Here is a 203,089-nt window from a genome sequence, read left to right as displayed (position 1 = left end):
CCAAATTGAGTGGTGACATGTTTTATCTTTGCTATCTTCACACTGTCTTTCTTAACTACTTTAATCATACTTAATCTTTAGACTATGCTTTGCCCACCTCCAGAATGCCTTCATGGGCAAGATTTTGCAAATAAAAAAAAAAGAAGGGAGCAAGGGAAGGAAGAAAGGAGGAAAGAAGGAAGGAAGAAAGAAAGGGGAAATTAGAATAAAATAAAATTAGTGGAATGAGTTTGCCATAATTAAATTCTAAAATCTTGACAGGATAATCATATTTGAATCAAAAATGCCATCAACCCAAGGCATTAGGCCCTGAAGAAGCTATAGGAAAGCCCTTCATCAGTGACACTCTCCTTTACTTGACTATGTTCATTTCTTCTTCTGTTAGGGAGGTATTGCACCATGTGTCTAAAAGAAGTGCGTGCACACACACACACAAGCATACACACGTGGGAACGTACACACACATCAGATTTTGCTGTACAATTTCCATGGATTAAGCTGCTTTGAGGGCGGGGAGTTAGTGCGCTCCCCAGGCTCATCATCTTCATCTACGTTTTCACAGAAGCTGCAAAACTTCAAGTCCCACAATTCTTCATGTATGCACACCTACATCTTTAACTCAAGTCAGTGTACTCCAAAGAATACCAATTTTCAAGTTCAACAAAGTGAGCTGAATTTTCATCAAAACTATCTTTATACCATTTCTTCCAAATTTCAAATTTGCATAAAAATAGTAAGAGTATTTGATCTTCACTACAATGACGTGACATGTGCAGAGAGAGAGATCATTGTGAGCCAGTAGCTTGGGCATTGACCTTGATAATTTCCTTATTCTCCTACTGCACTTTAAGGTACTGCGCTTACACTTAGTTGTGTACCCACCCTGCAAATGTACATGGAATCCCCAGGTCACTTTGGTCTCTCTTGGTGGAAGAACTGAGGACTTCCATAATTTCACAGGAGCTTATGTAAGAAGCCCCTAAGCCCCCACCATGGATACTTAGAGCAGTAGGATTCTATCTCCATTAGCATTCTGTCCACACATCCCTTCTTTTGGGTTTTTCACTTTTTACCTTACATCACAGATACTTAGGCACTCAATAAACACTCCCTAGATAAATACATGAATAAACACATAAACAACCTTCTGCCTGTAGAACACCATTCCTGCATTAATGGCAGATTGGAACTCTATGTTAAATAAATGTACATCAAATTTTATAAGATTTTATGCTTTAACTGATACTTAAGAAGTTTTACAACATTGCATAAACTCGGGAATACTTTTCCAAACCAGTTAAATTGCAACTGATCTTTGCTTAATGTTGCTCTATATTGGTGGCCTTTGGCCATTGGAAATTATCACAGATTTCAAAAGAAATTAAATAATGAGTAAAAGTTATTACTACTAAGAAAATTTCTTGAGCAAATAGGTCAGTGTTTCAGATTTTATGATGTTCTTCCTTCTTGTTCACCTTGGACTCAGATAAAAAATATTACCATCCATATTTCATGATCCCTTAATGGGAATAAGCAACTGTCTTTTAATGAGATTTTTCAGTTCCTACCCTAGTGCAAATAAACATTAAAAGCCACTCAAAATCAACAGAAATGTCAGTAGCCTTGAAAACATGTTGAATCTACTAAATGATGTGAAAATGATGTGAGCTGTCTTAGTGATAAATCCAGCAACAAAATAATAAAATTTATCAACGGATTATCAGACATCATTTTCATGTTTACTGCTACCATTTAATGTAGTGAAAATAACACAGGACTGATTGTCAAATAATGCAATATAGCTGGGAATTATTTACTAGCATACTGTTTTCCATAAATATAAAAGGATGCTTTAATATCTAAGACAAATAATCTATTGAATGGCAAAGTCTTGAGTTTTTTATCAATTCCATTAAAACTATGCCCTTTAATGTGTTTCTAGCCCCCACATATACCTTGATATTTGATACAATTGCCCTTAACTCAGTCTTTTTCTTCACATTCATTTTTAAGCATAACAAAGTTTGTTTGAAATTATAGATTTGTAATCTGAAAGTGAAATAAAAATAATTTGAGAACAAAAACAAAAACCTTATTCCATGTTCTTAGGTAATTCTTTTTCTCTCTTTGAGTCCGAGTTTTCTCTTCTACCTAAATGAGATCTAGCTGTTTAAGGAAGGCACTTCTAATTCTGAAGGCTTTGAATCTATATTTTCTAACAATTCTTTACTGAATACCCTGCTCCCAATCTCTCTTCAGTCCAAACTAGGCTTCTCATAATATTGCTGTCAAGCTCAAAATCCTTTAGTGGCTTCCCAGTGCCTAAGAATTTGATAATCATAGCTTTCTACAATCCAACCTACATGACCAACCTTACAACTTACATCTTCCATCACTACTCAGTATATTATCTTCTAAATATACAACAAACATATTTCCTTTTGTTCATTGTAAATATGCCTACCTGAAAGGCCCTTTCTCTTTTCTCTTTTTTTCCCTAAATGCTGCTCAACCTTCTAGACTCAACTCAAATCCCACCTCCACGGACTGAGCATCCCAGTCCAAAGTGCCCTCTTCTCTCAACTTCCTCCTCTAAATTCTCACATGGTCAGGACCATTTTAGTATTTATCACATAATACCTAAGGTTGTTAGTTAAATGTTGTAGAGAGATATAAAATCCAGAAACCCAACTAGATTGTGTGTTCCCTGCCATCCAGGACCATGAATTACACAGACCTGTATAAACACCATGATGTTAAGCCTGTCTCATGTACGGTAGACATCAAAAAATATTTCTGGATTAGTATATTTCTGATGAGTTGGGAAGGAAGACGATGAAAAGCAACAGAACTACTCCTATTTGAACGATTATTCTATTGATCTAAAACCACTCATGTTAATATTTTTAATGCCTCTCAGCATTTCTTCTTAATCTGAGAAGGATCCATGTTTACTTTCAGATGGATCATGGCTGTAACATAGACATATAAACTAACTTAAACCTTTTATTTTAGCTTTAAAACTAGGCATTTGCCTTCAAAGAGCTTAGAATCCTCTGAAGAGTTAAAGAGACACAAATGCATAAGAAGTTAAATCATGACCAAAGATTTTAATAACAGTCAACAACAAAGGAGATGTCATAATTCCTAACACACATAGCCAGGCAAATGCACTGACATTAATTGCTGTACAAAGTTAAAGAGGGAAAGGTGATTTCAAGCTAAAGTGACTAGATGGAAAGAGGACAATTTATGTGGAGGAAGTGAAAATAAGACCATGAAGAAAGTGTCTGGAGAGAAGGTGGGAAAGGTAAGTTGGAGCTCAACTGGCGATAGTTTCAATGTCTGGATGTGGTACCTGGGGCATCAAGGAGCCATTTGCCAGGACAGTAAAAGGATCAAAAGAGTTCTGTTGACTAAATCTTAAGATTATGTGTTTCACTGTCAGTTTATTTACAAAATACAATGAAGCAATCAGCACAGTTTTCTTGTGAGAAATTAATTTAATATTCAAATAAATAAGATAGAGCATTTGTGGTATATTTGTTGATGAGTGAAAACAGTGGGTTTTCACCCAAGTGTCAGAGTGGCCAGGGATGTAGACTCTGGAACCAGACTGATTAGATTTTCATCCCACTTCTGCTACTTAACAGCCATGAGAAGTTGCATAACTTCTCTCTGCCTCAGTTTTCTGATCTGTGAAATACAGATAGTATTATAGTATCTTCCTTATGGGGATGCTGTGAAAATTAAAGTGAGTTAATATATGTAAAGCATTTATTACAGTCCTAGGCACATAATAAAATTTATATAGATTTTAGCTATTTTATCAATAATGTTATTTAAGTATTAGATACTGGATCCTTATATTAAGTTCCTATACAAATGAGTTGATAGCAATAAAAATAAAGTACTGTCCTTCAGATATGAAGTCATACAGTATGAGCATGCAATATCAATGATAGCAACAAATTTGCTCTCATAATAAGGTTCTTTTGTCCGATTATGACCCTGGGGTTAGATTTTCAGGTCAAAGTATAGTCTGTGACTTGAAACTGCTGAGCAAGTCTGAAAGCTGTTTAGGCAGGGATCAAACCCAGACTTTGACCTCTTTGGTAATGCCGTCCAACCAAAAACTGGGTGGATGGTGGTGCCATGCGTTACCTCATGAGAGCTATTAACTCTTCCAGGTCCCTTTGAGAGCCCTGCACAAGGCTGCGCCTCCCTGAACACCGAGGAGAAGTCAGCTTGCTACACATTATAAATAAACACATCAAAGGCCTAACACAGCGCTGTGCCCCAAGCACACTCTCCATAGTTGTTTGTCAAATTGATGAAGAGAGACTTAAACCATTAGAGTGACAATTAGGCTTCAGTTTTTTGCTAGGCCACCTCCTTCCCCTTCTAAATATCACATTTCATCTTGAGAAAGCAGATCTCCAAATAAAAAAAAAAAGCATAAAATATAGTTTTTGAAAAACCCTTTGAAAACACTTTCCTGGCATTTTGGGAAGTAGAAAATATTTTCTAATTTTTTTTCCCTAGAATGTCTGACAATAGTTCTTTGTTTGGAACTGAAAATATATCCTGCATTTTGTATAGAGTCAGATGTGATTCCTATTTTTACATAAGCCAGATAGCTCTGGGCAGGTTTTACTTACCACACACTAATTTGGGGGAAATTATTTTAGGGATAAAACTTGCCACTGAAGTTGAGGAAATGATTTCCTAACCGAAGATAATCTATAGGTTATAATGTTGACTTGATTTTCTGAAACTGTATCTGTCATTGGCCAAAAATATTTATTTCATGTATTAGAATAGAAATTGGTTTCAGTAGACTTCTTTCTTCTCTCTCTGAACCCTTTTTAAATTGAATATTAAATAGGAAAATAAAGTCTATAGAATTTATTATGTGGCGGGTATTTTTCTAAGGATTTTACATTAATTAATTCATTTTTTCCCTCACAACAACCCATTATATTAGTAACTCCTTTGCATAAATGGACTTTTTTTATCCTCACAACATCTGTCACATTATTATCCAACCATTTTACAGATAAGAAACTGAGCCACAAAGAAGGCTAGCAAGTTGCCTCTATTAAGGGACAGAGCTGGGATTTGATTCCAGGTGTTGTATACTCCAGAGCCTTTGCTCTGAGGAAACAGTCCCTCGTCGAGGAATACACCCAGCACAGCAGCAAATCAGGGTGACTTCTGAGGTCATGCAAATGAATAACCCATAACTCATCTACAGGGGAGAGCGACACTGCCCCTGGTCTCATCAGCACTGAGCCTAACTGATCAGCTGCAGGCTCCTGGATTTCTTCAGACAATGTTACCAGAAGACCCATCTACTTGCAGAGCCATCAAAAGCTTTGAATTGTTAGGCCAGCCCTCACTTTCTACTAAATGACACTTAACCATTCCTCAGGCATGAGGCAATTCACTTATTTATTCAACAAGCAATCAACAAAGATTTCTTAAGCACCACATGCTGCCAGGCACTAGGAATACCATGATGAATCACAAGGATTCCTATGCTCGAGGACATTATAGTTTATTTGTGAACATAGAAATTAAATTTGTAAATATTGATAGGTTTTAGTATCTATAGTTGCAAATATTATCCTGAGAGTTAGATACAAGACTTCTGGGGTAGGGATGAACTATTTGTACTTGTAGTAAGAACTGCATCAGCTCCCCTGGCCCCAATCTTCCTCCCTTTTCAGATGATAGAATTAGAGCCAGATGTCACCTTACACATACCCGGATCTGTACTATAGGTGAAGAGCCCCAAAAGAATCTGAGAGTTTATGTAGAAGAGGGATGGCTGTTCCCCTCTTTCCCCTCATGAGATAGTAAGAGAAAACTTTGCTCCCTAATATACACAAATTCACCTTTGAGAGAGAATAGGAAGGATCCTGAGTTACTCTTTGGAATGTAAATACATGCTTCCAGGGGAGACATAAGACAAGTTTCTCTGAAATGAACTTCACACAAGGTCTCATTCCAAAACAACTCCGTGGTTCCCGATCTTATCATCTCTCCTCTCAAGGTAAGCATGTCTCTTACTATCTATTCAGTTATCTTTAAGTTTCAAGATATGCCCTTTAACCCAAGTCGCAGCAAAATTTGCCCCAAGAGCCCTAACTATGCAGAGACATAAAATATTCACTCTTTGACAATTATGAGGATAATGACCAGCACAAATGAGACACTCAAAGTGATCTAGAAGGGCAAAAAAAGACCTAATCTACTCTGTGGTGGGAGAGAGGTGAGTCATGGAAGACATCCCAGAAGAATGACATTTAGCCTGAGGCGTGGAGAAGAAATTAGAGGCAGTCTGGCAAAAAGCAGAGCTAGTGGTGGTGGGGTGAGGGGAGTGCAGCACCAAGGGTGCAGCCAGTGGGGTGATTAAGGCAGATAACTAATTGGTGGTTTCAGTGAAATGAAAGAAGGACTGTGCTGAAATCTGGAATAGAAGTGAAATTGGCAGGTGACGACATTGGAGACATTAGTAGAGACCAAACCGTGAAAGGCCTAGTAAGCCTCAAACATTTCTTTTATAGTCTGTCAACAACAGGTCGTGAAAAGCATTTAGGTGGGGATAGTGGCATGATTTCTGGTTACTGTAAAAAGTCACTTGGAGCTACATTGTGTAGAGTGGATTTGAGAGAAAACAGAGAGAAAAATCTGTAGAGGTAGGGGGCAGTTAGCAGCAGTACACTTGTGGAATAAAGTGAGAATAAAGAAATGCAGCCAGATTTGAGAAATGTATGAGAACTAGACTAAACAGAGTTTGGTAATTGACTAGATAAGAAAGAAAAGTTGGGAAAGAGTATTGCAATAATCTGAGCACATGGGTGGATAGTTGTCCCATTCACTGAGAGGCCGATACCCTGAGGAGAGGCAGGTTTCAGGGCGGAGGTTTAAAATCAGTTACTTTCATGTTGGTTTTGAAGTGCTTAAGAAACATCTAGGTGGGCGTGTCAAAGAGGCAATCACATAGGTGAAAGCTAAAACTCAGAAGAGAGACCTTGCTCAGGATCTAAACTTGGGAGTGTCAGAGTAAAGATGGCCACAGAAGCCCCAGGGGTGTGGGTCTGAGAAAAAGTTCGGAATGAAAAGAGGAGGGATAGAAACCAAAAAGGACTTGTAGTTAGTGGTTGAGTAGGAGGCTTTGAGTGAGACTGACAAGCAGTAGTCACAAAGTTAAGAGGAAAAATCAGAAGAATCCAAGAAGAGAGAGTATTTCAAGAAGGATAGTGGAGTCAATGATGTAAATCAGATCACATTTCTTGCTAGCAAAAACCCGACAATTCTTTCCCACTTTTCTTGGAATAAAATCAAAACTCTTTGCTGTTTTCAAGATCTAACCCACGTCTCCCTCTTCAGACTCATCCCCAGCACTCTCCCCTGACTCTTTCCACTCCAGCCACACTGGCTTTCTTGCTGCTTCTTGAGTTGGCCACATTTGTTCCCACCTTTGCAGGTCTCTTCTGCCTTGGAATGTCCTTCTCCAGAACTTCATGTGGTGCTTCTTCACTTCCTTCTGGTATTTGCTCTTCAGAGAGGCCCTTCAAGAGGAAAAGATAGCGCCATCTTCCCCAGGAAAGAGACCAGGCCCAGCTTTGGTCAGACACCTTTTTTGAAATCAATCATTGTAAAGATGAGGGTGGAATATTTGAATTGCCTAAGCTGGCTCATGTGCCTCCCCATGGGGCTAGAAGAATGGGAGTGTGGTGACAGTTGGCCCAATTTGAACCAGATAGATGGAGCAGGATAACATGGATAACATCCCAAAGAAAAGGATGGTAGCAAACCAAGTCATATTGATGCAGGCTTAGTGAGCCAAGGAGTCGAAAGAAAGATTTCTTGGACTCTCAAGGTCTGGCAGTAGTGCTCTTTTATTTAGGGAATAGTATGGAACAGCAGAGGGACAGGACCCATGGGCAGTAAGAGCTGCTGCCAACATGGATTGAGGGTAGGGCTAAATTTAAGGCATAGGTATGTGAGTTATCTCTTTACAAGACAAAGGAAAGAATATGTAGAAAAAAGTCATTAAAATGGTATCACTGCAGATGGGGTCTGGTTATTGGGTGGTCCTATAACTTTAGATAAGAATCAGATCAGATTAAGTAAATGGCTGAAGCCACCTCCTTAAATATCATCTTCAGCTAAAGACAAAGAAGGATATTGGGGGGAGGAGGGGTCAGTTACATGAGGTTACCAGACAAGCACAGTCGTCTCCATTAAGAGTTTCTAGAGATAAGTTCATACCCCCTTCTTCCTGGTGCAGAGAGGGAGGCACTCCCACAGATGGAGACTTCCTTCACAAATGGAAATGTCTCTCATCAAAGGGCAAGCAAATTCCACCTTTCAGAGTCTCTTTCCTGTCTGCAGCTTTCAAAAGTAACCAGCCCCAAATAATCCTCATCAATATGTCCACTCCAGCAGGAAAGGATGAGGTCAGAGCACAGGTGGAGGGACGTTTACTAGCTAGGGAGAGAAACATGTTCTCCATTATAACAAGAGGAAATGCTTTGAGTTGTAGATAGATCATATTTTTGGCTATAAAACTTATCTGTAGAGAAGGGGAAAGATGAGAGGATCAGAGGTTTGAGGACAGAGAATAGCTTGGAAATAATGTCAGAGAGTAGGAGGATAAGCTGGTAAGAGAACATATAGTTGGTTCAGTGGGGAGAAGAGAGTGGTTGTTGATTAATCTGCTCAATTGTGTGATTTTCCCCATTATGTACTCAATAGTCTGAATTAGAGGTCAGCAAATTTTTATTATTTTTGTAAAAGGCCAGATAGCAAATATTTTAGGCTTTGTGCACCATATGTGGTCTTTTTCACATATTTTTCTTGGCTTTTTAACAACTCTTTAAAAATGTAAAAACTTTTCTTAGCTCCTTGACTGGACTGTAGTTTTCTGACCCCTCGTCTACAAGCAGGCAGGGAAAGCATGAAAAGTAACACTTATCTAAGGTGTGGATTCATCCAGTAGGTAAGATAAAAGTAAAAAGAGACAATAAAGTTTAGAGTATTGTGAAGAACTGATTGCAACAGAGTCTACTAGACACTGAAGTCATCAATCATTCATTCTTTATAAATAAATTCAATTAACACTGGTTAGGTGTCCATCATGTGCCAAATACAAAGCTAGGCTCTGGGAATACAATGGTAATCAAAAGCAAAACTGGTCTCTATTCTCATGGGGCTTAGCATATAGTGGGCAAATACAGAGATTGGTTTTAAAATAACACAAATAAAAATATAATTATATATTGATCAGTGTATAGTGTGTACAAATTTTGCATCATAAGAAATTCAAGAAATATAACATTATTCCACTCTTCCAAATCAAATTTAACTTGCTCTAAGTCCCAATACTATGTCAAATTTTATCCCAAATCATTATGAGTTCCTATTTCTTTAGGGTTGTACAATGATCCAGGAGTCTTTCACATTCCAAAACAGTCAACTACAGCCCTTAGGCCTTTGGATTACACAAGTAACTGCTGTTCTATCTGCTTTCCAAACCTTTTACAGACTGATGACTGTAAAAGAGAGAGAATTTTGGATGGAAGAGATCTGTGCCTGCTATGCAAAGCTTGAACTTGGACATCTTTGCTAGTGATCTCATAGCAATTTCCTAGGTACAAATGTTTAGTCACTCAAGAATTGTCTACCTCTACTGAATCTGGCCAAGAAGTCAGCTGTTTCTATCTCAGAAACTTCAGTTCTTGTTTCCACCATACCCAACTCTGGTACAGTGCCACATAAGTCAAATCAATAGTCAAATATTTCTTAAATGGAAAACAACAGGAGGAAACAACACTATGCCATCAAATTTGATAACTAAGAGGAAATTGACCAATTCTTTGAAAGACAAAAATTACCAAAATTCATACTAGTTGAAATAGATAATCTGATAGCTCTACATCCAGTAAAGAAATTGGATAATTAACAACCTACTTAATAACTTTTCAAAAAAGAATGCACCAAGTGCACATGATTTTACTAGTGCATTCCACCAAACACCTAAGAAAAAAACAGCATCAATTGTCAAACAACCTCTTTCATAAGTTAGAAGCAGAGGGAACTCTTTCTAATTCATTCTGTGAGAGCAGTATTAACCTATAACCAAAACGAGACAAAAGCATTATAAGAAAAGAAAACAGTCTAATATCTGTCATGAATATAAATGCAAAGATCATCAATAAAATATTACCAAGTTGTATTCAATCACGTATAAAAAGAACTATAACCACAGCCAAGTGAGATACTCTCTAGGCATGCAAAGCTGGTACAACACTCAAAAATCAATCAATGTCATCTACCATACCAACACACTAAAGAAGAAAAACTCATGTAATCATATCAACTGATTGAAGAAGAACAAAGTTGAAGGACTTATACTACTTGATTTCAAGACTGTAAGACTCTAAAGCTACAGTAAGCAAGACAGTGTGATATTGGTAAAAGCACAGACACACACATCAATTGGTAATAGAGAGCCCTCAAAACAGACCCAAATAAATATATTAACTGATTTTTGACAAATGTGTAAAAGCAATTCCATGGAGAAAAGATAGTCTTTTCAACAATTAATGCTGGAATAATTAAACATCTATATGCAAAAAAAACCCCCAAGATTAACTAAGACACAGATCTTATGCCTTTCACAAAAAATAATTCAAAGTGGATCATAGACCTAAATGTAAAACACAAAATTGTAAATATTTTTAAAAGAAAATCTTGGTGGCCTTGGGTTTGGTGGTGAGTTTTTAAATATAACACAAAAAATATGACCTCTGAAGGAATAAAACTGAAAAGCCAGACTTTATTAAAATTAAAACTTTGGTTCTGTGCAAGACAATGTTAAGAGAAAGAAAAGACGTCATAGACTGGAAGAGTGTGCTTGCAAAACACATATTTGATAAAGGACTTAAATTCAAAATATACAAGGAACCCTTAAAATTCAATAATAAGAAAACAAATACATTTAAAAATAGGTAACATACATGAACAGACACTTCATCAAAGAAGATACACAAATGACAAATAAGCATATGAAAAGATACTCAACATTATTTGTCATGAGGGAAATGCAAATTAAAATAAGATACCACTGTATGCTTATTAGAATGGCTAAAGTCCAAAACACTGACAATACTATGTGCTGACAACAATGTAGAGCAACAGCACCTCTCATGGTACAGTCACTTTGAAAGACAGAGAGCAATTTCTTACAAAGCTAAACATAATCTAACCATATGATCCAGCAATCATGCTCCTAGGTATTAAACCAACTGATTTGAAAACTATGGCTGCACAAAAACCTGTTTGTGAATGTTTATAACAGCTTTATTGATGACTGCCAAAAATTGAAAGTTGCCAAAATGTCTTTCAATAGGTGAATGAATAAACAAACTGTGGTACATTTATAAGATGGAATACTACTAAGCAGTGAAAAGGAGTGAGTTCTCAAGACGTGGATGACTCAAATGCATATCGCAAAGTGAAAGAAGTCAGTTTGAAAAGTCAGCATACTATATGGTTCTATTTAGATGACATCTGTAAAAGGCAAAACTTTAGAGACAGTAAACAGATCAGTGATTGCCAGGGATTTGGGGGTGAGGGCAGGGAGAGTTGAATAAGTGAAGCACAGGACTTTTTAGGGTAATGAAACTACTTTGTATGATAGTGTAATGATGGACACATGACAATGCATTTGGCAAAGACCATAGAACTTTATAACACAAAGAGTGGATCTTTATTGTAGGCAAATTTAAAAAATCATTTAGAAGGTCAGAGGAATCCCAGGATGGAATGCAGAATATGACAGAAGAATCTAACTGCATTACTAATGTCTGGAACAACCTCACTGAAGAGGGTGGAGGAAAAGGTGCTGACCTACATGACTTTGGATATGAGGAGAGTCTGTAAGACCAAAGGCAAAAAGAATGGAATATAAGCACTGCACTCTAGGTGATAAAGTTATTTCAATTCTGAAACCACTCTACGTGTCCAGTGAAATTAAACAATTGAGTAAATGGATGACAGATGGTGGGAGACATTTCTCACTGTTGCTGTAGGAAGTTACAGATAAGCAAGGGAAGAAAATTAGGATTAGAGTTGAAGACAGAAATATGAACTCATAATTAGTGTAATATAGATACAGATGGATACATATAGAAATATTCATATATGTGTCAATAGATACATGTGAGTATACACACATATTTCCTTGCTCAGTCAGCTATGAGGGCCTAGAATTAATGCCACTCCAATAGCAATGAGCACTCCTAGCACCCAAATCTTACTTACTTTCTTTCTTCTTCTTCTTCTTCTTTTTTTTGGTGAGGAAGATTGGCCCTGAGTTAACATCTGTGCCAATCTTCCTCTATCTTCCATGTGGGACACCATCACAGGATGGCTTAATCAGCAGTGTATAGGTCCACACCTGGAATACGAACCCGTGAACCCCAGGCCACCAAAGCGGAGCACACGAACTTGACCACCGTGCCACCAGGCTGGCCTCAAAATCTTCGTTTGTAATCGGATTTTAGTTAGTAATAATGTACCAATATATTAACATCGGTTCAGTGGTGAGGAATGTACCGTAATAATGTAAAATGTTCATAACTGGGGAGAAACTGAGTGTGAGGTATGGGAACTAGGTGTGCACCTCAAAACCTTTCTGTAAATCTAAAACACTGCAACATAAAAAGGTTACTTAAAAAATAAAATACCGGAACTCTCTGTACCTTCCTCTCAATTTTGCTGTGAACATAAAATTGCCCTAAACAAAAGAGTCTACTTAACACAAAATAAAATAAAACTAGAGGAAGCTTAAGTTCTCCAGCCTGGTAACTCCCCTCTTAATTCAGCAATATAAAAGTCCCAGATGTTTGACCATGTTCTGGATTGAGACAGGGTGAGAAATCCCTATAGACATAAGAGTAACACAAACATTGTTAATATATTTTTCTGCCTTTAGCTACAAAGCAAAAAGTGCACTTTTCTCTGATCTTGCCTGAAGGGGCTCCTAACCTAGTCATTGGTGGCCAGGGAAGGCTTCCCTAAGAACGTATGAACAGAAGTTAACCAGGAAAAGCAGGGCTTGGGGAAAGTGTTCCTGGTATAAGGGGAGAGCACACATCTGAGGTAGAATTAGGAAGAATCGCGGTAACTCAGAGGTACTTAACTGTGGACAGTGTGGCTAAAATGCAAAGTAGGGCAGGATGGGAGCCTGAGACATTTTAAGCAGAGACCCAATCCTATGTGGCTGAGTTGACCAAATTCAGCAATGGTCTTTACCAGAAAAGCAATAGGAATCCATTTATGGGTTTTAAGGAGGGAGAATGACATGATCCATTTTGAGTTTGGAAGATAGCACCCTGGCTGCACCACAGAGAAGGAATTGGAGCTGGGCCAGGCGAAGCATTAGGAGGTTAGTTTAAAGTGCTCCTGATGACAGAATATGGTGACTTGAAATAGGATAGCAGTGATAACTATGGAGGAAAATGAAGGATTCAATGGCTATTTAGGAGTTAAAATTGAAAGGACTTAAGATCAGGAGGAAGGCTAGGAGGTGTACTTTTACCACTTCTATTTAATATGGTGCTGTGTGCTCCTACCAGTGCAATGCATCACAAAAAACATTAAAAGGGCATACAATTGGAAAGGAAGAAATAAAACTGTCTTTCTTCACAGATGACATGATTATGTATATAGGAAACCCAATGGAATCTACAAAATAAATCTTTTGGAACTAATAAGTGAGTTTAACAATGTTGCAGAAAACAAAATCAACATATAAAGATCAATTGTATTTCTATGGTCAATGAACAATCAGAAATTAAAATTTTTAAAAATACAGTTTAAATAGCATCAAGAAATACAAACTACTTCAGGATAACTTTGATGAAAAAATGTACAAGATCTGTACATTGAAAACTATAAAACATTGCTGAGATAAAATAAACATGACCCAAATAAACAGAGAGATATGTTTATAGCTCAAAAACCTATATATTTTTAAGGAGTCAATTCTCTCCAAATTGATCTATAGATTCAGTGCAACCCTAATCAAAATTCTAGTAAGCTTTTTAGTGAAAATTGACAAGTACAATTCACATGGAAATACAAGGGATCTAAAATAGCCAAAACAAACTTGAAAAAGGAGAACACATTTAAAGGACTAACAGTATTTGACTTTGACTTATTACAAAGCTATAATAGTAAAGACCATGTGGTTTTGGCATCAAGACAGACAAATAAATCAATTGATGAGAATAGGGAGTTTTTCAGAGTGGGTGGCCAGGTTCTTCTTTCTAGACTCTTAGTCTGGAATCTCTGCTGAAAACTGTCCACCATGGGTGATCCTGCTGGTATCTGAAATACTGGTGGCATAGCTTTCAGCAGCACAGCAACACATCGTCACCACAGTCTGACAACCATAGGCAGGTGATGTGGTGCCCTGTTTGTTTCCCACTCAGGGAATCTGGCTTATACATCCAACTGAATGATGGAACCATTTCTGAAATAAGAATGAATGGAATAGAATCTTTGGAAGTTCTAAGAATGAGAATGAAGATTATAAGTTATGTTTGGGATAACATGATGCTAGATTTATGGTGGAGAGGAATATAATGAGCATGTCCTTATAATGACAGAGAGGGGTTTCCCAGAGATTGACAGAAGAGAGAAAAAAAAAGAGAATGGCATATAAGCAGCAAAGATATAGGGCTTTTTCATGAAAGGGTGGAGCTGTGCCATTGGGAAATAAGAAGGAGATGAACCATGCACCCAGCATTCTAACCCTGAGGTATCTGTGTTATGAGACCTTTAGGAAAAGTAATTTGGAAATACTCAAGTTTATATGAATGTAAAGAAGTAAAGGAATGTTCAGTTAGTCAGTGTGTTGGGCTGAGTTTCAGACAACACAATGAAAGAGCTTGGAAAAGAAGGGAAAGGAATGATAGTGTCAAAAGAGCTGAGTAGTATTAAGGTCAGAACACAGAACATGATAAATTGAAGGTTTTGCATTAAAGGATGACAGAGGAGAATAAGGATATGAATAATTATTATTTTATAAAGCTAATGCATTATTAAAGATACAAAGGTGGGGGAGATTATTTCTTCTCTTCTTGATCCCTGGGGGTGGTGATGGCTATGGTGGCTGCCAGTGGGCCTGACTGCCTACCTAGCAGAAGGGAATTGGTAGGCATTTTGGCAACTAGGGTTCCTCATATATGAATGCTTTGCTTCAAGTCATTGCTGCAGCATGCTACAGAGAGGTGGAAAGGGGCTGTTGAAATGGAATGTTTGTTTATTAGGCTCCAGCAAGTGCCTAGGACTGTGAGAGATGCAAAGGAAGCTTAAAAATTATAACACAGCTGAAGGTGTTCATGGGGGACTGCAGGAAGAGCCTGAACTTAGCTTCTCCCATGGCCACAACAACTATACAGCTACTTATGGATTAATTCCCTCTGAAAAGAAACTGAGAGCTATCTGAACATCTACTCCACAATAAAGGATTAAAAGGACCACATCAAAATGGGTAGGAGAGGCAGATAAATGCTGCCAATACCACCCCTCCAGGTGTGGTGGCACACAACAGGGGGGATCTCATCATATGGGTGCTTCTCCTGGAGGAGCTAGGGTTTGCACCCCACATCAGGTGCCCCAGCCCCTGGGATCTTTACTAGAGAAGAGCCCCCAAAACATCTGGATTAAAAACGAACTGAGCTGATGGCCAACGGTCCCAAAGTGCTATAGGAAACTGAGATTCCTTTCTTAAAGGACCTGCATGTAGTCTCATTGCCCAGACATCCAGGGAAATAATGCAGCTTGAAAAGTGCCAAGACTATATGTGAAGGAAAATTATTTGTTATTCTAAAAGCTTTGGCTGGAGGGGCAGGGGATGGTGAAAACACTCCCCAGGACGGAGTCCGTGGTGGACGCTGTTGTTGTTCTACCCACTTAACCTGCCAGTACCAGCCAGTGAGCTCAGATGCTGGGGCCAGCAACTCTGGCACTATCCCACTGCCCACTTTGCTGAACCCAGAGAAACCCTGTAGTTGCAGCACACCCCTGCAGTCTGGCTGGAGCAGGCTGGCATGAACCTATGCAGCATTCTGTTGTTTCCTAGCTAAAATCTGAGAGCACAGGTGGCTGCAACACTCCTCCCTCTGGCTGGGGCTGGAGAGTGAGCAGTAGTGGCATGACCCGACTCCTAGCCTAAAACCCTTGCCACCTGGTTGAGCATGAGCAGTCATGACATTTTCCCTCTCTCAGCCTAAAACTGACACAAGCTCAGAGACAAGGCACTCTCTTGCTGCACTGCTGAAGCCCACTGGTGCATGCATTCAAGTCACCCCCCACCCACACACACACACACTCTCGAACTGCCTAGCTAAAGCCAGCTGCACATGCAATGCACACAGGGGACACCCCTTGATTGCTGGCCCCTGTGGCCAAAGGGGCTGGTGTTCCTGAGCTCAGCAGGACTGTAACAATCAGAAAGACAGTTCATCTCAGGCCACCAGCCCAGCACACTGTACAGACAACAAGACCAAAAAACAACCCTGTGAAAAAGACCTCTTCATTTAGCTTGGAGCTTCACCCTGAGGGACATGCTTCAGGTTCCCACATATCTAGAGGCTAAGGAGGTGTTCCTAGGGAATATGAGCAGGGAGACACCAACATTGCACTCCTTGGCCTCGCTATAGCTCAATGAAACTCTCCAGAAAAAAGCTTATACAGTCATCAGGAGCCTAGATATTTGCAATTATCACTCAGGGGACACCTCTAGATCTCCTGGTCTGGAAGCCAGCAGGGATTATGATTGAGGCCCCACAGGACTATATATATTTGCATACTTTAAAATCTGCTGCCTGAGGGGCTGGCTTCCAATCAGTCTGAAACTAGGTACTAAATGAGATTCCTCCCTTTGGAGCACTGACAGCTCTTGATGCACCTTCAACAACAGGGGCAATAAAAAATAAATCAGAAGGTGTAGATAGCCACAAAGGTTTGAGAGACAACCAAGAGCTAAGAAAGGGTTGAATGAGAAGGATCATCACCTACACAAGGCCACTCCTTCAAGACTGAGAGAGGTAGCAGTTTCCCCTAATACATAGAAATAAACAGAGAGCCAAGCAAAATGAAAAAACAAAGAAATATACTCCAAATGAAGGAATAAAACAAAACCTCAGAAAAAGATCTCATGATATGGAGATAAGTAATCTACCTGATTAGGAGTTCAAAGTAATGGTCATAAGGATGCTCACTGAATGTGGGAGAAGAATGGATAAATACAGTGATAAATTCAACAAAATTTAGAAAATATAAGAAAGAACCAATCAGAGATGAAGAATACACAACTGAAATGAAAAAATATACAAGGAGGAGCCCACAACAGATGATACAAAAGTACAGATCAGCAAGCTGGAGACAAAATAGTAGAAATCCCCAAATCAGAACAGCAAAAAGAAAAAAAAGAAATGTTAAAAAGTGAGTATAATTTAAGGGACCTCTGGGACAAAATCAAGTGTGCTAACATTCTCATTATAGGGGTCCCAGAAGGAGAAAAAAGAGAGAAAGGAGTAGAAAACCTATTTGAAGAAATAATGGCAGAAAACTTCCCTAACCTGGGGAAGGAAACAGATATCCAGGTCTGGGATGAACACAGAGTCCCAAATAAGATGAACTAAAGAAGATCCACACCAAGATAGTTTATAATTAAAATGTCAAAAGTTAAAGATAAAGAGAGCATCTTAAAAGCAGCAAGAGTAAAACAACTAGTCATGTACAAGGAAACCCCCATAAGGCTACGAGCTGATGTTTCAGCAGAAACTTCACAGGTCAGAAGGAAATGGCTTATATTCAAAGCACTAAAAAGAAAAAACTTACAACTGAGATACTCTTCCTGACAAGGTTATCCTTCAGAATTGAAGGAGAAATAAAGAGTTTCCTAGAGAAGAAAAAACTAAAGAAGTTCATCACCCATAAACTGGCCTTACAAGAAATGTTAAAGGGACTTCTTTAAGCAGAAAAAAAAGGCCAAAATTAGAAATAAGAAAAGATATGAAAGAGGAAATCTCACTGGTAAAAACAATGATATAGTAAAGGTAGTAGATCAATCACTTTTAAAACTAATATAAAGGTTAAAAGGCAAAAGTAGTAAAATCAACTACAATAAGTAGATAAGGGATACACAAAATAAAAAGGTGTAAAATATGATGTCAAAAAGATAAAATGTGGGAGGGAAAAGTCCAAATATAGAACCTTTATAATTCATTCAAACTAAGCAACTTTCAACTTAAAATAGGCTGCTATATATATAGATTGTTATATATGAACCTGATGGCAACTGCAAACCAAAAACATACAATAGATCATCAGGCAAAATAGATTTTGAAACAAAGACTGTAACAAAAGACAAAGAAGGGCATTACATAATGATAAAGTAGTCAATCTTAGAAGATATAACATTCATAAATATTTATGCACCCAAAATGGGGCACTTAAATATATAAAGCAAATATTAACAGACATAAAGGGAGAAATTGACAGTAATAGAATACAATAATAGTAGTAGACTTTAACAGCCCACTTACATCAGAGGATAGATCATCCAGACAGAAAGTCAATAAGGAAACATTGGCCCTAAGTGACATACTAGACCAGTTGGACTTAATAGATGTATGCAGAATATTCTTTCCCAAAACTGTAGAATATAGTTTCTTTTGTGCACATGAAACATTCTAGAGGATAGATCACATGTTAGGCCACAAAACAAGTCTTAATAGATTTAAGAAGATTGAAATCACATCAAGCAGCTTTCCCAACCACAATAGCATGAAACTAGAAGTCAATTGCAAGAAGAAAACTGGAAAAAACACAAACACATGTAGGCTAAACAACATGCTACTAAACAACAAATGGGTCAATGAAGAAATCAAAGAAGAAATAAAAAAATACCTTGAGACAAGTGAAAATGGAAACACAACTTTCCAAAATCTGTGGGATGCAGCAAAAGCAGTTCTAAGAGGAAAACTCACAGTGATCCAGGCCTACATCAAGAAACAAGAAAAATCTCAAATAAACAATCTAACTTTACACCTAAAGGAACTAGAAAAAAAGAATGACAAAGACGAAAGTTAGTAGAAGGAAGGAAATAATAAAGATCAGAGTGGGACTAAATGAAATAGAGACTAAAAAACAATAGAAAAGATCAATGAAACTAAAGAACTGGTTCTTTGAAAAGATAAACAAGATTGATAAACCTTTAGCCAGATTCATCAAGAGAAAAAGAGGGCCCAAATAAATAAAATCGGAAATGAGGGGGCAGACCCCATGGCCAAGTGGTTAAGTTCATGTGCTCCCCTTTGGCAGCCCAGGTTTCACCTGTTCAGATCCTGGGCACAGACATGGCACCGCTCATCAGATCAAGTTGAGGCAGCATCCCATATAGTACAGCCAGAGGCACTCACAACTAGAATATACAACTATGTACTGGGGGACTTTAGGGAGAAGAAGAAGAAAACAAGATTGGCAACAGATGTTAGCACAAGTGCCAATCTTTAAAAAGAAAAATCAGAAATGAAAGAGAAGTTACAACTGATACCATAGAAATATGAAGAATCACAAGGACTACCATAAACAATTATGCATCAACAAATTTGGACAACTTAGAAGAAATCTTCCAGACTGAATTATGAAGAAATAGAAAATATGACTAGATCGATTACTGGTAATGAAATTGAATCAGTAATTTCAAAACTAAAAAACAAAAGTCCAGGACCAGAGAGCTTCACAGGTGAACTCTCTCAAACATTTAAAGAAAAGTTAATATCCCTCAAATTATTCAAAAAAATTAAAGAGGAAGGAATGCTTCCAAACTCATTTTATGAGGCCAGCATTACCCTCAGCATTACCAAAGCCAGACAAGGACACTACATGAAAAGAAAATCACAGACCAATATATCTGATGAACATAGATCCAAAAATCCTCAATAAAATATTAGCAAACCAAATCCAACAATGCATCAAATGACCATATACCATAATCAAGTGGGATTTATCTCAGAGATAAAGGATGGTTCAACACCAATCAATGTGATACACCACATTAACAACACAAAGGATAAAAATCGTGATCATCTCAACAGGAGCAGAAAAAGCATTTGACAAAATTCAACACCCATTTATGATAAAAACTCAACAAAATGGGTATAGAGGGAACTTATCTTGACATAATAAAGGTCATATATGACAAGACCACAGCTAATATCATAATCAACGATGAAAAGATGAAAGCTTTTCCTCTAAGATCAGGAACAAGACAAGGATGCCCACTATCACCACTTTTATTCAATATAGTATTGGAAGTCCTAGCCACAGCAACTAGGCAACAAAAAGAAATAAAAGGCATCCAAATTGGAAAGGATGAAGTAAAACTGTTGCTATTTGCAGATGATTTGATACTAAATATAGAAAACCCTAAAGACTCCACCAAAAAATATTTGAAGTAATAAATGAATTCAGTAAAGTTGCAGGATACAAAATTAATATACAGAAATTAGTTGCATTTCTATACACTAATAACAAGCTATTAGAAAGAGAAATTAAGAAAGTAATCCCATTTATAACTGCATCAAAAAGAATAAAATACTTAGAAATAACTTTAACCAAAAAGATGAAAGACCTATACTCTGAAAACTATAAGACATTCATGAAAAAAATGGAAGATGATACAAATAAATGAAAAGACATACTATCCTCATGGATTGGAAGAATTAATATTGTTAAAACGTCCATAATACCAAAGCAATCTACAAATTCAGTGCAATCTCTATCAAAATACCAATGGCATTTTCCACAGAACTAGAGAAAACAATCCTAAAATTTGTATGAAACCACAAAAGACCCCAAATAGCAAAAGCAATCTTGAGAAAGAAGAACAAAGCTGGAGGTATCATGCTCCCTGATTTCAAACTATACTACAAAGCTATAGTAATCAAAACAGTATGATACTGACATGAAAACAGACACATAGATCAATGTCATAATAGAAAGCCCAGAAATGAACTCATGAATGAAACAGGACCACTATCTTAGACCATATACAAATTTAAATTAAAAACGCATTAAAGGTTTGAATGTAAGACCTGAAACCATAAAACTCTTAGAAGAAAACATAGGCAGCATGCTCTTTGACATTGGTCTTAGTAATATTTTTTGGGATATGTCTCCCCAGGCAAGGAAAACAAAAGTAAAAATAAACAAATGGGACTACATCAAACTTGCATAGCAAAGGAAACCATCAACCAAACAAAAAGGCAACCTACCAAATGGGAGAAGATATTTGAAAATCAGATATCTGATAAGAAATTAATATCCAAAATATATAAGGACTTTCTACAACTCAATATCAGAACAAGAACTTGATTAAAAAAATGAGCATAGGAACTAAGTAGACATTTTTCCAAAGATGATATACAGATGGCCAACAAGCACATGAAAAGATTCTCAACATCACTAATCATCAGGGAATTGCAAATCAAAACCACAATGAGATATCACCTCACATCAATAAGAATGGCTATTACCAAAAAGATAAAAAATAACAAGTTTTGATGAGGTTGTGGAGAAAAGAGAACCGTTGTATACTGTTAGTAGGAATGTAAATTGATACAACCACTATGGAAAACAATATGGAGGTTCCTCAAAAAATTAAAAATAGAACTACCATATGATCTAGCAATACCACCTCTAAGTATTCAAAAATACTAATTTGAAAAAATATCTGCACCCCATGTTTATTACAGCATTAGTTACAATAAACAAGATATGAAAGTAATGTAAGCGTCCATTGTTAGATTAATGGATAAAGAAGATGTGGTATATATATTTTATATACAATGGAATATTATTAAGCCATAAAAAAATGAAATTCTCCCATTTGCAACAACATGGATGGATCAAGAAGGTATTATGCTAAGTGAAATAAGCCAGACAGAGAAAGAAGAATACGATATGATTTCACTTATAGGTGGTATCTGAAAAAAAGAAAAAAACAAACTAAAACAAAACAGAAATAGACTCATAGATGCAGAGAACAAACTGGTGGTTGCCAGAAAGGAAAGGAGAGGAGGCAAGGTCAAAACAAGTGAAGGGAATTAAAAGGTACAATCTTCCAGTTATAAAATAAATGCCATAGGGATGTAATGTACAGCATAGGGAACATAGTCAATGATCTTGTAATAACTTTACATGATGACAGATGGTAGCTAGTCTTATCAGGGTAATCATCTTATAATATAATTAAATGTCAAATCACTAAGTTGCACACCTAAAACTAATACAATTTTATATATCAACTATACTTCGATAAATAAAATAATACCCCAAAAACCACAAGCAAACTGAAAAAAGAGATCTCGTCAAGATGGCACCATAGGCAGACTCTGAACTCACTCCTTCCCACAAACACAACCAGGTTACAACTATTCTTGGAAAAATTACCCTGAAGAGAGAATTGAAAACTGGATAAAAAGAACTCCCACAACAAGGGACAGTCTTGACTGAGGTAGAAGAGGAAGAAATTCCTTCTGGAGAGAAAAAAAAATCCACCATAGTGAGCAGCAGAGCTTCACAGCTGGCCAGGAGGGAGATACCCTAAGGTACACAGCCTTCCCTGGAGAAGTGGCGACCTTAGTGGGGGCACATTACCACTATAAGCATGCTTCAGACTCAGCACAACTGAGATGAGTGTTCTAGTATGTGCCTTCACTGGCTACTAACTGCAATGGGGGAATATTCTTGGAAAAGCTATGGGATAAAAGCCAAAAAACCCTGGCTCTTAAAGGACCCATGCACAAATTCACCTGTCTCAGAGAGCAACATAAAATCACCAAAAAGAAAGCTGCACAGTCCTTTGGTGAAAAGAGACTCACTTGGTAGGCTCTGGGTGCATCTCAGTGAGAGGTGAGACCTCTCCAGAGACTGAGACATTGGTGGCCACCATTGCTGTGACCTAGCACAGGTGTGGTGACATAGACGCTGGCAGACATCATTGAAGTTCTTACCCTGGCCTGATAGCCCAGGGGTCTGCCACACCCGCTAGAGTGCAGATTTAACCCAGCTGAACCAGGGCAGGAGCCAGCCCCACCCAACAGCAAGCTCTCAGGCTACTTGTCTGCCTGCATAGACTGGGTGCCTTGATCCTCTACAGGCAGGCAATTGAGTCCACCTCTGTGGGCAGGGCCCGTGTGAGGACAAGGTGAACTGTGGGGGGTGTTGGTGGAGAGGTGAGGGCCTCTGCAGTGGGGTGCCTGGGTATGCTCCAGGGGGTCAGGAAGTTTGGGCAGACCAGGGCTGTGTTGACGGTGTGTGTGAACTGGTGGGGGGGTGGAGCTTATCAGTGGCAGAAGACCTGTGTTTCACAAACAGCCACAAAGAGGATTGGCCCCACCTTCCAAAGCCTGAAACAATTGAGTGCTCCTGTGCTTAGGGCTAGCCCCACTCAGGTGCAATCCTAAGAGAGCTGACTTAAGCCTTGCAGGCCTGAGGCCTACAGCAATGGTAAGCCCCTGAGCCTAGCAACCAGCTACACTGGCTACATACTCAATTAACAAAAAAACTAAAACAGGAGTGTGCTATTAGGCCTTGTAGCCAATGGTGCTGGGACTCCCCAAATGTGATTTACAAACAGCCAGCCAGGGAGGAAAAGACTAGACTGCCTGGGTATCTGCAGTAAGAGCAACCCTCCCACAGCAGAAGGACATGAGTAGCCCACACAGGTGTCACTCCTGGATCATTTCGGCTGATAACGAGCACACTGCTGGGCCTCAAAAGGCATCTCTTACATAAGGCCAGTTCTCCAAGATCAAGAGACATAGCTGACCCACCTAATACACAGATATAAGCACAGAGAAAAAGGAATAATGAGGAGGCAAAGTAATATATTCCAAGCAAGGGAACAGGACAAAACTCCAGAAAAAGAACTCAATGAAACAGAAATAAGCAATCTACCTGACAAAGAGCTCAAACAAAAACTCATAAGGATGCTCACTGATATTCAGGGAAGACGGGATGAACACAGCGAGAACATCAACAAACAATTGGAAAATATAAAAAAAGAACCAATCAGAAATGAAGAATACAGTACTGGAAATGAAAAATTCACTACAGCGACTCAATAGCAGAGTAGATGACAGAGTAGAATGGATCAGTGAGCTGGAAGAAAGACTACAGGAAATCACCCAAGCTGAACAGATAAACGAAAAAAGAATTAGACAGCATGAGAACAGTCTAAGGGAACTCTGGGACAATATCAAGTGCACTAACATTCATATTATAGGTGTCCCAGAAGGAGAAGAGAGAGACAAAGGGGCAGAGAATCTATTTAAAGAAATAATAGCTGAAAACTTTCCTAACCTAAGGAAGGAAAGAGACATCCAAGTACGGGAAGCACAGACAGCACCAATCAAGATGAACACCAACAGACCCAGACCAAGACACATTATAATTAAAATGTCCAAAATTAAAGATAAACAGAGAATCCTAAGAGCAGCGAGAAAAGGGCAACAAGTGACATACAAAGGAAAGCCCACAAACTATTGGCAGACTTCTCAGCCAAAGCCCTACAGGTTTGAAGAGAGTGGCATGATGTATTTAAAGTGCTTAAAGGAAAAAATCTACGGCCAAGAATACTCTATCCAGCAAAGTTATCATTCAGAATGGAAGGAGAGATAAAGACTTTCCAAAACAAGCAAAAATTAAAAGAGTTTATCACTAAGAAACCAGTTTTACAAGAAATGCTGAAGGGACTTAGTTAAGTGGAAAAGAGAAAACCACAAATAGGGATAAGAAAATTATCTTAAAAAACCCCACAACACACCAGGCAATAAAATCACTGGTAAAGGCAAAAATACAATAAAGGTAGCAGATCAACCACCTACGAAGATAACATGTAGGTTAAAAGACAAAAGTATTAATATTACCTATTTCAAAGATAAGAGGGTAATGGATAGACACACACAAAATGAGAGATTAGATATGATTTCAAAAACATAAAATGTGAGAGGAGGGGAGAAAAGGGGGAGTGCTTTTATAAAGAGGTCAAGCTAAAGAGACTATCAACTCAATACAGATTGCTATATATGTAGAATCTTATATAGGAGCGTCATGGTAATCACAAACCAGAAATCTGTAATAAGTAAACAAACAAGTAAGAGGAAAGAAATCAAACATATTGCTAAAGAAAGCCATCAAAACACAAAGTAAGAGAACAAGAGAAGAAGAAAGGAACAGAGAAGAACTACCAAAACACCCAGAAAAAAAGTAAGAAAATGGCAATAAATACATATTTATGAATAGTTACTTTAAATGTCAATGGACTAAATGCTCCAATCAAAAGACATAGGGTGGCCAATTGGATAGAAAAATGAGATCCATATATATGCTGCATACGACAGACACATTTCAGACCTAAAGACACTTACAAACTGAAAGTGAAAAGATAGATAAAGATACTCCACGCAAATAGCATAGGAAAGAAAGTAGGGGTATCAATACTTATATCAAACAAAATAGAATTTAAAACAAAAACTGTAACAAGAGACAAAAAGGGCACTACCTAATGGTAAAGGGAACAAACCAACAAGAAGATGTAACACTTGTAAATATCTATACACCCAACATAGGAGTACCTAAATATATAAAGCAATTATTAACAGACATAAAAGGAGAAATAGACAGTTGCACAATATAGTAGGGGACTTTAACACTCTACTTACACCAACGAATAGATCACCCAAAGAAAGATCAATAAGGAAACATGGCCTTAAATGACACATTAGACCAGATGGACTTAGTAGATACATACAGAACATTCCACCCAAAAACCACAGAATACACATCCTTTTCAAATGCACATGGAACATTCTCCAGGATTGATCACGTATTAGGCCGCAAAACAAGTTTCAATAAATTTAAGAGGATTGAAATAATACCAAGCATCTTTTCTGACCACAAAGGTATAAAACTAGAAATCAACTACAGGAAGAAAATCAGAAAAGCCACAAAAATGTGGAGATCAAACAAAATGCTACTGAACAACGATTGGGTCAATGAAGAAATCAAAGGAGAAGTCAAAAACTACCTCAAGACAAGTGAAAATGAAAATATGACATGCCAAAATCTATGAGATACAGCAAAAGCAGTTCTAAGAGGGAAGTTTATAGCAATTCAGGCCTACCTCAACAAACAATAAAAATCCCACATAAACAATCTAACAGTGCACCTAAAGGAACTGGAAAAAGAAGAACAAACAGAGCCCCAAATCAGCAGAAGGAAGGAAATAATAAAAATCAGAGCAGAAATAAAACAAAATAGAGACTAAAAAACAAGAAAAAATTAGTGGAACCAAGAGCTGGTTCTTTGAAAAGATAAATGAAATTGACAAACCCTTAGCTAGACTCACCAGGAAAAAAAGAAAGAAGGCTCAAATAAATAAAATTAGAAATGAAAGAGGAGAAATTACAACAGACACCTCAGAAATACAAAAGATTATAGAGAATACGGTGAAAAGTTATATGCCAAGAAATTGGATAATCTAGAAGAAACAGATAAATTCTTAGAATCATACAACCTTCCAAAACTGGATCAAGAAGAAGTAGAGAATTTGAATAGACCAATCGCCAGTAAGGAGATAGAAACAATAATCAAAAACCTCTCAAAAAATAAGGGGCTGGTCTGGTAGCAGAGCAGTTAAGTTTGCACATTCTGCTTTGGCGCCCAGTGTTTGCTAGTTTGGATCCCAGGTGAGGACCTATGCACCACTTGGCAAGCCATGCTGCGGCAGGCATTCCACATATAAAGTAGAGGAAGATGGGCACAGATGTTAGCTCAGGGCCAGTCTTCCTCAGCACAAAGAGGAGGATTGGTGACAGATGTTAGCTCAGGGTTAATCTTCTCCCCCTCCAAAAAAGAAAAACCTCCCCAAAAATAAAAGTCCAGGACCAGATGGCTTCTCTGGTGAATTCTGCCAAACATTCAAAGAAGATAATACTTATCCTTCTCAAACTGTTCCAAAAAATTGAAGAGGAAAGGAGGCTTCCTAGCTCATTCCACAAAGCCAACATTATCTTGATACCAAAACCAGACAAGGACAACACAAAAAAAGAAAATTACAGACCAATATCACTGATGAACATAGATGTAAAAGTCCTCAACAAAATACTAGCAAATTGAATACAACAATACATTAAAAAGATCATACATCATGATCAAGTGGGTTTTATTCCAGGGATACAGGGCTGGTTCAACATCCACAAATCAATCAACGTGATACACCACATTAACAAAATGAAGAATAAAAATCACATGATCATCTCAATAGATGCAGAGAAAGCATTTGACAAGATATAGCATCCAATCTCCAATGCTATGTGTGTTTTTTATTGTCGTTTTTATCTTCTACTTATGAGTGAGATCATATGGTAATTGACTTTCTCCCTCTGACTTATTTCACTCAGCATAATACCCTCAAGGTCCATCCATGTTGTCACAAATGGCCGGATTTCATCATTTCTTATGGCTGAGTAGTAGTCCAACGTGTATAAATACCACATCTTCTTTATCCATTTATCCCTTGATGGGCACCTAGGTTGCTTCCACATCTTGGCTATTGTGTATAATGCCACAATGAACAAAATATACAAAGAGCTCAAACATCTCAACAACAATAAAACCAACAACTCAATTAAAAGATGGGCAAAAGATCCGAACAGAGATTTCTCCAAAGATGATATACGGACGGCCAGAAGGCACATGAAACATGTTCAACATCATTAACTATCAGGGAAATGCAAATCAAAACTACAATGAGGTATCACCTCACTCCACTCAGAACGGCTATAATTAACAAGACAGGAGACAACAAATGTTGAAGAGGATGTGGAGAGAAGGGAACCCTCGTACACTGCTGGTGGGAGTGCCAACTGGTGCAGCCACTACGGAAAACAGCACAGAGTCTCCTCAGAAAATTAAGGATAGATCTACCATATGATCCAGCTATCCCACTGCTTGGTATTTACCCAAAGAACTTGAAAACACAAAAGCATAAAGATACATGCACCCCTATGTTCATTGCAGCATTATTCACAATAGCCAAGACTTGGAAGCAACCTAAGTGCCCATGAAGGGACAAATGGATAAAGAAGATGTGGTATTTATACACGATGGAATACTACTCAGCCATAAGAAATGATGAAATCCAGCCATTTGTGACAACATGGATGGACCTGGAGGGTATTATGCTAAGTGAAATGTCAGGGGGAGAAAGGCAAATACTATATGATCTCGCCCATAAATGGAAGATAAACACAACCACAAACAAACACATAGCAACAGAGATTGGATTGGTGATCACCAGAAGGAAAGGCGGGAGGGAGGAGGGCGAAAGGGGTCATTAGGCTCACATGTGCCTAATTATAATTAGTCTTTGGGTGGTGAACATGATGTAATCTACACAGAATTCGAAATATATTATGATGTACACCTGAAAGCTATATAATATTATAATCCAATGTTACTGCAATTAAAAAAAAACAGTTAAGCAAGGTAGATGTTATTTCCATTTATAGATTAAAAAGTTGAAGCGTAAAAAAAAATGGAGGGGCCAGCCCAGTGGCACAGCAGTTAAGTTCGCCCGTTCCACTTTGGCGGCCTGGGGTTCACTGGTTCAGATTCCGGGTGCAGACCTATGCACCGCTTGTCAAGCCATGCTGTGGTAGGCGTCCCACATATAAAGTAGAGGAAGATGGGCACGGATGTTAGCTCAGGCACAGTCTTCCTCAGCAAAAAGGGGAGTATTGTTAGTGGATGTTATCTCAGGGCTAATCTTCCTCAAAAAATACAAAAAAGGAAAAGAATTATAACACAACCTATGTGCTCATAGCAAAAATTAGAAAGCACTATAAAATGGTATTTAACCAAGAGCCAGATAGTGTCATACTGAATAAGTATCAGGGATACGACAATGGATAGATAATGTAGGTGAAGTCATCAGGGGAGCTTCATAGAAGGAGATGATACTTCCTAGAAGGAAATGGAGATTTTAAAGAAGTTTAGAATCTAGCTAGGAGAAAAAGATATCAACAGATAGCAGAAAAGAGAAAAAATGTAAGTAAAAATCTCAGGATCAAAATATGTATAGTGCATGTGTGTGTGTGTGTGTGTGTGTGTTTTGAGTGAGTATTGTGTGTGTAACCCCATATGTGTTGGAGTTGACTAGAGAAAAAAAGGCAACAAAATAAAAGCAATAATTTTATGATAGGAAGATATGAAACAAAATTTGGGATAGACCAGGTGGATACAGATTATCAAGGATCTTGAAAAGTGTAGACATGACCTGACACAGAGTGGGAAGCCATAATCCACTTGACCAAGGAGCTGAATGATCAAAGTAGCATTCTATAAAAATTAGAACTGTATTTGCATCCAGGATAGTCTGGAGAGGAGACAGGCAGTTGTACAGCTCTGTAAAAGTACCTTTGAAAGTCAAAACATTTTTATGTCTTTGTAGAGCTAAATTGAAGAACTCTCAGCAATGTATCATTTTCTTTCTTTCCTTTCAAAGGAATGTTGATATGGCAAGCAAAATAGTTTCACCATGTCTTTGTCCTTTCTTTTTAAAAGGAATATTAAAGAATTGCTATGCTCTCTTAATCTGAGGAACTCAGTGTACGGGGACTGCAACTTCTATTTAGAAATTTTATTGTGCGAAGTTTTCCTTTCAACGTGCACACTAGTCATTTTTACTTGATACATTAAAAATTCATTTCCAGTTTGGTGATTTATATCTTAACATGGAGAAACCGATGAGGGATCCCTCCTTAAAAATCCAAATGGCTAAAAGTTAAAAGCTAAAATCTCTAAGATTAGAATTACTAGCATTATTTAGTGAAGACTAGTGAATAACTTAAAACTTTTTCCCTCAATAGGCAAAGTTTTATCTTATCACGTAGTTTTTATCTCTACTAAAGATAATGCAAGAACAAATACATTTGTTTTGAACTATGGTTTCAAGGGGAACCCAAACAGAATTTTCTTATGGTAAATGATACACTGGAGCAGATTATTAAGGTAAGTTATAGATCTTTCTAGAAGAGTTTTGCTAAGGTTGTGGAGGTCCAATTTGAGTTTAGGTGAGCTTCAAACATGTTATATGTAGGGGCAGCAGAAGCCTAGGGAAATTAGGGTTAAAGAAATATTAAAGCATGTATCTATAAATATTAAAATAGATATTTTAATATTTAAAGTAAAATAACTTTTGAGCTTTACATTTAAGAAAGACTCAAAGTTATCAGGGAGTGACTGGCAGGCTGATGAGGTGGACATCAGAAAAACATATTCTTCAGGATGAATCCAGGTGTAACACGTCAGTTCAGGAGTAAGGAATTGCAGTAAAGGGAAGACATGTTTGAAATTTTGAGTATGTTTGCTGTCACTCAGATTTGCTTTCTAGCTCAGTTCCTACAAATATATTTTTTAAAGATTAATATTAAAAAATACTATGACTGCTTTGACTTCAGCTTTTAAGCACTGGGTTCCATGCCGCACTGCTCTGGAACTCTCTCTCAGAATATAACCATGAAAGTTCTCCCCCACTGTAGGAGTTTCCGGGTCTGCTGTAAGAAGGTACCACAATTTGGTGGCTTCAGCAACAAAAACTGATTGTCTCACAGTTCTGAAAGCTAGAAGTCCAAAATCATGGTGTCAGAAATGTTGATTCTTTCTGAGGGATGTGAGGGAGATTCTGTCCCTTGCCTCCTTGGGGTTTTCCGGGCTTATAGATGGCATTATCTCTGTGTCTTCACATTGTCTTCCCTCTGTTTCTATGTTCACACTTCCTGTTTTTATAAGGACGCAGTCTTATTGGATTAGGACTCACTCTAACGACTTCTTAATGTAATCATCTGCAAAGACCTTCTTTCCAAATAAGGTGACATTCATAGGTACTTGGAGTTAGGCCTTCAACATCTTTTGGGGGGACACAACTCAGCCCTTAACACCCACCGTCACTGACCTCACCACTCTCTGTAGTTCAACTTTAGCGCCAAAAGAGTTCAGTGCTTCTGATGTGGAGCAAATCCAAGTGTGGGAGCAGTGTAAGGTGGAATAGGAACGGAGGAATTGCTGGCAACAAATTCCGATTTTTGAAAACATTGAGTGGAATAAAATCATTTGCTGGATATCTATGGACTATCAAAGCCCACCAGCTTGAAAAGTCTGCGCCAAATTTTGCCTCAAATCTACCAGACCTAAAATACTATGAATGTTAATTCAATATTTCTCTTGTAACATTCCTATTTTCCTCACAGGACCTACATGTGACTTTTCTTTAATCCTTTATTTAAAATACAGTATAAGGAAATTGATCTTAATTCAGCATAAGATTTTGTTTACCTTGAAAAAGAAGGTCATTGCTTCAAAAGAAAATCTTGTTAAAGCCTTAATCTTTTTAATCCTCAAAAGCGAAAGAAAAATCACTGTATTCATCAAAAATATGCTATTGGGAAGAGACCATAATTAAACCTAATTTATAGGAAACAGCAGCTAGGAAAACATCTGACTTCCTAGAAAGTTTTAGGAAATCTCTATACTTACATAAAGGAAAATCTCTAGAACTTAGCTCATTTTCCTCTTTTTTGCCAGAAAAGTAGACACTTACCTTGTACATAGAGGAGCCAAAGTTGCTGTACAGCAAGGTTTGCGATTTTGCACAGCTAAGAGGAATAGAGGTCAATATGGAATCCAGGTCTCTACCATTGTATGTGGCCTCACTACTTCGTGCTAAAACCACTCGAACTTACAGAGTAATTCTTGGACTCTAATAAGCCCTTCTTACATACCAGCTAGGAATACTTTCAATAGCAAATACCAATAAAGTAGATTAACAATATCTGTAAATAGATAGGTTTGCAAAGGCGAGGAGTAGTTTTTGCTTTCTTTTCTTTTTTGTTTTGCTTTGTTTTTCCATACCCTGAACTCTGGAAATAGCCTGGTGATTCCATCTTGTCATTAGGAACTGAGCTCTTTCTACTCTTCTTCTCTACCATTCTCAGCAAGTTGACTTTTTCGGTTCCTTATTTTTATCACTTCACGGTTTCAAGATGGCTCTCACAGCACCAGGTCTCCTGTCTGTTTGAGCTGAAAGAAGGAATCACAGGGGCCAGTGAGCTGCCTTTTCATGTCTGTTGTTTTTACAGGGTAGCAAAGACTTTCTCATAAGCCTCCAGCTTATCCCTTTTGGTCAGATTTCAATCACATTGCCACCCTTGGTTATAAATGAGGATAGGAAATTGAGTATATGGTAAAGGGAAATAGATCATCATGATTTGCTTAGACTAGGGTTAAAAAGATTGACACTGAACCAAATCATGGTTCTGTAAGCAAGGAAGAATGGAGAAATGAGCATTGGGTCTGCCGGAACAACCTAGCAGGGTATGTCAGAAAGCTTTTGAGAATCCCTAAATGATAACCCATCAATGGAGACTGAAAAACAACAAAAAAGATGAATAAAACAATTAGCTGCAAGAACAAATAAGGAAAAATAGGGACTATTTATCACTTTAGGAAGCACAAGAAATACCACTGGATAAAATCAGGGTCCTTATGCTAACAAGAAACATTGACTAAATTAATAAGCCACGTAACACATAACCCACGTAACAGTAGCATCGATAGAGACACACACACATAAGAATTTGCTGATCCTTAATGGACATTTGCCATAACACATTTACATGCTGAGTGGAATCATTTCAACAAGTAGCTCAATGAACAATTTTGTAATATCAAGAATGGGATTTTGAGGAGCCAGCCTTGTGGCCCAGAGGTTAAGTTCGTAGGTTCCGCTTCAGTGGCCTGGGGTTTGCCGGTTCCGATCCCAGGTGGGGATCTATGCACTGGAACATTGTTAAAATGTAGATTTCTGTTTCAGTAGCTGGGGGTGGGGCCAGGAACTGAATTTCTAACAATTTCTCAGGTAGTGCTAGTGGCTCTGATCCAGGAGCCGTGCTTTGAATAAAAAGGATCTAGAAAATAATTCATATCTTTTTAATTATTTCAGTATGGGTCTGTATGAAGTTTACTATTGGTTGAGATTTTTGCAAATAATCATCCTTGCTTTTGATGAGAAAAATAAAGATTTGCCCCCGGAATGTTAATAAAGATGATTTTAAATGGTTAGTTGTCATAAGCATTACTTTTGCTTCTTTCACGTAGCTTCAGACTCAAGTACCAGGGACGGTGCACATTTTATTAAGGTTCTCTTAATGTCAGATGTTGATTGAGGAGTCAAATGCATTTAGATACCTTCAAGGTCCTGTGTTTCTTCATGGGTAGTATCTATATGAGCAGGTGCTGAAAGCGACAGATTTAATCACTATGGACACTGAATTGCACAGTACCTAAGAGCCAGAATTAATCTCTTTTTCTGTCTGTGTGTCAAGGACTGAATATTTGTGTGACCCCCAGATTCATATGTTGAATCTCTACCTGTCAGTGTGATATCTCCCCGGCCCCCATCTCTCTCTCTCTCTCTCTCTCGCTTTCTTTCTCTCTTCCTCTCTCTTTCTCTCCTAACGACTTAAAAAATATTATAAGTATGTCAATAGTCATTTCCTCACAACAGGATTCACTCCAGCTGGTTTAAGCAAAAGAACGTAGTTTTTTTCTTAAATAGAGCATTACAAGGCTTACAAATTAATTGAGAGAGAAAAGCAGCCTCTAGGTTGAGCATCCAGGAGAAATCTCCAGAGCCACACCAAACAATCGGGCCACCTGGGTGCTGTAGGCTCTGCCGTGATAGGAAGTGTCCTCATGGCTACACACTACACACCCAGCGGCTGCTACAATTGCATCTTAAGCCTCTTTCCCCACTTGCTTCAGTTCTGAATTCAGGTTTCTCATGAGTGCATCTCTTTGGCAGAACCTGAAACATTTCCAGAATTCCAGTGCACTGGAGTCTGAAAAGTGTTACTTTCAGCTCCAGCCTCTGAAGTTTAGGAAGGAGGTTCAAAAGATTATTGAAAAGGCAAAACCATAATATTAGCCATAAGAAGCACAACAAATTGGGCACAAATTTCAAATTCACTCAAATCGACCTATGAAATCCTAGATTTTGGCCCTTCATGGACTGTCACCCAAGTGATACACTAAGTCACACATTTGTCTAGGCTCCATTTCCTCTAGACATGTTTAGTTTTTCCCTATCCATTTTCATCCCTGTATAGACCTACCTCATAAGCCTCCTCAGGGCCACTAGGATTCACCTGACCACCATCCAAGAGTGCTGCTTGCCCTGATTCCTCATAAGAGCAGGCCAGCAATGATTGACAGACTCATGCTGTTCCAATGGTCATAACACCCTGAAGACATTGTTTAACACTCTGGTTATCTCAGTCTCCCCCGCAAATTTTAGGGAAAAAAGGTTAGGTTTTGACCTGGCTTCCATCACTGTGGTAATGGCAGAAAGCACAGCAGCTCCAGTGACTAAGTCCAATCCCAGCAGCTGTCTGGAGGGAAGATGGGACAGTTAACACCTGGGCTAACCGGAGATAAGAAACTGGAGACAGAAAGAAGTCAGTAGATAGATTATTCACTCTTCTTTCCACCAAAGGACTGTGAATTTATGAAGTCCCTCTGGAGATATTCTGTCTTACTGAGCAAGCTTTCTAATTTCTTGTAAGTAAAGCTCAGTAACACGATCTTTCATTTGTTTCTATCCCTCCTTCTTCCTCACTCTTGCTTCTCTAGGATTGCACTCCACAAGACAGCATGCGCTCATAAAATTAAAATCAGACTCTCTTCTCAGGAACCCAGGCTAAGACAATACCTTTGCACATAGCATTCTCTCAGTGTGGAAAGACATTGACTCTTTATCAACCCACATCCAACTTCTCCTCAAAATCCGGCTCAAAATATCTCTCTCCATAGGAATCCATACTTCACTAATCATTTCATTTCTTCTTTTCTCACCTCATTCACTCTATTTTTTTCCTGAGTATTTTCTGTGACTATATTAACTTGTGCTTTTCTTCACTTATTTTGCACATCCTATGTATGATCTTCCCCCTTCCTCAAGTTGTTAAGAACATGGGCTGTCTCTTTTTTAAGATATATCTTCTTGGTCGAACTTAATTCAAGGGCTGTTCAAGAAGAGAATATCCAGGGGCCAGCCCAGTGGTGCAGCAGTTAAGTTCCCATGTTCTGCTTCGGCCCCTGGGGTTCACTGGTTCGGATCCTGGGTGCAGACCTATGCACCGCTCAGGAGGCCAGGCTATGGCAGGCGTCCCACATATAAAGTGGAGGAAGATGGGCATGGATGTTAGCTCAGGGCCAATCTTCCTCAGCAAAAAGAGGGGGATTGGCACTGGATGTTAGCTCGGGGCTAATCTTCCTCAAAAAACAAAAAAAAAGAAGAAGAGAGTATCCAGTGCAGATGTGGTGGTGGAGATGAGGTGTCTGTCTATCCTCTGGCCCCTGCCCCACCTCCATCAGCATTTCTTCCAAGCCCACGTTACCTTCCTGAGTCAACCCCAGGCTTTCCAGGAACAATCTACTGTACTCCCTTGCTGGATCCTCCCCTACAGCTGTAGTTATCCTCCTTGCATGTAGTTCTCTTTCTCCTCCTCAGCCTCAAAAAACAATAGGCATCTTCTGGTTCCTATTCTTGACTACGTGGCTGATAAACAATTTATGCCAAGTTATTAACGACTAAAGGGAGAATACCTTGGATGTATTCATATATTTAAGGATATCCTATAACAGTTGTCTTAAATCAACATGGACTTCTAAAAATGGAACCTAGACACTAAAGTAGCTTAATGGAGGAAAACTTTCTAGGGAAGATGATTTTTTTTTGGAGGAAGATTAGCCCTGGGCTAAGTACTGCCAGTCCTCCTCTTTTTTGCTGAGGAAGCCTGGTCCTGAGCTAACATCCGTGCCCATCTTCCTCTACTTTATACGTGGGATACCTACCACAGCATGGCTTGACAAGTGGTGCCATGTCCACACCTGGGATCTGAACCGGCAAACCCCGGGCCACCAAGAAGCAGAACATGCGAACTTAACTGCTTACCACTGGGCCAGCCCCTGGGCAAGATGATTTTAATTAGTGATTACAGTGTCAGCCTTCGACATTCTTGACCTCATGCTTCACTGTTAAGTACCAAAGCACCAGGATTTTTGTTGGTGTGCTATCGTTATTTCAGTAGTTTAAAAATCTGAAATCTGAATTATTTATGCTTTGAGAAGTACCCAGAGAGTTAAATTCAGCATTAAAAGAGAGGCCTTATGGGGTTGGCCCCGTGGCCGAGTGGTTAAGTTTGCACACACCGTTGCAGGCGGCCCAGTGTTTTGTTGGTTCGAATCCTGGGCGCGAACATGGCACTGCTCATCAAACCAAGCTGAGGCAGCGTCCCACGTGCCACAACTAGAAGGATTCACAACGAAGAATATACAACTATGTACTGGGGGGCTTTGGGGAGAAAAAGGAAAAAAATTAAATCTTTAAAAAAAAAAAAAGAGAGGCCTTATGATCTCTCAAAGTTTCGGGGCTAGTAAATAAAAAAGCACTGAAACACTCACTCCAGTTCCACTTCTTGAAAGTATTTTTTTTTCCTTTTAGCTTTCCTTAAATAGGTAAAGAATGAGAGCCTCCCTAAAAGAAAAGTATGAGGAACAAAGACTCAATCTTCAACTCAAGATCTCAGCACTTCGAATGGGATCAGATTGATAGGGAAAACAATCCATGTTTAATGGTGGAAACCCCTTATCTAGCTGATTGACTCATTTTGTTTGTTTGAACAAAGGTTGTTTCATAGCAGAAACTAAGAACCAGGCACCTTGCAAACTGACTGCTGAGCATTAGTAACAAAAACTAGCCCACTGTCAATATTGAAGTCTTCAATAAAAATAAAATTTGTAAAAGGTTATCTTTATATTATCACACGGAGATGAGATTATTTGTAAATAAAAGATCCAGAGAAAGATATTTGGATTTAGTTTATATTTATCTCTTCACTATTCCTCTGACTAGTATAAAATATGAAAAAACTTTTCTAGTGGCTGGAAAAATTTGCCCCCAAACTAGGTTCACCATAAAAGATAACACCATTGATATACATTTTTCTTAAGATCATACTGGCAAAAAAATCAAATAATTTAATTCATTTTCAATATTCAGGATTAATTTTCTTCACTTGATGTTACGTTTAGTTTGTATACTTATTTTTATTGTTTTTTCCCCTGCTGTTAATTCAAATTAGAAAGATAATATATGTTTAATATTTATGTTTTTGAAAGTTGTTTCATTCAATGTTACGTAATATGTTTATATATTTTACATGTGAAATATACCAAATATGTAGTTTCAATGATTTTTTAAAATTTTCAGAATTCTGAACACTGTTTTTAAATAAAGCATGGATATTAATACCATGATATCAATACATTATGAAATAAATACAAAAACACCCATATGTGATTCTGCTCCAATATGTCATGATTTTCTGTGTCTCTTCTTAACAATGCCACATAAATGACCACCAGCTCTAGTCAGTTGGGTGTGCCAATGAATGTTCAGTGCATTTTTCTGATGCTCCCCACCCCAGTGGCTCTCTTCTGACCTACGCCTTACCTCTTCTTCCTGGGGGCATCTTCTGTCCCTGCAACCTTGGAAAAGGGAAAAGAGCTGTTTCTTGAGCATCATCTGTGCTAACACTGCGCACATGCTTTACATAATCATCTCGCTTCATCTTCACAATTGCTCAGTGTGGTGCTTGTCAAATGCCCCATTTTACAGCTGAGGAAATGGATGCTAAACGGGGTTAAATAACACATGAAATATCACATTGCTGGGAGTCATCTGGCTCCTCTGCGCCAAGTCCAACGTCCTCTCCTTTCTGCTTCACCACAGTGGGACTCTTGGTCTACTCCTTGCGTAATGAGCCTGCGGAAATTGATTTGCTAACACATCTACACAAGATACATTGTTTTTAAGAACTGAAAGTATTTTATCAATAATTAAATAGTATTTTATCTTCAAGTAAATTGGAGGTGAAAATAAATGACCTTTATGATCTCCTCAATCCCTGGGGATAGGGATCTACAAAATGACAAAGAAGGCAAATGCCTAGAACAGCAAAGAAATGTAGTGAAACAGCTCAGAAAAAATTCTGAGAAGCTCCTCATGAGGAAAATGGAAACCTGAAGACACAATGAACCCATTATGCTTTCTCCTAAACCAAAAACACAAATTGAAACATCTTACTTGCACTTTGATATTGCAACATACATAGACATTTTCTGAATGTTTATTCCCTTTAGGTGACTAGGAATAATAACATCTTCCATTTGTGTAGCTCCTACTGTTTGCTAAGCACTTTGCGCTTGTCAGCAGTTTATTGAACACTGTGAACTCAGCAGGGTTCAAACTCCATAAGGTTTTATTTTTCTCCAATCATTGCTTTAAAACATGCTTCATCAAATCTCCCCTACCCAAGATTTTATGGCAACTCCAGCAGATGCCAGTTTTCTGACCATTTCAGGTTGTAAAAGATATAATCCAGTGCTGTCCACTTCAGTTTTTCACCCAATTTAAATATCCATCTCCTCCCCTAGACCCAGGAACAGGCGTGAGGCATGGATGGAGGCAAGGAGAGAAAGTTTCTCTCCATGATCCCTGACTCATATCTTCTAGGTCCCTCTTCCTGTTGAGGACAGGGAGACAGAATTCGCAAAGGGAGCAGAAAGGGTTTTACTTACCAGGTGCTGTTGTGATCTCTGCCCTCACCCATGGCAGCCACCCACCCCAATGCTGCACCTCTTGAGAGACACCTGATGATTCTTTGGAAGGCCTCTTCACTGCGTGGCCACCTCTCATAGGAAAGCAGCTCCAATCTCCCTCAGCTCCCAGCCCCACATAATCCACCCTACAGACTTTCGCTCCTGGGGTCTCTTCTCTTAGCGAGTCACAGTTAAGGGTGGGGGTTCCATCTCAATAGTTCAAGCCTTCCATGGTGTCCACAAGACTCAAGCAACTTTCTTCTACCAGACAATGGGAGTGTGCCCTGTTCCCCTACCACTCATTTTCTCTACCCTGAGTTCTCTCCCTAAATCTCTTTCCCATTGCTCAAATAGGCACAAAGGGCAGTTCAGCAAATCCATGGCACAGGTAGGTATCCAACTGAAAAATGAGATTCCGGGCTCAACTTCTTGCTGGAACCCCTCCCCCGAATCTCTACAAGTCATTCTCTTAGAACACCCCATTGGCTTATTTTAGAAGGGGCACTTCCCAAGAGTGGAAGGAAAAAACATGGAACTCTTTCTGAGGCTGAAGATTGACAATTCAATAGTTCCCTCAAGATTAGATTAGTGAGTAGAGACTGAAAACTGGGGCAGCAGAAGGAATTTGCCACTTAATAAATCCCAATCATCTGTTTATCCTCTAATTATCATCTGTTTGTTCCCAACTTTGAAGCCAAGTTGCCAGTTCTGAGACAATAAGAAAAGTTCCACTCTGTATCTTATCACACATATAGTGTATATGAATTCCACACAACTCCGCAAGATACATAGTCTTATGCCTTAGGAAAGTGAAGCTCAAAGAATAATTAACGCAATGCTACCAGGGCAGGGAAATTTCTGTCACCTCATGTAATGCTTGGCACGTAATAGGGCTCAGTAAATATTTACTGAATAAATAAATGACATGAATGAATAGCCCAAGGTCATACTTTGGAAATGGTGAAATGGGATTCCAACTCAGTTTTTTTTGACCATTAATACCTCCCTAAATAAAGTGTCCTCTTCACACAAATGCTGATTACAGCCACAGCCCAGTGTCATAACAGCTCCTTCAGTCTGATTCAGACGTTTATTTCAGTGAAATATGTCATTTCTCTCCCCATATTGGAATCTAGCCCCCCGAGGGTTCCATCCACATGCTTATGAAACCAATTAGCAGGTCCCCAGCCCAGAATGAGCTTATCTTGCCTGGGCTTGGCTTTCTATATTTTGCAGTTGCATATGGTTGGTAAAATCTCTCCATAGCAGAATCCTGAGCATTCACACAGATCATTCTCCCCTGAGCTTTTCTATTTTTAGTTGCTTAATAAGCAATATGGATCAATGTGACATTTATCATCTCTTAATTACTGCGTGTTCTCAACTTCAGTGCTATATAGGCTGGTTAGGTACTTGTAGGGACTTTAAACTCAAAAAGTATTGGATGGGGAGATGGATGGATGGATGAATTGGGTGAATGCCTACATTTCAAGTAGTTGACTCTGTGAGAATGCATCTTGGTTAACGTCAATTTCATAAGCCAAAAAAGGAGTTGAATCTTAGAGACTTAGAGAACTATGAAAAACCATTTTGAAACAAAAGTTATGCCCTATACAAATATGGGGAATATACCAAAAGTTCCCCTAACAATGTTTACTTAAAAATTGACACGATTCTTGCAGGTATTACAGAGAAGAAGAAACCTTTTTAAATATTTGGTTTTAGAGCTGGGTCAAGATGGAGACACAGGATTTAGGAAGAGTCTGTGGAAGAGGGTAAAGAGGCCTCTAGTACCTCTGAGGAAGATTAAGATTTGCTCTCCACTTTGCCAGGACTGGTTGAATTTCAAGTAACCTTTGCGTTTCTTGCTGAAGCTGGAGCAGATGGCTAACTTGGGAGGACAGCCACTCAAACTCTGCCTGTATCTGTTTGAAGTGGGAAAGGTTGGTAACCTATTCTCCATGAGTGCTGCCTCCAAGGTCCATGGCCTGAGGCTCTGAGATGCAAAACAAATGACAGCAGAAAGAACAATTTGTATTTGCCTTTGGATAGCCTGATTATAGCTGCCCAAGGATGTTCTTTAGTAATCATTTAAAAACAAACCAAGGGGTGAAAAGTCCAGGGAAACAGTTGTAGGCTTGGTTTGGAAGGCTAGAGGAGCACCGAGGGACCGAAGCACCCTAGCACCACATAGCGTCCCCTTCTGAGGCAGGAGAGAGGCCTTGCTGTCTATTCTTGGCTTTGATCTGACTCTCTTATAAGTTTCTGGCAACCTCCCAGAGAGAACAGCGTGTTCCCTGCTGAGTGTATAAAGGGCTTCAAAACATGTTTGTGTGTGCAGCCCAGTAGGCAGGGCCTGCCTAGTCACTCCGTGTCACCTACTGCCTCTGTGGAGAGTCCGGGGAAGTCTTTGGCTCGGACCTGCTGTGCACGCCCTCACAATCTGGACTGACCCCTGGGTCCAGGCTGGGCACATGGCTGGTGTTTCTATGATGCCCACATAATCAGTGCAGAGATCAATTTTTATGGAACCTGAACATTCCTGCAGTCTGTGGTCCAAAAAATGTTCAGTTGCAAGGAGTAAATATAGATTGAGTTTCAGCTAACTTCCTGTTGTGGCCACAAAGGCCTCCTTTGGAAACTTGCACCTGTTTTCCAGGGTTAGATCTTCTGATTCAACATGATTACTCACCCTGGGGGAGCTGAGATAATGCAGATTAACACCAGCTCTGGGCACTGCCAGTTTGAAGGGATTAGTCACTCCCTGCTCCTCATACTCCCTTTCAGGAAAGTGAAATCTGAGCAGAAGGAAGGATTAGTCAGCCTGGCCTAAAGGACCCTTGAGGGGGCTGCTGGGCTTTCCAGTAAACAGAAAAAGGGTTGTCAGAATGACCATGAGCCCCCAGCTCCATCAGTAGGCAGCCTAGGTCCACTTGTCTTGGACTCTATTAGCAAACAGCAGCCAAAATATTATGAAGTATCTTAGGGACAAACTGTTGGCTGTCATAAGATTTCATCATTACAGGCCTATTCTTGTGGATAAAGTAGGTCCATAAAAAATGGGGTCCACCATAGAACTTTCCAAAATCAAACTATTGGAATTTCTCCATCTTCAAATATATTCAGCACTTTCTTTAACCACTCCTAACACACCTTTCCTAGTATGTTCCTAAAAGTCAAAACATGAAACACAGAATTTGGGAAGCACAGAGTCGAGTGACAATTTTAACAGTTAGTAAGTAGGTGACCTTGGTGAAGTCGTTTCTGATCCTCATTTCCTCATTCCTATTTTATTCCTATAAAATAGGGATGGTACTAATAGCTACCACTTGTTGGCTGCTGACTATGTATCAGGCATTATGCTGAGCACTTTATAAGTGTTGCAAACAACTAGACAAAGATTTAATAATCACATCAGAATAATCACTGATGACAGATGATATAACACTCATTCATTCATTGAATAGTTATGTACTGAGTAACCACTAAATGCTAGGAATTGAGATTCAAAAGGGAAGAAATTGCAAAATATTTGAACAGGTGGTCTACCAAAGAAAATATATAAATAGCTAATAAGCACATGAAAAGTGTTTAACATCATTAGCCCTCAGAGAAACGCAAATTAGAACTACAGAGACAGATCACTACACATCCGTCAAAATAACTGAAGCTAATAAGACTGGCACACTCAATAGCGACAAGAATGTGCAGCAACCAGAACTCTCATATATTGCTGATGGAAGTGAGAAAAATGTACACCATTCTGGAAAACTGTTTGGCACTTTCTTATAAAGTTAAATATACGCCTACTGACTGACCTTTCGATTTCACTTCTAAATATTTACCCAAGGGAATTGGAAACATTCCTACAAAAATATTTGAGCAAGAATGTTTATAGCAAGTTTGTCCATTGTATTAGTCAAGGTTCTCCAGAGACAGAGAACCAATAGGCTGTGTATGTATAGAGAGGGAAAAATTTATTTTAAGGAATTGGCTCGTGAGATTGTAGGAGCTGGAAAGTTTGAAATCTGCAGGGCAGCTGACAAGCTGGATACCTAGTGAAAAGCCAATGCTTCAGTCATGAATCTGGAGGCTGTCTGGAGGCAGAATCCCTTCTTCCTCTGAGAACCTCAGTCTTTTTCTCATAAGGCCTCCAACTGATTGAATGAGGCCCACCCATATTATAGAGGGTAATCTGCCTCCATTATATGGAGTATTATGAATTGGAGTAAACTCAAAGTCTACTGATTTAAATGTTAATCACTTCTGAAAACTACCTTCACAGCATCATCTAGATTGGTGTTTGACCAAATATCTGAGTACCACAGCCTAACTAAGTTAACACATAAAATCAACCATCACACTATCATTTTCCTAAACTGGAAATAACACAAATGTCTATCAACGGGACAATGGATAAACATATTGTGGTACATTCATACAATTGAATACCACTAAGCAATAAAGAGGTACAAACTATTGATACATGCAAAAACATGGATGAATCGCCAATATATTATGTTAAGAGAAAGAAGCTGGACACAAAAGAGTATATGGTATATAATTTCATTTCTGTGAAGTTCAAGAACAGGCAAGTTTAATTTCTGGTGATAGAAATAGTATTGCCTATGAGAGGTGAGGTTTACTGGAAAGAGGCAGAAAGGAACATTCTGGGGTAATAAATGTATTGTTTATTTTGATTAGAGTGTTGATTACACAGGTATATACATTTGCAAACATTCACCCAACTATGTATTTAAAGGTTGTGCATTTTGCTGTATGTAAATTTTACCTTAATTTTTTAAAAAAGTAAAGAGAGTACACTTCTTTCCTTTAAGGAGGTTACAGCCTAGCTGGGGAGACAGACAGGCAGACAGACATTTACAATGTGATATGATGAGTGAGGCGCTTAACATCTTTAGCTTATTAAGGCTTTTACATGAGTAGGTGGGGAGTGGGCACTAGTATTTCTTAAGGCGCCCCAGATGTCCTAATGCGTAGTCCAGAGTGAGAATCACAGCCTTATCAGTGCCCAGGAGGTCTGGGACTTTGTCTGCCCTTATTCACCTTTGTTCAGCTCAACAATCTTTGTTGAGTAAATTCTATGCTTCCTGCCACCAAAAAAAAAGAAAAAGACCCTGTGCCAGAAATCATCACCTACCTTCTAATTATTCCAGCTTTTTATTTATGTTATGCCTGACCATGAGTCTGTGAGAACCTTGAGAAAAGAACCCAGAAATGACAAATAGATTTCATCTTGCCCATCAGCTACAAGCACTTGGCAGTGGCAGTCTAGAAACTGCGCTGAGGATTCTGAGATTGAGTCTAGGTTCAACAGGAGAGAATATCTCGATTGGTTTGTCTTGCCTGCTATAGATGTGAAAAGTGACATGCCACACTTTTGCCATCTCGAGAAAGCTCAAATTTAAGTGTCATGTAATAAGAAAGGTAAGCTATACAGATAGAGGGAGCACATGTTAAATGGGTCAGTCAGCCCTGTCACAAGGGAGAAAAAATATTTAAAGACTATTGAAAACCAACCCAAATATGAGCACATTGCGAGAGGGCCTATCTTGATTTGTTTCACCATGTCCAATGTCCACAAGTGGGCACATTCCTCCTGTAGGCTGCAGCACATGCAGAGGGCATGTCATTGAATTGAGATGTCCACACATTCTAGTCACTTCTGTTTGCTACAAGTGTGTTTAAACTTTTTTGGCATGTATGAGGTCTATAAGTCACTTATAGAAATCTTGAATTCAGCTGGAAGAATCCCTCAGGGTAGGACTATAACAATAATCACCATTTATTAGAAGTTAAACATGTGTCTGGCAAAGCTCAAGATATTTTACTTATTCTCCCATCAACTCTGTGATGCAGCAATTATTTCTCCTTAGTTGCAAAGGGGGAAACTGTCTCACAGAGACTAAGAGGCAGAGAGGAATTTGCACTCGGACTTTGCTGACTCCATTTGTTAGTCTGAGTGACCATCTATTATGCTAGGTAATCTTGGGAAGTAATTATTTTGGGCTTTTCCAAAAAGCAGCATCTCTGAGAGCTTACTGGTAGAGTTGTCTGACTGTGCAGCAATATGTGGGACACTAGGACCCTGGATCGGATGACTAGCCCCTTCCCTTCTTGCTTCTTGTTTGGCCCTGATCCCTCACCGCTAATCTATTGCTAAAAGAAAATGAACTCTTCCATGATTGTAGCTTTCAAACTGGGAACAAAGAATCGAAGAATTAGAGAGGGAGAAAGAAGCATCAAATTTCCAGTTTCTGGATGACTTAAGTGTCGTTGTCATGCATCCAAAGCAAAGTTTTGCAGAAGACACTGTCCCATCACTTGTTGACACTCCCCAGGAGCACTCTAACATGGCTCCTGCGTTGCCCCCACTGAGATCCTGGGCAAGCAAATGGAGGCAAAGAAAATATGCCAAGAATGAGGACAAGAGACAACAGGGAAGGAAGAAGAGAGGAAGGAGAGAGAGAGAGAAAGGGAAGTAGGACAGAAAGAAGGGAAATTAAATGAATACAATTCTAATGAAGTTGTTTATTTCAGTGCTACACAGAAAGGAACTAACTGCATTTTTTTTTCTTCCAGATTCTGCAAACACAGGATAGAAACCCGTGGTTCTAAAATCTCTTCCTGATTCCCAGATCTCTTTCCAATGAAGGGCAGAGCAGATTTCTTTGAAACTGTAACCAGGAGATGAATGAAAGTTGTCTCAGAATATCTTTTGCCTTCCTTGAGCTTTCTGATTTAATCTTCTTCAGGGCTGCATTTTAGAATTGAGAGCCACCACGAGTTCCACAGCTCTGATTCATGGCAGGGAGAAAGTTCTCCTCTGCTACCTTCTTCAAGCCAGACTGCCAAGATAAGAGAAGCGTTAAGGAAGAAGGCTTGGAACTGTTGGCCTCAGAGAGTTTGCACCACAGGGAAATCATTGTAGTCAAAATGCAATACAAAACACAAATCACTTCTCTGGCCTGCACACATGAGTAGCTTAGAAACTCTCTAAGTCTTCTGGCATGTTCTGCATAATCCCCCCCACATAGCAGATGCATGCACCATCTGAGCATTTATTGGGGTTCAGCTACATATAAGACACTGCTTTAGATGCTTTACAGGCATCAATTCATTAAGTTCCCCCAAAAGCCCTGTAAATCAGGTACTTTACTACTACCATCCAAATAAAGAAAGTGACACTCGGATTGAGAAACTGGCTCAAGTTCACATGAATATTAAGTGGCACTATCAAGATTAAAGTCTAAACTATTGAATTCAAAAATCCATATTTTTTCCCTTCTGCCACACTACATTGCTAATACATGGGAGCGAATGCTTAGTAGTTTCTTTGGATGTATTTTTATCATAGAACTAGCCAAAAGTTACTTAGAAACAATTTCCTGCTGCCTAAGTGTTCCCAGATGGATCATCCGAGGAAGAGGCCTTTCATTGTCCCTCTGACTTCAGCAGTATTGGGAGTTCTGGGACCCCTGAAGAACTGTGATTATGTCAGTGCTTCTGTAAACAATTTATCACTTGAACGCTGCTGTGGGGAGAATTATAAGCAGTCCTAGAACTCCAAATTTTGCCTTTGTTCCTTCATCCTCTTATGCCCTGGAAGAAATATTTCCTTTTTTTCCATGCAATTAAAAAAATTCTGTAGCTTTTGATAATAAAAAGAAATGCAAGGCTATACTTCCTTTTTGCTTGCGTAAATCATTCCATATGATTGGAAGGTTTTACATGAGAAGAAAATGATTAATTAATATCGTGTTTAGATATTTTTTCCCATCTAAATCTTCAGAATTGGGGGATAGTTTTTGGCATGGAAGAAGAGTTGAGGGTAATGGTAAATGCAATTATCTGCATTAAGCATCATGAAGATGCTCTGAAAATTATAAAATACCATATAAACGTTATGTAGTTGCATCATAGTTATTACTACAAAAGTTATAGGATTGGAAAAAGAGTAATTATGATAGCAATGTATTCCATTGCTTTCCCATACTGTTTTCCCATGTTTTAAAACATTTCCTAATTTGATTCCACTCAGCCCTACCAGCTTCATCCTCTACTCTCTACAACAAATCTTCATCTTCTACCTCCATCAAGTTTGTCTAATTGGTAAAGGTGAATGTTCATTGTACATTCCGGCTCTAACCCTTCACTAAGGCTACTCACTGACCATAAATGACATCCCTTCCACTGCCCTTCTCTTGCTCGAATTATTACCCAGACCCCACCCTTCTTCAGGTCACAGTCCAAGTCACCTCCCTGACCACTGGTCCACGGTGACCTCTATCTTCCCTCAACACCGATATCATTTACCATCCAGACCACCACCCAGGCTCTCACTGACTTGTCACAGTCCTATGTGTGTTTGCGCATCTGTGAAGATCCCTAGAGGAGATGAATTACCTACTCAATAAGGGTGATTGAAGAGAATTTCATTAAGGAAATTCATTTTTATAGAAATGTAGATAGCAAGAAATGATGAAGCACCTGGGACAAAGGCAACAGGAGGAAGCCTCGACTACCCCTAGGTCTGAAGGAACAAGTGGAGGAAGAGGTTATTATAAACCAGTAAGAACAGTAGCTTAGAAGAAGAGCTCCTAGCAGGAACTGTGGCTTGGGAAAGGGATTCAGCCGCTATCAAGAGGACGCCCAACAGGGAAGAGTCAGGAAGTGTCCAAAGCTCCGTCTCCTCCTGCCCTTTAGTCTCCCGCTGGTCTTCCCATTCCCTGAACCCACAGCTCATGCAGCCTATGGAAGTCATCCTGCCAGGACCCAGAGCAGGGCAGAGTTTGTGTTTGAAAGGGCAGCTCAATTTGTATGTCTTGCTTCCTGAATTGAATTGATTGTAATCTCCATTGGTTCCCTCCTCTTGTCAATCAAACACTGACTTTCGAGTTCCCCCAAATCTAGAAAGAGGCAGTGTGTAAAAGTCTTCCCTTTTCACTCAGGGCAGTGTCTGGACTCCTGGACTTTGAGAAGGCCGCCAGTCCCTATTTTCTGCTTCCAAGATCACCTTAAATGCCCCATGATGTTAGTTCTATTTTGCCAACTCTTCCATGCCTAACAAGCACTAAGAACTAATGCACCAGTGGCTTTAATTTAGGAGTATAAGATGGCATCGTTACTTTATTTCCTTGGCTGGATTAGCATATATTTGCATAGTTGTTATCCAATATCATTGAGGCATACCTCTAGCTGAGAAAACCAACTACCAATCCACTTAGTGTCAATAAAAAAAATTAAAAGAAAACGAAAAGAAAGCAAACAACTATTTCTTGGAGGATGGTTTTGCATATTTCATGCATTGCTTCTCATTGGTGACAAGTGTGACCAAACATATGAAGAAGGCAATTTATCACTGACATATGTGTTTTGAAAATCATTTCTAATCAACCATTTTATGGCAAGCTGACAGAAAAATAGCCCAGTTACTTGGTATCTAATTTTTTTTAAAAACCCAATGTATATTTTTTATTCTTACTTCTCGGTGAAAACAAACAAAAACTGAGCCACTGAAAGTGAATCTTGCCATGACTTGGTATCAGCACTCCCCTCTTCCTGCCACATTTTGCACAGAGCCACACACGTACTAGTACCGAATAAACTCTTGAAGGTGAAAGAATAATTGAATGAAATCCTCCATGCCTCCACATTCATTCATTCTGATGTGCAACACCCTCACTGCCGGGAATCTCATTACTCACCTGCAGTCCTCCTGCGACAAAGTCAACCTCCTCCCACTCTTCCCCTCTTTGGAGATGGAAACAGCTGATAAACCCTCTCGGTCCACACAATAAATTTTAAAGTGACTACACAGCCTTCATGAAATAGTAAAAAGAGTCATGGCATCCTTGCTAAACCTACTTACAAAGGGCAAAGTTTCCAAAATGAATCAATTTGCTTGTTTGCTAATCCTCCAAATCAATGTTATTTCCCCCTCCATCACCCACCTCAAAAAAGCCCAAGAAGGTCAGGGACCTGATTTGTCTTATTCCCCCATTGATTCCAGCCATCAGCAAAGTGCCTGGCACATAGTAGGAGCTTAATAAATATTTCCAAAAATGAACAGAAATCTACCATGTATCACCTTCAGCTACAGCTTCACTCTAAGTATGGATTACCCCACTGATAGAAACCTTTCCCTAAATAATAATGATTACGGTAATAACAAGGACAATAATAACAATAAAATGCTTACTAAATCTTATGCTCTGTTTTATGCGTTTTCATGTATTAACAATTTAACCCTCTGATAGAGTTCAGGACATGCTACCCCAAAATATGGTGCCTTGGTATATTGACTATTTTCAGCTGAAGGAGTTCGAGGAAATGGCAGATCCAGGAGGGTCACTCTGATCCACCCTCCACCTTCTCCCCTGAAACAGGTCATAAAACCCTCCTGTGGGAGGTGCCCTCCCTATACTTGGAGGAAAGGAGCATCCTTCTCTCTGAAGACACAGGGACACCAGAGAAGAATCCTAACAGGCCTCGCTAAGTTTCCCCAGTTTACTACCCTTACCTCTTTCCCCTTAAAGACCTATCAAATTTCTTCTTTACTACTCACTCTTCATCAAACCTACCATAGAAATACTCAAGTCTAACTGTTTCTTCAGGTCTTCATTTCCTTACGAAGGCCTCTGTGTCATGGGTTTATATTAAATAAATCATGTCATTTATATTAAATAAATTTGCATGTTTTTCTCCTGTAATCTGTCTTTGTCAGTTTAATTTTCAGAGGCAGCCAGGGACTCTAAGAGGTTGCCTAGAGGGCCAAGGAAAACTTGCTCCTCCCCTACACTTCTAAGCAACCATATAACAGTCCTATGAGGTAGGTCCTATGATTACTCCCATTTCACAACTAAGGAAACTGAGGCATGGAACAAGTGTGCCATTTTCCCTGGCTACTGGGTCAAGTAAGGTTGGGAATCAAGATATAAACCCAGATATACAGGCACTAGAGCCAAAACTTTTAATGTCTAACTGCAGTGCATCTGTTTATACTCCTAAAGAAAGCGAGAATGAATTCCTTCCAGCTACCAGCTATGGTGTCTATGTTTCAAAGAAAAACAGTGAATAATTGGATTCTTTTTAAAAAGTTTTGAAAGTGTGCCAGTTTAAAACTTCATGAATTCTTCACAATCAGATGAGTCACAAAAATATAAGGCTCAGCTGTTTTTTCCAACATTAATAACCCACTGCAAATGTTTTGTAATTTTTCCTATGCCTACAATCAGCTTTGACTGCTGTGTTTTTTATTAGATGCCACTGGGTTCAGGATGGAAGGACTAACACTAGGTGATTAAAAAACAGAACACAAGTGTCTAGATCCTGAGAAGGAGAGAAAACTTTAAGGTGGTCTTTCCTTCAAATCAAAGATCCTTCCTCACATGTAACTTACAAAAGAGGAGATTTATTTTTCTAGGCCATTAAATGTCTATTTACAGAAAGTAACAAAGGTATCACGAGGATGTAATTTCCTCTGTTGCTCTTGCCCAGGGTTGTGTGAATGGTAAAAATGAAAGGAAATGAAAAACCCAAGAGGACAGAGATGGCGGTAGGCGGAAGAGAAGGATTCAGTACAATTTCTTTATTATTATGAAAACACTCTTGTTCCTATAGCAATACCCTGCATTTTATTTGTGTTTTCCCTTTACTTTCTTTTGAAAACATTATTTACAGGCACATTTCCTTATTCTCTCTTTCTTTAAATGTTGAAGACAGGAAGGAAATGTGTAGAGTTCTTCAGTCTAACTGCTGAAAAGTCAATTAGGAAAAAGTCTTACGGGTAAATAAACAACTCACAAAGATGAAATAAAATAGAAGAGCTTTATTTAAGTTCTCTAAATAAAAATTCAGAGATGGGGTTAGATAACTTTAAATCCACGAATAAACAATTCAACACAAGTAGTTGCGTCCTAGGTTAACACAAAATGTTTAAGCATAAACAGACTGAGAAACAATATTTCCCCATGCAAGAAATATCCTCTCACTTTGTCTCCAGTATCAGTTTTATTGCCTAAGTCAGTGCAACACAAACTTTTCTGCCACAATATTCCTGAAGGTGGAGGGCAACATACACCTCTACCCAGTATTCTAGGATGTGCTTTAGCAACTTCTTACAAGCAAACTATTTTTTGAAGGATCATGTTTTATATGAATAGTTCATACAAACACCAATATTCTATTCCATAATATAGATCTTGTTTTAGTGCAAAATATTTCTCCCAAAATATTTGAGTAAAACTGATACTTCAGAAAGATTATGGTATCCACCTATGATTTTTCCTACACAGCATTGGGACTATGAGAATCCCAGTTTAGCGTAGTCTAGGTGGCAGGCTTGTGGAATATTTGACATCATCTCTACTCAAAACTCAAGCATCTAAAGTTAAGTAAGATGGAGAACTACACAGATAAAAGAAACCTGCTCACAACTGGCAAATAGATTTGTTTGTGCTTAATTACTGCTGCTCTAACTGCTAGAAGCAATGCTAAGAGGCAATGAGCTTATCTAACAGCGATTAGCAAGAACAAAAAGTGAAGCAAAGTGGGCCTCATAAACCAGGAGGTCCAGAGGTTAAGCATCTACATTTCTCTTTCTGCAAACTACTAACAAGCCTGATTAACACACTTATCTTTCCAAGTTTCTCAAACTTTCACCATTTTCAAAAAGTCTTTCTTTTTCTGGAGCCAGCCATTGCTAGCAAAGTGCTCCTTGTCTTCTGGCTAAAATGCTCTGAAATGTCTGTCTGTTACACAAAAAGACCAAAGTCATCAACTTAAGTCTTTCCCTTTGCACACTTCTTTGCACGCATTTTTTTAAACGTTCTTGTCACATATATAGGAGCCACTGAGTGTGCAATACTCTTCCCAAGGAGTCTGGGAAAGCACTAAACAGGAAATCATACTAAAATAAAACAACACTTAGATGTGCGGAGAGATTTCAAGTGAACACATTTACGCTTGCAGCAGCAGGAGATCCCTCTACGTCACACAATCCCTTCACTCTTCATCTTCAGGCTTAAAAGAAAACCAGACCTCGTGTCAGAAACGTGACTTTGAAAGGCAAGCACTAAGAACGAGTCTGCACCTGTACTCTTGCCCCTGACATCTGACACGGCAGGTCCCTGCTTGTGTGTCCGGATCCTCTGCAAAATGGTGAGCCCCTGGAGGGCAGGAGTTGCTTCAGACTCATGGTTGCATCTCCAGTCTCTGGCTCAAGGAGAGAGTGTTGAAATGTCCGTTGTCGATTGTTAAGTGGACTGGTCTTTGTTTGCATTTCTAATTTGACTCAAAGATCTCCTTGTTTTGATTATGTGCATGTGCTTTCTTCAATAAATCTAAGTTGAAGAGCTTGGTGTGGGGATAGGAGTTTGCGAAACTAGCAACAGTAATTTCTGCAAAGTGGGAACTGGGGAAGACACCAAGATTAAGAGGCCGATCACAAAGGCTGCTATTTTGCCAACTGAACGGTAATGTAAACTTGTTACTGATAAGAGAGCGAATGAGACTGGTTGTAAGAAAATCTGGGTCCCTTTTCAAATGAGATAATATATGAAAATTTTTACAAAAATATATCAGGCACTTAGCAAGAGCACTATACATATCAGTTATTATTGTTATTTCAGTACTTTCTGGACACACTCTTGTCTCTAAGAATATCTTAACTTTACTTCTTGTTTGTTTCTCCTCACCATGATACTCTAGGATTAATGACATTGTGTTTGTAAAGAGTTTTAAAATCCCTGAAGTGTTATAATCAACCCAAGTACCATTTTATTTACGCAAACTGTGTCTACCCAGTGAGTCCACTTAAATATCTAGGATTGGAAACTTCTGTCTCATAAAACTTAATAAATGATTCCCTCCGGCTCTAAAAGCAAGTACTTTTTCAATGACAATGGGAGGGAAAGCAAAGGAATTACTCTGTGACATCTGCTGTGTAATGTTTTTCGAATGGCACATCTCGATAAATGCATGAGAGTCCTTGGAGAGTTACTGCACACAGTGAAGAGAGAATGGTAAAAATCCCAGTGTCTCTGCAAAGGAAGGCAAGACAGGTTAAAGTCAGAAAAGCCCCACGGTTTACATCAATAGAAATCAACAATGATGCATGTAAGCTCGACTTGATGCACAAGGCAGCTTTCCAGGGTCTCGGATAGGAAGACAAAATTAAATTTAAAATTGAGATACGGAGCTAGGGGAGTGATATGTGAGGAGGGAAGAGAGAGGAGGGGATAAAATACTCTACACTACAATTCGGAACCCACGAAATGAGATAAACTACACTTATATGAACTGCCTGGACCTGTGTAAACCAAAATAGCAATTTCAAATTAGTCTAAATATTATCGTATACCCTTTATGTGCCTAGTGTGACTCATACATTCAGATAGTTAATCAATCAGTAAGCTAAGGCAGGTTAATTAACTTTCAAAAGTTAAGATAGCTAATAAGTAGCAGAATAAGATTGCATCCAAGCCATCGGCCCCTAAGCCCAATGTACCTGATACCTGTCCACGCATTGGAGACAGCCTGTGACTGCCAAACCTAAGAACAGGAGGCTCCATGGCAGGACTGGTTTACAAAGGCAGCAGAGTCCACGTATGGAGCGAGGACTCAGCTTTGCCAATGGCTCTCTGTTGGCCCATTAGATGGTATTCAGGACTTTGTTTCCTGCTACTAATGGTCTGAAGATATTTAAAAGTAAATGAAATAATCTACATGGAACACTTTAATCTTCTGGTAAAAATGCTGTATGAGCAATCCCAAATATTATTATTATTATTAATTCATCTAAATTGATGAGAAGAAAGTAAAACTGCCCCTTTTATATACTTGTTCAACTTGCCCTTAAATGGAGAAATTCCCAAGACACTCGCAATGCTACATACTTGATGATCTATTTACTCCACACCTGCATTTTATAACCTTTTGTCTCATTGCATTTGAGTAGGTCTTACAAGCATTCTCAAAACCAATTTTTTGAATTATAATTTTCTGCACTTCCATTGCAGTCTGGAAGTACTTTATAGTGAAAACCACGGGAAGTGAATTGACTCTTTACCTCCAAGTCATCATCAGGGATAGCTCTTTTCCACTTTACGTTCCACCTGATGTGTTCATAGGCATTGACTACAACTTCGATTGCTCTGGGATAAGAATGGCAAGCCTGTATCACCTGCAGAGGGAGGAGAAAGTTCCATTTGTTCAAGGCACATATATGATTCATTCCTTCCATTCACAGAGACATCAAGAATTCTTGGAGGGGCCGCCTCCGTGGCCGAGTGGTTAAGTTCGCGCTCTCCGCTGCAGCAGCCCAGGGTTCGGATCCTGGGTGCCGACATGACACTGCTCGTCAGGCCACGTTGAGGCGGCATCCCACATCCCAGAACTAGAAGGACCTGCAACTAAGGTATACAACCATGTACGAGGGGTTTGGGAAGATAAAGCAGAAAAAAAAAAAAAAAAAGATTGGCAACAGTTGTTAGCTCAGGTGCCAATCTAAAAAAAAAAAAAAAAAAAAACGAATTCATGGAGGGCCGGCCCAGTTGCGCAGTGGTTAAGCTGACACGTTCTGCTTCTCGGCAGCCCAGGGTTCGCCAGTTCGGATCCCAGGTGCGGACATGGCACCGCTTGGCAAAATTCATGCTGTGGTAGGTATCCCACGTATAAAGTAGAGGAAGATAGGCATGGATGTTATCTCAGGGCCAGTCTTCCTCAGCAAAAAGAGGAGGATTGGCAGTAGTTAGCTCAGGGCTAATCTTCCTCAAAAAAAAAAAAAAGAATTCATGGATATGTAAGGCTTCTTGGAGCCCTGAAACGCTTTTGAGAAGTCTCATGCCTTTGAGTATTCAAACACACTGCCAGCCCCTATGGTGGATGGGAGGATTAATAAAATCAGACTAATTTCCTTCTCTGTCTAGAAGCAAGCAAAAAAGAGTTGCTAACAAAAAGGTGGGAGCCTCCGGAAATGCATGCCCTGCCCTTAATTGAAGCAATTTTGAGATAGGTTGGTCTCAGAATACACTCCCAGCTGCCTGCGAAACTCTTTTGGCTCGATGGAAAAATTTCTTATCAAAAAGCTGAATATTACTAATTCAAGAATTTCAGTCTACTGGTGACTATGAGGTAAGTAAACAATTGAGTAACGTGATTGTTAACCAAAGATGTCCACCCAGTATAACGCCTGAAGACAACTGATGTCACATACCACACACTCGTTGGAATTTTAACACTCATCAACAAATAAAAGAAATGTAGTTATTTTGTTAGCACACTCTGTTCGACAGTTCTTTGGCCAACCAAAAAAACTGGAAAGCGGAGTCAAGGTGGTCAGCCTTTCTCTCAGGAGACAGAAAGATTTAACTTTCGATTTTAGACCAAATTGGATGTTTAACCAACCTTTGACGTAACCATGAAATTTGGACCTACCTGATCAATGAATCATGCAGTGTTTGTTAAGTGACAACGGAGGGATATATGAGACATACCCAAAAAGTAAAACACACTCGTTTCTGGTGAGAGGTTTACATAAGAATGAGAGGCAAAGACACATACATGAAGACCAACGGAGACACATGGTTGGTCCATATATTTAAGTGTTAGATTATATGGTTTAAAAAAATAGGAATTATAGAAATTCCAAGAGGAAGAGCTGTGGGAGTCGGGGTTAACCAGGAAAGATTTCTTGGAGGAGATGAGTTCAACGTTAGATGCTAGATAGTAAAAATGTGTGTGTGTGTGTGTGCGCGCGTACCCATGCCTAGATGCATGCACTTACGTCCCTATCTACAAGTGCAGGATCAGCAAATGTAACAGTTATGTTGAAAGGGAGGTACTTGAAGGGGCACAACAAGAAAAAATCAGGTTTATTATTTTCCTTTCTCCTTCCTATACAAACCCGCTCCCTGGAATCCTTTTCCATTATTGGTGTGAATACTCAGGTAGGACCCTCACCAGTTTCTCATGTTTAATAATAAAAAGTCCTCCAATCATTCTAAACACAAGAACAATGTCATCTTGGTAATAAACATGTTCATTTTAGTTGAATAATTGAAATTCCAAATTTTATTTAAATTAAAAGTTTCTCCTCTCTCGTAGCCCAAGACTGCTTCAAGCTCTAGTGGAAAAGGAGGTATTATGGGTATGACATAATAGGAAGTACATATTTGGTCTTTGTCCCTGGTTCCCGGCACAGAGCCCCTTAAACCCTTGGAGTTTCTTGAGTGATAGGAGCATATTTTGTTATTCATAATACTGTCCTATTAACTATTTCAATTATGCTAAAGAGGTGACTCTCCGTGGGGACTCTAGATAGCTTCAAGATGTGGGCTGGTTCCTGGAAAGACCTGGCCTTGTTTAGAGGGTTGGAACTTTTACACCCTTCTCCCACCTCCAGGGAAGGGGACAGAGGCTGCAGATTAAGTTCAATCACCAATGGCCAACGATTCCATTAATCACACCTGGGTAATGAAACCTCCAAAAAAACCCTTAGTAGATGAGGTTTGGGGACCTTCCAGGCTGGTGAATACATCAAAGTCCTGGGAGGGTGACACACCTGGAGAGGAGAGGGAAGCTCTGTGCACTATCCCCAGACCTTGCCCTATGCATCTCTTCCAATTGTCTGTTCCTCGGTTGCATCTTTTATAACAAACAAGTACTAGTAAGTAAAGCACTTTCCTGAGTTCTGTGAGTTGTTTAGCAAGTTATCAAACCCAAGGAGGGAGTTGTGGGAATCCCCAAATTTTTAGTCAGCCTGGTATAAATGTGACTAGCTTGGGTACCCCATTCATGGCTGGCATCTCAAGTGGGGTCTTGTGGGACTGAGACCTTAACTTGTGAAGTCTGACTCTAACACCAGGTAGTTAGCGTCAGAATTTAAATGAATTGTTGGACACCGAGCTGGTGTCAGAGAATGGGAGAATTGGTTGGTGTGAGAAAAAACATCTCAGTGGGCTTTTCTATTTCCCCACCTTGTCTTTTCCTCCTCTCCTCCTCCCACTTGCCCCTGGACTGCTCAGGGTTTGGATGAGGGAGAAGGAGAGGAAAGGGGAAGCAAAGGTCTTGGCGGACTGGCACCAGCATGACCTCACATTGGTGCCTCTGTGCTGATCTCTTCCCCATGTGGGGAGTTTTGTGGGTTCTACAGCAAGCTGCCCAATTTGGAATAACAACTCTTTAGACAAGGGCAATGTCTCTCTTCAGATTGGCCCCTTACAGCCCTTGTCCCTCCCCAACAGAGGCATCCACCAGAACACCTCCAGCTTCTTTCTGCCGAGATGGCCCTATCTCTGGAAGTCCTTTGGGTGTGGCCTATGTTTATGTCAAACTGATCCAGCTGGCTCTCCAATGTGACCCACAACTGTCCACGGGGAACCTGCACCTATGTCCCATTGTCAGCAAAAGTACTCTTGACCCCCAGTTTAGTCGCCTTTCTTTCCTTTGCCACCAGACAAGCACCTCCAGCTACAAACTTTCTCCTTTAAATTTTCTTGTGATGAGTCATGCATCAGTTCCAGTTTTCCCTTGAAACTTCAGAGAACATATATCAAGCTCTCTGTGAAGTCCTCTTAAAGCCCCTCTCACTGGACATGAGATGAGGAAAAGCCCCCATCCCCACCACTAGAAGGGAGGCACGCCTCTGGACTTAAATTTCTCCTAAGAAATTTTCTTCCTAATTTCCTGGTCCTTTTCAACCTCAACTTATTGTTAACAGTTGAGCAAAAGGTCATGAAACTGGTTTTCCCCACCCCTTTACAAGACCTTCATAGGTGGTCTAGCTTTGCATTTTTCAATGTAGGGTGGCAAGTACCTAGTCTTGGGGCCTCAGGCAAAACTGAGACAGAAAGATTATCATTTTAATACCAAGTTAAGTAAACGTGTGTGTGTGTACACACCAAGGTCACACGAACGAAGGGCCCATGTCAGAAAAGGTCTAAAGTTAAGAGCAGGTAAGATGGAACCAGCTGACAGCACACCTGGAATGCCAGTCCAAAGAGCTTGGGATGGACTTAGGCAATAGGAGCCTATTACCCATTCTTAACAAGAAAGGGTTATATTCAATCAATGCATTCCATTAAGAAGCTTTCATCGAGCACTGTGTTTAGCACTGTGACAGTGATTCTGAGAAGTTTATGATCCAGTTTTTTGTCTTCAAGGAGTTTACAACCCAGGTGAAGAGAAAAGACATAGACATTTCAAAGAGTTAGAGAGCAATATAAGTCAGTAAATAATGAGACTAACTTAAAGATCACCAAGTGTCCCTTAAGGAACATGAAGCAAAGCACAAAGGAGAAAACAAGGATATTAAGGGCAGTGAGCAGTGAGGAGGCTGAACGGGAGTGCACCAAATGGCTTCACTGTCAGTCACGAGAATGCTGAGAAGGAAGAAGTGGGGCTTAACGACTAACAGATGTGGGAAGTAAAGAATGCAACTTTAAAGCCAAATGGAGTACCACTGATGGAAATGAGGAAATTGGAGGGGCATACCAATTCGGGGACAGTTAGATACTGAGCAAGAGAATATTTCATATGCAATGTCCTAATGTCAGTCAAAAACGTGCATGATAGATGCTCTAAGGAGAAGGCCAAGACAGAGACAAAGATTTGTGCACCATCAAAGAATGTGCCGGCTAAAGTTATGATACTCAATGTACTCCAAGAGGGTCTAAGTGGAAAAGGTAGAGGACCGAGGTCTGGAGCTTCAGGAATTCTAATAGGCAGGACAGAGGAAGAAGGGAAAAAATAGTACTTGTCATTTTTTAAGGACAACTTATGTGCTAGACACTATGTTAAATCTTTGCATATTTAGCTCGCTCAATCTTCAAACAATTCTATGAGGTTAGTCCTACGATTATCCCCATTTTATAGATTTAAAATCGAAGGCTGAGAAAATTTAAACTCAAGGTTATTTAACTAGTAAATGAGAGAGCTAGGATTCAAACTCAGGTCTGTGTGACTCCAACCAGACCAATCGGAATGAAAGACACCAAACGAGGAGAGCATTCAAAGCTGGGTGATCAACAGGGCCGTGAAGATCAGAGAGATGAAGACAGATTAAATACCACCAAATTTGATTATAAGGTCAAGGTACCAGAAGTTGGGTGGACTGAAACAGGTAAGGGCCAAATTGTGGGAAATAGATAGGTGATGGATGCCCACTGTAAGTAAGACTGACCTGTACTCATCTTTAAGACCAGTGGTGTCATAGCACAAAGGGTTTTAGGGGCCCCATAAATAACTTTCCCTCTTAAGTTTAGAAACCATTAAAAAATAAAATGAACATGACAATCAATTGGAGAAAACTGATTAAATATAATATGTTTAGTTATAGGGCCACATAGAGCTTCCTAACACTCTACCCCCAAAATTAAATTTGCACCCCAAAACTGCAGGCCTCTCTCCAGTAGATAGAGCTTGTTCCTGGAAGCTTACCACACAGAGGAACCAAGACTTCAGGCATCCTCTAGGCCCAAAGTTAAGCAAGCAAACTCAGTTCTTCCCCCCAACTCATCAATCTTTCAAGTGGATTAAGGAAAGGTTGGGGAAAGAGGTTGCTGGAGGTTTTATTTTAGCAGAATTTTCCTTACAAAAACATGAGACAAAGGAACTGGCAACTCTCTTCTAAAACACATCAAAACCCAGCTCCAATGGCCCAGAGCCAATGGGAATCAGAAATAACAAAATACGGTGAGATGCAGCAAGGTCATCAGAATAGGGACTGTGGGGAAAAAAATGGTTTTTAAGAATTCTCTGATGTGGAGAGAAGGGAACCCTGGTTCACTGCTGGTGGGAGTGCAAACTGGTGCAGTCACTATGGAAAGCAGTATGGTATATTCTCAGAAAATTAAGAATAGATCTACCATATGATCCAGCTATCCCACTGCTGGCTATTTATCCAAAGAACTTGAAAATGCAAAGGCATAAAGATACTTGCACCCCTATGTTCATTGCAGCATTATTCACAATAGCCAAGACTTGGAAGCAACCTAGTTGCCCATCAGGGGACGAATGGATAAAGAAGATGTGGTATATATACACAACGGAATACTACCCAGCCATAAGAAATGATGAAATCCGGCCATTTGTGACAACATGGATGGATCTTGAGGGTATTATGCTGAGTGAAATTAGTCAGAGGGAGAAAGTCAAATACCATATGATCTCACTCATAAGTAGAAGATAAAAACAACCACAAACAAACACATAGCAACAGAGAATGGATTGATGGTTACCATAGGGGAAGGGGGCGGAGGGCAAAAGGGGTGATTAGGCTCACGTGTGAGGGGTGGTGAACATGATGTAATCTACACAGAATTTGAAATATATTACGATGTACATCTGAAAGCTATATAATGTTATAACCCAATGTTGCTGCAATAAAAAAAATTTAAAAAAAAAGAATTCGCTGGAGCACAATATCAAATCAGGAGGCGTGGCCTCAGCTGAGGACTGTGTCAGCCCAGCGAACGGGCCACCCAGAGGCAGCTCTGCTGACCAGAGGTTGGAGTCAATAGTGTGCTGGAAACTGTTCAAAAACAGCCATTCTGGAAAAAACTGTATGTATACTCATACATATATAAGTTTAGCATAAATTTTGTAGCCCACAATGTACAAATAATAAAACAACCAGTACTCTTTATTTCCTATTTTATATAGCCAGTTGGTTCTCACAGAATGCTTGCATTGCTTTTCGTATCAATTTTGTATGGATGTTGAGTTGTATTCCTAGCCAACCTGTGTCTGCGATTGAAGAGTACATGTGGTTCCTATGTAAAGGTTGGTTGATAATTGTATTACATTAAAGAGTAATTGTTTCATAAATGTGAAACAATGAAGATGTATGTTGGAACTTCACTCATTCATCAATGAATCAGTGATTTTTTTGTTGAAACATATAATAGGTTTTGAATATTGGAAGCACGTTTCCTCAATTTTTTGCGTTATTCGCAATGTAAGAGCTATAGACACCACACACTACATACTTTTAAGTTTAATCTGCATTAGTAACACTCTCTCTGTTAATTCCTTAAGTCTAGACATCAACAAAGCAATAAATCAAGGTCTGATTGGTAGCACTTGCTAATTTCTGTGGTGTAAATACTCCTATCATGGCCTGCTTGAAGCTACCAATGTGAGGTCACTGAATGTGTGGCTGGGAAGAGACATGCAACAACATCATTATACAGTGTTTCCACCATACGGATATAATAGATGCAAATACTTTCAAGAGCATAGCTATGTAGAGTAAAATAATTAGGGGAGGTACTGTGTTTTGAATATTTATTATCTTTGTTTTTAGTATGCTTTATTTGTTGTTGGTTTATATGATTTAATTTTTAACAGTGGTTGTGTTTAACAATCAGCTCATAAAATTCCCGATAATTTAACAATCAGCTCTTGTGAGCTCCTGGGAGCCAATTCCAGTATACAAATGCTTTCAATTATCCCCCTATTTAATTAGCACAGTCATAAGCCACGGCAGACTAAATGTATACATTGACGCTCCAAACCAGTGAAGGCATCAGAAACATCCTGCCGCGTGGTAGGGTCCAAATGAGCACAACGTAAATATGCGTTTAATGACAGGGTCCATTCACATACATATTCTGGGCACAGTGCACAAAGTCGAGCTGCTGACCATGACCTTTTCAGTCAGGTGTAAACAAATAAAGAGTAATTCTATACCATCAATCCATAAGGGGGTAAGCAGGTGGGCTGCAGCCAGAAATCCATTGCTATGGGACCTCTGAAGAATTAGCATTTCTGAGTCTACAGAAAGTGCAACTAGAAGGACTTCTATCTGGTACATGGCTGACAGGGTGGGCAGGTAATTTTCAGGACAATTGGAAAACTGAGGCAGATGGGGCTGCCCTTCCCTCTGTAACTGGGATGAAGATGGCAGATACGTAGCTCTATGTAAAAGAGACAGACAAAACCTGAGGCTGACTGGTTGCGTTGAACACGAGTTATAGTGTTATAACACTAGTTACAACCGAGAAGGTTAGAGTTGCAATGTCTCCTAGAAGCTATCCAATTCCCCTAATCTGAAGGTGAGGAAATTGAAACCCAGAGACACACAGTAAGAGGAAAGATGGCCCTGAATCTTCTTTATCTGAGTTTAGTGCTCTTGTAAATATATTCTAATGATCTTATTTTAATCCTTCAGTAATGACTAGTGAAATGAATGGTTTAAGGACACAAATTCCATTGCACAGATTTTAATATAAGAGACGCTCTTTATCATAATTATTTTAGGCTGGATTTTGTTGAAATTACAAAAGAATTACTTTTGAGTGCAAAGGTGCTGCTAACTACGAAAATAGCCCTCATTCAGACCTCCATACACATGGTACTCCACACTTTCCTTCTCTAAAAACCTACAGATACATCCTTTCTGGAGAGATGAGCCCTGGTGAGAAGTATATTTGTAATCAGTTGAGTAATGCAAAATAAAGACTTAAATTTAAGGGCTACCAGTACAGAGATAATGGCTGAAATTCATCCAAGGCCTGAATCAAGAATATACTTATACTGGAATTAATTATGAAAACAAAAAAGCATTAAGAAGTCAGAAAGCTTATAATGAGGCTTTGCACATGGTTTAGGTGCCCACTCAGAAAACTGACCTCTGTGCTCTGCATTATTTCCCAGGCCACACTTGCTCTTCACGGAAGCCACACCGGTATATTTAAAGACACAACGCCCACATACCCAACACAGGTAATTTGTCCCTGGGTATCCCTTACCTCCCCCTTCTTGCCAACACCAAGAACACTGAAGAGATGGGGCTAAAAGTTACTCTCCTCTTAACAACACATTACCCACTTCTCAACTAGGGTCTCCAGATTTGCAAATAATAATAATAATAATACAGGCTGCCAGGCAAATTTGAATTTCAGAGAGACAAAAAATAATTGTTAGTATAAGTATGTCTGTAATATTGCATGAGACACACTCATACTAAAAATTACTTATAGTTTATCTGAGATCCAGTTTTAACTCAGCATCCTGTATTTTATCTGGCAAGCTTATTCTCAGCCCCTATTCAGAAACAGTTCAAACTAAGCCACAGATACAGAAATGTAATTCATTCATAGTTTAGGAGCCTAACTTCACACATTTGGTGCTTCAATTTGCACCTGGCATACTCCCATATATTATAGGGAGATCACTTCTTACCTTTCACTAGGGTGAAAAAACCCAAGTAGCTCTTAACCTGTGGTCTTTAGATGCACAAAGTCCAAAGCTCCCACTGCTGTAATTAGGTATCACTGACACTGACTACCAAGTTTTCTGCTGACAGAAGACGGTTCTGGCAGCACGAAAGCCTCCTTTTATCCTGACAGCTTTCCAGCTCTCTTCACTGGCACGTCGGGCTTCTCCCAGAACTAACACAGCTGGACACACCTTCTTCAGGCCTCAGTAATTATTTCACAAGGCAATAATAATAATAAAAAAAGGACCCTTAAGAGATAGCAAACTCTAAGTCACCACTATATGCCGACTACCAGGAACCTTGAGCATCAGAGGAGAAAGGAGTGGTACGGCCAGAAGGGAGAAGCTCTGCTTCCTCTTTGCCAGCCTGGGAAACAAGACGCCCAACGAACTTCACCTTCTGTGAGTCTCTGGTGTCTCTTATCTCCTGTAATGGAAGAACAATTCGACAAAAAAGCTCCTTCTACAGCGTTGGCAGCTGGAGACACCTTTAGACACTCCCCTCATCCTCCAACCTCTAAAGGCATAGATCAAAAATCAGACTGAAGATGAATCTCCCTGCCACCTGTCCAATACAAATGCTACCTGTAAGCCACTTGAGCAAAGAAATTTGAAAGGTAGCTCTGCACTTTCATATTGATATATTTGTGTGCAGAAAGGTATTTAATGATCAAAGAGACTGCTTGTATGCTGGCTTCATATACAGCATTGCTCAACGGCAGAAATCATCCTTACCTTACCCAAACCCTCACATATCTTTCTCTTCCCTAGAAAAATGTCTTTCCTGCCCTACAAGAAAACCCAATCTTGACTCCCTGGGGTGTCACTTCCCTCTGAATTATGCTGAGAAAAAAAAAATCAAATGTCCTTTTGTACCCTGGAAAGCAATTGCAGACCCTATCATTCTTTTTTTTCCCTTATGTAATTTATACATCGGCTTTCAGTGAAATACACCCTCTGCAAATTTGCTTTGTATTTGGAGGACAGCATCTTCAGCTCTGACCTTGTTCCTTGTAAATAAGGAAACTGAATTCCCCATCCACAGGAGAATAAATCACTTTATCTTCTGGATAAATGAGTCAGTCATTTACTTGTCTTAAAGATGACTTTCTCTTTGGAAAGTCCAGCTGTAGATCCGCTGTTCTAAATCACTTTGAAGCATGTGCATAGTAAATTGAATAGTTTTTTCAGTTTTCCTTTGGAAGGGGGCCAGGTCTCTTACATAGTCTATTGGGTAGCAACAAAAATGTTTATAATACCAGCCATCTACCAATAGCCAACTCTATCCTAAATCTCTTTAGCATACGGCCAAACTAGAGGAACTCAGAGGAGCAAAGCAAAAACGCATAAGAACATGCTAACTGTGGATAAAGTGTCCCTTGGAACACAGCACTGTATGCCTGTTTTACAGGCTAGTGGAGCCACCAAAGTAAGGTGAGTAAGAGAGACTCCTACAACAGACCAACACTACACTTTGGGATGAGGAAGACAAAAGGAAACAATTTTGTCGAGCACCACTACTGGGCTCAATGATTTACATGCCTTACTCACTTACTCCTCAGACAATTCTGAAAAGTTGGCATTTTTACCTTCACCTTATAGATGAGGAAATTGGGATCTAAGAGATTAAGGGACTTGTTAAAAAATCATACAGCAAGTAAATGGCCAAGGCAGAACTCAGACCCATGGTTACCAAGCCTCTGCTCCCAACCCTCCTTGTTATTACCTCTCGGAGAACTGCCTTTGTGAAAAGCACCTGGGGACCGTTCTCACATTCACAAGACCTCTTCCTGGGGAAGAAGAACTCCGTTTAAAGTCCCATTTCCCCTAGTGTGGCTCTTACAAGGGTATAAAGAGAAGGGCTTTTGGTTATCTTGGTAGAGACCTGCTTTATCCACAGTCAATCAGCAGTGAGTTTCACAGTAAAACTCAACATTTAGTCTCGAGGCAATCTCCCATATTATCTCTCCTGGTTGAGAAGGTTCCCATGGCTAAGCCAAGCCAAGGAACACTGATTCTACTGCTCAACAGATACGTAATAATAATAATAAGAGCTATATTAATTATTTGTTTAATGGTTACCATGCTAAACACTTCTCATATATTATCTTGCTTAATTCTCAAAACAACTTTATGAGAAGGCTATTATTACTCATGGATAAAGTGGTGAGGTATGTTTCTCTGGCACCTCCAAGCCCTTTGTCCCTCTCCGTTCTTTTCTCTGGAAGGACAGTAGCCTTAGAGCATAAATATACACAAAGTTATGCCTTGTGAACTGAGCTGTATTAGAAAGAGATTGAGGGGCTGGCCTCATGGCCTAGTGGTTAAGTTCGTGCACTCTGCTTCGGTGGCCTGGGGTTCACTGGTTGGGATCCTGGGTGTAAATCTACACACTGCTCACCAAGCCATGCTGTGGCCACGTCCCACATAAAAGAACCAGAATGACTTACAACTAGGATATACAACCAGGTACTGGGGCTTTAGGGGAAAAAAGAGAGGAGGATTGGCAACAGATGTTAGCTCAGGGCCAATCTTAAAAAAAAAAAAAAAAAAAAGAGATAGATTGTCTTCTAGAGGTTCCACTAGCAAGAATGGCCAGACCCTAGTGAGATGTGGGTGGAGAAAAAAGATGTAGGTGGACCAAAGGAGAGATATTTATAGACTAAGGCAGGGGCTTGGAGTGAGGAGCTGAGGGGGAGACTCTGCAAGGACTGAAAGTGACTCAAGAGAAAGAGTAACAAAATGTTTGGCACCATCCTTTGGGCTCTGGGTAAATGTGTGATCCGCTATGAGTAAGATTTATTTCCTTCTAGTGAAAGACTCCCTCTGCATATTATTGCCAAGGCATAAGGGCAGGGTAAATCCATTTCACAGGGGAGGAAACTGAGTCTCCAAAAGTAAGTAATTTATTCAAAACCACACTTTTAGGCAAGGAGCAGGACCCAAATTTGTCTGGCCCCAAAGTCCATGCTTCTCTATTCCTGACATGAGTAGCATGGCTAAGTCTAGAACGAATGAGTTATGGGTGACAAAACAGAGAAAAATTAAAAACAGTAACAGTTTCATATGTAATTTAAAATACTGGATTGTATCCTCACTCTAGAGGTTGTTAATATTTGTTGTTTTAGCCAAATCCAGATACCACTGTATGATCTAGAAAATGGATGCCACCTAGGCAGTAGATACTCATAGCTACAAGCTGTGGATCACTGTACTTTTAACAAAAGTTGCTGAATTTTTTATAGGCTTTAACCATTTGTCTTTATTTCTGAGGCTGCAGTATATATAGCAGTTTGGGTATGAAAATATTCCTTGAGTCCAACCTTAACATGAAAAGGTATTTAAAAATTCAAAAGTGTATTGACCAGTGAGGAACTCGCAAGGAAAGCGAGAATTCATAACCGAGATCAAACGGGAAGCTTCAACAGTATATTTCACAGAATATTTTTTCAGGCCATTTATGCAGCAGTCTTTCCTTAAAATTTATAGAGAAAATATAAGGTTAATCACTGTCATACTTCTGGACATTTTCAGACAGACCTGACCAAGATCCAGAGGCAAAAACAATTAATACCTAAAAATTTGAGAGAAATACAAAATTTGGCTTGGCAGAAAAGAGAAGCCCTGGGTACAAACTGATACAAAGACGTAAAGATTTATTAGGATGCAGACAAGCTCTTCCAGGTCAGGAACAAGAAGTAGAGAATTAGCTTAGATAACTTACCAAAAAGAAAAAAAATGTGGGAGTGAGGGAGTGTTCCAACATCTAAGGGATACCCAAGCATGAGGATGCTGTAGAATCTGCCTTCATGGAGATTTGCAAATAGGACAAGAGCACTATTTCTGCCTAGAGCCTCGAGAATTAAATAAAATGACCTCTTCAGGTCTTTTCTTGTCTTGCGTTCCTTTAGGTTTAATTACATTTCCTGGGTAATATTAGAAAATAATGGAAACCACTAAACCTAAGAGTTTAGGCTCTGAAGTCAAACAGACCTCACTCTGAATCAAGCATATGACTACTAACCTTTAATGGGCTTGGGCCACCCAGCAATCTTATTACATTTTCTAAGTCCACTCATTCCCCAAGACAAACATCTCACACCTTCTCTTTTGCCCCCAAGCCTTCAAACCTCCTCTCTGTCCACTTCTCCTTCTTCACTGAGAAAATAGAAGCAATCATAAGAGAACTTCTACCAACTCCTATCAACATATCTCCCAACATCCCTGCGTCTTTAAACACAGGGGCTGCCTTCCCTCCTGTTATGGTGGATGAACTGTCTATGCTCCCAAGACCAACACCTCCATTTGTCCACTAGATTCCCTCCTCTATCTTCAAACCAAAATGTCGATCCAGTAATCACCTACATCAAATTTTCTCCTTTTCCTGGAACATTTCCATCAGCAAAAAACACGCTGTAACATCAGCCATCATTCTCTTCCTGCCACTCCTCCATTTCAAGAAAATGCCTCTAAATCCTTCACTGTCTTCACTTCTTTTTCTCTCCTTTCCTTTGAACCCACTTCAGTCAACCTTTTCTCACCACCATTCCACCAAAATAACTCTTGTTGAGACCCCCAATAAAATTCACATTGTCTAGTCCAATGGTAACTTCTTAGCCCTCATCTTCTTTAAATTGTCACCTATGTTTGACCCAATTGATTCCACCTCTTCTTTTCTCATGTTCTCTCTTGGGTTCCAGGAAGACATTCTATCTTGATTTCCCTCTTATCTCAAGGTCTCTCTACAGTTTCTTCTACTGATTCCTTTATATCTCCCCAACCTCTAGGTGGAGTCCCCATGGCCCAGTCCCCTGGCCACTTCTCTTCTCTCTCTACACTCATGCTCTGGTTGATCTCATCTGGCCTCATGGCTTTTATATACCATATTCATGATGAAGACTTCCAAAGTTGTATCTCTGGCCATGATCTTTCCCTGAACACCAGATTCATACATGAAACTGCCGACTTGACATCTCCACCTGGATGACTAGTAGGCATCTCGAGCATGGTGGAACCTCTGATCTTCCCTTCTAAGTCAGCTCCTGCTGCATCAGTCTTGTCTCAGAAAATGGCCCCTTGATTTTTTCCTTTCCTTGGGCAAAAATGCTTGAAGTTATCCTTGACTCTTCTCTTTTTCTTACAGTCCACAAACAGTCTATTAGCAAAACTCAACGACTCCCTCTTCAGAACATGCCCCAAACCTGACCACTTATCACCATCACCATATGCACTGTGGGTCTAAGCCACCTTTATCTCTTATCTAGATTATTGCAATACTTTTGCCCCTCCTTGCGTTATTCTCCAAAAGGCAGCCAAAAGATCCTCTTAGAATATAAATTAGATGTATATTTTCCAACTCAAAATCCTTCTGTGACTTCCTCTCTCATTCAAAGTGAAAAACCAAGGACATACAACAGGCTATGAGGCCGTATTTATGGTCTCCAAACCACCTCATATATACCTCTCTGACTTCTCCTCCCGCTTGCTCACTCCACTTAAGCCACTCTGGCTTCCTTGCTCCTCCTCAAACATACTTAACTCTCTCCTACCTCAGGATACTTGCACCTTCTTTTCTTTATGCCTGGAATGCTCTCTCCCCATCCCAGGTAGTCACATGGCTTGCTCCTTCACATCCTTATTTTCTTGAATCAACCTTTATAAAGTAGTGCATACACACACATACACACAAAACAAAGGCACTCTCTTATTTTCTTTTCCTTGCTTTACTTTTCTCCATAGAACCTACCATATCAGAGTATATTTACTTGCTTTTTGGTTTTATCCTGTCTCCCACTAGAAAGTATCTTCCATGAAGGCATTTTTTTTGGTTCACAGCTCTATCTCCAGCTCCTAGAAGTATGCCCAGCACATACCAGGTGCTCAGTAAACATTTGTCAAGTAAACAAACGAATGAACTTGACCACTAACTCTGTGTGACTTTAGGAAAATATCTTAATGCTATTACCTCTTGAATGAGGATAATGCCAGTGCCTCCGTCAGAGGTTATTATAAAAATAAAATGAAATAATCTGTATAAAGCCTATTTAAAACTCAACAAAGGACACTATTATAGTATTTTATTTATTATCTTATTTTTCCTCATCATAATCATTTGGAATTCTCTACAAAAGTTTTATAAAGTTCCAGGACATTATGAGTATTCCATATAATTTTAAGGGGAAAGAAATGACTTAATCTTCTATTAAAACACTGACAACCAAGAGAAAATCCCTTGCTGAGATCACAGGAATCACTGAACTGGTCATATCTTCATCAGAACATTCTCTAGGTTGTCCATCTGGAATTTGCCCTCACTGTGTGCCCTCCTCTTAAATTCTTCAGCAGATTTTTCTTCCAACTAACCCTCACACTGCAGGACTTCTGACAAGCCCCTGACAATTTCCCGAAGTAGGGGGTAGAGCTTGGCTGCGAATTCAGTAAAACTGCTGTACACTAGCTTTTCCAGGCCTTACATTAGTTATCTAGTTTATACCTGAAACTCTTCTGCTTCTTGTTAATTAATTTTTTAGAATGAATGGGATCCTAGGTACGGTGTCATTTGATTTTTTTATTTTAAGGTGAAATGCATTTAGGTTTCCAAATTAATTATCATCATCAATCTAATGCAAAAGGCTCTTCCATGTGCCCACAGGTCCCTTTGTTCCTCTACCTTGTCATTTACCATGGCATATTAAAATGATCTCTTTATGCATTTGTCTCTCGCACTAGATTCTAAGCTACCTCAGGGTGGGCACCATGTCTTAGTCATATCAGTACTGTCAGCATCTGGCCCTTGCCAGCCCACTAGAGATTATCAAATAAATACTGTTAAAAATAAAGGCTGTACAGTGTGATATTACAAGAATGGACCCTAGCACCAAATGCTCTATGGTTGAAGCCCAGCATGGCCACTGTGTGAGATCAGGCAAGTTACTAACTACTCTGTGCCTCAGTTTCCTTCTCTGTAGAATAGGGATAATAATATTTACCTCTTCGGATTGTTATAAGAATTAAGTTAATTAAATTAAGAAATGTAAAATGCCTATAACAGTGTGCTTAATAAATATAATTCATTACATATAATATATATATTCATTACATATAATAAATTACATTACATATAATAAATATAATTATTAGTACTTAATAAACTTAGCTTTCATCATACTGGAAAATTGAGTAGCCCTTTCGTCTACAAACTAATTCCAAAGTAGTCTCAGTCATCATTATATAAGACATTCTGCCTAAGAAGTGGCAAGTGCCTGCCTGTCTGACACCATTCACCTCTCCTGCAGACTTATAGTGGCCTTCTGATCCTTTTCAACTCAGTCCCTCAGGAAGCCACTACTAGTTCATTGGTGTTTACACAACACATGGAAAACTATCTGCCATTATTGTTCTCCTTTCTCCCTCTCAGCCCCAGATTTCAAACAAACTTGGATTAGGATGGGATAGCTAGGGGTATATGTGTAAACGGAAGGTCAGATAGAGGATCACAGGCAGTTAGCCCAAAGACTCAAGCCTCCAGCAAGCTTGAATTACTTGGAGATTTCAGACCAAGCCACTCTTTGAGTCTCCATTACCCTGCCGACTACTCAGGTCTCCGCTTGGCAACCCTGGACAAGCCTCACCTTATGGAACTGGGGAGGGTATATTCGGGCAGCCCCATGGTTCAATAGCAGTTGGTAGCAGATCTCAGGCTGGGCGGCAGGTCGCACAGAGGTGACCTTCAGCACATACTGGATGGCAGCACAGCCATTGATATCCATGAGATTGGCTTCGGCACCAGCTTCCAGCATCATGTGCATGAGCACGTGGTCACAGTTCCAGGCTGCCTTGTGGAGCGGAGATTTAAAGTCGTCATCCCGGGCGTTGACCTCGGCGTTGTAGTCGAGCAGCATGCGGCAGACGAGGTGGTGATCCCTGCTGTACTCCTGCTCTTTAAAGCGGAGGGCCCAGTAGGTTGCAATAGCCAATGGGGTCTCCATGTGGGCGTTCACACTGTCCACTATGGCCCCGTGCTCCACGTAGAAGGCCACCAGCTCCGCGAGGCCGAAGTGGGCAGCCGTGTGCAAAGGCGTCTCCTCATCCTGGTTGTTGGTCTTCATGTTCACGTTTGCCCCTAAAAGGGAGATTGAGGACGACAATTATTTAAACATATTTTGCCATTATTCTCGGGGTTCGTTAAACAAGACTTTGCTTTTGCTTGCCTTTTAACCTATAACTGCCATACATTATCCGTTTTTTCCAAGTTCCATTTCTGGTTCCCATGGAAGCCACTCCTTTGAAACAACAGTGCCATCTCCTGGACAACCAGCAAACGTACGGGTCGGAGGCGCGGGGAGGCGGTGCTGGGAATCCGGGAAAGAACAAAGGATTTCCGACGAAGGCTGAAGCGTTGTTTGTTGAGTTTTAGTTCTTACTCTAGGTGGATTTGGAAACACAAAGTGATCTCTACAGATAAATAGCTTTTATCCATAAAATAGTAAATGTTATTGAAAATAAAGGTTATATCGAAACCTTTGGAGCTCATACGAGTGGATTTAAAAATTATCACTTTCTTTGAATGTTTCACAACATTATGTTTTTCGTCTCTTTCAAAGCAGGAAAATCTGAAAGTTTAGTCCAAGCAAACTTTAGTGGTATGGAAATTGCCCAGCCTCTGACTGAAAAATGACCCTACCAGAGCCGCCCAAGTCAATGTGGATTCCTTGGAAGACAACTGGGGAAAAACAAAAAACCCAAACACTTTGACCACCAAACTAACCTAAAGGCCGTATTTTGCGTTGAAAGGGGTAGAAGCTAGTCACTGAAAGAAAGACGATGATTTAGAGACTAACGTATTTGATTTAAGTTTGACAACTGCCTTTAGGAACCCAAATTCTTTGTGCTAGAAAGCTCCTTAGAAGTCCTTTAATCCGACCCACTTATCTAACAGACCAGAAAACTGAAGTGAATTTTATTTTTCTAGTAGGGAATGTTAAGTACTAGAATGACCAGCTTGAGAAGCTGAAATTTTCCTTCTCTGCCTAATTTAATGGGGTGAACTAAATGACTCCTAGGGAGCTTACTCTACAATCAATTCTACTGGAAATTTTTTATCTACTTCAAGTATAAATCTGGAAAGACTTTTATTATGATTATTATTATGCCAGCAATTTATATTTATTAAGCACTTAGCATGTGCAACATTCTGAGCCAAATGCTTTTCTTATGTTGCCTCATGGAGTATTCTAGCAGTAGCTAGGATGCTTCCAAGTGGGAGCATCCTGGCAGTACCTGGTAGGAGCATCGACTCACCTTTGCAGTAAGTGCAATTTTTATCCTAATTTTACAGATGAAGAAATTTGTACTTAGAGAGGCTAATTAACTACACCAAGCTAAGAAGCAACAGAATAGAGATTTGAAAGCAGACAGCCTGGCTTCAAAATTTGTTACCACTGTGCTATTCTACCTCATTACTTTTCTAGAAGAAAATTTTTCTGTACTTCGCTCTCTTTTGGTATTTGAAAACTTGAAAGTAGTAGCGAAATCACGTTGCGTTTTATTAATTTAAAAAATCTGTTCTCCATGTATTGCCTCTTTATGCCCTTTTTTATGGTGTCCTCTGATCATATGGAACATATTTGAGAAAGGCAATATCTTTACACGCATTCTCACAATTCTATACAAAATCAACCCCCTAGTGAGGTTTCTGAGAGCACATTGCTCTGGAAACTCTGGGGCTGTACACCTAACTTGTGGAAAGGAGAATTATAACCAGAGATCATCTTTCACGGAGCCATCCATGTTCATCAGTATTCTGCCCGAAGAAGTTCTCAGTCAGGTCTCCTTTCAGGTCAGCCCTTCTTTGCTCTCGTGCGAAATGGAATGAATAAGAATGTCTTCCCAGAAGCCACATGCAGGGTCACTTCATACACTGGAGAATTTCCAGTAAGGAAGGGAATCAAAGGGTCAGGGTGAAAATTTTATAGGCCAACTTGGAACAAACCACATCCTTTATTTTTTAATGTACTTGAACATTTACAATTGATCCTCAACCTCTTGGTACAACTAGATATGCCAAGCAGTTTCCTTTTCTGAATAAAGACCCTTATTTTTATATTTGAATTGTGACTCTGAGTGTAACTTTTCCAGGGAGTACATAAAGTAGGATGATTTAACTACTTTTTTATTTTAGTTTTTATAATTTATTCAAGAAATTAGAGAGTATAAACATAAGTTCTTGGGAACTTTTTAAAAATATTTTTGATGGGAAAATACAATGTATTGGTTTCCTAGAGCTGCCGTAAAAAAGAACCACAAACTAGGTGGCTTCAAACACCAGAAATTTATTCACAGTGCTGCAGACAGGAAGTTCAAAATTGAGATGTCAGCAGGGTTGGCTCCTTCTGAGGGCTTTAAGCGACAGACTGTCTCATGCCTCTCGCCAAGCTTCTGGTGATGGCTGGCAATCCTTGGTGTTCCTGGGCTTGTCAATGTATCTCTCCGAGGTCTGCCTCTATCTTTACATGGCGTTCTCTCTGTGTCTCTGTGTCTTCACATGACTGTTTTCTTATAAGGACACCAGTCATACTGCAATAGGGGTCCATCCTTCTCCTATTCAACTAGTTACATCTGCAAGAACTCTTTCCAAACAAGGTCACATGCTGCAGTACTGGGGATTAGGACTTCAACGTATCTTCTTTTGGGGGTGGGGGATACAATTCAACCCGTGGCATATAACATGCCTTATGTAATATGTAAAAATACATATGTGTAGTTTAAAAAATTCGTAAAGCCTTCACCCATGTAATCATATTCCAGGTCAAGAAGCCAAACTTCCCCAGACCCAGAGAAGCCCTCCATGTTCCCGTGTATCCTTCCCCACCACAACGCCTCCATCCCGCCAGAGGTAACTATTATCCTGACTATTATGATAATCACATCATTGCATTTCTTTATAGTTTTACCACCTTTGTATATATCTCTAAACAAGATAGTTTCATTTATTTTTGAACTTTTTATAAATGGAATAATAAACACATTCTCTTATGACTTGCTTCTTTCAATCAACATTATGTTGATGAAAATAATCTGTGTTGTGATGTTTAGCTCTCATTTATTCATTTTATTGTGTTCTGTCTCACAGCACATGTAATCCACAATTCAATGATCCTACTAGTGATGGACATTTCCAGTTTCAGGCTATTCCAAACACTGCCATTAGCCTTTTTGCCCATTGTTGTCCCCTGGTGCCCACGTGCTGGGGTTTCTCTGGGTTCTATACATATGAGTAGAATTGCTGGGTCATTGGGTATGTATATCTTCAGCTTCATTAGATGGTGTCAAACAGCTGTTGAGCCAGTTTACACTCTCATCAGCCATGCATGAGAGTTCTTGTTGTGCCACATTTTCAGCAACATTTGGTATTTTTGGTCTACTTAATTTTACCCAATCTAGTGGATGCATAGTGGTATCTCACTGTTTGAATACTTGTTTCCTTAATAATTAGGTTAGACATATTTTAATATTTTTATTGACCAACATTACCTTTTGTTTACTATTATAAGCATTTCCATGTTTTTATATAATCATTTTAAATATCATTTAAAAATAACTACAAGGGCCGGCCCAGTGGCTCAGCGGTTAAGTTCACACATTCCACTTTGGCGGCCTGGGGTTCACCAGTTGGGATCCCAGGTGCCGACTTATGAACCACTTGTCAAGCCATCCTGTGGTAGGCATCCCACATATAAAGTAGAGGAAGATGGGCACAGGTGTTAGCTCAGGGCCAGCCTTCCTCAGCAAAAAGGAGAGGATTGGTGGCAGATGTTAGCTCAGGGCTAATCTTTCTCAAAATAAATAAATAAATAACTACATAATATTCCACAGAGTGAGTTTATCCTTACTGTTGGTTGTGAAGATTTTTTTTCCAAAGTTTTGATCTTATGGCTAATGCTACAGTTAAGAAATTTGTGTGTAAATTTTAGGAGTATTTCCTTGGCATAAATTCCCCCAAAATAGAGTCATTAAGCTGAAACATCTGAACTATTTTAAGGTCCTTTATGAATAATTGCCAAAATATTTATATTTCTCTCTTTGACACGTAAGAGTACTATTTCATTCACCGGTATGTTGTCATATATTTTTTAAAAGAATTTTTGCTAGTGTGAAGTAAAAAATAGTCTCTCTCTTTTTTCTTTAATCTGAATTCATTTTATTATTCGAGTTTGAGCACTATCTGTGTAATTATTAACTAGTGGTATTTCTTCTTTAGTTAATTGTCCAAATGTTTGTCCTTTTTTTTTGAGGAATATTAGCTCTGAGCTAACTGCTGTCAATCTTCCTCTTTTCGCTGAGGAAGACTGGCCCTGAGCTAATGTCTGTGCCCATCATCCTCTACTTTATACATGGAATGCCTCCCACAGCATGGCGTGCCAAGCAGTGCCATGTCTGCGCCCGGGATCCGAACTGGTGAACCCCTGGCCGCCAAATCGGAACGTGCGAACCTTAACCACTGCGGCCCCAGGCTGGCCCCCAAATGTTTGTCCTTTTATACATTGAAGACATTCTGCATTGTTTACATTTATATGAGCCCTTCATTAAGTTAAAATGTAAGCCTGTGCTATCATAATTGCTAAAATTTTTTAACCAGTTTATTTTGATTTTTTCTTAAATACAGTGACGTTGACTTCAGGTAATCTAAATCTTCCTTTTTTTTTTGGTATTAGAATGTCCAACTCTTCTCAGAAGTTGCATAACTATCCAGATGCATTATAATTTAGTTTCTTATAGATTTTTAAAATGTTTAACATTTGATTCATCTCAAACTTATTTTGGTGTAGCCATCAATTTAGGAAGAATGGACATTCTTACAATATAAAGTCTTTCCATGCAGAAACATGGTCTGTTTCTGTGAAAGTTTTTCTTTCATTTCTGTAAACTATACCCCCCAAAATTTGCAGCAATTTTCATTCCAGGGGAGCAAGGTAAATTGTTTCTGGGATAAAGTAACTTTTAATGAGAGAAGCCCCTTCAAGAATCCTTTAATTTATGCAAGTAATTTATGCAAGATGGTCTTCAGAAGCAGGCTGGAATGGTAGCAAATGAGATAGATAAAAATTTTAATTTGCACTGCTTGATAAAGAACAAGGACTTTTCAGATTTCATCTGAAAACGGAGACAGAGATTTGTGTGCACTGAGAATGGGATAAAGAAGGGAGAGGCGATAAGAATGTGAACAGAAAGATTGGGAGTTGGCCACAAGAAATGGTGGCTGGCCATCAGGCCAGGCCCAGGGGAAAAGATAATCCTGATCCAGGATTACCGAGGGACATGGTGCCAGTCAATATTAATTTTTTTCTGTTCTCCCATACTGTGTGATAGTCTCCTTTCATTATCCCCCAACAGATAAAATCAGTTTCATGAATCATAGTTATGAGACTTCATATTTCCTTATTTTTTTTCAAGTAAAATTGAACAGCCTCCAAGTGCCCGTTTGTTAGGTTGGCCGATCATCCTCGATCAGTCATTATTGTGGCGCCATCTTCTGGGCTTTGCTGCTCCCTACAGGCTATGCGTTGGCCCTCAGAGGCGTCCTCTCCAAAGCATCCACATTCCCAAGTCCTGTCACTTCAAGAGCTCCATGAGAATGAAAGCAGGGAGCACGTCTCTGTCACTGCAGAAACTGTCACCTCTCCGTCTCCCCAGACTCAGGGAATCCACATCCCCCACTTCATGTACCTAAACCAGCAGCTGACTTCCTCGCTGTTCTGATGGACTTGATTTCTTGAAAAGACTGTGAGTAAGCGGAGAGATCAGTAGGAAGATGGAGGAGGAGGGAAGACCAGCGCTTCTCAACCCTTTCAGATACACCTTTCCCATTCTGCGATGAAGTCCATAGACAGTGTCACCTACCTTCAGAAATAATCTGTTAAAATAAGTACAATGCCTAGCCAACATGTACAGGCAAAAACAAAGTAATTTCTAATAATTATAACTACATAGTTATTATTGTTACAAATAATATAAATAAATTACAGTGATGTAGTGTCAAATTCAATATGTTAATGACTATTTTAGATGTCATAATGAAATAGTGATTTGCTTGACCCCATAAGTAGAATCCTGACAGCTACATATTTGAACTGACAGAGGTATTTTGTATTGTAATTCAAATACCACAAATGTCATTGCCATGGTGAGTGGTATTCCAAAATGAGCAAGAATCTTGGTAAAATTCTGAATAAATTCAAGTCCAATCTTGTCTTGATTTATACCAGAGTTGCATTCCTGGAAATGTCCATATTTATTTACAACTCAAAAGTATTTTGTGTTTATGTATAAAATGGAGTTAGGTTAGAAATCCACAGTGTAGTAACATCTAAATAGCTATTATTACATCTGCACTAAATCCAAGATTTTTTACAAATTATGAAATAATTCAAATCTATAGAAAATTCTGGAAAAATATTATAACGGACATCTATATATCATTACTCATATTTGACAGATATTATTTTTGCCATATTTGCTTTAGTTTTCTTTTTTCCAAGATAAAATTTTACAGAAAGAAAACCAGCTCATTTCTCCTTTCTTCCTTCCCTTTCTTTCTCCTCAGAGATAACTACGACTCTAAAGTTGATTTTTGTCATTCCCCTGTAAATTTTTCTTCTTTTATTATTCATGTATGTATCCATAAGCAACACATATGCTATTATTTTGTGTTCTTAAAAACTATATGGGTAGTACCAATCAGCGGAAAAATAGTGGACTATTTAATAACAGTATTGGGACCAAAGACTAACAGTGTTGCAAAAGCACAAATTAGATTGTGTGTGTGTGTGTGTGTTAAATTTCAGATAAATAAAAGGCAAATGAAAAGCTAAATAATAAACTCCCAAAAATAAAAATTTAGGAGTTGGGATTGGAAGGGAATGGGCAGTCCTCCAGATTCAGTGACTCTGTTTCCAGAATACCCTCTCAGCTTATTAACTTCTGATGGAGGCAGTTTTATCCAAGACTTCTATCAGATCTATGAGATCCAAGCTTTCTTTAGATCTAAAACAACAGGGTGCTATCTTCTTGAATCTTCCACTTCTTTGACTTTCCCTCCAGCCGTGTACGTTGTTTGTTCACTCTCCAGTAAATCTGAGCTTGTAGACAGTGTTGAATGTTTTCACCCCTTGGTTCAGTCTTGCAGCGGCTGGAAGAGGTAGGACCAGCTGAACAGCTGCTAGTGTTGTTTGTTGTTTCTGCTCTCTCTGTACGCAGCATCCTGCATTGCAGAGCCTACCACCTCTGCCGGGGGACACTCTCAAGATTTAAGTTATTCCTTGACTCAGGGATGCACCTTATTATTTGATAGACTACCCCAGCATAAATTTCACTGGGGATTGCTTTGTCACAGCCCTGCATTTAAATCGTTTCTCTTTTCCTCGTCTTCAGTCCAGCCCCTTTCACCTTCCTCTAGATTAGAAGAGCAAAAATGAGGAATCCTGTCATGTTTTCTGGATTCTCTAGGGGTTTTGACTTTCCCTTAAGCCACACACACCTTTGGTCCTAACCAGCCCAACATTGAACATTTCCTCCATTTTTTTAAATGAACTCTTCCATAAAAGGGATCGAATGTTCATCTCAAGACTCATTCATTCATTCTGCAAATATTTATTCTGTTTCTATTCTGTGTCAGGTACAGAGAGAGACCAGTGTATAAAATGATCAAGATTCTGCTATCAAGTAATTTCCGTACAAGTTGAGAGAGAAAATAAACGCACACGTAAATACGTGACAAGATAATTTCAGATAGTGACAAATACAATGTAGAAAATATAACAAGTTGTAATGATAGTGACCATGGGGGCTGGGAACTGAGGAAATGACCTCTGACCTGAGAGCAGCTGTGAACAATCTGGGAGGAAAGCACTCTAGGCTGAAGGAACAGCAAAAACAAAGGCCCAAGTCGGGGAGGAAAGCTTGGCACGTTCAAGGAACAGAAAAAAGTGAGGGGAAGAAAGACAGAAAGTAAAGTTGAAGCTACAAAGGTGATGTTGGACATTTTAGGCCATATAAGAAGTCTGGGTTTTATAATCTTTCATCTAAACCATTGTATTTTAATATGACACTTCTTAAAGTTTGTGGTAAAAAGTTAAAATGTTCTTTTGGTTTTAGTATTGATGGCATATTTGATACCCTTTTTAAATGTTTTAATCCAATATCATTGTAAAAGAAAAACATTCACAGATAAACAAAAAAGCAGAGACTCTTTTTGTTGTTCTAATTTCATTTTTGTTTCGGGGGAAGGACGATGCCATCATCTTTCCTTGAAGACTTGCCTAATTTTCTATTCTGCTTACACATCCTGATGTATCTTCTCCTTCTGCTTTTGTTTCTAAGCTGTATCATTTTAGATTAGACATACTTTTAATAAGGTATTTTTTATCTAGTGATAGAGTATGCCTTTTAATAATTAATTTACATAGACTTTTGTTGTCGAGCAGCTGTACGGCTTCCAATAAGCTCTGCCCTCATGAGCACGAGGCACTGGGAACCAAAATAAGGGAATATGTATCTATTTTCATAGACTCATCTTCTTGAATAACCAAATTTATATCATATCTTTCTGTTGGAATAACTTACTCTGGTTCTTCAAAATTATTTTTATTAAATAACAAAGAACATGTTTTAAAAAATCAAAAGTATAGAAGAATTTGATCCATAATTTTCTAGAATACATGCATTTACAAAGACATCTCTTTTAACTATGTTTGTTTTTACATCTTTTGGTAGTTATCTCCACAACCCCAGCTAATTTACTTATTTATAGATTTATTATCAAATTTTAGATAGTATTTTTTGCTTTCTGATATAAAAGGTAAGTTTTTACTTATTTATACTAATCCCTCCTTCTTTCAATAGTTAAATTTTCATCATGTTTTAATTCTTCTGTAGAAATACTAAAGTTTTATTACACTTAAATCCTATCCATAAATTTATTACACTATTTCTTGCTGCCTGTCTTATGAAATGAGGATATCTCCAAGCTATTTTTCTCCTATACTTACACATCTCATTTCTGACAGCTACAATTTACATTGTCAAAGTTGTTAAGGTGTTATATTCAGTTTTGCAACCTCAATCTAGCCTTGCATGTTTTATCGTTGGTTAATTATGAAAGTTTTTTCAACTAATAAACAGTATTTAAATTATTACAACTTGCAAGCTGAGGTCATTTTGGCCTTTAACTAGAAATGCAGAGATATGAGCTATACTGCAATGCAGCCAGCAATCCCCGACTACAGCTGGCTCAAAACAGGGCCCCGCACTTGGAATGACCCCACGCTTGGTTTAATGCTTTACTGTCATCATCTTGAAATTCCTACTAATATTTTTTAACAGGAGGCCCCACATTTTCATCCTGTGCTGGACCCCACAAATTATGTGGCCTGTCCTTCCTCCAACCCACCCTGGAAAAACTAAATTGAGTCCTTGCAGCCAGTGCATGGTATATTATGAATCTTCTGTACAACTAGAAAAGTTTCAATTGGCTACCTACTATCTAAGAAAGGAAAAGGGTGGACTAGTAGCTAAACTTAAAATTTCACCTGCTGCCTGAAAGGTTCCACCTCAGTTAGAATATGCTGGGGTCCTGCAGTGGTGAGCTGACCCACATGCTCAAGGTAGGCAGCATGTCTGAACAGGCAGCCAGTGTGTGTCCCTGTAGGACAGCAATTAACGGAAAATAAGGAACTCATCCCATTGTTTCTCCCACCTACCATTTGCTCTTCTTTGTCCAAATTTATTAATTTAATCTGGGGCCGTTAATTTGTGTTCATTTCCAAAAATAATACGGAATCCTTCTTAAGCAATTTTAACTAATGCATTCGATTTTGTAATCACTAAACTACAGTTATTCTAATTATTCCTATGTATGTATCTGCTTGTAGTGCTTTAAACATCTGCCACATCCAGAAGGTGGCCAAGCTGGATCCCTAGAAGAAAGAACTTCTCTGCTCTTCCGTCTCTCCTCTCTTTCCCTTGCACCAGCTCTGCAAGGGTTGGAACTCACCATTAGTCAGATGGATAAGAAGGACCAGAACTGCTCGGTGGGAAAAGAGACTATGTACCCCTTCCCCAACTGTATGCTTCCGGTCTGCAGCGTACTTGAGAAGGGGAAAAGAGAATTTAAATAAAGTCTGAATTATTAGTCCTGCATGTCCAACTTTTGAATTGAGGCTGACTTTTGAGATGTGAAGTGACAATTATGAATTTTTCTTACCTAAGGGTTACCAGAGAAGACATGGAGCCCCCCCAAGTTTTCCTCCCACAGTAGGGAGAAACTAGACTCTTTGAATAATTTAGAGAGACACTGGAAAACAAAAATAAAATTTTTTATGAATACATCCTATGTATTTTGCATGATTCAGTTAATAGTCATATGTGTCTAGTAAATTTTTCAGGCAGATACCCTTTGGCATATTTTCTAAGAACTCAAATACCTAAGACTAATTTTCTATTGTCATCATACATCAGAAATAACATTTAAAGAGTGTAAAATTCGGGGCTGGCCCCGTGGCCGAGTGGTTAAGTTCGCGCGCTCCGCTGCAGGCGGCCCAGTGTTTCGTTGGTTCGAATCCTGGGCACAGACATGGCACTGCTCATCAAACCACGCTGAGGCAGCGTCCCACATGCCACAACTAGAAGGACCCACAACGAAGAATATACAACTATGTACCAGGGGGCTTTGGGGAGAAAAAGGAAAAAAAAATAAAATCTTTAAAAAAAAAAAAATAGAGTGTAAAATTCTAGGGTAATTTGCTTAAGAAAATTCCGTAAGTTCATTCTACTCTTCTAATACCGAACATTGCGGAAAAATGGAAGCCTGCCCAGTTTTTTGTTCCTTTACAAGCAATCTACTTTTTGTTTGTTCATTTGCTTGTATACTTTTACCACTTTTATTATTAAAATTTGTTATTTTATTAAAGATATATCTAGGCTTGGATTTTTTTTTTTTTTTTTTTTTTTTTAAAGATTTTATTTTTTCCTTTTTCTCCCCAAAGCCCCCCGGTACATAGTTGTGTGTTCTCCGTCGTGGGTTCTTCTAGTTGTGGCATGTGGGACGCTGCCTCAGCGTGGTCTGATGAGCAGTGCCATGTCCGCGCCCAGGATTCGAACTGACGAAACACTGGGCCGCCTGCAGCAGAGCGCGCGAACTTAACCACTCGGCCACGGGGCCAGCCCCTAGGCTTGGATTTTTAAAATTTATTTTGCCAGGAACCAAACCTATCTATTTCATCTCCAAACAAATGTGTTTTTAAACAAGGAGTTTGTTCTTCTACTCTGTTTTAAATATTGGTCATATTCAAAAAGGAAACATTCCTTTATGAACTGAAAACTATACAATCTTTTTTGTTTTAAAATGTTCCTTACCACTAATTATCAAGTTACAGACATTGACAAGAAATCCCCTCTCCCATTTTTTTTTTCCTTTGGACTAACATCCACGCCCATCTCCCTCTACTTTCTATGTGGGACGCCTGCCACAGCATGGCTTGATAAGCAGGTGCAGGTCCATGCATGGATCTGAACCGTTGAATCCTGGGCCGAGGAAGCAAAGCACCCAAACTTAACTGCTATGCCCCCGAGCTGGCCCCATCACAATTTTTTAAACCCCAATCCTCCAGTGCATGAGTGACAAATGGTAAATTACTCATGGCTTTCTTTTTAACATCACCTTAAAAAGTTACACTTTTCTTAGAAAAACTACTAAGACAGTGAAAGTATTTAGTGTCATTGTTTATAGGGCCTGCAAGATGTGTGAGAACAGAAGGAAACAAGGGGAAAGTATTATCACAGGTCATAGGAGCAAGGGTTGGAGAAGGAATTTGGTTCAATTTATTAACTTCAGGTAGAAATTTAGAATCCTTTTTAGCTACTTGTTTTGTCTGAGATGTCTTCATCCGCATCAGCTTGAACTTCACCTGCCTCAGCTCAAAACCATCCTAGGTTTGTATAGGCTTTTGTGCAAGCAAAAGACAGCCCATTTGTTCAGTGTTCCTTTATGAAAATATTAATAATGTCTGCTATTTTGTGAGCACTCATAGGAGTTTTACAAATATTGTCTTGCTTATTGTTAACAGTAAGCATTCTTTAGAAATATCTACTATTCAAAGATTAGATTTCTTTTTTCATATTCGGGGCTTTTCATTTTCTGCGTGTTCTGGGATTGTTTCTCAAGTGTGCTTCTTTGTCAAGGAGGCAATTTTGTGCCGTGTCAAGTTTGTTATTAACTATCACCAAAGCATATTTTCAGTAGGCTGCCTGGTTCTAGTTTCAATTCTGCCCTTTCAATTTACAATCTATGGCAAATATGTTTTCCTGTATCTTTCACAGTCTTGTCTTAAATGAAATCTTAAATGAAATCCCATTTTCCCTAAGTCCCCACTTCTCTAATACATTCTCCAGGGTCTGGACTTGAGAACCACCTTCTTCTAGATCAACAGTGGTGCTTCTGAGCCATTACTCCCTTGTGTACACTCCTCGTCTGTTAGGGTTTATGTCACCCAATGAGGTTCCTCTTTATCCCTTCTTGTCTATGATCTCACAAACTCCCAGTCACTCTCCCTTTTTCACTGAAGACATAGGCTTCTTTTATCTCTATCCTGACACCATCCTGCAATGTCTTTGCAGATGACCCATCCAACACATCCACACACACAATTCCTAAACCTTCTGCGGCAGACTGTCTTACCATTACCAAATATTTTATTGCCCTTCTTGCAGTGGCTTCCCTGTTGAAGGTTTACACATCTCTACCATGTTGAATTCAATTCAAATTACTGGTTCTAGTAGCCCAGTTGCATTTCTATCCTTTCCTTAGCTAACTTACTCAACTCTTCCTTGATTGCCAATATATTCTAAATTTTCCTTAGGCTAGAATTTAATCAGGATATGCTAACTTATGCTGTTGTAACAACACTCAAATCTCAGTGACTTAATGCAATAAGTTTATTTCTCACTCTCACACAGTCCACTGTAGTTCCAGAACCGATTCCTCTATTTGACCTCTCAGGAATCCAGACTATCTCTGTCTTGTGGCTTCACCATCTCTACCTGAAGTTTCTTCCACTATCACAACATCAGGGGGAGAAATAGACTTTAAAAATCCTACATGAGCTTTTCACTGCCTAAGCCTGAAAGTGATTCATTTCTTTTGTTCACATGTCATTAGGAAGAAGAGTCCTATGACCCTGCTGAACTGCAAGGGGACTAGACTAGAAAATGTAGACTTCCATGAGCCTGGAAGGGAAGAGAACTAGATATTGATGAGCAGTAAGTATTTCTGCCATGGCTGAATTGTGTTTCTATGGGTTGCAGTAAGATAAACAAAAATGCTGACTAATTCACTACATACCTTTACCTTCTCCCTTTCATTTTAGAGAAGAGGAGTCTCTCCTCCAATTCAAGACCAATACCTCCATCTTTGCAATTGATCATATGCCCAGCAGTTGAATATTGCTCACAAATATCTCTGTACTATATATCCAACATCTCCCTTTCCATCAGCTTTTTGCCCTCATCTTATTAGCATACTTAAGCTTCTCTCAATTCTTCTCTCCCCTTTAACTACACTCCAATTGCTTTCAACCTCTTTTTAGCCAATCTTTTTGAAAGTGTGGTCTCTGCTTTCTGCACCCACTTCTTCACGATCCATGATCCCCTCAGCCCGTCCTAACCTGTCTTCTGTCTCTACCACTCCACCGAAACTGCTTGACAAAGGTCAACAGTGGCTTCTAATTGATCAGTCCTGTCTACAATTTTAAATCCTCATCTTACAATACTTCTCTGCTATATCCAATGGTGTTGATGACTCACTTCTTAAAACCGTAGTTTTCGAACTTCCCTGAGATTTTCCTTCTCCCTCTCTAGCTATTCCTTCATGATTTTTCTATGATTCCCCTTCTTCTTCTCAGTCCCTAAATTGTTTCACACTGGCTATCATCATTTCATCCCTGCACTTCTTACTGTACATAACTTTCTTGAGCAGACATAACTACTCTTTTCATTTTATCTATGAACAGATGACTCTCAAAATTATATGAACAATCTGATAATGGACTTGTACCTAGAATATATAACTATTACAACTCAATAATACAAAAAGAAATAACCCATTTTTTAAAAAAGGCAAAGTATATAAATAGACATCTCTACAAAGAAGACACATAAATGGTCAGTAGCCACATGAAAAGATGTTCAATGTCATTAACCATCAGGGAAATGTAAATCAAAACCACAGTTTGATATCAGCTTACATCCACTAGGGTGGCTATGATTAAAAAGATAACAAGTGTTAATGAGAATGTGGAGAAATAGGAATCCTCATACACTGATGGTGGTGTGGGGGATTGGAATTGGCTACCCCAAGATATGTCTCTTTGGCATGAGGATTATTTTGGGCTGGTTACTTTTAAAAACTGCAGACATGACGGGAACTCTGAAAAGCAGAAGTTACCCTTTGTAAGAGACATTTACATTTGTAAGAGAAATCTTCATCTGTAAAGGTGTCTCCCTCTCTGTACCAGGAAGAATGGGGGATGACCTTATCTCTAGAAATTCTCATCAATGCAGAAGGCAAGGACTTAAATCTGCATAATAACCTCACTCTTGTTTACTGTACTTTTCTGGTAATCTCCCATAACTGGCTCCCCGACTCCCAACATCCTCCTTTGTAGCTGAAGATGGTATTTAAGATGAGAACCTCTGCCATTTTGGCTCAGTTTTCCTGAATCTCTCCCACGTATACATGTTATGAAGCTTTGTTTAATTTTCTACTGTTATTCTGTCTCCTGTGAATTTAATTCATAGCCCAGCCAGAAGGACCTAGACTGGGTAGAGGAAATGTCTTCCTCCCCTACAGTGGGAATGTAAAATGGTGGAGTCACTTTGGAAAACAGTATGGCGGCTTCTCAAAAAGTTAAACACAGAGTTTGGGGCTGGCCTGGTGGTGTAGTGGTTAAATTCACGCACTCTGCTTTGGCAGCCCTGGGTTGTAGTTTGGATCCCAGGCACGGACCTGCACACTTCTCATCAAGCCATGCTGTGGCAGTGTTCCACATGTAAAATAGAGAAAAATTGTCACAGATGTTAGCTCAGCAACAATCTTCCTCAAGCAAAAAGGGGAAGATTGGCAACAGATGTTAGTTCAGGACAAATATTCCTCAGCAAAAAAAAAAAAGTTAAACACAGAGTTACCATATGACCAAGCAATTCTACTCCTGGGTATATACCCAATAGAAATGAAAACAAATGTCCACACAAACATTTGTATGTGAACATTCATAGCAGCATTTTTCATAATAGCCAAAACATGGAAACAATCCAAACATACATCAACTGATAAATGGATGAGCAAAAATGTGGTATATCAACATAATGGAATATTATTCAACAATAAAAAGGAATGAACTACTAATACATTGTTTCATTTCACTTCAAAACACATTGAAAACATGCAAAGTGAAAGAAGCCAGAAGCCAGATAGAAAAGGCTACGTATTATATGATTCCATTTATATGAAAAGGCTAGAATAGGCAAGTACACAGAGACAGAAAGTAGATTAGTGGTTGCCTAGGGCTAAGGGGCTGGGAATGAGAAGTTGGAGGGCGATTGCTAAAAAGTACGAGTTTTTTGTTAGCTGATGAAATGTTCTAAAATTGGTGTGATAGTGGTTGTATAACTCAGTGAAAATACTAAAAGCCATTGAATCACACACTTTAAATGGGTGAATTATATGAAAGTGAATTATATTGTAGTAAAGCTGCTAAGAAATATATAAACAGTCTTGAGCTGACCCCTGAGTTTCAGATCTTTATGTGCAACAGCATTTGGAACAAATCCATTCGGAGGCCCATTGTGCACTAAAACTTAACCAAGTTTTAGTCCCAAACCAAAGTCTTTTCCTTCTTAATCCTTTCACTCACATATACTGTATTGCAATAAATAGCACTGCTGTGACTCTAGCACATCAAACTGAAGCTCAGAAATTCACCTACCATTCCTCTTCTTCCTCATTGCCCTGCCCCTTCTCATCAACCACCAACTCTTGGCACTATTACTTCCATCCTATCACCACTGCCTAGTTTGTACATTTGCATTTCCCTCATAGGCTCTCATGTGCTCAAATTCACCCTTCATAATTCTGAAAGTAATGTATTTAAAAAGCATGTCTGACCAAATCGTTCTCTCTCTTAAAATCCTATAATAGCTTTCCATTTTCTATATGATACAGTCTAAACTTTTTATCATAAGAGACAAGGCCACCCAAAATCCGCCTCCTACCTCTCCACGCTTCCATCCTGCTGTTGTTTGTCTCACACTTTGCTTTAATTACTGAGCGTCTGCAGTTCGCTGCAAACACCTACGTATCTTTGCTTATGTTGTTTCCTTGATCTGCAGTGACCTTCATTTCTTCTTTGACTGGTTAACGCCACTCATCCTTCAAGGGCCAGTGCTATGTTTTCCAGAAAACCCTCCCTTACCCCGCAGCCTGTGCTACTTGTCCCTCCACTGTAACAATTTTATTACCTCACTCTAATGAATAGCAGACTTAGGTATCTCTCTCCTCACTTTGAGATCCTTGAGAACAGATGCTGTTTCCAATTGTCTTTGAATCCCTGGTGCTCAGTACATTCATTTGTTCAACAAATATTTGTTGAGCCCCTGCTATGTAGCAGCTACTGTTCTAGGCTCTGGGGATACCATAGTAAATAAGACAGACAATATCCTTAACTTCATGGAATTTACATATATATATATATACACATGAGACAAAGTTACAGGTAGTGAAGAAAAATAAAGCCGGGTAAGTGATGGAGAATGAGATGAGGGAAGAAGCAACTTTTCATGTAAAGGCTCTCTGAGGATGTGACATTCGTGCAGCAAGGAAGTAAACCATCTGAAGAGCATGGGGAAAGGCTTTCCTTACACAGGAAGCAGCAAGGGTAAAGGCTCTGAGGTAAGTAGGAGCAAGCTGGATGTGTTCAGAAAATGCAAAGAAGGTAAGCATCCAAAGACGTGAGTAAGATGAGGAGTAGTAGGTAGCAGCACTGGCCAGGCAGGCAGGGATCAGATGAGGTCAGGCTCAGAAGGTCATGGGAAAGACTTCAGACATATTCTAAACATGAGGGGAAGCATGGGAGACAGAAATGGTCTGATTTACCTTTCGTAAAGATCACTTGGGCTGGCTGTGTTGAGGGTAGACTGTAAAAAGGGGAAGCATGAAAGCAGGGAAATTACTGAAAGTTTACTATTGTAGTCTAAGAAGAAATAACATAGCTTGGCTTAGGGGGTCGCAGTGTTTGAAGTAGTCAGACTGGAAATCTATTTTGATGGCACCAACAGGTTTTGAGGCTTGTGAGGTGTGAGGGAGAGTGAGGAAACACAGATGTCTTCTAGGCTTTTAGCTTGAGCAACTGGAAGAAGGAATTGTTATTTATTAAGATGGAGAGCATGGAGGCAGGGTCAGGAAACAGTTTCTGTCTGGACATGATAAGATTGAGAGGCTCATGCAACATCTAGTGGAGATGGGACATATGGAGCTGGATAGACGAGCTGGAGTTCAGAGGACAGGATCAGGCTGGGAGATACAAATCTGGGAGCAAACACCATCTGATGATATTTGAAGCCATGAGACTAGATAAGGTGAGTTTAGATGGGGAAAGTGTGCCTTTGACTGAGCTTTGGGGCCCACCATCGTTTAAACGTGGAAAAGAGAAACAAATCCAGGAAACAAGACTGAAGAAAGGCCAGTGAGGGAATAGAAAAACAGCTTGACTCTATAAATGCTTATTAAACTAAACCGTTTTGCATGTGGTCTGTTCCCATAACAACTTTCTTCTTCGTCTTCAACAGCTACCTGTATTTTTTTTAAACATATTGAAAACAGGAAACAAATAACAAACTATTTCCTTCTTTCTCCTGAAGCGAATCTTTTTCATATCAAAGCTTATCTGCCAACTCCTCAGATTATTGCTTCTCCTCCCTTGGGAAGCAGACTTTTTCTCATAGAGCCCATGTTTATTTATTCTTATGTTTATTTTTAATTTACTCAACCTTAAGGAAAAGGTATCTTTCTAGATGTGAACAATCAGATGCAGGCACTGAACTCAGTCACTTTATGCTTGTTTTATTTTTTATCTTTTTAATTCCAAAAAGACATTGATTAGAATTTAGCAAAGTAACCATAGATAGGACTGAATAACTCAGACTTTGGAAAATGTAGTATTATCATACTATTTTGTGCTAATCTTGTTGGGCTCATGAAAGCAGACCATATCTTATGATTGGGATGATGTTTTTGCTGAAGAAAATGAATGCTGCCATTGTTATTCAACTGAAAAAGAGGTTAATCCTGGGGAAGTTTGCTGGGGTTTTTGTTTGTTTTTTTTTTAAAAGGCCACAAATTTGGAGAAAGTGAATAATGACTTCTTTCTCTACCCAAGGACAAAACTTCCTTTGTTCTGGACTCAGAACTAGGGGAGCCCTGGATCAGCCTCAGGGGTGGAGGTGATGGCCCTGGCCACATGGAGGCAGGACTGGAATGAGACAGGGAGATGATGAGGTATGAATGGGAGTGGTACTCCCACTCCTGAGGCAGAATGAGAGGAGGAGGAGGAGCAGCAAGTGGGGCATTAGGTTAGCAGAAACCAACTGCATGAGAAGGAATTAATCAAGCAATAATGGGCCTTCCCCTTTCAGTGGCAGCAGCGCAGCAAAGCAATGGTGATGAAGCCCATCTCTGGAGCAACCAGCATTCTGGACCATGAGCGAGGAGTCCTTTAGCCCAGAGGGAACACCTGGGTTCTTTCTACAACCATTGGTTTACAGAAAGAACAGTTCATTGCTTGAACAGAGGTCACTGCTGGGGATTCAAATCAGGAAAGGAGATTTCGGGGAAAGACTTCTTGTAAGACAGTCTGTAGAGGATCAGAGTTGGTTTACCCTGGGGTACATATGTGTGATGTTGCCTATGTCCAAGCTGGTGAAACTGGAGGTGTGCCTACATAAAGGTTTAGGAGAGCCGCTGAGGTTGACAGAAGAGGGAAATTATTTCCGCAGCTCCCTTTGCATTGCTGCCTTTATCTCAGCCGGTTATCTGCTTAGCTTTCACAGAAGTCATGTCTCCTTCAAATGTTGGATGGAATTAAGCAGAGGGCTCCAAAATTTTTGTCTATTTCTTGCAGAAAGGCAGTTTCAGAATTATCCTCTCCCGAGTTGTCAGAGTAACGTTTCTTCCCTGTGGGCCAGTGTATTTTTCATAGACTCCCAGTTGGACTTCTTACCGTCTTCATACTTGAGAGCTCTGTAAGACAGGTAATGACTAATCGTCTGAGAATACAAGATCTTCTCCAATGCCTGACATGCTGCATGCCGTGAGGTATTCTCAATGGATGTAGACTGATAAAGAAGTTAAGGGGAGGGAGAATTTGCGCACCCTGAAGCCAGACACTGAATGTTAGTGTCAATCTCTCTCCCTAACTCTTGGGGGGCCACCTGTGCTGTTTTGTTTAAGAGGGTAGAGCATGCGGCATCTCATCAAAAATGTACATCCCAATCCATTCCCTTTGATGATGTAATTAATAGAAATGTCATTCATTCTTTGGTGTATAGTTTGTTCATATATTGAGTTTACATAGCTGTTGTTAAAGGATTTTGGGGGTTTTACTGTATTTTTATAGACACAACAGTAAATAGGGACAGGTGTATCAGTCCAGAAGAACCCTGCCGTGGCAAAGTCGTAATGTTGGTGGGATAGCAGTGCAAGTCAACCAGGAAACCCAGACTGAGGGGGGAACGAAATGAAGCTATGAAGGATTGGCAGACCTGGCTAAAAAGAGGTGCAAGGAACTGGAGTCACCATGACATTGAAGAACTAGTAAGGTGTAACTGAGAGAATGATGGCTGAAAAGATAGGAAATAAAAATATTGGCGCAATATAAAGGGGCAGGATGTGATCATGTGAGTGGATGGCTGACCTAGAATGAGAGGAGCGTTGTTAGAGTTGTAGAGGTCCAGGAGATGGGAGGGTGAGTTCGTATTGGTAATCTACACCAGAATTAAAATCATTCCTGATGACGGAACAAGGGAAATGTACCAAAACCAAGAGACAGATGAGCAAGTCCTCAGTAGGAAATGGCTAGCATTACAGTAGACAATGTTTGGAGTGGGTAGAGCATGAGTGTAGTTTCTTATTGTTGCTGTAACAAATTACCACAAATTTAGTGGCCTAAAACACACAAATTTATTATCAGAAGTCCAATGCAGGTCTCAGCGGGTATGATGGTTAATTTTATGTGACAATTTGGTTGGGCCACAGTGCCCAGATATTTGGTCAAACATTATTCTGCCTGTTTCTGTGAAGGTGTTTCCTAGATGAGGTTAACTTTTAAATCAGTAGACTTTGAGTAAAGCAGATTATCCTCCATAATGTGAGTGGGCCTCATCCAATCAGTTGAAGGTCTTAATAGACCAAAGACTGGCCTCCCCTGAGCAAGAAGGAATTCTGCCAGGAGACGCCTTTGGATTCACACTGTAAGTCTTCCCGGAGTCTCCAGCCTGCTGGCCTACCCTGCAGATTTTGGACTTGTTTCTCCACAGAGATTTATTCCTTAAAATAAATCTCTCTCGGTCTCTCTCAATCTCTCTCTTTCTCTTAATCTCTGTCTCTCTCTGTTTGTTCTGTTTCTTTGGAAAACTCTGACTAATACAGTGGACTAAGATCAAGAGTCAGTGAGACCGTGGTCCTTCTGGATTCTTTTTAGGAGAATCTGTTTCCTTGCCTTTTCCAACTTCTAAAGTCCACCCACATTCCTTGGCTCATTGCCTCCTTCCTCCATCTTCAAGGCCAGCAATGGTGGGTAGAGTCTTTTTCGCATCAAATCTTTCTGACTTTCCTTTCATAATCACATTTCCTCCGACAACAGCCCAAAAAGTTTCTCCAGTTTTAAGGCGATCAGCTGACTGGAATAATCTAAAATAATCTCCCCATCTCAAAGCCACTAATTTAATCACATCTGCAAAATCCCTTTTGCCATATGAGGTAACAGGCACAGGTTCCAGGGATAGGATATGGACGTCTTTGGAGAATCATTGTTCTGCCTGCTACAGTGAGATAGCATTTGCACCCAGACAGGGAGCTGGAGGGAAGACTGATATACACAGGGCTAAGATCTTGCTGCACCCAACGTGAGTTCCTCTTCCAGCTGTAAACCCCAATTTCATTCTTCTAAGCCAGTATTTCTCAGTCTATTCTGTGGCATATTAGTATTGTAAAATGCATTAAAAATAAAGGCTCTGTGGTTAAATAAAGTTGTAGATTCTGTGTACCTTTGTATATTTACAATTCACATTAGCATATGAAAGATTCTGAGAAGCCCTATGGTGAGGAAATCTGTCTAATTTAACGTGCATTTTCCCAAACTTATTTGACCAAGGAATTCTCTTTTTGAACGTCTGTTGACAGTCCCAGAGTCAGTGTTTAATATAACGGACTTAGGGACATGCGTTTCTAGACAATACAAAGGTAAGGGGTGGGGAAAGAGCCACACGTGAAGATCCATGAACCCTTGTTTGAGTTCCCTGGTATCCACTTGGATTGTTATCAATATCCCCATTACAAATGAGGGCTGAGATTTGAAGAGGTTAAATCTTGCCCTCACTCATGTAGGTAGGGAATGGAGGAAAGAGGTCAAGATTTCAACTCAGGAAATCTTACTCCAGACCCTACATGCTTAAGCACTATACTTGAGTTCCTCCCTTCATATTATGCCATATTTGAGGCCCTCGGGTTGAATAACTGGTCTAGTTGGCTGTGGCAGGGAAGATCTGGTATTAGAGAACATAACCTAAGCTTTCCCTTCATCAGGAGCTGTGAACCAGGCAGTTCTAGAAGAAGGTGAGCAAGTGGTAGCCTTACTGACAACAGGTCCAGTCTACAATGGGGACAAAATTCACAGAACAAGGCAACAGGGCAGTCCCAAGACTAGTTACATTCCTGGCGGGATTCTGAGTAGCACAGGAGAGGCAGCACCACCTAGTGGAAAAGCAAGTTCTCTGTGTTGAAGTCAATCTGCGTTCAAAACCTGGTGTTATCATTCAGCAACTTGGTGTTCTAATCTGCAAATGGGGAAGATAGCATTAACCTCAGGATAGTTGTGAGGATTAAATGAGAGTATGGATAAAGTGCCAGGCATGCAATAGAAATGCCATGTCCAGTTGTTACTATTATTAAGTCCAAGCAGACCTTTTCTCAGGACTCTTACTCAATCTTTTCCTCTGCCCTCCACCGGCTTAATTCAGCTTTGCTTGCAAGAAGTAATTAGCTTCCTGCCTTTCCACTCGGTTCTCTGGTTGGCGCCCCTCTTAATTGGAGAGCGTTTCTGAGGGCTGCCGGGACTTCTAAGGCCCCAGTAAACAAAGGCAAGGATGCTCTCAGGGCCTCCCCAGAAGTCTGAAGCCCTCGGTGGCTCTCAGTGGGGGGTGGCTAATACCTCTTCTGACTGCCAGGGGATGTTTTATCTCAGAAAAAAGAGGGGTCCACTTTTATTCTGTTCCCATTAGCTTTCTAATTAGTAGCAACTTCTTCAGGAAGCTGGCATATGTACTTGGTTCTTAGCCTCCACTTCTGATGTTTTTGCCATTTCCCCTATTTGTGTGTTTTCTTGGTTAGCTTAATAGAAAACTGAGACAGCAGCCTAAGGCTTTTGTTTGATTTAACCATTTTACCTCCAAATCTGGGCCCTTGAGTCTCCTTCTGAAATTAAGTTATCTTCCATAAATTATTACTTATGGAAATTACAAAGAAAACAGTTGCATTTCTGCTTATTAATCTGATATCTTTTGCTAAATGGTGTTTAAAATGTTCAGTGGATAATAAGATCCAGGCTCCTCTAAGTAATAAACAAATTAGAGAAGTGCTGATAGAAAAAAAAAAATAAAGTAGTACAAGCCCAAGGAAACTTCATCCTTCAATTTCTGGTTTCAGACTCTGCTAGTTGTAAAACAAAGATAACACAGCCAGACTGAACACTCACAACGCAAGTCACATATGGCCTCGGACAGAATTCAAAGTAGAGAGCCAGTTGGAGAAGGAAACTTGTAATACTAACAGGGGAAGAGAAGGCTGTAATTAACACTTTCCCTCTGAAGCAACACGTGGGAATCATCTGGGGCAGCAGTAAGCAACCCAAATTTAAGAGAATAGACCTGGGACACTCATATAGGTGAGACCAAAACAATTCGTATTTGGATTAAAAAATTGCTCACAGCTGAGTTTAGTGACGGGGATCTTTAACTTGCACCTAGTTGTTTCTATATATTTTAAACCTTACTATATCACATTGTTAGAGGCAGAAATTAGACATTGATCAAAGTGTTGCTTTGAATTAAAGAGTTTAATTTTATGGAAAACGAATTAGTGTTTTTTTTTTTGAGGAAGATTAGCCCTGAGCTAACTACTGCCAATCCTCCTCTTTTTGCTGAGGAAGGCTGGCCCTGAGCTAACATCCATGCCCATCTTCCTCTACTTTATATGTGGGACGCCTACCACAGCATGGCTTTTGCCAAGCGGTGCCATGTCCCCACCTGGGATCCAAATAGGCCAACCCCGGGCCGCTGAAGGGGAACGTGCGAACTTACCCACTGCACCACCAGGCCGGCCCCAATGGGTTTTTGATATATCTTTTTTGGTCATTTATCTACACCTTTGTGGGAGCAAATCCAGTAAATCCAAATAAAGGCTTTATACTTAGAAGAAAAAAATCAGCTTCTGTGTTGAGGGTCAGCTTTGCAACGTCAAACTTTCTATGCACTAGGAAATGGCAAAGTGGGGATAAATGATTGCTTTGGGGAGATTCATTTCGGAAGAAGCATTGACAGTTTTGCCATCTTTTAATTAAACATGCTTCTAATATACCCAGTTGTCTTCTCCTCTTTTTTTTTTTCAAGAAAAGCATTTAAAAACATCCATGGTAGTGAATTTTTTTTTAAGCCAATGGAATTCTAATACAGCATTTAAACTTCTCTTTTATGTAGGCAGTGTCACCTTAGCAGAAACTTTTCTCCTAATTTTTTAATTAGCCAAATGTTCCAAAAGGAAAAGCAGTATACAATTTCCAACCAGCCATAGTAGGGCCATCATTGACCCAAACCAGGCAGAACTGCACCTGCTTGAATCCTACCAATTGTGTGAATTGGGGCCTTACTTCTCTGCGTTTCTGATTCCTCATCTACAAAATGAAGAGAATAATATGCACCTCACACGGTTGTTGCAAGGACTAAATGAGACATTTTATTTCAAAGTACCTGACATTCCACATCGTAGATGCTTAATATATGTCATTTTCCTCTCCATTTTCTCCTTCATATGCATATATACCGGCAACATCAATTTCCTTTACATGTAAAGCCGATGCTGTTAACTTTATTAGGCTAGATTTTCCATTAAGCATTTATCCTTATTCATTAGCTAGGAGGACTGACGCACAAAGATATTGAATTATTTACTCAAGTTTAATGAATGAAATTGAAAACCTTTTTTCCCCTGCTTAACACGAACGTGCCCTTTTCAGTATGCAGAGCTTTGTTGCATTTATTCAGAAGCTATCGCTAAGTGCTTAGTTTGGAACACAGGATTAATGAGCCTGGAGACATGGCGTTGGTCACCATGGCAACCAAACTAGCTTTGCCCTATTCCAATCTCAAAGAACAGATGCGGGATGCTTAACTCTGGCCTGCAGTATACAGCTGGGTGTTCTTTTTCATATAGCTGACTCCCTATTGCTGCTTCCAATTACTCCCTAATTCTGTTGAAAAAATAAATAAAAATAAAAAGAACATCCCTGCTTCTTTGGGGCTCTGCTTTTTCATCTCTACCACGTACCCTCCTTCCTGAATACATATATCTCCACATCAGTTCCTGAAGATTTTGGCACCTGACTTACATTATTCCTCTCCACACAAATCCTGGGTGACATCGGTGCCCACAGGGACGACCACCCAATGCCCAGGTTCCTCAATGTATGGATCTCATTCTCTCCCATGACTTTCTCCTCCTTTCTGACCTGGTGACTCCCACCCACAGTCACACCTGACTGAGTCATTACCCTCAATTGATTAGTCTCCAGAAATCACGAATTCCTACATTCAATTCTCTGGCCATAACTGCCTGTTCTTGTATCTTAGTTTCATTAGAATCCCTCTCTCTGTTCTCTTTGTCCATTAGATGTTCCTTCCTTTTCTCCCCTCTTTATCCAGCTTAATTCCATGTTCCACCATTTCAATAACTCTTTTGCCAAAACCTTAAACTATCTCCAACTCCTCATAGCACCCACCTGATGCCATGAATGAACTCAATTAACTACTGTCTCAGCACCTGTACCCAACAGCTGAGAGCAATATGGCAAAAACCACACTACAGGTGAGGTGCCATCTGTACAAGACCGGTGCCACTGTAAAGTCAAAAACTAGGTCCTCAAGACTGCTCAGTAATCCAATGTTTCTCTTCTTACCTTATTCCCCCACTCTCCGTCATAATTATTTCAAGCCCGTTTCACTTCCTCAATCCTTTAACTCTTTTCCCTCTTGCTTTACGCTTGGATTTCCTCATGTCTTATTTTACACAGAAAATACCTTTCATACGGAAACTTCTTTATTGCCTTACTATCACAGATATCATCTCCCATCCTCTCCCTTTTTGCCTCCAGCTACAATGGAACAGGTGTTCTCCTCCCTAGAACCAATACTTTACCTGGTTCTCGACATCATTTCCCACACTTCTCAGAATCCTCCCACCACAGATTACCCCTCCTCTCTCCTTTGTCTTTAATGTCTGCCTATTAGTGGATTTTGCCATCAGTTTTTTTAAATGCTCATGTTTCTGTCATCTAAAAGAAAAGAATTCTCAACCTCATTTCCCTCTTCATCTGCCCTCTTGTCTCTTCTTCACAAATACTCTTTAAAAGCTTGTTCACATTCACAGACAAGCTTCTTTTCGGTTGTTAGTCTGCTCCATTCTGATTTTTGTGTCCATCACTCAACTGATTGCTATGATCTGTAAGTCCCTCCATGTAACTAAATCCAAATGAAACTTTTTAACTCTCAACTTATTGGATTTCTCGGCAGTATTTGACACTTCTGACAGCTCCCTCCTCCCTGACATACTCTCTTCATATAAGAAAAGAAGCAGAGTGCAATAGACTATGAACCGAGAGTCATTGTGCCAGTAATGGTGATCGAATTACTCTGGTTCAACCACACTCTCCTCCCTAGTTCTAGGACTTGTTCTTAAATGAACGTTCAACAAATATTCAACAATCAACAACTGATATGTACTATGTACTGGGCTATGCTAAGCAAAACTCTGCTCTCATGAAATTTATGATTTAGTGAGGGAGGCAATACTAATCAAAGAATTAAACAAATAAAATATAAATGTCACAAAGGAAATCTACAACGTGCTATGAGAATACAGAATAACATAGGGACCTAACTTCATTTAAGGGAATTCAGGAAGACTGATCTTTGGAACTGATGTCTGAACTAAGGCCTTAAGTAGGAGTAGAAGTTAGCTCAGCCAAGAGGAGAGGGCAGAGCATTCTAGACCACATGTATAATGGATTTGCATTCCCAGCCCTTTTCCCTAACTCAGCACCTAGAAAACCAGCAACCAGGCCATGACCCTCCAGGAAGAAACCAAGTAGAGTTTTCTTTGGAGAATCTGAGCAGCCTAAGAAAAAGATCTAAAGGAACTACGTCAAAGATTCCTCAAATAAAAAGTCCAGCCAGATCTCCTATAGGGAAGCTAACAGTCAGTGAACTCCACTGATACACTTAGAGTCCAAATCAGCTTTCAGTCGGTCAATCTTAAACATCAGCAGACAGCAAAGGATTGTAAAATATTTAAGGAAAGCCTTTGATATGGTAGATAGAACCCATAAAAAAACAGAGAAAAAAATCTGGAGTAAATCTCCCAGAAAATAAAGCATGAAGATAAAGAAATGTAAAACAGGAGACAATATAAGACAATTAGAGGAACAATTCAGGAGGTACAATGTCTAAATAATAGCAATTCAAGAAAGAGAGCATACAGAAAATAGAAGAAAAGAATTCATGCAGGAAATCATTCAGGAACATTTCTCAGAACTGATAGATATGCACTTTTGGGGGGTTGAAAGGACCCAGTACAACGGATGAAAATAAACCGCTAAAGGAGATCATCACAGAATGTCAGAACACCAAAGACAAAAAGAAAATTCTAACCCCACTGCTCCTGAGAGGAAGATAATAGGTCACATATAAATGAAGAGGAAATAAAATGGCTTCCAATTTTTCAGCAGCAGTACTGGAAACTACAAATCAATGGAGCAATGCCTTTACCATTCTAAAGGAAAATGATTATCCATCTAGAATTCTATGCCAAGCCAGGGTAGAATAAGTGCCTTCTGGGGCACATATAGCCCTTGCACTCTTTCTCAGAAAGAAGATATACTCAACCCAAACAGGCAATAAACCAAAACATAGGAAGACCTGGGATCCAGGAAATAGGAAATCCAACACAAGGAAGAGACAAAGGGAATCTCCAGGATGATGGAGAATGGAGATCGCAGGACGACAGTAGTTGGAGCAGGTCTGAAGGTTCCAGAAGGGACTTTTTCAAGAAAATGAAACTGATAAAATGCCCATTGAATTCTGAATATTTTCAGAAAAATTTAAAACTATTGGCTAGTGGTTTGAGGTTAAAATACTCTCTCTTTTGGGGAGACGTAGAAAACTAAGCAAAAGAATAAAACAAGACAACTAACTCCAGGGAAAACAAAATGTTATACAAGGAAAGAAAAGGTACTCCGGTTTGCCTCAAGCCTCATGGTTGTAATATATTTATAGCGTGAGGACAGATGCTAGGAGAGGTGCGTGGTAGGGCTTGGGGGGTGTGATCCAGATGCTCATCCTCCCTTAGACAAATCAATAGATTATCAGAAAACTGCTTATGTTTCTCCTTATTCCTTCCAATTTTATGCATAAATAAATGGGATTTATTTAGCAATATGGAGATAAATATCAAACTAATCAGCTAAAAGAGGTGAAAGTGGTTGCCTTTGAGGAGGGAGTAATCAAGAACTACATTTTTCATAATAAACCTTGAATATAGTATCCTCTTAATGTCTTTTAATCAATTTTTATGTTTCTTCTACCCTTTTGTTGAATATATGTTTTAGGTCCCTTAAATTTCTTGTGATATTATAAATCTATCTTTTCTTGCATAATAATTTCTTGCCACTTGTTTCTGGTATATAGAAATGCAAAGATTTATTTTTGTATATTGATCTCAAATGCAGTACCTCTGCTGAATTCAATTACAAATTCTAACTGTTTGACCTTAGATTTTCTTGGGTTTTTTATGTAGATAAACACACTGTGTGAAATAATGGAAGTTTTGCTTCCTGCTTTCCAATCTTCATGCATCTTATTTCTTATTCTTTTCTCTTTGTGCCAGTGAGGACCTCCACGCCAGAGCTGAGGAGATGTGGTGTGAGCATCCAGCTTGTTTCACTGCTGATTCTAAAGGGGGTGCTTCTAAAATTCACCACTAAGTAGACCATCAACTTTACAAAGCACTGCTTAAGGCAGAGTCTCCCCAAGTGTGCTATGATTTTATGTGGGACATTCTCTACCGGGCTGGACTACCTGCCACCTCGCTGGGTGTGAGAGACGACCTGCAAATACATTTCGGTTTCACTCATTTAGAGCAGAATGATTGGAGATGACGCTTCCAGAAAAAGCAGCGACTTTTTAGAGTGATTCTCTGCCATCTGAGAGAGGGTCTCGGGACAGACAGAGGTCAAGAATTTCATTGTCCATTATTTACTGTGACTATGACTTTCTACGTATGGCAAGGGATTTTGCCGTATTATTTTTATAGTGATGAATCCATTTTTATAGTGGTATAAAGTTTACTTTAAAATTAAATTTAATAAGTAACGTTAATTTGAAGAAAATATTAAATTCATTGTACAGGTGGTACTAACAGTACAGCAGATGGGGCAAAAATGCCCCAGGTGGTTTTCAAATAACTAGGATGGCCAGATTTGTGCTATTACAACATGTAACGTAAGAGCCGGAAAGGGGAAGGTATGGATTGGTGAGAGAGATGGCTGTAAACAGGCATATCTATTTCTTGACTAAAATGAAGTCCAATGACATCTTGCCTTACTATGAATGCCTCATTGCATAGGGACTTTCCTACCGTTCAAGTAACTTGTGTCATTGTCACACCAAGTAGCAGGAGACAGTCTTTTAAAAGGCCCGGGCTCCTTTGCATTGTCCTCATACCACATTCTGCTAGGAAACATTTGAATTTTTATGGCTTTCCTGCAGTAACAAATTTCCCTCCAACTGTCAGGATTTGCTTCATGCAGAGTAAAGCAAGCAGCTTTCATTTTCCTCCGACGAAAGGGAATAAATAGAAATAATATGCTGCTTTTCAGCCAGCTAAACCTGACCTGACTCTCTTTATTCGTAGGGAAATGCAGGATTCAGGGAGAGGACATTTTCACTGAGGTAAATAAGCCCTCTCGACTGATGAACACTATTATACTAATACCAGAGGAAACAAAGGCCAGAAGATGGGGGGCATTAAGTAGAAAGGCAAACAGAAAAATAGCAGACAAATCCAGCATGGGGACAAAAGCAGGCTCTACAACATTGGAAAAATAGGGGAAAATCCTTTAAGAGAAAATTGCATGCAATTTTTTGGCCTCAATTAGCCTTTTCCACAAAGAGCACTTTTCCACAAAGAACCCATTAAATAGCAAATGAAATTACATCGGTTTTCAGTTGCCATGGCATTGGTTTTTCCTCTAATGGACTTCTCTGGTCCCAAGTTTTATGTTAGCCTGACTTATTTTCCTTGTCTGTATGCTGTCTCAATTCCCTCTGTCCAGCCACGAAGTGACGTATGTGACTTCTCCTCAAAGTGCCTACCACATAGTCCAAGAGAGAAAATTCATCCCTCAGCTATGTCCCCAGAGACTCAGAGGGTAAAACTGACCATCAGCAGCATTTCGTTAACCAAGAACATAACCGTTTCCATTTATTAGATGGCGGCAGTTCCCATCCATGCACTCAGGGCCCCTGGAGTCATTCCCAGATCAGTCAGAGACCACTTACTGAGTACTCCTATATGCCAAGCACTGCTCAAGACGCTGAAGACATAAAAATGCAAAAAGAAAGGGATGCAAGATGCTCACAGTCTTCTAGAGTTTCCAGACTAGGAGACCTCCCTCCCAGCACTTAACCTTCTCCTTTTCTCTATTTCTCCATCCATAAAATGGGTGAAATTTTCCCCAACCATCCGATGCACCGTTTGTGTTTTGTTTTGATATATTTGCCAGGTACCATACTTAAAAACAAAAAAACATTTGTTATGCAAGGAGCTAAGCATTAGCTATGATAGCAAGTTTGACTCTGATGATTTGGATATTATTTTCTGATACACATAATCGTATATAATTTTTAGAAAAATAAGTCTACTCTGTACATACTCTCCTATAAACTTCTTTTTAAAACTCTTTCCATGTCAATGAACATTCTTTGCCAACATCATTTTTAATGTCTGTATGGTATGGAGGTAACACAGCTTAAAATTTTTTGGTTAGATATGCAAATATTTTTCAGTTTTTCAGTAATATAAATTGCTGCGGGTAAAAGAAGAAATCAGGCAATTTTTTGAGACTCTAAATATATTAAAAAATAAAAAAATGCCGATATGTATATTTTTAAATTGTGACATATTTTAAATGTTTTCCTTAAACAGTCAAACCTTCTAATGCAAAAATAGCAGATAAAACACACTTATAACTGCCCTATTTTGAAGACTCATGGAATTAGGAGAAAGTCTCTTAATTTCTAGTGTTCTACAGGTTGTGTGACCAAGCACAATTCTGTTACCATGATAAGTGTCTTCCTTCTTTCTTATCAATTATCTCTTTGACTCAGTGTATAACCTTCTTTGGAGATAATATCTAAAATCTGAATTTGAGGCCCTACCTAATGAGAGCCCTGAGCCAAAGGGTCAAATCAGTCTTAACCCAGGAGGTGGACTTTCTGAGTTCAAAAAGGTTTTCAGCTTTTTATACATCCCTCCCGACGGCACCCATTTACACTCCACTGAGAGTGTATGAGAGTACTTTCCCGTGTGTTTGTCCACATACGTATTATCATCTTTTGTGTTCTTGTTAATGGAATGAACAACAATAAAAGCATCCAATTGTTATTTTAATTGATATTTACTTATTACCAATGAAGGTGATCATTATATTATCTTTATTCATTATTTATATGCTTGTTTTTTTCTGAAATATCTATTCCTGTTCCCATTTTTTGTCCTTTTGTTCTCTTCTTTTCCTTAGTTGTTAACTTCCTTACTTTACTTCTTAAGATTTAAGAATTAAGATGTGAGCCTTTTGTCATATAGTCTCAAATATTTTTTCCAGTTTTATGACTCCCTTTTAATTTTATGATCTGTTTGCCGCTCAGAAGTTGAACACTTTCACTTTCTCTAATTTATCTTTCTTTTCTTTATGGCTTTGGCCTTTGAGACCATGATGCCAAAGAGCAAATACGTCTTTAATGGACTTCCATTCTTCCTCTCTGATCATCATCAGCCTAATTCATTAGTGTCAACCTCCAGGGAGCCTTGCTCCGCCTCCCCCTTGCTCTTCACTCCTTCTGATCACTAGGTAGTGCCCCTCTGTCAACCGAGACGTGGGAGGCAAGGAACAACAGCACCCTTTGGGAAAACTGTGTGGCAACGCTTCTAAGGAGTGAAGGGGTTGGCAGCTCTCTGTCAGTATGTAGTTGATGAAGTCGCAAGAAAAGGTAGTGATATAAAAGGTCAATAATTAAACAAATACATAATTTCTTAACTCTCTAAAAATTTAAAACATAAAAAGCTTAAAAGTTTAAATTAATTAATTAAAATATAAATAAAAACTAAATTTAAAAATAAATGTATAAGTAAATGTGAAAGCGGGTGATGAACACCAGTGGTAAGATGAGTCAGCTGGTGCCTATCCCTCATCATGCGTCTCTGCGTTAGGCCCTTCCTCCTAGGGCAGGAGAGAAGGAGAATAAGCCAGGCTAATTTTTTTCTCCTTAATTCTCCCAGGTTGAGAAGACCATGGCATCTTTAAGCTTGTTCTCCCATACTTCCCCATGACCTTTACATACCTTCTCCTCTCTCATCAAAATTTCCTCCCTTTGTTCTCTCATTTTTGGCTCATACGTTATCGAAGGGGGAAAGCTATCAGATATGAACTCCCTCATCACTACCAAATCTATAAATGCTCTGGCATTTAAAGCCATCTTTTGCTTTGGCCAATGTGTTAAAAATGAGGATTTGTCTCCTGGTCTCTTGATTTCATCCTGTCTCAATTTCTCTAAGATCTGGAGCTTTCAGTTATCCTATCTCATGCACCGTCCACGGTTTTCCTTCTATCAGTCATTTCCTTCAGCACACAAACATTTCCTTTATCTCCAGCTGTAAATAATACTCTTCTATGACACCCCCTCCCCCTTTAGCAATCATGCTATTCTTATGCTCATTTTTGCAGCCAAGCTTCTTTTAACAGTTGTCAACATTTGCCATCTCTAGTTTCTAACCTCCCATTCACACCTTCTAATCTGGCTTCTACACCCACCATTTCACCAAAGCTATTTTTGTTGACGATAATTCTTTCAATTAATCTAATGAACATCTAATTAAACCTCTCAGTAGCTGTCAACATAGGTGACCACTCCCTCCTTCTTGAACCTGCCTCTTTCTTAGTCCCTGTGATGCCAAAAATGCTCTTGAGTTTTCTCCAACTTGACTTAGCAATCCATTTCAGTCTCCTTTTTTGGCTCCTGTCCATCCTGCTAACAGCTAAATGTAAGAATTTATTGGGGCTTGGTCCTAGATTCTCTTTTCTCTGCTACCTTCTTTATCCAGGTGATTTCATTGGTTTCAAATACAGTCTACAAGCCAATAGTTTTTAACTTATAGCATTAATCCAGAACTTTCTTCAGAAAGCTATACTTTTATATCAAGTGCAACCTTGACGTATTCACCTTGATGTCTCAAAGAGATCTGAAACTTCTCAGGTTTAAAATTGATCTATGAGGACTCACTCTGATTTTGAGACAACGTAAAGCTATTGCAAGCAAGTCAGTGGAGTATTAGCAAAAGATAGACATGTAGATCCCTGGATCCATCCATATTTGGCCAATTGATTTTTTCTCTCTTTCCTTCTTTTTTTGTGAGGAAGATTGGCCCTGAACTAACATCTGTTGCCAATCTTCCTCTCTTTGCTTGAGGAAGATTGTCACTGAGCTAATAGCTGAGCCAATCTTTTTCCACTTTGTATGTGGGACACCGCCATAGCAGGGCTTGATTAGCAGTGTGTAGGTCCGTGCCTGCCGTCTGAACCCGTAAACCCCAGGCAACTGAAGTGGAGCACATGAACTTAACCACTATGCCACAGGGCTGGCCCTGGCCAATTGATTTTTGACAAAGATATCAAGGCAATTCAAGAGTAAAGGAATAGTCTTTTCAACAAACGATGTTGAAACAATTGGACATCTGTATATAAAAAAGATGAACCTCAATCTGTACCTTATGCCATATATAAAAATTAACTCAAAATGAATCAAAAGCCCAAAAGTAAAACCTGAAATCATAAAACTTCTAGACAAAAACATAGGAGAAAATCTTTGTTACTTGAGCTAGTCTTAGATACAGCACAAAAAAGCACAAACCAAAACAGGTAAAAATCGATAAATCGAACTTATCAAAATTAAATACTTCTGCTCTTTTAAAGACACTGTTAGGAAAATAAAAAGTCAAAGAATGAATAAAAATATTTGCGAATCACATATCTGATAAAGGGCTAGTATCCAGAATATATAAAGAACTCTCACAAATCAATAATAAGAAAACAAGCAACCCATTTAAAAAGAAAGAAGAAAAGATACGAAAAGATATTTCACTAAAGTGAATATACAGCTGACAAATAAATACATGAAAAAATACTTAATATCCTTGGTCAACAGGGAAATTCAAATTAAGATCATAATGAGATACTATAATATACCTTTTTGAATGGCTAAAATAATTTTTTTTTTAATCTGACATTACCAGGTTCTGTAAAGGATGGAGAGCAACTGAACTCATACACTGCTGGTGGGAATGCAGAATGGTACAACCACTTTGAAAAACAGTTCAGCAGTTTCTTATAAATTTACTATACAGCCCATCATCCTACTCCTACATATTTACCCAAGAGAAATGGAAACATGTCCATACAAGAACCCGCATGCAGGGCTGGCCCGATGGCGCAGCAGTTAAGTGTGCGTGTCCTGCTTCTCAGCAGCCCAGGGTTCACCGGTTCGGATCCCGGGTGTGGACATGGCACCGCTTGGCAAGCCATGCTGTAGCAGGTGTCCCACGTATAAAGTAGAGGAAGATGGGCACGGATGTTAGCTCAGGGCCAGTCTTCCTCAGCAAAAAGGGGAGGATTGCAGGCAGTTAGCTCAGGGCTAATCTTCCTCGAAACAAAAAAAAAGAACCTGCATATAAATGTTTATATCAGCTTTTTTTCAAAATTGCCAAAAACTAGAAACAAGCCAAATGCCCCTATACTGAGGAGTAGATAAATTGTGTTACACCTGTACAAGGAATACTGCTCAGCAATAAAAGTTCTGGTTTCCTGGTGAGTGCAACCACACAGATGCATCTCAAATGGATTATGTTAAGTAGGAAAAACCAGACTCAAATGCTGCATATTATATAATTTAATTTGCATAGCATTCCAAAAAAGACAAAACTCTAGGGACAGAAAACAAATCGGTGGTTCTTGGAGGTGAGACAGAGTGAGGGCATCAACTACAAAGGGCATCAGGGAACTTTTTGAGATGATTGTGGTGATGGTTTCATGACTATGTGTTTCTCAAAAATAGTAAATTTTACTGTGTGTAAATTTTACCTCTATAAATCTGACTTTAAAAAAAGACTAATTTAGCTATCTTCTCCACATACATGCTTCATCCTCAACTCTCCCCATCTTAAGAAAAGACATCGCTATTTACTGATTTTCTAATGCCAGAAAACTGCAATGATACCTGAAACTTCCTTTCCCTTCATTCCCATCCATATCTAATCCATCTCCAAATGCTAGCAATTCTGCTTCCAAAATATATTACAAACTCATCTTCTCATCTTCCTATCCAGGTTTGCTCCTTAGTGCAAATCACCGTCCCTTCTCACCTACAAGATTGCAATAGCTTCCCTTAGGGTCTCCCTGCTCCCACTCTGGGCCTCCTCCAATCCAATGCCTGCATCAATCCAGAATGATGCTTTCAAGTGAAAACGAAACCATGTTTTTGCCCTTCTCAAAACTTTCCAGTGGCTCCATTTCTAAACCCCATCCTATGGCCCCCAGCAAGCCGTATATGATCTAACACGTGCAATGTCATCTTGTGGCAGTCCCCTCTCCCCTCCTCTCTCCCACCCCACCCACAGCCGTGACACTCTGGCCCCACTGGCCTTCTTCCATCTGTTGAATAGTCCAAGATTTTTGCTCTCCTGGGAACTTTGCACATGCTGTTCCCTGTACCTAGATTCTTCTTCCTCTTGGCTCCTTCTTTTAATGGTTAGCTCCTTCTCATTCTTAAAATTTGGCTTACATATCATATGTTTAGAGAAATCTTTATACATTTTATAATAGTTCACTCCTGACATTCTCTTTCATAACACCTTGTTTTTCTCCTTTCCAAATTTACAATTATATATTTATGAATCTGTTTTGCTAATAGTTATCTCCTCTATTAGAATATAAGCTTCTTCAGGGCAGATACTATTTTCTCTTTTCACTTACTTAGCATATTACCTGACATATCATATGCGCTAAATAAATATTTGTCAAATAAATGTGTAAATTAATGAGCCTCCTACAATTAAAAAATTATCAGACTCTAATGTGATCATCACTAAATGACCTGGGCCAGCACACACATATATATACATGTATGTGTGTGTATGTATATATGTACATATATGGGTATTTTTGGGTCCCTTGAATGAGGCTTAATGCATCGGGATACCTACTATATTGCCTGAGTTCAGTAAATATCACCAAGTTTCAAAACCATGAGTGTGCAAGTGATAACAGTGTCAGCCACCCAGAAAGGCTTACCTCTCCAGACCAATTGCTTGGCACAGAGAACGGAGCTTGGAGTTGTACAGAAGTGTAAAGCTGTGTGTCCACTTAAGGAATAGCAATTGAGCTTTGCTCCACGGTCACAGAGGATCTTAACACAATCCAAGTTGGCCATTTCACAAGCCACATGAAGAGGGGTTTTCCCATTAGGCCTACAGTTGATTGTAGCATTGTGGTCCAGTAGCACCAGAAGACACTCCACGTGACCAAACAAGACAGAGAGATGCAGGCCTGTTGCCCAGGAAGACTTTAATTTATAACTAGGCAACCAGTACCCTGAAAAAGAAAAGAAAAGAAAATTGAACTTCTTGGCCTAGAATTTCTCCCTACTTTGCGAGGATTTTTACAAAGTATTTTACTTTGGTCACGTTTATAAAATTGGGGAGGAATGATTCAGAAGCCATAAACTAGTAGCTGGTGGGTCTGCAAATGTTTAGTTTAGTAGCATATCTGGATGTTTTTAAGAGGGACAGCCACTCTTGACTTCTCACTGTCTCTTCTGCTCTCTATCTCGTTCCTTTATTTACTTTACCTTCCTGGCATTCCAAGGCATTTGAGCTTGAGATCTTCGTTTACGTGATTGCATTTTATTTTAACTGGTGAGTTACAGGAAACTCTTATTAAAGAATTTTTTAACTCCCAACTATTGTCTTGAATGATTCCAAAGCTGTTAGTTACAAGCTTATAATTTTTATTCCATCACAGTTCTTTTTCCCTATAGTTGTGGCTGTTATTGTCAATCTAAGGTGTGAATGTATTTGATGTCTTTAAAAAATTTGTCACACCAAGATTTTATTTGCCAGCCTGTCAGTTTATACAATATCTCTTTCGAAAGAAGACTTGACAGCAACTCACAAGATTTACACAATACAGGATTTTCTAATGATCTAGAAAATAAGGGCAAAGAAAAAGTAAGGTAGGAAAATAAAAAGAGGTCAAAGATAAGTACACAAAATGTAAACTGTGTCGTGTACACTAGAACAACATTGCAAAATTAGCCTTTGAACTTCCTAGCACCCAAAATAAACAGGAAAGCATGATGTGTTGCACAGTTAACTATGTCCACAAGCTATATACAAATTAATTGTTGAGAAGAATCATAGTTGTTCCTAGAACTGAGATCTTTCAAAAATTTTTCCCATTAGTTGTTGGAAATGTCCTCTTCTCTCTCCTGTCTTGCCTTTTTCCCCGTGACCTTTGACTTCTAAACAATGAGCTAGCCCCTTTTATCCAAGCCTCTAACAATTGCCATATTTGACAAGGTATAAAAGAGATAACTTTATAAACCTTCTTTCAGTGTCAATGCTAGAGCCATGGCATTAAGCTCACCGTAAGTGGAGAATGGAAGATAGATACAGAAAGATGAACTATTGATGGCAAGATGAGATGGAGAGAGAGCTCAACAGCTTAGAAGAGACTCTAGGGCTGAAACAACAAAATAAATTTTAACACGGATAAATCGTAAGTTTGCTTTTAAGTTATAAAAATCCCACTATACAAGTACAAGGGAAGCAGAATATGGTTTAATGGTAATTTATTTGAGAAAAGACCTAGGGATTTGACTTGACAGTAATCTCAAAATGAGCTGACAGTGGGATGGAGCTGCCAAAAAGCTAATACAATCTTAAGCCACATTAACAAAAGTGCAGTGCCCAGAACAAGAGAAGTAAAAGTTGTATTATTCACTGATTAGATGGGGTCAGAATAAATCTAGAATATTTTGAATACTTCTGGGCACCAATGATGAGCATCTGGAGGGCACTCAGAGGATGATGACCACATTAAAAGTGGGCCTGGGGATCAGATCTTAAAATTTCCTCATTTAGGTGAAAAACACTACACACATGCCACTCCTGGGTATTAATCCTACAAGTATAATCGCTCATGTGTGAAATGCCCTATAAGTGCCATTGTATTGCAGAACTCCCAGGAACACCTCTTGCATTGAACTCTTTGTGAAGAGTATAAAGTTCCCAGGAGTTGTGAATCCTGGCAACTCAGCCTATGGACAAGAACACGCACTACACCACAGCATTGTTCTCAAAGGTTAACGATTGGAAACATCAGTCCTATCTTCATCAATAGGAGACTGTTTAAATAAATTACGGTGTATCTATACAATCGGATACTATCAGCCATTATAAAGAAGGGGGCATTTCTATGTATACTGATAGGGAAAAATCTCAAGATATGTTATTATCGGGTAAGAGAAGCAGGAAGCTGGACAGTGTGCATAACATGCCATCATATGCAAACATATTTATAAACACCTAGAACAAGAAACTGGTTGCAGTAGTGACTCCAGGAACTGGGGGACTGGGAAACAAGAACACGGATTTACTTGTCCTTGAATGCCCCATTTGAGCTTTTATATTTAGTACCTTGTGCATGTATTACTATTTATAAAAATAAGCAAAATTAAAATAAGCTATTGTCTCCCTGTCCAGAGGGGGAAAAAATAATTTAGTTTAAAGAGGCCATATAATATAGGGTGATACACAATGCTGATTAATCCTGAAGGAATGAATGAATCCAACCCAAAGTTTATTTTTCTGCAGCCCACTTTCCAACGTAGACACACACACACAACACACACACACACACACGCACGCATACACTTTAATCCCTTTTTCCTCCCTTTCAGAATTGTAGGGCCATTTTGCTTTCTCTTCCTCCCAACTCTCCCGCTATCCAAATCTGCTCTTTGTAAAGAAATCCAAGGTTAATTCACACCAAGGTCTAGAAAACAGAGGATAGTTCAAAGGGTGACCCTCTTGGGATTATCTGAATTTATCTAGGAATGCATATTCAATTAATAGAATTAAGTTCTAAGATACTAATTCGAAATTCCAGACACTGAGAAGGCGACATATTTGGTGATACGGACTTTCCTTAGCAGAGATAAATAGAATCACAGACAACTTGAGCTGGAGTATTAACCGCGTGCCTGTAATTTGTGTATATGTGTAGTGTGTGTGTGTGTGTGTGTGTGTGTGTGTAAATAGATATGCACACACGATATATGTGTATATATCCATTTATACATTTCTACTTAGCTATGTACACTGAATATGCCTTCCAAGCAAAGTTTTTAAACTCTATGGTATGCAATCTGCTTTTGATAATGAATGAATCACATTATCACTGATTCTTAGTCATTTTAATACTCAAAATCCTTCAACAAGCAATTTGCAAAGACATACTCTTCTAATTGTCTTGGAAAGAAGCTGGTTCCAGATCTGAAAACAGAAGTGCGTTTTGCCCACCGATTAGCAGCAAAGATTAGGCAGCTCTATGCAGCCACTGATCGGAAACTCAGGCCTGCTTCTGCAATGGGAAGAAAAATGACCTCAAAAAGGAAGCGGCAGAGAGCTGATTAAGAAAACAGCATTTTGATGCAAAATCAGAAACATAGAATGTTAGCACTAAGGGGAAGATTATCCACTCCAAGCCTTTTATTTTCCAGATGAAAAAACTGCTACTTTTTCAGCCTGGTAGAGCCATGACTTGCCTGCCTCAGCCCAAGCGAATGGACTGAGGACATGTGCAGTGCAGGATTTCCATCTGTCTTTGTCTTTGTGGACGCAGAATAGGTTTAGTGCCAAGCCTGCCTCACAAATCACGAGGAAGGAAAGAAGATCCCAAATTCATCTATAATATATGTCACATCTCTGATACGGAAATGCATTTGCTTGTTGATTTTTTCTTCCTCCTAAATTCCCAGTAGCACCTAGAGAATCTATCCTGCGCATTTATGACATGAATCAGTCATCCTTGACCTCTCAGTCAGTTTCATCTTCTTTTCCTATAATCATAATCATTAGCCAGTATTTACTGAGCTCGGAGATCGCCAAGGTCTGGAATTCAGCCAATGCCCCAAATGGAATCGTGCCTACAACTCACCTCTCCTAGATAGGAATGTGTGTAGGTGGGTGGCAACAAGACACCTTAGCTGAGTAGACAGCTCCCTGGCTCAGGAAATATGGTAAGGAGGGAAGTGTTCGGCCATCTTTTGGAAGGGAGCTGAGTGGAGAAATAGGAAGAGGACAGGCTGTTGCATATGGATCAGGGTCTGCTGAAGTGCATCTTGACACTGTGTTGCAGGATTTGGTGGTGGTGTTTGAAGAAGAGTTTCTGGGTAATTCAACCCTGAGCATAGCAGGAAGACCATCTGCAGAGAAAGGAGCAGCTCACAGCAAGGAGGCTACCCACAGATAATCACCACCTGAAAGTGAGGCTGCGGCCACAGGTCACTGTGTACCATGTGTGGAAATGAGCAAGTGTCTTTCCACCACACCTCCCCTCACTGAGGACCAAACCTGAGGAAAATCCATCTTCAAAAACCACAGCGACACAGCACCTATTAACACACTTGTGTCAATACTGACATGTCCAGAGATCAGAATTTGTCCTCCAAAATACAACCGCCAATAATCACAGAATGATAGAAATAGAGTTAAGTAATCAGGCAGATTCATTTTTTCATATTCTCCCTTTTTTCCTCAGCAGAGTTGTCCCAGGGCTTCAGAACCTAGAATGTGATTTATTCTTAGCATTTATCTTTCAAAGGGCCTCCCTCCGCTCACTTCTGCAGATGCCAGGCTGCCCTTTGACCTCGTGCTCAAACTGCACAAAGCACAAGGGTGGAGCAGAACCTGGGAACAAAGCCCTCGAGGGGGTGGTGAAGAACCCTCTGCCTCCCCTAAAGTAAACCATGCACACTCTCGCCCCAGGTCTGCAGTCCGTGAGTAGTGACGGCTCCTTGCACAAGAGTTCTGCTTGAGCAAGGAGCTTAACTAGGAAGAAGAGAAGAAAATACAGATTCTTGGGGCCCGGCCCCGTGGCTGAGTGGTTAAGTTGGTGCGTTCTGCTGTGGTGGCCCAGGGTTTCACCAGTTTGGATCCTGGGTGTGGACGTGGCACTACTCCTCAGGCCATGTTAAGGCAGCGTCCCACATGCCACCACTAGAAGGACCTGCAACTAAGATATACAGCTATGTACCAGGGGAGATTTGTGGAGATAAAGCAGGAAAAAAAAAGATTGACAACAGTTGTTAGCTCAGGTGCCAATCTTTAAAAAAAAAAAGAAAATACAGACTCTTTCTCCTATGCAAAAATCCCACAAAGAACTCTCAAATACAGGCCATGCTCATGTGGATTTATAGTATCTACAGTTTCTTTGTACCTTCTCCAGACCATAATCTGTTTACATAATTTTCCCTTCATAACATCGTAGATTATCAGCATGCAGGGGATTTAGAGCGGGTCTTGACAAAGCCTCCACTTTACAAATGAGGATAAAGATCTTGTAGAGATTAAGTAGCGTAAATGCCCATGTTTGTGTAACTAGTACTGACAGAGGTCAACTCAATCTCTGGTCTCCCCCAGATCTTCAAATAGCCATCAGTGATCTGCAGGCTACACATAGTTCACTTCCAAACCAGCATTACTTGTAGGCAAATGTTCTAAAGTGATTTTAGAAGTTTTACCCCAAACAAAAATATGCAGGGTAATCCTGTGTGTGTGTGTGTTTAATTTAAATCTGAAACCAAAGAGATATGCCTGAGTAGCTGAGTAGACAGCTCCCTGGCTCAGGAAATATGGTAAGGAGGGAAGTGTCTGGCCATCTTTTGGAAGAGAGGATTGATTCGGCTCCAGTGCCGAGGGGGATGTACGCATCTCTGGTAAACCTTCCGCTAAGCCTGGGCTCTGAGACAGTTATCAGTTATAATGTTATCTGAGTCCAAAGAACCCCACACATGAGAAGCCTCCGTTATTACAGCCAAAGGTTACACACGCTGCTTGGGGCTGGATTAGCAGACATTTGCTCTGCCTGTGTCCACGTATTTACACAGTCCTGAAGGATTATAGACTGAAGCACAATTCTTGGCTATTTTTTAATAGCTAATATTTTGAGAATAAATCTCAGAATTCTCCCAGGAGAGAAAAAAAAGTAAGCTTGCAATGTAAAATTTAAAGAAAAAAGTTTGAACTTCTAAGAAGGGAAAAGAACGCTAGGCTGGTTCGTAGGAAAGTAGGAGAGCAGATTTCTGGCAAAGAGGAAAATTAGGTGATAAAGAGATTATTCATTAAGAGAGTGGAAATAAGAGCTTTCAAGATATTTGGACGACAGTTGCTACCTAGTAAAGTAGACAGAGGACCTGCCAGAAAGTTTTCCAGTGAAATCATTCATTGGTTATTTTAATTAAAAATATGACTACCAACCACAGACCCTGCGGCTGTGGGCCGTTAACGAAGTACTTAAAGTGCATTACACTGATTAATAGAAGGACTCTGATTAACCTTGCTGACTAGGGAATTTCATATCAAAGAGATAAGTGTGATGTTCTGCCTGTATCGTTAACGAGCCAAGGCTCATAGGTCTGAAGGAGAATCAAAATACGCAGTTGGAAAAACCTTTGGAAACAGCTCTAGAGACGTTCACGGTTCCAGTATGGAGATGATGAGCCAGAACCAATATCAACAGCCCTTGAGCTTTCTTCAAAATCCAGCTTTCACTCTGAAGACTGTGTGCTTGGGTCATAATAAACTTTATATCATTGACATCCCTTGACTATTCAATTATTTATTGCTTTTGGCTGTTGAAAAGTTGTTCACGTATTTAGCTTTTCTTCCTGTCATTCCCATTTTAAATGGGTGTGATTTGGCTTATTCATTTTTGCTTTTAAGACTCATATCTCTGCCCTTCCCTAGGAGATAACTCAAATGCCAAACGGGATGTTTTTAATGCTTACTTTACAAAGTGTGAGAGAAGGTTTTTTCAAAATTGTTTATTATTTATTTATTTGTTTGTTTATTTTTGTGTGTGCATGTGAGGAAGATTGGCCCTGAGCTAACATCCATTGCCAATGTTCCTCTTTTCTCTTGAGGAAGATTGTCACTGAGCTAACATCTGTGCCCATCTTCCTCTATTTTATGTGAGACACCGCCACAACATGGCTTGACAAGCAGTGCTGAGTCCACACCTAGGATCCAAACCTGCAAACCCCAGACCACTAAAGCAGAGCATGCAAACTTAACCACTACACCACTGGGCCAGCCACAATGAGAGGTTTTCTTTAATTAATAAAATATGATTTTATCTGAAGATTTAATTACAAAGGTTAAAATAACTTGAAAAAATAAAATTAGATCTCAACTTTAAGAATCATTACTAGGTGTGGGGGCTGGGCAGGATCCACTTTTTGAATGTGAGCTCTGGAAGCTGGCTTCTAAATCTGTTCTCTATTGCACAGGTAAGAGACGCTACTCAGTGAGATGGGAAAGCAGAAGTGGCTTTCCAGATGCTTTGTTCTAACTTCCTCACAAAATCCACATTTTCTATTTGCTTAGGAGGTCAACCTTTGATTATTAGTCTACCAATTAGATTGTGGGTTTGGGGGAGCAACATTTAGATCTCAAGTTGATTTTTTTCATCAACAGAGTTCTGAGTTGCCTTTCCAAAAATTATAAACTGACTTTCATACTGGCTTAGATATGCTATATTTAGGGAAAAAATGTGGTCACTTTTTGAAATCCTATGAAAAATGCTTTGCTATGTCCTAACAAAAGAATAAAAATGATTTGAGATTAATTGTAATACTGTTGATCTCCTGCAAGGCAATCAAATGTTGAATATAGGTTATTTTATTATTTATACAAGCAAATTTAAAGGTAGCATGGTATCTGTTATAGGCTTTACACATTGTCTCGCTTATTAAGCCAAAAATACCTAAAACCTGAAGATTCCCACACTTTAAAAGTGAACAGGTAATGTTCTATTTCCTCCTCTGAATGCTAGTCCCATAGGTTTGTTTATTTTGTGAAAATTAATCAAGCTGCACACTTATGGTTTGTACTCTTTTCCGTATAAAACTTTTCAAAAGTGCTTTAAAAAAATCAAAAACTAGTGCATAGCAACACAACAGCATTCAACGTTCAAGAACCTGCTGTGGTTTGATAAAGTCTCACAAAGTTTAATCCCTCAGGACCACACAGAAAACGGTCTCATTCCTTAGAATTATTCAGAAAGGACTAATTAACCCTAACTAATTAACTAACTTACTAACCAGTGTAGCTTGCTCAGCTGTACAGTTTCCTGGGAATTCCTTTGTGACTTAAGAACTTGCTATACCCACTTAGGTCTACTTTGCTTGGCTAGCAATTAGGATTCTATTTATCACTTCCATTTCTGACTGAAATATGAAAAGGTTTGATAATGGGGTTGGAGGACATGTGAAAAAGTTTCAGGAAACTTTGAAGAAAGATGAGGCTTTAATCCAGGTTTAAGACTGAAGAGACAGCTTCTTATACCCATATTCACGTTAAACAAAGAGTAAGCACATATCTTTCTGTGTACACACATGTGCATGCGCAAGCGTGCACGCACACACATACACACACACACACAATTTCTTGTACAAACCCCAAAGATATGACCACAAATCCTATTATTTCTGTGCATACATCCACCTGGCATGCATAAGAGTGGAATTGTTCTCTTCCTCTTTTTCTTGTCTCCCTAATTGAAAGCCACATCCCACAGTCCTAACACTATGAAAACACTCATTAGTGTGAATGAAATTTAGCTCTATGAGGACCATAGAAGTCAACTCATATTGACAGAAAGAGTTTAAAATGCATTTCTTCTCATTCAGGGCGGATGACACCATTGGAAGTAGAAGAAACAACTCCTTCCCTCTCCGGAGCCTGCCCCTAAAACTTTCTCACAACCTAAGAACCTTCGCATGATCTGTGCAATTTGGCACACTCAGGAGAGGAAAAAGGCAGTCTTCACAACTCAGGTCAGTTAAATTAGCCGCTGGCTTGGACCTAAGTTATTTTACATTGGGCACAAAGGTAAGTTTTAAAAAGTACCTTAAAGATGTGTTTAGCATTCGGACAGTCTTTCACTGAACGAATCCATAAGAGGAAAGTAATCTAATTATATAGTATACATGTTTTCTTTTCCGCAGAGCCCCGATGAACTACTTTTTAAAAAACAGACCTCTTCTTTACCTTCCTGTCAAAATTGCAATGCCAATTTATTATAAAGCCTTCAAGTAAAAATCATAAACATGGTAACTGGCCTCAACTATTCTGTCTTTCTCTTAGAACTGACAATCAGAGCATGGTAAATTAACGTAGAAATATATATCATTAGCATTAGTTTCTGCAAACGATGGTGCCGATGATTTATATATGAATGGAAGGTATTTCAAACATGAAAAAAGAATTACTGTCTCTCTCTAAATGCTGCACACAAGCCCTCATCATCTGTTTTGTTTAAACTGATGTCGAACACGACGTTTGTTCGCAGTCCGCTCACCAGATGGCCCTGCGACTCAAGTTCTCCCATTAACTAGCTGATTTGAGAAATAAGAATTCGAGCAGTTCTAATTTATTTCTGATTTATTAGGCATGAGTTCCAGAAAATCTCTTGATAAAAACAAATTCTGTTCTAATTTTGTTATCCTTAGTTTTTTGTAAGGCAGATACTCTGTTCAAGTATACCTACAATTTTGATCTATTGTTGTAGTCAAGGAAAAAAAGTTAACTTTTTGGTTTTTCTGGTTTCAGCTTTTGTGCCTGAACTGCAAATTCATTACAATGATGAGGACCCTCAAGGTGCATAATGACATTAACCATTCATTAACCCCCAAAATGGGGGCAAAAATCCTCTTGTTCTCCAGATGGACATAGAGATGATATATCTTTAAATGGCTGTGTTAACCGAGAGTTGGCTGCCTGTCCCTAAGCCAGTCCCTCTGTCTGAATTAGGTCTCAGCAGCCTATTTAGCCATAATCTAGATATGTTTTCTTTATTTTATGTCATTATAGGGAGAAGAGAAGTTAGAAGAAAAGTGCGTTACTAAATATGAGTGTCCAGGATTTCAAATTCCAGGCACAGGGATAGAGAAAGAGAAGAAAAAGGAGAAAAAGAAATAAAAATATATATATATATATATGATTTATATATGATATATCATGTATAGATATCAGCCTACATATATGATTTATATATGATATATCATGTATAGATATCAGCCCATGATGTGGTCTAGTTTAAAAAGAAAGAAAAGATTAAATTAGAAAGATTTTGAAAATACATACTTAAAGAAACTATAAGAGCTAAGGCTTTAGAGTGGGTGACTGACACTGCATTAAAAAAAATCCATTTTCTATCAATTTTACAATTACACCTATAATTTTTACCTTGTTTATAAGATGCCAAAACCATATTCTCATCTTCAACTTCAAAAACCGTGTCCACATCTATTTGCCTTTGGATTAAAATGGCCTTCAATTTTCCGAAGTCGTTTAACTTTAGAGCCTCAAGGAAATTTCTCTTAACTAGCTTGGCAGCTGCAGATTTCGTCCTCGGGGCAGCCGCACCGTCCATCCTTCCTCTCCCTCTGAGCTTTGTTGTGGTTTATCAGGAGAGCGGCACCAAGCAAACAGGCACATGCTGGAGAGCCACAAACTGTCGGCTAATTTTATCCCAAAGTTATGCGGATCCGTTCTATTTATATAGGGATCATTTCAAACTTCAAAATATCCTTCTTGGCTGTCACTGTATTTTCAGGGCTTTCAAACTGGTTCTATACTAACCGATTCATTGAATAATATATTGTGTCAATATGAAGGAAAACCCTTGCCATAATTTTCAGAGAATGAAATGTCGCTATTATTCCTTATATGATCAAAGTAATAATGTAAGATTTAAAAGCTCTGAATGCTTTTTCTTTTTCGTCAGTAAAAACATCTGGTGCCCAACTGGAGATCCAGTGTCTAGCTCTGATTAACCAATAGCCGAAAATGAAAATTTGTTACAGTTGCTGATACATGTGCTTCTGAAAACCTATAATTTTATAATCTGAGCCTGCAAAATCAAGCATAGTCATGCACATTTGAAAACAAACAGAAGGTTTTTCAAGTGACCTAGACTTGAAAATTTTCAATGTCACGAAAGAAAGCAGAGTGTCATGATGGTGGCAGGGGACTGTTTTGGTAAAGGAGACTAAAGAGACCAAATAGCTAAAGGCAGTAAGTGAATGGGCTTTATTTAATCCTGTACTATTTTTTTAAAAATCAATTAGAAAAGACTATATTTGGACAATTGTGGATTTGTGAATATGGACTAGATATTACTTGATAATATGAAATTATGGTTAATTTTTTAAGGTGTGGTAAAGATAGTGTGGTTATGTAAAAGAATATTCTTATTCTTAAGTGATGCATTGAGGGGTAAATTGTCATGAGGTCTAAAACTTCTTTTCAAATAGTTCAGAAATATAACAATAAATGTGTATATACATACACACATACGTGTGAGTATGTAAATAGAGACAGAGAACGCAAATGTGGCAAAAACTTAAAAGTTGGCAAATCTGATGAAGGATCTATGGGTGTCCATTATATTATTCTTCCAGCTTTTCTATAACTTTGAAATTTTTCCAAAGAAAAAGTTAGAGAGAAAAGTAAATACTCCATTTTGTAATTTATAAATTATTAAAAATCAGAAAAATGACAGTAAGCACTAATTTGAATGCAAAGAAATCACATTTTGTATGTTGTTGGTGGGAGTCAAAACTGGTGCAAACTTTAGGCAAAATAATTAGCAACATGAATTTTGAAAAACTTAAAATGATAATAGTATTTGATTCTTAAAATTTACCTAAGAATGTAAACATAGATGCAAATCATAGAATAATTTTTGAACTTATTTCCTTGATGCATAACATAAATGCAAGAAAGTAGAAAGTGACAAGTCTAAGTATATAGCTTGTCAAAGTTTTACAAAGTGAACACACCCATGTAACCAACCCCAGGTCAAACCATAGAACAGTTCAAGTACACTTGGGACCCATTTAAGTCCCCGTCCAATCAAAACACTCACCTGACCCCGAACGACAACCATTATCTTGACTTCTAATACTGTAGATTAGTTTTGCTTGTTTTTTAATGTTCAAAACATTTTGTTAATAATCTTAATTTTTAAATCTCCAAGAAGACAAAATTTCAAGCTTGAGAGGCCAGCCACATGGCCTAGTGGTTAAGTTGAGTGCACTCTGCTTTGGCAGCCGGGCTTCAGTCCCTAGGACGTGACCTACCCCACTTGTTGGCGGCCATGCTGTGGCAGCATCCCACATACAAAATGGAGGGGGATTGGCACAGATGTTAGCTCAGGGCAAATCTTCCTCAGGAAAAAAAAAATCAAGATTTAACATAGTGTAAAACATGTGTTCTGAAAAAAAGTATGGATAAATGAATAAAAATCTATGTGAGGATGATTACATTAATAATAATAAAAAGTTTGGAAGCAATTAAATGATTAACAGCAGAAAATCTGATAAACAATTCATGGCATATCCATATAATGGAATACTCCTCAGTCATTATGACTTAGTAGATCTATATTTATTAAAAAATATCTGTGAGATAAATTATAAAATAGTATGTGTAGTATAAATATCTTTAAGAAATATCCTTACTTGTATAAGGTACAAATATACATTTGTATATACCTAATAATTTGTCTATACTTACATAATTTGTATATATTTATATAATGTTCAAATGTATGAATATATGTACCATGTGCACACATAGGAAGAAAAGTCTGTACGCATCCATTCCCAAACATCATCAGATTTTATCTCCTAGTGGTAGGATTACATCTTATTTCTTATTTATCCCTTTCTCATTTTCTAAATTTATCTACAATGAGCATATATTACATTTATGACAAAAAGGTATTTCTGTACTGAATATATTAATAAGGATAACTTGTTAAATCAGAATAGCTACAGAATTCTAGAGTCCATGAAGTAAGGAGCTGAGCCATTCTCGTGTCCTCAGTGCCTAGCAGGAATGAATAAATGAATAATGAATGAATAAAGAATTATTCATTGATTATGTACAATGTCCTTAGCACTGTGCTCAGTGGCAAGTAAGACACTGTTCCTTTTATGTCCACGTGGGGAACTCAACTGGAAGTATAGTGTTTACTGATACAGTTTGTCCCTTTTCAATAAAACTAAGAGAAAAAAAAGCACTCCCAATAGAAGAAACAGATCCAGAAGTTTTACATTATTGGAGGATAATTAGTGCTAGAAAGGCCACTAAAATTGACTCTACTTAAAATGAAGACCAAATTTCACAAAATGGGGTGAAAATTCTTTTTTAATTCATCTTGAAAAATAAAAGCAAAAATTACTGGGAACATTTTTTTGTCTAATATTTAACAAAATTTAGGTTGACAGCAGCTATACGTAATTCATAGAACCATAAAATAAAATGTTTACTGTTTTCTGAGGAAGATAATTTTTCTGATCCAATTTCATAATAATCTGAGACAGTATCCTTTACTTTTTGAATGACTTTTGTCAAACTAATGTAAAAAGGATCATATTTACAAAAGCATTCAAGAACCTCAGTAGTTTTGCCAAGGGCCTCTCTTCAGCCTTTGATAGTCCAACGATATTCAAACTCAACGGCTGGAGTTCCCACTGGAACACTTATAAAATCCTCATGTTTTCCAACTTTTCTTATTAAATTGTTAACAGAAATAACTCAGCCAAATTCTCATTAGGAAATTATTTTGTATGTGATTTGGGCAGTTCTCCAACATTTTCACCAACTTCATGAAATCTTACCTCATTGAAAAATTTGCAATTACACTTTGTGATGGACATCAGATAATCAGAGTAAGATATAGACTAAATAGTCAAGGATATTTTCTCATATTTGAGTTTGCCACTTTGTGGCCTTAGGGACTGAGATAGTGGATAATTAGTTAATAGGCCTCATAATTCTTTTCTTTTTTTTTTTGAGGAAGATTAGCTCTGAATTAACATCCGCTGCCAATCCTCCTCTTTTGGCTGAGGAAGACTGGCCCTGAGCTAAGATCTGTGCCCATTCTTCTCTATTTTATATATGGGACACCTGCCACAGCATGGCTCAACAAGCAGTGCGTAGGTCTACACGTGGGATCTGAACCCGTGAACCCTGGGCTGCCGAAGCGGAACATGCAAACTTAACCACTGTGTCACCAGGCTGGCCCCAGGCCTCATAATTCTTAACGGTAAAGTTTTAAATAAATAAAAATAAAGTTTTAAATCAACCCTACCATTCCAAATTTTACATTTCCTGCTTTCAAGAATATACAAACAAATCGATGACGGAGCCAAATACTGATGAATATTGAGAAGAAAACACAAGACAATAATTAATTAATTAAATAATTAAATCTCACATCTTTGTTTACAAAGCAATCCATCCCATTACAGTCATGCATCGCTTAAGGATGGGGATATGTTCTAAGAAATGCGTCATTAGGCAATTTCATCATTGTGTGAACATCACAGAGCGTACTTACACAAACCTAGATGGCATAGCCTACTACACACCTAGGCTGTATGGTACTAATCTTATGGGACCACTGTTATATATGCAATCCTTCATTGACCAAAATGTTGTGATGTGGTACATGACTGTACCGAAAAATTAGTCAGAAGTTTCTGTGTAACATTGAGTCAAAATTTGCCTGTCCATAATTTCTTCCCACTGGCTCTAATTATGAACATGCAATCATATATTTATTCCAGACTTGTCCTTGATGAAGGTCTTTCTAACATTTGACAATAGCATCGTATCTCCAATCGATCATTTTTTTCTTCAAGTAGTGTCAACTGTTCCTTATTTTGGGTAGTTTTCAGAATTCTCTGGTCTTGCCTGCTATCTCCTGGATCTTCTCTATTTTACTTGATGAACACCCCTCCTAAAATTTGGTGCCTAAAATGAAACACAATATTTTTAGGGGGTGCTGACAGGTACAGATTATGATGGATGACACTAGGGACACTGCTTTTGTTGACATTTTGTTGGGATTCTTAGGGGGCACTCTGCAAGTCTGCCTCATGATATAGTTGTAATTCCTTCAGCAAATACCTACGGAGCACCCACCATGTGCCAGACACATTCAGAGCACTGGAGATACGGCAGTGAACAAAAAAAGACAAAAATCCCTGTCTGTGTGGAACTCAGCAGGCTAATGGATTTAAGTGGTAATGGAAGCCCCCAGATCTTTCCAATCTCCTGTACACTAGAATTTGTCACAATTGCAAGTTTACTGAATTTCATACAGAAATAATAGAGTTTGTTTGCACCCAATTAATTGATTTGATCCCCCTTGTGGGTTCTCCACCTTACTTACAAAGGGAAGGACAACTTAATTTTAGTCCAACCTGATATGTTTAGTCTGATCCAAATATTTAGCAGTCTCTTTAGGTAAACGCTCAGTCTCTTTGGATACAATCCTCTATCTCCAAGAGTTCTGAATTTCCCTCTAAAATGGTTTATGGAAATATGGGATATGTGTAGGAGCAATACTTAAAATATTAATATCTAACAACCAGTATAAATTAGAAGAGACTTTGGCCGTAAATAACCAATACGGCCAGGCCAGTATACACTCAATCAGGGGTAGGACCTCATGAGGGGAGACAGGGTCCTCAGACGGACTCATTGTCCTCTGGACTTTTCCTGATCTCCATGGCAGAGTGGCAGAATGGCTCCTCTAAATTAGTTCTATCTGGTATTCATATTTCTAGCTCCGGCTGCTGGAGCACATGATCCTGGTCATTTGTTTCTAATCTTGATGTCCTCGAAACAGTTCAGCCTCTTGGCCAAGTTAGTCCAATTGATAATCAGAAACCCTATGTCCTCTCCCTCACACTTCATACAAAAACCATGAAGAACCAACAGCTTTCTGTAGCCACCTTCTTGCCATCCTTTTAGGGCCAGAATGCAGTGGACTGGAGTTCTAGCTAGGGAGGGACTTCTCCAAGGGGCTATATCCTCCCTGATGCTGGGCCACTAATCTCAGTGTCCTCAGACCTCCTCAGGCAAATCTAGTTGCTTCTAAGTCCCTCCTCCCTCCACTGCTCCACCAAAGTTCAACCCTGGAAGGACATCTTTGAACAGGGACGAGAACATGGCATCTAACGTTTCAATCAACCTCTATCTGCTTTCATAATCCCTCAAGACTTCCCGCCTTTCTGGCTAGAAGGATCCAGTTTTGAACTCTTTACTTCTCTAACTTTTCCTTTTTCTCCCTGGGTCAGCAAGCCTGTTGACCTTGTTCTGTAAGTAGAAGAGTTGTCATCTTTGCATTGTGGAAGAAACTCCATGATCCCGAATCCTTCAGGCCTGGTTCTTGAAATCTGCGTTAAAAAGGACACAAAATGATTTAGAAAAATCCTCATTTTCTTAGTGCTTGACCTTCACAGCTATTGTCTTTCTAAAAGTCAGCATTGAGACTTAAACTTAATCAATGGCCGATTTGTCCTAGGGTGCTCCCATACTGTCTTTCCTCGGGTTGCTGAGCCTCAAGACTTGGCACTGAAGGCTGAAGGCTACAAGGAACATGATTTAAGAAGGAAATAAAAAAGCATTCCTTTAATTTTTGGAGAGAAATTTACAATTTTAACCTAAAGACAAGAATTTAATTTTTCCCACAGAAGCTATTTCAGTCCCGTCTAAACTTTGTGGAATAATTTGAGAAAACAAAGCAAATTTCCATGAAGAAATGTATAAAATTGAGAAAGTTATCTACATTGTTGTGCTAAAAAGTCCATTATTGACCAATTTATCTGATCAGCAGAGGATAAAACTAAGAGATTATTATTTGCACTTACAACACAAATGGCAGCTTAATTAAATTGCCCATCAAAGTCATTCTAACGTATAGAAAGTAATGTGACCAATGCTAATAAAACAGATTGGAGACCTGCCTACATTATCTGGACCATGGCTTCAAGTCACCATCTCTCTAGGCCTCAGGAGGCCAAATTACACAGTGGCCATGTTTCATGCTATCTATTCAGGCCTGTCAGAAATTCCTGTCTCCTCAGCTCTTAAAGATGAAAACTCTCCACCCCATAAGATGAGTTTTCTGTTAGTATTTCATGACATGCCCAGAACAGTGTCTTCTGCTCTTGGAATAAAATAAAGAGCTTTCTGACAAGGCAAAGATATTGTGGCAAGTGGCCTGTAAGAACCTCTTGTACTCTCTGGGGACCCATGGGAGTGGCAGCAGGCACAGGAGCTCAGCTGTCCGCTTTCTTGATGTCTGTGTACAACACAGTCTGGCCACTTGGAGTATCTTCTCTGGAACACAAATAGCTCCCTGGTCCCTTATGGAATTTAAAAATGAATTTGATGCTACTAAGCCAGCAATTATTTATCAAATGTAACCATAGAGAAGAAATCAGAGGCCAAAGGTTCTAAAATATACCTACAGAAACCAAAATTTCTGTGAAAACAGAATCCCTTGGGCCTCCCTGACTTTCCCAGGCAGATGAATTAGGCTGTCCTTGCCATCAGCTCACAAAAATGGTTCATAAGGTGGTCTGACCCTTTCTTCTTAGCTGTTATACTTAAGTCTACCATGTAGCATCTTACTCATTACATGTCATCTTGTTTTGTTTCTATTATTTCATATAGTTTAATGGTGTTTCATAGTGTTAATGCTTTGTATAAAGATGCTTTGGGTTGTAGATAACACCAACAACTGGAACTGACTTAATGGTAAAGAAGATTTATTGGATCACATAATGGACAATTCCAGTTGTAACATGGGTTTCAGAAGAGCTCTGATCCAGGGATCTACAGTGTCAGCGGGACTCTTGCAGGTTGGCGGTCCTCTTAGCAGTATAATTATAATTATTATCATTATTTCTAGTTTACCTATTAGGAAAACTAGGAACCAAAACTATAAGTGAATTACACAAAGTCAAATGGCAAATAAGTAACAGAGCCAAGATTCAAGCCTGCGTCTTGAGACTCCAAGGCAACGTTGCTGTTGAGCAAGGGCTTTTTATACACTTTTGTTTAGATTAATAACAGACATTATATTAGGATCACTGAGTAACCTAGAAAAAAATCTGCTTACATTTATCCCTTCATTCAGTAAATATTTATTGGGAACTTACAATGGGCCAGGCACTGTATTAGTTATCTTTTGCTACATAACAAATAACCCCAAAATGTATTGGCTTAAAGCAACAATAATCATTTATTCTCTCTCCTGGTTTCTGTGAGTCAGGAATTCAGACAGGGAACAGTGGGAAAAGCTTGTCTCTGCTACATGATATTTGAGGCCTCAGCTGAAAGACTCAACGGCTAGGAATTAGAAGATCTCCTTTCAAGATGGCTCAGTCGCTTGGCTAACAAGTTGGTGCTGGCAGTTCAGTCCTATCCACGTACTCCATGGGGCTACTTGAACGTCCTCATGACATGGCAGCTGGCTTCTTCCAGAATGAAAAATCCAAGACAGCAAGTTGGAAGCTGCAATGCCTTTTATTACCTAAACTAGGAAGTCATACCCCACCACTTCTCCATAGTCCATTGGTCACACTGAGCAGCCCTGATTCAATGTGAGATGGGGATAAAAGAAAGGCATGAACAGCAGGAAGCAGGAATCACGGGGGTCCATCTTAGCTCCTGCTGGTGATTTCCTAAGCACTTTAGATACGTGAAGAAAATCCCTACCTTTATGGAGCTTGTATCTAGTGGAGGGGCTGTGGGGAATCAGACAATTAAAAGACAGACAGTGAAGTAGATAGTTTGTCAGGTGGTAACAGGTGTCACGGAGAAGAATAAACTAGGAAAGGTCCAGGGCCACAGCTACCCATAAGTCACCCTTGCACAATCAGAAAAAAGTGTACTCCTCTGGGTCAATAAATTGGAAAAGCATCCTCCACTTCCAGGCTGGTCCTGGGAAGGTGTTATAGCCCTGGAAAGCATTGTAATTTCAAATATACGGTCAGTGAAGTCCTCACTCTCCCTCAGCAAAAACTTATTAAAGAAGTGTGAGAGCAAGTCATGCTGATATCTGAGGGAAGAGCTTTCTAGGCCACAGGAGCAGGAGATGCTAAGGCCCTGAGATAAGGAAAAAGAGGTAACCCTAAGAGGCCATCTCATTTAGATGCTTCCACCTCATTTCACATATTTTTGAAGCTCAAGAAAGCTTAGGAGTGGAACCAATCGATATCCATTGATTTCATTTCTTCCACTTCTTGAATCCAAGTCCAATTCTCTTGAAGTTAAGCAAAGAGCTGCATCTTCATATTTGCTGTGTGTCTAGCCTGATACATAGTAGGTTCTCACAAAGGGATTGATGATAGTTTTATATTTTCCATAGATAAGCAGTAAAGTGCACCTTATATTTCTTTGTGGATATTCAAAATTGAAGTGGAGCAAAATCCCAAAATTTCCAAACCATATTAGGGTTTCAATTCTCTCTCCTCCAAGGCCACTATATTGCCCTTGATGTTGGGGCACACTAATAGGATTACAATAGAGATTATAATAAACGAGTAGAATTAGAACTAAACTTTTGTAACAATGCAGATCAATTCTGTGTGCTAAGCATACTACTTCATAAGAATAATTCCTACACTTATAAGAATTAAATGAAAGAATGTATATAAACATGCTTTGTAAAGCATTCCAGAAACGTTACAGGATTACCATTGCTGCTGTTCGTATCAGTGGGCTAACAGAACATCACAACTCTCCTGAGAAAGACTAGACGGTGTCACTATAAAAGAGCACTGGACTGGGAAACCTGGACTGTGTCCCCAGCTCTGGTGATAATTAGCCGTGTGTTTCAAACACCTCTTAGTGACTCAGTTTCCTCTAAGTAAAATGAGACCTACTAGACCCACCCCCCAGAGACTGGGTTTTTTTTTCTCTCATCGAATGTAGTGTCTCCTGGATACTGGGCAAAACTTGACAGTGTTTTATAAGGGCAGGAGGGTCCTTGCCATGCCTTTCTGAACGGACTGCTCGTGGTCCTTGCCCACAGACAGGCTCAGGTTCTGTCTTCAACCAGTTGGGGGCTCTGAAAGAACTCTCAAAATGCTGCCACTTCTAAAGTTCTGCACAGCTATTCTCTTGGTGGTAATTACAAACCGAAGGCGTTGTCTGGCATAAAATCTATTTTTAAGAATCCCATACATGGCTGAAATGATTGCTTTGTAAACAGCCGGGTCCAAAGTCCTACACAAGCACATCTTCACGTAAAGCTCTCTGTGTCCTGGCGTCCTTCTCTTTGGAAAGCTGAAGCGACTCTTTAGCCGCTACTGCACACTTCTTGGAACTCACATCAGTGAACAAACCAGCCGCTTTTCATGTAAGAGTATTTAAACTGAGATTTGTAGAGAATCACTGAGTTTTCTGGAGCATCTTGGTCACTGGCACGACGTTACATTGTTCTTTGTCATTTGCTTCCTTTCTGGGGGCGGATGACAGAATGGTTGGACTGACACACACAATAACCAAGCACTGGTCCACCTGAATTTTGACAGACTATACTTTTAATGTCATCATTGACTGTGAAAGACAAGGTTTCTTGAGATAAAATATCCCTGTGCACACGGGGGGCTGGGTGGGGGGGCATTAGCTCTGTGCTCGAGGTCTCCTAGCAACTGACCTGCATTTACATGCCCTTCCAGCACAGTTTAAACATCAACACCAGCTTGTATTTCCATCCCTCACCCTGTTACACACTTCACAAAATCGACTCAAGGGAATAATTTACCATAATTTTGTCTCATCAGAACATGAATCTCACAATTGGACTCCAAGCAGCATCTGCATCCTATTTGTACTTTTGACAAATTTATAAAGCAGAAGGTGTAGTTAGGGAAGAAAATTGCCCTTGCCTTTCCGACGTTAAAGACGTCAGACTGTTCTGAATTGTTCTAACATTATGGAATGTCCTTTAACACCTACAGCTCTCAGAAGCCAGTAAGCTGATTACGAGTTGCAAAGATTCATCAACTTCATTTTATGTTTGTGGAGATGCCTACACTGTGAACACCCACAAAATGCGTGAAAGCCCTTTGTGCCAGAGCAATGCTGAACATAATACATAATCTCTGGGTTCTTGCAGAGAAAATTTTGCATGATGACAAAGCTTCAGTTAGGGTTGAGGGAGTCGGATAGAGAGGTAGGGAGAGCATATTTACAGAAAAACCATAGGGAAATAATCTACCTAAAGAAAACAACGTTCTTGCTTTTTTAAAAACTTGTTTACTTGTCAAGTAGAACTGCAGAATTATAAACTGGACCCGGTTTTGACTTCAGTGACTCAAACCTACTCATTTAAGAAAGAAAGTACTGAGACCAGATAGCCTATGTGACTCGCTCAAGATCACATAGTTAATTAGTGGCAAAGTGGAGACTCCAACCTAGTGTGAAGCTTCATACTCCAGTTTTTGAACTACGCAATGCTGCCTGCCTTCAGTCTGGTTGCTCAGCTCCTCTCCCGAAACACTTATTAGTGTGGAGAAAAAATAAGCAGCCACATTAGTATACATGAGAAAGGTATTCTACTCTTTTTAAAGTGGATAGATTTATGAAAACTTTACACATTTATCAAATAAGCAGCGCTCAGTTATAACTTCATAATCTATGTGATATGATTGATGTGGTCACTATATTCTTGGGGGATTCAGAAGCTGACACAGAGCTCATCCTCTGGCAAGTGTTTTAAGAATGCTGCTTTAGAAAGGAATCAACGAATACAGCTTCAAACAGTAAGGCACATTTTAAAGCCGCAAACCTTCCCCCCCCCCCCACCCCCACCCAGAGAGAATCAAAATTAAAACCATGATGCTAGTCGTCTTTTTGGAGCTGTCTTTAACATATCTGGCCGCATGATGGCAGTGTTCCTCGGGGAATGAAGTTGGTGGAAGCAGCGCTGCAGTACCCCGGGGGAAAAATCTAACCCAGTGCAGATAAAACGTGCTCTAGATCAAATCACAAATATGGATTAAAAATTTGGGAGTTTTGTACACATAAACTGTATCTTTTCTGATCAGCTTTTCTTACAATGAATTTCTCTGTTCAGAATTTGCCGTGGGTTTATGATGCTATAGAATGAACTTCAAGACATGAGTGGCTAACAAACACATACCTATAAACGTTGTTTGGAGGGGCAGGGGTTGTCTGTTTATTGTTTGTTTTCACTGCAATGATATTAAGAAGAGCACTTAAAATAATAAACTCAATATGTTTTGTACTGCGTGGCTTCAGATTCTTTCCACACCGTTATTGTCTTATGAGTCTCTGTCTTTGGGTGTGGGAAAGCATAATGAGCTGGCTTCTCATGCTCACAATTTTCCTCTTAGGCTGAAAATATTCCCTATAAGACCCGAGTGAGATTTCCTGAGTCTCTTCTAAAAAGGCGTGAAGCCACAGATGGAGGTTAAAGCAGCAGCTACTGTCAGTCAAGGCCTCAGGCAAGACTGTGAAATCAAAGATTTGTTCCTGTTTCCCAGCCCTGGCCTTTTTTAGTGTCTATACGCTGCTGCCCCTTGATAGCTCCAGGGGGTAGAAGAGCTAGGCTCGTCCTCCAGATCTTCCTTCTGTTTCTTGATCCCTCCTAGGTGGACTTTGTATTTTAAAAATGGCTTGTGAAATTTCTATAAATCTTAAAAGAATGCATATCAGTCACCTGCAAGGGAATATTTTGGGACAGGCATGCAATGTACACCTAACTCATACACATAATAGCCTTGGCCAAAAGCTATCCAACGACTCTCTGAGCTTGGCTGGCAGCCCTGCCACTGCAGACCACAATTCAACAACTATTGACAGACTTGTTATTATGTGTCTAACACTGCCATAGGCGTGGCAGAAAGAGGAGTAGGATGCAGAACCTGATCTCAAGAACTTATAGTCTAATCAAAGAAATTAGACGATACTGACTACGCAACAAGGCAGAATAGGATACACTGTGAGAGAAATATACAACACAGGAAGTGAGGGGCTGGGGCATTATAGAAGGGAGAGCTCACACTTTCCAGTTGAAGAATCAAGAAAGATTTAGGACTGGCCCCGTGGCGCAGCAGTTAAGTTCGCACGTTCTGCTTCTCAGAGGCCCGGGGTTTGCTGACCCAGATCCAGGGTGCAGACATGGCACCGCTTGGCAAATGCCACACTGTGGTAGGCATCCCACATATAAAGTAGAGGAAGATGGGCATGGATGTTAGCTCAGGGCCAGTCTTCCTCAGCAAAAAGAGGAGGATTGGCAGTAGTTAGCTCAGGGCTAATCTTCCTCAAAAAAAAAAAAAGAAAGAAAGTAGAGGAAGAGGGGCATGGATGTTAGCTCAGGGCTAGTCTTCCTCAGCAAAAAGACGAGGATTGGCAGCAGATGTTAGCTCAGGGTTAATCTTCCTCAAAAAAAAAAAAAATTTCTTAGAGGAAATAGTATTTTACGTAAGATTTTGATAGAAAGCAAGAAGGTTGGTTGACCTGATGTGTTTGATTACACCGTGGCACCATCCAGGCATGTACCCTCCCCTACATCTCCACTTATCAAAGGCCCTTTTCTGTCTTAACCTATGTCAACTGTCCCTCATGGCAGGAAGTGAGGGCACTGGGAATAGAATGGTAATCCAGTTTCACTAAAATAAAAAGAACATGAACAGCAGTAGAAGATAACATTGGAAATGTGATTGAGTCTATTCTCCAGAAGGCCTTGAATGCAAATAGAGCAGTTCCTGTTCAGTTCAACCTGCAGTGGGAATCAGTTCAAACTGCCAATACTCTGGGTTGCAATTTTACTTCCAAATCCTATCCAGCCTGGGCATGGGGAGGGACTATGTAAAGAAGGGTAGTCATTAAATATATTTGATGAGGGCCGGCCCAGTGGCGTAATGGTTAAGTTCATGCATTCCACTTCAGCGGCACAGGGTTCACGAGTTCAGAGCCAAGGTGCAGACCCACAGCTGGTTCATTGAGCCACACTGTGGCAGCATCCCATATGCAAAAAGACAGAGGAAGCTTGGCATAGATGTTAGCTCAGGGACAATCTTCCTCACGCAAAAAGAAGAAGACTGGCTACAGATATTAGCTCAGAGTCAATCTTCCTCACCAAAAAATTATATTTATATTATATATATGTATATATATAATTGATAATCTATCTTATTCCATTGGCAGCTTGGATTATGATAGTGGTTCTCAAACTTAGAGGTACTTCAGAATCATCTGGAAGGCTTGTCACATCACAGGCTGCTGGGCCTCACCTCTTGAAGTTCTGATTAAATTTGAGTGAGACCTGAGAATTTGTTCAATGCCAATGCTGCTGCTCTGGGGATCCCACTTAAAGAACAACTGGTTTATCGGCTCTATAAGATATTTGCCAGGTTAGAGAAAGCCACCTCATGCTAAGGATCATAGGGCAAAAATACCTTCTAACTAACTCTTCCTTAATTATTCTTTCTATATTTCAATCATCTGGATCATCAGGTAATTTTTTATCTTAACCCCATGCCCATCTGCAATAAAAGCCATTTCACTGTTGAAAACATGGTATGTGTATAATGATATGAAAACAAATTTTTAAAATTTGTTTAATCTCTGTCACAGACCTCATCAGTTTGAAACTGTGTGTTAAGCAATCATAACCAGTTATTGGGAGCTAGAATAACTTAGAATGTAGAAAGAAGTAGACAAAAACAATGAAGACATAAGAAAAAATTTTAGATGATAATGAGCAAGATGACTGATTATCCCACTTAGTAAATTTTATTTCTTTAAAATATCAAAACATACAAGTTATTATTAAGTGCTACAGTCTATGTATATTCTATTTTTATATTTTGGCCCAAAAAAAGAAAAATACAAATAGCCAGGAAAAAAAAAAAAAAATATATATATATATATATATAAATGGCTGGGGCAATCATTAAAATGAATAGTCAAGAAAAGCTAAAAGGCTAAAGTTCCAGACACGTGTGCTCTTGGGAGCCACAGTGAGGGTGGCAAACTGTATCAACCAGACCACATGATCTTCAGTCTGGGTCATATCAGTTATGCATGTGCCTCGAGTTTTAGCAAATACCACCCATAAAAATCGAGCTTTACAGGAAAGGTCAGGATTCCTTGACTATTAAAGCTGGAGAGAGTCTTTGAGATAATGTATGGTTTTATTTTACAGTTGAGGAAGGCGAAGTCTAAAGATTAAGAAATGTGCCCAAAGCCACCCAGTTTCTTCTTTCCATCCCCCGTGCCCCCTAACTCGATAGCCGGTGAGTGAATACCCTTCCCTTCTCTCATTTCCCACACCATTCACGGGCTAAGACCACAGTGCGGCTTTTGCTTACATCAGCCCTTGAGTCTCTCACTATTGTTCCCCATCTGTTGGCTCTGTCTCTCCAACAATGATTGCAAATGCCTCAAAAACAGGAGCCGCTTCTTCATCCCTCTCCTGAATTCCCTACGGATACATTAAGTGGCTGATTATTCCGTTTGTAAAAAAAAAAAAAAACGGAATCTCCAAATTACGAAAGCATTCACAATAGGATCTGTATTCTATAGGCTCTTTCAGGTTGCGAGAGCAAGAGAGACCAATCGTGCTTCCCTCGTTAATAGGGGTTTATTGTGCAGACAAACAGGACGCAGACTCAGCAGCTGCACACATAGCCGGCCCCACTGGGCACTCCTCTCTGCCTGCTATTGTCCTGGATGAACCTGTAGCTCCTGTGGCCTTGCAGCTGCTCTCCTGACTTAACAGCTTACCCTCTGTGAGCCTCAGGGCCCTCACTTTTAAAACGGAGATAATAATAATACCTACCTTACTGGCTTGTTGTGAGGATTAACTAGGTTAACATGTATAAAGCCTTACAAGGATGTCTAGGGCCTAGTAAATAGTAGAAGATGTTAGCCATCATTATTAATTCAGAGTAGCCCCACTGATCTTCTTGAATATGAGGGTTCTGTCTCCTCTGAACAACAAAGGCACGAAATTCCCTTTTTGTCTTCTTTCAGTTGGCTTTTTTCCCCCTCATAGTTTCTGCTCACTGGTATCATTACTGCCCTGGTGGAGAAAATCAGCTCACTACCCTTCACTTCAGAAAAGGCCTCGGGGGCAACTGATGCCATGGAAACTTGCCGCTGTGGAGCAATCACTTATTCTAGTGCCAAACTGCTCAGCATTGAGAGAAGAAATAGAGGACTTATCAGGTTGGCTTCCTCCTACTGAGGCAGTTTGATTTTCTCTACAAGTTTAGGCAAATCTTGACTTAACTAAAGCATGCCTAAGTTATGCAAACACTGTGGGATGGGAAATACAAATTTTCAGGAGGACTTGAGCTGGCATTTTTATATAGAGACTGGTGTTACTCTGCAGGAGCCCTCCTTGGGCTTCAGCAAAGCTAGCTGAAGTTAACAATGTTTTATCTTTCTGTAAAGAGGCTCTGTTGTAGTTAACCCCGCTGTTGAATTTGGAGCCTGTCCTGGGCCTCTTTCCTCAAGGCTATGCACGTGGACCTTGGCAGAGCATCATTAAAGCCCCTATTAGTGAGAGCTGACTGCTTTCCCCTGTGAGGAAAAGTATTACGTTGCAGTAAAATGCAAATCCACTAACAGGCAACTCCAGATTTACAGCACTGCAGTTCCAGAGGAACCACAGGGAAATAGAATCTTATCTCCCCAGGTAGACAGGAGCTACGAAGTTCTCCAGATTGCTCAGGATTCCACTCAGCACTGGCTACATAATTTGTGTGGCCCAGTGCAAAACAAAAACATGAGGCCTCTTGTTGAAAAGTTATTAAGACTTTCAAGATGGTGACAATACAGCATTAATCCAAGTGCTGGGTCATTCAGAGCACAGGGTTCCGGGCGACTGCCCAAGTCGCGTGCCCATGAAGCTGGATCTGATTCATTGAAAAACGGCACTTTCCATTGTGATTTGAACACATCGTACAGCTATGGGAGAGAATATGAGTATAGATACCAACCTTGTTTGCCCGATTCCTTCAGCTCTGGTGCCAATCATGGGATAAAGGGGAAGAATCAAAATAGTATGTGTTCCTGAGCCCTCGTCTAGCTTTACTGCTTGTATCTGAAGTCCCCCCTGCCCCCGCCACCACATCTCCACTCACCTGCCTTTGCTGTGAGTCTGAGGACGCTCCCATTTGCACTCTGGTCCTTGTATTTTCTGCTTTGTATGCAGTAAGAGATTGAATGGCACAGTGCATAAGAGCATGGATTCAATTCCACTGCTAGCTGTGCAAATTTGGGCAAGTTATTTAATCTTTCTGTGCCTCAGTTTCTTCATGTATAAAAATGTGCATAACAACATTGCCTGCCTAAGAAAGCGTAATATTAGCACACATAAAATATTTAGAATTGTCTGTGGCACACAGTAAATGTTCTGGAGGTATTAGTGTCATTAAGCTGCCACCTTTGCCCCAATTGCATTAACTTCTCTGGGGCTATCTCTGCTTTCTCTGGATCCCTTAAGCTCACGTTGGGGCGTTCTTCTATTGAGACAAAAGGGCATTGGGTCAGGACTTCAAATTCATTAAGGGCCAAAAATGTAGACATTTGCTTTTATTTCCAAATGAGTTTAGATACATATAGTCACAGAAACATACTAACAGTATCGGAAGGTCTTCTGTTCCTCCTAAAAATGTATCTGCTAAGTGTAAATATTTTAAGTTCAATACAATCTTACTTTGTCATTTCTTCATTTTTAAATATACTGAAGCCTGAAAAAATGGAGGGGGCATGCTCAGCAGTGTCAAAGGTCATTGAGACAGCCACTCCTAACCTTCCTCCTCGTTCCACTGGTTAGACAGGCAGGAACTATAATCCACATTGTTTTGCAAATAAGGGAGCCCACAGGAAAGAGATGGGAGGACAACATGGGTCCTGGAACAGGAGCTCTGTAGATCAGACCCAACTCTAATGCCAACCCTATTTTCTGTGGGGCAAGCCACGTCCATTGAAGGGACCACATGTCTGTTTTTCTGTAGAATGGGATCAAGAATGTGTCCCAGCTAAGTAAGTCACAGGGCTGCTGGCAGTCAGGCAGGATATATACTTTAGAAAATACAATAAGAATGGAGCCAAAGGAGAAAGGAAAAAGGGAGACGTTTTGAAGAGTTCATAAGGAATTAAATGACTCTGTGATAGCAAGGAGGTATCACAGATGGCTGTAAACGGAAATACGGCATAAAATAGGAGTGAATTTAAGGCTCTAGAAGAAAACAAAAAGTTGAGCTTACTTTATAAATAGGGTACCACACTATGAGTTATTGCGTAAATTTCTTTCTCCTGTTTGGTGATAGATTAGAAAGGAATTTTCTTTTTTTTTAGGAAGATTAGCCCTGAGCTAACATCTGCTACCAATCCTCCTCTTTTTGCTGAGGAAGACTGGCCCTGAGCTAACATCCATGCCCATCTTCCTCTACTTTGTATGTGGGACGCCTACCACAGCATGGCTTGACAAGCAGTGCCATGTCTGCACCTGGGATCCGAACCAGCAAACGCCAGGCCACTGAAGCGGAACATGCGAACTTAACCTCTGTGCCACCAAGCCAGCTAGAAAGGAATTTTAAATAACACACATAAATATCTTTCCTAAGGGAGGCAAAAATGAAAACCATACCGTTAGTTTCAAACGCCATACTGGATGGGCTTTGAGATGTCCTATTACATAACTGCCAGCATTGGCCGCCTCCTTCTACACTCAGTCACCACAGCTGCAAGGCCTGTCCAAACAGCAAACAGGAAATGAAAAAGTCGCTGCTGCAGCCTCCTGGAGGCGAGGGCAGGCAGGGATTCCGGAGGAAATCTGCTTACTCTCTGCTTGAGAGGTAAAAAAGAGAATTTTATTGTGCAAGGTTTATAAACGTGGCCCTTGCCACGTGTGTTTGTTCATTTAAAAAAAATTTAATGGAAAAATAGTATTTGATTTGCTTAGATCTCTGCATTTTAAGAGTCTTTACAATAAGCGTATATGAGCTCTTCTTGCTGCATAAAGATCAAAGAGAGTTGATTTCTTCCGATAGCTATTTCTGCAGGTGTTTTTTATTCTGAAATGTTATTTTCATCTTCTTTTCAAAATGGTGCCCCGAATGGCAAACAATCTGTATTTAAATGTTTGCATTATATTTCCTTGGCTATTCAAGGAATTGTGTGTGCCCAGACATTGGGTAGTCAGATTATACCTATAAGAAAATATATACCTATACAGAACAAATACTCAGAAATTGGATACCTGTAATTGGGGGAAATGTGTTTAAAATTTAAAAAAAAAAAAGAAAGAAAACTTTTCCCCAGAAGAGACTGTGCACAGTATTAGGATGGGGCTACTCTGATTCAGAATCTGTTGCCATGGTGACTGACCTGGGTGCCTCGTGTGCCCTGTAAGGGAGGCTAGTGTGGTAATTATATAAGCTGAAGTGCTGCTGAATAACCCCAGGAAGGCAGGACTGCCACAGTGCAATTTCTAGGAAACCACTATTTTAAAATTCATACATCATAATGCCTTCTTCTTTTATATGGAAATCTACCATTTTAGTAATTTTTGTATAAATCTGATAAGACTGGTATGGTGGAAAATAATATTTACAGAAATCTGAACATCAGAAATATGCCAAATGAATTGTATTATACACTAATGAATTTATTTCCAACAATTCTATTTTTTTATGAATGGACAATGAACCAGCAATTAAATGGCTTAATGTTTTTCATAATATGCCGTGTGTGACTTAGTCTTTTTCTTTAATATGTAATATATAGTGATTATAAAAGTATAAGTAGATAATTGATTAGAACAATAAATCAATGCCATTTTTAACTAAATAAGCTAAATTGGTTAAGCAAGAAGTGTAATACATATTTTTCAATGAAAAATATGTTTAAGAAGAGAAATTCATAGGAATTTTCTCATTCTTTTTCACATTTTACATTTCGCATTGTCACATGGTCACAGGCCATGCCTCTAGGAGAGAGATCATTGCTTGACACGTAAGAAATTGGTTTCTGGTGATGATATAATGTTATTATTCCTTCATTCAACAAATAGTTATTTAGGGTGAAAACTGAATATTTCACCTTGAACAGACCTTTTCACCTCCTCAGGTCTTCAGTTTCCTCATCTATAAAACAAAAGTTTGTACTAAAGGCCTTTGCAGCTCAAAAATTCCATTGTTCCAGATCTATAAGACAAAATAGTCTGAATGTCAGTCATTTAGTACTTTTACTTTGAAGTAAGAAAACTGCTATTTATTCAGCACTGACCATATCCTGACACTGTGCTAGACATCTTACTTAAATTACCTGTGGCACTGTAGGGTAGGTACTATATTCCCATTTAACAAACAAAGAAACAGGTTATGTAATTTGTATCTGTCCGACTCAAATTTCACGTACTTTGTAGTACACTGTACTGCCCTCACGCTGGTGAAGAATCTTTAGCTATTGATATGGATGGACGATTTTTTATGATGATAAAGAAATGTAAAGTATGATTGTATTACATGCGAAAAACTCTGAGAGCATTGATTTTTTTTAATTATTAAAGAATTCTGGAATCAAATGACAAAAGACGAGATTGAATTATCACGAAATACGGACTTCCAGATTCATCCAAAGGCAATGGGATGTAGAAAGTGGATGCTACTTAGTGTAAGAACAATGTTAAAAATGGGACTTGGACATTCGCTTACTGCTCATTAGTACCCACTTGTGTCAGTCATACTCAAGTGATTAATCATGGATCTAGGTCTGATCAATTGATTTTATAAAAATTAAGTGCCAGTAAAAATAATCATTGTAATGAGCACTTAAAATGACAGATATGACTCAGTGCAGGCTTTCTTCATTAACCTGAGTGTTTTTCCTACTACTCCTCTGAAAGCAAGAATTTCTCTCTCCCTGTATTTGAAGATGAGGCTGATAATGATGTTACCATTCAGGTGTCCACATTTATTTGCAGAAGCATTGTGTATTCCACAAGCTCCCTCCATGACGTACATGGTCTTCTGTTCAGTAGTTTTACATACTTTTTACCAAATGAATACTGGCTCTTTCCTCTTCTGTCCAAAGAGGCCCCCTAAGTGCTTTATAACTCAGTGAATGCAATTCTGCCTCTTTATCTTGGGACTTTTTTGCATCAAGTCCCAATGTTATACCCCATCTCGTTTTTTATTGTGTGAAAGAGTGGTCTGATGACAGATTTCATTTCCCAGAATTTATTACCTATTGTGTATATTGCGGTTCAGTCACAATGACCCCATCTGCAGTTAGGTTGAATGGGGGGCCCCACCCTGACCCAATTTAATAAAAAAATAATGAGGCCACTCAAAGCTCATAGATGTGTCAGCACTATGAAAAGGGTCCATAATCAATGCAAATGTGATGTTTTCCTGCTTTGTGGAGCACAGAGGTTTGACACCCATCTCTTTTGCTGGATCAAATCAGCCTCCCTCTTTGCTTTGAGAATCTAATGAAAGGTATGGACTCTCTTCTTCCCTCAAAAAAAAAAAAAAAATGCATGTGGCTGGATAATTTATTGAAATGTTAATTGGTGGGTTGTTTCATGCTCTATTTTTTCCTCTCTCCTGTTCCAAGAATGTGGTCAAGCCTCTTGAGATGTGAATGGTGCCCCTGAGGTTGTGCAGAGCACAACCTGCCAATCCATTCATGGGAGGCCTCCCGGAACATTCGGGAACCATTGTACTGCCCAAGGATGGGGCTGGGAGAGTATCAATAATGATCAGGCTTGGATTTCCTGTCGTCCAAAGCAGAATGGGAGCTTGAGGTCAAGTTTAATTTGATTTAAAGTTTATTAAATAATGTAATGTTTTTGCACACTTGTGTGTAGATATAAGTTCCTATTCTCTCTATAGTTCTATGCCCCTACACACAATTTTACACAGTATTTCTGAGGATTTGTGACCCCCATCCCCTAACCCACCCTACCCGACTCTCTGAGGTCAACAGTAAGAACTTTAACATTTATTAAGCGCTTACTATTGAGTTTTAACAAAGAATAATTCATGCATTTTTCATGAAGAGGAGTTAAAGGTTGAGAGGTTAAATAACTTTCTCAAGGTCTCACTAGCTGTTTTGATAGAGGCAGCGTTCGAATCCAAACGCACATGGGGTAGCAGTAAGCTATAGTGTTGCCACAAAAGCCACTGCTCTAGGATGCTGTCCTCAAGACTGGATCTTATTTCTTTTATCTTCCTTAGTTTCCTAAAAACTCCCTTGAGTAATCTGCACCCCTAAACCTGGTCATAATGTAGCCAATCTCCACACAGAGGTCAGTCAGCATTCACACGTGGACATGTGTAAAGAGGCTCCTGCTGTGTGCCATGAGTCGTTAGACCCAGCTGCCCACCATATCGTCTCACCTCTTAGAAGAACTGTGGCTTTGGCTGGCTGTTTCGCCTCTGCAGACTTCAGATTCCTTATCGGTAAAATGAGGATGATAAAAATACCTATGACATGAGATTGTTGTGTGAATTATATAAAAAGCAGGGCACATTAATTACTTGGCATAGGATCTAGTGCATAGTAAGTGTTAAATAAACAGCAACTCATTATTATAATTAAACTACACTGTTCTAATTGTGAAGACTTGCCTTTAATTGATACTTCTTTAAAAGTAGACAAAGCCTTGGGTCTGGGAGGTCTTCTGTGACTCCTTCAGGGTTGCAAATTCTTCCTTTGCACTACCAGACTATTTTGAACATATTTCATTGTTGCTTTCTGGATTCCATAAAAACCATGTTTTCACAAATCTGTTTTCCCTAACAACAGATCTGTTTTCCCTGATAGCACCTTACTGATCTTTGGCATCTCAGTATCTAGCACAGGAGTAAGCACTTAGGCCAGGGACTCCGGAGGGCATCATTCTCTTTTGTATTTATTGTAAATGGTATGCACCCCCCCCGCCCCCCCACTCAGTTGTGCCTTGTTGTGACCTGGGTTTGCCCAGAATAAAATATGGCGATAATAATAATGATTCTGAATATAGGAATACTAGCTATGAATTCATATTTGAAATGGAAAAAGAATGAAGTACTATATTTTCAAATATTTTCCCACCTAGTATTAATCTTTCTTCTCCAATTTTATTGACACATAATTGACATATAAATATTAATCTTTTTTCTGATTCTTCTAAGGTGGCATTTAATTTTCTACTGTAACAGAAAACATAGAATATAGCAGCAGCATACCTAAAGGTAACATGCACCCGGCCATCAAGTGGGCTAAAGATTTTATTAGATGTTCTGTATAGGATTTAATTTAGAATTAAATATTGAGAAAAATAACTTATCGTTGACAATAAACATAAAACTTCCTACCTTTCCCTAGTTTGTATAAATTGAGATCATTAAAAGTCAAGATCAGTAACATCAAATGTCTTCAAAGCTGGTGCACAGAACTCCTCTACCAGCTCTTTAAATGAATTCTCAAAGGGTTGAAAGGAATCCTGATTTCATTCAATTTACTACTGGTGTGACTCATGGAGAGAAAGGTTGACTATTAACAACATAGTCAGACTTGAGGAAAGGTTTCAGAGAAAGAAAATGAAAAGCATTTAAATTTTAAAATGTAAATCAAGCTTTTAACTTTAGAAGAGAATATAATTCAGGCCAGACTAATTTCAAATTTATGATAATTTCATTAGCTGCATTGAAGCTTTCCTTGATCCAATCTTTAAAAGAGTAGTTTGCTAATTAATAATTACAAAATATGGGAGATATTTAAGGAGTTGTTTTCAAGTACTATTTGCGTTTGTCGTTTTCAAGTACCATTTGCTCACAAGCTGCTAATTATAATGTTAATTCATTTATTAATCTAGGTCTAACAGAATCTCTAGTAATGTTTTACTATTCATTACTAACATTATTATAATTACTTAAAAATTACATAATTGCATTTATGTTCAAATAATATAATTCCGAATTTTTAAGGTAATTAAATTTCATTTTCTGCTATAGGCTGTGTTAGCTTTTAATTTGCTCAAAAAAGATTTAATACACAACCCCTAAATTCATACTCTCAACTGTACAGAGAAGGATCGAACTGCTGTGAAGAAGTAAATAAGTAAAACTTTCTTACAAATATGTTGAAAACGTGTCAATTTTTTTTTTACTAAGCTACAAAATTTTTAGCCATCTGTTTTAAACTCGCACTCATCAGATAAAATAATTTGTTTGAGCTATCTAATGCAACAGGATATCTTTCTACTTTAATTAAAATCCTTACATGCCCACAACTGTCGTAATTTACTTTTGTTTCTTAAACTGTCCATGCTAATTTCAGTGGTAAAATGGTAAGTAATAGTAATTATTATGACGGACGATTAAGTTGAAGACAACTTATATCAATTCATGGTTGCTTTTCAAAATGGTAGGTATTTTTTTCTATCTCAACAGCTATATTGAGCTCACTGATCCTCTAGCTTTCCTTTTAAACCTCTGACAAATCTTTTTGGAAGTCCCCCTGAAACCCTCCTTCTTTCTCTTTTCTCTGGGTTTCCCTTGGGATTCTCACCTAAATTCTTTCTCTCCCCCCTTCTCATTCTCCTTTCATCTCAACTGTTGCCATGGAGTCAACCATAGCAACGATTCTCAAATCAATTACTGTCTGATTTCTCACAAGCAGCTCAATCCAATAGCTCAGTTTGTCTCTGTGGTATTTTTTTGTATTTGTAAAACCAGACTAATTCCAATTTTAAATATTCAAATGTTTTATTAATTGACATATGTTTTTGCTGAAATTAATATTTCTTTGCATATAATTTTGTTATCGATAAGCATGAGTTGTTAAATGAATTTTAAATAAAGTCTTAATTTTTACATTTTATACGCCTTTTTTTCCTTAAGATTGACCCTGAGCTAACATTTGTTGCCAATCTTCTTTTTTTTCCTCCTTCTTCTTCTCCTCAAAGCCCCCCAGTACATAGTTGTATGTTCCAGTTGTAGGTCCTTCCAATTGTGCTATGTTGGATGTCACCTCAGCGTGGCCTGATGAGCGGTGCCATGTCCATGCCCAGGATCTGAACCGGCGAACCCTGGGCCACCGAAGCAGAGCATGCGAACTTAACCACTCAGCCACAGGGCCAGCCCCATATAAGCCTTTTATATACAGTAAATTCACAGAAATAAACCTTCTTTATTCTATTATACTCTGGTTCTAGATGACAGATTGATCCCATGTGGAAGCCTCTCTCTTCTACAGTGAATAACTAGAAATAACAGAAAAGATGTGTGATTTAAAAATACGTCACCACAAAGGAAAACATGAATGGGTAACCTTAGAGGAATCCTAGAGAGATTTAAAAAAAAAGGAATTAAATATGAGGGAAAAACTGCTAAAACATAAATAAAAACAAGCTACTGCAAAGGGTGCTGCTCTGGAAACTGCTGGTTCCAGACAAAGTAAACACATTCCATTTTGTTCCTCCCACTAATCACAACAAAAACTCTTGGACAAAAAAAAATGTAAGACACTTACAGAAGACTCTCAAAGGAGGAGAAAATAAGGTGGAATGGCTAGGGATCTTAGGACTTGAAGAACAATCTGTCAGTGAGTTTCCTGAGTTTTTCCTTGCCTCATAAATACCTCAGCCTAGATGCTAAAGGAGCCCACAACCTAGAAGCACCAGCAGTCACAGACAGACAATAGCCCCAAGAAATGTCTGCTTTCTCTAGCCAGAGGATCAGGGAAAAGGTGGTTCAACAGGACAGAAACTCTTTAACCATACCTGCCTATTTTTAGGGTGAACAGCAGGAAAAATACCACACCTGCCCCCCACCACACTGCAGGGCACTGCAGTGGCAGAGCTCTATTTTTCACCCTTCCTTCTGCAGGAATGAGGAGGTGCCCCTCCCACGGACCCTGTGGGCAGAACTCTTACTTCCATATGCCCCAGTGTAGCAATAGGCAGTGCTCCTCTCTGCAGAGCTTTTGAGCAGCACTCTGGCTTTGACTCTCTTCCTACAGGAACAGGAAGGTGAGCCTTGCCCACAGAGCCTGTGTATGGAACTCTGACTTATAACCCCCATTTCAGTTACTGGGAGGTGAACCTCCCCACATGAGTCAGAGGATGAAAACCTGCCTTTCAGACTCTGCCATGGAATAAAGAGGTGGTACCCCCTCCACCTACCCAGACAGTGCTGAGAGACTGTTGGATGCAGTGCTGTTTTCTGGGTAAAACACAAGCAGAGCAGATCAGAATAACATGACAGAGGCTTGATAAACTAAACTGACACTTGAACTATAGCACACAAAAAGAGTACCAGGAGATGCACTCTGAACCTAAATAGGTGGCTAAAGAAGAAGATTTAACAGGAACCAGGGTCTTATAACACAATGCTCAAAATGTCCAGGATAGAGTACAAAATTATTTTTCATACCAAGAACCAGCAAAATCTAAACTCAAGTGAGAAAAGACAGTCAACAGATGACAACACCTAGATGACGCAGCTATTGGATTGCCTGAAAAGATTTTCAAGAAGCTGTCAAAAGATGCTTTAATAGGAAATTGTGAAACCTTTTGAAACAAATAAAAAAATAGAAAATATCAACACAGAAATTCTAGAACTGACAAATACAATAACCTAAATACAAAACTCAGCAAATGGGCTCAACAGCAGACTGGAGATGACAAGGAAAGAATTGGTGAACTTTAAGAGAGGTCAATAGAAATGATTCAATCAAAAAAACACAAAGAAAATAATTTTTAAAAATAAATTGAGGGGCTGGCCCCGTGGCCGAGTGGTTAAGTCTGTGCGCTCCGCTGCAGGCGGCCCAGTGTTTCGTTGGTTCGAATCCTGGGCACGGACATGGCACTGCTCATCAAACCACGCTGAGGCAGCATCCCACATGCTACAACTAGAAGGACCCACAACGAAGACTATACAACTATGTACTGGGGGGCTTTGGGGAGAAAAAGGAAAAAATAAAATCTTTAAAAAAATAAAATAAATAAATAAATAAATAAATAAATAAATTGAGACCTAGGGACCTAGTGTATAGTAGCAAGAGATCTAACATTCATGTCATCAAAGTTTCAGAAAGAAACAAAAAAATACAGGACTGAAAAAAGTATTTGAAGAAATAATGGCTAAAACCTTCCCCAATTTAATGAAAGATATAAACCTACAGACTCAAGAAGCTGAGTGAACCACAAATGGAATAAACTCAAAGAAATCCATATCTAAATACATCATAGTCAAAATTCTGAAAACTTAAGACAAGAGAAAAGCTTTTGAAAGTAGTTAGAAAAAACCAACATATTACCTACAGAAGAACAATAATTCAAATAATAGCTAATTACTCATTAGAAATCATAGAGGTCAGAGGAAGTGGTACAAAATGTTTCAAGTGCTGAAAGAAAAGAATCACCAACCCAGAATTCCATATCCAGTGAAAATATACTTCAGGAATAAGAAGAATCAATACATTTGAAGATAAAAATTAAAAAAAAAAAAACTAAGAGAATTTATCACCAGTAGAAGAAAAGAATAGCTAAAGGAAATTCTTCACAGAGAAAGAAAACAACAGAAGGAAACTAAAAATATCAGAAATGAAGAAAAGATTATTTTTTCCTTGTAATTTTTAAAAGTTGTATTTAACAGTCAAAAGTAAAAATTATAGCAATGTATGATGTGGTTCTCAATGCATGTAAAAGTAATATTTTAAGGCAACTATGTCATAAAAGGGGAGAGTGAAGTGACCTAAATGGTGGTGATGTAGCCACATCCCACTTGAAGTGGTAAAAAATGATTAACAGTAGGGGCTGGCCCTGTGGCCGAGAGGTTAAGTTCGCGCGCTCCGCTGCAGGCGGCCCAGTGTTTCGTTGGTTCGGATCCTGGGCGTGGACATGGCACTGCTCATCAGACCACGCTGAGGCAGCGTCCCACATGCCACAACTAGAAGAACCCACAACGAAGAATACACAACTATGTACCGGGGGGCTTTGGGGAGAAAAAGGAAAAAAATAAAATCTTTAAAAAAAAAAAATGATTAACAGTAGACTGCAATAAGCTACATGTACTTATTGTCACTCCTAGAACAACCACTTAAAAGAAACTATGTGAAGAGACAGACTCACGAGATATTACAATAGATAAAGCAAAATGGTATACTAAAAAATGCTCAAGTAGCCCAAGGAGAGACAGGAAAGGGGAAACTGAGGAATAAAAAAAAATGGAGGGAACAGGGGCTGGCCAGGTGGCTCAGCGGTTAAGTGCACACATTCTGCTTCAGCGACCCGGGGTTCTTCAGTTCAGATCCCAGGTGCGGACATGGCACCACTTGACACACCAAGCTGTGGTAGGCGTCCCACACATAAAAAGCAGAGGAAGATGGGCACAGATGTGAGCTCAGGGCCAGTCTTCCTCAGCAAAAAGGGGAAGATTGGCAGCAGTTAGCTCAGGGCTAATCTTCCTCAAAAAAAAAAAAAAAAAAAAAGGGAGGGAACAAACAAAACAATAAAACAGCAGACATAAATTCTGAAACCCCAATACTTACCTTAAATCTAAATGGCCTAAATACATCAATTAAAAGACAAAGATTGGCAGAAGGTATTTTTAAAAACATGACTGACTACATGATATATACCAAACTCACTTCAAATGAAATAATATAAGTAGGTTAAAGGTAAAAGGATAGAAAAAACATAGCATGCAAACACTAATCAAAAGAAAGTCAGAGTGGCTATATGAATATTAGATGAAGTGGACTTGAGAACAAGGAAAAGTTCCAGGGACAAAAGGAGACAATTACATAATGATACAAGCGTCAATTCACCAAGAAGATGTAACAATCTTAAATGCGTATGCACCAAATAAGAGAGCTACAAAGTGTACACATGAAGCAAAGAAATGAAAGGAGAAACAGAGAAATCCACGATTATAGTTGAGGACTTTAACACCCCTTTGTTAGAAACTGGTAGAAACAGTAGAAAAAAATGTTAGCAAGGATTTACAAGAATTAAAGTGTCATTAACCAGTGAAATCTAATTGATATTCTTAAGAACATTCCACTCAACGACAGCAGAATATACACTCTTTTTAAGTGTGCATGGGGCCTTCACAAGAGATTGTATCTTAGATCGTAAAATGAACCTTAACAAATTTAAAAGAATTGAGATCATAGAAAGTTTGTTCTCTGATCGTAATGGAATCAAACTAGAATTCAACAACAGAAAGATAACAGAAAAATCACAGACACTTAGAAATCAAACAACCTACTTTTAAATAATCCATGTATCAAATAAGTAGTCTTAAGGGAAATTTTTAAAAGTCAACTGAATTAAAATGAAAATGCAACTATGGAAAATCACGAGATAATCACCACATACTTACTAGAATAGCTAAAATTAAAAAAAAATGGTGACAGCACCAAATTCTGGTGAGGATCTGGAGAAACTGGATCTTTCATACATTTCTGGTGGGAATGTAAAATGGTACAGCTACTCTGGGAAACAGTTTGGCAGTTTTGTAAAAAACTAAACATCCAACGATCACATGACCCAGCAATTGCATTCCTGGGCATTTATGCTAGAGAAATGAAAACTTATGCCCACACAAAAACCTATAGATAAATGTTCATGGAAGATTTATTCTCTGTAAACAAAACCTGGAGTCAGTCTAGATGTCTTTTAACAGGTGAATGTTTAACAAACTGCAGTACATTCACTGACCATGGAAAACTACTCAGCAATTATTTTAAAATGGGCTACTGATACATGCAACAACTTGGATGAATCTCAATAAAATTTCAGCTAAAAATATCTGTGGTATGTAGCTAAAGCAGTGCTTAGAGGGAAATTTATACAAATAAAATGCTTAAGCTTTAGCCAAAGTGGCCAGTAATTGTTGCTCAGAAAGCCCTGACTGTGCAGAAACATGAAAATATTAGTTGTTTCTGCACAAATATATGATAGATTTAAATGTAAAATGTAATACTGTAAAAATTTGGAAGAAAATCTTTGTGACCTACAGTTAGGTGAAGAGTTCATAGATATGACTCTACAGGCATGATTTATAAAAGAAATAATCAATGAACTGGAGTTCATCAAAACTTAAAATGTTTGCTCTGCTAAATATCCTATTAAGAAGTTGCAAAGATAAGCCAAAAACTGGAAGAAAATATTTGCAAATTATATATGCAATAAAACACATATCCAGAATGTATAAAAACATTCTAAAGTCAATAGAGAGACAAACAATCCAATTAGAAATGGGTAAAAGATCTGAACAGATACTTTATAAAAGAAAATACATGAGTGGAAAATATGTACATTAAAAAATATTCAATACCATTAGTGTGGTAGGCAGAATAGTGGCCTCCAAAAGATATCTTCCTCGTAATCTCTGGAAACTGTGAATCTATTATCTTACTTGGCAAAAGGGACTTTGCAGATGCGATTAAGGTTCAGGACTTTGAGGCAGGGAGATTATTCTGGGTTAACCAGATGGGCTCAGTGTAATCATACGAGTCCTTAAAAGATGAGAACATTTTCTGGCTACAGTCAGATATATGTAACAACAGAACAAGGGTCAGAGAAATGCAATGCTGTTAGCTTTGAAGATGGAAGGAGGGCCACGAGCCAAGGAATTCTGCTGGCCTCAAGAAGCTGGGAAAGACAAGGAAACAGATTCTCTCCTAGGTCGACCAGAAAGGAATGAAGCCCTGCCTACACCAAGATTTTAGCTCAGTGAGACCCATGTTGGACTTCTGACGTACAGAACTATAAAACAATAAATCTGCGTTGTTTTAAGATGCTAAAGTTGTGGCAATTGTTACGGTAGCAATAGAAAACTAATACAATGAGTGAGTACAGAAATGCAAATTAAAATCATGTTGAGTTACTACTACACGCCCATGAGGATAGCTAAAATAAAAATGACTGATAGTAGCAAACACTGAAGAAGATGCAAAGAAACTGGTCTCTCCTAAATTGCTAGTGGAAATGTAAAATGGCACAGCTACTCTGGGAAACAGTTTGGAAGTTTCTTAAACTAAACATGCAACGATCACATGACCCAGAAATTGTACTCCTGGGCATTTATCCTAGAGAAATGAGAACTAATGTTTACACAAAAACCTGTAAAGTAATGTTCACAGAAGCTTTATTTGTAATTACCCCAAACTAGAAAAAATCCATATGTCCTTCAATGGATGAATAAATAAATAAGCTATGGTACATCCATACTATGGGATAATTCTCAGCAACGAATAGAAACAAAATGCTGACACATTCAACAGCTTCGATGGATCGTAAGAGCATTATTCTGTGAAAAAAAAAAGTCAGGCTGAAGAGATTAAATACTGCATGATTCCATTTGCATAGCATTCTCAAAGTGACGAACTATAGTGATGGAGAACAGATCAGTGGTCGCCGGGGGTTAGGGTTGGGAACAGTGTGTGACTATTAAAGGCTAACATAAGGGACTGTATTTGTGATGATGGAACAGTTCAGTTTCCTGGTTGTAGTGATAGTAATTTGAATCTATGGGATAAAATTTTGTAGAACTACCCCCCCCCCCCACCAATAAAACACAGTACATAGCAGCATCGTTCATAATAGCCAAAAAGTAGAAACAACACAAATGTCCATCAACTGATGAATGGATACACAAAATGTGGTATATGGATACAATGAAATGTTATTGGGCAATAAAAAGGAATGAAGTATTGATACGTGCCACAACATGGACGAAAACATTAGGCAGATCTATACAGACGGAAGGTAAGTTAGCAATTGCCTAGGACTGGAGGGAGGAGAATCAAGAAAGAGTGCTGATGGGTACAGGTTTTCTTTTTGGAGGTAATGAAAATGTTCTAAATTTAGATCGTGTTGGGCGTTGCACAGCTCTGTGAATATACTAAAAATCATTGAATTGTACACTTTAAATGGGTGAATTTTGTAGCATGTGAATTGTATGGCATATAGTATATGAATCATATCTCAATAAAGCTGCTTAAAAAGAAAAGTCATGGAAAAACTGATGAAATCTGAATGAGGTCTTTACCTGAGTTAATAATATTGTACCAACATCAGTTTCCAGGCTTTGACAATGTGCTACCTACGTACGTTGTACTGAGTGAAAGGTATATGGGAATTCTCTGTACTATTTTGCAACTTCTCGTGTCTTAAAGTATTTCAAAATAAAAAGTTGTTTTTAAGAAAAACGTGTTGCTCCATGCACGTGCATGAAAGACATTTGAAGTAGGAGGGAGCCCTGGGCCAACTGACAATAAGATAACAGGATTACTACAATGGGAGCAGCCAAGTAGGTCAAACACTCCATGCTTCTTTCTGTGGACAGCAAAAAGCAAGAGCGGCGTCCAGCTTCAGGCAGCGACAATACATGTAGGGGATTCTATTGGAAAGGAAGGATGAGGGCCTTAGAATAATGGTCACACCAGGAAGAATGAGGAGTACCCATCCCAGAGACTAGCTATAGGTACACTCCAATCAGTAGTCCATTCTGCCTCTCCCCTGAAGTGACTGGAGGCAGCCTGCCAGTCCACACCCCACTTCACTTCAGTAATCTCCTCCATAGGCAGCCTGGAACAAATTGACGGAGCTTTCCCAGGATAGCCTAAGAGGACATTACAAATACAAAGATATACATAGGACCATTCATCAGCTGAGACAAGCCAGCATCATGAGAGAGGCACCAAGCGTGGGACAATGCACATACAAATAAACAGTTAGAGTAAATAGCACCAGATTTTAGAAACACCATCGTTACTTCATTTAACATATTTCTTGAGCCTCTCTAATATGTACCAGGCACTTTTTTAACTTCTGGAGATACTATGGTAAACACAACAGGCAAGGTCTCTACCGTCATGGACATTCCAATTTGTTGATCGAGACAGACAACGAAAAAAAAAACAAAATAAAATATCAGTGAGCAAAATATGTTTTGGGCAAAAATAAAGCAGAGTAAGTAAGGGGTGGAGGAGAGAGAAAGAATGTGTGTGGGAGGGTATTAAGCGCTGCTTTGAATAAGGTAGACAGGGACTATCTCTCTGATGAGGAGGTAACCTTTGAGCAGAGATCTGAGTAATACGTGAGAGCAGCCTTATAACGTCCAGGGGGAGAATGGGCAAGCAGGGGGAGGAAGAGGTGTTTGTGTTTGAAGGGCCTGAAATGTTGACAAAACTATTTGGAGCAGAATGGGCAAGGTGGGAAAAGTTCAGACAATCCACAGGGGCCTGATCATCTAGGACATTCTAGGCTGTTATAAGGATTTGTGATTTTTATTCTAAGCTTAATTAATGCAGTATGTTCCAAGAGATGCAAGAGAGAATTTTAACCAACAATTCTTTAAAAAGAATCAACCAGCAATCATGTAAACTAAAGGCCTTGTCTTTGAAATGAATCATTCAATAGATGAGTAGAAAGGCAAATGGGACACAAAAAAAGAGCAAATTAATGAGCCGGAGGAAAAACCCAAATATTTTTTCCCCAAAATATAGGACATATACACAATAAAAAGATATGAACTGAGAAAAGGAAGACAGAGACTCAAACAACCCACCCAGAAGATCCTACTTTTATCTAATAGAAGTGTTGGCAAATATTATTAGAAAAGTCCATTTAGGAGAAATGGAGAAGAGACAATATTCAAAACAATATAAATATAAACTTGAATAATTCAATTAAAAATCTTCAATTTACAAGACACAGAGCAAACTCTGTACCTAATAAAGAAATGACTACTTAACAAATACCCATGAATCATTACAAAATTTGACTATATACTACACCACGAAAGCAGAAATGCACAGTTATTTCATAAGGCTATTATAATCTCTAAATGGAAACAAGGCAAATCTTGTTCAAGAAATAAAATTAGAGATCAATCTCACTCAACATAGAGGTAAATTTCTAAATAAATATTAGCAAATCAACTCTGGCAGAATATTTAAAAAAATGACTGAGTAGAGTTTATCTCTGTATATTAAGATTGTTCACTATTTTTTTAAAAACTATATATGTAATTTACCAAGTTAACACGTTAAAGTTGAAGCAATATGATTATGTCAAATGATATAAGTAACACTTTGTATAGATTTCAACAATCATTTATACTTTTTTTTCAGGTACAAGAGATTCGTTAAGGAAGGGCTTCCTGGAGACACCTCTAAGTGAATGAGAGGACAGGGAAAGGGTAGAAGTTGAGAAAGGATGTGATTTTGTGTGAAGTCCTGGCATCGGCCTGATCCCGAGGGGAGCTCTGGAGCGTAAATTACCCCTGAGAGCACATCCTTCCTTGAGGCAAGAAAACTGTGTTGTTGGACTTCCAAACCAGTCCACCACTGGCCTCAGACCAAGGGTAATGGCCGGGTGAGGTGGGAGGTGGGGTGACCATGGAGGACACAAACTAGAAGGTACTGCTGGCTCTCCATATGGGCTGAACTGGCTCCAGAACCTGGTCACAGATGCCAGCCTTTAACTGCAAAGCACTTAGCTGGGGGCTGGGCACTCAGAGCTGGAAAAGAGATCAGCAGGGATCAGAGTGGAGCATTGACAGCACCAGCCACAGTGCCACCTCTCCAATACTGCCTGTTCTCTTCACCAGGGACCAGTTATGAGGATTTTTGTCACATTCCGCTGCAAGAGGAAATGAATAGCATCTTGTGAAAATCCTAAGATCAGCTTTTCATCATTCAGAGACACAGTTCCTTCCCCCAATGGATAAAGTGGGGGTCCCTGGAATACCTCTGTGAGACTGAGCAGCCATCCCGGTTGAAGATGACCTAGGCTATTTGAAAGCTGTGAATGGCACACTTTTGGATCTCCTGATCCTTTAGTTCAGTAATTTTCTGAGACAGGAACTGGCAGACATATGCAAAGAGTAGAGTTCCAAAGGCTGGTTGTGAGTGGCCAAACATTTCATAGAATCTGTTCAGGGACTTCCGAAGTCTGTTGTTCTCTTCCTTGGTCTCTGGTCGGCCTTTCACAGCAGGGTTGAGCCAGAAGTTCTCAGAGCTCCAGGAATCATTTTGTTCAGTGTTTAGGTTACTGGAATCTTCATTTATTCCTTCTCTGATGCTATTCCTTTCTTTATGTAGAGCCAAGTTTCTGATCTATATCATTTTCTTCTCTCCGAAGAACTTCCTTTAACATCTCTTGCATGGCTGGTAAAAAAAATTCCCTAAGTTTTTGTTCTTTTAAGAAAGTCTCCTTCACTTTAGAAGGATAATTTCACTACAGAATTCTGGGTTGGTGGTTTTTCTCTCTCAATGCTTTAAATATTTCACTTCATTCTCTTCTTGCTTGCATGGTTTCTGAGGAGAAGTTGGATGTAATTATCTTTGCTTCACTATAGATAGGGTAATTTTTTCCTCTGCCTTCTTTCAAGATTTTTTCTTTATTTTGACTTTCTGAAGGTTGAATATAATATGGCTAAGCGTAGTTTTGGTTTTTGGTTTTCTGGGTCTGTGTGTGTGTGTATCTGTCGTTTATCCTGCTTGGTATTGTTTTGAACTTCCTGAATCTATGGTTTGGGGAAAATTCTTAGTCACTATTGCTTCAAATATTGCTTCTGGTCCTTTCTCTTTTTCTTCTAATTCTGATGTTTCCTTTATGCATATATTAGATCTTTCATAGGTATCTCATAGTTCTTGGCTATTCCATTCTGGTTTTTCAGTCTTTTTTTTCCTCTTTGCTTTTCAGTTTTGAAGTTCCCATTGTCCTGTCCTCAAGCTCAGATTCTTTCCTCAGCTGTGACCAGTGCACTAATGAGCCCATCAAAGGCATTCTTCATTTCTGTTACAGTGCTTTTGATCTCTAGCATTTCTTTGTGATTCTTTCTTAGGATTCCCATCTCTCTGCTTATATTATCTGTCTGTTCTTCCATGTTGTCTACTTTTTCTATTAGAGCCTTACCATATTAATTATAATTGTTTTAAATTATTGGTCTGACAATTCTAATATCCCTGCCATATCTAACCCTGGTTCTGATGCTTGTTCTGTCTCTCCAAACTGTGTTTTTTGCCTTTTAGTATGCCTTGATATTTTTTGTTTGGTAGCTAAACATGATAGATGGGTTAAAAGGAACAGCTGTAAGTAGGCCTTTAGTGACACGGTTCTGAGCTGTGGGAGGAGGGCGAGTGTTCTGTGGTCCTGTGACCAGGTCCCAGTCTTTTGGTGAGCCTACACTCCCACACTGCCAACTTCACCATGCTTCTCAGTTTTCCCCGCACTTTGGTGGAACAGCATGGCTACAGGAGACTGGAGGTGGGTATGTCCCTTCCGAGGGGGTTAGCTCTGGTGAAATAGTCTCTCCTGAGGGCAACGTTTCTTAAGAAGAATAAAATGCAAGGGCATATTTTGAAATTGTTACTTTCCCCCTTCTCCCTGCTGGAAGCACAGGGAGATTTCACTCTGATATTCACTGTGAGAACCTGGTTGAACTCCTAAAGGTAAAACTCACAAAAGTGTGGGCATGCCCCTCTATGACTGAGACCCCCCGGAGTTATTAATTCTTGGACTTGTCCACACTAAGCCTTTAGCAATTCATGAATTATTACAGCTCAAGTTTTCCTGCCACAACGCTGATTCCCAAAGAGGTTTCTGCTCCAGTAAATTGTCATTCTCTGTATCCACCTGTCTCTCTCTCCAATTCAGGGACCTCATTTCTCTGATGGATCTAAATAGAGTTCTTGATTTTTCAGTTTGTTCAGGTTTTTACTTCTTGTTAGGATGGAGTGGTGACTTCTAAGCTTCTTTAACTTAACGAACGAAAAGGTACCTATCAGAAACCTAATCCATATTTAATGATAGAATTTTAGAAATGTCTCCGTTAAAGTCATTTCTTCTCTTTTTACTAATATTCAGTGTTTCTTGGAGGGCTTAGATAATGCCAAAAAAGAAATACGTTATATAAATACTGGAAAGGAGAGAGAAAACTTTCTTTACTTGCAGAAAATATTATTTTCTACTAAAAAATCCAGAGCAATAAACTAACAAACTCTTAGAAGTACAAAAAAATCAGAAAGGCATAGAATACAAGATCAATTTTTTAAATAATCTTTCTATATATCGGTCAAAACAAAGTAGAAAATAAATTTTTAAAAAGGTCTCTTTCACATAAGCAATAAAATCATAAAGTATTTAGAAATAAAATTGATTTAAAATATGTGTAAGACCTTTGTGGAGCAACTATGAAACTTTATTGAAACATAAAAGAAGACTTGAATAAATCAAAACATGTTCATCATTTTATTAAAAGTCCTAAATGATGAAAAAGATAGAGAAAACAAAGTACAAATGGTCGAAAGGAAGATTTAAAATTGGTCTCTTTTGCAGTCAATAATATTGATCATTCATAAAATTAAAGTGAATCCAAGAAGAAATCCAAAACGTTTCTTGAATTTTCAGCCTAGATATACGATTTACATACAAAAACTAATATATTTTCTATATCCAATTAGTAACTAATCAAAAATATGTTAGAAAAAAGTAAGTTCCTATTTGTAGTGTGTTGAATAGTATCCTCCTCAAAATTCATGTTCACCCAGAACCTCAGAACATGACTTTGTTTGGAAATAGGGTCCTCACAGATAGAACTATTTAAGGATCTCGAGATAAAAATCATTCGGGATTTAGAATGGGTCCTAAGTCCAAAGGCTGATGTCTTTATGAAAGAAAAGACAGGGAGGTTTTTGAGACGCAGGAAAGAAGGGCCCATGAACATGGAGGAAGAGATTAGTTAGGCTTCTACAAACCAGGGAATGCCAGGAGCCAGCAGAAAGGTGGAAGAAGCAAGGGAGAATTCTCTCCTAGAGCCTTTGGAGGTTGTGTGACCCTGCCCACATCTTGATTTCGAACTCCCGTCCTCCAGAACTATGGGAGAATAAATTTCTGTTGTTTGAAGCCATTGAGTTTGTAGTAATTTGCTATGGCAGTCTTAAGAAACTTGTGCACCATTTATGATACCACAAAAACTGTAAGTTGCCCAGGGATAAATCCAATCATGTATGTGCACAATATTAATGACTAAAATTCATGTATTTTTACATAAAGGCCAAAAGAAGACTTAAATAAATGGCTAAATCCCAAATTCATGGATGATAAGATTTACCATTTTAGAGATGTCAGTTCTCCAAAAATTAATCTATAAATTCAGTATATCCCATGTCTAATGTCAATAGGATTTTTCATAATCTTGTACATGCTAATTATAAAATTTGTATGGAAGTGTAAATTTTTAAGAATAATCAAGATATTTTAAGAATAACCAGTGAACTGGGCTGGGGCAATACAATTTGTTCAATGAAATGTGCAATTGGATTACAGATCTATAACGATTTAAACAGTGTGTTATTGGTACAACAAGAAAAACAAATCAATATAAAAAAGAATAAAGATTCTAGAAACAGACCGATGAATATATAAGAAGGTCAGACTGTAGGAGAATTACAATGACAAATGAATATCCAAAAAGATAGCTGGCCTCACAAAGATTCAGAAGAATACAAACAAAAAGGAAAATAAAATACCTTTTTTCATGCAACATTCTGGCAAAAAATAAAATGTTCAATAACATCAATTGATTGGTAAGGATTAGAGGAAAGGTATTTTCATATTGCTAAAGTGTTAAATCTGTATAGCCACTCTAGACAACAATTAGGCAGTGCAGTAATCAATTAAAACTAAATATATGCATATTCTAAGATTCAGCAAATCTATTTCTAGACATTTACCTTATAGAAACACTTGTACTTACGCACAAGAAACCACATTCAAGGTTATTTATTGCATAATTATTTGTGATGGCAAAAAAATTATGAACAATCTGACTATCTATTGATTAGAAACAGTTAAATAAACTATGGTACATTCAGGCAGTGGGATATTATGCCTCAAAGAATGAAGAACTACTATGAGACTAGTAACATGGAAAATAGACATAGGCGACCACTTGTTCAGAGATATAATTTAAATATCTGTAAGAGTTTTGTGGGTCCTTAATGATAGACAATATTGATAGACAGTATGTGAAAAGAATTCAGGTAGAATTCATGCAAGCTCAAAGGTCTTTAGAGTTAAATGGAAATACATTTAATTATTTTCACCTTAGAAATTCAAAATTCAATCAAATGATGGTGCCACCTGGATAGGATTTCACAGCCTAATCTGTTTTAAATGATAAGTAAATGTGATGGTTAATTTTACATGTCAACTTAGTTGGCCCACAGTGCCCAAATATTTGGTTAAACATTATTCTGGATGTTTCTGTGAAGGTGTCTTTTGGATGAAATTAACATTTAAGTTCGTGGACTTTGAGTAAAGTAAATTACCCTCCATAATGTGGGTGGGCCTCATCCAATCAGGTGAAGGTCTTAGTAAAACAAAGACTGATCTCCCCTGAGCAAGGAGTTCTGTTAGCAGACTGCCTTTGGTCTCGGAAAAGGTTAGGGAGATTTTTTTTTTTTTTTAATTTAAAGATTGGCACCTGAGCTAACAACTGTTGCCAATCTTTTTTTTTTTCTGCTTTATCTCTCCACCCCCCTGTACATAGTTGTACATCTTAGTTGCAAGTCCTTCTAGTTGTGGCATGTGGGACACCACCTCAATGTGGCCTGACGAGTGGTGCCATGTCCACGCCCAGGATTCAAACCCTGGGCAGCCGCAGCGGAGCCCGCGAACTTAACCACTCGGCCACGGAGCTGGCCCCAGGGAGATTTTAATTTTATCAGTAACCTTCGAATATTTTGCAGTGTCAAAGCATTCATGTGTTGCTTGTGTAAGTAAAAGTAAACTAAAGAAAATCCTTTGTCATGTGTACCCATTTTCGTTTCAGCAATCGAGGTCAACATACTTCCATCTCTACGTTGTCTCAAAACAAGTCTGTATCAGATGGAGTTAGCCTTACTCCTTTTATATGAACACAAAGCCATTCTCTGAGCACTACCGTTTTCCAACCACCCTCCTACTTGAGGGGCTTTATAGAATGGGTAAAACAAAAAAATACAAACACAACTTGGAATGTAATTTTGGTCCTAATGTTGAGAATTGCTTTGTATTTGTCAATACCACCATTGCAAAGGGTAAAACATCGTATGATGGTGTGGGGAGTATCAGTGAAAGTAGGAAAGCATGCTTGGAAAGGGGCTCTGGGGTGGGGAGCTACCGACCTACACGATCATATTTTCCAAGCGTAGCCTGGAGAAAACACTTGTTATTTTCAAAGAGCTGAAGGCAGAATTCCTCTCGAAGAGCTAAGACTCTTGTTTGCTTGCTGGCAAAAGAACCTGCAGCCAGGTTGGCTGTAAAATGATAGGATTTGAGGCACGGTCCAGAAGAGAAGGCAGAACAGAGGGAAGTTTAAAATCCTTGGCATAAAGATCTCGTCCTAGGGCAAAACTGTGAGGGTCCTAACATTGAAGCAGAGTGTCCTTGGATCAAGGTCCTTTCAGAATGATCATCTATGATCTTGTCTTGAAGAACAAAAAAATAAAGTGGCATTACTAGAGTCTGTAAACAAAAGTTTTTGGAAGATGAGATACTTAATTAAAATAACTGCTGTCTGTTAAAAACTTGTGCTTAGAAAATTTTATTTGGTTGTAAAATTATGAGATTTTAAATTTTACTTATTGTTATTTTTCTTAAGAAACAGGTCAGCAGTACATATTGTCTTCCGTGGCTAAGGCTTTAGTAAGATCTGATAGGATTACAAAACTCCTGCTAAAATTATGTGTAAAAAGTTGCCCAGCACAGGAGACAGCCTCATCCTGACCTGGAAACCAGAGCCAGGAAAGAAAGACCTGATCCAAGTTTTCTTTGCTCCAACATGTTAAGCCTTAGAAGAGGGAGAGTCTCAGGCTATCCAGATGAGACACCCAACTCCTGGGCAGAACTGAATTCTACAGGACCTTCCAGGTAATCATGGCTCTTCCCCTGCCAGAGGGTCTCGTCTAGGGGTGGTGCAATAAAGATCATTTCCATTCCCACATAGCCAGGGTGTTAGGTACAATTAATCAATGAAAGGCCAATTGGGTTTATTTACAGAGAATCATCCTGTAGTGCTCTCCTGGGACAATAAGAAAACACAGAGACTTGTGTTTCTGCCCTTGGAAACTCGAGAAAAAGAAAGAGGTGCTGGGAAAATGGATTGATGGCCCAGCAAAATGGTGGGACAGTTGGGTGCAAGTAGGAACTAGGACCAGAGAGAAATGTCCATTGATGAAGATGACTGGGAGACAGGAGAAGGCTACATAGAATGAGGATACTTAATAATAACTTTTATACTGTGCTGTGATGTGATGTGACTTTCCTCCATCCCCCACCTACCCAAATCTTCAGCGCCATGTGCATTAATTGTTCTAACGGTTCTTGGTTGATTATTAAAGGAAAGGGCAGGGAGCTGCATACCATAGGATGAAGGGAAGAGAGGAGACACAGGAAACAAGACACAGAGCAGAGGTGGAGAATTCCAAGCAAGCAAGAAAGAAGGGTGATATAAGCCCTTGAACTTCATGCCAAGGAATCTTTGGAGAGATTTAAAGTAGCAGAGTATGTGAGATGGGGCTTGAGCAAATATAAAAAAATATATTAAAGAGAAAGATAACTCCAGAGTCTGGAGGTCTGCAGACCATCCAGGAGGCTGTGATGTGGATTACACAATCACTGACAGCAGACTTAGAGAAATGAAGCGCTCAAACGATGGGTCTATGTACTCCAGTGGACTCAGATTCATTATCTACCTATTTACCCATCTGTTTATCCAACTACATATCATTTATTTTATCTATCAACTTATCCACTTCCAATTTTCCTCAATATCACTATTTCCTTTAAGACTTTAATGATTTCTTCAATGCTTAAATAAATTTCTTTTCTAGTTAATAATAGTGGTAGAATTAGTAAACACCAGTGCAGTCTATGGCCACACCAACCTAAACCCAACAAAACACACAAATTCCGTGGAAGCAGAATTGGGTGGAGTAAAGAAAAAGTGCTTTCTCTTGTTCCTTCTTTGCTGAAAGAAAGTGGCTTACCAAAGATTTAGGAGATTGCCTGGGTGAGTTTTCTGTAGTCCCTGGGGTGCCATGGGGACAATTTTGGGTCCCAGGTCAGCTCCAGAGTGGCCCTTGGGCTTGGAGGAGGTCAGCAGTCAGTGCTCATGGACTATCCCCAGCCTGGAGTCTGAGCTGACGCTGCTGCCCCCCAAGCCCGCCATCTCCTTTCACCTCTTCCGCCTGTGTGCTCCCCACTGTCCAATTCTGTCCGGATTCCTCCACCAGGAATTTTCCATCATCCCACTGGCCTGCCTGGACACACTCCTGTGCTTTCTTGTGGCTTATGGCCCTCCATACAGTGTCTCACATTGCTAGAATTGGCTTCATTCTCTACCCTTGAGACACTCAAGTAACTTCAATTCTTCTCACACAGAAGAGTCGTAAGACTTTTTAAGATTTTTAAAAACATATATATCAGTGTCAAAGAATGTAAAAGAGGTTATTGTAAATGAAACATAAGGTTACACAGAATACTGAGGACTTAATTTAGCATTCCTCTCCATCTCTGCGATTAATTTTACTTCATGTAAACAGCCATTATGTTTTTAAGTCATAAAATGTAGAACCAGCATATATGATAATCACTGTCTATGTTTTAAATAAGAAATAGGCCTACCTCTAACTCCTATGCCACAAGTAAGCTTGTCTTCTCCCTAAGGCACCCAGGCAAATTCAAACTCTGCAGCTTCTATAAAATATAAAATAATGAAAAGAAAATGTACAGGCTTAAAAAGAAATAATGATAATAATAATAAAACACTGCTTGCAGGAAAAATAAATGAAATATAGAAAATGAAACACGTCTCCAAAAGTAATTCCTTAAGACTTTCATATCTATTCTCCTAAAATAATGCATATCAAGTAAAATCGAAATTCGTCTTGCTTGTCTGTGCTGTACACACATAGTTCACTAGCAAAGGGGATGTGGTTCCTGGAAATGGGAGCATTAACGGAGCAAGCAGTTTCCTGGTCTGTATAACACTGCCCCTACACAGACAGTCCTTGAACTGTCCCATTGCCCATCACTGTCCCTTCTCTGACCCCAGCAATGGTTGCTTTCAGCTTCCATTCATTAAAATGCTGGCCTGTCCTCCCAGGCTGCAGTCAGGTTCATGATGTCCCTGATAACATCAAGGACTAGCCCCAGAATCTGATAGTCACCTGGTTAATCTTCACCTCTGTTCCTCAGACATTTCCCTGAATGGGCTCTGAGTCTCTCACCTAAAACTGAAATCCTCCATGATACTTGTCCTTTGTTTCCTGTGGCAGGCCCAGTTCCATCACTTGCACCCCATTTATCAGCCTGTCCACCAAAACAAAGAATAAATGGTAGGAAAGGGTACTCAAAGGAAGAAATAATGCATGTTTCAGAAAACGCACTCACCTGAAGAAATTAGCAGAAAAGTTTTCACTAGTTCTTACTAGATAAGAATATATGGTCACCCTCAGAATGTAGGAAAAATATATATACCTACAGTATACTATGGTGGAGTTATATATATATTATTATACATTATTTCAGTGAAAAAACACATTATAAAGAATCAGTACTAGGCAAAGTGGAATTAAATGGAGTATGTGTGTAGTGAAAGGTAATCGTTTTTTAAAAAAGAGAAGTCAGGGGCAGGCCTGGTGGCATAGTGGTTAAGTTCACATGCTCCACTTGGGCGGCTGGTGGTTCACAGGTTCAGATCCTGTGCACGGACTTAAGCACCGCTCATCAAGCCACACTGTGGTGGCATCCCACATAAAATAGAGGAAGATTGGCACAGATATTAGCCCAGCAACAGTGTTCCTCAGACAAAAAAAGGAAGATTGGTAACATACGTTAGCTCAGGGTCAATCTTCCTCACAAAAAAAAAAAGAAAAAGAAAGAAAGAATTCAGACATCAAAACAAGGTCAAAGAATTTTCAAAGGTGGAGTACCAGAGAGAATGAGCTAAAAAGATAAGAAGTGGTGATTGGAAAATGAGATCTTAAAATTGAGATTTTGGAGGTGTTGCAATTACTGGTAATGATAAAATCTTAAAGTCTAACAATAGGAGTAGATGGCAAAGTAGGGCAGAGACGAAGGAATGGGAGGAAAGGAGGTCATGGAACTGAAAAGTTGGGTCTGGAAAGGATACATATGTAGATGTTATAATTACCAGGAAGTTTGGCAGTGTAATATAAAAGGGAGTGATTGTGAGCCAGGAGCTAGAACCTTCTAGGACAGATGGGAAAGTGTCTTGGGGTTCGGGGTCAGCAGATAACACAAAAAGCTGAAGAGGATGTTTAGAGAAGACACTGAGGATATAGAGGATTTGGTTATGACTGACTATGAGTTCCACAGGACACAGCGAAAGGCTTGGGGGCATGGGGATTAAGGAGATGGGAGAAAGCACTCAGCCATATGGGAAGAGAGCCTGTAGGATGAAGGTTGACTAGGGAGCCTGGGCTTTTCATGGTGACTGCATAACATAGGAATAAAGGGCCTAATGAGATTGGCCCTTTATTGGAGGTGAGGCAGTGGGTGTTGAAAAAGAGAGAGGTCTTCCAGAACCATGCTCCAGGGCTCTCATGGCACTCCTGCAAGTGAAGGTATAGAGACCAGGAGAGGGGCTGACTTATGCCAAGCACAAATAACTCTGGAGATTTCTTTCCAATCCCCCCTACCTCCATCTTCCACATGGTTCTCAGTCCCTATGGAGGGATGGCAAATAGGTTTCATCCTCCATGCATAGGGAGTGACTGCCTGGATCACCAAAATATGAAGAACTTCAAGGCCACATCCAGATTCAGGAGAAAAGGAAAATGGCCATCTCTAAGCCAGCATCTGCTTTCCTCACTTTAAAGTGATCTCTAACACTCAATTCAATTGTTATCTCCCCATCCCCTTCCCACTTTTCAACCTGCCTCCTAGCCACTTTCACAGCCATAAAGCTTTTGGGACTTTTACGTATACCACTTCACTTCAGGCTATAACCTCAAACCTTCCTGAAGCTCATCCACTCAGCTTGCTGCCTTCTCTGCTAATGATCTCCAAGTCTCCACGTCCAGACAAGACTTCATTCCTGAGCACCAGAAACTTGTCTGCAATTGTCTCCTGGGCTTCAAGCATATCAAATGGACTCATCAAACTGCTCCTGTCCCTGCCACCGCAATCTGTTCCTCTCGCACTCCAGTTAGCGTAACCCCATTCAGCCATTTGAAAAACCCAAGCCATCCTCCTTTCCCCAACATTTTATCAGTCACCCATTTCTATCCATTCAATCTCTGAAATTCCTTAAATCTGCCGCCTCTCGTCCCCACTGCCTCTGCCTTGTTCACATCTGTATCTTTTCTCAAGTAGACTTGGGAAGTATACTCCCACTCGCCTTCCCACAGCCATCAGCGTGACCTTGGTAAAACATGAATGTTTCTCTCTTCCTTAAAACGCTTTGATGGCTTTACATCACATACAGAGAAAGATCAAAGTTCCTAGCCTTTGACACGTAACATTGTATATGTTTGTCCAGGTGCCTCTCTCTCTCACTAGACTATGACTGCCACCAAGTCAGGAATGTCTGACTCTTTGATTTTTGAATTCCAGTACGGAGATGCAGAACATGATAACATTAAGTGAAGCAATTCAAACAGGCAGAGGAAAAGTATAAAAAGCAACCTAGTTTTAGACTGTCCCTCACGAGAGTTGACACGAGTCGTTCTCTACAACTCTCACTACCAGCTCATTCATCTCTGCTCTAGCAAAGGAACAGAAATCTTTGTATCTGACGATTAACAAAAGATATATCAGGGGTGGAAATGGGATCTTAATATTTTTTTATATTGGATTCTGGCTCTGCCATTTTCCAGGTATATAACCCTGGGCAAGATACTTAACCTCTGGCCTCAGTGTCGTCACTTATAAATAATAATTGCACCTAAGTCAAATGGTTGTTATGGGGATTAAATGAGGTAGTGTATGTAAAGTATGCAGAATAGGAAATGCTCAGTGAAAAAAGTTGCGGTTGTAACTTTGAAAGACGTTCAGGTATGGTTTATTAGTAACTAGAAACATTATTGCTGTTAGAATATGGAAAACATGTATGTATTTCCTAGAATGGGGGAAACATGTCTCTACTTTTTTTTTTTTTTTTTTTTGCTTAAGGAAGATTAGCCCTGAGCTAACATCTGTGTCAATCTTCCTCTATTTTAAATACAGGATGCTGCGACAGCATGGCTAATGAGTGGTGTAGGTCCGTGCCCAGGATCCAAACCTGCAAAGCCAGGCCACTGAAGCAGAGTATGCCGAACTTAACCACTACGCCCCGGGGCCGGCCCCTACTTTTTCCATAAAGTTCAGCCTTTCAGAGTCAGCCTCTGAAGGGGGTTGGAAGTTTTTGTCTCCGGGCTCTCAAACTTTTCTCCCTCCCAGTGTTTTCTACATTTCTGTTCTCTCCCTCCACTGTCTGACTGCTCCTGGAAGAGAGGCAGCAAATTCCACTGCCCTCTGGAGAAGTCGGCTTGGGTCTTGTGGGGACAGGTGGGCCACCAGAATGACTTCCAACATTATCTCTGAATTTGTTTATTCACATGTCATAGAGATACAATGACATAATTGAAAAAAAATCATTCATCTTAAATCTGAGTTCCATTACTGGACCACTCCTCCCATAATAAGCCAGGAATGAATATTTTTTTATAAATTGCATAATTATTTTGTGACTAGCACACTACATTGTATTTTAGATTTGTGTGTGTTTTTGACCTCTACAAACCACAAGTTCATATGGTTCAACCTAATATTTGAAGAATATAAATTTGTTAACTATAAATATTCAAACATATATACAAACATTTTTCAGTTGATGTTATGGCATTTTTTCAGTTTTTAATATATTGGAATTCTCAGGAATTGAGTTGGCTGGGGAGAGGTCTCCTCCACCCTCTGAGAAGCTATTGAGCAAAGCATGTACAAAGCAATTCTTCCTTTTACTGACCGTAACTATCATTTATAACATCTCTTCAACGTTTTTGTGTTACAAAATCTGCCCCGTTTTTAAAAACAGAGGTAAGGAGAGGAAGGAAATAGAAGGGAGATGGAGGGACCAACTCCCCATAACATACTCTATAAAATGACAATGATCCTGAGTCACCTATTTCACAAATAACCAGGAACATTACATGTGATAACGCACCACAAAGAACTTTACAGGGTTAAAAGTACAATCATGAAAGGCAGTCCCCTCACAGTGTGCTCCAAGGACCATTTTCAGTCTGTGAACCTTTTGTTTCTGGCCCATCGTGAGATAGCATGAAAATTTGATAGTAAGCATTTAGAAACTTACAGAAATTTGACAAAGTAATTTTACATCTGTTGAATCAAATAACAAGAGATCTGGGCTTATATTTCGTATGTCTGATTTTTTACTTCATTTTCTAGTAATTCATTTTCATTGTACTTTACAAAGGCAAAGAAAAACCTGTCCTTCACTACGCATAGCCTGAGAAGTATTGATAAAAGGTGTTATTATTTCTGAAATTTTGATTGAGAACCATCAAATTTCTAATTATAAACTGGTTATATGTCATTACTTGCAAAACTGTTTCATACCAAGTGTAAGGAGTCGCCAGCATAAAAACAAGTCCCGGAACAAGTTTGTTCTGTGTTGAGTAACTTGGTTGTTTGGGAGTCAGAAACCATTTCTCCCATGAAATAACACAAATCTGGGGTTATATACATGGTGTAGCCTGTAAATCCGTTATCTCAAAAGATTGCTAAGCTATAGTACAAAATTGAACAAGTGGCATGTACTGTAAAATTTAGTAAGAAGCCTTCTCCCCCCTCTTACAATGGAGAAGACAGGCTTCTGATTTCCAGATCAGAAAAGACCTCTTTTCCCCATCTGCCTGTGAGAAATGACGATTCTGACTGCTCTGGGAAGAGAGGCAGCAAATTCCACAGCCCTCTGTAGAAATCAGTGGCGCGGATGAGGGTAAGCACAAGGGCTACTTCTGCGGAAGCTGTTTCAACAGCAACACTCAGAGGGAGAGTATGGAGCCACATTACTCTTCACATAGAGAAATGAGGGAATTAGGAGATCAAGTTTGAGGGGCCTCACTAGTCAGGTTAATAAAATTAAACTGAGGTTTCTCCAAGCTTCTCTGAGATTGAGGTTAGGTAGGTTTTGCTGGACTCGAAAGCTCTGGTTCTTTACCACAAATGCCTCTGTCGTAAACTCCAGGGCATTGTTCCTCTTGATGGCCCAGCACCAAGACGGCAACGAGGCTTCATCCTGAATCGAGATCTGTCAGTAGCTACCGCAGGGATTTTTATTTCCCTTTTGTTGTGTTGTTTGAAAAGATTGTGAGGACAAATCTAGGCTTGGCGAGGAACATTGGTAGAATCAATTAGTGATGTCTGCCAGCCACAGGCAAGGGAAAAAGGGGGAGCCAGCACAAGAGCTGTATTTTGCTATCCTGAGTGCATCCCAAAAGATACAGACCTTCAACCCTTTCATTTCAGCTGAAACACGCTGAACTATTAAGAATACGACTTTTTTCTAAAGCCTGGGAATAGCAAAAGGGAAATAGACATAGAGAATAGCACACAACAAGGTAATCTTATTTATAATTTATGCTTTCCTCATTTCGTGACACATGTGGGAAGGCATCGGTGCCTGGCTCCTGACCTGGAGGCCATGAGGCACAGTTTTATGTAATTTTCACCGTCCAGAATGCTTGGGACAAGACTCTCAGACCTAAGACAGAAGCCCTGGCGATAGTCCCAGGGCCTGTGTTCTAGGTCCTCCTTCTAAATTGTGATTTCATATGTGGGGCTCTTCTCTTCCCCAAAGACTGACACCAAAAATGTCCCTAAAGAAGAGAGCCTACACTTACCTACCCGATCATAGGATAACCATGGCGGAATTCTTAATCAAAGTGGTCCATGGATAGAATTCCAGAGGTTCACGAACTTGAACAACAAAAAAAATCTAGATTTCAAATGGAATTTAGCATCTCCAATTACTTTCTTCAATTACTAAAGTAGAAAACAAACCTCAGAAGTATTAGCAGTACTTATGACTTTGTTACTAATGAAAATAGGTTATTTTCATTATTTCATTACAGAGTTGCAGGTATTTTGAAATAACATTTATGCTCATTACTATTTGAAAGAAGGGTGCTTGTTATTAAATGTATTAATGTAGCACACATCAAATTACCATATTACTGTAGCACAAACTTTTAAAAGTATTTTGATAATTGCATTTAATTGGTCTCTTTTGCCATCCTGTGCATTTTATTGTATACACTTACAAATATTATTCTGAGAAGGTATCTATAGGTTCACTGCTGCCAGAGTCCGTGAGACACAAAAAGGTAAGCCTCCTGGGCTTTCAAAGGACAACTCTCTATCTACTATTCAATGTAACCTAACATCCCTTAGGACTGAATCAGAGACACACACAGACAGAAGCAGAAGGGTCTTTCTGTGTGGGGGCGGCGAGGGAGAGGCAGGTGAGAAACTAGCATCTTCTTTTATTTACCAGTTGTTTATAAAACTGACATTTATTAAAAATTGGTGATCATGGGTGGCCAGCCCAGTGGCGCATCGGTTAAGTGCCCATGTTCCACTTTGGTGGCCCAGGGTTCGCTTGCCTGGATGCCGGGTGCAGACATGGCACGGCTTGTCAAGCCATGCTGTGGCAGGTGTCCCACATAGAAAGTAGAGGAGGATGGGCACGGATGTTAGCTCAGGGCTAGTCTTCCTCAGCAAAAAGAGGAGAATTGGCAGTGGATGTTGGCTCAGGGCTAATCTTCCTCAAAAAAAAAAAAAAAAATTGGCGCTCATGACCATTTCCACCTACATACGGCAGGGTGGCAATGAAACACGGGAACCATGAGAAGCTTATTTCCAGCTGACTCACTTATTATAATTGTCTCGACCTTTATAAGTTTCCCTTTTATGCTGTTTTTTTTCTTTATTCATGTTATGGTTGTTAAAGCAAGGCGAAAAAAAGAAAAAACACAAAACTGCTCTTATTCTCCTTAACTGAGTTTAGATCGAAAACAGTGTCCAAGTCTATGTTTCTAGTCTAGATGAAGCATTTCTAGAAATGTTACCGACACATTGGGTTCTTATTGTCCCCCAGGATCGAAATCAAGAGAGACAACACACGGGAGTAGAAAACTAAAAGTTTATTAGCTTGTGCACAGGCGACGCACAAGGGAGCGGCTGCAGAAAGGAAAGGGGCGCGTGACGGCTTGTTAGTGGGCGAGACTGCGGGGCTTGGGATCAGGCAGAGGCTGGGGAGGAGGGCCTTGTCCTGGCACATAGAGGTGGGACTGTGCTTGCACCTGCGCCGTCATGTAGCGTGCTACCACATGGGACCGACGTATCATTAGCATGCTGGCTCTCCACCCCAGGTGTGATTTTTACTGTGCTAATGGACCTAGGGTCACCTTCAGTGGACTCCTGGGTGCTAGGGCGCATGCGTAGGCCCACCAAAGTCCAGAGGCTGTGGCAGGTGGATCTCGGTGGCCTCTGATTCTCCTGGCTTGCTGATTGGTTCGGGGCCTTATCTTGTTAGGCCAGGGGCCTTGCAGATGGCCTTGTCTCGTTAGGCTGGTTCTTTCCTCTCATCTACAACCTGTTACAAAAAGTAGTAATTCCATAATGAAATACTGACAAGATATGACCCAGTATTTTTTTCCGTACTAAAAAAAAATCTTTAAAACTTTGAAAGTTTCTTACTGGAATATCGATAAAGATATTTCCTCCTCTTTGAAGAGGAGGAAAATGAGAAGGGCGGGAGGGCTGCCGAAGGTCCTCGTGGGCGTTGTTTGCTGGGGAAAGGAGGTGCAGGAATCCGCAGTTTCACTCCATTAGCCTCGACGGGCGCTGAGAGGACGGCCCCGTGCCCCAGGGAGGGTGTCTGCGGAGGCAGGGTTGCGGCGACAAAGGGCACGGCCGGGCGAGGGCGGAGCCGCCGCTGCCGGGGTCGGACCGGCGGGGCCGGACGGAGCGGGGTGACGGGGCGGCGCTCGGTGCTCCCGGCCGGCCGAGCAGGCGGCGCCGGCTCCAGCGCCATGGGGCGGCTGGCGGCTCTTACCTTGCTGGGCATCGCGCTGGCGCTCCTGGGCGAGAGGCTCCTGCTGTTCAGGTAGGTGGGGTCCTCTCGGCCGGGGCCGGGCCGCGCCTCTCCGGAGCCTCCCCGGCCGCGGGTCCCCAGCTCGAGCGGCCGCGGGCTGCGGAAGAGGGCGCAGGCCGCGGGGGGAGCGGGGCGCCGGCCGCCGGGCTCTCGGTTCCCCGGCGGATGGGACACCCCGGCCTCCCGCGGCTTCTAGCAAAAGCCACCACCGTTTGGACCGAATCTCGAGACTTTCGAGAAAGTTTATAAGCCTTTGCTGCCTACCAAGTTCTTTTCTGCCTAAATTGACAAGCGAACGCTTTGCAATTACTCGAGGGCACACCGAGTGCTTTAACTTGAAAACAAAGCTATTATTCATGCGCTGAAACTTTAATTATGGAGATTTATTTCAGGTCATTGGTGCTGCTTCTCTTTGTTGCGCAAACCAGGCCTCGTCTTTAATAAAGTTGTTCCCAGTCCCTCCCCCGCGTTGTTTGAGAAACTCTGCGGCTAATTTGGCGCTGCAGATCAAAGATACTCGAGATATGCAGCTACTGTTCTTACATCACTTCCTTATTTGTCCCTTCACCCGGGAATCCTGAAGCCAGAATGTGAAGCAGTACAAGCCTAGTCCATCTCAAGTTTTCCTTATAATGAAAAAACGCAGATGGGTGGACGTCATAGTTTCTAAATTACCAACTCAAATTTTATATGCCTCATGCAAAAGAATTCCAGAAATATTGAGCACCTCCTGTGCATGGGGTGCTCTCCTAGGCTTCTGTGGTAGAGTAAGACACAGTCCTTACCCTTAAGAAGTTCACCCTATTACAGGCGAGGACCGAAATAAATCTCTAAGTTAGGATGTCCAGGACAGGGTACAAACCAGCCCCTACAGGCGGAAGGAGGAAAAACTACGTCCCCTGAAGGTGGGGTTCAGCAGTAGGAGACATTTGACATTGGCCTTGAAGGATGGTGGAAACACACATGGGGATGAAGAAGGCCATCCTAGTTGGAGAGTGCCGCGTGAACAAACGGAACCGCCGGCGAGGGGGGGTGGGGGGGACGTTTGGAAACTACCAATAGACCGATTTGAGGGGAGCATAAAGTTAAGGGATGAGAATAGTAGGGTTGGGGGAAAGGATAGGTTTTGAGATTAAATATAGGTTGAACGTTTGGGGCCTTTTTTGATAGGCAGAGGAACTATTAATGTTTGTTGTGTTTTGTTTTTTAAAACAGGAACCTGTTTAAACCATATAAAGCATAATCAGTAGACAGGAACCTGGCAGGATGGATTGGAGCAGAGCAGTAGTTCTCAAGCTTGGCTGCACATTAGGATTTCCTAGAGGACTGATGTCTGGGCTGCACCCCCAGAGATTCTGATCCAGTTGGTCTGGGTGGGGTCCAGGCATAAGTATTTTTAAAAATTCTCGCGATAATTCTTTTTTTTTTTTTTTTTCCTGAGGAAGATTGGCCCTGAGCTAACATCTGTGACTGTCTTCCTTTACTTTGTACGTGGGACACTTTCACAGCGTGGCTTGATAAGTGGTGCCTAGGTCCACCCCCAGGATACAACCGGTGAACCCTGGACTGCCAAAGTGGAGTGCGTAAACTTAATTGCTATGCCACCTGGCCATTCAGTTAAAGAGTTGAGAAATACTAGAATAGAGAGTGAATAGACATGGGGAAACTAGTTAAAATATTGCAGTAGTTTGGAGAGAATACCAAGGGCTCAAACTCCGAAACCCCAGAGAAGAGGGGGAAATCAAAGGCAATACCAGAGTTCTAGGCTCTGCTGTCCTGGAGCTGTAACTTCATTTGCTGATAAAGTGATGCAAGGAGGAGGGACAGAATGTGTTTGGGGTGAAGGTTAGAGTTAGGGGAGGAATGCTTACTGGTAGGAACTAGACATGTTGACCTTAATTTTCATGTTGTGTAGTTGCTCATCCTGGTCTGCAGAATATTCCTGAGTTGGGTGATTTTGTATAAGCTATCCAGCTCAGTTTCAAAGGCAAGACCCTAAAACTCACAGGCTCATTGTGTTGTCCCTAAAGTTCAAACCACCAGTTCCACAAGTTGAAGTTTTCTCAATTAACAGTCAATTTTTTCTTCTTACTAATCTTAGGGTTTTAAACTGAAGTCCCTTTGAGTGATAAATGTTACAGTTGCAAACCTAAGAAAAAGTAAATAAAGCTTATTTACGAAGAATGCACCTGATAGGTAATTTACAATTTAACGCATCTTTTCTTTATGAAGACTTGACTATAATATACTTCATTGAGCAGTGACTGTGTGGGGTGGTAACTTCATTGGATAGTTGAAGCCCCAAATTGGCTGATGTGAGAATTTGGGGATGACTAATGAGTGGCTAGATTTAGCAAATAAAAATGCAGGCTGCCCTGTTAAATTTGAATTTCAGATAAACAGTGAATCACTTTTTAGTATAAGTATATCCCATGCAATATTTGGGACATAATTATGCTCAAATATCGTTCATTATTTATCTAAAATTCAAATTTAACTGGGCATCTTATATTTTATCTGGCAACCCTATGATTACACAATATCAAGCGCCTGCTGTTTACAGAGTTTGGTGGAGTGCTCAAATGCATACCATTGTTCCTTTCTGACCCTTGGAGTCTGTTTCAAAAAGCAGTATGTTCTCATTTCCCCATAAGGAAAGGCTCTTCAAAAAACAGGTTTTTTGTTTGTTTTTGCTTTAATCTGGTGCCTGCTGTTTCATTACTTTATTTTTAGAGATGGTACCTTGGCACTCAAGTTATTTTTCTCCCTCAGAGTACCTACTTAAATTTCAACTGAAATTTCAGGTAAACAATGAACAATTTTTTAGTATAAGTATGTCCCAGGTGGATAAATGGAATCAAAGTTGTGTGTTTCCTTCTGAACTGTAACTGGCTAAGGTTCCCAGGGCAAGATGGCCTATCACACCCAACTTTCCCGCTTCTCCCTATTTGAACAATAAAGGGGGAAAACAAGAATACACAAATATTCCCAGGCCAGTTTCTCCCTCTTGCACAAAAAGTACACACCCTTGAATGAATCATGAGGCTTGAGTGCACCAGAGACCTATATGTGGGCAGAAACCCCCCCAAAACAAGCCTCTGAACATTCTGCTTGTTACCTGACACCTTTGATGACAGCTCCACCAAGAAGCTATCCAGTCTGCTTTTGAACACTTCTAAAGGGTCAGGCTTTGTTTTTGAAACCACCATCCTCCTTATCAGTTATTGTGTGACTACTATGTACTGGTCACTGTGTCAAAAGTTCTTTATATTAGACCAAAATGTATGTTTACTGACATTTGGAAAGAAAGCCCTTTTACATTTATGCTTTCATTTAGCCTTCGTATATGTTGTCCTTTCTATATTATACATGTAAACACTGAGGCTGGCACAGGTTAACTAGTTAGTTCAGCAAGTAATTAGTGCTGGACCTGTACTCTAAGCCAGGTCTTGTGATTCCAAATAGTTTCCCACAGCCTCCTAGCTTCTCTGCCCTTGGAGCAAATTTTGCCTAAGCACAAACTCTTCGTTTACTACGTGCAAGCGTGCAAGCATGCAAGCATGCAAGCATTACAGGGGCCCATGGGGTGAAGTCCCAGGGGTTTCACAAGTCTGTATATAAAAGATAAAGCGCCTGTTTGTCTGTAGTTAAGTCTTTACTTAAAAGATAAAGCCCCATCAGTGGTTTGTAAATTCAAAGGCAGTAAGATATGGAACAAAGTAATGCCTGATAGTAACGGTGTTCTCAGTTTGCTCAAGATGTGTTGGTGCCACAGCCCTTACATAGTGAGCAAGATAGTAATTAGTGGCCCCTCTCTCATTCCACTCTGCGTGGGTAATGCTGTCCCCTGGGTGAAAGAAATAGAGATTGATTTCATGGTAATGACTGTTGGTTAAGGGTTCATGCTTGGTGCCAGATAGCCTGAATTCATTTCCTAGCTCCACTGTTTACCTGAGACCTTGCTTTTTATTTCCTCTTTCCATACTTCAGTGTCCTAATCTGTAGGATGGGAATAATACTACCTGCTCCAGAGTGGGTCTGTGAAAAACAAATGAGTTTGTTCTTGTAAACTGTGAGAACAATGCCAGACGTTATCGTAAGTGCTCAATAAAAGTTACCTGTGGTGACAGTGATGTTTGAGCAGGGGTTCTTAGACTTTTTGTGCCGTAGATCCCTTTGGCATTCTGGTGAAAAACCCGACTCCTTCTCAGGATCATGTTTTTAAAATGCATAAAATAAAATACATAGGATTACAAAACAAATTATTACGATTTAAATTAATACTAACTTAAATATTTAAAATACTGTTGCCAAACTATTTTTAGAATCTAATATATGATATAATAACATGGGGTTCTTTGTTAAAGCCTTACATAGATCTAGAGGTAGTTGAGTATCTAACAATAGCTATTTTGAAGTAGCCATGAATATAAATGTTATTTTCAGATGTCTATCATATACTGAAATGTGATGTAACAATGTCTGTAATTTCTGTTAGTGAGAGAGTCACAGGTACTGCTAGTAGGAAGTTCTGTGGTTTGTTGCCTGCACTCATCATCAAAGGAAATACACAATTCCAGTTAGAGGTTTAAATAAAGATGTATTTTTTCCCCATCCAAGTTCATGGATCCCTGAGTTTTACCATGGACTCCTGGAAGATCGCTGGACCCCGGATTAAGAACCCTGATGTACACGTTTCTGGTGGAGTCATTTGGGGAAGGATTGCTGGCCCAGTTGAAGGAAGGCAGTGTATATTCTTCCCTGTATTATGTACTTGTAGCTACAAGGAAAATAACCAAATTTTAATGAAAAAGAAAAGGAAAGCAAGAAAAATAAAAGGAATGTAGAGCAGAGAAGGCAAATAGCTTTCATTCTGAGTGTCCACTTTAATAGACTGGTGGCAGAGGTTGCCGGAACATTGTGTCTGAGGCTAGCTCTGGGTTAAAGGGAAAGAGTGCTGTGATTGATTAGGAATGTCTGCATGTTGGCAGAATGGCCACAGCCCTGCCGTCTCTGACCTAGTACGTTCATAAACGTGCTATGGATATAAAGTGTTAAGGAGCAAATTGGATGTAGCAAAAATATCACATATTTGTGTTTGTACCATTTATGTATTTTTTTTTTGCATGAATGCATTTAGGTTTATTGATCTGCTAGTCTAAAGAGGTTTGTTTAGCTTTCTCTTGTATATTCCCCAAACTTCTTAAATCTGTTATCAGTTAGGAGTGCTCTCAGTGGCAAGTAACATAATCAAATTAATGGTAGCTTATACAAATAAGGGCTTATTTTCCTCACATGAGAAAACTCTGTAGGTGAGTCATTCTAGAGCTTGCCCATTGAGTCAGTGATCACATGAAGGAATTGGGTTCCTATATTTTTGTTATTTGATCCTCCACTGTTGGCTTTATGTCTTCATATTTGTCGTGTTAAGGCTGCGGAATGGTTGCTGTAGTCCCAAGCACCGCGTGTGTGGTCAAATCATGAAGAAGGGAGAAGGAGTGATACAGTTAGCTCTCTTCGTGTGTCTGCCAAAATATCAAAAATATCTTTCCCAAAAGTCTGGATCATATGATTACCCCTAAATACAAAGGACGCTGAGAAAGCAAACATTTGGCTTGCCCGCCTCTACAATGGAAAGGAGCAAGGAAGAAAGGGGGTGAGAATGGCTTTAGGTTTGTCAGCTAATAGAGTCTGTCACCCTGGAATACAGAAGTCTGCTAATGAATAGGAAAGTGATAGTGCTGCCTGACTGAAAGCCTAGCAGTTTTCTACTGAAAGAATTTGAAAGTCTTGATGGGCCACAAAAGATGGAAGCAAAGTCCTCTTTTCCTTTTATCATAAAAGAAAGACAAGGAAAAATGATTTGATTAACTAGAAGTCATGCACAGCCCTTGTGTAACTCTTCAGTTTTAATAGGAGGCAAAGTGCATATCTAGAGATGATACTGTGCAGCTAAACCAGTTGATGAAGATTGCCCTATTAGCAAAGTGTAATCATCAGTCATTTATGCAAACTTAAGTTGACTCTGAAAAATACCCCATGTTAAACTGTTCAAACACATCTGAATTTTATTTTATCCGTAGAGTTCATCTTTGAAAAAGGTACATGGTAATCATCATTATCCCTATTTTTATATAGTTAAAAGGGCATAATAGTAAGTTGTATAAAATTGACACCTAAACCCACGCATGATCCAGAACTTGATGAAAGTGCAGCTGTGACCTCCTGACTTGTGTCTACATCTGTTTCTGGAATCATACAGCATCAGCAGAACCTTGGAGGTCATCTAGTCTCATCCTTTTTAATACATAAGGAAGACCGAGGCCTACGGAGATTAACTGACCTGCTGACGGTCATAAGCCTTGCTGCTAAGACAGAAACACAGATCTTTTCACTCCTTTCTGAGAAAAATATAAGAGCAAATTCGAGCACTGCCTCTGTGTGGTGTTTCCTAGCTGGGCGCCGAACCTCAGGAAAGCTGCTCCATCTCTGGGTCTGTTTCTTCATCTCTAAAATAGGGATAATGGTACCTACTCCTTAGGGTTGTTTTAAGAGTTAGATGAATTCATTCAGGTAAATCACATAGAACAGTTCTAGACTTGGTAAATTTTAGCAATTTTTATTATTGATTTCCTTTTACCACCCACGATTTTATCAACAGCATCCTCATCATCACTAGTATTTTTGCTGTTACTATGTTAGGCTAAATATACTTGTTTTCCCCTTTAAATTACTCCTGGGACTCATAGATGTGAGATTTATTATATTTTTATTGCTTTATTGAAAAAATTTTATTTGTTTATTTTTAATTTTTTATGTTTATATGTTTATTTTATTCATTTATTTTTATTTTATTGCTTTAACGCTATATTGTTTCAAGAAATTTAACACTATTTGAGTTATGTGACTTCAAATACACACTGATTAACCCTTTAGTTAGAAACGTTACATATGATATGAATTGCCAGAATATATAGTTGCCACCACCCGTTGGTAATTCTGGGTTATCTAGGCCTAGGCTTTCTTCCATTTTGCCGAGAAACCAGTAGCTTTCCCCATATTCAGTGTCTAGAAGTCAGAAGCTGTCAAGGATATGAATAGGAGAGAAACGTGGCAAATTGTCATTTTGTCTCTTAAATGCGTAGTATGCATGAAACACTGTGAAAAATGTAAACTACTCTATAAGCACTATTGATACTATTTATGACTGTAGAGAACAGAAAGAGGAGCTGAGACAATGAGAGAAGAGAAGGGAAAGCCTGTAGTATGTGGTCTTCAAATCCATAGATCTCAGATGTTTTTGCCCATACTGCTTTGTGGCCCTCTACTCCAGGGTGGGAAGGAAGGGGGAAGACACAACATTTTTTCACCATTTCTTCACTTTAGTTTTCAGAAAACAACAACAGTAAGTAGTTTTGCTAAAGTAGTTGGTGCTCTCCAACCTTCTCACCCCAATAAATGTTGTCATGGGGATGGGACCTTCTCCACTCATTTCTTAATAACCATTGATGGGGTGTGCCAGGCTGTGAACAATGCCATTGTCTCTTGGCCTCCTTTCACTTACTCACTCCTTTCTGTCATTTTGCAGAGGGTCTGAGCATTTTTAGGCTCCTAAGAAGGAAGACAGGGCCTCTGGTTCTGCGTCTGGAGCTCTTCCCACAACACCAGAGCTGTGAGAAATGTGGCCTGGTGCCATGTTCATATTCGCATAGGAACTTGCCTTAGAAGTTTTATTAGTCGAATTATTAGCATTCTTCTATGACCCATGTTCATATATAGAACTTTGTGTTATACATTTTTATTCTAACTTCATTTCTGGTTAAGTTCCTATGCTTGTTTTTCTATCTTCTCTTTTATCTGCTTTAGATTTATGCTGTGTTTTATGTATTGCTATAAGCCTCTTTAAGCCCTTTCTGCAACAAAACAGGGAATATATAAACAGATTGTTTGTTTGTTTGTTTTTAAACAGAAATCGACTTAAAACCTCCAGAGAAATAGAATCCTTAGACCTTCCAAACTGCCGCCTGATTAAAGGAATTGGTGAGTATGAGAAAATGCTTGTTATACACCTTACATTATTTAGCTACCAATGCTAAAAACTCATTAACAGTATTTTGGCATGCAATTACTGTTTATCAGAGGAAAAATCACATTAGATTAATAAAAACCTCTTCAGCCAATCTCTTTTGATCTCATGCACCCCGTATTTTTTCTTCTTTCTTGGTCTCACTATAGTTCATTAATTATTTGTATATTCCTGTGCTTGTTGTTTGATATCTTGCTTGTTTAGTGACTTTTCTGAACTATTTTGTAAAGTCTGTATTCTTTGTCGTGTGTGGCCACTGAAATCTGTGTTCCATTAGCCTAGTAGTCAGCTAATGAAGGCAAATCACAAGGAAGAAAAGTTATAAAATGGAAAATAAAAATTTCTCAACAAAATCTCCATCCCTCACAGAAGTAACACCAGAAATAAAGTTTCTTTCTTATCCTTCCTGGTATTTCCAGTGAAATTGCAAACAAATATATGCATATGCACACATATCTATTTTTATTCACAAATGGCATCTTAGTGTAAGATTATGTTCTGCAACCTACTTTATTCCAAACACAATGCGAACAGCTTTCCACATCAGCACATGTAGCTCTAACTCATTCTTTTTAATATTGGCACGTACTGTGACTTTTTTAACCAATTCCCTCTTAATGCACATTTGGGCGATTGCAGTTTTTTGCAACCACAAACAAATCAGTGAGCATCATTGTACCTGTAGCTTGTGTCTTTGTTTACCTGTAGGATAAATCCTCAACAGTGGGATTGTTGTTCCATGAGCATATGTGTTTAAAGGGTTGATAATCATTGCTAAATTGTCCTTCACTTGGCCAAACTAATAAATAAACTCAATACCTCATATTTATAACCACATTCACTCACAATGGGATTCACAATGCTCTTTGAGCAAAGACAAAGTAGTGACTGTTCTCTGTGACGCACAAAAAGGCTTTGCTTTCGTGAAACCTATCCGTTTTCAGAGCAGCCTTTTCCACTTCAAAGTTTCTTGAAAATTTTTATTTTATTTATTTTTAATTTTATATTACATTTATATATTTTATATATTTATTGTGTTCATTTTATTTTATTGCTTTATTGCTATGTTGTTTCAAAAAATTTAACACTATTTGAGTTATATGATTTCAAATACATACTCATTAACACTTTGATTAGAAACATCACATATGATATGACGCCTCTCCTTTACACATCTGCTTCCTCCTTGCTCTGCTTTTTTTTCCATTCCTACTCTTGCGCTTTTTCCCAGTCCTTTCTCCCTTCATCTACTCTCCTTGACTTCTTTCTCCTGGGGCTTCTCCTTTTTGTTTAGTTGCCCAAATACTTAGCAAGAAGATGTAGATTCAGTATCAAGTACCAGATTGACCAGATCTGTTCTGGATAATGCAGACAGTTCTAGAACTAAGGTTGTCTAGAGTCAGAGGAAACTCAGCAACTGCATCCTGCCTTCTGGCTGCAATCACAGAGAGCCCCCCTCAGAACTGGTCACTAAGCAAAATCCAGATGGCATCTGTGAGGAATGTTGTACAAGGCTGGGAGGTTGAGTCAGGGATCTCTAAGGTTACTTTTGCTACTGAGTTAATTGTCAAATTATTAAACAGCCCTTGGCCCTGTGAAGCTCACCTTCTGTGAACTCAAGTCTCAGAGTAGACAATAGGGCAGAGCCAGGCACGTCACAGGACAAACTGCCAAGTGAATTGTTGTTACAACTGACTGGGATGGAGAGATCCTCGGAGAAAACAAGCCCAACAACATTTGTATTCTGAACAGGCGTCTGTCTGTGTTTGTGACCTTTGTGTTGTGATGTGTGTGAGCTGCTGTCTGGAATTGAAAAGAATGAAGAAATATGTCACCTATGGCCCCTCTCGTGAAGTGTTTAATGCCTCTGAGGCACTTCAGAAGGCAACAGAGCAAAGACGATGAGTGATTAGAAGCACATTTGGGACACATTTTTAGCTCTAATTAGAATTGTGCTTTTTTTTTCCCTTTCTTTTCCTTTTCCTCTGTGCTTAGCACACACTATATGAACATTTGTTGAATGCTATGTTAGTGATGCGTAATGATTAATAATAGCTTGTGGTTATAGGTTTTTAACAACAGTTGCTTATTCAGTGATCTTTGATTTTAAGGAATAGCAGTGTGCTGGGCATACATTCCCATACAGGCAAAAGCAGCTTCTTATGGTGGGCAGCAAGGGTAGAGAGGTTCCATTTTTTAGTTTCCGCTTGCAAACAGTGGTAGCCATGCACTTGAGGCCAACAATCCCTCTGAGAGGTGAGACCATTCCTCTCTGGCTCCACCTCCACCAACACACACACTAAATGCTGCATTCACCACGACTGCAAATGAACTCTTTGTGACTCTTGGGTGCTTTATATATATCATCTCATGTCTTTCTGTTTTAATAAATAATAATCATCTACCACATACCATACAGGATGTGTGCCTTCTGTGGGGCAGACAGTAAGCTTACTATTTATTCCATTTTTTGTATTCCTTCCCAGTGTATCTCATAGACAGAAACTAAGCTTTTACACACGCAAGATTTAGCATAAATCAACATCTAAATAATAAAAATTATAATGACAAGTTAACTCTATTTGAGGCTTAAGAATTTAAAACATTTTCTAAATGTCTTTGAAAATGCTGGCATTCAGAGTTCTGAACTGAAACAGAATTTTTAATGGATTATCTCTCTTGAGTTAATTAAGGGTTTTATACACTTGGCAGTCAAGACCTTTACAATAACTGCTGCTTGGGAGATTAAAGGGAAAAAAAGCATTACAGTTTGTAGCCCTTGTTATCAAGTACTTTCCAGTCTACCTATGGAAAGGAAAACAAAAAAACTCACTACTGTGAGATATAGATGTTTTTTCTTTTTATAACAGGTAAGGACCCAAGGCTCAGAGAAGTTAAGTAATTTTTACAAATTCTCTTTCCAATATGCCATCTTCTCCCAGAGTGATTAATACGCATACCTGACTAGTGAACCAAAAAAGTGGAAAACAATAGGCTACATTACATACTGGATATGGCAAGTATGTAATATATGACAACTGCTGCATATGGCAAGGGCTGATTTGCTATTATAAAGTTACAGTAAGTAACTTAAAGAAGAGAGAAATTTATGTTCTCTTACATGACAGTCCCATGATAAGCAAATGGCCTAGGATGATTAGATGACTACTTCATGTGGTCATTCTGGGACAAAGGCTGATGAAACAAACAACACAGCTATCTCAACATATTGCTTCCATCTTGGTCCAAAACTAAAACTCCAGTTGCTGCCATTTCCCAGCAGCAAGGGGTAGAAAGAAAATTTACATGGATGTTATGTTTACTTTATTTTACCCACTAGTTGCATAAACCTTGTACTCTCATATTCCATTAACCTGAGCTTAGACAACTGGCCACATCTGTTGGCAAGGAAGGGTAGGAATGTCTGTAGCTACATTGCCATGTGCTTGTAGCTGAAAAGAAAGAAGGGGAGCATGAATACTGGGGAGAAGTTGGCCAGCTCTGACATGGATAGATAATTGCTAAAGGAATAAGAAGGGATTGAAATCAGATGTGCTAAGCTAGAAGACTTTCTAGAGAAAGAGGGTTTTGAAAGAGGTTTGAAAGAAAAGTACAGGATATGAATTGGTGAAGATCTTGGTGAGAAGCATGGAAGCAAACATTTTGGGGAAAAAAGCCAACATAGGGAATTGACAACGGTTGTATTTACAAAGTGAAGTATCTTTAGAGAGAAACCAGGGGACCATTCTGACAGGGAAAATTCACTGAATGCCAGGTTGTATTTTTTCTTTGTCAAATTTTACGTTATGATTTTGAGTCAAAACTAAAGGACTTGAGTCCCAGCTTCCCAATTTGTGGCCTTGAACAATTTGTTTAACCTTTCAAAGGCTCTGTATTCTCAATTCTAAAATAAGAGATAATAATATTGCTTCTTAGGGTTATGAAAATTATATGAAATAACGTACGTAAAGTACAAGGAGCCTGTAGTGTATTTTAGTAGCTATTACTGTTACTACTATTATTACTATTATTGAATTAGAGGAGAAAAAGTTCCTCCAGCATTGACTACTCTTGCAGTCATCACACCAAAGGGGTGATATGGGATGATAAAAGCCTATTGTAGTAATGGCTATATAAATGAAGAGGGGGGAGTATCTGGAAAATATTCTCAAGAAAGCTACAGATAAGACTTTTTTTTTCTTGGAATTAGACAATAGGATTAAACGAAGTAGTTGCAATGCGGTTGAAATGAAAACATCTTCTAAAAACATTGCTCTTTTCTTGATTATTAAAACAATACTGTTATTTATATATAATTTTAAGCAAAGTATAAAGAAGAAAATGAAAATCACTCATAATCCTACCACTCGAAGAAATACTAACTTTTTCTATATATCTTTTCTTCTTCTATGTGTGTAAGCGTGTACACACTGAAATTAAATTGTCTTGAATAATTTTTCAAGAACAACAAATTTTAATTAATTGAGCTCCTACTAAATGGATCCAGAAAGCAAAACTTGGACTAAAATTCTGTGTGTGTGCACACATGCACACACGTGTGTGTGTTTGTATGTTTATATTTGTGTATGTGATGTAGAGTTCCACTGGTCCCTGCTCATTCCCAGTTGAAAACCACCATGGGACTAGAGTCTAGTGGTTCTTAACCTTTTAGGGGTATCACAGACCCTTTTACAAATCTGCTGAAAGCCAAGGACCCTTTTCACAGAAAATTTTCCATCTGTACATGCAGAAGACATTTTGCATTACATAGAATTTCAGAAAGTTCATAGACTCTTTGAAATCCACTTATGCTTCCTTAGGGATCCACAGACCCCAGGTTAAGAACTCCTCCACTAGACCATGCTTAGGCTTATATGTATCTTCTTTCTGAGGAATAGGCAGATGAGTCATCTTTACAACGTGAAGTTCTTGGCATTTTTATTTTCTTTTGCTTTTCTCCGCTATGACAGAGCCAGTAACACTGGAGGCAACTAGCCAAATGCGATCTCATGAATCAAAACCAAAATGGCTGGATAGATGCTGTTTGTTTTTGACAACCTAGAAATAATCCTGGAGAAATCCTTTGGAGAGATCTTAAAGGGGAAGATTGGATTTTGTGTACTCGAAGAATGTGTCGTGATTTGGCTTAATCTAAGCCATTTTTATTCCTCTTTTCTTGTGTTTGGGTCTATTATCTGTCTGCAGAATTTACACAGTGAGACCAGTGGGAAGGCCTTCTGTCTAATTATTTGCTGTGCTGTGTGGAGTGTGCTGCAGACATCGATAAACAATCAATAGTAATTGTAGCCCACCTCAGAGACAAGCGTTAGAAGCCTCAACTGGCTTAGGTGCATGTATTTTTCATTAATTTTCTTTTGCTAGTTTTTTTTCTGTAATTTAAAGCCTAAATTTAAAGATTAAATGGGAAGCTTTTCTTTGCTTATGAAAACAAGCAGGCATTGTTTTTTAAAAAGGCAATATGTAATCCCAGGTGTTTTATCTCGGTTAATGAGAGAAATGTCTGCGTTTGCTTCAGATTGAATGAGCAGAGAAAGGGACGAGGATATTTGCATGGTTAAATGACTATGAACCCTTCATTCTGAAAGTAATATTCCCCTGATGTCAATTACTTTTGTGCCGACATCTGGATGTTTATCAGAAGAGTGTACAGGTGTCAACTTTTTCTGTATTATAGCTGGAAATGTGGTGATTACTTGACTTTGATTTGAGTAAACATACAATATCTAACATTTAAAGTCAGAAGTTCACTGCAGGAAGAGATTTAGAATGACGTTTATTAAAGAGAGTGGGTCCTTGAAAAAAAGTCAGAACCATTCCAGAAGATGTACTGATAAAGTAAACAAAGTCCTAGTTATGCTCTACCTAACAAATAACAGAATTTGAACATGACATTTATCTATTTCTTGAACTTTCAGAAGCTGGCTCTGAAGATATTGACATCCTTCCGAACGGTCTGGCTTTCTTTAGTGTGGTGAGTACCTGCTTCCTTCCCCAGTCTCAGTGGAGGAGGTCAAGGCAGTTTGATGAGACCTGCAGAGCAGTAACTTGTTTTTAAAATTCCTCACTTTCAAAAATGTGTTCTGAAAAAAAGACACGTCAAACAGGATCTTAATACATTTCTTTAAGTTTATCTAAATGTAGAGATGAAAAAGTCTTTGCCAATTGATTTATTGCTCTTTATGGGCCCCCTGTATTGCGGAAAAATATTCCACTGCAATCTGTGTTTTAAAAGTTTGTTGGTTTTTTTGGTGAGGAAGATTGGCCTTGAGCTAACATCTGTACCAGTCTGCCTCTGTTTTGTATGTGGGATGCCACCACAGCATGGCTTGATGAGCAGTGTGCAGATCCATACCCAGGACTAGCCTGGTGGCATAGTGGTTAAGTTTGCATGCTCCCCTTGGATGGCCTGGTGTTCGTGGGTTCAGATCCTGGGCACAGACCTACGCACCACTCGTTAAATTTTAAATTGATTGGCCTGTGGCATGCTGGCCTACACCAGTATCCATTCTAATTGGAAAACTGTATAGGTGGGCCAGTGAGGACGTTCTGGCCACCTTGTTTCCCTGGCTTGGGCCGAGGTGAGGGTCCTTGGCATCTTCACGAGTTCCGTTATTCTTGAGGAAGAAGTATCCAGCTTTGAAGGCAGCCTGGAATTATTCTGTTCCCTCTCAGCATCTGTTATTTTCAGACTCTGAGACTCAGGAGGGATGTGAAGAACTTGGAGATGCTTTAGAAGAGAGTCACAACACTAATAAAATAGTCGTCAGACTTAAGAGAGAGGTGAGAGGACTCAGCTTAGATGAGAATGAGGGTCATAACACTCTCCAGGCTGCTGATGGTTTTCGTGTGAAAGATGTGATCAGCTGGTTTCTCCCACTGAGGGAAACAAGAAATACTGTGGGCTTTGGCAGAAACACCAGTATTTATATGAAAATTTAAAAATACAGTTTTAAAAGAAAAGTTTTATTTAATTACCTACACAGAATGAGTAAAATGATATTTCTAGTAGGACTCTGGGTTTGTTTAGAAGCTCATGCTTGCATGTGTGTCTGTAGGATTAGGAGAAAACACTGGGACTACTAGTCAAAGTTATTCATAACTAGAGATGCAAAAATCCTGAGTAAAGTAGAAGGCAGTTTTTCTTTTGGCAAAGGAGGAGGTATTTGCATAATCCAGAACTCACCTGTTTCAAGATTTTCCCCTCATTGGAATAAATCTGAATTAGGAGTAGTGAAGTCTCTAAGCACATGGATCTTAGCCACTTTAGCTGAGCGCCTTATTACAGTCACAATGATCTTGTAGCCATGTCCATGGCATTTCTTCTGCTTTTATTCCTGTTATCCTTCCTCAGTTATATGACTTTCTTTTCTTTTCTTTTCTTTTTCAAATTTAGAAACAATTCCTCTTTGCTGCTGTTCTTTAAGTTACTCAGCGTTGTCTCTAGTATTTCCCAGAATGCACTGTTTTCTAAATGAATAACTCGTACGTCATGGCAATTGTTTGTCCTTTTTCCAAGCATTTTAGCCCATGGAGCCTGTCCTATTCCACAGTTATGGGACTGAGGATCACCTCAAAACTAACATCACAGCTCCTGAGGAACTGGATGACAGAGAATATAAAAAAGATTTGAAAGACAATGTGACTATACTGAACCGTACTCTTAAAAATGGTGAAAATGGTAAATTTTATGTTATGTGTATTTTACCACAAGTAAAACTAAAATAAAATCTTTAAAAAGAGGAAAAACAGGGGCCGGCCCCGTGGCACAGTGGTGAAGTGCGCACGTTCCAACTCAGTGGCCCAGGGTTCACTGGTTCGGATCCCGGGTGCAGACATGGCACCACTTGGCAAGCCATGCTGTGGTAGGTGTCCCACATATAAAGTAGAGGAAGATGGGCACGGATGTTAGCTCAGGGCCAGTCTTCCTCAGCAAAAAGAGGAGGATTGGCAGCAGATGTTAGCTCAGGGCTAATCTTCCTCAAAAAAAAAAAAAAACAAATAAATAAATAAAATAAAAAGAGGGAAAACAGATTTAAATGATAGTATTAAAAATAACCATGACTAGTTAACACCATCCCTGGGAGAGCTTCCTTTGCGTTGAAACCAGGCTATTGTTTATGGGACACTGAAAAAGAATAGAGATTATTAACCACTGAAGTGGCACTGCCATAAAGCAATAGTAAAATTCCAGTTTATTCTATTTACTGGGCCTACCATGCTTGAAGTTATGTAATTTTGATAGACTTGTTTAAATTGGAGAGAATTTCTATTATGTCCAATTTTGTGCATAAAATGAGACTTTATTCTTTTGGTATTCTTTTAAATTTGCATAAATACGACTTAAAAGATTTAAAAGGGAAAAGACCTAGATTATTTCAGTGAGTACTGAAAAAGAATTAAATAAAATTCAGGAGCCAGCCTGGTGGCGCAGCAGTTAAGTTCACATGTTCTGCTTCAGCAGCCTGGGTTTTGCCTGTTCGGATCCCGGATGTGGACATGGCACTGCTTATTGGGCCATGCTGTGCTAGGTGTCCCACATAGAAAGTAGAGGAAGATGGGCACGGATGTTAGCTCAGGGTCAGTCTTCCTCAGCAAAAAGAGAAAGATTGGCAGCAGACGTTAGCTCAGGGCTAATCTTCCTCAAAAAAAAGAAAACAAAACAAAATCATTCCTGATTAAATGCTCCAAGAAAATTAGATAAAAAGGGAAACTCCCGAGAAACCTACAGCAGACATCATTCTTAGTGATGAAACATTAGCTGCCTTCCCATTAATGTTAAGAAAAGGAAGAAAATGCCCCAAAACACTATAAACATCAGTAATCTATTAGAGTTCTTAATAACCCAATATAACAAGAAAAAGAAATATGAGGTAGAAAAAAACTACAAAACTGTTATTATTTTCAGACAGTGTGATCACCTGTTTTTTAAACAATCCAAGAGATTCAACAAACACACTATTAGACCTAAGAAGAGAATTCAGTGAAATGGTTGGATTCAAAATGACCATATAAAACTCAGTGTTTTTCCCATGTGCTAGGAAAATCCAACTAGAAAATGTAATAATAATAATGATAATAATAATGTTCCATTCAGAACAGCAACTTAATTTCAAAAATTTATACAGAAAAATAAATGAATAGATTTAAGACTATTTTGTAAAGGTAGAGCAATGAAGTGTGGATTTGGGGACTTGCCATATTTATATTGCCATATATATCTCATATCTTATAAATAAAGCTATAGTAATTTAAAAGTGGCATATTGGCACAAGAATAGGCATGAGTCCCCAAACAGACCAATATGTAAACAGGGATCTAGTACATGAGAAAGGTAACATTTGAAATCAGTGAGAAAAGGACAGACTAAATGCCAGGCACTGATCCAGGCCCTGGAATCCAGCACTGAACAAATGAGATAAAGTCTCGCTTCATGTGCCAATGGGGAGGGAATGAATATGTGTCAGACAGTGGCAACACTTTAACAAAAAATAAAATGGGGCACTAGAGAGTGACAGCTGTGGTAAGGATGGAGTCAGGCTGCCATTTATATATGGATAAATATGTATATATGTCAAATGGCAGTAAGTGACATTTGGTGCAGATATGAAGAATTGAGGGAAGGAGCCCCAGATGTCTGGGAGGGCAGCATTCCCAGGCAGAGGGAACAGTGTGTATAGTGGCCCTGATGTAAGAATGTGCTTGGTTCTTTTGAAGAACATCAAGCAAGCCAATATGGCCAAAGTACATGTGTAATAGTAATAGGAGATGAGGGCAGAGAAACAGAGAGTTTGGAATGGGGGCAGATGAAGGATGGTGAGCAGGGCAGATCATTTAGGGCCTCTAGGCTATCATAAGAGTTTTCACTTTTAATCTGAGTGAGATAGGAATTTTGATCAGAGGTGTGACATCGTCTGACATAATTTGGATGCTGATGTAAGACTAGTCTTTTGTAGGGTCTTAATGACAGAAGCAGAAAGGCCAGTTAGGAGGCTCTTGCCATAATTGTGGTGGGGATTTGGACCAGGGCAGTCATGGTGAGAAATGTTTACATCCTTATGAAGGGGTATATTTCTAAGGTAAAGTCAACAAGATTTGCTGATGGCTTGGATATGGGGTGTGAGACAAGGAGGGGAGTCATGACTGACTCTATTCACCAAGACTTCTGGCTTTGTAGAAGCAAAGTGCAGGCCGAGGGCTTGAGGGTCAACAGTCAGTATATAAACTTTCACTTATCCATGCCTCAACTCTGCCTCGGATCTCCCAGTTCACCAAACGTTGAGTTATCCTCCCAAAAGACTAAACCCCTAGTTTTTTGCCTCAACTATGAAAAACCAGTTATTGTTCATCTTTCCACTTTCCAACTCCCAATTTTTATTTTTTCTATTGTCTCCTCTCTGCTTTCTTTGTGTTTGTAGCTTTACGCCACTACCTTTAACCAAAGCCTCTATTTATCATTTATTTATAGTTCCCACTTTAGTCCATAAAAATGCTTATACCTTTATATTTAACTTTTTCCTCTGTTTCGAAAAGGGTCTAAAATTTCCGGGACTCCACAGCTTTGCACCAGATAAGCCTGGAGGAATACTAATGATGGATCTAAAAGAAGAAAACCCAAGGGCACTGGAATTAAGAATCAGCCGTGGATTTAATTTGGCTTCATTTAATCCACATGGTATCAGCACTTTCATAGACACTGGTAAGAGCCAATGAGCTACCAACATTAAGAAACTTATAATGGTTTCAAATGACTGGGGAAAATAGATTTCGATCATATTTGTAGTAATAGAAGAACAGTTAACTCATGAATTATTTCTGTATTCTTCATACAAATAAGTTGATCATTTGCCTCTTCAGCCAGCAGTTAGTAATGCTACATTTTGAAATTTCTAACAGCTGACACCTAAAAGAATGTTTAGATTTCATATAACCTTTTCATATACCTATGATCGTTGCATTAAAAAAAAAGCTATATTTCTAAATTAAACTCTAAACAGATTATTCATGCATTCTGTATATGGAGTGGGAAATGCTCTTTCTTAAAGGTCAGGGGACCAATGATCAGAAATAACACCAGACAGCAGTGATGAGAAAGATAGGAAGAATGATCCGTTAGGTCGTCTAACAGCTTATACCTCAAACCTTTCCTTGGCTGTGGTATTTAAATGTCAGTGTCTGCCCAGAGGTCCTATGGTTATGTCTTGTAAATTAACTCTGTTCTTTCAATTCTTTAGATGACACAGTTTATCTCTTTGTTGTAAACCACCCAGAATTCAGGAATACAGTGGAAATTTTTAAATTTGAAGAAGAAGACAATTCTCTTTTACACCTAAAAACAATCAAACATGAGCTTCTTCCAAGGTACTTAGTCCTTTTGTTCACTTTCCAGTTTATCTCTAGCATTTTCAAATATTCCCTATGGTGGTCTTCTCACCTTTTATAAGAGGTGAAATACATACATATATATATATATATATATATATATATATATATATATATATATATATGTATACATACATGCACATAAATACATGTATTTATATGTGTGTGTATATAGTTTCCTTGTAGAGCAGATAACGTCAGTGTCACTCATTCTAATAATCAGTGTTCTATGTGACTCCCTTGAGAAGTAATGAAATGGTGGACTACAGGGAACATGCCCTTCAGGACCATCTTGGGAATAGAAGACAAACCCAGCATTTTCCCTGCTGTCACATTCTACCTCAGATGACTCATCACCCGAATAATGATAATACCTGTCCTGCCAAGGAAGAGGAGCCTGCTTTGTATAGAGTTAGTATGCCTTATATGGGACTCATACAGAGTGCCTTCACAGGGTTAGTGGTAGCTGTGGCTAGTGGCCCTACAGAATTGGAGGGATTCAAACTGGAAGTGGGTTTCTACTACTTGAGGAACACACAGCTGGTTGCTAATGTGGTTAAAAAAGAATCCTGTGTACCTCCCTGGCTCAACTTGCATTCGTCTACTACTTCTTTTAAGTTTAAACTTGATGAATATTTTAATTTTTACTTCCTTATCTAGGGCTTAAGCATGTAACTCCAATCATTCTTCCAAAAATGCACCTCTTAAGAAGTAGGAGCATAAATACCATCCAGGCAGCTTCTACATCATGGAGCTCTTTGAGAAAAAGGGGACCCACCTTCCCTTTAGGTCTCTTTTTCACTTAGCAAAGGAGAAAGCAGCTCTTTCAGAAATTTTTGCATAGCATGATGGGAATTTAAATTTAATAGCACTCTTACCTAACTGGTTTTAAAAATGTAATTCCTTTTGGCATATAAATCTCATCTGAAGCATTGTACCATGGCACTTTCATCATCCATCTCTCTGCAAGTGTTTATTGAGTGCCTGCGCATTCTCAGCAGGTCGGCTTTGTGAGTCAGGTAGAAATTGAACAGTCGACCTTAGTTTGACTAATAACTAAGCAAAGGAATTCAGGAAAATCCAGCAACTGAGTAAATGGAAACTAGGTAAATGTTATTGATGACCCAACCAACTCACCAGCCAACAAGTTTCTCTCCAGCTCTATGCTATGGACAGCTGTGTCCTTACATACTGTTGTTAAACCCTACCTTGCTTGCTGTCAAAAAGCATACTCTCGGAGAGTGACGTCAGCAACATGGTGGTGTGAGCTCACCCGGGACTCTCTCCCCTCCAAATTACAACCAAAAAGAGCAACTGCTTTCCAACCAAAAAAAAATCCTAATAACAGAAATTGTCAGAGACCCACAACAGCCAGGTGACTGGGGCAGAGAGTCTGGAGCCCCCCTCAGAGGAGCTGGAATGGGGTAGGAGAGAACTTCACTCCCTCCCCTGGAGACTGGGATCACTGCCATGGGTGAGGGAAGGAGCAGGGGAGGGGCTGTGCATCCGGGGATCGTCCAGGACTCCCACCACCCATGCAGTGGAAACCCTCTAATGGGGGAAAGCTTTCACGTGGGGGAACCCCAGCAAGCCAGTGCCCCGGGAGACCAGAGAGCGGAGCTGATCTGAACCCAGGTCGGTGCGCAAGAGAAAGTTCCCCTCCTCCCCCAACCCGTGCTGCACACCGCCATTGCAACTGCAGGCAGAGGGCTCAGAAAGCACTACCATCGACCTCCATCTAGTGGCAACAGGCTGTAACTGCAACTGAATAATAGCATCATGCACAAAAACTGCTCGTCTACCATCCAGCAATTTATAAAAGCTCCAGTCCAAAAAGAAAACAATAAAAATACAGAAGTGTGTCCTGAGGACTTGGAAATAGGAAAACTAAGTGAAAATGAGTTCAAAATAGCTATCATCAAAATACTCAATGAGGTAAAGGGAAATATAGAGAAACAAGTCAACGAGTTCTGGAGTTACTTCACAAAAGAGATTGGAACTATAAACAAGAATCAATTAGAAATACTAGAGATGAAAAATACAATGGATCAGACAAAACAGAATATGGATTCCCTGAATGCCCGTGTAGACACCATAGAGGAGCAAATTAGCATAATCGAAGATAGACGGGCTGAATGGCTCCAGACAGAGGAAGAAAGAGAACCACGAATTAAAAAAACTGAGGAAAATCTCTGAGAAATACCTGACTCAATGAGAAAATGCAACTTAAGAATAATTCCTGAGGGCATGGAAAAGGAAAATGGAGGAAAGTGTGCTCAACGAAATAATAGAAGAGAACTTCCCAAATCTAGGGATTGAGAGAGAAATGTGTGTGGAGGAAGCTTTCAGATCTCCTAGATTTGTCAATGTAAAAAGACCTACTGCAGGGTATATACTAGTAAAAATGGCAAAAATGAATGACAAAGAAAGAATATTCAGGGCAGTAAGGCAGAAGAAAATAACCTACAAAGGAACCCCTATCAGACTTTCAGTGGATTTCTCTGCAGAAACCTTACAAGCTAGGAAAGATTGGAGTGACATATTCAGAACTTTAAAGGATAAAAATCTTCAGCCAAGAATACTCTATCCAGCAAAAATATCCTTCAGATATGAGGGAGAAATTAAATCTTTTCCAGACAAACAAAAGCTAAGGGACTTTGTAACCAACAGACCTCCACTGCAAGAAATCCTCAAGAAGGCTCTCATACCTGAGAAAAGAAAAATGGGGAGAAAGGGGTCACAAAACACAGAGTAGGGAGACAAATAGATAGAATCGGAATAGGATAGCAAATATTCAACTATAGCATTAGGATAAAGGGAAGTAAATCACCAAAGCAAAGACAAACTTATCACTCTAACCACAAACTCACAACACAAGTTGGAATAAGAGATGAAAATAATAATTTAGGAGGGGAGGAGGAAAGGGACTGAAACAGTCTAGGCTAAGTAAGTTAGAGATCACCAGATAATGGACTATGTTATACACGAGATTCTGAACACAAACTTCAGCATAGCCACTAAACTAAAAAACAGAACAGACACGCAAAACATAAATAAGGAAAAATTTTAAAAACCAAGCATAAGAAATTGCAGAAGTCAATGGGTAGGCTAAAACACACAGGATGAGAAACAAAGGAAACACAGGAAAACCGGATAACGAGCAACAGAATGACAACATTAAGCCCCCATGCATCAATACTCACCCTCAATGTAAACGGATTAAACTCTCCAATGAAAAGACACAGAGTGGCAAAATGGATTAAAGAACAAGATCCAACAATTTGTTGCCTCCAGGAAACAGATCTCAGCTCCAAGGACAAACACAGGCTCAGAGTGAAGGGGTGGAAGACAATACTCCAAGCTAATAGCAAACAAAAGAAAGCAGGTGTCGGAATACTTATATCAGACAAAACAGACTTAAAGATAAGGCAGGTAAAGAGACATAGAGCGCCGATATATAATGATCAAAGGGACACTTCATCAAGAAGAAATAATGCTTCTAAATATCTAGGCACCCAACACAGGAGCACCAAAGTTCATAAAGCAACTATTAACAAACCGAAAAGAAGATATCAAAAAAACACAATAATAGTAAGGGACCTCAACACCCCACTCACATCAATGGACAGATCATCCAGACAGAAAATCAACAAGGAAACAGTGGAGCTAAACGAAAAGCTAAAACAATTGGACTTAATAGACATATATAGAACACTCCACCCAAAAACAGCAGAATACATGTTCTTTTCAAGCACGCATGGAACATTCTTAAGGATAGACCATATGTAGGGAAACAAGGCAAGCCTCTACAAATTTAAAAAAATTGAAATAATAACAAGCATCTTCTCTGATCATAATGCTATAAAGCTAGAAATTAATTACAAGAAAAAAGCTGAGAAAGGCACAAGGATGTGGAGACTAAACAATATGCTATTGAACAAGCAATGAATCATTTGAAGAAATTAAAGAAGAAATAAAAGAATACCTAGAGACAAATGAAAAGGACAACATGCCATACCAACTCATATGGGATACAGCAAAAGCTGTATTAAGAGGAAAATTCATTGCAATACGGGTACATCTTAACAAGCAAGAAAAATCCCAAATAAGCAATCTTAAACTACGCCTAACTGAATTAGAGAAAGAAGAACAAACAAAGCCCAAAGTCAGCAGAAGGAGAGAAATAATAAAAATCAGAGCAGAAATAAATGCTGTTGAAACAAAAAGGGCAGTAGAAAGGATCAATGAAACAAAGAGCTGATTCTTTGAGAAGATAAATAAAATTGACAAACCCTTAGCCAGACTTACAAAGAAAAAACGAGAGAAAGCTCAAATAAACAAAATCAGAAATGAAAGAGGAGAAATAACAACAGACTCCACAGAAATACAACGGACTATAAAAGAATACTATGAAAAAGTATATGCCAGCAAAATGGATAACGTAGAGGAAATGGACAAATTCTTGGACTCCTACAATCTCCCAAAGCTTAGTCAAGAAGAAGCAGACAATTTGAACAGACCAATCACAAGGAAAGAGATTGAAACAGCAATCAAAAGTATCCAAAACAATAAAACCCCAGGACCAGATGGCTTTCCGGGGGAATTCTACCAAACTTTCAGAGAGGACTTAATACCTATCCTTTTCAAGCTATTCCAAAAAGTTAGGGAGGATGGAACACTTCCTAACACATTCTATGAGGCCAACATCACACTGATACCAAAGCCTGACAAGGACAGCACAGCATGAAAAAGGAGAACTACAGGCCAATATCACTGATGAACATAGATGCAAAAATTCCCAACAAAATTTTGGCAACCCAAATTCAGCAATGCATCAAAAGGATCATACATCATGATCAAGTGGGACTCATACCAGGGACAGAGGGATGGTTCAACAGCTGCAAATCAATCAATGTGATACACTACATCAACAAACTGAGGAATAAAAACCACATGATCATCTCAATAGATGCAAAGAAAGCATTTGACAAGATCCAACAGCCATTTATGATAAAAACTCTGAACAAAATGGGGATAGAAGGGAACTATCTCAACATAATAAAGGCCATACATGACAAACCCACAACCAACATCATTCTCAATGGGCAAAAACTGAGCACCATCCCCCTGAAAACAGGAACGAGACAAGGATGCCCTCTATCTCCACTCTTATTTAACATAGTACTGGAGGTTTTGGCCAGAGCAATTAAGCAAGAAAAAGGAATAAAAGGAATCCAAATAGGGAGGGAAGAAGTGAAACTCTTACTGTTTGCAGATGACATGATCTTATATATAGAAAACCCCAAAGAATCCATTGGAAAACTTTTAGAAGTAATCAAAAACTACAGCAAAGTTGCAGGGTATAAAGTCAATTTACATAAATCAGTAGCATTTCTATATTCTAATAATGCACTAACAGAAAAAGAACTCAAGAACACAATACCATTCACAATCGCAACAAAAAGAATAAAATACCTTGGAGTGAATTTAACTAAGGAAGTGAAAGACCTATACAATGAAAATTACAAGGCCTTTCTGAAAGAAATGGATGATGACATAAAGAGATGGAAAGACATTCCATGTACATGGATTGGAAGAATAAACATAGTTAAAATGTCCATTCTACCTAAAGCAATCTACAGATTCAATGTCATCCCAATCAGAATCCCAATGACATTCTTTACAGAAATAGAACAAAGAATCCTAAAATTCATATGGGGCAACAAAAGACCCTGAATTACTAAAGCAATCCTGAGAAAAAAGAACACAGCTGGTGGCATCACAATCCCTGACTTCAAAACATGCTACAAAGCTATAGTAATCAAAACAGCATGGTACTGGTACAAAAACAGGTGCACAGATCAATGGAACAGAATTGAAAGCCCAGAAATAAAACCACACATCTATGGATAGCTTATCTTCGACAAAGGAGCTGAGGGCATACAATAGAGAAAAGAAAGTCTTTTCAGCAAATGGTGCTGGGAAAACTGGAAAGCCACATGTAAAAGAATGAAAATTGACCATTCTTTTTCACCATTCACAAAAATAAACTCAAAATGGATCAAAGACCTAAAGCTGAGACCTGAAACCATAAGGCTTCTAGAAGAAAATGTAGGAAGTACACTGTTTGACATCACTATTAAAAGGATCTTTTTGGACACCATGTCTTCTCAGACAAGGGAAACAATAGAAAGAATAAACAAATGGGACTTCATCAGACTAAAGAGCTTCTTCAAGGCAAAGAAAAACAGGATTGAAACAAAAAAACAACCCACTAACTGGGAAAAAATATTTGCAATTCATACATCCGACAAAGACTTAATATCCATAATATATAAAGAACTCACACAACTCAACAACAAAAAATCAAACAACCCGATCAAAAAATGGGCAGGAGACGTGAACAGACATTTCTCCAAAGAAGATATACGGATGGCCAATAGGCACATGAAAAGACGTTCATCATCGCTGTGCATCAGGGAAATGCAAATCAAAACTACACTAAGATATCACCTTACACCCATTAGAATGACAAAAATAACTAAAACAAATAGTAACAAATGTTGGAGAGGTTGTGGAGAAAAAGGAACCCTCACACACTGCTGGTAGGAATGCAAACTGGTGCAGCCACTATGGAAAACAGTATGGAGATTCCTCAAAAAATTAAAAATAGAACTACCATATGATCCAGCTATCCCACTACTGGGTATCTATCCAAAGAGCTTGAAGTCAGCCATTCCAAAAGTCCCATGCACCCCAATGTTTATTGCAGCATTATTTACAATAGCCAAGACGTGGAAGCAACCTAAGTGCCCATCAACAGATGATTAGATAAAGAAGAGGTGGTGTGTGTGTGTGTGTGTATATATATATATATATAAAATGGAATGCTACTCAGCCATAAAAAAGAACAAAATCATCCCATTTGCAACAACATGGATGGACCTTGAGGGAATTATGTTAAGTGAAATAAGCCAGATAGAGAAGGACAATCTCTGTATGACTCCACTCATATGAGGAATTTAAACATTTGGACAAAGAAAACAGATGAGTGGCTACCGGGGGAAAGGTGGGGTGGGGGGTGGGCACAAAGGGTGAAAGGGTGCACCTACAACACGACTGACAGACAATAATGTACAGCTAAAATTTCACAAGATTGTAACCTATCATTAACTCAATAAAAAAAATAAAAATAAAAAAGCATACTCTCTTGGCACCAAGTTCTTCTTTCTTTTATAGTAATCCTGCCATAATTTCTAAATGACCTGTTTTCAGATTACCTGTTACCATACAAAATTGTTCTCTGGCAAATGATATTATAGTAGATGACATATGACTATAGCCGTGGATTTTAGCTGAGCTTTTCCTGGAAAACTTCTTACCAAAAATTTAAAGCACATATTGTGTAAACCTTCTGGATACTTAATCTTTAGTATGGAGACCAACTGGCTTTTCGTTTTCTCTCACATGTGATTTTTTTCTTTCAGTGTGAATGATATCGTGGCTGTTGGACCAGCACATTTCTATGCCACTAATGACCACTATTTCTCTGATACTTTCTTAAAGTATTTGGAAACATACTTGAATTTACACTGGACAAATGTTGTTTACTACAGTCCAAATGAAGTTAAAGTGGTAGCAGAAGGATTTGATACAGCAAATGGGATCAATATTTCACCTGATAAAAAGTATGACCCCTTATAGAAGTATCTTCATTTCTCCTCAGTCATCGTGCTGGGCCAAATTCTTTACTTTGTTCTTTTTTCAATGTGGAAATAGCTGACGATATTTTTGATCTATGATAGATATTATATATGTACTATATATTTACTATATGTATACTATATATTTACATGTAACATATAAATATATATCATATTTAAATACAGTGTCTACATTTTGGTATGTGTCATTGTAGAATTTAGTTTTATAAATGTAAATTTTTATAAAATGGGATTATATTTATATATACATATTAAAGTATCAGGTAAGTTTCCTTTTAAATAAATATATCATTGTTTTATTGGCTGCAACATTATTCCATTATAGAGGTGATCCTAAACTAATTTAACCAGTTCTCTGTTGATGCGTATGTAGGTTGTTTATTTATTTTTGCTATATAAAAAGCACTTTGTATTTCTCATTTACCACTGAAACTTATCCAAACATTTTTTAAGGAAATACTCCCAAAGGGAGCATTACAGCATAATGGTTAAATCTTTAGATTTTGAAGTCATACAGACCTGAGTTCAAATGCCAGCTGGGTAGTTACACTAGCTCCGTGTGGTGCTGTGAGGCCCTCCTCTTTGTACATTTGTACAAGTGTTTCTCTAGAACAGACCCCTCAAAACAGAACTACTTGCTCAAAGAGTAATTGCCCTCCAAAATTCTCTTACTACTTTTATATGTCCAACCACAGCCTACAGAAAGGATAGGAAATTCTTTATTAACTTTCCCTTTTACTACCTTAGCACACTGAACAATTTAAACTGCTACAAATATAACATGAAATGAATTTGGCATTCCTTGACAACTAAATGTCTTTGCTTTTGTGACACAATTTCTTCTTTCTTGTTGATTACAGAAAATGAATGTAGAATCATTTAATTTAAATTGTCTATAACTGGCCCAATCTAACCTCTCCAGCCAAATCTGTTTTTCTCCCCAACTCTCATCCTTCTGAGAGTCAAACTTTCCAGTCACCCAAGCTAGAAATAATAATAATAAAAGGGGATTCCGTTTTAACTCCTTCTCTTTCACCATTCCTCGCCCACCAGTGAGCAGGTCGTGTTGGTTCTGGCTGTGCTTCCATCCCCCCGCCTCTCCTTTCCCATGGACACCTGCCTGGTTTAGGTTCTCATCCTCTCTGGCTGGAGTATTAGACTTTCTTCCAACTTGTTTTCAGGCCACTTCCATTTTCTGCCCTGTTGCCAATTGTGCCTTTCCATATTCCACTGGCTCCAGAAGAGGGAGCTCTGCTTCGTCCATGACGCCTCCTGCTGAGCCCTGCCAGGTGCAGAGCAAAATGCTCAGTAACTGCTGAATAGAACTGACCGTTTGTCATTACATCACTTTGTTATTCTAAAAATTCATTGGAAGCCAATTGCTTATCAAATCAAGGCAGACTGAAGGGTTGGACTTGCTTTAATAGGCTAGCTCCAATCTCCCTTTTCTACTGTCTCCCTCCTTTCCAGGCTTTGACAAAGAACTCATTATTTTGCAACATGCCTCTCTCATTCTTGCCCCTGTGCCTCTGCTCACCTGTTTTCTTCTGCCTTGAAGGCGCTTTGTCCTTATATCCTCAAATCCAGTATCTACGTCCATTTCCACTGCAGATGCCCCTTCTTTTGTGAGCCCTTCTCTGTTCTTAGGAGTTAGATATTTCTTCAGTCTCCAGACCTGAAATATTTCTTATGGTACCAATTCATGCTGTACTATTTGTTTAAAGTGTACAGACCAGTCTGATTATCCCAATACACTATACACTTTTCAGGAGAAAGACTGTGTCTTCTTTGTGTTTATAGCTGTCACAATACTGAGCTCCTGGCTTTACACATGATGATTGCTCAATGGAGCAGTTGCCGTGGAACAGTCTGTTCAGTGAGCAAAATTACTGTACAGTAGTCCATTAATTCACCCACCTTAGATGTAGACAGCTTGTTCTGACTAGATATTTACCTCTTACTCTTAAAATTCTCTAACGTTAGTAACTATTTTATTACATATTAATAAATACTCTAATAAAATGTGTTCTGTTCTGTACCATATATTTCTATATGTAAATACGACATAGAAATATCAAATTATATTGTGGAATGCAAATGCTTTTTTCCTGAAGCCAAATGTTTGTTTTATTGTCCTTTCAGTGGCAAATACCACAGACTTTATATTCAAAATGATTTCCTATATTATTTTTCCTTGCAAACCTTTTGAAAAATAATTTAATTTCTTATTAAATTCCGTGATTGTTGTAGCGACACTGAATTGATTTTGAAAGCATACTTTTTAAATAAAAATTGACCTTTATCAAGCTTTCCTTGAGGCCCATCATTGATTAACTTCTCGGCAGGTTATTAAGACTTATTCTTCCATACTGTGTTAATGAAGCTTTATACTGGCATGGAGCTCTAACCAGTGTGTCCTTTCTGCAAAGGTACATCTATGTTGCTGATATATTGGCTCATGAAATTCATGTTTTGGAAAAACACCCTAATATGAATTTAACTCATTTGAAGGTAAAACATTTCTTTTTATATATTAAGTAAACATTAATCTATTATTCTTTGAAATTACATAGCCATACTATATTATAACAATGCCTCACTCAGAAGAGAATGTGGATGCAGTGTTGCTATTCTGGGTTTTCAAATATTAACTCCTTCTAAGTGGCCAAGTCTCCTGTTCCCAGAAATCACGAGGACTGACTGATTACGCTCAGCAGCGAGCTGGGAGTGATATTTGCATCAGATTTAGAGCCCATTCTGTGAAATGCTGATGACACCTGATGAATTCCAATAAGAATTTTCACAATTGAAAAGACTAATAGAGGAATTCTGAAATGAAGATTTATGCACATTGTCAGTTCTTTCAATAATAAATGAAGGTAGAAATTGGGTTCCACACCATTATTATTTTCTTCCTGCTTGACAACATATTTTAGATTGATTAAAAATTTCCTGTTTTGATTTGAATGAGTTTCTTGAGCCAGCTGATCATTGTGCATCTTTTAAGGGAAAAGGAGTTCATTTTTTAGAGAGATGGATTATCATCCTAACTTTCTTAATTTCAGGGAAGATGAAGAGTGACTCTAAACCAGTTTATGAAATTTATTTTAAGTGCTATTGGTGTTAAAGAGGTGGAAGCAGGGAGATGTGTGTAATTTCCCCACATGCATAGAGACAGGAGGGGTTAGCCCTAAATTATTTAATCAAGTTTCTCAGGTCATTTAGATATTTAACATTTTTTTGTTTGCAAGGTGCTCGAATTGGATACACTGGTGGATAATTTATCTATCGATCCTTCCTCGGGGGACATCTTGGTAGGCTGTCATCCGAATGGCCAGAAGCTTTTGGTTTATGACCCGAACAATCCTCCTTCATCAGAGGTGTTTATATTTTTAGTTGTTAAACCTTAATTATTCAAGTCCTTTTGAGCTAGTAATATAATAACTGTCACAGGGATGGTTTGTTACTCCTTTTAAACCAATAATACAGTAAACTTATGGAGCAGTTTTGTAATTGCTTTAAGCCAATAATTGGCAGAATTTCACATTGTTCAAATGCTTTTAGAAAGATAATCTTTTGATGGATTAAATTATGGTGGAAATGAGTCAAAAGGTATTTTTATAAGACATGTGGTATACTGGCAATTTTTAAATACCTGGCTTATTGTCAGCTCACCACATGACATGACTTTTGTTCATGCTAAAGTAGTGTGAAAGTAGGAACCTTAATGTGGAAGTATTTCTATTAATGCTCAATTACTATAATAACACAAAATCCTGTGCTGGCATGCAATCACTAGATGGTTTAAGAAAGTACTTTCTTTGAAGGTCTAAGAAAGTACTTTAATTTAAACATTAAAAAGATTTGAAACTGCTATTTTCAACAGCATGTCCTCTTAATCATTGTGTCCTTGTGGAAGACAGGGATTATGGGTGATTGAGTGACATGGGTGTATGGTAGTTCTATATTAATCCTTTCTATCTCCTGAATAGGTTCTCCGCATCCAGAATATTCTATCTGAGAAGCCTACCGTGACTACAGTTTATGCCAACAATGGATCTGTTCTCCAGGGAAGTTCTGTGGCCTCAGTATATGACAGGAAGCTGCTCATAGGCACTTTATACCACAGAGCCCTGTACTGTGAACTCTAAACTGTACTTTTCATATGCAAGTGTGTTAACTTCTCTTCATAATTAATTTTCTATAGATTGCCAATTCTGAGGGAATTTAGCAAAGTTGACCCAGAAACATATGACACGTATCATTAATTTTATTTCAGTAAGGAAAGGGCCCTTCAGTTCTTATAGCACTTTTAATATCAAAGGAAAATGAGCAGTTTTTAAAAATGCTGAGTAAAGGAGAGAGAAGAAAGGTGCTTTTGGTAAAGTGAATATACTTTGCACAAAATAAGCCTCACCTCTGCCTTCTAACTGCCAGAGCATGAATTCCACTGAAACAGGGTAGATTGCATTACTTTAAAATGTGAGTGACCTCAACTCCAGCAGTGTGACCCCGGGACTGTTCAGAACTACTGATAGAGAACATGTTTTGATGTCTTATACTTACATATTTGTTTACTGTTAAAGAATTGGAATTATATTAAACACTAACTAAAATCCAAATTTTGTCTGTGTTTAATTCTCAAGACATGACCTCAGAGGGAATGGGAAAGTAGCTGCTTCCTTGTGGGGTTTCCTTGGGATAGGCAGGGATGGCAATGTTAATTTCTCTCATCAAAAGCTGAATGTAAATGAGCTCTTTATTCGAATAAAATAAAACAAAGAATCAATAAATATAGCAACTCAAATTCTCAATTAATATGGAGTGTTCCATCAGCTCTCTTCCTTAATGGGAGCCCACCTTGCATACAAAGAGGAGATAAAAGGCTGGAGCTGGAAGGTCACATCACCTCCTCATTGAACACAACTGTGAACTTCACCAGGAGAGATGAAGTCAGCTGTCCAGGGCCACATGGTTATTCCCTGCAATGCTGGGATCAGGGCCAAGGGTGCCTGCCTCATAGAGGAGAGTTCTTTCCACTCAGTGTACCTCCTGGAAAATCATTGTAAGCCCTGGAGAGAGACTTTCATGTGTTTCTTTCCATTGTAACTTACCAAAGTGCTTCACTTCTCATACTTTTTCCCATCTTCAGCATCATTATCATCAAAATATTTGTCAGTTCCTTACAATGTGCCAGACAATGCACTAAAAATGGTACATTCGTTATTTCATTTAATCCTAATTACAGCCCTGAGGGAGTAGATATTGATGTTATACCACTGTTAACATTTCACAGATGTCCGAGGTCACACACCTAGCAAGGGGTGGCTTTCAATCTATTTCTGATGCCAGAGGCTGTACCAGTGCCCACTACATGAAGCTACTGCCATGGAACTAATGAGGATCTCGTTATTTACTCTTTTTCCTAATGTACAGTTTCTTCTGTGTTTTTGGATATCACTTTGAGTTCTCCTTTTAGATGAATCATTTAATGGCTTTTAAACGTAAATTGCAGAAGTATTCTTAAACTTGGCCTCTGTCCATTTGGCATGTATTTTTATTTATATTTTAAAATAGTCTGTTACTAATGTATATTGGAACTATTTCATGCTAAAATAATTACTGTTTTTTGCTGTTTCCATTATACATAGGAAAAACATTAAGTCACAGATGAATAAAGCAAGATTAAACATCATTCACTAGGGATCCAAAACCAAAAAGCATGTGTTTTAAATTTTAGAGTATAACAACGCCTATCTAAAAAGCTACATTCATAAAAGTACTAGAATATAGTAGGCATAAAATAAACTTGCTTTCTATTGCATTAGAAATTTTTATTTGGACAAAAGTAAGCACGTGTTATCTTAGAAATATGAAAAGAATTTTTAAAATAAACTCTAGTTTTTTGGTCTCTGTGGGTTATGAGGGATTACATTTTATCTAATCATAAGTATTTATCCCCACAGAGGGGGGCGGTGTATGTGTTAATTCTTTTCTTGTTTGTTTTTTTTTGAGGAAGATTAGTCCTGAGCTAACATCTGCTGCCAATCCTCCTCTTTTTGCTGAGGAAGACTGGCCCTGAGCTAACATCCGTGCCCATCTTCCTCTACTTTATATGTGGGACACCTACCCCAGCATGGCTTACCAAGCTGTGCCATGTTCGCACCCAGGATCGGAACCGGCGAACCCTGGGCCACCAAAGCAGAACGTGCGCACTTAACCACTGTGCCATGGGGCCAGCCCTTAATTCTTTTTAATATGAGATCCCGTTCAGTAACAATAAATATCCTTTTGGCTTTTTATAAAATCTTAGCTCTTTTACAACAGCTAAAAGTGAACATAAATACCTAATACAGGGAGCAGGAAAAATTAAATATAAGCTATAATACAGTATTTTTATCTTATTTTGTGTATTGCTTTCTTATTAATAATAACTGTTCTAAGACTGATCCTTTTTCTGCACTTTGATTTGCTCAGTTTGAATCCTATCTTGGAGTCACAACTTACCTAGGCTGGTGAATGATTGCTCAGCAAAGCAATGAAGAATTAACAGCACCCACCAACACACCATCTACATCCACCTTTCTTTGGGTACTTGCAGTTTTCATTCTTCGCTCAGCTTTCCACAAAAGGATTTCCCGGTGTAAGAGAAGGAGGGTTGGGAGAATCATGGTAGCTCTCTCTTAGTTTTCTGCTCCTGGTTTTCAAGATTTTTATCCATAAAGCAGAAGACGGGGAAGAAAAGAGCCTAGTATAATTTTTATAATTGCAAAGAGAAATACTTTCAGTTCACTCTTAAAATTTTTCGTATATTGAACAGCTTTTCTGTAGCCAGCCCTCAGCTAGGCATAGGATAAAATAGGGAACCAGACACAATGCCTATATTCCAGTGGGAGATTCAACAAAGGAGAAAATAGATGGATAGATAAGTGACTGATAGATAGATAGATGATAGATAGAACGATTAGAAGGAACTAAACAAAGAAATGTGATTAGAGAATAATTTGGAGGAAACTACTTTTTGTCTCCCCGTGACTTTTGAAATCAAAAGTTTAAGCCTAGAGAAAAGTTGAAATAGTAGTTCAGTGACTGCTGGTATATCCTTCGTCTATATTCACCAATCGTCAGTTGTCATTTTGCCACATTCGCTTTATCTGTCCAAGTATACATGCTTTTATTTTTCCGAGCCATTTGAAAGCAAGTTAGAGCTTTCATAAAACTTCACCTCTGTATACTTCAACTTTCATCTTCTAAATATAAGGACGTTCTCCTACATAACCACAATGTTATCATAACACTGAAGAACATTAGTGATGCTTCTATGATGCCATCTAATATCTGATCCCAATCCAAATTTTCTCAGTTGTCTCTAAACACCTTTAAATAGTTGCTTTCTCCCCCTACCGGACCCCAACCCAAGATCTGACCAAGGCTCATAATTTACATCTGCTTGTTA

The 203,089-nt window shown here is 39.1% G+C and overlaps 2 protein-coding genes and 1 long non-coding RNA gene across 11 annotated transcripts; 1 reads left to right on the top strand and 2 right to left on the bottom strand.

The window, feature by feature from the left end:
* Positions 1 to 45,420: 45,420 nt before the first annotated feature.
* LOC138923952 (uncharacterized) lies at positions 45,421 to 48,749 on the bottom strand. The gene is made up of 2 exons (XR_011438330.1): positions 48,612 to 48,749; positions 45,421 to 45,752 (listed from the first exon to the last, which is right to left on the bottom strand). It is a non-coding gene; the product is annotated as an uncharacterized lncRNA (long non-coding RNA).
* Positions 48,750 to 50,714: 1,965 nt separating this feature from the next.
* ASB4 (ankyrin repeat and SOCS box containing 4) lies at positions 50,715 to 169,431 on the bottom strand. Of its 6 annotated transcripts, XM_070265707.1 has the most exons (11): positions 169,209 to 169,431; positions 160,529 to 160,610; positions 159,924 to 159,995; positions 139,648 to 139,734; positions 137,356 to 137,448; positions 135,891 to 135,993; positions 123,557 to 123,642; positions 107,394 to 107,693; positions 70,758 to 71,248; positions 53,975 to 54,088; positions 50,715 to 52,946 (listed from the first exon to the last, which is right to left on the bottom strand). In XM_070265707.1, exons 7-11 carry the CDS (start codon positions 123,582 to 123,584, stop codon positions 52,758 to 52,760), a joined length of 1,122 nt encoding a protein of 373 aa, XP_070121808.1. In that variant the 5' UTR covers positions 123,585 to 123,642; positions 135,891 to 135,993; positions 137,356 to 137,448; positions 139,648 to 139,734; positions 159,924 to 159,995; positions 160,529 to 160,610; positions 169,209 to 169,431; the 3' UTR covers positions 50,715 to 52,757. The 6 variants fall into 6 exon arrangements, with proteins under 6 accessions (XP_070121808.1, XP_070121807.1, XP_023495002.1 ...); XM_070265706.1 differs by lacking the exons at positions 135,891 to 135,993; positions 137,356 to 137,448; positions 139,648 to 139,734 and having other exon boundaries at positions 169,209 to 169,423; XM_023639234.2 differs by lacking the exons at positions 135,891 to 135,993; positions 137,356 to 137,448; positions 139,648 to 139,734; positions 169,209 to 169,431 and adding an exon at positions 168,385 to 168,536.
* On the top strand, positions 168,157 to 200,255 carry PON2 (paraoxonase 2). Of its 4 annotated transcripts, XM_070265709.1 has the most exons (11): positions 168,304 to 168,435; positions 176,012 to 176,095; positions 176,393 to 176,463; positions 182,446 to 182,501; positions 184,047 to 184,208; positions 187,061 to 187,226; positions 187,762 to 187,888; positions 195,397 to 195,597; positions 198,063 to 198,144; positions 198,885 to 199,013; positions 199,626 to 200,255. In XM_070265709.1, exons 5-11 carry the CDS (start codon positions 184,197 to 184,199, stop codon positions 199,782 to 199,784), a joined length of 876 nt encoding a protein of 291 aa, XP_070121810.1. In that variant the 5' UTR covers positions 168,304 to 168,435; positions 176,012 to 176,095; positions 176,393 to 176,463; positions 182,446 to 182,501; positions 184,047 to 184,196; the 3' UTR covers positions 199,785 to 200,255. The 4 variants fall into 4 exon arrangements, with proteins under 4 accessions (XP_001494227.2, XP_070121811.1, XP_070121809.1 ...); XM_070265708.1 differs by lacking the exon at positions 176,012 to 176,095 and having other exon boundaries at positions 168,258 to 168,435; XM_001494177.7 differs by lacking the exons at positions 176,012 to 176,095; positions 184,047 to 184,208 and having other exon boundaries at positions 168,157 to 168,435.
* The last annotated feature ends 2,834 nt before the right edge of the window (positions 200,256 to 203,089 follow it).

Source organism: Equus caballus, chromosome 4 (assembly GCF_041296265.1).
Source record: "Equus caballus isolate H_3958 breed thoroughbred chromosome 4, TB-T2T, whole genome shotgun sequence".
NCBI classification, from domain to species: Eukaryota; Metazoa; Chordata; class Mammalia; order Perissodactyla; family Equidae; genus Equus; species Equus caballus.
This window is presented reverse-complemented; position numbering and strand designations above follow the sequence as displayed.

Bases quoted from the DNA above. Each gene is read 5' to 3' on its own strand.
- ASB4 (XM_001493628.6), bottom strand. From the start codon at position 117,818: ATGGACGGTGCGGCTGCCCCGAGGACGAAATCTGCAGCTGCCAAGCTA. The intron at 107,694-117,631 runs GTAAAAATTATA...TTTCTTTTTCAG, and splicing joins TTTGGCATCTTATAAACAAG to GGTACTGGTTGCCTAGTTAT. The intron at 54,089-70,757 runs GTGAGGCTTGTC...CTCCCTCTGCAG, and splicing joins ACCCTCCCCAGTTCCATAAG to GTGATACAGGCTTGCCATTC.
- PON2 (XM_001494177.7), top strand. From the start codon at position 168,362: ATGGGGCGGCTGGCGGCTCTTACCTTGCTGGGCATCGCGCTGGCGCTC. The intron at 195,598-198,062 runs GTATGACCCCTT...CTTTCTGCAAAG, and splicing joins AATATTTCACCTGATAAAAA to GTACATCTATGTTGCTGATA. The intron at 199,014-199,625 runs GTGTTTATATTT...TCTCCTGAATAG, and splicing joins ACAATCCTCCTTCATCAGAG to GTTCTCCGCATCCAGAATAT.